General features: G+C 36.7%; 18 protein-coding genes and 5 pseudogenes across 22 annotated transcripts; 12 read left to right on the top strand and 11 right to left on the bottom strand.

Moving 5' to 3' along the window:
* Window positions 1-4: 4 nt before the first annotated feature.
* On the bottom strand, window positions 5-1,876 carry LOC143581299 (large ribosomal subunit protein eL20z-like; the record flags this gene model as incomplete). Its single annotated transcript, XM_077064124.1, has 3 exons — window positions 1,872-1,876; window positions 957-1,198; window positions 5-78 (listed from the first exon to the last, which is right to left on the bottom strand). Coding segments are annotated over exons 1-3 (321 nt in total), but the record flags the coding sequence as incomplete, so codon positions are not given.
* Window positions 1,877-24,567: 22,691 nt separating this feature from the next.
* On the top strand, window positions 24,568-29,714 carry LOC143581287 (C2 domain-containing protein At1g53590-like). Of its 2 annotated transcripts, XM_077064115.1 has the most exons (11): window positions 24,568-24,797; window positions 24,868-24,942; window positions 25,733-25,876; window positions 26,491-26,586; window positions 26,676-26,807; window positions 26,881-27,033; window positions 27,133-27,174; window positions 27,496-27,544; window positions 27,645-27,737; window positions 27,814-27,997; window positions 28,424-29,714. In XM_077064115.1, exons 1-11 carry the CDS (start codon window positions 24,672-24,674, stop codon window positions 29,415-29,417), a joined length of 2,088 nt encoding a protein of 695 aa, XP_076920230.1. In that variant the 5' UTR covers window positions 24,568-24,671; the 3' UTR covers window positions 29,418-29,714. The 2 variants fall into 2 exon arrangements, with proteins under 2 accessions (XP_076920230.1, XP_076920231.1); XM_077064116.1 differs by lacking the exons at window positions 24,568-24,797; window positions 24,868-24,942; window positions 25,733-25,876 and adding an exon at window positions 25,918-26,056 and having other exon boundaries at window positions 26,109-26,586.
* Window positions 29,560-41,288, bottom strand: LOC143581286 (putative callose synthase 8). Its single transcript, XM_077064114.1, has 39 exons — window positions 40,932-41,288; window positions 40,407-40,507; window positions 40,109-40,312; window positions 39,915-40,016; window positions 39,556-39,675; window positions 39,362-39,454; window positions 39,196-39,287; window positions 38,980-39,106; window positions 38,292-38,429; window positions 38,125-38,201; window positions 37,885-38,035; window positions 37,362-37,505; window positions 37,165-37,282; window positions 36,703-37,031; window positions 36,558-36,610; window positions 36,414-36,474; window positions 36,247-36,328; window positions 36,109-36,158; window positions 35,946-36,032; window positions 35,728-35,862; window positions 35,547-35,644; window positions 35,381-35,465; window positions 35,153-35,313; window positions 34,943-35,066; window positions 34,776-34,870; window positions 34,564-34,702; window positions 34,325-34,476; window positions 33,996-34,102; window positions 33,800-33,919; window positions 33,657-33,725; window positions 33,292-33,572; window positions 33,070-33,189; window positions 32,887-32,999; window positions 32,700-32,783; window positions 32,495-32,607; window positions 32,170-32,399; window positions 30,691-31,539; window positions 30,130-30,315; window positions 29,560-29,932 (listed from the first exon to the last, which is right to left on the bottom strand). The coding sequence occupies exons 1-39, from the start codon at window positions 41,212-41,214 to the stop codon at window positions 29,702-29,704; spliced, it is 5,904 nt and encodes a 1,967-aa protein (XP_076920229.1). The 5' UTR covers window positions 41,215-41,288; the 3' UTR covers window positions 29,560-29,701.
* Window positions 41,289-50,693: 9,405 nt separating this feature from the next.
* Window positions 50,694-55,680, bottom strand: LOC143581298 (ubiquitin carboxyl-terminal hydrolase 15-like). Its single transcript, XM_077064123.1, has 13 exons — window positions 55,300-55,680; window positions 54,330-54,690; window positions 53,954-54,254; window positions 53,740-53,879; window positions 53,484-53,572; window positions 53,262-53,347; window positions 53,005-53,161; window positions 52,763-52,886; window positions 52,496-52,653; window positions 52,306-52,390; window positions 51,960-52,172; window positions 51,811-51,872; window positions 50,694-51,345 (listed from the first exon to the last, which is right to left on the bottom strand). Exons 1-13 carry the CDS (start codon window positions 55,590-55,592, stop codon window positions 50,694-50,696), a joined length of 2,721 nt encoding a protein of 906 aa, XP_076920238.1. The 5' UTR covers window positions 55,593-55,680.
* Window positions 55,681-80,762: 25,082 nt separating this feature from the next.
* Window positions 80,763-84,927, bottom strand: LOC143581297 (secreted RxLR effector protein 161 pseudogene; annotated as a pseudogene).
* A 4,891-nt stretch (window positions 84,928-89,818) lies between these two features.
* Window positions 89,819-91,016, bottom strand: LOC143581308 (interactor of constitutive active ROPs 4-like). The gene is made up of 2 exons (XM_077064133.1): window positions 90,975-91,016; window positions 89,819-90,864 (listed from the first exon to the last, which is right to left on the bottom strand). Exons 1-2 carry the CDS (start codon window positions 90,986-90,988, stop codon window positions 89,832-89,834), a joined length of 1,047 nt encoding a protein of 348 aa, XP_076920248.1. The 5' UTR covers window positions 90,989-91,016; the 3' UTR covers window positions 89,819-89,831.
* A 7,723-nt stretch (window positions 91,017-98,739) lies between these two features.
* Window positions 98,740-103,699, bottom strand: LOC143581307 (uncharacterized). Of its 2 annotated transcripts, XM_077064132.1 has the most exons (9): window positions 103,617-103,699; window positions 101,449-101,740; window positions 101,303-101,368; window positions 101,068-101,184; window positions 99,802-99,876; window positions 99,614-99,716; window positions 99,456-99,503; window positions 99,262-99,383; window positions 98,740-99,170 (listed from the first exon to the last, which is right to left on the bottom strand). In XM_077064132.1, the coding sequence occupies exons 2-9, from the start codon at window positions 101,662-101,664 to the stop codon at window positions 99,072-99,074; spliced, it is 846 nt and encodes a 281-aa protein (XP_076920247.1). In that variant the 5' UTR covers window positions 101,665-101,740; window positions 103,617-103,699; the 3' UTR covers window positions 98,740-99,071. The 2 variants fall into 2 exon arrangements, with proteins under 2 accessions (XP_076920247.1, XP_076920246.1); XM_077064131.1 differs by lacking the exon at window positions 103,617-103,699 and having other exon boundaries at window positions 101,449-101,758.
* Window positions 103,700-141,024: 37,325 nt separating this feature from the next.
* LOC143581306 (S-type anion channel SLAH4-like) lies at window positions 141,025-143,440 on the top strand. Its single transcript, XM_077064130.1, has 2 exons — window positions 141,025-141,993; window positions 143,008-143,440. The coding sequence occupies exons 1-2, from the start codon at window positions 141,025-141,027 to the stop codon at window positions 143,317-143,319; spliced, it is 1,281 nt and encodes a 426-aa protein (XP_076920245.1). The 3' UTR covers window positions 143,320-143,440.
* Window positions 143,441-149,980: 6,540 nt separating this feature from the next.
* LOC143581296 (ribonuclease 3-like protein 3) lies at window positions 149,981-163,969 on the bottom strand (annotated as a pseudogene). Its single transcript, XR_013143800.1, has 4 exons — window positions 163,912-163,969; window positions 151,975-152,261; window positions 150,465-150,611; window positions 149,981-150,371 (listed from the first exon to the last, which is right to left on the bottom strand). The product of XR_013143800.1 is annotated as a ribonuclease 3-like protein 3 (transcript).
* A 903-nt stretch (window positions 163,970-164,872) lies between these two features.
* Window positions 164,873-167,278, bottom strand: LOC143581295 (endoribonuclease Dicer homolog 1-like). The gene is made up of 5 exons (XM_077064122.1): window positions 166,874-167,278; window positions 166,540-166,686; window positions 165,602-166,294; window positions 165,254-165,400; window positions 164,873-165,151 (listed from the first exon to the last, which is right to left on the bottom strand). The coding sequence occupies exons 1-5, from the start codon at window positions 167,276-167,278 to the stop codon at window positions 164,873-164,875; spliced, it is 1,671 nt and encodes a 556-aa protein (XP_076920237.1).
* Window positions 167,279-180,685: 13,407 nt separating this feature from the next.
* Window positions 180,686-183,491, top strand: LOC143581305 (uncharacterized). The gene is made up of 5 exons (XM_077064129.1): window positions 180,686-181,083; window positions 182,663-182,784; window positions 182,902-182,993; window positions 183,089-183,175; window positions 183,257-183,491. The coding sequence occupies exons 1-5, from the start codon at window positions 180,740-180,742 to the stop codon at window positions 183,362-183,364; spliced, it is 753 nt and encodes a 250-aa protein (XP_076920244.1). The 5' UTR covers window positions 180,686-180,739; the 3' UTR covers window positions 183,365-183,491.
* A 553-nt stretch (window positions 183,492-184,044) lies between these two features.
* On the top strand, window positions 184,045-184,506 carry LOC143581294 (putative receptor-like protein kinase At5g38990 pseudogene; annotated as a pseudogene).
* Window positions 184,507-189,750: 5,244 nt separating this feature from the next.
* On the top strand, window positions 189,751-192,044 carry LOC143581293 (uncharacterized). Its single transcript, XM_077064120.1, has 7 exons — window positions 189,751-190,361; window positions 190,468-190,669; window positions 190,760-190,799; window positions 190,919-191,082; window positions 191,180-191,377; window positions 191,525-191,763; window positions 191,846-192,044. The coding sequence occupies exons 1-7, from the start codon at window positions 189,751-189,753 to the stop codon at window positions 192,042-192,044; spliced, it is 1,653 nt and encodes a 550-aa protein (XP_076920235.1).
* Window positions 192,045-200,969: 8,925 nt separating this feature from the next.
* On the top strand, window positions 200,970-202,632 carry LOC143581292 (receptor-like protein kinase FERONIA pseudogene; annotated as a pseudogene).
* Window positions 202,633-207,684: 5,052 nt separating this feature from the next.
* On the top strand, window positions 207,685-209,889 carry LOC143581291 (cysteine-rich receptor-like protein kinase 44). The gene is made up of 6 exons (XM_077064119.1): window positions 207,685-207,832; window positions 207,952-208,115; window positions 208,249-208,516; window positions 208,646-208,883; window positions 208,975-209,128; window positions 209,677-209,889. Exons 1-6 carry the CDS (start codon window positions 207,694-207,696, stop codon window positions 209,887-209,889), a joined length of 1,176 nt encoding a protein of 391 aa, XP_076920234.1. The 5' UTR covers window positions 207,685-207,693.
* Window positions 209,890-212,527: 2,638 nt separating this feature from the next.
* On the top strand, window positions 212,528-216,394 carry LOC143581285 (putative plastidic glucose transporter 1). Its single transcript, XM_077064113.1, has 11 exons — window positions 212,528-212,711; window positions 212,798-212,921; window positions 214,011-214,211; window positions 214,311-214,410; window positions 214,565-214,677; window positions 214,765-214,858; window positions 214,956-215,112; window positions 215,182-215,328; window positions 215,409-215,482; window positions 215,662-215,750; window positions 215,862-216,394. The coding sequence occupies exons 1-11, from the start codon at window positions 212,537-212,539 to the stop codon at window positions 216,169-216,171; spliced, it is 1,584 nt and encodes a 527-aa protein (XP_076920228.1). The 5' UTR covers window positions 212,528-212,536; the 3' UTR covers window positions 216,172-216,394.
* Window positions 216,395-217,735: 1,341 nt separating this feature from the next.
* On the top strand, window positions 217,736-221,237 carry LOC143581289 (putative membrane protein YMR253C). Its single transcript, XM_077064118.1, has 9 exons — window positions 217,736-218,089; window positions 218,174-218,348; window positions 219,990-220,105; window positions 220,180-220,239; window positions 220,332-220,464; window positions 220,548-220,638; window positions 220,705-220,776; window positions 220,862-220,927; window positions 221,034-221,237. The coding sequence occupies exons 1-9, from the start codon at window positions 218,032-218,034 to the stop codon at window positions 221,166-221,168; spliced, it is 906 nt and encodes a 301-aa protein (XP_076920233.1). The 5' UTR covers window positions 217,736-218,031; the 3' UTR covers window positions 221,169-221,237.
* Window positions 221,238-225,131: 3,894 nt separating this feature from the next.
* On the top strand, window positions 225,132-227,825 carry LOC143581304 (AUGMIN subunit 2-like). The gene is made up of 6 exons (XM_077064127.1): window positions 225,132-225,327; window positions 226,682-226,804; window positions 226,883-226,987; window positions 227,069-227,137; window positions 227,230-227,343; window positions 227,433-227,825. Exons 1-6 carry the CDS (start codon window positions 225,199-225,201, stop codon window positions 227,730-227,732), a joined length of 840 nt encoding a protein of 279 aa, XP_076920242.1. The 5' UTR covers window positions 225,132-225,198; the 3' UTR covers window positions 227,733-227,825.
* A 928-nt stretch (window positions 227,826-228,753) lies between these two features.
* On the bottom strand, window positions 228,754-230,913 carry LOC143581303 (large ribosomal subunit protein uL30w-like). Its single transcript, XM_077064126.1, has 6 exons — window positions 230,714-230,913; window positions 230,520-230,617; window positions 230,087-230,144; window positions 229,388-229,467; window positions 229,205-229,307; window positions 228,754-229,128 (listed from the first exon to the last, which is right to left on the bottom strand). Exons 1-6 carry the CDS (start codon window positions 230,891-230,893, stop codon window positions 228,913-228,915), a joined length of 735 nt encoding a protein of 244 aa, XP_076920241.1. The 5' UTR covers window positions 230,894-230,913; the 3' UTR covers window positions 228,754-228,912.
* Window positions 230,914-235,115: 4,202 nt separating this feature from the next.
* Window positions 235,116-236,914, top strand: LOC143581302 (triacylglycerol lipase 2-like). The gene is made up of 8 exons (XM_077064125.1): window positions 235,116-235,416; window positions 235,480-235,620; window positions 235,695-235,805; window positions 235,893-236,036; window positions 236,106-236,146; window positions 236,227-236,306; window positions 236,405-236,500; window positions 236,586-236,914. The coding sequence occupies exons 1-8, from the start codon at window positions 235,126-235,128 to the stop codon at window positions 236,903-236,905; spliced, it is 1,224 nt and encodes a 407-aa protein (XP_076920240.1). The 5' UTR covers window positions 235,116-235,125; the 3' UTR covers window positions 236,906-236,914.
* A 733-nt stretch (window positions 236,915-237,647) lies between these two features.
* Window positions 237,648-242,574, bottom strand: LOC143581288 (disease resistance protein RUN1-like). The gene is made up of 3 exons (XM_077064117.1): window positions 242,033-242,574; window positions 239,957-240,706; window positions 237,648-238,698 (listed from the first exon to the last, which is right to left on the bottom strand). The coding sequence occupies exons 1-3, from the start codon at window positions 242,572-242,574 to the stop codon at window positions 237,648-237,650; spliced, it is 2,343 nt and encodes a 780-aa protein (XP_076920232.1).
* A 4,133-nt stretch (window positions 242,575-246,707) lies between these two features.
* On the bottom strand, window positions 246,708-251,604 carry LOC143581284 (uncharacterized). The gene is made up of 2 exons (XM_077064111.1): window positions 251,474-251,604; window positions 246,708-247,026 (listed from the first exon to the last, which is right to left on the bottom strand). The coding sequence occupies exons 1-2, from the start codon at window positions 251,602-251,604 to the stop codon at window positions 246,708-246,710; spliced, it is 450 nt and encodes a 149-aa protein (XP_076920226.1).
* A 26,284-nt stretch (window positions 251,605-277,888) lies between these two features.
* Window positions 277,889-280,946, top strand: LOC143581300 (cytochrome P450 724B1-like; annotated as a pseudogene). Its single transcript, XR_013143801.1, has 8 exons — window positions 277,889-278,077; window positions 278,209-278,559; window positions 278,671-278,822; window positions 279,129-279,421; window positions 279,853-279,939; window positions 280,119-280,197; window positions 280,621-280,728; window positions 280,854-280,946. The product of XR_013143801.1 is annotated as a cytochrome P450 724B1-like (transcript).
* The last annotated feature ends 18 nt before the right edge of the window (window positions 280,947-280,964 follow it).

The raw sequence follows: 280,964 nt of genomic DNA, 5'->3' as shown, positions 1-280,964 counted from the left end.
ACCATCCAATACCGATACCGCAACAAGGAAGGCGAGGTTCATGTTCTCTCACAGGTGTTCCTTCAGCAACAGCATAACCTACAACACATCATAAACAATGTTATAAAAAAAGTTTAACATATCTTCAATATTATTTTGGTATATTGGTTTTTATGAATCCCAAACTATTGCCGTTTGGTCGTTGCCCCGGTCCCAATTAACGAATTGGCTGCTAACGGTCCCAACTTTTAACGTATTTGTTCCAAACGTCCGTGACTAACGGAATCCTAACGACGTTAGTTGCAAGTTGTCGGAAAACGTTTTTGGCTGGAAAGTCACATGTTTTTCCGGAAACCCAACATTTTCGTCCCAAACATCTTTGTAACTTTGTTTTGGACCTTTAGGAACATTTTTCTAGTAAAAAACCCCATTTATGAGGTCGCCGGAACTCTAGAATCATCGTCGCAATCGGTTGGTGGTGGTTGGTTAGTGGTGAGTCCATTGGTTGTGGCGCTGGTGTTCAGGTGGTGTTTTCCGGACAAAAAATGTGATGCTTTCGGCCAAAAACGTTTTTCGGCGACTTGCAACTAACAACGTTAGGATTCTATTAGTTGCGGACGGTCAAGAACAAATATGTTAAAAATTGAGACAGTTAGCAGCCAATTCGTTAGTTGAGACCGACAACGATCAAAATACAATAGTTGGGATTAAGAAAAACCAATATACCTATCACTTTAATTGAGATTTTGTGCAACTTTTATCCAAAATGCTATCCATCAACAACAATCTTCATTTTGTAACTCAAAAAATTAAATTAATTATTATTAAGACCCACAATTCTAATTATGAGTGGGAGATCACAATGATCCATATTTAAAATGGTAAGTTTATTCAATTTAAACTCTACATGATACCTTTTTTTTATTATTTAACGACAAACTAACTTACTCCTAAATACTCATATAATTTATTTATACCCGGGACGCCTTGGTAGCAATAACCATAAGGGTTAACCGGAGGTCCACCAGGTTCTCCTGGAGGCGGAGCAGGCTGAGGGAAACCGGTTACCGGCTGAGGAGGGTAGTTGTGACCGCCTTGGAAAGTACCATACGCATGAGTCGGTGGCGGTGGTGCTGACGGTTGCTTGCTATATTTTTCAGGTTCACTAATGACAAAAGTACAAAACAAAAAGAGTTTTAGAAAAACACACAAGTTTTTTCTAGGATTTTAGATTTGTGTAGAACATGAAAATGGATCGTGATGATTTTGTTTATGTTCAGAGAATTTATGTGTGTCAATTATTTGACGTGGACGCGTGGATAGTGTTATGAGAGGACCACCTAGCATTGATTATTATTATTATTATTATTATTATTGTAAATTAATAAATGTTACTCCGTATTAGTAAGTTTTAGTTGGTCATATTTATATGGTAGTAATTAAATAATATTATAATAATTATTAGATAATTTATATATATATTAAAACAATTGAGTTTTTATTAAACAAACTCTATTGTTTCCATATATAACAATCACTTCTATAATTTTCTTAACAAATAAATAATTCAAAAATTAATTAAATTAATCAATAACCCACAATTAATTCACATACTAAGATATTTAAATTATCTATAAACTAACTTTTAGCTAAAACCGACAATTTTAATATTCAAATTTAAATTTCAAACCAAAACGAACACAATGAATGTTCAATTTTAATATTCAAATTTAGACCAAAAATAACAACATAATTAATTCATATCCTGACTAAATGTATTTACTCTAAATCTAAATCATCTATAAATAAAAACCGTGTAATAACTATTGTCAAACCCTTAAATATTAGATATCCAATTTTTTAAAATTTTAAATTTCCACTACTTATTTGACCTCATCTTATACTTCGAAAACCATTTCAACAATCATTTCTATAAATTCGGTATTCCATATTCATTTGTTTATATCATCATTTTCACTCTTCTAAAGCTGCTATAACTTATAACTACGACTTTGTATTCAAATTTATATCGTTTGTTATTGTTTGTAAGTGAAATTCACATATTAATTTAATTAGGACTATTGGTTTTTATTGGTCCCAAGTATTTCATTTTTGCCGGCGCTGGTCCCAACTATCACTTTAACTGCCAACGGTCCCAACTTTCACACATGTGTCTGCCACCAGTCCACGACTAACCGAGTACTAACTCCGTTATGTTTTAGATGACGTGTCCATCCTACGTGTTAAAAAACCTTGACGTGGCTGCCTGCGTGTATATTAATAACAAAAAACCCAATTTATATGTGTTGATTGGCAGCCTCACCAAACTCTCCGACCGAGGCACCCTCTCCGTCGCCTCAACTGAACTCGAATCCATCGGCTGTCGAGGGCGATGGTGGAGTCGGCCATGGAAGGCGGCGATGGCGTTGACTGTGGAAGGCGGTGAGATCTGGGTTTGGTTTTGATGGTTAGGTCACGGAGCCTGAGGCCGCCGGAGAATGAGAGAGTTGGTGAATTGACGGAATGGATTTGTGGGTATCGAGATTGAAATGTGACCGGATATTTTTGAAGAGTGGTGGTGGCAGAAGCGACGGTGACAGCAGCGGCAGCGGCGACGGCCATATGGTGAGGGGTGTTTGGGGATGAATAAAATTGGAGTTTGGAAGCATTTTGTGAAGGAGGAGATAATAGGGTGGACACGTAGCTACTGATTCCAGCAGCCGGAGAGCAACGCCGGGAAACGGGGGGCCTGGGACTGGAGACAAAACAGAAAAGAGAAAAAGAAATTGTTTTTTTGTTATTAATATACACGCAGGCAGCCACGTCAAGGTTTTTTAACACGTAGGATGGACACGTCATCTAAAACATAACGGAGTTAGTACTCGGTTAGTCGTGGACTGGTGGCAGACACATGTGTGAAAGTTGGGACCGTTGGCAGTTAAAGTGATAGTTGGGACCAGCGCCGGCAAAAATGAAATACTTGGGACCAATAAAAACCAATATCCATTTAATTATGTTGTCCTTATTTGGTCTTTTGGTTGTTATGCAGGCATGTTAGCTTGAGAATTGGATGTATGCAAACTGGTTAAATGAATTCATGTTAAAATTTTTGTATTGTCAGTTCTACTTAAATATATTTCTTTTGTCCTTATTGTTGGTGTACCTTGAATGAAACTTAATTATTTGAATTGTTGGTATTATTTGAAATTTATCTTATATGTTGCACACATCTTGCTGCTACTTAGGTAGGTCGGATCATTAAGTTTGAGGACCATTCGGAGACTAGCTCGAGCCATGGTAGGACCTGGTCACCAAATGCGTGTTCTGATTGATGTAAGATTTCTTGAAATTCATTTTTACAGTTTTATTTTTATATGTTGAGAGCTCTCTCTATTCATATTTACAGTTTAATAACCATTTGGAGACTAACTCTAGCCATGGTAGGACTAGGTCACCAAAGTTCAATAGACATGTTGAAGGTTTCGAGATATGCGAAAATATTGTTGATTTATTTCCTTCGAAATTATTATGTTACTTATCCCGATTACATCCATTGATAATTCTTACTAATTTTTTAAATAGTTCAGTGTATCTAACATTAATTTATTTTTAGTAATTTCAATTTATGGCCACCCAACTTGGTAGATTGGCTAATTGCATGGAAAAAGTATTTGATGGAGATTAGGTTGATTATGTTTGTTCTGGTCATTACGAATGTATTTTAGTTGTTAATTTTCTATCATTTTTATTTTATGTAGCTTAGACAATTCATGTAAAGTAATTCATTTTTATATTAATGACAATCTTTATTTTCTGTGTTAAAACTTTCGAATCTTATCTTGAAAGTTTTAACAATTAGTTATTGAACTTCCAAAAATAAATGGAACGTTTTTTTATAATAATATTTACAGTTATTTATTTCTGTTTTTAAAATTCAAAGTTGACTACTATTGTAACAATCTTTTGTAGTTTTTAGTAGTATTCAGTCTCAACTAACTTTCCATCTTTTATATTTAACCAAATTTTAATTTGCATAAATAACAAATTTAATGTACCTGGAAATTTTAAATAATTTGCTTTTGATTATACTCGAAAGTTAATAAGTTTTGTATTAAAAAATCATTAATTTATTTAACCAATTTAATAAGTGGTGTATTACATATTTCAAATTTACATTTTAAAAATCTTAGATATTTACTATAATTGCTTATTTATTTTAAAATATTCATCATCTTTAATTTTAATGATACATTTCAATCATTTATATATTAATTTATTTTTGTTTTTAAGAACCGAATTTGATCACTCTTTTTTATTTTTAATATTCTTCGATCTCAATAAACTTTACATCTTTTATATTTGATAAATTTTTATTAGGCATAAATGTCAAGAATTACCGATTCGTTTAAATTGTTCCGGCCAAATTAAAAAATAAACTAATAAACTAAATAGAAAATAAAAACTTTTCATCTTTTATATTTGACCAATTTTTAAATAGGCACAAATGTCAAGATTAATGTATAAAATTGCAAAAAAAATTATCTAATGAATTTATTGTTAAATAAGGTAATGATGCTAAAGTGTTGACAATAATTTCGTCATAATTAAAAAAATTAATAGTATATTGTTTAGTTATTGAATTTTCAAGAAAAATGTAAAGTTTTTAAAAATAATATTTACATTTATTTATTTCTGTTTTTACAAAACCGAAATTGACGACTTTTGCAACAATCTTTTGTAGTTCTTAATAGTATGTAATGTCATCAAACTTTCCATCTTTTACATTTAACCAATTTTTAGTTACGCATAAATGTCAAGATTAATGTATATAGTTGAAAAAATAATTATATAATAAAATTGATTTTAAATAAAGTAAAGATGTTAAAGAGTTTGAAACATAATTTACTGCAGATTGCAATCACTTTAATTAGATTTTAATTAAGGAATGACCTCTATGTAATAAATTTAAAATTAATCGGCTTAAATTTAATTATCTATATATTATTTTAATTATACTTAAGTAGTGAAATTAGTAGAATAAAAATTTATTACTTCGATTTAACTTAATACATTTAACTAAAAAGTCTTTGAATCGAAATAAAAAAAAGTTTAATTACAAAATAATTTATAATAAAATATACCTTTATTTATTTATTAATGTTGAAATGAAACTCATAATACCTTAAGACTTTAATTAGGTTGCTATGGTTTATTTTCTTTTTTAAAATTGTGAAGCAAAATGATTTTTTTTTTATGAAATGTCGAAGAAGTTGATAATGGGCTAATATGATTATAGCATGTTCATGTCTTCGTTTGGTTTTTTTAATTTAGGTGTATAGTAATTTTGTGTAAGTATTAACTTTTTATGTACACAAGTTAAACGCTTAATATTTTGGTTACAAACTTATTTTAACTATTTGTGTTGGTTTAAAATGTTAGTTATGAAATTATGGTTGTTTATATGTTTTCAACCCATGTCTAACATGGGCCACTATTCTAGAAATATATTGCTAGGTTATATACTTTTACATAAATGAATTTTTGATCATTTAAGTCGATTCAAGTTAGCCGGTAGTCTACATATCCAGTAGAGTAAGTTGTGTTATTGTTTTTTCCTATGTAATATCTTTAATTTCCATGTCTTTAATATCTTTATGAACACCAAATATAAATAACCTATAACTGTCACTAAAGTTAATAGTATTTGGTTTCCTAGTTTTCTAATTTTTCTGTTTTATGTATTACAATCATTCATTAAGTCAGCAAAATTGAAACATTATGCTCTATAAAATTCTGTTTTTATATTTATGTTGTTCATCGTTTTCATATTATATTATATTATAGTTTTGTTCAAATTAAAGAAAACGGAATTTTTGGGGTCAATCAACGTCTTCCAATAAGAGGAGTTATTCAAACGGTTAGTCATTTTAATATTTTTTTTGTTAACCTTTAAATGTTTTTTAAGAATGCATTTTTTTAAACGTGCAACTTCAATACCAAGAGAACTACTTATTAGCATTTTGAACGGTAACATTTTATTTTAAACGTGTTAATACCCTATATTGTATTAATATAATTTTTTTTATTAACTAAAATATAGTAAATAAAAATTAATATGTTATTAACTATAAATTAGGCACTTGTAACAGAAACTTATAAACGATTTTTAATATATTTATTATTAACTACATTATACCTTTTTGATAAACAAAGTTTTAATAACACTGAATGTATATTTACACATTTCTTTTTTCTATTTTCTTTTTTAAAAATGATACGAAACATAATTTTCAGTTATCTAATACTATTTTATTTTCTTAAAAACCAATTAAAATATGTGTTTTAATTAAGATGTGTATACGAATCAATTTATGTTAATTAGAGGCACAAAGATATTTCTCCATTATTTTTTTACTTATATTTGGTTTACTCAATTTATATTGTTTCCAAACTTAGTAACAAAATTCACAAATTTAGTTGTGGTCTATATAAAAAAATAGTTTTTTGGTTTTTAAGTAAGATCATACCAATTATTTTTTTATATTTTAATTTGAACTAAAACTTTCATAAACACATTATGCTAAATAAAATCAAAAAGACCGAAATTATTTTGACTCATAGATTGGTTTTAAAAGTCGGTGTGCCAATAATGTTACTAAGCAATATGGATCAGAATAACGGTTTGTGTAATGAAACTAAATTGCGAGTAATTAATTTGGGTAGGCGTTTTGTTGAAGTAAAGTTATTGCAGGTACTAATACTGGTTATCGCACTTATATAATTCGTTGTGGTCTAACACCTTCATGTAAGAGACTTTCATTTAAATTGAAGAGAACATAGTTTTTTCCAGTTGTAGTCTGTTTTGCAATGAACATTAACAAAAGTCAAGGTCAATCTCTAGCAAAAGTTGACATATATCTCAAAGACCCGATGTTTACACATAAACAACTCTATGTAGCTTTATCAAGAGCGAATGGTGGTGTTAAAATTCTTATATTAAACAAGGAAGACAAAGTTACAAATAAAGAATAAATATGGTTTATAAGGAAGTCTTTTTTGTAGCTTATAAATTTTACATTTTTAACCTTTGATTATGTTTTCATAGATTGTAATTTGAATGTTATTTGAGTTTATCTTTGTGTTTCACAATCATTTGTTTTCGTACCAATATCATTTACAACTTTAAGTATATTGTCGTCCCGAATAACATATAACAAATTATGTTGTCCTTTCAAATGACATGTGTTTATTCGAAAATATCTATATTTCCACCCGTGTCGTACACGGGTTAATAACCTAGTTTAAAATATAAATGAAGAGTTAAATATTAAAGTTACCATAACCGAAATAAAAGTCTTTTACTAGACAGTCTAGTGGTATGATGTTTGTCTTTTAAAAAGTAAGGTGGTGAGTGTGAGCGGACTCACGTAGTGGTTTTTAAAAAAATTTTAGAGACAGTATATTAATTTTTTTCATAGACCCTATATTAATTAATAGATGGAACTCATACCGTTAATGTTAACCATGGTGTGATGGTAAATCCCTTCTTTTGCAACTGATAAGTCACATGTTCTAGATTACATGTGAGTTTTTGAGAGTTATGGTTAAATATGTAAACATATAAATCCTTTTAACCACATAGTGTAGATCAAAACCTTATTAAGGTAGTTTATGCATCAGTATGAAACAATAAAAGAATACATTTTACTCCTTGAAAAAGCTATTTGGTTGCTATAATGGTCAGACACAAAACAACAATTTTATTAAACAAACAAATCTTGATTGCCATTATCGAAAATAGACACTAAATCTTACTAATTAATAACCTTGAATATTTCCTCTATAGATGCTAAACTAAATTGTTGCGGTAATATAAACCTAAGAACTTGGAAATTAGAAGAGAGATTGCTTGTACGTACATGTAGGTAAGTCAAACAGTTATCACAACAAAGTACTTTAATGAGACCTCTCCTCCCCCCAACCCGAACGACCGATCAAGAAAATCAGACATCGAAAATTAATGGGACCCCATTGAACAAAAAATCTTGGGTCCGTCACTGGTGGTGAGTTTAAATCCTTACAAGTATAAAGTTAGAGGAATTTTAGGTGGAAAATTTTGATGTTCAAAAAAATAAATGAATTAATGAACAAATGTTTTATATAGATGGAAAGGGTAGTTTGTCGAGGAACTATCATAAACCTTTATCTTTATTAGTCAACAGCCATATACATATATTTGATTTTGTTTTTAGATTATAGTGTTCTTTAAATAGATCAAGACTTATAGCTCGCTTGAAAGTTGAAATACAAAACAACATGAGCTCGTTCGTTGGTTTGCTCTAGCCAAATAGAGCATTAAAAAGGTCCAACTTTCATGGGTAAATATGTTCAGCTATATATACTTTTTGGTTATTATATCCAAGAGATTTATTAAGTATTATTTTTTGTTTGTTATATTCGCCCATATATACAAGAAATTTATTTTTTTCAAAAGTATAGAATTTGGTTCAAGCTACACCAGAGCTTCAAGCCGATTCAGTTTTAGCTTGGTTAAGAGTTTCCGAGTTGGCTCAAGCTACTATTGGCTTGGCTTGGCTTGGCTCAGTGCTCGTTAAACAGGTGGTCCTTGAGATGTTAACCTTAGGACTTCTTTGTTAAAATATACTGTTGTTTCAAATCAATATCAAAGATACTATTTTCTAGTTGTTGGTATTATTTTTTCATGAACACTCAAAAACAGTTTCAATTTCTAGTTGCTAAGCTATCTTGGGCTTGGACATTAAGCTGGAGTTTATTGGCTTGTATATTGGGCTGAGGTATATTGGTTTTGGATATTGGGCTGGCTGATGTAGACATACTCGTTAGTGTGTCTGTGTTTTTAAAGAAAGAGAGGAAGTGTGTTTTAAAAGAATAGCGAATGAGCGAGTGGTGGAGTGTTAAGGAAGAGACTTGATGTTTCATGTGACCCAGGTTCGATTCATGCCTATAAAATTTAGTTACAGAGGCACCAGAGTGATGATGGAAAACTAGGCGAGTAGGTGGCTTTCGGGAGTGTTCACGGTCGTTGGCCTTAGGTGAGGGTTATTCCCGGATTGAAAGACGAATGTATTCTGATGCGGTGAATTTAGCTTGTTTCCCATTTGAAGGATTCGTTGGCCATTCAAAAAAAAAATCTTCTCAAAAACCCGTCACTTTACAAAGTTCAGTTACAAAAATGACTAAAAATAGAGTATTTTTTTCACCAAGTGTTACTGCAAGCCAACTTTGAACAAAGTTTTATATTACACTTATGTTAATACAAGTTCTAACCACTTCGTTTGACTTCTATGTTGTGAGACTTTCGCAACAAACCAATTCATGTCCAAAATGGAGCTAAGGTTAATGAGATATCGATGCTTGAAGTTAGATACAAAATGTGAATGTTAAACAAGAAAACTAAGAAACAAATGGAAACTTGTCTCATATTGGTGGAGAGACAAAACCGTGAGAGGTTTATAAAGAGGAACATTTCTTACATGCATAAATTTGACCCTAAAGGCAGGTGCATGAGGACTGATGACGTTATAAGTTGCGTTTGATGACGATCTTCATGCAATGAAGATGTTCAATGTCATTTATTTATTGATTGTTCAACTATTGACAAAACTATTTTGACTCAAGTTTTAATATAAATTCTTATCATCATCTTCAAGGTAAACCTTCGGCTGCTAGAGTCATCCTTAACAATACAAACTGTTCCGGTTACCCCGGAAAACAAGCAAGTTCTTTTGGGAAGCTCAAAATTTATTTGATAGGAGATATTTGTGAAAGGAGGCAATAACAAAATGCTTGGGTCATAATTAGGGCAGACTTAAAGCATGTACGGGCTAGGCAATCGTGCAAGGCCCATAAGTTTTAAATTTCTTTAAATATATTTTATATATTATACGAGTTTTTAATTTCTTTTAAAATTATACTAGGCCCATTTTAATAGCTCGTGCAAGGCCTACAAAGACTATCAAGCTTTTGGAGACGGCTCTAGTCATAATGAATTGTGATGGCCATGTGATTGTGATAGTGGTCCTCAATGGTGACAGAAAACATAGAGACCACTCTCTTTGCTCGATACCATGTTTGATACTTTGATTGTAAAAGCTTAGTCGTTGTATTCCCCACTCTAAAATCTAAATATATTAAATTATTAATAGTACACTTCACTTATCTCTATATTATACAATGTAAAATCATAAAATACCTATATAACGACACTAAATACTATCAATGGTCTTGCCTACTTAACAATCGAACTATATGCGTGACAATCGTGTATATCCATCTCTAAACGCATATGTTCCACATAATTCATGTAATGTATTTTTAGTACCATTTATGAAACTAGTCGTTTAAAAAAAATGAACTTAAGTATTTTTAAAACGGATTTGAGAAGATAGATTTATTATGGTTTGTATTAACACATGACCATATATTATTATGATATAATTATAAAGAATAACAATTTGGTTTTGTGATTTTCTTAATGAATCATATGTACCAAATCCTACCAACTTATTTAAAATAGCAAATATAATATCATAGTTTAATGGGAATTGAAGAGGTAGGTCACAGCAGAGCCCAGTTGGACCCGCAAGACTCACCTTGAAGAGGGACGTCTGCGCAAGAACCAACTGCTTCCGCAGGACCCACCATGCTCAGAGAAGAAGACCTTACGCGCAGTACGCCAGCTGTTCCCACAGGGAAAGCCTCCCAATGGTGAAGTACCCCGCTTGTTCCCGCAGCTGCGGATACAAGCCATTAGGGAAGGCTACCCGCACTGATAGCAAGGCTACACGCACAAGGCACTAACTCGATACTTCAGTAATGTCACCTGAAGGAATGAGCAAGGCGGGAATACTCCTGCCCAAATGAGCCAGTCCGTATGCTTCTGGAAGATCTTTTGTACTATACCTGCCAAGGTATGGGCAAAATAGACGATCTGACCAAAACAGCCCATGAACCAATCACAGGGTGACAGCTCACCGACAACAGTACGAGGAGGAGCACCCTCTAGTAATGTTTGTCACTATTAGCCGCTGCCTACTCACCAACCCTCACTGTGGGACGTGCGTAGCCTACAGTTGGTGGAACAGTGCATAGCCGGCAGTAAAGGAACAGTATACAGCCGGCCTTGTCACTATCGGCCGCAGCCTATCCACCAACCAGCATGGCTTGTGCGTAGCCCACTGTTGGTAGAACAGGGATACTATTCAGCCGGCTGTACCTTCTTGGAAACCTACCTTCGGCTATAAATACTCCAACACCTTGGAATGGTAAGGACATCATCTGATATCTCATTATCTTATCTTCTCTAGCAATCTCTTAATATACACTTATATTCAGAGCAATCTAGTCTGATTCTCACGCCGGAGGGTGGTCACAAGGAGGAACCCCCCCCCCCCTTTTCAGTGACGAGCTTACGGTGTCTGTTTTGCAGGTCACCTGAAGAACAACTTTCTTTGCTGGACCTCATCCTCGTGGGAAACATCTATTTAACCCCCATATTGTCCGTAATCTGCCCGGGGTCGATTAGTGTTTCTTCATTGGCGCCATCCGTGCATAAAAGCTAGAACTAATTCTTAATTTTTTCAAAATTTCTGAAGAAATGGTTAACGTTACTCCGGTCCCAAAGCCAGTAAGTGACCAAGAAACCCCGGTAACCACAACCCCAGCAACTGGGGGAACACCGGCGGTTATACAAATTTTACGAACACTACCCCGGTTACCCAAGCCGGGACAAGTGCAGTAAACAATATTTCACTGGGGTTCACTGATGCCCAGTTGGAGAAACGGACGAGGGTCCCTCGCCAAACACTCGATCAAGTTAAGGCGTGGGCCGAAGCACGTCAGAAAGAGTTCCAAGCTGAGTTGGATGAACGCTTGCGTTCACTTCAACAGGCTGACGAATTCGGCAGTACTCGCCAACATCTCAACATGAACAGTGAGTGCGAGTACTCGGACGATGAGCGGGAAGAATCCGATACCGACGCAAACCCTCGCCATAAGGCAAAAGGGAAGCGTAAGGAAACGGACTTCCAACCGACAAGGAATTTTGGAGAAACCTTTAAACCAACGAACGCGGGGAGAAACCCACGTGACTTCTCCAAAACCTTTAGACCAACTGCTACAAATGCAGGAAAGTCCAAGTTTGCAAGGGACATTGCGGAAGCAATCACCCCGAGAAGTGCCAAACAAATGTCCAACATCGGCACTTATGATGGTCTATCCGACCCAGACGATCACTTGAACAGATTCATTGCGGGGGCAACCGTCAGTAACTGGACGGAACCCACGAGGTGTTATATGTTCCAGATGACACTAGTTGGAGCGGCCAGGGCATGGTTCGATCGTTTACCGGTCAACCACATCTATGATTGGGCGGACTTTCAGAACAAGTTCAGCCAACACTTCAGCCAACAGAGGAAATATACTGAAGAACAGTGGACGATCCTCAACTGCGTTAGAGAGGAGGATGAATCTTTACTAGACTTCATCACTCGCTTCAACTCCAAAAAGCTGAGTCTGGGCAACATAAGTGAAGATCTTGTTCGCGCCGCTTTCATCCAGGGCGCCGAATACCCAGAGCTTATCCGCACGTTGACGGGTAAGGACGGCATGCCATCCACATGGGATGCCATCATGACGGCGGCCAAGCGCTTTGCCGAGACAGAGAAGCAACTGGGTAGGGATCTTCCCCAGAGTACACACCTCTACACGCAGAGGACCAGAGAAAACAATGTTCGGATCGCCCGGCAGAACAAAAAGAGGAAGCTAGGTATTTGGCAGTCAAGGGTAAACTTTGACACCTCATCCAGCTCTCGCCCTCTTGTTGGCGGAAGGGATAACACACACCCTTCAAGCCGAAAACACCGGTGGACGCCACTCACCAAAAGCGTCACGGAGATATTTGCCACCGAAAAACTACCATGGCCAAAAGCTCCAATGATCCGGCAGCGACCTAATGCGGATCAAAGCAAATCATGTGACTTCCACGGGAGAAAGGGTCATAGTACGGAGGAGTGTACATCCTTGAAGGATATTGTCGAAACATTCGTCAAGGATGGAAGACTTACACACCTCGTGGCATCAATCAAGAAGGGAGGAAGGAATGATAACCGGTACAGAGGCAACGGACGAAAGCCCGTTGACATCAGCATCAACATGGTTCATGGCAACATCAGAGGAAGAAAAAGGCGAGCGACAGAACCATGCGCGTGGAAGGAAGCTGAGGTGCGCTTCCCGCGAGTGCCAGGAGGACCCAGCAAAGAAGGCCCTATCGTCATCAAAAGCCAGCTGGGGCACTACATCACTTCTCGCACTCTTGCTGACAACGGCGCCTCGTCAACGGTGATGTACAGGCAGTTCTTCGACAAGCTAGATGACGAAGACAAGGAACGCCTGGAAACGGTCTACGCCTCGGTGGAATGGTTCGACGGCAGCACAAACACCCCCCTGGGTATCCTATCTTTCCCCGTCACTCTTACGGACGGGAATCACTCACGCACAGAAGATGTGGATTTTGTCGTGATGAGGAAGCCACACCACACATACGACATTCTCTTCGGAAGAGACGGGATGGCAAGATTCAACGCCGTGGTATCTTCAGTCCACGGCATGATGGGATGGCCAACAGCTGAGGGTGTAGCGATGATCACCGGCATTCCCCAGGTATGCATCGCATCTGTCTCATCTAAACCCAAACCAAAGATGGCTAAACCAACCATCACCGAACCGGAAAGATGGGCCTTCAATGGCAAATACCCTGACCAGGCCGTTACCATTGGCCCAACAGTTGTTGATCCCACACGCACCTTACTCAAACGCTTACTATAGAAAAACGCTGACATCTTCGCGTGGACACCAGCTGACATGACTGGTGTACCCCGAAGAAAGGCAGAGCATAAGCTCAAGTGCGATCCGGCTGTTACGCCAGTCGTACAAAAGCGCAGAGTAATGGGGCCAGAACAAACTAACGCGTGTAGAACCCAAGTCAAGGAACTCCTTGACGCAGGCATCGTACGCGTTAGCAGATATCAAACATGGGTTGCAAATCCCGTTATGGTACAGAAGAATAACAAACAATGGCGCATGTGCATAGATTTCAAGGACTTAAACAAAGCATGCCCCAAAGATTGTTATCCGTTACCCGAAATTGATCTTAAGGTGGATTCGTTAGCACCGTTTCGCCTTAAATGCTTCCTGGATGCGTATAAGGGGTACCATCAAATCCACATGGCCGTTGATGATCAGGACAAAACCGCTTTTCGGATGCCCGATGGCACATTTTGTTATCAAATGATGCCATTTGGACTTAAGAATGCCGGGTCCACATACCAACGCCTGATGGACAACCAGTTTCATGCCCAAATTGGGAGGAACTTGGAAGTCTACATGGATGACTTGGTCATCAAAAGCCCTGACGCAGAAGCGATGTTGAAAGACATCGAAGAAACTTTCAACACGCTCAGGAAGATAAACATGAAGCTCAACCCGAGCAAGTGTGCCTTTGGAATGGAAGAAGGGAAGTTCTTGGGGGTCATCGTCACTAAAGATGGCTTCAGAACGAACCCTGAAAAGGTCGAAGCCATTATCAAAATGGAATCACCTACTACCATCAAACAGGCTCAGACACTGAATGGACGACTAGTCGCACTTAATCGCTTTTTGGCAAACCACGCGGATAAGTCGTTTCCTTTCGTGTCAACGTTGAGAAACTGTTTAAAGAAAACGCACTTCCGCTGGACACCAGAAGCGGAAGCAGCTTTTCAGGAGATTCGGTCACGCTTGATCGAACTCCCAACGCTCACAGCACCAAAAGCGGGGGAGGAGTTAATCCTATACCTTTCCGCAACAGATAGAGCAACCGGGGCGGTCCTGCTAGTTGAACGGAAAGGCATCCAGATGCCAATCTATTATGTCAGCCGTATCCTAACAGATGTAGAAACCCGGTACTCTACCCTCGAAAAAATTAGTCTTAGCACTTATACACGCTTCACGCAGGTTAAGACGATATTTCCAGGGTCACCCAATCACCATTCTCTCCAACTTCAAATTTGCAAACGTTCTACGCAAACCCGAGTTATCGGGACGCCTAGCCAAATGGGCAATTGAGTTGGGGGAATACGCGATAAAGTATAAGCCAAGACCAGCCATAAAAGGCCAGGTTTTGGCCGACTTTATTGCGGAAGTGCCTGCATCGCGGGAAAAAGAGTGCCAGGAAGAGGCTCAACCCTCTCCAGCACAGGACATCAATGATGTCTGGCGACTCTACACTGATGGAGCAGCCAGTAACGAGGGTTCAGGCGCAGGGCTGAAACTAACAAACCCAGCAGGCCAAGAATACACTTACGCTATTCGACTGGATTTTCCAAGTACGAATAACGAAGCCGAGTATGAAGCATTCTTGGCCGGGCTGAGAATTGCGCGTAAGATGGGAGTGAAACACTTGGAAGCCCACGTGGATTCCATGTTAGTAGCCAACCAAATCAACGGGATGTACACGGCTGTGAACGACACAATGGCCCTGTACCTCGCACAAGCAAAAACCCTTATGCGCGATTTTAACGATTGCAAAGTCATACACGTCAAGCGTAGTGAAAACAAATATGCGGTTGCGTTAAGCAAGCTTGCATCATTAGCCTTCACCCACCTGGGAAAGGATATCCGCATTGAACTCCTCGAGGCACCTTCAGTCCCGCACAAGGAAATTTGTGTCATCCAAACCGGCACAGAAACGTGGATGACACCAATAATAAATTACCTTGCGGCAGGTACACTACCAGAGTCAAAAACACAGGCAAGAAACTACGCTGTAAAGCACTGAATTATCAACTCATCGATGACATCCTTTACAGACGTAACTTTCTTGGCCCACTCTTAAGATGTGTGGACAACCAAGATGCTGGCTACCTCCTAAGGGAAGTACACGAAGGCATCTGTGGAGTACACGCAGGTCCACGCGCTGTTGTAGCTAAGCTAAACAACGCGGGATACTTTTGGCCGGGGATGCATACGGATGCGCTGGCATACATCAGAAAGTGCAGGTCTTGTCAGCTCTACGCACCCAACACGCATCGCCCGAAGAATGAACTTGTTCCAGTCACCTCTTTATGGCCATTTCAGAAGTGGGCCATCGATGTGACAGGCCCATTTCCTACAGCAGCAGGAAATGTTCAGTTCCTAGTGGTAGCCATCGACTACTTCACCAAGTGGATAGAAGCAAAACCCTTAGCCCAAACAACCGCGAAACATATCAAAAAATTTATTTGGGAATTTATTATTTGTCGTTTTGGACTTCCACAGAATTTGGTGAGCGATAACGGCACCAACTTTGCTGACAAGAAGCTACAAAAGTGGCTGGAAGAACTTCAAATCACCCACACTTTTACCTCAGTGGCGCACCCGCAGGGTAATGGTGAGGTAGAAAGAGCAAATAAGAGCATCGTCGAAGGCATAAAGAAAAGACTCTTGGAACACAGATCCGGCTGGGTGGACGAGCTTCCGCACGTCCTTTGGGCAAACAGAACGCTGAAAAAGGCCAGTACGGGAGAAACCCCGTTCAGTCTCACTTATGGCACTGAAGCCATGGTCCCGGTCGAAATTGGTTTACCCTCACCAAGGGTCTTGATTCAGCCAGAAGACAATGATGCGGAAAGACGGTTAGACCTTATGCTAACTGAGGAACGCAGAGACTTAGCCGCAGTGCGTGAAGAGAACTACAAGCGACAAATGCAAAAGTACTACAACACGCGGGTAAAACTCTGCAACTTCAATGTAGGAGACTACATACTGCGTAACAACGAGGCTTCGAACCAACAACGCCCAGGAAAACTGGCCCCGGTCTGGGAAGGGCCATACATTATCAAAGAAGTTCTGGGAAAGGGCGCATACCGGCTCGAAAGGCTCGATGGCACTCCCATCCCAAGAACATGGAATGGAGCTCAATTACGCAAATGTTATATATAGATCAATTCCAAACTTGTAAAGAAAAGGCCTAGAGCCACTTCTAATGGAAATGATTCTCCTTTCACAATGTGTTGATAGCCTTACCTTTATACTTATGAACTTCCCACACTGATGTGCCGGTATTCACCGCATAAATATGGGAAGAAGTAAGTCGTTACGTGTGGAAGGCGGCAAAACCCGCATAAACACATAAAACGGTAAAATTTTCAAAAGAAAAGGAAAACCTTCACGCAGGCCAGTCATATGTAAACTTTGGTCATCCCACTAAATGAAAGTGCCGGTCCTAACCGCACAAATCATGATAGAGGAAACTGAACTAACCTATTGACAACCGCGCGTCGAACGGTTAACTTATTCAAAATGCTTAGAAAATTTCTAACAGAAGGATGAGGAAAACCTCCACGCAGGTCAGATGTAGGCAAAGTTTAGCCATCCTACTAAGTGCAAGTGACGGTCTTACCCGCACAATCACGAATGAGGAAGCAAAACTTCAACCTATTATCTACCACGTTCAAAGGTTAACTTATTCTAAACACTTAGAAAATTTCAAAGGAAAAGATGAGGAAAACTTCCACGCAGGTCAGATATAAGTAAAGTTAAGCCATCCTAAGTGTAAGTGACGGTCATACCCGCACAATCATGAAAGAGGAAGCATAAACTTATAATATGCCACGTTAAAAAGTTAACTTATCTAAGTACTAAAGAAATTGCTAAGTTAAATCAAAACATGCGTAAAATAAACAAGGCAAGGAATTAGCACATAATCTTTATTCCATCAAAATTCAAATATTACAAAGATTGCTGCGTGCATACCCGCATACAAAAGAAGCTATACAAAAATAAAAATCTACTCTAATTGTGGAAAGGGATCTTCAGGATCAAGCTTCAGGACCACTTCCACTTGGACCCGCACCATCAGTAGAGCGTGGCGGTTCAAGGAAAGCTTTAAGGATAGCTAGCCCATCATCAGCAGCAGCAACTTCGTTCACCTTCTCCACCACCGGATGCGGGAAGGCGGCATACTGGTTCACTGCTTGGTCATAAACAGCTTCAGTATCCACATCATACAAAGGGAAGTTGGAAGGCGGGATGCCTTTCTCAACGAACCCTAGACCAAGCAGGAAGCCGGCCTTTTCCCCATCCTCATGAGAAGCGTTGAGGGCTGCGCTCATGGCATCGTCGTATGATGTGTCCGTGAAGACTCGATGCACAACCTACAAGAAAAAATACAAGTGTCAAAATCTTTTCTATGTGCAAAGAAAGGTGTAAAGATATGAAATTCGCATACCTGAGACAACGCTTCTCGAAGAAGCCATTCCTTGGTAACCAGAGCTTCCTGGAGGGCAGCTTGAGCTTGGTTACAGGCGCGTTCGGCTTCACTTTTGTTGAGGTTGGCAAGCAACACTTCTTTAGCCGCAGCCTCTTCAACGCCCTTTAGCTTCCGCTCAGTGTGGTCAAGCACCCCCCTCTGGTCCAAGATCTCTTGGAGCTTCTTGGCGTCTTCCATCGCCAAGGCATCATGAGCCTGTTGGAGCGCCTCTAGTTTGGCTTTAAGTTCCTCATTCTCGAGGCGTAGAGGCTCAGCAACAGCTTCAGCCTTGGTGGCCCTTTCAGTTGCGTTCCGAGCAGTTTCCTTAGCCAGCCGAAGCTGTTCGTTAACAGCTTGGGCAGCCTTGGAACGGGCCTCGAGACGGGCCTGAACTTCAACTTCAAGGGCCTTGAAGGCCTTCTCCTTCTCCGCAGCAACGGCGGAGAGCCTCCTATTCTCCTCCCGGACAGCCCGCGCCTGAGCTACTTCTTGGATACGAGCTGCTTTTAACTTGTCGTTTTCACGACAAAGCAGCTCGACGCGCGGCTGCATCCGGGCCAGGAGAACCCGAAGCTCATTGGTTAGCCTACCCTCCTGGTAGCTAGCCATGGCTTCCCCCAACGCACCACTGGGAGCTGCGTGACGAGCCCACTCCACGCACTCCACAGGCGTGCGAAGGGTTGTTCCTCGGCGGATGTTCCATCGTGGAACATACACTTCATTGGAATCCGACACTGCAAAAAACAAAACGCAGTTAGGAAAAGATGATATAAAAAAAAAAAAGAGGCCAAAAGAACCCTACGCACCTGTAGGGTCGACAACAGGCCGATAGCCGCCAAACCCATCACCTGAACCCAAGGGAAATCCGTCCAAGAGGTCAGGCAGATGGGAAGGAGGCAGAGGTTGGCGAGAAGCCCCAAGCATACCTGAAGGATCGGCCGTAGCTGCCGACGTCGGAGGAGGCATGGAGGCCGCCGCGGTAGAAACCAACGGAGGTGAACTCACCGGAGGTGAACTCACAACCGTGGTCGCCGCTGCGGAAGTACCCGCAGGAATAGTCACCGCCGGCTCAGTAACAGATTCGGTAAATATGGCACTGACAGCCGGCGGAGATGTCATCGCAGTTGGAACAGTTGGCTCAACTGGGTGAGCAACTGAACCAACAACTGAAGCAGGCGCAGCCGCCTGGGTCATCGCCTCAGGTAGGTTGACAAAACCTACCGTCATGGGTCCGGAGGTGCTCCTCCCCGCTCCACCCTGGAATGCGGTAGCATCCACGCCTGCACAAAGAAGATATAAGTATAATGGCGGAAAGATATGAAGTTAAAAAGTAAAGTTTGTACTTACGGGGTTTCTTGAGCCTAAAAGTGCGAACAGGCGGGGACGAACCCGATGGAGCCGGCCTCTTCACGCCGCTCACCGTCGTTGTCCTGGGCTGCTCGGAGGCGACGGTCGTCTCAGCCTCCGGAGCAGTGGTCTTATCACCACCAGGGTTCCCCGCCACCTCCTCGCTCTCGGTCTCTGAATCAGACCGAGGCACCGGATCGGCAGTGTAGGCAACCTTCGCCTTCCCCTTCCCGCCGGCAGCCTTCTTCTCCTGCACCAACGGAGGACCATCTGCGGATTCCTCATCAGAACACAAGATTAGAGGAATTCCAGCAGAGGTTTCAGCATTGAGGGGTCGAGGGTTGAATAACTCCTTACCTGGCCGCCTGGCGCTCAGGATCTCGTGGCCTGGCGGGTAGACCTCCACGAACCGATTCGCCGTCTGTTCAAGGATGGGCAACTCGTTCTCATCTAGAGCACGAGTACCCATCCGAGCGGGACTATCAGCCTCCCGCGGATGCAGGAGCGACTGCAAGTCGTTCCCCTCTGAAACAAAAGAAAAACAGTTAGAAGACAAACCTATATAAACAAAGAAGACAGAGCATACCGTAAGGGACAGAGTTCAAACCGTATTCGAGGATGATGGGAACCTGTGACGCCTCCTTCCACACCCGGCTCATCCCAGGCATCACCATCCCAGATTCCGCATAGCGGTATACCGGAGTCTGGACCCGGGAGATCTTGGCGAACCACTCCGCCTCCTGGTAGTTGAGGGCATGAAGGGCGGGGAGTGCTCTCCCATTCTTAAAGGTCATCGCAAGGGGGATGACGCGAGCGGAGATATAAAAAAACTCACGCTTTCACGACCGAAGACTGCGCTCGGTAGCGCAGATCTTCAACCCCTTGATCCGATTGACCAAGGTGTACCACCCCTGGATGCACCTCCAAGAATAGAAGGTCATCAACCGGTCAGCATGGGGCTCCACGCCCAGAATGAGGCACACCCACTCAAAGTGGCGGATCTTAGCGATCGCCATCGGGTGTACCTCCGTCAGATGCACGCCGTGCCTCTCCAAGACACGGTATACAAACTTCGTCAATGGGAACCTGAGATTCCCATAAACGAAGAATGCAGCGTACACCCCTATCTTGCCCTGGGGGGCATCGTACACCGTCTGGTGTGGCTCCGGAAACTCAGGCTCGAACGACTCGAGCATGAACTTCCGGACGACGTACCGATAGAGGTCGGCCGGAAGAGCACACTGGCACTCGCCAGCTGTACTCTTATCGTCCTTATCAGAAGTGGACGAAGGATTCTCGACGAACACGTCAGACTCCTCGGCAAAAGAAGACATGTTTGGATGTACAGAAAAACGATTTCAGAAGAATGCTCGACGGAATAGTGAGTATTCGCTGGAAATCGTTTAGAAGATGAAGATAAGTGAAAGTGTGGATTGCAAAGGACCCTCCACCCCTTTATATACTCATCGCAATTAATGCGATGAATTTAATGCGGAAGAGAGAGAAATCGCAGGTGCAATGAAACTATGACACGTGGCAATGAGCAAGCTGGCAATAGCTGTTGAAAGGACGCGTGCCATTAATTTCGCGGCCACGCGCCCGAAAAATCGCGCCCACGCGCCTGAAAAAGCGCTTGGAATGACCATATACTGTCACGTCGCCATAACTTCCTGCACGTCCTGACACTGTCAGAAGAAACCGTCGGACGACGTTTCAACAGTTTGGACTGCTCTTATCCTTTCACCAACTCTTCGAATTTCAAAATTTCAAAAAGATTCAAAAGTAAGCGGGAAAATACCCCTTACCTTGGCAACCAAGTAACTATAAGACAGGTGCGAGTACAGTGTTAAGGCAAAACCCTTCACATACTTAGCACCCGCAGGGAATTGACGCCAGGAATACCTTGGAAGTAAAGTAACCGTAAGACGAGTGCGGGTACAGTGTCAAGGCAAAACCCTTCACATACTTAGCGCTCCGCAGGGAATTCAAACCAAGAAGGATCTTCTGGGCCATGCTTGCGGAAACGTGAATAACATCCCCGCATAGCGGGAACGTCGAGAACTATATTGTTTGAAACTCCAAGATGGAATTGGTGGTTTTAACATAATTGATCACTATGTTCAAAACTACCAAAACCTCATGGAGAATCCACACAAGTGGGACTCAACGCTCCTGACTTGCGAGGAGGTTACAGACCTACCCGCTTCATACCCAAAGATCAAGCAGAAAAGTCGGGAATTTCTGCGTGACATTAGGAAAACCGCGGGAAGAATCCCCACGGAAAACCTTAAAACTAAAAACCCTTTTCAAAACCCCTTGCTAAAGTCCAAAAGTTCACCTCACTTATTAATAATTCATGAGAAGAACATTGGACTGGGGGGACTTGAAGAGGTAGGTCCCAGCAGAGCCCAGTTGGACCCGCAAGACTCACCTTGAAGAGGGACGTCTGCGCAAGGACCAACTGCTTCCGCAGGACCCACCATGCTCAGAGAAGAAGACCTTACGCGCAGTACGCCAGCTGTTCCCGCAGGGAAAGCCTCCCAATGGTGAAGTACCCCGCTTGTTCCCGCAGCTGCGGATACAAGCCATTAGGGAAGGCTATCCGCACTGATAGCAAGGCTACACGCACAAGGCACTAACTCGATACTTCAGTAATGTCACCTGAAGGAATGAGCAAGGCGGGAATACTCCTGCCCAAATGAGCCAGTCCGTATGCTTCTGGAAGATCTTTTGTACTATACCTGCCAAGGTATGGGCAAAATAGACGATCTGACCAAAACAGCCCATGAACCAATCACAGGGTGACAGCTCACCGACAACAGTACGAGGAGGAGCACCCTCTAGTACTGTTTGTCACTATTAGCCGCTGCCTACTCACCACCCTCACTGTGGGACGTGCGTAGCCTACAGTTGGTGGAACAGTGCATAGCCGGCAGTAAAGGAACATTATACAGCCGACCTTGTCACTATCGGCCGCAGCCTATCCACCAACCAGCATGGCTTGTGCGTAGCCCACTGTTGGTAGAACAGGGATACTATTCAGCCGGCTGTACCTTCTTGGAAACCTACCTTCGGCTATAAATACTCCAACACCTTGGAATGGTAAGGACATCATCTGATATCTCATTATCTTATCTTCTCTAGCAATCTCTTAATATACACTTATATTCAGAGCAATCTAGTCTGATTCTCACGCCGGAGGGTGGTCACAAGGAGGAACCCCCCCTTCTCAGTGACGAGCTTACGGTGTCTGTTTTGCAGGTCACCTGAAGAACAACTTTCTTTGCTGGACCTCATCCTCGTGGGAAATATCTATTTAACCCCCAGATTGTCCGTAATCTGCCCGGGGTCGATTAGTGTTTCTTCAGGAATAAAAGAATAAAAGTTGTAAAGCAAATCCAAAAAGGCTTGCCGACATGTGAAGCACCAAAATCCCGCTACGTCATAACATGTTGAATTATGCATTTGGGACCCAAACCTTTTTGTGGTTAAGATAAGATATTTGTCACAATCTATTAATTTAATTAATCAAAAAATAGTGTTCACATACGTTGATTCATTGAACATAACAGTAAATGATGAACATAAGATTAAGTAAGACTAAGAAACTTATTAATTGTTTAGCATGAGAACCAGTGGCGAAGCTTTGACAAGTTTGTCGGGGGAGGAGGCTCAAAATTTCGGCCAAAAACGGGTAAATTTACACTATTTATACAAATTTTTGGCCGAATATAAGAAAAAATACACTACTAAGCGGAAAAAACGGGGGGGGGGGGGGGGCACCCTTGGCCCTAGTGAAGCTGCGCCCCTGATGAGAACATAACATTAAATGTTGAACATAATATTAAATACGACTAAGAAACCTATTAAATGTTTAACATGAGATTATATAAAACTTATTAATGTTGAACGTAAGATTGAACTTATTTTGCGGAGTCGACAATTTTTTTTAAGGGTTATGAACTTATCACAATATACCTATATAATTTTTATCTTCAGGTTGGCAGGTTGGGTCACACATTAAAAAATATAAAACCAGACTAAAATTTAAAAAACGTAACAAAAAGTTCATCAGTTGTGGGCTTAAACAATCTTCACTTCTCCGACAACCAATTTTTCAACTTTTAACATAAGTTTAAACTTTTTTTTTATTTGTTTAGTTTATTAGTTATGGGCTTAATAATGTATTTAATTGTAAACAATTGTTTTTTTCCCCTTCATGTACACCAAAAATAGGTTAAAAGAAATAACATACAGATAGATGGATAAATAAATAAATAAACAAATAAATAAATAAACAAATACGAAAAAAATCACTTAAAACTATAAAAAAGCCTTTTAGGCTATAATTCATAGTGATCAGTCGTTTAGTCGGGCCGCTCATGAATAGTTATATATACTATACTGAAATAAAATATTCATGGGTACATGCAACCTCCTTGTGAAGAAAACGAGTCCATCTTTCCTTAAAGTTACGCGAATCAAAATCATAAAATATCATTGTTCCATCTGCTATTTTACCCCGGCCCAACCCAAACCCGCCCAACCAACACCTCTGTCGTCTTCGTATTCGCCACCTTGCCTGGTGTGGTGATCACACCTAGATTCAAATTACAATTACTCTATGATTTATTAATATGTATATATTAAGCAAAATAATAATAATAACTCACTAATATGTTACGTTCAAGAAACCACATCTGTTAACAAAAAGATAATAAAGACGTATCCGATTAATACAATTAAATGGTCTTTTTAATGAAACATCAAATTATAAAAATGACACGTATGATAATACACAACACGTCTCAGACCCGTCCATACAGTGCCAAAAAACAGTAGCTTTAGCTGCGGTCAAAGTCAACCCACCTGATATAATAATAATAATAATCAATCACCAAAATCAAAATTCAAATTAATTAGTGAGTATAATCCAAATCTAACCAAGACCCATTTCAGTTCAGAGCCCTAGGATCATTCTTGATCGATCAATTCTTCAAATTGATTGAATTTAATGGTTGAGTGAGAATCTTGATCGATGGATATAACAGAGATTTCGATTATTCATCATGTGGCCATTGTGTTGTTGGTGATATGGTTGTTATCTTCGTTTGGTTATTGTCACCCGTTAGTTTACTTTGTGTCTTTGATCTATCTTTATTTGGTAAGCAATATCTTTTTAGTGTTTTTACTGTTTTCTTGATTTAGGGTTTTTGAATTTTTTTTTTTGGAAGGTTCATGAGAATTATGCAGAAAGATTTAGGAGGAAGGTGAGATTTGAAGAAAGAAGACAAGCCAATCAAAAAAGGGTGAATCTTTTTAACTTTTTTTTATTATGCATTAATTCATTTACAGTGAATCTTTAGTGAATTGGTGTTGGATTTTTTTAGATTTTTTTCTCTTTTTGGCTTTGTTTTTTAAATGTTAGCTTATTGATGGTGAGCAAGTCGGATAATCGAATCTTTAGCTGGAAAAAACTGAAACTTTGTTAAAGTCTTTTGGTTATGTTAGCTTATTTGTGGTGATCATGTTGGATAATTGAATCTTTAGCTGGAAACAATAAGCTGGAAAAAACTGGAATTTATTAATCATTTTTGGTTTGTTAGCTTATTCGTGGTGATCGTGTTGGATAATTGAGTCTTTAGCTGGAAAAAAAGATAAAATTTATTATCCCTTTTGGTTTTGTTAGCTTATTCATGGTGATCATGTTGGATGATTGAATCTTTAGCTAGAAAAAACTGAAATTTGTTAATCCCTTTTGGTGTTATAGCTTATTCATGGTGATCAAGTTGGATAATTGAATCTTTAGCTGGAAAAAACTGAAATTTTGTCAACAACTTTTGGTTTTGTTGGCTTATTGATGGTGATCAAGTTGGAAAATTGAATCTTTAGCTGAAAAAAACTGAAACTTATTAACCCTTTTTGGTTTGTTAGCTTATTTGTGGCGCTCATGTAGGATAACTGAGTCTTAAGCTGGAAAAAAGCTGAAAATTATTATCCCCTTTTGGTTTCGTTAGCTTATTCATGGTGATCAAGTTGGACAATGAATTCTTTAGCTGGAAAAAACTGAAATTTATTAACCCCTTTTGGTTTTTGTAGGTACTATCTGATTCTGAATCGGTACGGTGGTTGAACCATTTGGTAGAAAATGTTTGGGCGATATGTATGGAAAATATTGTCTCACAAAAAATACTCCTCCCAATCATACCGTGGTTTTTGGAGAAGTATAAACCGTGGACCGTGGTATGAATTGCATCTTTTTTACTTTTTCTTTTTGTAGAGTATCTTATTCATATGCGTTGAATCTCAATTTGGTTAGATGCTGCATTAGATGCTTGATATAGAATATTTATGTGAATAAATGCCTTGGGCTAGATTGTATCACATGAGTTAAGAATTATAGATATGTTCAAGCTAACTATGGTTAAACATCAATTTTATAGCGACACTTGATATATTTCAATTTGAATTACAGGTTAAACATCAATTTTGTCTGAAATAGTCAACTTCATCACCTAACACATAGTGGGATTAAAATAGATTCCATATTAAAATAGTCAACTTTCTCCTAAGGACCATAACTTTGACCAGTTTTGACTCAGAACTACGTGAGACACGCCTTTTTTCCCTTAATGCGTTTTCCTCAGCGCTTCGTGTCTCAGGCTCACCTTTTTAAACCAAGTGAAGAGATTACTTAAAAGTACAAGTTTCTTTAACTTTAGCGAAATTTTTAATATTGGAAGTTGGCGTATTGGTTAATCGGGTTGAGTTCATCCTAAAAGACTTAAAAATCAACCTTTAGAGATCAAATTGAGAAGTTGCTATTGGTTAATCTTTGTGTGTAAAAATGTTTGCAGAAAGAAGCTACCGTTCAAAACTTATATATGGGAAGATCACCGCCTATGATTACTGAAATGAGGGTTTGTCGTCAATCTACCGGTGACGATCATTTGGTAAGTTAACTTGTCTTCATAATGGGATTATCTTGTAATAAACATTTCTCTTTATAGTGATTTCTGATTTTTTTTTAATTTTTTTTAAGGTTTTGGAACTTGGATTAAATTTCAAAACAGCTGATGACATGAGTGCACTATTAGCTGTGAAACTTACAAAAAGATTAGGTTTTGGCATGTCGGCTAAAATGCACATAACAGGAATGCATGTTGAAGGAAAGGTATAATCTTTTGGTAATAATCAAGACTTACGAGGTTAATTATGTAATTTGTGATATTTCGAATTGGTTTTAGGTATTAGTGGGAATAAAGTTTCTCCCAAAATGGCCATTTCTTGGACGTTTGAGGGTGTGTTTTGTTGAACCGCCATACTTTCAGATGACGGTAAAACCGATATTTTCTCATGGCCTTGATGTTACTGAAGTTCCCGGGATTGCTGGATGGCTGGTTAGTACCCGGTTTACTTAATTGATTGCGATTACAAACACATGCACATGAACACGCTCGAACTGATACATGTTTTAAAATTATTTTTCACTTGATTAGGATAAGCTTCTGCAAGTTGCATTCGAGGAGACACTGGTTGAGGTAACACGTTCATTCATTGCACGCTTAGTACGGGTCAAGATGGGTTCAGGTTGAAATGAGTCACATTGCGGGTTGACCTGACCAAATAAGCTTTTGTCCATTTTCTCCATTTTTGTGTATAATTTTCTAGTTAATGACTTAATGCAATAAATATGATTACAATAATGGTTAAAAATTATATAGGATGCTATATACACTTTGGGTGACTTACAACCCGTTTGACCCGTTTTTGCCTCGTTAAATTTATATTTGACCCGTTTGACCATTATGTATATTTAACCACACAAAAGGGTTTCTGAATTAAAAGTTCATTTTTTGCAGCCTAATATGTTGGTGGTGGATCTTGTGAAGTTTGTTTCACCAGAATCAGGTATAACGCATTTTTACCACTCGAAAATTAGCATGAAATTGTCGTGTTAACACGTATTATGGTAGGCTTTAACTTCTATTTTTTTTTGGTTACATTCTAGACACTTTTTATTCATTTGTTGAGAAAGATCCAGTTGGTTATGCCGTAGTGGAAATTATGGAAGGATCAGATATGAAACCATCCGACATGAACGGTGAGTTCACTTTAAAAATCGCATTAATTTTTCAATCCGTTTAGCGGACACACGGGCTAACCGAACCACTTTCCAGGGTTGGCGGATCCTTACATAAAAGGACAGCTTGGCACACACCGGTTTAAAACCAAGACACAAAAGAAAACATTATCTCCAAAATGGTATGAAGAGTTCAAGATTCCAATTGTTTCATGGGATGCACCTAATCTTCTTGAAATCGGAGTCCGTGATAAAGATCACCTTTATGATGACACCCTTGGGTTCGTTTTCATTCACTATTTCTTGATCGTTACTATAAAAGAAACTTGATCATTCACTATTTCACAATTCTTTTCTTTTTGTTTATTCTTCTTCTTATTACTTGTTTATAATTCTTTAAAAAATTAGTAAATAAATGACTTGTTTATTTTATAAAAAATATAATCTTTTTATAATTTATTTATTTTCATTTGCTTAATCAAGTTATTTACTTTTCATATTTGTTTATGATTTATTTATTAAATCAAAAAAATGGAAATAAATTATAAAGAAAAAACTGTTAGATAGAATATGCTAAAGATATTAGAAATAATAAAGTATTAGTGAAATTTACTCTTAACTAGTAATAATTATAATTAACAATTACTTTGTACTCGTAACATATACAACTCATATTCATATGATTGGATTATACTTGTTTCATGCAGTGATTGCTGTGTAAAGGTTAATGATCTTAGAGATGGTGAAAGACATGACATGTGGCTACCTCTTAAGAACATTAAAACGGGAAGACTGCGTCTTGCGATTAAGGTTATTGAAGCCGAAGAAAAGGTAGTTGAACAACCAAAAGTTAATGGCAATGCATCAAAGAGGGAGTTCAAGAAAGACAATGGTCTGGATAAATTGCCTGAAAGCCCTAAAAAGGTGGCAGCCGATTATTTTGAACCGATTGATGTTGAAGGGCAACGAGAGACGGGTATATGGGTTCACCATCCGGGGGCTAATGTGGCACAAGTTTGGGAGCCAAGAAAAGGGAAGAATCGGTCCCGTAAAGAAAGTGAGTCGGTGACTAGCAGCATCAGGTCTGAACCATCCCCAAATGATTCAAGCAGCACGGATGAAAGTTTGGAGGGTAACAAGCCAAAATCAAGAAACGTGGTGAAGAGGGGGTTTCATAAAGTTGGCTCATTTTTTCATAGGAGCCCGAGACCCGAGAATAACGATAAAGATAAATCAAGAAGTTTCAAGAAAACGGTCGATGAAGATTGTGATTCGCCACATGAAAACGTTCGGGCCGTGAACAAGAAGGAGATAGGGGTAAAGTTGGTAATTGAGGACCCGGAAGGTGGATTAGAAGAGAGCCCGGTGGGAAGTGAGCTCGGAAGCCCGGATCAAAGAAAAGTCAAAGGCACGGTCAAAAGCATTCTAAAGCATACGGTTTCGCGTAAAGGGTCTAATAAGGAACGAGATAATGATTTGGCGGTGCAGTTGGACTCGTCGGGTGATGTCGGGCCCATTGGGTCACCTGGATACCGGCCCGATGGTGACGGCAGTTTAAATGATCCGGGTAGCTTTAGAATCAATGGAGGGGATCTAAATGGATCTATTAAACCTAAAGTAGATGATTTTACAAGAACGGGCCAGGGCCCGGCTTACCAGGTTACCGGGGATCAAGTAATATCTTCTCTTTCACCTAAATAACGGGTCTGTTTTTTAGCTGTGGATAATAGTTTTTTGTAATATGTGTGTGTGAGGCTGTGAGTTGCATGATAGTTGTGTATAGCATGCATATCTTGCAAATAGGTGAACTTGTGTGGAACAGTAAACTGATATATGCAAATAGAAAGATTTTGTTACTGTAATATACTTATGAGTTATGACTTATACCACAAAGAATGGCTGTTATGTGCACTACTACATTATGATGTGATATGTTATATGAAATATGTATATCATGTACATGGAATCTTGAATGCAGTAAGAATCTATATATGTTTCTTTTTGGCTTTAAGAATCGGTTGAATCTGCAATCTCCTACTGTAAGCTCGGTTGAACAGAAACCGTGTCTGAAAAGCTGAAATGATTGGAAGCCATGCCAAACAAGCAATCGGTGTGAAAAGAATGACGCCCATTCCGTAATCATAAGCTTGAGCAAAAAGCCGTGTGAACTTCCACAGGACCATGCCTTGAATCCATGGCCTGAATGCTTGTGCAACCTGGAAATCACGAAAGATAGTTACTTGACATTCAAGAAATCAAGAAAACAAGAAAACTAATTACTTGAGATACAAAAAATAAAGAAAGCTAGTTGCTTTAGGTTCAAGAAATCAAGAAAGCTAGTTACTTGAGGTTCAAGAAATCAAATGAGCAAGATGGTAAGTTCGGTCATTAGAACCGACTCGTGACAACTTACAAGTATCAGGCCCCAGCCAGTGGGTAGAAACGCAAGACAGCAGACGATCAAATCGGTTACAGATAACTGACAGATGTATGAAAGAGTGATTATGGTTGCTATGACAGCAACGAAAAGAGAAGCTTTAAATAGTCTGAAGGAAAGCTGGTGGTTATCACTGAGATGGCGCCTGCCCAGACTTACAACCTGCATCAAACCGCATAGGGTTGTCTTATACGGGTCACAATAAATATATAATAGCTATAAAAACATGTCAAATGGGTCAAAGTTGTCCAAAGCGTATTTTAATGCATAAAACCTCCTAAATTTAAATTAAAAATAATAACTATAAAAACACGTCAAACGGGCCAAAGTTTGGACAAAATATCTTTATTTATAAAAATTTTTAGACAAATATCATTATTTATATAAAATTTTAGACAAGATTTTTCAGATCATGCCAACTTGACCTGCACAAAAACACGTTGACCCGTTAAGCTGTTACCCAACTTGTTTGACCCGTCCTTTAAGCGGCCTCTCTCTAGAATAAGCGTATAATTATATTTAAGAACACAAGTTTACCTTGATTAAAAGGAAAATCATGAGAATAACAACCCAAGAGAGGATATAAACTGCAACAGTTTTGTTTGTGCCAGCAATATCAAGATGATAAACAAGACCATATTGGTAGATAAAAAACCGCAAAGAAAGAAGTATCTCAATGAGCCGAGACCCCCAACCCGAATGCCTTAAATGTTCTTGTTCATCATACCACCAAGACTGCCAGCTCTTATCTTGTTGAATCCCGATCCCGCCTTGTTGTTTAATCCACTTGTTCCAGTCTTTCCAGTCATCCACTATCTTCCCCCAATCAAAACCCGAAGGATTAAACAAAAACGGAGCAAACAACCACGTTAACGATAAGAACCAGATGGCATACGTGATCAAAACATACGTCATGTGGTTTTTATACGCGCGTCTGATAATATCATGAACGATTAGAAGTAAAAGCAACTCAAATCCTTTCATGAAATGACTTCTTGAGTATAATCTATAGTTTTCAGTAAAACTCGCGTGAAAGACTACAACTTTTCGGCCAGTGGGTCGGTACTTGGCTCCACCGTGAAGGATGGTTCGACCAAAATAATGCGTTTTTGTACCGAGTGAAAATGTGAAGAAAACTGCGGCTAACTGTAGCTGCATGAGAACAAAATCTTTAAGGGCGTTGAGAAAGCCTTTTTCGAGTGCTATCTCCATTACCATTGGTAGCCCAGTTAATAACCCGAGCTGAATAAATGATTGTGAGGCTAATGCTGTCTCTAAAGACCGTATGTTGTGCACTTTAGCCTCATGAAGTAATGCCTTTTCTAAACCACTTAGCACGAGGTAAAGCTGCCCGTATAAGAAGACATAAATTCCCATCACTGATATCTGCAAGATTTCAAAAAGATGGAATCTTTAAGCTTATATTCTTGAAAAATCAAAATCATCAAGTAGGTTGATTGATGGGTCAAAACAGGTATGGGTTAAAAGTAATAAATTTCCATACAAAGTTGACCCGTTAGGGTTGACTAGCAATTGCCAACTTTTGAATAGCCTTTTGATTAATTTTTTAAAATATATATATTTTTTTAGTTTGACCCGTTTGAGACCAAAGCACACATTAACCAACCGTTTACAAGTAACAACTTACCAGTTTTCTGAAGTAAAAACCGACTGTTGTGAAGTAACAAGAAATCACATTTTCTTGCAAGATTTGAAAAAGATGAAACCTTTAAGCATATTTTCTTGCAAATGGTTGGACGGGTGACTGACGGGTCAAAACGAGTTTGGGTTGAAACAGATAAATTTCTATATAAAGATGACCCGGTAGGGTTGACTAACCAAACTTTGTGTTTATTTATGACATAAGCAACATAATTTACAATAATAATATTTTTTTTCTAAAAAGTGACTTAGGAAGTTGTAATATGACAACTTTTGACTAACCATCTGATTTTTTAGTTTGGCCCGTTTGAGATAAAAAGCAAAACCTTAACCGACCCGTTTACAACAACTTACCAGGCTGCTGAAGTAGAACCCAACTGTTGTGAAGTAACACGAAAGCATGCGGAAAAAGTCAAACCGATGACCAAGCCTGTAAATGTCACGGCTAAGAATCTGTTCACTGTTCCCGTTTGCTACCTTTGCTTCGAACTTTGAGATCTGGTTTAGGCTTACATCGCGACCTTTACCGACTTGTATATACTCGTGGTATGTAATATGTCCTCTTCGCAATGTAGTATTATATCCTACAACAATATAAACAGTCAACAAAATGATTCAAAGTTGATGAAGTAATAATAATAATAATAATAATAATAAGGTTTTGAACATAAGTGAAAACCTGCAAAAATGTCTTCACTTAAGTTTATAGTCTTCGAAGCTTTGCTTATGCCACCTCTTGTTAGGTGAAAGATTCGGTCGAAAACATCCGGATGCCCGTAATGGAATCTAATCCTGTTTGATGAAGAAATCACATATGGTTTAGAAAGTTTCAAAATGTGACGGGAAAGTGCTGAAACGAGTATATAGTTACAAAAAGGCGACACCTGAGCGGATTGGCTAGAAGCCGTTGACCGATTGTGACAAAACTAGTCTCCTGGTATGACATGAACCATGCTAAAGAAGAAACACTGTAAAGAATAAAGATTAAAGAGTAAAGACCATATATACAACTATACAAGACTTTAAGAATGAAAAGTCAATGTTTGACTTCAAACGAAAGTCGAAACAAACCTTCCGGTGAATATGTGTTCTCGTAAACCAAGTATTTTAGGTTTTTTTCCGAGTCGTGGAAGGAATTCTTGTAGGAGATTTCTCATTTTGATTGCTTCTTCTAGATAGTTATCCTGTAGACATATGTTATGAGTTGACTTTTTGAAAGTCAAAATGATCTAGATTGAAAAAATATTAGCTTACCTGATTCATATCAATTGCTTGTAGGGCTTCACCACGAGTAAAGATTATGGCGTGATTTTGATTCTCGGGTTTCCCTTCTCCAATATTAGGTGGCCCGGGAAGCTTCACTCGATATATCTCCTGAAAAGACATAAACAATGACCATGCAACATTATTTTTCAGCTTCACTCGATATATCGCCAAATCACATGGCATGTATAATACTTTTCTAAACTCTCGTACCTGGTCGAAACCGTTGACTGCTTTGACTAACACAGAAAAATAAGTAATGCGGGTTCTACTGTCGATTGTTTCATCCATTTCTTCAACGTAAGCCACGCGTAATGAAGGATATCTTATCATAAGATCGAGGATCTCTCGTGCCTGAGGGTCACCAGACGTTTTCTGGGACCCATACATCTGACAAGAGACGACGTGAGTGAATTTCAAGTCAGCAAGAGCATCAAGCTGAGCGGACAATGTATCGTTCCCCCTCTCGATCGCATCATAACCTTGAAAAATATCTGATAATGGCAATGAACATGAATAAATATATAAATATATGCTTGATAAGTACACTTTAGTGTTAAATATAGAATTTAACTAACCATCATCTTCAGCCATATCAAGAAAAGCTTGCAGCTTTAAGGCTTTCTGGTAGTACATCATCCCGCGGACTGTTAACAAAATTAGATATTAAGCTAACATACATATAATGGATGATAAAGTGTTTGTGCTTCTTGCAACTCACCGGTCCTGCTTAGAGTTTGTCCACGAAACGAAGCCCAATCTCGAAGCTCCTCCTTTCCGTTATCATCTAGATCCTCTAGGTTGGCAACACCCATTCTTTCCAAGAAGTTTTCCAAGGCATCTAGAAAAAAAAATATTAAAAAAAAGTTATAAAAAAGAAAAGTGAGATAGTTACAAAGATCTTCAACTACGCGTACCTGGATATATTTTCTCCATGTAAAAGCCGATGGAAACATTATCTTCGCTTGCATTAAGCTCACTTGTAGAGAATTTAACTTCTTCCCTTAGATGTGGAGTCAAAACACTTTAATCATAACATAAGTTAACGAATGTCAGTGTCAAGGACCATAATTTCGGCTTTATCACAGGGACCATCCGTATAAATTTTTTCCGCTTTTTTGATTGATTTCTTAAATGATCATATATCCTATTATCATACTAGATCAAAACATTATTTTCTATGATATTTTGTATAATATATAGTCAAGATGATTATCATTATAGTGAATCTATGAAGAATGCAAACCTGAAAGATAGCATGTTGCGCACTTTGGGGGCTCGAGGTATATCCATGAATAGGGAAGTTGCAAAAAACGATATACGCCTTCGTGCATCAAGGTTTGAAGGTATGTCCATTGCTGTGTCTTTGACCGTAAGCAGCAAAAGGAAACGCTTGATCTACACAATATCGGCTCATATTAATTAGTTTCTATTTCTAGAATACATTTAGTGTTATATGTTGTTTAAAGACTTTGAAGAGACAACCTTCTCGTTAATAGAATCGCTATCCGGCAATGGGAAATGGATAGAATGCCTTGATGCAAATAGTTGTGGGTCGGGTTCAACATCGTCAAAATATGTCTTTTCTTCAGTTTGTAGGTAACCGTTGATAGACTCCATTGTTCTGTATTCAAATTTTCAAAACAATAATAAGCCGGACAATCAAGAGATAATAATACCAAAAATAATATGCGAACCTGGATCCGTTTTTCATCATATCGGTCGTGAAGATTTCAAGAATATCTTGCAGAACTTTGACAAGTTTAGTATAATGTTTCTCATTGCCTTCAACCTAAAGATGACATAAAGTTACAAACATGCACCCGAATAACTAGAAATACGAGTTATAGGGGTCAAGATTTACCAAAAGCTCAACCAATTCGATGCATTTAGTATGTAGAGCTAAAAGCTCACTTAGATTAAAATCTTTAACAAAGGTTGATCTCCTAATGCTTTCTTCAATCTCATCAACTATCCCGAATATGACTCTGAAAAATAATGCAACTTTACGACTCCATTTAATCATCAATACTTCAATAAGAAAATCAAGAACTAAAGACTCCGTTAACGATACCTTCTCTCAAGATCCCCGACAACTAGTATATCGAGAATGTATTTCAGTGAATCGTAACACTCTTGTACAGTGATGTACATGTAAGCATCTGTTCTTATTCTTTTCGAAAGACTTGCATCTTCGCCCACAAAGTCCTTTGCAATACTCAAAGCCAATGGTAACTATAAATAGAAAGATGAATAGTGAGTTTTAAATTAAGATTTTGTGGACGGATAATGCGAAAAGTACCTGATGTGCTAGGAGGAAAACAGGCCATCGAACGAGACCGGAAAGTAATTCAGATGATAAAGGGATCTTCATCAATTCAACCTCTCTGCTCGTACATGAAAACACGCGTTTGTTTCTTAATATGCATGCTAGTTCTTGTTGATAAATTATAGTGAATGTAACTAACCTATTACTTATGAAATCCTCCTCCCGGAAGCTTTTGATAATTTCATTCCATACGACGATAAACTTAACTAGCCCGTTCCTCATTTGCCTCTCAGAAACCTAAAAAGAGCGAATTACGTACGCGCATGAAGCACTAGAATAATGATTAATGAACTATAGAAAGATTTAATGTAACATTTTACCTTTTGAAACATTTCTTTCAAGAATGATTTCCTGTTTAAATGTTTATCAGTTTTTGTAGGATGCGGGATAAGAGAATTCATGAAGGCCAAAGGTAGATCTTGAAATCTACTTCTCATCATACCTAGTGTGCGAATCTAGACACGAAAAGCGTGTTGGATTGTTTCAAAAATGTTTCAAAAACATGAAATATAGTCATCCATCAAGATTTATACTTTACCTCTCCAAGATGATGCAAGATTCCGTATAGTCCTCCAAAGATAGCACAAAAAACAGAATACCAAATCTGAGTGTCCATAAAATACACCTGAAACGACATATATCGCGTTAAAACTTAAACTATTGTATGAAAGTGGCATGATGGTGTTCTTAAAGAATCTCACCATTATGACTGGAGTCCAAATGGCGGCAATCGCACCAGCGTTGTTCTTTACTGGTTTGGATTAATTTGTTGTGAGATAAACGAATAGTATCGTATTTCGTATATCATTCAATCTATGATAGAACATAAAGAAGTATACCTCTTGGGAAAAGTTCATGCCAGTCATACTTTGTAATCCCAATTCGCATAATTTCTCTTGTTGGTGTTATGAGCGGTTTTATCTAATCGTAATATTCCATAGTTAGAACATTTTAAATTGGCTAACGTACTTGAAATTTGGATCGAAATACCAAAGTACGTACTCACCTCAAAGGTGTAACTAAATGTCAATTTACTTAACAACAATAGCACCCAGAATAAACTGTACCTGAAAACATAACCATAAACACATATCAGATCACATATTCCGAAAGAAAATATTATATAAGTTAGTAAGAGTTTATAATGTACTTCAAGAGCGAGTATTGAGATTCTTGCATTCCACGTCCCACGTATAATCTAGGCTAAAGAATAAATAGCCATGAAGAAGTTAGAACATATCCAATCTAGAAGATTTGATAGTTCATTTGACACGTTTTCCGTTGATATTAATTACCTGAGTCCACCAAGATAAAATCGAAGATATCCTGGAATTTGAGGTCTCGATGTATCTTCCAATCGCAGGAACCGAAAAAAGGATCATATTCACCGCGTTAGACATCAAGTAGAACGCAACGACAAGCATGTAAGATGAGTAACACCACTCTCCAAACCAGCTTCCGTAATTTGTTGAATAACAAGTGTACTTTCGTCTAGTTTTGGCGTAAAATATAGGTAACATGATAGTCCACATTCCTGCGAAGACCACCTTAAATGTATGTTTTCGTGTTCTCGTGTGGTCCATTGTTGGTCTAGCCTTCAATGTGAATACAATATCAAGAACGGCTGCAAGATTTAATAAGCGTATGAGTAAACTACATACGGTCTAGCCTTCAGTGTGAATACAATACCAAATACCGAAAAGGTGCAAACTTTATCATCTTTATGGGAGTGTACCAAAGATAAAGTATGACAAGACCTTGAACTAGTTTAAGAACTGCTGATGTGATGAAGATGCTCATAATATCTTCGAGTATGGGTGTATCAAACATTTGTAACGGGAAGTCGAGATCATGACATGCCATGATAATCATTGCCTGAAAAAGAAATGTAGTGTTGAAAAAGAAAGTTAACTTTTTTATCGATGGTAACGCATTTTGGAAGCAGTGAATGCACCTGGAGAGACAGAACAAGAAAGGCCCACATTCTATCGAAGCTTCTGAAAACGTGCCAAAACGAGCGGAATTCTACAAAGTTTGTTTTTCCTAACCATGTTTTCTCTTTTTTCTCTTCTGCCTTAGACTCGTCCTCCTCGTTGAGCTAACGAAACACAATCATTGCAAGTTATTAAAGATCCTGTTTGGTTCATTCAGATCTGAATGAGTCAGATCTGAATGAACCTCTGTCCCATTCAGCAACAACAATAAGTCTGAATGATTCAGACCTAATTTTAACCATTCAGATGTTTTTCTGTTTGGAACCAAACAGTCTGAAGTCTGAATGAATCAGATGTTTACATCTGAATGGTTTCATTCAGATGCAAACAAACAGCGTGAGATATGTGAAGTTCAAGAATGAAAGGACCATCAAAACAGATTCGGTCAAGCATATTTTGGTATTGGTCAAAACAGTTCGGGCCCGTTTGAGATAAAAACAACCCAAATCGACCAAAATTATAATGCTAAATTAATAACTTTACCTGCTCTTCTTCATCATTATTTTCTTTTCTTTTTTCGGTCTTACGTTTATCCGAGTTTTTTTTATTTTTGCTTTTGGTATCATCAGGCTGCACATAAAAGAAGTCATGCTCTTTATCCATAGGCCAGCCTAGTTGGAAACAATCAGGAGACCTAATGATACAAAACAACCAATCTTTACATTAAATATATAAACATTACAATAACAATCACACTTCATAAAAACACCCAAAAAAAAATACCAGAAGAACTCGTTCAAGTCATCGTAGTTTCTCCACTTTGAATAATCAGTCATCCCGTTTTGGTTTTTCGAAGCTTCCTTCAGTAATGTGATAAGCAAAATTAGAAACTAAAAAACCAAAAGAAACATGGAAAGTAAAAAGTAATGAATTGTTTTAGGTTGAAGTACCTTTTGAATAACTTCATATATTGGAGTGACAACATCATAAAGAAAAGCTTCCGGATTTCCACCGTATGCAGGCATGAAACTTTCACCAGCAGATAGAATGGTTGCTCCCATCAACATGCTATGCATGTCATGTGCCATCTATGAAAATAAAAATGCATTAATGATCATATATATAATTATTAAATGTTTAATAAACGAGCCCAAGCGCGAGCTTCACTTATCGAGCTTGAGCTGGCTCGCAAGCCCAAACAAGTCTTATTTATATAAATATTATTTAATATACTGAGTATCTATTTTGTTATTAACTATTATATAAAAATTATAATTAAAAAGTTTATAAAATAATTATGAATGTGTATGAATTAATTAATAAATATAAACGAGATGAGCTTGAGGATGAAAAACTACTCATAATTTGAGCTTGAGCTTTAGAAATAGAGCTCAAAACGATCCAAGCTCGGGCTTCGCTTGGCTCGTTTACACCCCTAAATCTAACCCATAACATTTTTAGCTAATTTTATTGGTGTTAGAAATGGACTTTAAGTGACTTTCAACCTGTTCCCCTGTTAACTAAACTTTTTATTTGGCCCATTTGAGATAAAATGCAACCCAAATCATGAGCCCGTTTATAAGTAAATGAAATTTCCACTTGTAATTGACAATAATGAGTGTGAACTGTGAAACCTACATGATGAAAAATATAAGCAAGACATTCTGGCATGAACCGTAAATTTGCAGCCTCGCCCCATATAAGTAGATAGAGTCCTATATACAAAATTTTATACTGCTGTGCTTCTGGTTCTGAGAATGGCAGCCTGCGTTAATTAGCAAAAAATTATTATTATTATTATTAGATGATATTATAATATTCAAAAAAAATATTAATAAGTAGAATCTCTCTAACTTTATGCTGGTTTTCTTCTCTAAAAACTTGCACCATTCTGCATAATTCTTAAAGAATTTCTTCATCAGATCGTCTAAAGCACCGTCTGCTAACTGTGATTTCAAAAAGTTAACAAATGCATCTAGAAAAATAAAACAAATTAATTAAGTTCATAACTTTTGTGCACCTTAGATGTATTTGCTGATTTATTACTCCGTCTAATATGGACGTTTGCGATAAGTAGAATCAAATGCTCCCTCTGGTTAGCAACATTTCCTTTCTGAAATTAAATGGTATTATTATTATTATATTTGCTATTATTATTATTATTATCAGAAAGTGATGAACTTTAAAAAAAATGAAAACCAAATGGTGATCTACCTGAAACCGAAAACAATGCTCGAGCCAGTCAAACAAGTCAAAATGAGGCGCAAGATTGGTGAATTCCTCAATGAAAGGTATGCCCGCAACATTACGTATAGCCACGACTGCAGCTTTAATCTGTATCATTTAGTAACATGGTTCATTATGCGAGTCAAACAGGTCAAACGTCGCATAAATGTGTAAATTTTTATGTACATAAAACCTCTTAAATCAGATTTTATAATCAATTTGATCCACTAGTTATTCATAGATGGTGAATATTTTTTTTGGGCAAAATGTGTTTCAGGTCAACCCAACCCGACCCAGTCCGTTTTTGAGATGTACAAAGTTAAAAGCTGAATATTTTAACATCAAACCTCAGGGAGCTGCATAATTGGTTGATGAACACCTCCTTGATCAAGCGGAAGAATGTTATAGTTATAGAATTCAGATCTTTTAACGTCATTATCAGCATGCGCCTATCAAACAAGATAATCGAAATCATGAATGTAATTATTGAATATATCTAAAACTTTTACTAGAATTTAGACAGCATAAAACAGACACGAACCTGTGTACCCGCAGCCTTACTAAGTGTAGTCGCCACTTCATATAACACATCAGCAATCAGACGGGCTTTACTCAAAGCATCCCTGTTCTCCAAACTAGTTTGTCCACCATGTTTGATAATAAAATCTTTGAATTTACGGTACACACGCCTGACTTCACGTACATCACTTTTTTCCTTCCTTTTTCGGTAAGTAACCTCTTCATCCTATCATCCTCAAGTGTCGAAAGATGGTTAAAAACTTAATATCCAAGAAAGTTAATAACTTTTGATGAAATATGCAATCTTTTTGTGTATTTACCTGTTCAAGTCGTTGAAGAAGCGCAGTCTTGAATTGTCGTACACCACGTCCACTCGAATTACGGTCCAAATCATGTGCAACAACAAAAGCATGAAAACGACCTGCGCAAAGAATCCGATAAAGAAATTATTATAAACTCAATTAAAGTTACATGGGACTCAAAAATCAAGAACCATAATTTTTTCATTCAATAATCAAGAAAACACAACACAACTTGATTTGATCATAGAAAACAAAGAAAACTTACAAGAAACTTGCTAATTAGTTAAAAACTTAAACTTTATAGAATATTAATATATAGAGGTATGTTTACAAGAATCATATAATCATCATTGCATATAATTTATTTTTTTAGCATATTCATAGTGGAATGATTTCAAGAATTAGCTAGTTCTGTTTTTTAAGAAACAGAATCTTGGACAAGTAAACATACAAGAATCATTAGTGAGAATCAAGAAACATGCAAGAATCTTGACCAACTTAATTGAAGCTAAAAGAATTTAAAAGAAAAATAATAAGGCTTACATAAACAAGCAACACGAGGCTCTTGTGCATCGATCAGATTGGCGACACGAAGAAACCTTTGAATTTCTGATTTCAAAGTGACAGGCAACTTCTCAGAATCAAATGGCTCAGGAACATAATCACGGCTAGAAGTTATCGTGTAAAACGGTTGTGTCTCGTTATTATTATTATTATTATTATTATTGTTATTATTATTATTATTATTATCATTGTTATTGTGATTTGCAGCATTAGTGTTGCTAGTACTTGCAATGCTTGGCTCCACCACCACAATTTCTGCCATTGTTAAAACATGAACATGAATATGAACCAAGATTGCAAAGCAAGACTAAGAAAACAACAGTGAATATATATGTATATGTAGAGGATCTTGTGTGTGATGTATATACATGATTTGTTAATGTGTTGTATACTTTATGGAAAAAGATGGTGGCTTGCTTTTTTTTTTTTTTTTTTGATTAATTAGTGGTTAGTGGTGGTGTGATCTTTTTTAGCTTTTGCTTTCTTTGATGTTTGTGTGGGATTGCTTTTATGAGGTTCATGCAATGAAAAACAAGAAAACTTGTTCACAAATAATTGGAGTCTGTGTGCATGTTTGTGTGTTAACAGTGTGTGTTTGGATTTTGTGTCCTATGATGTTTCCTGGATGCGCGTTATTAGGGGTGACAGTTGTTAACACGACCCGAAACAGCACATGTGAAAAAATATAGGTTTTTGGTTGTCACATCTAACATGTTTTCATTTGCCATGTTTAGATAAATGGATAAAACGATTGTGTTTGGGTCGATGTTTTCTATACGAATAAAAATATGGGGTCATGTTCCGATTCATGGTTTTTTTTTCAGGAATTTGTTTTTTCGCATCTTTTCGAATATGTAACTTTTATGTTAGTTATAATATATGGATGATAATAGGATTATAACTTTGTTTTGATTATGATAAGATTAGGTAAGAAGGAGTTAAAAAGTAATGTAGTCATGAAACATGAAGGCTTCTACTTTTGAAGGTTTTTTTTGCTTTAAACAAATGAATAAATAATTGCAACTTGCTTCTTCCATTTTCACAACAGTTTCTTTTTATTTATATAAATAAATAAATAAAAACTGAGAAAACATGAAAACTACAAGGCTAAGTAATGCAAAAAAGCTGGAATGCCAAATGGTCTAATATCACATGTATATTTTAACTTTGCCAAAAGCCTTCTTCCATACCTTTTTCTCTCTTTCCTTTGCTTAATGTAGTCTTGTTTCTAATAGATGTGTATATTGTAATAATAAATTAATAATCACTAATCACTTATGTTTAATTAATTATTAGTTATAAATGGAGTTGGAATTATTTATACATAAAAATGTAAATTAAACAAATAAGATATGTTATAAACAAGGCACGTGAATTGTGATATGTCCAAATATTATGGAGGTGATAGTTCCAACTTATTTATATAACGTTTATTATTAACGGTTAAATCATTAAAACGTGTGATATGTCGAGGGTTGTTTAAAGTCTATCTTCAAAGAAGTTAGTATCCGAAGGAATTGAAAAAATTTATGCAGTTGGTTGACAAAATAATCATGTTTGATTTATAGACACGTTAAAAAAGTAGGGGACCCAAGTTCGAACCCTTGGGTCTGAAATTTTTTTCAACCAGAATCCGGATGAATTACCGAACTAATATTGACCGTGTCCCGCCGCAACGCATTAAAGCGACTACATTCAATAAGGTTTATAAACATAAAATATTAGGAATGAAATTCCTATTCAATTCTATTTGTCCACTATTAGTCCTTGATCTTTCAACTCAAACAACCTTTAATGCCCTTAAGTTTGGTAATTAACCAAAAACACCCTCATACTTTATTATAAGTTTTAAATGAACTCGACCTAAACACAGTGGCGTAGCCATAAATTTTTTCCTCGGGTTCGGAAATTTCGAGGGACGGATGACCGAGTGTTTATCACTTAGTTTTGGGTTTTCTACGAGTTCGATGTTGAAATTTCTACGGGTACGATATCAAAATACACTAATATATAACACTAAAACAAAAATTTGTACGGGTTCGGCCGAACCCATTTTATTATTTTTATATGCAGGTTCTTCACCATTGTATCCATTTGGTGGTAGGCGTTTTAATACCAAGTTGTAAGGCCCCGAACCCGGTGACCCTACTTTAGCGTCGGATTTACTCATAAACACAGTTCTTCAAATCAGAGTTTATTAAAACTTTTCGCGGAATATAAAACATCAATCATTTGTTACAAAACATTAAATCTTTTCTTTGATACCATAACACAAAAGTTTATATTTAAAACATCTTTACTTCTTTCTTCAGATGCCAGCCGTTCAATCCATGCCGTGTGTCATCCTCATGCTAACTCTATAATCAGCTCACCTGCGTGCATACTAAAAGTCAGCTACGCTGAGTGAGTTCTAGTTAATCATACAATATCATACAATACCTTCTTACATACATTCGTACTTAACCTCATAACTTTCTTTCATACACACATAAGTACTCATACCTTCATTCTTACTTACATACTTTCTTTCTTACTTACATACTTTCTTTACATTCATAATCATACGTTTTAAAGAGCCTTTCGCCCTATAACCTCACAGATATTATAAGGGTCTGGTCCCTAGTTTTCGAATATTAGAAGGGTTCGATTCCCTAACATCACAGATATTATAAGGGTCTGGTCCCTATCATCACAGATATTATAAGGGTCTGGTCCCTAACATCACAGATATTATAAGGGTCTGGTCCCTAACATCACAGATATTATAAGGGTCTGGTCCCTAACATCACAGATATTATAAGGGTCTGGTCCCTAACATCACAGATATTATAAGGGTCTGGTCCCTAACATCACAGATATTATAAGGGTCTGGTCCCTAACATCACAGATATTATAAGGGTCTGGTCCCTTGGTTTTCGAATATTAGTAGGGTTCGATTCCCTCTTCGTTACCATACAACCATACATCCTACCTCGAGTATTATTAGGGCTCGGTACCCTTTTCGTAACTATACAACCATACAACCGTCATTTCCTTCTTTTATTAACTTTATTACGTTCATACACATAAACATACATATCATACTTACCATATTTATAACGTTACAACCTGACAGTACGTGCAATATCCGAAGATCGTTCACGCCCCGACAAGTATTCATTTGAAATATTCATACATCTACGATATATAATATTCGTACCTTTATTTTTAACCTGACGGTACGCGCAATATCCGAAGATCGTTCGCGTACCGACAAACAATCATTCAAATCTATCACACATATCACATATGACATACACTTATCACTTAGGATAAATGTATTAACAACACATCGAGTATGCACACAGCCCCGAAAACATAACAAGGAATGGGGCTAGAAACTCACCTGAACTCTGCTTCTGTTTCTGATAGCTGTAAATCCCTTCTCTTAACTGGGCTCGGCTGACTGAACAAGTTACACGTATCAATTAACTATCACCTCTCATAACGTATTTCTATCTTTATATGACCCACAACGAACGGGGGTCCGGGGGCAGCGCCCCTGGCAGCGGGGTCTAGGGGCGGCAGCCCCTAGCAGGGTCCAAGGGGCAGAGCCCCTGGCTGGGGTCGAGCTGCCAGGTCAGCTTGGAAAAATTTTATTTCCATTAACTGTCTTAACACATTTCCCATTAGGTTTTTAATTTATTTTCTAAACGAACTTCACTTCAGGCGAAGTTAAACCTTAGGCGAACTTGGCTTCAGGCGAAGTTAACCCTCGGGCGAACTTGGCTTCAGGCGAAGTTAAACCTTAGGCGAACTTGGCTTCAGGCGAAGTTAAACCTTAGGCGAACTTGGCTTCAGGCGAAGTTATCCTTAGGCGAACTTGGCTTCAGGCGAAGTTAAACCTTAGGCGAACTTGGCTTCAGGCGAAGTTATCCTTAGGCGAACTTGACCGTAGGCGAAGTTAAACCTTAGGCGAACTTGGCTTCAGGCGAAGTTATCCTTAGGCGAACTTACGCTTGAAGGCGAAGTTACGCTTGAAGGCGAAGTTCATCAGGCGAACTTAATCTTGCAGGCGAAGTTATCGCGCTGCAGATCTGTTTGCCCATAACTCCTTCGTTTCTTAGCCAAATAACTCGATTTTGGTACCCACGGAATCGTATGATCAGCGCCTACAAACCCCAACCATCAAATCGGCCTAAAATCGACGTTTTAGGGGTCCGATTTGGGCAGTAAGGTTTCGGGTCCGGTTAACCCGTCAAATCCTAACCATTTTCAGTAATATTAGCTTTGCGGGATTAGTTCTTACCTTACCAACTCAGATCTATCAACAAATCTCGGGTCTCGGCTTCGAATCTTGATCGGTTAGAATGTGTGTGTTTTGAGTGTGTATGGAGTGTGTGTTGGGGAGTTGGTGAGAAATGAGATATTTTGGGATTTTGGGGGTATTTATATCCCTAAAATCCCATTCTCATTTAACCCATCTCAATTAACCCAGGTCCACAACCCACATCCATTACCCAACACTAGCCCGACCCATACCAACTCCTATTATATTATTTATTTCCTGATAACCCGAGTAAACTTTCCATCTATTAATAAGTAATATAACTAATATTACCTTAGAAATTTCGGGATGTTACACAAGTTAAAATCTATTTTTATGTTATTGATAAAGATTTTTATTTTTGCAAACCTTTTATTAAACTTTTCTTATTATGTGTTTGAACTCAATAACTAGAATTTAATTCCTAAGATGGAGTATGCACTATCAAATATTTGATTTCTTTATTTAAATAAAAATCTATAAAACGCTCTCATGTTCAGTTTTTTTAAAAGGAAACTAAAAAAACATGTGATTTGTGCAACTGAGCCAACACAGTTTTAATATATGGCTAATCAAACAGGTACCAATGTATGTACCATTAAAATTAGCTACATTCCGTATATCGACTACCTGTAAACACACAAGCACATCCGCACGTGGCAACGCACGGGTATAACCGTATAAGACCTTGTTTTTACTTATAATACATGTGCATTTAACTTGAACTTCCATCAATACATTAAGACTTATCAAGCCTTGTGCATGTTCTATGGGAGGGACAATATTTCTTTATAAATTTACATTTGAAAGTTGAAGAAACAAAACAACATTACACACAAATTTAAAACATTCAAAGTCAACCATCATGCACGCTTATCATACAAGAGAGTGGTCAAACCTTAATCAACCTCCACAACCACCTCCACAGCCACCACCACCACACCCCCCACCGCCACACCCGCCACCACCACACCCACCTCCACTATCCCCACCGCCACCACCGCATCCGCCACCGCCACTAGCGCTAACGATCACAGCAGCTGCAGCTGCAGAAGCTGCAGCTCCAGCTAGAATAACCATTCCTCCATCTTTCTCTGCAGTTTTACCTGCTTCAAGGTCACCGTCAGTTCGGAGCGGTGGGTGCTGGCGGATGGTTGGCGGTCTAGCGGTGGTTGGAACCTTGGTTTTCTTTTTCTTGCCAGTATTAAACAAACAGCACAAAACAATGACTGCTGCAGCAACAGAACCGCAGACTATGAGAGCGATAGCGTATGCTTCATCTTTAATTCTCTGAATGCATGATAATTGAATGTTGTGTTGTTATCATATTTATAGCATAAGGTTGCTTGGAGATTATGTTAAAGGTAGTATATATTACAAATGAAAGTCAGCTATGCAAGAAGACTTTGTCAAATCAGGGAAATGAAGGAGTAATGCTAACAAAATTTATATGATTTGGGTATTTGACTATAGTAAACTCTCCTACATTTCAAGGAAATTTAGTTATAAAGCAAATTCCTTTTTATAATTATAAGTTTAGAAAATAAACAGACTTGTTGTCTGCTTATCTGTCTCTCTATTGTAATTGGATTCTTTTGTGAAATTATCAATGATGCTAAAACATGTTGTTCGTTTGAACCAGTCAATCTACAAGCCTACGCAAACTCGACCTTTTTTTTATCTGAAGGTGTTTACAGGAATTACTATAACTTTCTTTACGTTAAATCATCTACTAAAGAATATAATTCAATATAAGTATTGTACATTATGATACATGTGTGTCACTCGAACTTACATATAAAACACTGAAATATTGTACGAGAATAAACATTATTTCATATACAGTGCTCAAAACTTAATTAGCACCCACCGCCACCATCTCCACCACCACCACATCCGCCGCCACCACTAGCGCTAACAATCACACCAGCAGTAGCTGCAGCTCCAGCTCCAGCTAGCATAACCATTCTTCCATCTCTTACCGCGGTTCTACCTGATTCAAGGTCATATGGTGACGGTCTAATGGTGGTTGGAACTTTGGTTTTATCATTGCCAATATTAAACAGACAACGCAAAACAATCACTGCTGCAGCGAGACCGATTACTATGAAACAGATAGCAAGCAGTTCCATCTTTCTCTGAATACATAACAATATAGCACACGGTTGCTTGGAGATTATGTTAACTGTTAAGGGTAGTTTTGTCAGTTGACTAATAGTACATACTGCTAATTTGATGTGTGCACCAAATATTCCAAATGAAACTCATTTCCGAAACAAGACTTTGTCAAATAAGGGAAATGTTAGGAATAATTTATGTGATTTGGGCTATTGACTCTTACATATTTGAAGACAATTTAGTTACAAGACATTAGTAGACAAGACATAGAATGAAATGCCTTCTTGAATTCATTTGTTTATATTAGAGGTGGCAAATGGTTAGGGTTGGGTCAAAAGTGTCATGGGTTGAAACAAGTCATGGGTCGAAACAGGTTTGGGTCAAAATGGGTTAGGGTCAGAACGGGTCAATTAAAAAAAAGTTGTTTTGGTTTGGTTCAGGACAGGTTAGGGTGGTCGGGAACAGGTTTCGTTTTTTTTTAGAATTTTTGTTTTTTATTTATATTTTGAGGTACGATTTTTTTATTTTTCCTTTTGAATTTTTTTCTGAGGGGTTTTATGTTAAGATAAAAAAAATATTTAAAAATAATAAAAAAAATCATAGCTCAAAATAAAAATCATAAACCAAAAAAGTAAAAGAACTAATATGTTTCTTCTATTGTCATCGTTCCATATAGAAAAAAACCCACTGAGAAATCAAATTGAAACTGGAAAATCGACGAATATGAAACATAAAGGCAAACAGAAACAAATCAATCGAAATCGAAAAAATCAATCAAAACGAAACTAAAAAATTTGAAACCGAACAAAAATGAAACTGAAAAAACGGACAAAAACGAAACAAAAAAACCAAAACCGAGTCCGGAGTCAACCAAAAAGAAACCAAACCCAACCCGTCACGTGTTAAAACTCGTGTTGGCTTGAAACCTGATACGAACCCATTCCAATCTGAAACTCGTTACGTGTTGAAACCCGTCTCGTGCGAAAACGTGTTCCGATCTGAAACCCCCCACATTTTCTTAGGACACTAACCCAAATCGACCCGTTTCTTTGAATTTGTCGACCCGTTTTGACCTGAAAATAATAATGGAATTTCAAATGGCTCATTTAGTTAAAATCTCTTACCAAAACCAACTCGTTTAATTTTTAAAACAACCCAAATTGACACATTTGAAATGGTTTGGGTCAAGATTGCCACCACTAGTTTATAGGGTACAAAAGTTCATGACGAAGGCTTATGTCAAGGTGCTAAATGGGTCGTGCTAACAGGTTGATGAATTAAACAACATGAAACAGAGCAGTGACCACGACATGTGTATTTGCTTGTTGACACAAACACAACCAGAAGATATATATAGAACAATTGTGTTTAAAGTATTTAAACTATATTTTATAAAACTTTCAAAAAATAAACTGGTCAACCCATGACTACACCAGATTGACAGTTTGGTTTTACAATTTCATAAAAACGGAACTTTCGGTTCGGTTTCATTTTTGCGCGTAACTAAAACCGGAAAAACCTAACTAAGTACACCAAACTTAACCCAAATGTATAATAATCAATTAATTATTAACTAAGAAAAATTTTATACCCAAGTTCATTATTTGTTAACCCAACTTTTATTTTAGGCCCGAAATTTTCAAGCCCTAATGGCAAAACGGAACCGAATCCAAACCCGACGTTTCAGTTTTTTGTTATGTTTTAGCCCAAAACCGATCCGCCCTATGCACTAAAGTCGAGCACGGTACGATAGTTTCCCCGGTACTGCAAATACCCAAAAATGGGTACTGGTACCAGTACTGAGATTCGGGAATATACCGGTACCATACCGAACCATACAAGTACCGATCCCGAGCCTTATACTACATTGACAGAAGGAATCAGCAAGCAATTGATATATAATCATTAAGCATATATGATATATATATATATATAACCTCAGAAGCTCAGCACAACTACAATAGCTGCACCAGGAAAACTAAAGCTATAATAATAATATTAATGCCTCATAAGTACCTGCTATATTTCATCATCTTCCATTCTGTCATATTATATATAATTGCAAAATAAATCAAAAAAAAATTAAAAAAAAAAAAAACTGTAAAAGATAGAACAAATGAGATGACTCAGATGAGTAAGGATTTATAATCAAATTCAGCCAGCCGTATAATAATATAAATCAAAACCACCTGCAGCAAAAGCTGGGCAGTAATAATTTATTTAGGCACTGAATCAGACAAATTGATCATCATCTTCATGGTCAATTAGCTAAGGTTTTGAATTGAAATCAAATTGGGCTGAAAATGAAAATGAAGTAGGGTTTAAGCGTTAGTGGTAACTTTATAGTTCGTGAAAGTTTCAATAACACCCTTCATCTATATCTTTGTTTCTAAAGTTAACCCGTGTTCGTGTTTGAAAGTTTTACGCGACACGAATCTTAAAGTTATGTCAGGAATATGAATATGAACACGGTACGCATTTTACCGATTGACACTAACACGCAGACAATTAACTTAGAAGTTGTGGGTTAACTAGCTAGTTTTATGATGGTGGAGGAAATAAAGAAACAAAAAAAAAATTGATTGGTTGTTAGTGGGTGGTCTCGTCTTCCATCCATTAAAGAGCTTGTTGCTACATTAACATGCTCCTCTTAACGCCGCCCCCTTAAGTCTTGACGCGATGTAGCTAGCGTTAAGGAGATTATAGGACAACCAAAACACCGGCGTTAACCAACCACAACTAGCCTAAATATGTGTAAAAGAGTTATCTTTAGGGAGAAACTTGAGAGTGAAGACAAACACAAATGTGATATTCGTGCTAGGTACACAATCCTTAAGACCGCTTCTAAGGATATGCCTGAGTAGCGCCTAGCGATTTTTACAACACTGCACTAGAATAACACTTGTCACGAGGTCGTCTTTCAAGGCTCCACACACAGCCCTCGGTTGGCGGACGGCAAGTCATTCCGTCCCGCTTATTTATACATGCCACTTGTTTCGTCCGGCCATAAACTCATCAAGTGACCTCAACTCGCAACTAGTGGTCATGTACACTTTTTCTTATCGCAAGCAAGAGTAGCCAACATAAAATATAACTTGATATAATAGAGTAGCCAACATTTTCAAATAAAAGCAACATGTTGGTGCTTAACCATATACCAACTTTAATCCAAAGAAAATAATAATAATAACTCTATAAATCCAAATGCCTCATTTACATAATAGTTGGAAAATTTGAGGCACCAATACCTAACCACTATTCCAAAAAAAAAAAATCTTTCAACAATTTAAACCACTTGTACATACCATGCATACCATCTATGTATATAAACCACAATGGTTATGGTTATGGTTATGGTTATGGTTATGGTTATGGTTATGGTTATGGTTATGGTTATGGTTATGGTTATGATTATGGTTACTACTACCACTACAAGAAGTAAAAGCTTCACTTGAAGAACAACTAGCCTTTTCTGTATTATGTAATCTATAAGGCGGGTTACCCGTTTCATAACTTTTCAAAACGGATCTTTTCTCCTCGTCACCTTCCTCGACAAATCTCGTGTGGGCCCTACTTCTTGAAAACCTGCTACGCGAGACGACTGTGTTATGATTGAGGTAATCATGAGGGGTGTAAAGGTTGTTGAAGATTGAAGATATCGGGTCAGTGTTGTTGTTGCTGCTGCTGTCGGTATAGTCAACGGTGCTAAACGAGTCGCGAGTGCTTTCGGTAGTGAAAGATGCGTCGTCTGAGCTTGTGAATATTGACCAGTCACTAGATGTGGCGTCTGAAAAGTCGACGTTTGATGGTCTTGTGTAGTTGTGATGGGCTCCGGTCAAACCTCCTTGGAAACATGTTGACTCTTGGTGGTGGTACAAGGTTGACTTTGGCGGTTTTGACTTTGTAAAGCTGGAAGCATGGTTTCGGGAGTGTTTCCGGCTGTAACTTCTTGGGGGACGAGGGGATGATCTGCAAGAAACATCAAATATTTTCTTAAAAACCGACTAGTAACCTACAAAATCGAACCCAACCTTATAAGTCAGTGTGGTTTTATGTTTTCTAAAAAACCAAATTTCCGGTTCGGTTTTGGTTTTGCATCCGAAAAAACCAAACCAGTAATAAATGCTTAAATGGTATAGCTCAAAAAATTTTGACCCAAATGTATAATAATCATTTTGACCCAAATGTATAATAATCAATATTTAACAATAAACTTTAGGCGCAAAGTTTCAAGACAAAATTCTTTATTTTGGACCAACTTTCGGCCCGAAATTTTCAGGCCCAAATGGCCAAATAAAAAAAAAAACTTAATCAAGCCCATTATGGAAACCAATAAAACCGAACGGTTTTCAAAAACCCAAAAACCGATTTTTTTATTTTAGTTCGGTTAAGCCCAAAACCGACCCGTACACACCCCTAAATTAGATTGTTTACCTCATGTAAAACAATATGTATGCACCTTCCGACATCACCTGGTTCAAAGACACTCGGTGAACCTGCAACTCGAGAAGACGTTTATTGTGACTTGAAGAACCAAAAACAAGATAATAATGAGTATGTTATACGATTATGAGGCTAATTACCTGAGAATCATCTATTCTTGACCAATTGCCTTGAAGATCTTTCACATATGATATATAGTGACCAGAAAACGATGCATTCATCGTGTCTAGATGCACCACAACGCCATAAAGCAAGTATAATGGAGGAACGTCATCTTTTCCCGTCATAAACGGGATCATATCCAACATTTCAGGATACGCGATACACTTATTTAACTTTCCATAATTGCCCTCCTGATAATAACCGAAAAGCTAAATCAAAATCTTTACAGAAACAATAATTCTTTAACGATAATGCCAAATTACTCAAAATGTTTTTCCATTAATAGAAAGTTATTTTCTATGAATAAAAAATGAAGTCAAATACCTGAAACCTCTTTAATACAATTGTTAATACATTTGGAGCTTCGTGTATAGCCAATTGCTTTCGAGCCCGAACATAAGAAGCGCACCTTTAAAATAAAAATATTTGTAGACCGTTACTTTTCAAACTTCAATATAAATAAAGAACGAATCCGATAAATATATAAAGATTTCAATATAAATAAGCAACAAACCTTCCACATCTATACATGTTTTCTCCATCCAAATCTTCTGGGCATGTGAATTGGGCTAATGCATCTTCTAAAGAGTCGACCCGTCCGTATATCTCTAGGGTAAGGTCCATAAAGTTCTCAAATTTATCCGATTCATGATGACATTTCAGACATTCGACCTAGTATTTAAAATTATATTGTTGTTAGTCAACTTAATAAAGAAAGAAATATATATCTACTACATTTATCTTTTAATTAACCCATAAAAATGCAAGAAAGATGCTGCACCTTTGACCGGAGTTGACCGCCGAAAGTATGTTGAATAAAGGTTGTTTCTTGCAATATAGGATCTACTACATCTTCCCCACCCAAACCCTCCAAACATATAGATTGCATTGTGGTGATCAAAAGCCTAAAAATAGAAACACAACAAATTAGAATTAATATTAAATAATATGTAACACGAATTTCAAAGTCAGAAGCTTTATATTCCAAGATTACAAAAATGTTGTTTAAAAGCATTAACCAACCTTAAAAATTCATGCGCGTCTTCTTGACTTCCGTCACCAATTTGGAAACTATTACTTCGCATATGCAAAAGGATGTTGCTAAGAGACAACGGCTCGCTGCTTAACATCATTACATAGTGCTCAAGTTCACACATTAGGCACCAACTTTTTGCACAGCCTAAAGGAAACAATATAAATATTTAAATAAAATAAAAAATGAATCAATGAAATTATATTCCAAGTTTAATTGATATGTGAGAATGAAAAGTACTAATTACATGTTCTTGAATGTGATCTATGAAGCAAATAGATAGTCAAAGGTTTGGTAGTCATCAAGCATTGCATCACGGCATTTGCGTAGCAACTGCAAGAATCATAGTTAACGAGGATTAAATGTTTTTCTCATTGAGTTAGATTGATTTTTGAAATAAAAATGTAAAGCTACCAAAATACCCCTAACTTTAAGCATATAGATAGGCAAAGGCTTTATGGTAAAGTACCTATTTCCGCAATTAATAAGTCCCCTCGGAGAAAAGTCAAAGTCTTCATATTCGAAGTACTTCAAAAATTCATCATACGGAAATAACATCTGAAATTGTGAAAAATTATCACTTTAGCAAGATTAAGTATAAATGAGGTATTGGTGGGGTCGTGAGTTAACAAAGGCCACTTAACCAGCATAAGCTGACTAGTTAACAGGGTATTGGTGGGGCCCGTGAGTTTTTCCTGACGAGTTCCAAAAATAGATATATGTACTTTTATTTTCTTATGCTTGTCACCGTTGACTTCTGAAGTTTCAACTCTGCCATGCTTTGTTGACTTCTTTAGACCAATCATCTTCATAAAACCCTTACTAATAATAACACTGCCTTTCACATTACTCATTTGTGAACCATCTGCACCATGTCATACGAAAAACGGGATTACTTTAGCTAGATAAAAGCAAAATTCATGATATCCTGAAACCTACCCGGCTCATCAAGAATTTGGCCCAAATTTTCGGTTTTTGAACACGTTTGATCGTTTGAGAATTCCACCGTCGATTTTTCTAATTTCTGCAATTTGCTTCCGGAGGAAAACGATCTTGATTTGATCATATTACTCTTCCTCGGTGGGCATCTCTCAGTTTCCACATCCAATGATTTCGCACCATTTTGACCAAATGCCATCGAGTCATGTTGACCGTTTGACTTTAACCCCTCATGCTTCACACCAACAATATCAGCATTGTTTCTTTCCGGAATAAATTCTTTCGAATGACTCCGTTTTGCCTGCATTTAGCAATTTGACCATAAAATCATAAAAATAGTAAAATTACCATAAAAATATATGGAAAAAAAACTCACCTTATGTCTGATATGAGTTTCCTTAAATGGTGTATTATTATCATATGAGGTGGAACATGTGTCGGGTACCGAATCTAACACATCAGAATCTTCTCTTGAAACCTCCTTACTAATTTTGCAACAGTTTCGTTTATCTGAAGATTTAGTTTCTGAAACAGGCCCACAAGATGCTTCGAAAGAATCATCTATTTCATGCCCGATATTGGAATTTAAGTTTTCGGTTATCGGTACTTGTTCATTAACGGAAAACAAGTCTTCATTTGATGCAGATTTAGGAGACGAACAGCCACTGTTAACCTCTAACAGGTGACACTCGTGTTTATGAACTTGCCTCCAATGAAGTATTTGACACTTGCCCGAACTGCATGAATGTATTGAATTAATAATAATAATAATAATAATAATAATAATAATTAGAAATTACATAATAAATATTAAAAAACACCACTAAAAACCATATTTTTGCAACTTTTTCTTTCAACATTTCAGCTAGGCCTATAAACGAACCAAACAAAAGTTTGCTTATGTGTGTTTATTTAATAAACGAACATACCTGAAAAAAGAATTTTGTTCATTTAGTTAAACAAACAAAAAACGCATGTCTCGTTCGTTCATTTATGTTCATGAATGTTCATTTAAGTTTGTTTGTGTCCGTTGGTTTACGTTAATTTATGTTCATTAACATATTCACTTAAATTTTAGGCCTATTACAACTTAATCTAATTTAAATAACCTTTTAGGCCCAACACATTGTTGTTCGCATTAATTTTGATTTAGTTTTAGCTCAGTTATGTTCTTTCATAGGTATGTTCGTTCTGTTACATCCATGACATGTTCACTTATATTGTTAATGAAAAATCATAAATGAACATGAACACGTGCATTTCATAACGAACAAACACGAACATGCTTCGTTCGGGATGCATAATTCAAAGCAAATGTAAAACACAAAGCGCTAACTTAAACATACCAATATCGAACCATTTTGCAGCGTGCGCAACGAGTCGTCGCGGGATTACAACATCTGGCACATTCATGAAATCTATTAACAACCTTTGATACCGACACGACCGGTACATCAACGGCTGCAATCATACACTCAGCCCTCAAAGATTCTTGTGCAGCAATCTGAGCAAGAACCCTAATTTTATCTTTCTTTTTCGAAACCTCACTCCATTTTCCCAACAAAACGTAAGCAACAGTCGGAAGCACAACGAACACTAAAAACAGACCAAGTAAATCGGTTTCCTTCGGATGGAGCATGGCCCCACCAGCTTACTCATGTCCAACTTCACCCCCAACAAACTGTTTTAACCGAATCACGAATCGGTTAATTTTCAAGATTCTTATAATAATAATAATAATAAAAGATTAACCTCACTGAGTCACTGCAAATAAAGATAACTAAATTAGAGCATAAATCATAAAATCATAAAATCATAAAAACCCTTAATTTAATTTGGGGAAAAAACATATTCTTGAAGTACAAAAATGGTAAACAAGTATCCATTTTAACCTAATTTTTTATTTGGGTTTTTTTCTTTTTTAGTGAACTAACAGAAATAGATAACTTCAGTTGGAGGAAACTAAAACTAAAACTAAAACTAAATAAACAATTCAACAAGTAACAATCTTTCCAAGAAACCAGTAAACAATGGCATTTGACATCACTTATCTAGGGTTAAAAATTGGGGAAAACATATAAAAACATATAAAAATCAAAACTTTAAGACAAAATTGTAAGAAAAACACAAAACCCAAGATCAAGAATCAAAAACCCAGATGAAATCAAGCAAGAAATGGGTCAAATTTAATTAGGGTTTTGATGGGTTTTGATAAAAATTGTACCTGTTTTTGCTCAAGAACAAGAAAATCTGAAACCCCTTCTTTCTTCTGCAAAAGAATCACAAATAATGTAAAAAGATTCTTTTTTTCCTCAAGTTTCGAGTGAATACATACAAATATTTTGTTTGTGTAATTTTTCTCTCTCTAGACTGAATAAATACAAAATTTGTAGTATAAAATTATAAAATTTACACTCACACACACACTGGCTATTTCAGTATTTTGAATAGATACAAATGTTGTAAGCATTTGCTAGAAAAGAAATTAGGTGTTTTGCTGAGCTGGCACACAACTAGTGGGTAATTTTTCTTGACATGGTGGTGGGGTATCCTATGGTGGCCATGTATGTATGTATGTATATTGTTTATATAAATTTGTAATAATTTCTGCATCATTTTCATATTATTATGATTTGGATGTGACTTATGAGAAATGATCTTGATGCCCCGATTCCCAAATCATGATTTATTTGGATTGGTTAAAGCAGCATCCTACTTGTAATTAATCCTTTATTGATTTTATTGATTTGAGAATTATAGCCTGATAGGGCTCTTTGTCAACTCATGACCAGACTTGATAGTATAGGTGCAAATTTTAACCAATTAATTGAATAAAAAGTGTTTTCAATCCGGGTCTTAACGTTTTTAACAGGTTAGAGATGACGCGATTAGCATAAATATCAAACGTGAAAATGACTCGTTTAATAATTGACTTTGGTAGTTTGAGCATGACAGTTATACGTTCTATGTATCAAAAAAGAGAAATGATGTACTATATTGTCTTAATTTTAATTATTTAAAAAAAAATACAAAATTGCGTGGCGCATTTTTTTGTTAAACAGGTCTTATCGTGTCTAAGCAGGTGCACATTTTGACGGCCCTAAATAGAAACAGGATCCTTGTTACTAACCAGTATAGTAGAAATCAGTTAGAAACGGGTTTGAACTTTTGAGATAGAAACTAGTTTGAACTTTTCAAAATTCATCCCTCATTTTAAATCCTATAATTATAACTAAAAATTATATTTTTTCTAAATTTATTCTCACTTTTTTAAAAAGTTATTACATCTCATTCCCCATGCATATCATCATTCAATTAAGTAATATATTTTATTATTTATTTATCATGTTTTTTCTATTTCTATATCCATCATTAAAATATATATATAAAACACATGAGATATGAACGCTCTTTTATTCTTTATAAACTCTTTTTTTTTTCCTAAAATAAATCCTTTTTGCTGACATATTTTATTTATGTTTCATGTGAGTCTAAGTAGGGAAATAGCATGGCATCTTGGGGTATTTGACAAAGCAGATCAATGACATCCTAGAGACCTAGACTATGTATATATTTTATAGTGGTAACTTACACTGGATGTGATGTATAAATATAGTAGCAAGCTCTACTTTTGGGGTGTTACAATTACGCCATGTCGTAAGCAAATTATCGCATGACGTATAAAAAGATAAAACATGTATAATATAGAAATTCAATAACACGCCTAGTATAGAATGTTGTAAAACTATTATATAATTACACATGTTAATTAAAATTGTTACTGCTACGTAACATATATGGATGATTATCTCGCATAAATAAATAAAAAAAACGTGTTAGATTAAAACCGTGCTACTTGAGCAACTGCCCCAAAGGACACACGTATATTATATCACCCTTAAGTAGTTAAGCTTTGTGTTATTTTCTTCTTTCATAATTGATATGGTATTTAAATATATAAATGAAATATTTTGACAACATTTGTAAATATATATGTAGATGGTTATTAAAATTTCAACCTAAAAAGGTTTATGATAAAAACAAACTATTTATGCAACCAAGCACATAAAAACAAAGGATGCTAATTGAAGAAACACTAAATGACCCCGACAGATTATGGAAAATCTTATGGTTAAGTAGATGTTTCTCACGAGGGTTAGGTCCGGCAAAGATGGTTATTCTTCTCAACCTGCAAAACAGACACCGTGAGCTCGTCACTGAGAAAGGGGGGGGGTTCCTCCTTGTGACCACCCTCCGGCGTGAGAATCAGACTAGATTGCTCTTGATATAAGTGTATATTGAGAGAGATAACTAGAGAGAAGATCATGATACCGTTCCAAGGTGTTGGAGTATTTATAGCCGAAGGTGTGTTTCCAAGCAGGTACGGCCAGCTGTATAATATTCCTTTTCCACCAACTACGGGCTATGTACGTGCCACGATAGGAGTTGGTGGGTAGGCAGCGGCTGATAGTGACATGGCCGGCTGTATACTATTCCTTTTCCACCAACTACGGGCTATGTACGTGCCACGATAAGAGTTGGTGGGTAGGCGGCGGCTGATAGTGACATTTTGTACTAGAGCGTGCTCCTCCTCGTACTATTGTCGGTGAGCTGTCACCCTGTGATTGGTTCATGGGCTGCTTTGGTCAGATCTTGTCTATTTTGTCCATACCTTGGCAGGTATAGTACAAAAGATCTTCCAGAAGCGTACGGACTGGCTCTTTTGGGCGGGAATATTCCCGCCTTGCTCATTCATTCTTCAGGTGACATTGCTGAAGTATGAGTTAGTGCCTTATGCGTGTAGCCTTACCGTTAGTGCAGGTAGCCTTCCTTCTTGGCTTGTACCCATAGCTGCGGGAACAGGCAGGGTACTGTACCAAGGGAGGCTTTCCTGCGGGAACAGTTGGCTTACTGCGTATAAGGTCTTCATCTCTGAGCATGGTGGGTCTTGCGGGACCAGTTAGTCTTTGCGCAGACGTACCTCAAGGTGTGTCTTGCGGGTCCAACTGGGCTTTGCAGGGACCTACCTCTTCAAGTCCCCCCAGTCCATTGTTCTTCTCATGAATTTTTAATAAATGAGGTGAACTTTTGGACTTTAAGCAAGGGGGTTTTTAAAGAGGTTTTTGTTTTTTAAAGTTTTCCGTGGGGATTCTTCCCGCGGTTTTCCTAATGTCACTTGCAGAAATTCCCGACTTTTCTGCTTGATCTTTGGTTATGATGCGGGTAGATGTTTAACCTCTTCGCAAGTCGGGAGCGTTGAGTTTCACTTGTGTAGGCTCTTTACGAGGTTTTGGTAGTTTTAGACATAGTGATTAGTTATGTTAAACCACCAATTCCGCCTTGAAGTTTCACACAAGCTAGTTCTCCACGTTCCCACCATGCGGAGGTGTTATTTCCCTTTCCGCAAGCATGGCCCATAGGATCCTTCTTGGCTTCAATTCCCTGCAATTGCTAAGTATGTGAAGGGTTTCGCCTTGACACTGTACCCGCACTTGTCTTACGGTTTCTTGCTTTCCAAGGTAAGGGGGTATATTCCCTCTTATTTTTGAATCTTTTTGAAATTCGAAGAGTTGGTGAAAGGATAAGAACAGTCCAAACTGTTGAAGGGACGTTAGCGTCTTCTGACGGTTTCAGGACGTGTAGGAAGTTATGGCGACGTGACAGTATATGGTCATTCCAGACGCTTTTTCAGGCGCTTGGGCGCGAAGTTTACGGCACGCGTCCTGTCGACAGTTGTTGCCAGCTTGCTCTTTCCACGTGTCGTCGTTTCATTGCACCTGCGCTTCTCTCTCTCCTCCGCATTAAATTCATCGCATTCATTGCGATGAGTATATAAAGGGGGAAGAGGGTGCATCTTAATTCACACCTTCACTTCACTCTTCTTCTTCTAAACGATTTCCGGCGAATACTCTAACTTTTTCGTCGAGCATTCTCCTGAAATCGTTCTCTTTCATACTTCAAAAATGTCTTCTACTCATGATCCCGAGATTACTACCGAGGAGTCCGATGTATTCCTCGAGAATCCGTCGTCCACGTCTGATAAGGACGATAAGAGTACTGCTGGCGAGTGCCAGTGTACGAGCCTGAGTTTCCGGAGCCTCACCAGACGGAGCCTCACCAGACGGTGTATGATGCCCCTAAGGGCAAGATAGGGGTTTATGCCTCATTCTTCATATATGGGAATCTCATATTCCTATTAACGAAGTTCGTATACCGTGTTCTGGAGAAGCACGGTGTACATTTGACGGAGGTGCACCCGATGGCGATCGCTAAGGTTCGCCACTTTGAATGGGTGTGCCACATTCTGGGCATTGAGCCCCGCGTCGACCGCCTGATGACCTTCTATTCCTGGAGGTGCATCCAGGGCTGGTACACCTTGGTCACTCGGATCAAGGGTTTGAAGATCTGCGCTACCGAGCGTAGTCTTCGGTCTTGGAAGCGGGAGTTCTTCTACATCTCTGCCCGTGTCGTCCCCATTGCGATGACATTCAAGAACGGGAGAGCACTCCCCAACCTTCACGCCTCCAACTACCAGGAGACGGAATGGTTTACCAAGATCTCCCAGATCCAGACTCCGGTTTACCGCTTTGCGGAGTCTGGGATGGTGATGCTTGGGATGAGCCGGGTATGGAAGGATGCCGGTTCTGGGACGCCGCAAGTACCTATCATCCTCGAATACGGTTTGAATTCTACTCCCTACGGTATGCTCCGTATTTTGTGTTGATTTAGGGTTTTTCTTCTAACCGTTTCTCATTTTATTTTCAGAGGGAAACAACTTGCAATCGCTTCTGCAGCCGCGGGAGACTGGTGGTCCCGCTCGACTGGGTACTCGTGATCTTGACGAGAACGAGTTGCCCATTTTGGAGCAAACGGCGGACAGATTCGTGGAGGTCTACCCGCTGGGCCACGAGATTTTGAGCGCCACGCGGCCAGGTAAGGGATTCTTTAATCCTCGCCCTCTGCATGCTCATAATTCTGCTGGAGTTCCTCTAATTCTGTCATCTTCTGATGAGGAATCCGCAGATGGGCCCTTCGTGAGGAAGAAGAAAGTTGCCGCCGTGAAGGGCAAGGCGAAAGTTACCTCCGCCGTCGACCTAGGAAATCAGTCTGACTCCGAGACTGAAAGCGAGGAGGCGGCGGGGAACCCTGGTGGTGGTGAGACAATTGTCTCGGAGGTTGAGACAGCTGTCACCTCCGAGCAACCGAGTTCTACGACGGTGACTGGCGTGAAGAGGCCAGTTCCATCGGGTTCATCCCCGCCCGTCAGAACTTTCAAGATTAAGAAAACCCGTAAGTATAATTTTATTTACTTTTCACGCATTTCTTTCCGCCGTTGTTTCTAATATTTTGTTCATGCAGGCGTGGATGCAACCGCATTCCAAAGTGGTGCGGGAAGGAGCAGTTCTGGACCCACAACGGTAGGTTTGGTCAACCTACCCGAGGCGATGACCCAGGCAGCTGCGCCTGTTTGTAGTGTTGGTTCAGTTGCTCATCCCGTTGAGGCAACTGTTTCAATTGTGACGTCATCTCCGCCGGCTGTCAGTGCTATCTTCACTGCATCCTTCACTGAGCCGGCGGTGATTTTTTCTGCGGGCTCTTCCGCAGCGGCGGCCACGGTTGTGAGTTCACCTCCAGTGAGTTCACCTCCGATGGTTTCTACCTCGGTGGCTTCAACCATGCCTCCTCCGGCACCGGCGACTACCTCGTCCATGGCCGGTTCATCAAGTATGTTCAGGGTTGGGGCTTCTAGCCAATCTTTGCCTCCTTCCCATCTCCCTGACCTCTTGGATGGATATCCCTTAGGTTCGGGTGATGGGTTCGGTGGCTACCGGCCTGTTGTCGACCCTACAGGTGCGTGGGGTTATTTTGGCCTATATATATATATATATATATATATATTTTTCCTAACTGTTTTTTGTTTTAGCAGTTTCAGATTCCAATGAGGTGTATGTTCCACGGTGGAACATCCGTCGGGGAACAACCCTTCGAACGGCTGTGGACTGCGTCGAATGGGCGCGCCACGCCGCCCCAAGCGGTGCGTTAGCGGAGGCAATGGCCAGCTACCAGGAGGGTAGGCTGTCCAATGAGCTCCGAATCCTTCTTGCCCGGATGCAGCCACGCGTCGAGCTACTTTGTCGTGAAAACGACAAGTTAAAAACTGCTCGTAGCTTAGAAGTGGCTCAGGCGCGGGCATTGCGGGAGGAGAACAAGAGGCTTGCTGCCACTGCTGCAGAGAAGGAGAAGGCCTTTAAGAACCTTGAAGTCGAGGTCCAGGCCAGGCATGAGGCCCGTTCCAAGGCTACCCAAGCTGTTAACGAACAGCTTAGGTTGGCCAAGGAAACTGCGCGGAACGCGACTGAGAGGGCCACCAAAGCTGAAGCCATTGCTGAGCCTCTGCGCGCCGAGATTGAGGAGCTTAAAGCCAAACTATAGAGGCTTCAGCAGGCTCATGATGCTTTGGCCTTAGAAGATGCCAAGAAACTCCAAGAGCTCCTGGATCAGAAGGGTATGCTTGACCGCATTGAGCGTAAGCTGAAGGGCGTTGAAGAGGCTGCTGCTAGGGATGTGTTGCTTGCCAACCTTTACAAAAATGAAGCCGAATGCGCCCGTGATCAAGCTCAGCTGCCCTCCAGGAAGCTCTGGTCGCCAAGGAATGGCTTCTACGAGAAGCGTTGTCGCAGGTATGCGTAGTTTCGTAATTCCTTTACGCTTTTCTTTATACTTAGAAGAGCTTTTGATACATATATTATTTTTTGTAGGTTGTGCATCGGATCTTCACAAACACATCTTATGACGATGCCATGAGCGCAGCCCTCAACGCTTCTCATGAGGATGGGGAAAAGGCTGGTTTCCTGCTTGGTCTGGGGTTTGTTGAGAATGGCATCCCGCCTTCCAACTTTCCTCTATATGACGTGGACACTGAAGCTGCTTATGACCAAGCAGTGAACCAGTATGCTGCCTTCCCGCATCCGGTGGTGGAGAAGGTGAACGAGATTGCTGCTGCTGATGATGGGCTAACTATTCTCAAGGCTTTCCTTGAACCGCCACAGCCAACTGATGGTGCGGGTTCGACTGGGTTTGGGGGCAGTGGTCCTGAAGTTTGAACCTTGAGATCCCTTCCCATCATTAGGATAGATTTATATATTTGTAGGCGGGTAGATACCCATCCATTCCTGTAATGTTTGAATTTTTATGGAATATAAATGTTTTGTTAATGTCTTGCCTTGTAAACCTTATATGTTGTGCTCATGCATATTTTAGTTTAACTTAGCAATTTTCTAAGTGTTTAGGATAAGTTAACATGTTCACGTGGTAGATAATAAGTTGAAGTTTTGCTTCCTCTATCATGATTGTGCGGGTAAGACCGTCACTTTCACTTAGTAGGATGGCCAAACTTTACCTATATATGACCTGCGTGAAGGTTTTCCTCATCTTTTCCTTAGAAATTTTTACCGTTTTTATGTTTATGCGGATTTTTCCGCCTTCCACACGCAACGACTTACTTCTTTCCACACTTATTTATGCGGTGAATACCGGCATATCAGTCTGGAAAGTTCATAAGTATAAAGGTAAGGCTATCAACACAATGTGATAAAGGAGAATCATTTCCATTAGAAGTGGCTCTAGGCCTTTTCTTTACAAGTTTGGAATTGATCTACATGTAACATTTGCGTAATTGAGCTCCATTCCATGTTCTTGGGATGGGGGTGCCATCGAGCCTTTCGAGCCGGTATGCGCCTTTTCCCAAAACTTCTTTGATAATGTATGGCCCTTCCCAGACCGGGGCCAGCTTTCCTGGGTGCTCTTGGTTCGAAGCCTCGTTGTTACGCAATATGTAGTCTCCGATATTGAAGTTGCAGAGTTTTACCCGCGTGTTATAGTATTTTTGCATTTGTCGCTTGTAATTCTCTTCACGCGCTGCGGCTAAGTCTCTGCGTTCTTCAGTTAGCATAAGGTCTAACCGTCTTTCCGCATCATTGTCTTCTGGTTGAATCAAGACCCTTGGTGAGGGTAAACCAATTTCGACCGGGACCATGGCTTCAGTGCCATAGGTAAGGCTGAACGGGGTCTCTCCCGTACTTGCCTTTTTTTAGCGTTCTGTTTGCCCAGAGGACGTGTGGAACTTCGTCCACCCAGCCGGATCTATGTTCCAAGAGTCTTTTCTTTATGCCATCGACGATGCTCTTATTCGCTCTTTCCACCTCACCATTACCCTGCGGGTGTGCCATTGAGGTAAAGGTGTGGGTGATTTGAAGTTCTTTCAGCCACTTTTGTAGCTTCTTGTCAGCAAAGTTGGTGCCGTTATCGCTCACCAAATTCTGTGGAAGTTCAAAACGACAAATAATAAATTCCCAAATAAATTTTTTGATATGTTTTGCGGTTGTTTGGGCTAAGGGTTTTGCTTCTATCCACTTGGTGAAGTAGTCGATGGCTACCACTAGGAACTGAACGTTCCCTGCTGCTGTAGGAAATGGGCCTGTCACATCGATGGCCCATTTCTGAAATGGCCATGAAGAAGTGATTGGAACAAGTTCGTTTCTCGGGCGATGTGTGTTGGGTGCGTAGAGCTGGCAGGACCTACATTTTCTGATGTAGGCCAGCGCATCCGTATGCATCCCGGCCAAAAGTATCCCGCGTTGTTTAGCTTAGCTACAACTGCGCGTGGACCTGCGTGTACTCCACAGATTCCTTCGTGTACTTCCCTTAGGAGGTAGTCGGCATCTTGGTTGTCCACGCATCTGAGGAGTGGGCCAAGAAAGTTACGCCTGTAAAGTATGTTATCAACGAGTTGATAGTTCAGTGCTTTACAGCGTATCTTTCTTGCCTGTGCTTTTGACTCTGGTAGTATACCCGCCGCAAGGTAATTTATGATTGGTGTCATCCACGTTTCCGTACCGGTTTGGATGACACAAATTTCCTTGTGCGGGACTGACGGTGCTCCAAGGAGTTAAACCCGGATGTCCTTTCCCAAGTGGGTGAAGGCTAACGATGCAAGCTTGCTTAACGCATCCGCAGATTTGTTTTCGCTTCGCTTGATGTGCATGACTTTGCAATCGTTGAAATCGCGCATAAGGGTTTTCGCTTGTGCGAGGTACAGGGCCATTGTGTCGTTAACAGCCGTGTACGTCCCGTTTATCTGGTTGGCTACTAACATGGAATCTACGTGGGCTTCCAGGTTTTTCACCCCCATCTTCCGCGCAATTCTCAACCCGGCCAGGAATGCTTCGTACTCCGCTTCGTTATTCGTACTTCGAAAATCCAGTCGAATAGCGTAAGTGTACTCTTGGCCTGCTGGGTTGGTTAGTTTCAACCCTGCGCCTGAACCCTCGTTGTTGGCTGCTCCATCAGTGTAGAGTCGCCAGACATCATCAATGTCCTGTGCTGGAGAGGGTTGAGCCTCTTCCTGGCACTCTTTCTCCCGCGAAGCGGGGACTTCTGCAATAAAGTCGGCCAAGATCTGGTCTTTTATGGCTGGTCTTGGCTTGTACTTTATCGCATATTCTCCCAATTCTATTGCCCATTTGGCTAGGCGTCCTGACAACTCGGGTTTGCCTAGAACGTTTGCAAGTTTGAAGTTGGTGAGAATGGTGATTGGATGCCCTTGGAAATATCGTCTTAGCCTGCGTGAAGCCTGTACGAGCGCTAAGACTAATTTTTCCAAAGTAGAGTACCGGGTTTCTACGTCTGTTAAGACGCGGCTAACATAGTAGATGGGCATCTGGATTCCTTTTCGTTCTACTAGCAGGACTGCCCTGGTTGCTCTATCTGTGGCGGAGAGGTATAGGATTAACTCCTCCCCCGCTTCTGGTGCTGTGAGCGTTGGAAGTTTGATCAAGCGTGACCGAATCTCTTGAAAAGCTGCTTCTGCTTCTGGTGTCCAGCGAAAGTGCGTTTTCTTTAAACAATTTCTCAACGTTGACACGAATGGGAACGACCTATCCGCATGATTTGCCAAAAAGCGGTTAAGTGCGACTAGTCGTCCATTCAGTGTCTGAGCTTGTTTGATGGTAGTAGGTGATTCCATTTTTATAATGGCTTCGACCTTTTCAGGGTTCGCTCTGAAGCCATCTTTGGTAACGATGACTCCTAAGAACTTCCCTTCTTCCATTCCAAAAGAACACTTGCTCGGGTTGAGCTTCATGTTTATCTTTCTGAGCGTGTTGAAAGTTTCCTCGATGTCTTTCAACATCGCTTCTGGCTCAAGGCTCTTGATGACCAAGTCATCCATGTAAACTTCCAAGTTCCTCCCAATTTGGGCATGAAACTCTTTGTCCATCAGGCGTTGGTATGTGGACCCGGCATTTTTAAGTCCGAATGGCATCATTTGGTAACAAAACGTGCCATCGGGCGTCCGAAATGCGGTTTTGTCCTGATCGTCAACGACCATGTGGATTTGATGGTATCCCTTATACGCATCAAGGAAGCATTTAAGGCGAAACGGTGCTAACGAATCTACCTTAAGGTCAATTTCGGGTAACGGGTAACAATCTTTGGGGCATGCTTTGTTTAGGTCTTTGAAATCTATGCACATGCGCCATTGTTTGTTAGATTTCGGTACCATGACGGGATTTGCAACCCATTTTGATATCTACTAACGCGTACGATGCCCGCGTCTAGGAGTTCCTTGACTTGGGTTCTACACGCGTTAGCCTGTTCCGCCCCCATTACTCAACGCTTTTGTATGACCGGCGTAAAAGCCGGGTCACACTTGAGCTTATGCTATGCCTTACTTCGAGGTACACCAGTCATGTCAGCTGGTGTCCACGCGAAGATGTCAGCGTTTTTCTGTAATAAGCGTTTGAGTAAGGTGCGTGTGGGCTCGGTGATTGTTGGACCAATGGTAACAGCCTGGTCAGGGTATTTGCCATTGAAGGCCCATTCTTCTGGTTCGGTAATGGTTGGTTTAGCCATCTTTGGTTTGGGTTTAGATGAGACAGATGCGATGCATACCTGGGGAATACTGGTGATCATCGCTACACCCTCAGCTGTTGGCCATCCCATCATGCCGTGGACTGAAGACACCACGGCATTGAATCTTGCCATCCCATCTCTCCCGAAGAGAATGTCGTATGTGTGGTGTGGCTTCCTCATTACAACGAAGTCCACGTCTTCTGTGCGGGAGTATTTCCCGTCTGTGAGAGTGACGGGGAAAGATAGGATACCTAGGGGGGTGTTTGTGCTGCCATCGAACCCTTCCACCGAGGCGTAGACCGTTTCCAGGCGTTCTTTGTCTTCGTCGTCTAGTTTTTCGAAGAACTGTCTGTACATGACCGTTGACGAGGCGCCGTTATCAGCAAGAGTGCGGGAAGTGATGTAGTGCCCCAGCTGGCTTTTGATGACTATAGGGCCTTCTTTGTTGGGCCCTCCTGGCACTCGCGGGAAGCGCACTTCAGCTTCCTTCCACGCACATGGTTCTGTCATTTGTCGTTTTCTTCCTCTGACGTTGCCATGAACCATGTGGATGCTGATGTCGACGGGCTTTCGTCCGTTGCCCTTGTACCGATTATCATTCCTCCCTCCGTTCTTGATTGATGCCACGAGGTGTGTAAGTTTTCCATCTTTGACAAATGTTTCGATAATATCCTTCAAAGATGTACACTCCTCGGTGGTGTGGCCCTTTTGTCCCATGGAAGTCACAGGATTTGCTTTAATCAGCGTTATGGCGCTGTCGGATCATTGGAGCTTTTGGCCATGGGAGTTTCTCGGTGGCAAATATCTCTGTGACGCTTTTGGTGAGTGGCGTCCATCTAGGGTTTCGGTTTGATGAGTGCGTGTTATCCCTTCCGCCTAATAGAGGGCGAGAGTTGGATGAGGTGTCAAAATTTATCCTTGACTGCCAAATACCGAGCTTCCTCTTTTTATTTTGCCGGGCGGTACGGACGTTGTTTTCTCTGGTCCTTTGCGTGTAGAGGTTTGTACTCTGGGGAAGATTCCTACCCGGTTGCTTCTCCGTTTCGGCAAAGCGCTTGGCTGCCGTCATGATGGCATCCCATGTGGATGGCATGCCGTCTTTACCCGTGAGCGTGCGGATAAGCTCTGGGTATTCGGCGCCCTGGATGAAAGCGGCGCGAACAAGATTTTCACTTATGGTGCCCAGACTCAGCTTCTTTGAGTTGAAGCGAGTGATGAAGTCTAACAAAGATTCATCCTCCTCTCTAACGCAGTTAAGGATCGTCCACTGCTCTTCAGTATATTTTCTCTGTTGACTGAAGTGTTGGCTGAACTTGTGCTGGAAGTCCGCCCAATCGTAGATGTGGTGGACCGGTAAACGATCAAACCACGCTCTGGCCGCTCCGACCAGCGTCATCTGGAACATATAACACCACGTGGGTTCCGTCCAGTTGCTGACGGTTTCCCCCGTTATGAATCTGTTCAAGTGATCGTCTGGGTCGGATATGCCATCATAAGTGCCGATGTTGGACATCTGTTTGGCACTCTTCGGGGCGATTGCTTCCGCAATGTCCCTTGCAAACTTGGACGTTCCCGCATTTGCAACAGTTGGCCTGAAGGTTTTGGAGAAGTCACGTGGGTTTCCCCCCGCGTTCCTTAGTTTAAAGGTTTCTCCAAAATTTCTTCTCGGCTGGAAGTCCGTTTCTTTACGCTTCCCTTTCGCCCTATGACGAGGGTTTGCGTCGCTGTCGGACTCCTCCCAGTCATCGTCTAAGTACTCGCAATCATTGCTCATGTTGAGCTGTTGTCGAGTGCTCCCGAATTCGTCATTAGCCTGTTGGAGTGAACGTAAACGTTCATCCAACTCAGCTTGGAATTCTTTCTGACGTGCTTCTGCCCACGCTTTAACTTGATCAAGTGTTTGGCGGGGGAGCCTCGTCTGTTGTTTCTCCAACTGGGTATCAATGAATCCCAGGGGAGGATTGTTTACTGCACTTGTCCCGGCTTGGGTAACCGGGGTAGTGTTCGTAAAAATTGTGTACTCGCCGGTGTTCCCCCCAGTAGCTAGGGTTGCGGTTACCGGAGTTTCTTGGTCACTCGTTGGCCTTGGCATCGAAGTAACCTTAACTATCTTTCCAAAGGTTTTGAAAAAACTGAAAGAAGTAGTTCTAGCTTTATGCACGGATGGCGCCAATGAAGAAACACTAAATGACCCCGGCAGATTATGGATAATCTTATGGTTAAGTAGATGTTTCCCACGAGGGTTAGGTCCGACAAAGATGGTTATTCTTCTCAACCTGCAAAACAGACACCGTGAGCTCGTCACTGAGAAAGGGGGGGTTCCTCCTTGTGACCACCCTCCGGCGTGAGAATCAGACTAGATTGCTCTGAATATAAGTGTATATTGAGAGAGATAACTAGATAGAAGATCATGATACCGTTCCAAGGTGTTGGAGTATTTATAGCCGAAGGTAGGTTTACAAGCAGGTACGGCCGGCTGTATAATATTCCTTTTCCACCAACTACGGGCTATGTACGTGCCACGATGGGAGTTGGTGGGTAGGCAGCGGCTGATAGTGACATGGCCGGCTGTATACTATTCCTTTTCCACCAACTACGGGCTATGTACGTGCCACGATAGGAGTTGGTGGGTAGGCAGCGGCTGATAGTGACCTTTTGTACTAGAGCGTGCTCCTCCTCGTACTATTGTCGGTGAGCTGTCACCCTGTGATTGGTTCATGGGCTGCTTTGGTCAGATCTTGTCTATTTTGTCCATACCTTGGCAGGTATAGTACAAAAGATCTTCCAGAAGCGTACGGACTGGCTCTTTTGGGCGGGAATATTCCCGCATTGCTCATTCCTTCTTCAGGTGACATTGCTGAAGTATGAGTTAGTGCCTTATGCGTGTAGCCTTACCGTTAGTGCAGGTAGCCTTCCTTCTTGGCTTGTACCCATAGCTGCGGGAACAGGCAGGGTACTGTACCAAGGGAGACTTTCCTGCGGGAACAGCTGGCTTACTGCGTATAAGGTCTTCATCTCTGAGCATGGTGGGTCTTGCGGGACCAGTTAGTCTTTGCGCAGACCGTACCTCAAGGTGTGTCTTGCGGGTCCAACTGGGCTTTGCAGGGACCTACCTCTTCACTAATGATGGTTACTAAAACCTTTTGACAAAGTAATATTGCATGTGTCTTAGTCATATTTTGATCACATGTCACTTTCAAAGCGATGTCATGTGAAATCTTATCTTGTGGAGTTATATTACCAACCGGTCGATTGATTATACCCCCTTTTCCTAGATCATATAACATCTATTATTAGATACAAGTGACATCCAGTTTTACACAACACACATTTATATATAAGTGATAGCTAAATAATTGAATAAATAAAGTTTGAATAATACATCACAAAACATCAAATGTTACATTTATAAAACATGATTAAATATTTATGGGTTACGTTATCGTATAATAATTGTTTAACGTACAATAGATATGCAAATCACGCTCAAGCACAAAAACGCTCAAGCCACAAGCAAAAAAACGCTCAATCGAATTTTAAACCCTAAGTACGCTCAAAGTCAAAATTGATCAATTGAAGAATTAATTGATGATTAACTAAAAAAATTTCAAAGTTTAATTGATCAATTGCTAAAAACGAGCATGCGAACTGCATACTGGCTTTTTCCGGCAAGTTGCAGGACCTCGTTGTTGATGCTGGTGACGGTGACGGTGACGGAGAAATGTTTGATAGGATAAGGATAATGATTATTGTTATTCTATCTTTTATCAAATATTTATAATCAAACTATTAATAAGTACTTCAATATATATAAATAAGGTCTAAGACTGCTATGTTTATTCTACACTACAGACATATATTATATTATTATAGATAGTTTTTTTTAATTCTTATGTACATGTAGCTGCTATGATAAAAAGTACGTAATATTTGATCACGAATAAATCAAAAATGCTAGTGGTATAGTTGACTAAGTGAAAGCAATAGTATGTTCAACTTAAAACTCGAGGCATGTGCTTCAACCTAATGTCATTGTCATCTATTAATGGGTTTCGTGTAGCTAACAAATCATTATTAGATCGGATCTAAATATATTATTTTTAGTAAATGTCCAAACCAGTTGGTCAGAGTGACTAGTCGCTAAACCCAATTTATTTATTTATTTATTCATAAGTAGTTTGTTGAATTACTTATTATTGAGATAGTTTCACCCACTTTACTTTTAGGGAAAAAAACGAGTTGGTCTCAAGTGTACGCGTACTCCTCGTCGAACCTAACTTCTAAATTGGCACGCTTCATAAAGGACCTGTACGGCACGAATACAAACATGTTAAGTTAGATCGTTAAGAATTCGTTTTTCATCACGACATGTTTAGTCGTGTACCATAATTTTAATATAACTACATTAGAATTATCGAAAGATTAATGTTGGATGCTTGGATATTTGAAAATAAACAAACTACAAATGTGTGTAGTTTAAGGAATTAGAAAGTAAATTGCCATCCATATGATAGGCTATATGATCCATTGCAAAAGCCTAATATCTTACCTTCGGTAATAAACCTAAGAGCCCAGTACTATCTGTGGCCCATACTGTTCTGCAGCTATCTGAGCCCATTGGATATTCAGAAATCAGACTCATCCAAATATCCAATTGTCCAAAATCAGTTCATACATGCTATAAACATGAAAATTATTAAAAATGTAGATTTTGTTATATGTAAGTACTAGTTTTTATCCCCCGTATTACGGGGTTGCTTTATATTATTTGTATTCGATATTTTTTGATTTTTTAATTTTTTTATTGTGTGAAAGTTAATAATATATTTATGGTTTAATGATAAATTGTTTCACAAATAAATAAGATGTTATAACTCGGTTTAAAAGTTATATGGGTTTTATAGAGGTAGGGTACTAAAAATACCCGAATACCCTTAAGTACCACCCGCGGGTCATTGAGGAACCTCTCATGTATCGCCCGCGGGACATTCGGATCACCCGCATATCATGGGGGAGGAAGAACATCCTCGTACCACACGCGGAAGCATTCTGGCACCCTCAGAAGTCATCAGCGGGACAAGACATCTGTCCGCCAATACGACCGGAGGGCAATACAACCTAGACAACTGTCAATAACTAACTACACTCTAGAAGAACTTCCACGATTGTTACTTGAGGAGTACGTGACTTGCCCACCAATGAAAGAAGGACACCTGGCCAGTTTGTTATAACCGTGCACATGGCCAGGGTGCAATTCGTCCTATCATGAGGTGACGCGTGTCCAGGTTGTTATACCCATGCACATGGGACGTATAGCTCAACCTATCATAAGAGGACACACGTCCAGGCAGTTATCAAGATCTTCTAGAAGAGGACAGCTGGCCCAATCACCTTCCTACCTCATTCGGCTATAAATATCTTGTCAACCTGCACGAGGTATTCATTCACATTCACTCACTAGTATTCTTACTCGCTTATACTCTGACTTCAGTACTTTCTCCTTTACGATAGTTACTGATTCTCACGCCGGAGGGTGGTTACAGGAAGACCCCCCACCTTGTCCTTCCTGTAACGAGACTCACAGTGTCTGTTTTGCAGGTTACAGTCATTGGACTTTGGGAAGTTGTGCTCATACTGTGTTAGTAGTTATCGTATTTTACCCTGTGGACTCATTGGATCCAGGACCCATAACAGGGGATTGGATCCGTGTTTCTTCATTGGCGTCATCCGTGGGACTCGAACCCACGACCACGTGATTCAAGAAGATATTTTAGCTGCTTGATGCTATCCTCCTTATCCTCAAGCTCGGATATCTGCTCCGTCAAAGAAAATTTCAAAGAATCAAAATCCTTTGTCTTTTGTTTAAGGACGGCAGTAGTATCCTGGCCAGCCAAAATATACTCCTCAGGAATTCTGGAAATTGAACCAAACTGGTAACCTTCCTTGAAACCCAGTTGGCGGCCAGCTTGCTTAGATGCCTTCAGAAGAACAGCAATACAGTTCCCAAGCTCATCACTCGCCCGAACATCAGCGATGACCTGTTGAAACAATTATGCATAAGTAACTCTACACACTTAGATTATTTATAACAAAAAAAAGGTACATACCTTGGGATCGCTTCCGCCAATAGCCATTTCTGGTCCGCCTTGGCCCGGACAAGCTCCATCTTATGACCGGCGCACTGTAAGGCTTGATCTCGGTTCTTGGCATTAAGGTCAAACAAACGTTTGTCCTTGGACGCTGATTCAGCTCGCAGAGCCTCCACCAATTTGGTTTGCTCATCCATTGATTTGGATTGTTCATCCAATTGTTTCTGGAGAGCAATCCTAGCATCCTCGGCAGCGAATCGAGCAACCTTCTCCACTTCCAGAGCCTGGCGGGTTTCTCGGGCCTCGCTCATAGCTTTAAGAGCTTCCTCCTTGGCCTCAGACGCAGAGGCCGCCAGCTCGTCCCATTGCTCATTCATCGCCAACCAGTCCCTGGTTATTTCCTGGTTAGTGGAAATAGTATTCGTCAAATAATAAGAATTGGAGTTCAATAATTCTTGGCGAATACTACGGCGACGTCGCTCCCTCTCACCGGGAGGAAGACTCTCCCACAAATATTCAAAACATAGGTCCACGTCACGGAATGTTGAATCCCGACGTAAGGACCAACGCGGTTGGTGCGGGGTAGGATCTTCCTCCTGAGGAGCTGGAGAAGTCTGAGGAGCGTGAGGAAACATGCTCACGCCTCCTTGATCCCTAAAGTGATGAACATTATAAGAAGGTGACATACTGACATGTTCAGTATTGTCAACCTCCTTATTCTTCAGAGGAGAATTACCGGATCCTTAGCAGTGTTAGGAGGCGGCGGTGGCAGAAGAGAAGTTGAACCCTTCAAACCTGTAACACCTTCAGAAAGGTTATCCAGGTTCACTGAAGAACATTAACAGTGGGTTAGACACATTCTAATTCACAGCAGTTAACAAATAAAAAAGATTTTGCTTACCTAACGAAGGATCGTCCGCGTCAAGTTGGTCCAAACGCGTTTCCAAAGCAGAAGGCTTCGCCTTCTTAGACTTCTTCTTAGGGGCGGCCTTGGCAGGATTCACCTTGCGCTTGCCAGCCACCTTTGAAACGTTCGCATCAGCAACTGGATGTCCACCTTCAGTAGTGGCATCGTCAAGTTGGGGATGGTCCCCTCCCGCAGCAGTGTCAACATCATCTTGACCCGCTGCCTGACTAGTATTGGCTATATGGCGGGTAAGACCTGCAATCGAGTCCACAACGATATTAACATCTACTGTAAAACTTTCTTCGCAAAATGATGACTCTTCGCTGGACGAAAAGAGTACAATCACCCCGCTAGAAGTAATAGCAGTCACAGGTCGAGGTCATAGAAAGCCCTCACCTTTTTGAATGCATTCTTCAACATAGTCCTCACCTATGGCGTACATCGCCTCAGAAACTATTGGTTCCAAGCGAAACGCGGTGGGAAACACAAAATTAGGGCGGGTGCGCTCAAGAAAAGGCACATCCCTTTCATCGATTGAACGGCGCACCATCATTCCCCCCTCATGATCTAACAAAGTGCTGAAGGCGGAACCCTCACCTACACAAGTAATAATATGTAACATCCTAAAATTTTAAAGTTGAATAAAGAAAGTTATGTTTAGTGATTTCGCGTTATTGATTATTTAATATTGAGTAAGGAGCGGATCATGGACTTAGATTAATTGAGATGGGTTAAATGAGAATAGGCCTTAGGTCCATGGGCTTAAGGGATATAAATATCCCCTAAACCCTAAAACATCACTCATTCCATCTTATTCTCTAACACTCCAAAACACACCCACACCACACACACCGCCGGCGGCCGAGGGAGAGGAACGAGCGTGATCCGAGAGAGAGTGAGCGATTAGTTGTGATTAAACAAGTTAAACGAGATCCAAACAAGCACAAAAAGGTATGATTCTTGATCTTTGAAGTTTAAAGATCCAAGCTTTATAGTGTTTATACGACCGAAAACGGTTGGGGAGCGTAGTGGGTGATGTCGAACCATAACAAGGGTGTTAAAATCGCCAAAAATGCTTGATAGAAACCAAACAGCGGCTGAACTTGGCAACTTCGCCTTCAAAGCGATATCTTCGCCTTCAAAGCGATAACTTCGCCTGAGGCCAAGTTCGCCTAATTGATAACTTCGCTTACGGCCAAGTTCGCCTAACTGGTAACTTCGCCTGAGGCCAAGTTCGCCTAATTGATAACTTCGCTTACGGCCAAGTTCGCCTAACTGGTAACTTCGCCTGAGGCCAAGTTCGCCTAATTGATAACTTCGCTTACGGCCAAGTTCGCCTAACGGATAACTTCGCCTAAAGCTAAGTTCGCTTAAGGTTTAACTTCGCTTAAAGCTAAGTTCGCCTAAGGTTTAACTTCGCTTAAAGTCAAGTTCGATTAGGAAATAAATTAAAAACCTAATGAAAAATGTGTTAAGACAGTTAATGGAAATAAAATTTTTCCAAGCTGACCTGGCAGCTCGACCCCAGCCAGGGGCTCTGCCCCTTGGACCCTGCTAGGGGCTGCCGCCCCTAGACCCCGCTGCCAGGGGCGCTGCCCCCCGGACCCCCGTTCGTTGTGGGTCATATAAAGATAGAAATGCAATATGAGAAGTGATAGTTAATTGATACGTATACTTGTTATACAGTCAGCCGTGCACAACTGAAGAAAGGGATTACGATTAACGGTGAACGTAACCGTGTTCAGGTGAGTTTCTAGCCCCATTCCTTGTTATGTTTTCGGGGCTGTGTGCATACTCGATGTGTTGTTAATACATTTATCCTAAGTGATAAGTGTATGCCATATGTGATATATGTGATATGTATGAATGATTGCTTGATGGTACGTGAACGATCTTCGAATATTGCACGTACCGTCAGGTTGTAACGCTATGTATAAGGTAAGTATGATATGTATGCTTATGTGTATGAATGTAATAAAGTTAATAAAAGAAGGAAATGATGGTTGTATGGTTGTATGGTTACGAAAAGGGTACCGAGCCCTAATAATACTCGAGGTATGATGTATGGTTGTATGGTAACGAAGAGGGAATCGAACCCTACTAATATTCGAGAACTAGGGAACCGAACCCTACTAATATTCGAGGAAAGAGGGACCAGACCCTTATAATATCTGTGATGTTAGGGACCAGACCCTTATAATATCTGTGATGTTAGGGACCAGACCCTTATAATATCTGTGATGTTAGGGACCAGACCCTTATAATATCTGTGATGTTAGGGACCAGACCCTTATAATATCTGTGATGTTAGGGACCAGACCCTTATAATATCTGTGAGGTTATATGGCGAAAGGCTCTTTAAAACGTAGGATTATGTATGTAAAGAAAATATGAATGAAGTTATGAAAGTATGAAAGTATGAATGAAAGTATGAATGAAAGTATGAATGAAAGAATATAAGTTTATGTGTATTGTATAGTGTATGATTAACTAGAACTCACTCAGCGTAGCTGACTTTTAGTATGCACGCAGGTGAGTAGGATGAGGCAGCTCGCTTGAGGAGACACGTGGCACTGAATAAGAGGCTGGCATCGGAAGACTCAAGACGTTTAAGTTAAATGTTTCGATTATTTTGAAAGACAAAATGATGTTTTAAGACAAGACGTGTTTTGTTATGAAATGTTTTATGAAAGTTTTTATATTCCGCGAAAGTTTTAATGAACTCTGATTTGTACGAACTGTGTTTATGAGTAAATCCGACGCTAAAGTAGGGCTACCGGGTTCGGAGCCTTACATAATAACAGTCAGAAATCTGAGGTATATTAAAACAAGAGAAAAAGTATTCCCAAACTTACTATTGTCAGTCTGCTCGTAGTAAGGTTCCAAGGAAGGAAATGGCCATAGACGGCTCATCTTCGCACTCACCATTGCCTCCTCATGGATCGGGTGCATGGGAGTTGGAGTGGCAGTTAGGGCTGTAAACCAATCGCGCCCTTCATGGGCAGCCGTGATAACATCCGGAGGAGCACTGTTAACTGGGCGACGGACCATAGTAACAGGTACCACGTCCTCGGAGATCCAGAATAACTTATTACGCTAGTCGGCGGACTCCTTTTCAACTTCATAACCAAGACTTCTATCGGAGAAGCCTTGGCATGTAAACCAACTGTCACGGTTGGCAAAACGGTAAAAGACCGGAAATCGGTCAACATGTGGCACCAGGTCACGTGCTATACATACAAATTCATAGTGACGAATTCACATGACAACACGCGGGTGCAGCTGGGAGAGATGAATCCCATAGGCAGTTAATACCTTCATAAAGAATTTTGTCAAGGGAAGACGAAAATTCCCGCATGTGAAATAATCAGCATAAACAACCATTTTACCAGGGGGAGATAAACTGGCTATAGAGCCCGGAGAAGGAAACTCCGGCTCCCATTCCGGTGGAATGCCATACGTCTCTAGCAGTTTCTCGTATTTTGAATAGTCCCATGAAATTTCTATCTCGTCAACTTCAGTTTGAACGTTCGACATTGCAGAAAAATTTGGTAAAAGGGTATATGAGAAAGTTCAATGCTTTATCAGAAAGAAAACAAAGAAGGTAATTAGAGAATAAAGGCGATAAAACTTCGATTAGAAGTTTTCTCTTCCTTTTATACCCATCACAATTAATGAGATGGGATATGAACAGTGGAGAGAGAAACTCATCGCCTAATCATCAATCGCCACGTCACGCGGGAAATTCGAAAAAGAGAAAAGGCAGCGCAGTCGGGTACAGTGACAGCCGACATAAACGTCCCATCATCTGTTCACGCGCTTGCGAGTGGTCAACTTGTCCTTTTTCATGATTATCTATACCAACAGAAGATATTTTCTACAAAACTTCAAAATCCAAAAAACCCCCGAAATACATTAAGTCCAGAATTTCACCCGGATAAAAACTTCACACGGAAGAAACACTGGACTGGGGGGACTTATAGAGGTAGGGTACTAAAAAGACCTGAATACCCTTAAGTACCACCCGCGGGTCATTGAGGAACCTCTCATGTATCGCCCGCGGGACATTCGGATCACCCGCATATCATGGGAGAGGAAGAACATCCTTGTACCACACGCGGAAGTATCCTGGCACCCTCAGAAGTCATCAGCGGGACAAGACATCTGTCCGCCAATATGACCGGAGGGCAATGCCAACTAGACAGCTGTTAATAACTAACTACACTCTTGAAGAACGTCCACGATTATTACTTGAGGAGTACGTGACTTGCCCACCAATAATAAAAAGGATACCTGGCCAGTTTGTTATAACCGTGCACATGGCCAGGGTGAAATTCATCCTATCATTAGGTGACGCATGTCCAGGTCGTTATACCCATGCACATGGGACGTATAGATCAACCTATCATAAGAGGACACGCGTCCAGGCAGTTATCAAGATCTTCTAGAAGAGGACAGATGGCCCAATCACCTTCCTACCTCCTTCGGCTATAAATACCTTGTCAACCTGCACGAGGTATTCATTCACATTCACTCACTGGTATTCTTACTCACTTATACTCTGACTTCATTACTTTCTCCTTTACGTTCGTTACTGATTCTCACGCCGGAGGGTGGTTACAGGAAGACCCCTCACCTTGTCCTTCCTGTAACGAGACTCACGGTGTCTGATTTGCAGGTTCCAGTCATTGGACTTTGGGAAGTTGTGCTCATACTATGTTAGTAATTATCGTATTTTACCATGTGGACTCATTGGATCCAGGATCCATAACAGGGGATTGGATCCGTGTTTCTTCAGGTTTGATAAGACCAAGACCCGTTTATGTTTTTTTACTATAAAATTTGTTTTTTAATTATAAATAATATATATTTTTTAAATAAATCAGATATTAATTTTTAGTATATCCCTATTTTATAGGATTTTTATATTAAATATTTGATGAAATTAGCTTTTAACTTAATGAGATGTTATGACCCCTTTAAAAAACATCTGAGTTTGATGCGACCCATACCCGTGAATTCGGGTCAAATGCATGAGAAGCGTCCATTTAAAAATCAAGCAAATATGGTGACTCAAAAAAAGAGGGAGCGACCACATTGTGACACATAGGATTTTTATAGTTTTGTTTATATATATTATATAGAACATTAGATGAGATCCAAGACCCATTTATTTTTTTACTATAAAATTGGTTTTTTAATTATAAATAATATTTATGAAAGTTAATAATATACTTATGGTTTGATGAGACCCAAAACCGGTTTATTTTTTTTACTATAAAATTGGTTTTTTTATTTAAATAATATATATATATATATATATTTTAAAATTAATAAGATATTAATTTTTAGTATATCCTATTTTATAGGATTTTTACATCAATAATCTGGTAAGAATAATTTTTTAATTTAATTAGATGTTATAACCCGTTTAAGGAATATCCGGGTTTGCTAAGACCCATACCCATGAATTCGGGTCAAATGATTGAGAAACCTCCATTTAAAAATGGGTCAGGCTAAACGTACCCCCTCTCTTGCTAACCATACACCCCCCTTGAACTTTCATTTCCCCTTAATATTTATAATTGACATTATAGTCCCTCTTATTTTATTTTATAATTCTCTCAAAATATCAAATAAAAAACTATTAAGTTTCTATTTTTGTTTTACAATTTTTTATATATTTTTATTATTGATTTTATTATTTTATTTCATTAAGATCCTATTAAAAGTTTGTTTATTTTTTTTATATGTATTAAAAAGTTTTGTATGTTTTCTCTAGCTAGTTTTTTATTTTATTTTTTATAAAATGTATTTAAAACAATTTGATTTTTTTTTTGTTTAGATACATGAGTTAATGTTACTTAAGAAAAGAGCCAAATTTGTTTATCAAGTTGTATGTTATTTAACCTTGTTATTTATAAAAACTAATATGATTTTTTTATAAAAGAATGTAAACTCTCTTAATTTAAAAAAACGCATTTCAAAAAGATTAAAACAAGTATAAAAAAACATTTTTTTAAACAAGAAAAACAATTTTATTAGATAAAAAAACGTTTTTCTAGATAAGAAAAAATATGTTTTTATTAAAGGCTTTTAAATATACAAAAAAAGATACATAGAAAAAAAAGTTGTTAAATAAAAATGCTTTTATAAAAATAATAATGATAATAAAAGATAACAAAATGACAAAAAAACAACAAAAAGGTTTAAATCGTATTAATGTAAACCTAAGGGAGGGGGTATGTTTAGTAAAAATGAATGAGGGTGGGGTACGTTTAGCAACACCCTTAAAAATCAAGCAAATCTGGTGACTCCAAAAAAGGGGGAGCGGCCACATCGCGACACGGAAGATTTTTGTGTTTTCGTTTATATATATTATAGATTTGATATTTTAAGCTTAGTTTTTGTGGTGATTTTTAGATTATCGGATATTAGAGTCACAATGGTTAACTTTTAACCAAAACGATTACAAACGACAATGCACAGTACATGTAGGGAACACACCACTAGCCCTAACGAATAGTAAGTAATCATCGTATGATGTATATAATACGAGACATGATTTTATAATTGGGTTTGTAACCGTGAAAGGGTTAAATAATGATGTCCCATCATCTTTATAAATTATGAAAGTCAAAACGTTAAAAACTATTTTCGTCTTACTTACAATCTTCAAAGGTTATAAGTAATAAAATTATGAGAGGATGTAAAGCTTTAAGCCACAACTAAAATTATTACTTTTTTAATTATCACTTACTTTGAAATACACCTTCTATTTTATCATATTATTGATTTCTTGTATCCATAAAATTTTTAAATATGAGTGATACATTATTTATACACGATAAGAAAGGCATCCAAGTCATACGAAATCAAAAACCTACACTTCGAAGCCAAATTAGCTGCCAAAAAGAACAAAAACAATTGCAGTGAATTAAGATCATCAAGAACACTTTGAATAATTGTCATGTTCTGATGATTAAATGGTTATGTAATATATAAACATGATCACCAAGAGTGAAGTTAGTTATTTGATAAGTAGTTTGTTTATCATTCATATGATCCTAAAAAAAATATTATTTGAATACATATAGACAAAAAAATGCAAAGGCATGTGCTCTTGTGTTTCATGAAGAATAATAAATGGTGTATCATTTAAGTACAATTACTACTGTCGTTTAGATACATGAAAAGAAAACTATCCAACACGTGGAAGTCCCCGACAAGGGAAAGTGCTTTATGTTATGGTCTTTATTTATGAATTATTATTGTAACATTTTTATTAACTATTTAGTTTTAGCTTTATGTAAGATTAACTTGTTAGTTTCTAGTTTGGGAGTGTAGCAACCAAGGTTGAGATAGATTTGATCATGATGTAAGATTAACTTGTTACAAGTCAATCAATACTAGATTAAACTGCGGTTTTCGTTCATATGATTTGTCTAAATATAGGGCTTAATTAAATAGTTTTAAAATTTTGATTTCCGTCTCTATGGTTTCATTGACTTGCAATTAAAACCGACCTCACTAACCCCATTAAGTATGGTCGTTAAACTCATCATAGTGCCTCTCATGTTAAAGGCATGTTTGTCCTTTTTTACCAAATACACCCTAACCCCTCATGTGAGGGGGCTTGCGAGTTACGACTGAGATTATTTGGGGAGAAAATAGACAAAACTGCCCCTCACGTGAGGGGCACGCTGATTGTTTTAACGACAAGGCTTAACGGGTTAGTGTAGTCGGGTTTAATTGCAAGTGAAATGAAACCACATGGATGAAAATCGCAATTTTAAAATTATTGGACTAAAACCGTAGACTTAAACAAACCACAGGGACGAAAATCACAGGTTACTCTTAATACTAAGACCAAGCGTAATGGGCAACGTCCAAAACGCCACCCACTTTCATCCCATTGGTTGTTTGAATGGCCTGGCCCACCTTCATCCTCTTCTAGCGTTTCGTAAAAAACGCTCGGAGCCTTTTTGACACCCAAAACGCCGTCATGACTCTCCCACTACTCTTAGTCTAATGGTCTGAATATTTGAGCTAGTGCTTTCTTTTCATTGTTTATGAGATCGGAGCTATTAAATAGCTAGTAACTCAAGCTTAATCTTTTTTAGATTGATAGACGATATCAAGCAAAATTGGTTCAATTATTTTCGAGCTTGAACTCAGCTCGTGAACAACCTATTTATGACGCACATGATCATCCCGAACAAAATTGTTTAATGACGACTTTGACATCCACATGTATACGTTTGGCTTGACAATAACATTTGCACGATATGCAGATTTTTATAACATATAAGTTTGGTAGGGGAAATGTCTCTACTTGCAAATGTACATGACTACATGTCAATGAAAACATATGTAACGAAATAAAGAATTAAAGATATCAAATAAGTGGGGACGGTTTAAATAGTTATATGGCTGTTTTTAACTAAAATTTTAAAGAAATAATAACAAATAACCAAGTGGATCCAAAACTCTCTTATTTTTATGTAATTTTGATTTTCCATTGCTTGGTTAGATTGTTAAAATCAGCTCCATAAGCTTTATAAATCTTTGCCTTTCAAAAAAATATATATATTTAAAAGTTTAAACCTACCCGTATATCAACAACATGTTTTAAAAAAATAATAACCTAATTTCTTTACCAATTATAGCCCAGAAAATACACTCAACCAAGATTTTGATAAAAACGGATGCGTAGAACGTGCAAGTTGTAGGAACCGAATTCGTGAATTGAGTAAATAAACAGAAAATTAACAAACAGTTTTATTACTCATACAATACAATACAAGAATCTGAAATACAATACAGAATCAAAGAAATAAACCAAATACAATACGGAAAAAAAAATATAAACGGTTTGGCTGAGGATCGTGTTGAACACGGGGCCCTTAAAACAATATTTCGAGTCTCCCAAGAGAACTCGTTGTTTCCCAGGGTACAACAGCCGGAGCAGTAGTACTGCCGGAGTTAACCGTAAACCTGAAAAAGGTTCGAATAAAAAAAACCAGAAATGTAGAAGAAGAAGAAGTTAGAAAAACCTTGCAACAATGCTTGTGTTGTGTGTAAGGTTTGATGTGTGCTGCAACTTAGTTTACCTCTCTATTTATAGAGGAAAAACAAGGCACAAGTTTTTCATCCTACCAATGTGGGATACACCACTATAGTATTTTCTTTCAAATACACACAATCACACATCGATATCTCATTCATCAATGTCTATTAGTGTGCATTTGTTGTGTCATAACAACCTACTAATGCACACGTAACAAATTTTCCAACAATCCCCCACATGAATGGAAATCGATTCTTCGAAGTAAGTTTCAGCAGTTGAGTATTGCCGAATAGGTAGGTGTTACCCTTTGAACCTTCCGTTGTGAAGCATACTTAGCCTCCTAGCGGTTTGTAGTCGCGATGACTTTGAACAGACCCCCCATTTGTGTAGACGACAATATGCCTTCACACAATACTCTCCCTGGTTTGGTCAACCCCTCATTCTTGTGTCCGTTATAGTCATGGATCACGGTCCTGGTTCTGCGAGAGCTCTAGGAGATTGCGCCTCCCCACAATTCTATTCGAAGCGACCACACTTCTCTCTAACATAGGTGATTCCCATTAATCATTAAAAGCATTATGGTTATTTCACTTAACCTTAATATGCTTAACCTCTCCCAAATGTCACTGGTTTTAGGGTACTCCCCTAGGAGAAAGGACTAGGAAGTTCAAGACTCCCTTTGGTTTTGGGGTACTCCCCTACAGTGACTGCCTCTGGTCGTATAATTAAGTTTGCCTATTGAACTTAGCTCTTGGGATCTCCAGTCTGCTAAGTTAGGTTCCCCTCATACTTCCTTTGTCGCGGGCTTTAGTCCCATTCCTCTCGACAACTTATAAAATTTATCCGTGCTTAAGCCTTTTGTTAACGGGTCTGCAATGTTATCTTCTGACCTCACATGGTCAATCGTGATAACACCCGTTGACAGTAGTTGTCGTATCGTGTTATGTCTAAGTCTCATATGCCTTGATTTGCCATTATACATTGAACGTTGAGATCTACCAATTGCAGACTCACTGTCACAGTGTATGCAAATTGCCGACAACGGCTTTGGCCATTGTGGAATGTCTTCCACGAATTGACGTAACCATTCTGCCTCTTCCCCAGATTTGTCTAAGGCAATGAATTCAGACTCCATTGTGGATCTAGCAATTACAGTTTGTTTGGATGATTTCCAAGATATTGCTGACCCACCAAGTAGGAACACGTACCCACTTGTTGATTTGGAATCTTTCATATCCGAAATCCAGTTCGCATCAGTATACCCTTCGATCACAGCTGGATGGTTGGTATAATGCAAACCACAGTCTCTTGTGTATCTTATGTACCTAAGCACCCTTATCATAGCTTTCCAATGTTGAACACTTGGATTGCTAGTATATCTACTTAGCCTACTCACCGCGTATGCTAAATCGGGTCTCGTACATGTCATGAGATACATTAGACTTCCAATGATTCTTGAATACTCTAATTGAGCAACCGGCTCAGCTCTATTTTTACATAGATGTAGAGTAGTGTCAACAGGAGAACGAGCCACTCGATTGTCTTCCTTGTTGAATTTTTCAAGAATCTTGTCGACATATTGTGCTTGACTCAAAGTAAGACCTTCTTTGGTTTTAATGATTTTTATTCCAAGAATATTATCAACTAAACCCATGTCCTTCATGTCAAATCGTGCCTTTAACATATCTTTTGTAGATTGAACCATTTTATCATTACTCCCAATGATAAGCATGTCATCCACATAAAGGCATAAAATAACATAACCTCCATTTGTGTTTTTAACACATTTATCACACTCATTAATTTTGAAACCATTGCTAATCATGACTTTGTCAAACTTTTTGGTGCCATTGTTTTGGAGCTTGCTTCAAGCCATACAAAGACTTGATGAGTTTGCATACTTTGCCCTTTGACCAGGGGCGGAGAAACCCTCAGGTTGCTCCATGTATATCTCTTCTTCCAAATCACCATTTAGAAAAGCCGTTTTTACATCCATTTGGTGCACTTCCAAACTTCGTAAAGACGCGATTGCAAGCACCAACCTTATAGAGGTTATACGTGTTACAGGTGAGTAAGTATCAAAATAGTCTAGACTTCCTTTTATCTAAAACCTTTGATCACTAGCCTCGCCTTGTATTTTTCAATACTTCCATCGGCTTTCATCTTCTTTTTGAATATCTAACGATATCCAAGTGGTTTGTAACCAACTGGAAGATCCAATTCCCAAGTATGATTTTGTAAGATCGAATCAATTTCATTCTTGATTGCTTCTTTCCATTAAGGTCATTCAGGTGAGGTCACCGCTTCATGGTAGGTATTAGGTTCACCTTCAACCATAAAGCTTACGAAGTCAGGACCAAAGGATTTTGCAACCTTTTGTCTTTTGCTTCGTCTTAAATCACCATCCTCGATCTCGGGCCGTTCATGTGTTCCTTCATAAACCAAGTCGTCATTTTGTGTTGACGAGCTTGCACCTACATCATTCGCTCGTGATGATGAGGCCTCATGTGTATGTCCTAACTTAGGAAACACATGCTCAAAATACAAGACAGTATTGGGGCTCGCCTCCATGAAAGTGTTTACGTGTACATTTGGATTTTTGGATTCATGTACCAAAAACCGATGTGCACTACTATTGTGAGCATATCCAATGAAAATGCAATCAACAGTTTTGGGACCAATCCTAAGAGCTTTAGGAGGTGGTATGGTGACTTTAGCTAGGCACCCCCACACTTTCATGTATTTGTACGAAGGTTCTCTTCCCTTCCATAACTTATAAGGAGTCTCGTCCCTATTCTTGAGAGGTATCTTATTTAAAAGATAATTTGCCGTTAAAATGGCATCCCCCCACATGTCATGGCTCACCCCAGAACTAACCAACATGGCATTCATCATCTCTTTCAATGTACGGTTCTTTTGTTCCACCATGCCATTTGATTGTGGAGAATAAGGAGGGGTTAATTCATGTATTATGCCACTTTGTGCGCATAAATCCGCAAATGGTGAAACGTATTCACCTCCTCGATCGCTTCTCACACGTTTAATTTTCTTGTTAAGTTGTAACTCAACTTCATTTTTAAACAAGATAAATTTTTCTATTGCTTCATCTTTACTTTTAAGTAAATATACATAGCAATATTTTGAGCAATCATCAATAAACGTGATGAAATATTTGTTTCCCCCTCTTGTTGGGCACATTTTTAAATTGCACACATCGGTGTGAATTAAATCAAGTGTTTCGGTTATTCTTTCAACCGATTTGAAGGATGATCTTGTAAGTTTGGATTCAACACATGATTCGCATTTCGAGTTTGTATCAATGTGGAATGTTGGTATGCTTTTTAATTTAATTAAACGACGAAGTGAATTGAAATTTACATGTCCTAATCTACCATGCCAAACATTTGAATTTAAAGACTCAATAATATAAGCAGAAGTAGATGCCTTATTCATTTCATTTCCAATCACGGTTACATCAAGTTTAAACATACCATTGAGGGCATAGCCCTTACCAACATACATTCCACGCTTAGTCAAGACAAACTTGTCCGACTCAAACACTAAACGAAAACCAAACTTATTAAGCAACCAACCCGAAATCAAATTCTTACGAATTTCGGGCACATATAAAGTGTTGCTCAAAGTAAGCTCTTTTCCCGAAGTCATCTTCAATATCACATTCCCTTCACCCTTGATGTCGGGCGTTGCTTGATTCCCCATAAACAACTTAGCATCACTAGCATCCTCCTTAAAGGTGCTAAAGAGGGTCTTGTCACCACACACATGACGGGTAACACCCGTATCAATGAACCATCCTTGCGGTTTGTCCCCCACAAGATTGATTTCTTCAATCATTGCTGAGAGCTCGGTGATCATTGCCACCAACGGTTCACCATTTTCATCCACCATATGCGCACGCTCACGCTTAGGCTTCTTGCATTGGTTCGCACGATGGCCATTCTCATTACAATTGTAACAAACACCTTGGAAGTTTGAAGATTGAGGTTTCTTTTTCACAACCTCCTTCTTCGGTCCAAGGTTCACCTTTCCCTTTCCCTTATTCATTTTACCCTTACCCTTATGCCCCCCCTTAGAAGATTGTCCAAGTTCCACCATGTTGGCCTTAGCCATTGGCTCCACACGAGCTGATTTTTGAGCCGTTTTATTGTCTTCCTCAATTCGAAGACGAACAATTAATTCATCAATAGTCATCTCCTTTCGTTTGTGCTTAAGATAATTCTTAAACTCAACCCAACTAGGAGGCAACTTTTCAATTATGGCTGCAACTTGGAACTTTTCACTAAGTGTCATACACTCGGCATGAATTTCATGAAGTATAACTTGTAGTTCTTGGACTTGGGTGATCACAGTCTTGGAGTCAACCATTTTAAAGTCCAAAAAACGGGCCACAACAAATTTCTTTGTTCCCGCATCTTCGGAGTTATACTTCTTGTCTAAAGACTCCCATAGTTCTTTGGCAGTCTTTATCCCACAATAGACGTTATACAATGGATCCGCCAAACCATTGAGCACGTAATTGCGACATAGAAATTCAGAATGTTTCCAAGCGTCCAAAGCACTCACACTTTGGGCATCATCTTGGGCAGTGGGTATGGGGGCTGTTTTCTCCAAGAACTGTGCTAAGTTCAAGGTTGTCAAGTAGAAAAACATTTTCTGCTGCCACCTCTTAAAGTGGACACCCGTGAACTTTTCGGGTTTTTTAGCATGGTTAGCCATTGTGGTCGCTCCCACATTGGCTGGGGTGGTCAAATGGACAGCAGAGGTAGCATTAGAAGTGTTTGGGGTTGGTCCTGTCATTCTTGCACACAAAAAACAGACCAAATTAGTAACTTAGAAAAAAAATTCAGAAAATTCTGAAATTTGCCTGATAAATTTATCCCGTGCGAGATAGCTTTATCTCATGCGAGATAACAAAACCAGCCCAAAAAAGGAGCCTTTTCTGATTTCAGAATGCTAAACCAAGAACGAATCTGTCTAAGTCCAACTTTGAAGATCCAATTCTTGATTCTGAGACCAAAACAGAAAAAAAAAACTGTTTTTAAAACATATACTCTTTTGAAACAAAACTGGTTTGGATCAAAATATAATAGTTTCTTAAAATTTAAACAAAGTTTTCACGATAAGCTATCTCGTGCTAGATAGCCAAAAACAGCCCAAAAAGGAGCCTTTTCTTATTTCAGAATGTTAAACCAAGAACGAATCTGTCTAAGTCCAACTTTGAAGATCCAATTCTTGATTCTGAGACCAAAACAGAAAAGAAAAAAAACTGTTTTTAAAACATATACTCTTTTGAAACAAAACTGGTTTGGATCAAAATACAATAGTTTCTTAAAATTTAAACAAAGTTTTCACGATAAGCTATCTTGTGCTAGATAGCCAAAAACAGCCCAAAAAGGAGCCTTTTCTTATTTCAGAATGTTAAACCAAGAACGAATCTGTCTAAGTCCAACTTTGAAGATCAAATTCTTGATTCTGAGACCAAAACAGAAAAGAAAAAAAACTGTTTTTAAAACATATACTAGTTTGAATAAAACTGGTTTGGATCAGAACAGAATAGTTTCTGAAAATTTAAGCAAAGTTTTCACGAAACGGTTTTAAAAATATTGTTTTAAGATTGTAGGAACCGAATTCGTGAATTGAGTAAATAAACAGAAAATTGACAAACAGTTTTATTACTCATACAATACAATACAAGAATCCGAAATACAATACAGAATCAAAGAAATAAACCAAATACAATACGGAAAAAAAAATATAAACGGTTTGGCTGAGGATCGTGTTGAACACGGGGCCCTTAAAACAATATTTCGAGTCTCCCAAGAGAACTCGTTGTTTCCCAGGGTACAACAGCCAGAGCAGTAGTACTGCTGGAGTTAACCGTAAACCTGAAAAAGGTTCGAATAAAAGAAACCAAAAATGTAGAAGAAGAAGAAGTTGGAAAAACCTCGCAACAATGCTTGTGTTGTGTGTAAGGTTTGGTGTGTGTTGCAACTTAGTTTACCTCTCTATTTATAGAGGAAAAACAAGACACAAGTTTTTCATCCCACCAATGTGGGATACACCACTATAGTATTTTCTTTCAAATACACACAATCACACATCGATATCTCATTCATCAATGTCTATTAGTGTGCATTTGTTGTGTCATAACAACCTACTAATGCACACGTAACAAATTTTCCAACACAAGTTTACAAGTGAATTAGTATATATTGATTTGAACAGGTTGTGGTTCTGCATGGAAATAATGTGATGTCTACGTGTCAGCTTCCAACCATATAGAACCGTTACACAAATCATAAAGCTATTAGTGAATATGTTATGAGGCAATATATGTTCACGATGCATTATTTGTTCTTTTTCATGCGATGTGCTTAACAACAATTTGGTATATTTGAAAAGCGAAAAACAAAAATCAATCTAAATGTTCGAATTTAACGCGGGAAAGATGGAATGTTTTAATTTTAACACATTGGAAGGTGAAAGAGATTTTGATCCAAAATTGATTGTAATAGGTGGACTTAGTGTAAGTAGCATCTTGCTATAGTTTTGAGGTTGTTATAATGAATTTTTTTTTTTTTTGGTTATAAAAAAGGTACATTATTTCATCATAAAAAGTATCATTGTGACTACCATCATGGACTTTGTGATTGCTAGCAACCGAGCCTTATTAAACCAAATAGTTTTACAACCACATCATGACATTAACCAACCAAACATAGATCCAACATAAACATACTCAAACAGATCATTGTACCATGATGATCATCAAACTAACTCAACCTGGAACAAAACATAGACTTTTAGAAACAAAACCAATACACCACAGCATACCCAAACATAAACATAAACATAAACATAAACTTAAACACAAACACCCTATTTTAGTCCCTTCTTTTTCCACAAATCACCAAACATCCCAATCCCAGATCCCTTCCTCTTCAACCCATCATCCATTTCATCCCCCAAACCCGGTGAACCCGGAAACCCGCCATACCCGTCAAACCCCCCACCGTACTGCTTATCCATCGACCCACACCGCTCCACCCCACCCGATATTATCGCTGCAGCCGCATCCGCCGCCTTCCGCCACTGCTCGGTTTGCACCCGCAACCTCTTCATTTCGGTTTCCAACGCGTCTTTCGCTGCTTCGACTTCTTTCAACTTCTCCTTTAACTGAATCCCGTCGTTTTTACTCTTTTCGAACTCTTCCTCCACTCGGGTCAACTTTAAGTTTGACTTTTGTTCGTTAACCATCAACGACGATACCCGCTCATTCGCTTCACCCAGTTCGCGTTTTAAACTCTCATTTTCTTCGCGAAACTCGTCTAAGTTCTTATCTTTCTCTTCGATCGACACTTTCAAAACCGTTATTTCTTCGTTCTTTGCTGCGATCATGTCTTCTACACGGGGCTTTTCGGGCGACTCGGGTGAAGCGTTGACTTTGACCTTAGCCTCGACACTAACCATCTCAATCGGAACCTCAAACACATCGGTTTCTTTCAGATTCTCATCCAAACTATCACCTCCTTCACCGATCTCATTCGACTCCTGATTCTCGCTCGGCGAAGACCAAGCATCTTGACCCTGACCCGAACCCAAAACCGAAACTTTAGCATTTCTTTTCTCTAATTCCTTTTGGGCTTCTTTCTTAGCAGCTTCAGCTGATGCTAACTGATCCTTAAGACTCTTAAGCTCACCTTGAGCTTGTTCTAGTTGAGTCTCCAAACCCGCTATTCGGGTTCCGAGTTTCTTTTGATTTAAAGGCTCAGAATGTGCACTTCTTGGTGACCTACGGTCAGCTAGTTTTGGGCTCCGGTCAGTCACTGGCCTGTGGTGTAATGGGTCGGATTCGGAGCTTGATGTTCGGGTCGGGTTTCGGGTTGTTACCCTTGGAGCCATTTCTGACCCTCTGTGTTCATAAGTTCATAAACTAGTTATATTAACAAATAATAACAATAATAATAATACAATTCTTGAATTTGTTTTAACTAAATTAATATGGTTGTAAATTATTCTAACCTTACTCTTGGCATTTAGAGAATCTTGAATCTTGAATCTTGAAGCTTGAAGCTTGATGTTGAACACTCTTTAATTAATAATAATAATAATAATAATACTGAAAGAGGAGACAAAAAGGTTAATAAAAAGGGTAACTTTTTTGGTTAGTTTTATGAACAAAAGAAGACCCACAAATCTTGTGAAGAATATAGACAAAACCCATGTTTTGTAATTGCGACATAACATAGATTGTGTGACTTAGCATGAAGATGTTATTTAAGATCTAAGTAATGTATGTGATGATAATATGATAGTTTGAACAAGTTAAGATCAAAGGATAAAGAGTATGAACATGCTACCTTAAAGTGAATGTGTTGTTGGGTGAGAGAAAGAGTATTTGGAATAGGTGATTGGAGAGAGAGAGAAGGTAGAAGACAAGAGAACTGGTACATTATTCATTCATCTTGGAAATCTTCTTTTTAACTTAGATTAATTAAGGGGTTTGCTAGAGATACATCACTTAGTTTATTTAGACACCATTCCTCCATCTAATCATAGGTCTCATACGCAACGTATGCTGGCATACGCAACGTATAGAATAATAACTTAAGTTAGTCAAATCAAGGAAGCCATACGAGTCATATGGAAAACCATACGAGTCATGTGCTTCAGAAACTATACGAGTCATATGTTTTTGTATATAGTTCGTATTATATGGAAGACGAGACGTATAAGATTTCATACGAAGCATGTAATCTAACATAAACATATGAACCGTATATGAAAGAATACAAATCGTATGCATGTAGGTGTTTGAAAACTCATGAGAAGTAATCTATACGAACTGTATAAGAAATAATACGAAACGTATGACGAAGAATCTTTAAAATTGTACAATTACTTTTGCAAGAAGCGTGAAACGTATTTAATCCATCAATCTCTCACATATATTTAGGTCTCATTGATTCTTTGACCATATTGTAAGACTGTAAGACGAATAAATTGTGTGATCTCATAGGGTTTTTTACCCACTTACTTCTTTGAACGATATACATCTAACAATGAAGTTTGTGTATATTTTACTCACTTCTTTCTCCCCCTTCATCCCTTCCAAATGTTGTTAAAAATATTACCAACCTAAATTTATTTTTCCAACCACATTGATAAATTTCATTGATGAAATGCATAATTTTGAAGAAAGTTTTGTGGAATCCGATGAATCTTTCGCCACCGTTTTTGTGGAATCTGGTCATTTTTTCACAACCGAACAGGTATAGGTTTTATATTCATGTTTGTACATACGAAGCGTTTATTAATTTTACTTAAAAGTTGTTCATATGAATCGTATGCTTTTCATATTATTCGTATTGTTTATACAAAAGCCATATGAACCGTATAACATTACATACGAATCGTATGATATCTGAAAAAGTATTACAGTATACGCAACGTATGCTAAGCATACGAAACGTATGCTGAATGGTGTGCAAATATGCCTACTTAATAGGTGTAGATGGACGTGCACAAATCGGGTACACTTGGAAAACCCGAACCGGTTCGGAACAGGTTTTTTTCTCACCGGGTAGGAAATGGCACCAGTTCCAGTCAGGAACCGGTTCGGTTCCCGACCCGAACTGATGCTCCGAAATGCCAACTTTTAGGAACCGGGTAGGGTAGGAACCGGGACCGGTTATTACGTAAAAACCGGTTCCACCGTTTTTTTTTTAATTTCAAATAATATAGCCGTTACAAACCGGTTCCAACGGCTATATAGCCGTTTTTGGCTGTTGGAACCGGTTTTTTTTTTTACTAAAAATAGGTTATTTACCTTCTATAAATAACAAGGTATGGTGTGTACTTGTTAAACCACTTCCAAAACTATAAAAACACACTCCAAAACACAATTAAGCTTAAACCGACAACAAATGGCAACTAACGACGACGTTGTTATGGTGATCGAAACAACACGCTAGTAAAGAATGAAAAAACTCGATTAACTCTTTTTTAGCACATTCCCACAACTTGATACAATGACGTCTTAAGGTAGTACGACTTAAATGTGTGTATCGCGGTTGTAGAGTTTCTCGAATCAACGACGTCAAATTCGGGTCATCAAAGTGGTTAAACGGCAAACCTCGTTGAATAATGAACTTTGCCATTCTATCTTGAACATGAGTCGTGTTGTAACGAAATAGCGTACCATCTTTACCCAAGTCAACTTGATCAGTCGCGCCAATCCCTTTCAAGGCGGGCAATATGAATTCTCGATGTGATTTCTTAAAGTCGAGTTGGAATCGTGTTTTAATTGTTTTCCACATAGTTTGCAACGAGCCTTTTGATCACCTTCGGCATTGACAACCAAATCCCAATTCTTCTATACGTCTTGGTTTCGGGTATGGGTGACGACCGCAAGAACATTTGGGTCCTTCATAGCACGAACGGGTTCAATAAAAACATTCTTCTTAGCCTTCTTGTTAGTTTTTGTGATGGGTGCCATAATAATATTTAGTTGGATGGTCGGGTTTGCTAAAGGAGAAGTTTTTTTGTTTGTTTTTGAGTTTGGTGGTGAAATAATTATGGAAAACAACTTATATATAGGTTTTGGGCTACAAGAACCGGTTCCAACGGCTATATTACCGTTGGAACCGGTTACAACGGTTCTTTTGTTTCTCAAAAACCGGTTCCAACGGCTATATTACCGTTGGAACCGGTTACAACGGATCTTTTGTTTCTCAAAAACCAGTTCCAACGGCTATATTACCGTTGGAACCGGTTCCAACGGCTAGTTTGACCAGTGTTTGACCTTTTTAAGAAAAACCCGCCGAAACCGGGTATTTCGGGTAGGAACCGGACCGGGTACACTTAGGAACCGGGTTGGAACCGACTGGGAAATACAAATAGGGGAACCGAGTATGATATTCGGGTACAATAATACCCAAACCGGGTATTTGCTCCATCGGGTAGGAACTGGAACCGGTTCCGGGCCGGTTCCACCGGTTCGGTTTCGGAACCGGTTTTTTTGTGCACGTCTAGGTGTAGATGGTGTACCTTTAGAATTTGCCTTAATTAATTAGTTTATAAAAAAATAAAAAAATAATAACGACTACTAGGGCTGAGCACGGTTCGGTTCGGTTTTTAGGTGAAACCGAAACCGAAAATTCGGTTTTTCATATATACAAACTGATTGGTTTCGGTTTTTTGGTTTGGTTTCGGTTCGGTTATATTCGTTTTTTTTATCTTTTATTTTTTTCTTGTTTTTTTTGTTCTATTAATTGTTTTATGCAACTAGTTCCTATGTACAAAAATAAATATTAACATTTACTATTCCCTTCACAAACTCTAATTTCTCTTACAAATCTATTGAACCAACAAACTCCTAATTTGTTTCGGTTGTTGTCGCATATGGTTTAGTATAAATATATTTAACAATCATTTAAATTATTTATTTTAATATACCAAGTTAAATTAAACTTGTACTTAACTTTTGATTGCGAGAATAATCATACACCACTTTCAGAATACATATGCAATCTTACCTATAATCATTACAGACTTACAGCTAACACCCTAACAAACTTAGAAGGTTAGAATACTAATAATTTCATTAAAAACATGGGCAAGAGGTTCAGTTACATTGGATACATGTGACTCACCTGGAACTGACGTACAAGGTTGGTTCTTTTCGCCTCTTCGGCAGGCGGCAAGGTGCGTGGCTGGTGGTGCTGATGGCTGAGTGGTTTGAAGATTTAGAGAGGATGAGGGTATGAGAATTGAGAGTGACAGCTGAATACTACTAAGTTAAATATGATTAAGTCAAATAATATTGTATGCTAAATGGGCCACACTTGGTAATATAAAACATAGACTTATGGACCACAAAGTTGGACGAAACAATTAAAATATTCTAGTTGGTCTTGAAGTAATACGGTTCGGTTCGGTTATACACCGGTTCGGTTAATTGGTTCGGTTCGGTTAATATGTCGGTTCGGTTCGGTTTTTTCGGTATTTTTAAAATGGGTAACCGAACCGAAACCGAAATTTCGGTTTTTCAAAAAAGAAAAAAAACGTCGGCTAATGCGTCAGTTCGGTTTTTTCGGTTAATTTGGTTTCGGTTCAGTATTTTCGATTTTCTGCTGACCCCTAACGGCTACACATATGTATCTATCTTCACTCTTAAATGTAAACTGCTTCAGAAATAAACTACTCTCGTGTTAACGTTAGAATCATCGTCTTCACTTTCAAAATCAAGAGCTTTTACACGTAGACAAAAACTAGAATGACAAATAGAAACACATGCAAATGGTGGTTTATAAGGATGAGAATGAGATATATATCAATATTCTAACCTTTATGTCTGATTTTAAATGTGTATCTTGTATATATTAGTTATACGTATTAGTTTTTTAAAATTTATTTTTTAAGACTCTTAAATACATTTCTTGGTTTTTTTATAATTTGTTTTTGATACATTTGATTTTCTGGCCTTAGAGGTTGTGAATTTTTTAGGGTTCAGCGTGTCGTACACGGAACCTTTTTGGCTCCTAGGTCTCAAAGCTTCGTTTTTAGTAGGATTGACTTTGCTATTCAAAAGAGGGTTGCGGCACAGCTTATTGCTCGTTTGTTAGCCGCTTTATTGTAATCGTTTTGTAGTAGCTTAAAAGAAATAAAGGATAAACAAATGTTGGATTTGACATTAAAAAAATGCAGATTAGAAATATAAAAACTTGGAAGTCATTGGATTAGCATGTTTCTAAATTGCCAAAAAAATTTGAAAATAAATAAAAAATGTTTTACATATATGAGTATATGACTCATGTAAACATGCATGCATACTTCGAGTAACATGTTAAGTATCATTTAACTATAAGCATCTAATACCCGTAAAATTGTAAAACCAACCTCATACCCCGTCTCATACACAAATACAAATCCTAGGTTGTCTCATCGATTCGGGTACGTTCAGTGGCGAAGATTGCTTAGGGCCAGGGGGCCGCCCCCCCCCTTGTTTTTTACACAGTAGTATAAATTTACCCGTTTTCGTCCGGAATTTTTTTATACGTAGTGTAAATTTAGCCATTTTCGGCCCAAATTTTTTGTACGTAGTGTGAAATTTAGTCGTTTTTTTATACGTAGTGTGAAATTTAGCCATTTTTGACCGAAATTTCTTATACGTAGTGTAAAATTTAGCCGTTTTCGCCGAATTTCTTATGCGGGTAGTGTAAAATTTAGCCGTTTTCACCCGAATTGTCTTATACGTAGTGTAAAATTTAGCCGTTTTCGGCCGAAATTTTATATACGTAGTGTAAACTTAGCCCTTTTGGGCCGAAAATTTGAGCGCGGCCACCTTAATTTGTGAAATTTTGTATACATTTTGAATCCCCCCCCCGGTGTCTTAGTCCAAGCTTCGCCACTGGGTACGTTTACAATCTCCGATAGCTTTTTGTTCCACGTTTTTGACAATTTTGTTGTCATCATTCTAATTGGTTAATCGATATTTACTTGTAGATAAAAATGGGAATTCACAATACATGTAGGCACAAGACCACAAGTTAAAATATGTGGAGTGCGCTTTAAAATATAATTGTATCGACCAAATGTATATTTCATACATCCTAACTTGTATCAATGTATATTGTGATTATTTATTTGGTATATAAGTAAATCTCAATTATCCAAAATAGCCTTATAACACTGTAATCGCTCATTTTTCTTCCATTTTGGTGTAATCCTTGATTTACTTAAAATTAGTACAATCACAAAAACAAACTCATGATAAATGAACATATCTCATGGTTGAATTTTCATTTTCACCTTAGTATATTAAACGTTCCATATATTATTATATCAAGGTGTCACTAAGGATTGAACTCTTATTATTTGTCAAGTTAAACCTTTACTTAAAACAACTAAACTTCATGCTTTGCACTTGCCATGCAACATTTCAAAAAAAAACTTCAACCAACATTGGTGTAGGCCTTGAACACATAACTTAAGATGATATATCACATGTTTTTCAATCTCTAGACGTAAAGTTATCCACAATGAATTCAACATCTAACATTATATTGTATGAGAATGAAAAGAAAATGAAAAGAGAGGATGTGGCATGGGGTGTTTAAGTTGTCTTATTGTATGTGCAATATTGACAACAGCTTTCTTGTTCATTGCACTATCTTTTTCTTGCTTTTGGGGTAGCAGTGCGTGTGATCTGCACTCTGTACTATGTCTATCCATCTTTTCAGACTTACATTTTTTTTCATATTTTTCCTTTTACAAAAATCTCTATTTCTTTGCTAATTAAGTAACCATAGCTTGTTTTCACGTCTATTTTTTTACGGTTTAACAGTCTCGTTGCTTATTTTTTAAGTTTTATATTTCGGTCTAACTTTTAAAAGTTAATATAAGTGTATGGTTGAATATTTTTGCGTCTGTTTTTTAGTTTTATTTAACGGTCATGCCGTAACGCGGGGTCCTAAATATGAGTTACTTTTATTTTCAAAACATTCGTATCAAAATTGCAAGTAAACACCTTTCTAACTTGCAATTTATTTTATTTAATGAATGTTTCATATTTGATTGTTTTATTAATAAGATATTCATTAAAATCACATGTTATATTTCTGACACACAGGACCGGTCGTTGTGTAGTAAATTAAAACAAAATCATGTATAAATGACTCCTTTTCAGCAGCTTTTCTTTTTTCTTTTCAACCATAAATTAATATTTGTTTTATTTTTATTTTTATTTTCGAACATCAACTTTAACAAATCCAACCATATCATCATCATCATCAATTTTTTTTTTATCTTTTTACAACCTTTTCTCCATTTTTTTTTTCAAAACTAAATAAAACCTTTTATTTTAATTTAAAATGTGTTTAATAACTTGGAAACTAAAAAAGAAACATGTGAGGTGATCATTTAATAACAATGAAATTCATTAATTGAAATTAACGAACTGTCCATAGTTGACTCATGCCTGGTGTACATAATCCAGGTAATTAATGCATTATATCACATGCTTATAATTCACTCTTCAATTTTCAATTAATTCCATTAAATGAATACAGTAATTAACTAGTTATGATCAATTACTGGATTAATCAGAATGACTGATTAATTTTTTATAAACTTCCTCAAATCACTTCTATTAATCATTTATATATTTCATCTTGCAGGATTTGAATCCTAGACCTCTAAATTTCTATAAAATTTTAAAGATTATTATTACTTATATACATTAATATCCTATTTATAATACAAGATAAATTAAAAGAATCCATAGATATTTTTGTGGAGATATATAGTACATTAAAAAAAAATTATTGATCAGCTTTATGAGAAAGGAATGTTATTGGGGTCCAAATGAAAAAAGAAATAAAACAAATATTTGATGATTAACAAGAAAGATTAAAAAAAACTATTATATAAAAACACAATTTGGTTTTTAATAAAAATTCAAATTTACAGTAACTTTTTAGCAACAATGTACTTTTTTAACTGTGGTAACAAATTTAGCGTTTTTATGTATTTTTTTCTTAATCTTCCTTTATCATGTAATTTAGTTGTCCTTACTCCTTAATGGACATTCTAGCGATTAAGTGGTGTGGCTCATGTATAAAAAGCCGAGGTTCAAATCATGTTGGGTGCATGTTATGATGTGTGTATAGAAAATGTAATTTAGTTATTCCCATATAAAACTAGCATAATTATTGTCATGGATCCAAAGAAGTAGGTTAAGTTACTTTCTTTAAAATTTAAATCTATGAACATTGCATGTGAAGCTTAAATGTCACTCCAACTACTTCCATTCAACCAAGCTGCCCCTTTGGAAACAACTCTTTGGAAATTGTAGGACCAAATAAAGTAGAAAACATATGTCCCATTTTGAATTTGATTTTCACACTCTTATTATTATTTTTTTAATTTTACAGATAGATATGCCAGATTGCCTATATTCATTGAGGCCCTACAAAATATTTAATAAGGATCATGTCTTTTTCCTGCCTTTTACATATTATTTTTTATAAAAAATAATCAAGAAAAACTATGCCCAAAAAGTTGATTTTGTCATCCTTGTGATCAAATTCAAAGTTCAAACTCATGATGTTTATATTATTATGGCTTCCCTTGGAGTACTTGTGCTATCTCCTCTGTTCTTGATTGAATACCTTTCAAAAACTCGACAATGATACGCTGCTGATACGAACCTCCCTCCTGTGTACATTTTACAAAATTAAAATATTAGGAACTTTTAATACTAAAACAAAACAAGAAGATTATAATGTAATAAGGGAAACGTGCACACCGTTCGAATGAGTGTTCTTTCTATTCGTTTCTTTATAACCGCATAGAGTTCATCGGGTGAAATATCCCCTTTGCCACCACTCAAATTATCAATCAACACCTTATTCCAATCTGATTCTGGAGCTGCAATCAAACAATATTTGTTAAAAACTGGCCAAAATATGTTATTTAATATTTAAGTACAATGTTTAGCACCTTTAATAATATCTTCAAGGCATTGTTCGGCTTTTAAAACTTCATTCCCTGCACCAAAATGATTCAACATTTGAAGTAGTAAAAGGTCAAAATTTATGTGTCTTTATACGTTCCATTTTAAGCGTTGAGTTAATATTATATAAATATAAATTTAGCACCTTTCATGGCGTAACTACGTTTTGATAGGACTCTTGACGCGTACAGTTGCAATACTTTTTGCAGCATTGCCTCAAGACCTGGTTTGTCCCCATCTTCCTTTGCCTGAAAAAGGTTTTATAAAAAAACAAAAATATTATTTAATTTAAAAAGTTCTAATAAAAATGAAAATAAGAGTGAACGGTTTTACCTGGCGTAGTTGTGCACTGACTTCTGCTAGAAATCCCTCGTCTAACTGGCCTTCCTGCTCCCTTTGTCTTACTTCCTGTTTAAGGATGAAAAAAAATACCAAAAGGATTTTTTTCATTATTATAATACAGCATAATATAAAGGATGAAAAAAATACCAAACAAAAAATTCCATTAATGTTTAAAAATACTCTTTGATCCTAGCAAGTAGAGATGGAATTTGGAATTTTGAACCCATTTAATTCTAAAAGTGTATATTTTTAATGCATAAAACATCTAAATAAGTCTACTTAAACAATGAAATTATCATTGAACTACATAATTTGTAATCGTATTCAACATACTAACTTGGAATGTTCACTGTCTGGTTTGGCGGTTTTGACGAAAATTTTGAGTCAGACCAGTAACTACTGTTTTTGGAGAAACTAAACCGAACCGGCCTGGGTAGGCTGAGTCAGACAGACCAGCCAAAACGGTTTGGTTTTGGTGGTTTGCTGGTTTCTCTAATGTTTTGAACACAGAATCATTACATTAGATCTTAATAGTTTCAGTGAAATGGCAAGCTTAAAAAAGGACTGAATGTTTTACCTTTTAAGTATTAAATGGTTTACGAAAAACTTGAAGAAAGTGTCGGTGGCACGAAATCGGTTAAATTAATAATTTTGGAAGTTAACCTGAAATATCATCAAGGGAGTTGATGGGTTTGTGTTTTTAGATTGGTATATAAGCATGAGTTTATTATTGTTTTTTAGTTTTAAGTTTATGGTATGGGTCAAGAGACAAAGTCAAAGCAGTCAAGGTCAAGAGTCAAAGTCGAGGTCTAAGCATAAATCAAGCAATTCTTGATTTAAGCATATCGGTTAAGTTTTTTGTCAATATAAATGGTGGTATGATTGTAATATATGGAGTCAATTGTGTAAGTTCATGCATAATAAAATAGAGCCATGATTGGTGTTTGATCATAAAATCCGCTTGTTTATGTGCGTTTATCAAATCCGGGCCAACAAATAATCAGTATTATTATTAAAAATACTTAATAAATATTATAATTGTTAGATTCTTATAATGAAATCTTTACTTTGTTGTTAATTTTATTTTTTAAAGAAACTAATGGATTAAACAAATACTTTTTATTTATTAATATCTCGGCCGGTTCCAAACCGTAAACCGAACTGGTCAATTTAGCTCAGTTTGAACAGTTCGGGCGGTTCCAGCAGTTTTTGAACATCCCTAACAGGCTAACACTAACTATTTCTAGCAAACAATACCTTTTCCATGAGGCTGATGGCGTTCGGATCCCGAGGAGGCCAACAAATCTCTTCTACTTCATTCACAACGGGTCTTAAAATTCCCTTGAGAACGTCGGTAGATGACTCTATTTTTTCCTACAAAAAGAAGAAAACTGCGATACGTGTAAAATGATATTACAGAAAAAAAAATAACAAAGCATTATAAAATAAATGTGCGTGTGTAATTGTGCTAAAAATGGTTAAAGAATGGTACATTGGTCTTGTGTACAACGCGATCAACTATGGTCATGACAGATGAAGCCAATTCTTCCAAGTCTTGCTGCAAATATTTAAAAAAAAGTCAATATTTTGACTTATTAGAATGCAAGAATGAAAGTTTAATTAAGTGAAAGTATGTACTTTATCATCATCAGATTTGCAGGTGTCGGTTCTAGCTGCGAGTCGTATCCAAAAGCCCTCGTTGAAAGCAAGAATATTTTCTACAACAAGTTTTGAAGCTGTTTTCAAGAAAAACAAATGATATAAACATATCGTAGTGACATGAAAATTATTAATGAACAAGTAAAGAAATGTGTGTTTAGTGCTTACTTCATGATCACTTGCATTTTTTAACATGTCTATAAGTCTATCGACTTCCACGGTCTTTTTAAATGCATCTTCGGCTCCTTTATTGACTGCACATACCAAATTTCTCCTGTTCATTATATAAAAAAATGTGATTTAATAATCAACGGGTTCACGTACCCTAAAACAGTTTTCAGAAAATTCAACAACTTGCATATCTATCTGTTGCTAGAACGAACTTATCTAGCTTGTTTCTAGTGTGTGCAAACGAACCAAGCCGGTGAGCCGCTCACTAGCAACTCGAGATCAGATTTATAAAAGTTCAAAAGAGCCGAGCCTTATCAAGCCCGAGCTGAGCTCAAGCCTCAGATAAAGCACATTTAGTAATTGAGCCAGACCTCTAGCCTTGTATGAGAACATTGTTTAGAGTCATCGAGCCATAACAAGCCTAGTGTACTTTTAAGTTTTAACTCTTTTGGATTCTATGTATTAATTTCGCACTGCACAACCGATCTCGATCCGAGTTTTTGCTCGTTTAAGCAGTGTATACGAGCTCCAGCCAAGCTTAGTGTCACAGACCAAATATTTGAAGATCGAGATGCTTGATTTGTGATGAAACTCTTGGGTTTGTTGGCTCGTCCCGGACTTCATCTGGCACGAACTTAACGGGAAAGGAGGCGTACATGGCTAGTCGTGCTTGCATGACCAACGCATCGCTGGTAGCGAATTGTTGCCACCCGCCTGACGAGTCCAAGGCAGGACGAAAATCACGAAATCAGTAGACCCTGATCATAAGCGGACCAATTAGCTGGCCTTCGGGCGCACGCGGAGTCTGAATGTAACTCCGTGGCATTAGGCATTTAGGCTCGTTAAATTCTTCTCAAAATATAAAAAAAGTAATAAAAAATGTATATAAATTAAGGGCAAATGTCATAAAAAAACTAACATACTTTCTGCTTTTTCTCACAAAAATCCCTCAACATTTTTTTGCATGTAAAAGTCCCTGCACGTGTTAAATTTGAACAAAAAAATGACATTACTATTAAAAACAATGAAATTGATTATTTTTCCTTATGTATTTGATTTTTCCTCAAGTGTGTGTGTGAATATATAATTTTGTAATCTATCTAGCAAAATTGCTACATCCAACACTCAAAATCCGTGTGTAGCAAATAATAATAACAATGTAATAACCATGTCAAAGATGAATATGTGTGATGAATTTAAGCCAACATACCTACTGTTAGTTAGCTAAAATAGTACTATATATTCAAACAAATCTGAATGTAAAACATATAATAAGATTGTTTAAGTTATCTTATACATTTTTAATCGTGGTTAATTAAAAGGTATTTGTGAATAAGAAAATGTTTTTTTGGCTATATCTTCACAAGAATCCATTATACAGGGAACACGTTCTACTCACGTAATATAAAGCTCAGGAAAAAAACATGCACGGCTGCAAAAACGCAGTTTCATATTGTTTTTAAAAGTTATGTCACTTCTTTGTTCAAATTTAACATGTGCAGGGACTTTAACGAGCAAAAAATTGTTGAGGGACTTTTATGCGAAAAAAAACAGAAAGTATGTTGGTTTTTTATGGTATTTGCCCATAAATTAACTAATAAATAACAAATGAGCCAAGCTCGAGTTTTCGTAAGTCAAAATGAGCCTAGTCGAGCTCGGCTTGGGCCGTTAGCACCCCTACGAAAGTATGAAGGTGTTTCCAAGCGATCAATGGCTTAGAAACTCATGATTAACAAAGACGAATACACGAACCAAAGGTTCAAAGAACAATGCTCTTAATTTCTTATAATATCAAACTTAATCAAAAACTCATAAACTAAACAATGAAAAAGATAAACTCGGAAACGAGATAAACATAAATAATAAAAGATATTAAAATCTTAATTCAAATTATACATAACAAATTAAGAATGCAAACATTGTGGAAATCATATCAATCAAATTAACATATAAGCCCTAAAATTAGCAATCAATACCTTGTTCTCTTTGTATCAGTTGGAGTGATTAACGGGAATGCGTAAGCGTTGGGGATCCGAATATGCAGTGTTCGAGGAGCTGAAGAAGAAGACTGTAAACAGAAGATAAAAGAAATCACATTATATTATAAAGAGAGGTAATAAATTGAATAAAAATGCAGGTGTTGGTCACCAAAGAAGAATTGGAGTGCAGGAGGTGGTGTGAAGATGGTGATGAAAGCAGAGCAGTAGCCATTTGTGCAGGAGGTGTGAAGATACTTGACGGTTAACACCAACCAAGTACAAACCAGCAGATAATAGATAGCCTCTTATTCTCTTTGGAACACAATTCTCTTTTGTTTCAAGTTGAAACCGAACATCCATGATTTTTTGGTATCATTATCATTCAGTCTCGTTAAAAGTGTCATCATCTCTTTATATAATTGTCCGTCAGAGTATCCACAACAACAAACTTTAACAAACCGTCACATTAGTTTTCAAACTTTTTATAAAAAACCTCACTTTTTTCCACAACAACAAACCACTACAAACCGACACATCATCACACGCAGCACCCAGTCACCCACCGCCCCATTTCCTCCTTTTTATCTTCTCTTTTCCTTTCTTTCATTCTGGATCTGAGATACCAACAAAAATAAAACCGTCCGTCGTCAACTAATGAAACCACACAGCACCCAGTCTTTTATTTCTTCGTATTGATTCAAACTGCAACCAACAAAACACGGTTAGTCTCCTTCAAATCGATTACATAAAAAATTGGAAGCTGAAATAGATTTTGATGGGTTCCATAGATCTCGATTGTTAAAATTCAAGAATGTTTAAACTTGTTTTTTTATTAATTAATATATAAATGGGCCCACATCTATCCGTTCTTCCCAAGTTTGCAGAGCCGGACGCATTAAACGAACTTTGGCGCTATAATGGTGAAGTCCGGTTGATCTTAGTCCGTCGCATGCCAACTGGAACGGACCTCGGGCAACCCACCCCGTTGGGGATGCTCTTACAAATTAATTTTCAAAATTTATCAGACAATTTTAAAGTTTACTCTTAAACACACAACTAACATTAATAAACATTATTGTCATTTCAACTAGGGGTGTGCACAAAACCGAAAAAACGAACCGAAACCGATAAAACCAAAAAAACCGAACCAAAAAAACCGAACCGAAAAAACCAAACCGAATTAGAAACCGACGGTTCGGTTTTGAACTTTAGCAAAAACCGAAATATTGGTTTTGGTTCGGTTTTGTATTTTGTTAAGAACCGAAAAAAACCGAAGCGAACCGAAATAACCAAAAAAATTGAAATAACCATAATATCTTATCCGTAACCATTAAAACAAAATCTATCGACGGCCATTTGTTTAGTTTTAACATTTGGTTAATAACAAATATATTTGATTATTGCATATGGTTAATAACTAATAATACTAGTACTTTTAGTTTTAATATTCAGCATTCTACTAATCAATAGTTTAAAGTAAAAAAAAAATCATGTCCAATTTCAATATCTTAGGTCAAGTTTTTTTTGGCCCAAAATGTTTTGGCTCGATTAGCAAAACCGAAAAAACCGCATCCAAAACCGAACCGAACCCAAAAATCAAAAACAGAAAACCGAAACCGAATGGTTTAAAAAATCATAAAACCGAATGTTCTGTTTTTGGTTAGGTTTTAGCCAAAAACCGCACCGAACCGCACCACACACACCCCTAATTTCAACCGTAAGCAAAGAAAACAATAATTTAATCTACCATAAACTTTGTGTTTTTTCAAACTAAGACACTTTGACCGGGACGTCATATACAACTATTTTATTTATATTTTGCTAAACTAAACTACAACAAGAGCATAATATATCTCATGCCTAGTTGTTACTTTGCTAGCGTGTGATACATATAAATGATAAATGTGTTTGATTGATAAATAAAATGAAATCAAATATTACACAAAAAAAAATTGTCATTCCTTCTAAACATATAAAAGCCATTTCGTGCTGCTCTTTTTTTTATTATCATACCATTCTCACTTTCACTTTATTTTCTTGACACTATCATTGTCACTACCATCATCACCAGTGTCGCCACCACCATGGGATAGGAGTTGTAAACGATCAAGAATGAAGATGTGTCGCATAGAACACATCACTATCTCAACTTTGTTACCTTTTGAGAGGCCTACGTTCTCTAGAATCTGCCAACATGAGACTCTCCATTGGCATGTACATCCTGACATGAGGTACCTATGTCGCAACCACCACCATCACCTAAAAACCATCACCATCCTTGCCACAACCGTCGCTATCATCAACATTAGCGCCTGATAAATGTTGTACTGACATTATTTTTTAATAAATTTTTTGTTGGTCGTTTCAATAAACCGTAATGATCATACCCTTATTCTTTTAGTGTCACACCCGACTTTGGGCCTAGGCGTGTGACCACGAGTTTGTACCTGTTTTGTAAATATATCAGAGTTTATGGGTTAATTTTAGCGGAAGACTTTAGGTTGATATAATATTAATTTACATTGAAAATTTACTCGGGAATTAAATACCCGAGTATTGGTTTACAAAAGATATGTTTTCATATTACAAGGATTTTATATCAAAAACGGAGCCATCTTGTACGCGCTTCTATCTTCATTAAGACTCCAATCCTTGTTAATGCTACTTATGCTTAATTACCTGCAATGGGTTAAAAAAAATATGTCAGCTATATGCTGGTGAACACGTATGACTCAATAAAACATTTGAATGACAATATAATACGAATATAGTTTTCTCTACAAGCTCAGCAGAAGCATTTCTACTTCTGGTCTATGTACCACTGCCCTACACACACAATTGTTCCCGAGCCACGTAGCCCTTTCCGGGAGACTAGTTATGACCATTAGCCCGCGACCACATAGTCTTAGAATGATTAGGCTGAACGGTTATGTTTGGATCCAGACACATGTGTATTCGGTCTGAGTTGACTTTATTTTCTATCTTGTATTATAAAGTTTTAGAGATTACTCGATCTCATGTAGACATTGGTTGAATCGTTAAGACAAACACCCGTTTGTCTCATTGAGTATAAATATATTTAACTAATCAAAAAGGTTTGAACGTATTCACCTGCACCGTCGGTGTTGTAAACCTTGACTGATTGATTGATTGACTGTGAATGATATTAACCTATACATAAATAGGTTCGTATGAATGTTTTGAATGATGTTAAGCTATGATTGTAAGCTTAACCTTGAAATCGTTTATCTTTGATTGTGAATGAAAACACTTAGTTTTATGTGACGTTTGATATAGCATGCTTTGGCCTAATAGGTTCTATCACGTTGGTAAGTTTCTCCAGGTAAGTAGACGGGTCCCTCGGTTGATTGAGATTTATGCGAATTACTTTTCCTTAGGCAAGAAACTTACTACTAATGATATCCCCCTTCCAGTTACTACATGTCTGTCAAAATATATTTTTCGTTTAACATTACTTCATCATGAAGTAACGTTTATGAAAACATGATTGTGAATGAATGTTTGTAAAATACGATCAAGGTTAAAGGCCATAGCCTCGATTGATAGTCTAAGCTATAATTCAAATAACTTAAACATAACTCCTACCTTAATTCGGATGCTTAGATTGATAACACAATAAGGCAGGACTTGATCTACTCGCTTATGTGATTGCTAGCTTAATTCCAACTTCGTTTCTTGCACGTATTACGAGAAAATGGCACGTCAGCTCGCTACAGTAACGGGGCACGCCTTTTGATGTTAACTATGTGAAAGTGGAGGTGAAATGGGATGAGGAGAGCTCAATACCCGTCACCCCACTTTTATAGGCGTTTTTGGACCCTATCGCGATACGCGATAGGTCCCTTGTGGCCCGTCGCGTATCGCGACGCCGCCATTTTACACCGCCTTATGCGGTGATGACATGTGGCCTGTCATATTGTGCCACGTGTCGACACGGTTTCAACACGTGTCCGGTGACTCACCAAGCTCATCGCGCTACGCGATGGGTTGATTGTTACCCCATTGCGTATCGCGATGAGAACAGATTTTCAGAATTTGCATTTTAGTCCATGTACTTCTTAAGTTAGTAATTTTAAGCTTAAATTAAGAGGGTTAGGGACGTGGTGTTACATCCTCCCCACCTTTTGAATAATCTCGTCCTCGAGATTTATTGGAATAGATTGGGATACTTTTTCTTCATTTCTGACTCGAGTTCCCACGTATACTCGGGTCCTCGTCTTGAATCCCATTTGACTTTCACGAGCTTGAGTCGTTTGTGTTTGAGAAACTTGATCATGGTATCCTCTATTTGAATAGGTTGTTCTACAAACTTAAGCTTTTCGTTGATCTTAACATCTTTCAATGGCATAGTAAGGGTTTCGTCGGCTAAACACTTGCGTAGATTGGATATGTGAAACACATCATGAATGCCTTTCATTTCATCGGGTAACTCTAGCCGATAAGCAACTGGTCCAATTCTTTCAAGTATTTTGAATGGTCCAACGAATCGTGGACTCAGTTTTCCTTTCTTTCCAAATCTAACTACACCTTTCCAAGGCGATACTTTCAAAAGTACTTTGTCGCCTTCTTTGAATTCTAATGGCTTGCGGCGAATGTCCGCATAACTCTTTTGTCTATCTCTCGCTGTTTTTAGTCGTTCACGAATTTGTATAACTTGGTCAGTAGTCCTTTGAACAATCTCAGGTCCTGACAACTGACTATCACCTGTTTCTGACCAACATACAAGTGTTCTACACTTTCTTCCATACAATGCTTCAAATGGTGCTGCTTGGATACTCGTATGATAACTGTTATTGTACGAGAATTCCATCAGCGCGAGATGAGTGTCCCAACTTCCACCTAAGTCGATAACATAGGCACGAAGCATATCTTTCAGGGTTTGAATTGTTCGTTCACTTTGGCCATCAGTTTGAGGATGAAAAGCAGTACTTAGGTTTAATCGAGTCCCCATAGCCTTTTGAAAACGTGACCAAAAATTTGAAGTGAAATGACTATCTCTATCGGATATGATGGATAGCGGCACACTATGTAAGGATACTATGTTTTCGACATATCCATACTAAACGTTTCTTGAATTGGAATGAAATGGCAGACTTAGTAAGTCTATCGACAATAACCCAGATCGCATCATTTTGACGAGAAGTCTTAGGTAACTTCATGATGAAATCCATAGTTATCATGTCCCATTACCATATCGGGATTTCCGGTTGTTGTAGTAATCCTAACGGCTTTTGATGTTCAGCTTTCACTTTTGAACACGTCAGGCATTTAGCTACATACAAAGCAATGTCTTTCTTCATCCCGATCTACCAATAATCATCTTTTAGATTATAATACATCTTGTCGCTTCCCGGATGCATCATGTACTTTGACTTGTATGCTTCTTCTAAAATCTTATCTCTTAGACTTCCAACCATTGGTACCCAAATCCTAGTACCAAGTCTAAGGATTTCGTCATTTCCTTTTATCAACTGATCGATTTTTCCATTTTCTTTTTCATTTTTAATGTTTCCTTCTTCTAGTGCCAACTTCTGAGCTTCTTTGATTTGGCTAGCTAGATCGATTTTAAGTTCCAATCTAAGAGCTCGAACTCTCTTGGGTTTCTCATGTTCTTTTCTACTTAAGGCGTCAGCTACCACATTAGCTTTTCCTTCATGATATACGATCTCACAGTCGTAATCATTAAGTGTTTCCATCCAACGCCTTTGTCTCATATTCAATTCCTTTTGGTCGAATATGTGCTTCAGACTTTTGTGATCAGTGTATACTGTGAATCTTACACCATACAAGTAATGTCGCCATAACTTCAACGCAAAGATTATAGCGCCTAATTCAAGATCATGCGTGGTGTAATTCTTTTCATGAGCTTTTAATTGTCTCGAAGTATAAGCAATCACTTTCTTTCCTTGCATCAGAACACTTCCCATTCCCGTATGCGAAGCATCACAATAAATGATAAAGTTTTCTAGCCCTTTTGGCAAAGCCAGAATCGGTGCATTAGTTAACTTTTGTTTTAGTGTTTCGAATGCTTCCTCTTGCTTCGGTCCCCATTCAAACTTAATTGCTTTTCTTGTAAGTGAAGTTAATGGGACCGCTATTCGAGAGAAATCTTGTATGAATCTTCTATAATATCCGGCCAAGCCTAGAAAACTTTGGACTTGATTCGGTGTCTTGGGTTTCTCCCATTTGGTTATAGCCTCGATCTTTGCTGGGTCTACTTGAATACCTTTCTCGTTTATAACATGACCTCACTTTTTTCCACAACAACAAACCACTACAAACCGACACATCATCACACGCAGCACCCAGTCACCCACCGCCCCATTTCCTCCTTTTTATCTTCTCTTTTCCTTTCTTTCATTCTGGATCTGAGATACCAACAAAAATAAAACCGTCCGTCGTCAACTAATGAAACCACACAGCACCCAGTCTTTTATTTCTTCGTATTGATTCAAACTGCAACCAACAAAACACGGTTAGTCTCCTTCAAATCGATTACATAAAAAATTGGAAGCTGAAATAGATTTTGATGGGTTCCATAGATCTCGATTGTTAAAATTCAAGAATGTTTAAACTTGTTTTTTTATTAATTAATATATAAATGGGCCCACATCTATCCGTTCTTCCCAAGTTTGCAGAGCCGGACGCATTAAACGAACTTTGGCGCTATAATGGTGAAGTCCGGTTGATCTTAGTCCGTCGCATGCCAACTGGAACGGACCTCGGGCAACCCACCCCGTTGGGGATGCTCTTACAAATTAATTTTCAAAATTTATCAGACAATTTTAAAGTTTACTCTTAAACACACAACTAACATTAATAAACATTATTGTCATTTCAACTAGGGGTGTGCACAAAACCGAAAAAACCGAACCGAAACCGATAAAACCAAAAAAACCGAACCAAAAAAACCGAACCGAAAAAACCAAACCGAATTAGAAACCGACGGTTCGGTTTTGAACTTTAGCAAAAACCGAAATATTGGTTTTGGTTCGGTTTTGTATTTTGTTAAGAACCGAAAAAACCGAAGCGAACCGAAATAACCAAAAAAATTGAAATAACCATAATATCTTATCCGTAACCATTAAAACAAAATCTATCGACGGCCATTTGTTTAGTTTTAACATTTGGTTAATAACAAATATATTTGATTATTGCATATGGTTAATAACTAATAATACTAGTACTTTTAGTTTTAATATTCAGCATTCTACTAATCAATAGTTTAAAGTAAAAAAAAAATCATGTCCAATTTCAATATCTTAGGTCAAGTTTTTTTTGGCCCAAAATGTTTTGGCTCGATTAGCAAAACCGAAAAACCGCATCCAAAACCGAACCGAACCCAAAAATCAAAAACAGAAAACCGAAACCGAATGGTTTAAAAAATCATAAAACCGAATGTTCTGTTTTTGGTTAGGTTTTAGCCAAAAACCGCACCGAACCGCACCACACACACCCCTAATTTCAACCGTAAGCAAAGAAAACAATAATTTAATCTACCATAAACTTTGTGTTTTTTCAAACTAAGACACTTTGACCGGGACGTCATATACAACTATTTTATTTATATTTTGCTAAACTAAACTACAACAAGAGCATAATATATCTCATGCCTAGTTGTTACTTTGCTAGCGTGTGATACATATAAATGATAAATGTGTTTGATTGATAAATAAAATGAAATCAAATATTACACAAAAAAAAATTGTCATTCCTTCTAAACATATAAAAGCCATTTCGTGCTGCTCTTTTTTTTATTATCATACCATTCTCACTTTCACTTTATTTTCTTGACACTATCATTGTCACTACCATCATCACCAGTGTCGCCACCACCATGGGATAGGAGTTGTAAACGATCAAGAATGAAGATGTGTCGCATAGAACACATCACTATCTCAACTTTGTTACCTTTTGAGAGGCCTACGTTCTCTAGAATCTGCCAACATGAGACTCTCCATTGGCATGTACATCCTGACATGAGGTACCTATGTCGCAACCACCACCATCACCTAAAAACCATCACCATCCTTGCCACAACCGTCGCTATCATCAACATTAGCGCCTGATAAATGTTGTACTGACATTATTTTTTAATAAATTTTTTGTTGGTCGTTTCAATAAACCGTAATGATCATACCCTTATTCTTTTAGTGTCACACCCGACTTTGGGCCTAGGCGTGTGACCACGAGTTTGTACCTGTTTTGTAAATATATCAGAGTTTATGGGTTAATTTTAGCGGAAGACTTTAGGTTGATATAATATTAATTTACATTGAAAATTTACTCGGGAATTAAATACCCGAGTATTGGTTTACAAAAGATATGTTTTCATATTACAAGGATTTTATATCAAAAACGGAGCCATCTTGTACGCGCTTCTATCTTCATTAAGACTCCAATCCTTGTTAATGCTACTTATGCTTAATTACCTGCAATGGGTTAAAAAAAATATGTCAGCTATATGCTGGTGAACACGTATGACTCAATAAAACATTTGAATGACAATATAATACGAATATAGTTTTCTCTACAAGCTCAGCAGAAGCATTTCTACTTCTGGTCTATGTACCACTGCCCTACACACACAATTGTTCCCGAGCCACGTAGCCCTTTCCGGGAGACTAGTTATGACCATTAGCCCGCGACCACATAGTCTTAGAATGATTAGGCTGAACGGTTATGTTTGGATCCAGACACATGTGTATTCGGTCTGAGTTGACTTTATTTTCTATCTTGTATTATAAAGTTTTAGAGATTACTCGATCTCATGTAGACATTGGTTGAATCGTTAAGACAAACACCCGTTTGTCTCATTGAGTATAAATATATTTAACTAATCAAAAAGGTTTGAACGTATTCACCTGCACCGTCGGTGTTGTAAACCTTGACTGATTGATTGATTGACTGTGAATGATATTAACCTATACATAAATAGGTTCGTATGAATGTTTTGAATGATGTTAAGCTATGATTGTAAGCTTAACCTTGAAATCGTTTATCTTTGATTGTGAATGAAAACACTTAGTTTTATGTGACGTTTGATATAGCATGCTTTGGCCTAATAGGTTCTATCACGTTGGTAAGTTTCTCCAGGTAAGTAGACGGGTCCCTCGGTTGATTGAGATTTATGCGAATTACTTTTCCTTAGGCAAGAAACTTACTACTAATGATATCCCCCTTCCAGTTACTACATGTCTGTCAAAATATATTTTTCGTTTAACATTACTTCATCATGAAGTAACGTTTATGAAAACATGATTGTGAATGAATGTTTGTAAAATACGATCAAGGTTAAAGGCCATAGCCTCGATTGATAGTCTAAGCTATAATTCAAATAACTTAAACATAACTCCTACCTTAATTCGGATGCTTAGATTGATAACACAATAAGGCAGGACTTGATCTACTCGCTTATGTGATTGCTAGCTTAATTCCAACTTCGTTTCTTGCACGTATTACGAGAAAATGGCACGTCAGCTCGCTACAGTAACGGGGCACGCCTTTTGATGTTAACTATGTGAAAGTGGAGGTGAAATGGGATGAGGAGAGCTCAATACCCGTCACCCCACTTTTATAGGCGTTTTTGGACCCTATCGCGATACGCGATAGGTCCCTTGTGGCCCGTCGCGTATCGCGACGCCGCCATTTTACACCGCCTTATGCGGTGATGACACGTGGCATGTCATATTGTGCCACGTGTCAACACGGTTTCAACACGTGTCCGGTGACTCACCAAGCTCATCGCGCTACGCAATGGGTTGATTGTTACCCCATTGCGTATCGCGATGAGAACAGATTTTCAGAATTTGCATTTTAGTCCATGTACTTCTTAAGTTAGTAATTTTAAGCTTAAATTAAGAGGGTTAGGGACGTGGTGTTACATCCTCCCCACCTTTTGAATAATCTCGTCCTCGAGATTTATTGGAATAGATTGGGATACTTTTTCTTCATTTCTGACTCGAGTTCCCACGTATACTCGGGTCCTCGTCTTGAATCCCATTTGACTTTCACGAGCTTGAGTCGTTTGTGTTTGAGAAACTTGATCATGGTATCCTCTATTTGAATAGGTTGTTCTACAAACTTAAGCTTTTCGTTGATCTTAACATCTTTCAATGGCATAGTAAGGGTTTCGTCGGCTAAACACTTGCGTAGATTGGATATGTGAAACACATCATGAATGCCTTTCATTTCATCGGGTAACTCTAGCCGATAAGCAACTGGTCCAATTCTTTCAAGTATTTTGAATGGTCCAACGAATCGTGGACTCAGTTTTCCTTTCTTTCCAAATCTAACTACACCTTTCCAAGGCGATACTTTCAAAAGTACTTTGTCGCCTTCTTTGAATTCTAATGGCTTGCGGCGAATGTCCGCATAACTCTTTTGTCTATCTCTCGCTGTTTTTAGTCGTTCACGAATTTGTATAACTTGGTCAGTAGTCCTTTGAACAATCTCAGGTCCTGACAACTGACTATCACCTGTTTCTGACCAACATACAAGTGTTCTACACTTTCTTCCATACAATGCTTCAAATGGTGCTGCTTGGATACTCGTATGATAACTGTTATTGTACGAGAATTCCATCAGCGCGAGATGAGTGTCCCAACTTCCACCTAAGTCGATAACATAGGCACGAAGCATATCTTTCAGGGTTTGAATTGTTCGTTCACTTTGGCCATCAGTTTGAGGATGAAAAGCAGTACTTAGGTTTAATCGAGTCCCCATAGCCTTTTGAAAACGTGACCAAAAATTTGAAGTGAAATGACTATCTCTATCGGATATGATGGATAGCGGCACACTATGTAAGGATACTATGTTTTCGACATATCCATACTAAACGTTTCTTGAATTGGAATGAAATGGCAGACTTAGTAAGTCTATCGACAATAACCCAGATCGCATCATTTTGACGAGAAGTCTTAGGTAACTTCATGATGAAATCCATAGTTATCATGTCCCATTACCATATCGGGATTTCCGGTTGTTGTAGTAATCCTAACGGCTTTTGATGTTCAGCTTTCACTTTTGAACACGTCAGGCATTTAGCTACATACAAAGCAATGTCTTTCTTCATCCCGATCTACCAATAATCATCTTTTAGATTATAATACATCTTGTCGCTTCCCGGATGCATCATGTACTTTGACTTGTATGCTTCTTCTAAAATCTTATCTCTTAGACTTCCAACCATTGGTACCCAAATCCTAGTACCAAGTCTAAGGATTTCGTCATTTCCTTTTATCAACTGATCGATTTTTCCATTTTCTTTTTCATTTTTAATGTTTCCTTCTTCTAGTGCCAACTTCTGAGCTTCTTTGATTTGGCTAGCTAGATCGATTTTAAGTTCCAATCTAAGAGCTCGAACTCTCTTGGGTTTCTCATGTTCTTTTCTACTTAAGGCGTCAGCTACCACATTAGCTTTTCCTTCATGATATACGATCTCACAGTCGTAATCATTAAGTGTTTCCATCCAACGCCTTTGTCTCATATTCAATTCCTTTTGGTCGAATATGTGCTTCAGACTTTTGTGATCAGTGTATACTGTGAATCTTACACCATACAAGTAATGTCGCCATAACTTCAACGCAAAGATTATAGCGCCTAATTCAAGATCATGCGTGGTGTAATTCTTTTCATGAGCTTTTAATTGTCTCGAAGTATAAGCAATCACTTTCTTTCCTTGCATCAGAACACTTCCCATTCCCGTATGCGAAGCATCACAATAAATGATAAAGTTTTCTAGCCCTTTTGGCAAAGCCAGAATCGGTGCATTAGTTAACTTTTGTTTTAGTGTTTCGAATGCTTCCTCTTGCTTCGGTCCCCATTCAAACTTAATTGCTTTTCTTGTAAGTGAAGTTAATGGGACCGCTATTCGAGAGAAATCTTGTATGAATCTTCTATAATATCCGGCCAAGCCTAGAAAACTTTGGACTTGATTCGGTGTCTTGGGTTTCTCCCATTTGGTTATAGCCTCGATCTTTGCTGGGTCTACTTGAATACCTTTCTCGTTTATAACATGACCAAGAAATTGTACTTCGGACAACCAAAATTCACATTTCGAGAATTTGACGTATAATTTCTCATTCCTTAGGGTTTCAAGTATGATCTTAAGATGAACTTGATGATCGTCTTTGGATTTTAAATAAACAAGGATGTCATCAATGAAAACAATAACAAACTTGTCCAAATATGGTTTACAAATCCGATTCATCATGTCCATAAAAGTTGCTGGAGCATTAGTGAGTCCAAAAGGTATTACTGTGAACTCATAATGTCCATACCGGGTTCTAAAAGCTGTCTTTGGTATATCTTCTTCTTGCACCTTCAATTGGTGATAACCCGATCTTAGGTCAATCTTGGAAAAACAACTTGCTCCTTGAAGCTGATCGAACAAGTCATCGATTCTTGGTAATGGATACTTGTTCTTGATCGTGACCTTATTCAGTTCTCGGTAATCTATGCACATCCTCATCGATCCGTCCTTCTTCTTTACAAACAAAATTGGGGCTCCCCACGGTGAAGAACTCGGTCGTATAAATCCTTTCTCTAACAATTCATCTAACTGTTTCTTCAGCTCCTTCATTTCTGTTGGTGCTAGACGATAAGGTGATTTGGCAATTCGTGATGTTCCTGGCACGAGATCGATCTTAAATTTTTCTTCTCGATCAGGCGGGGCTCCTGGTAGCTCATCAGGAAATACGTCTTGAAATTCAGACACGATTGGCACTTCCTTCATCTTCTTTGGTTCGGGTTCTTTGGTTACATAGGCTATGAATGCGAGGCATCCTTTACCTATGCAATGACTTGCTTTAATCTTAGAAATGATTCCTACTTTTCCTCCTTCTTTATCTCCGGTTATACGAATGGTTTTGTTATTGGGTGTTCGAATGTCTTGGCTCTATTGTTACATAGGATACGGGCTTGATTAAACGATAACCAGTCCATACCATCAAAACCTGCCAATGTCATGGGTAACAATCGTACAGGTATGATGTGATTGGCTAAAGAAATTGTGGCATTATCTAAAGCCTCGGTTATTCTACTTACATTACCATCAGCAGTCTCGACTTCATAATGTTTATCTAATTTAACTAAGGGCTCATTTAATAGACTACAAAATTTATAATCTATAAAGATTTGGTTTGCACCCGAGTCAAATAAAACTCTAGCATAAACATTATTTATAGGAAACGTACCGGTGATCACGTCCGGTATATCAGCTGCTTTCTGGGTGTCTAGCAAAAAGACACGAGCATTTCCTTTCTTAGCATCGGTCTTCGTACCGCTGCCACTTGCTCCAACCGTCACTACCGTTGTCTTCTTCTTTGGACACTTGTTACTATAATGTCCCTTCTCACCACATATGAAACATTCTATTGTTTTCTTGTACAATCTGCTTCCACATGACCCGGTCTCTTGCAAAAATTACATGTAACTGAGTTGTTTGGTCGAAGACATCTTCCAAAGTGTCTCCTACCACAAGTCTTGCAAATGGGGCGACTATACACAAATCCCCCTTCTCTTTTCTTCTCCGTCTTCTTTATCTTTCCACCTACACTTGTTTTTCCATCATCATTCTTCTTCTCATCACGATTTCTAAGCATCACATCTATCAGATATCCGGCTAACTCCATAGCGGATTCTGTCGTGGACGGCATATGTGAACGTACTAAATCACGGATTTCTATCGGCAACCCGTAGATATAGCGCGTCACTTTATTGATTTCAGGAGTGACCAAGTGAGGCACAATTCTACAATACTCAAGGAACTTGGTGTTATATTCCTTGAGATTGGTCCCCACAACCTTGTGGTTCCACAGCTTGGTTTGAATCTGATCCATTTCGTTAATCGGACAGAACTTCTTCAATACCGTAGCTTTAAATGTTGCCCAGTCTAGATTGTATAAATTCTCTCTACCCTTGATTTCAATCAGGGTATTCCACCACTCTAATGCCTCCCCCTTGAACATCTGGGAGATATATTGCAGCTTCTCGCTTTCCATACACTTGCTAATCAGCACAATTGATTCCATTTCCTCCAACCATCGGAGGGTATGTATTACTCCTTTATCCCCGTGAAATTCTTTGGGGTTATAGACTTTAAACACCTTGAAATCACAACCCTCATGTATTTTAAGTTTCTTTGTCTTTTCATGGAGGTTGTTTTCCGCAGTCGAGCTTTCATCACTCGCTTCTTTCTTTTTCGGTTCTTTCTCTTTTTTACTTTCCTTCTTTTCCGATTCCTTTTTAGATTCTTTCTTTGATTCTCTTTTCGAAGTAGCAGATTCGCTCTTACTTCGACTTGTTCTCTTATTAGATTGTGAGGCAGTACGACTTTGATCATGTTTCAATATTTCATAGATTAGATTCACGGCCTCTTTTATTAAATCATGGATACCAAGCACATAATTTTGTGGTATGGCTTGTATATTCTCCGCAATTGCTTTTTCTTGCAAGATTTCTTCGATTGTCTTTCCTTTATTGTTTACTTGAGTTTCTTGATTACTATTTGCTTTAGACATGCTGTTACATGAATAAAACAAAATTTCAGAAAAGACACACTTTATATTACATTTATTTATCTTACAAGAAAAAGATCATAACAACTACAACAGTTCATAGCTATGATTTCTAATCCTTAATCCATTTTGTAACAAGATTTTTCATCTTGTCACACTTCTTGGCAATCTTTCTTCCTATTTTCTTTTTGTCCACTTTCTCGTTTCTCAGCTCGTCCATCACTGAATTTGGCGGGTTCGGATATCCCGTTGGTGCGGATGCGGCTGGAAAGAGATAAGCATTTTCTTGTGGATAGAAATGCGGATGTTGTTGGTGTAAAACTCCTCGATGAGATTTGCCTCCTCCCGAATCTCTTTTGCTTGCTGGGAGATCGATGGTATTTGTAGAGGTAGGGTACCAAAAAGACCCAAATACCCTTAAGTATCACCCGCGGGTTACAGAGAATCCTCTTATAAACCACCCGCGGGACACATGGATCACCCGCATATCACGAATAAGGAGGAACGTCCTCATAACACATGCGGAAGCATCCCGGCTTCCTCAAAAGTCATCCGAAGGTTAGGATATCTATCCGCCTAAACATCCGAAAGACAAGGCCAGCGGGACAGCTGTCATAACTCAAATACTCTCTAGAAGAAGGTTCACGATTCTTACTTGGAGAATACGTGACTGAACAACCAATAAATAAAGGACACCTGGCCAGTTTGTTATAACCGTGCACATGGCCAGGGTGCAATCCATCCAATCATCGGGCGACGCGTGTCCAGGTTGTTATGCCCATGCACATGGGACGTATAGCTCAGCCTATCACAAGAGGACACGCGTCCAGGAAGTTATCAAAGATCTTCTGGAAGAGGACAGCTGGCCCAATCATCTTCCTATATCATTCGGCTATAAATACCTTGTCAAACGGTATGAGGTATTCATTCACTCACTTGCATTCTGACTACACTTAGTCTGCTTACTTTTGTACTTTCTTCATTTACCAAGGTTACTAATTCTCACGCTGGAGGGTGGTTGCAGGAAGACCCCCCTCTTGTCCTTCCTGTAACGAGACTCACGGTGTCTGTTTTGCAGGTTCCGGTCATTGGACTTTGGGAAGCTTTACTCATATCTTAGTTGTAATTATCGTACTTTACCCCATAGACTCATTGGATCCAGGACCCATACTCGGGGATCGGATTCGTGTTTCTTCATTGGCGCCATCCGTTTTTGGTGTTAGAACAACAATCATTTTCATTGGTTTTTCGGTTCATTTGATATGAGTAACCTTCCTGAAGGGCCGACGGGAACCCCTGCACCAGATTCACGTGTAACTAACACAGAAGCACCTCCGGGTCTCAGTGTTTTTGCACGAATTACGATTCCAAGTGGCCGTACTCTTGAACGTGTCACAGCACCGGGATGACGAATCACCAATGTAACATCTGGGGAATTTACTCTAGAAAATATTACAGCACCGACCGGCCTCACTCCCACAGACATGGGACGTGCCTCGGCACCGGAAGGTTCCAATTTGGGTAACCCCAAACAAATTGCAGAAGAGACCCGCCGAAACCGGTCGATATTTGATCCGTAAAACAACTCGGGCGACTCTGATAGGATGAGATCTCAACAACGTAACTCTAGATCTAGAGGAACGTTAACTCCTGAAGAATGGCTCCACGCGCAACAACAAAGTTTGGTGGCTGAGTATGAACGCAGAAAACGTAACGAAAGGTTTCACATTCGTACTCTGGATTATGAGGAATCTCCCCGGAGACCTCTTTCTCCTCCACCTACAGTGAGAGGAAGTCAGATCCGTTACAGTCAGCAGGCGGAGCCAGAGTTTGGTGAAATACCGAGGTTACGCCCTCGTCCTCGCATAGACATGCGGATGTCATCCTACTTGGAGGAATTTGATAGCTATGATTCAACTTATCAACTGGGTGAATACAGTACGTATACCGGAGATAGTGGAATGAGCTCCAGAGCAAGGAGTAGTCGTCCGCATGATATAGTTCGCCATACCGAATACCACCGCAATACTGAACGAGACTTCACTAAACCATACCGCCTCGCAGCTTTCGCTGAAAAATCAAAATTCATAGCAAGCATTGCCACAACACCCTTTCCTGTTAATGATAAGATACCTACATCGGTAGGTAAGTACAATGGTATGACTAATCCAAGTGATCATCTCCAGAATTTTGTGGCGGTAGGCGGTGTTAGTGGTTGGACACTTCCCTATTGGTGTCACATGTTCGCATTGACATTAACAGGGGCAGCAAGAGAATGGTTTGAAAAGTTACCTGACGGTGAAATTTCTAGCTGGGACGATTTGGTGAAGAAATTTTCTCAACAGTTCAGTCAACAGAAGAAACATACTCGAGACCAATCAGAAATTTTAGACGTCGTTCGTCGCGATAACGATTCTATAGAAGATTTTATCACCAGATTCAATGATGAGAGCCTGAACATCAGTGGTACAAGCAAAGACATGCTTCGGGGTGCCTTCCGCAAAAACTTCAGATGTGATGATTTAGTCCGCACACTTACGGGCAGAGATGGAATGCCAAAAGAGTGGGACGATCTCATGACTGCAGCAAAAGTGTATGCGAACACCGAGAAAACATTAAGAAGTGGTAATTCAAAGAAAAAATTTAAAGTCGAGTTCCAAACCCCGACACCAAATAGACAGGCGAAAGGCCCTATCTGGTCAAGACTTCAGCCAAGTACGGAAGCACCAAAACCATTTGATGCACGATCCCTCGTAGGCAATAAAAACAAAACGGGACCCTCGAACCGAGGCCCCAATAATTGGACTCCCCTTTCAAAGACTCCCGCTGAAATTCTCACCACGGAGAATGTGAATTTTAAAAAACCGCAACCACTGACGAGAAGATCATTCCTTGACCCGAAAAAGCGTTGTTCGTATCATGATGACATTGGTCATAATACGAATGAATGCAGAACATTAAAAAATGAAATTGAAGCAGCCGTAAAATTTGGAAAACTTGGACACTTGGTAAAAGGTGGAAAACCTGACAATGGTAAAGCTCCCGCACGGGATATCCAGGGTCCGAGTAAAAAGCAAGTTAGAGATTTAAACGTCCATATGATACAAGGCGAGTATGATATAAGAAAAAAGAGGAAGGAGTCTGATGATGAGGGATGGAAGAATGAGCCAGTGATTTTTCCTCGAATCAAAGGAGTCCCGAATAACAAAAACCCCTTGATCATCACTGTTCAATTCGGACATTACCGTTCCCAATACGTCTTCTTCGACACCGGTAGTACTTCGGACATTACGTATGAACAATGTTTTGAACAGCTTGACGAGGACGATAAGGAAAGGTTAAAACCCATCCACGCTCCAGTATCGAGATTCGGAGGGGGAATAATGCATCCGCGAGGGGTAATCTCATTCCCGGTCACCTTAAGTGATGGAATTCATTCTAGGACAGAAGAGGTCGAATTTCTGGTTTTACCAGCAACATCAAAGCATGACATTATTCTTGGACGAGAAGCGATTGGTGACTTCAATGCTCACCCGTCCTAAGCACATGATGCAGTAGGAGTCCTAACTCACACCGGCATAGCAATAATTTATGTTAATCGACACTGTTTTGCAACAGAGAGCTCAAAACCTAGCAAGATTCCAAAACAAACTATGAGGACTGAACCAGAGAAATGGGTTTTGAACAAAAAATTTCCTGATCAACCTGTAATAATAGGACCTGCTATTTCTGAGATAGTACGGACTTTCTTAAAACAGGTATTATCGAAAAATATTGATGTGTTCGCATGGCAACCCGCGAACATGACTGGTGTTCCGCGGAACATTGCGGAGCACAAATTAAGGGTAAACCCGTTGTTTACGCCTATTGTTCAAAAACAATGTAAGATGGGTCCGGAACAAACAAAAGCAATGAATGAGCAAGTCCAGGACCTCCTACAAGCTGGAATCATCCGCCCAATTCGTTATCAGACCTGGGTTGCCAATCCAGTTATTGTCCCCAAAAGCAATGGGTCACGGCGGATGTGTATCGATTTCAAAGATCTAAATAAAGCATGTCCCAAAGATTGTTATCCCTTACCCGAAATAGATCTCAATGTTGATGCTGTGGCACCATTCAAATTCAAATGCTTCCTGGATGCCTACAAGGGCTACCCGCGGACATGACTGGTGTTCCAAACGGGAGTAGAATCCTGGATGACACCGATTACAGCATACCTGTCGTTCGGAGCACTTCCGGAAGGAAAAACAGCGGTCCGGAAGATAAAGCACAAAGCCTTGAACTATCAAATACTTGACGGTGTCTTGTATCGAAGTTCCTTCCTCGGACCACTACTACGATGTGTGGATGCTGAGGACGCGAATTACCTAATCAGAGAAGTTCATGAAGACATTTGTGGTCTTCACGCTGGCCCGCGAATGGTCGTGGCGAAGTTAATGAACGCCAGATACTATTGGCCGGGGATGCACTTGGATGCTGTAAATGAAATCAGAAAGTGTGATTCTTGTCAAAGGCATGCCCCTAACACGCTACGACCAAAGAACGAGTTAGTTCCAGTCACTTCAGCCTGGCCGTTCCAGAAATGGGCTATTGATATCATGGGACCTTTCCCTGAAGCCCCTGGACAGGTCAAATTCTTAATAGTAGCCATTGACTACTTTACAAAATGGGTGGATGCCAAACCACTTGCTTCTATAACAGCAGCGAGTGTTAAAAAATTCTTGTGGGAATTTATCATATGTCGTTTGGCCTCCCCCTAGAGCTCGTTAGTGACAACGGAACACAATTCGCGGACAGTGGGTTACAAGAATGGCTAAAAGAATTACACATTTCTCAAACCTTCACCTCTGTAGCTCACCCGCAAGCGAATCGTCAAGTTGAATGAACTAATCGGACCATCAAAAAAGGAATCAAGGCCAGACTAGGAACTAAAACGACGGGTTGGGTGGACGAATTGCCCCATGTACTATGGGCTTTCCGCACTCAGAAAAACTTCAGCAACTCTGAAACCCCCTTTAGTCTAACCTATGGCACAGAGGCCATGATTCCGGCTGAAATCGGAATCCCATCCGCCAGAGTTCTCATGATCGAAGATAATGATCATGGACTCTGGATGAACCTTAACCTCCTTGAGGAAAGGAGGGAATTGGCATCAATCCGAGAGCATAACTATAAACGCCAGTTGCAAAAATATTATAACTCTCGGATCCAAAGATGTGAATTTGACGCGGGAGACTTTTTCTTCCACAGTAATGAAGCCTCGGGGCAAGAGCCTTCGGGAAAGTTGGCCCCTACTTTGGAAGGACCTTATAGAGTTCAGAAAGTTCTATCTAAAGTTGCCTACAAACTCGAAAGGTTGGACGGGACAGAGATCCCTAGAACCTAGAATGGGGCCCAACTGAGAAAATGTTACATTTAGTTGGTTTTTCTTTTGGCCTGTGTGCCTAACTAGATGCTAAGAACCTTTGGAATTTTGTTTCTTGTAATTCGGCTTATGCCTTAGTTATGAAAATTTTCATTTCAGTCATTTGAGACATGTATTATTACATAATCCTTTATTCGTACACAAAGAAGATCCGCCGAAAACACTTATATTATAAAAAAATATATATAAACAAAGTGTGCCGGATACAATAAAAAGCCTTCTTTATTCATACAAAAAGGGATTACAAAGACATAGAGGAACTTAATTAAGAAGAAAAGAGAAAAATCTATCTAAGACGCGTCATTGTTGTGTTCCGCATCATCGTTTCCCGCACCTTCTTCTTCCTCTTCTCCCTATTCTCCATCAAGTTCTAGAAGAGTCTTTAGCTGCTGGATGTTGTCTTCCTTATCAGCAAGTCCGAATATCTGATCCGTCAAGCAGAATTTCAATAAATCGAAATCCTTTGACTTCTGCTTAAGGATGGAAACAGTATCCTGACCAGCTAAGACATACTCCTCAGGAAGCTTGGAGTTTAATCCAAACTGATAACCTTCTTGGAAGCCTAGTTGGCGACCGACCTGTTTAGAAGCTTTGAGAAGGATAGCAACACAATTACCAAGCTCATCACTAGCCCGGACATCAGCAATGACCTGTCAAAATCATCACGTATAAATAACTCTAAACACTTAGATTATTTGTGGCTAGAATAGAATAAATACCTTGGGAATGGCTTCCGCCAATAGCCATTTTTGGTCCGCCTTGGCCCGCACAAGCTCCATCTTGTGACCAGCACACTCCAAAGCTTGGTCACGATTTTTGGCATTAAGATCAGAAAGACGCTTGTCTTTGGCCGCTGATTCAGCCTGCAGAGCCTCAATCAACTTGGCCTGTTCAGCCATTGCTTTGGCCTGTTCTTCCAGTTGCCCCTGGAGGGCAACCTTAGCTTCCTCGGCTGCGGAGCGAGGACCTTCTCCGCCTCCAGGGCTTGGCCAGTTTCTCTAGCTTCGTTTATAGCCCTAAGGGCTTCTTCTTTAGCATCAGAAGCAGAGGCCGCCAGTTCGTCCCATTCTTCATTCATCGCCAGCCAGTCTCTGGTTATCTCATGGGTAGTGGAAATAGAATTTGCCACATAGTAAGTATGAGAGTTCAGCAACTCTTGGCGGACGCTGAGGCGACGTCTTTCCTTTTCACCATGCGGAAGACCCTCCAGCAGAAATTCATAACATGCATTCACGTCACGGAATGTCGAATCTCAACGTAAGGTCCAGTTAGGTTGATTCGGGGTAGGGTCTTCCTCTTCAGGAATAGGGGAAGTTTGGGAAGCATAAGGGAACGTGCTTACACCCCCTTGATCCCTAAAACGGTAAACATTATAAAAGGGCGACACCTTGGCATGATCAGTCGTGTCGACCCCCTTACCCTTCAAAGGCGAATCATCCGCTACAACTACCGGGTCCTCGGCAATATTAGGAGGCGGTGGTGGCGGACGAACAGGGGAATCCTTTAAACCGGAAATACCTTCAAACAGGTTATCCAGATTCACTAAAGACCATTAACAGTGGGTTAGAAATATTCCAACTCAAAAATAAATAAAGAGAACGTAAGGTAAACTTTGCATACCTAACGAAGGATCCTCAGCATCAAGCTGGTCCAGGCGCGCTCCCAAGGCGGAAGGGTTTGTCTTTTTAGATTTTTTCTTCTTAGAAATAATCTTTACGGGATTAACCTTGCGCTTGCCCGCCACTTTGGAAGCACCTGCATCAACAACTGGACGATTACCCTCAGCAGTGACGTCCTCAGCAATAGGTCTCTTACCTTCTGCTACAGTGGTAGCATCGTCTTGCTCCGCCGTTTGGTGGGACGCAGCACGTTGACGAGTAAGACCTGCAGATGAGTTCCCAGCTCTGTTAACATCAGTTGAACAAACTTCTTCACAAAGTGACGACTCCTCGCTAGACGAGAAGAGCACAATCACTCCGCTAGAAGAAAGAGCAGTCATAGGTTTGGGTTTCAAAATGCCATCACCTTTCTGGATACAATCTTTAACATATGCCTCACCTTTGGCATACATCGCCTCGGAAACTTTAGGATCCGGGCGGAAAGCTGTGGGGAATATAAAATTATAACGGGTGCGCTCAAGGGAAGGCGCATCCCTCTTATCGATTGGACGTCGCACCATCATACCCCCATCGCGATCCAACAAAGTACTAAAGGCGGAACCTTCACCAATACATAAAAAAAACAAAGTTAGAAAATGCTTAATGACAAAACAGAGATAACAACAAACTTACTCTTGTTGGTCTCCTCGTAATACGGTTCCAGACTTGGAAATGGCCACAAGCGGCTCATCTTGGAACTCACCATTGCCCCTTCATGAATTGGGCGCAGGGGAGTTGGCGTAGATGTCAACGTTTTATACCACGCTTGGTCCTCATGGGCACTAGCGGGAACCACAGGCATGGGGGCGTCCGCCTTGCGTTTGGTCATCTTGAAGGGAATGACGTCCTCATGAATCCAGAAAAATTTAGGCTTCCAGCCGTGAAGACTGCAGAGCCATTCCGTTCCGATAGTCCTCTTTTCGATGGTTGCAAAACTGTACCACCCATCGCGTAAAGTCATTTTATAAAAAACGGCAAACATGCCAACAGTCGGTTCTAGGTTATGAGTTTGGCAACAAAACTCAAAATGTCGAATCCTCAACATCCCAAAGGGATGGATCTAGGACAGATGAATCCCGTAAGTCGTTAAGACCGATCCGACAAATTTGGTAATCGGAACCCGGAAGTTCCCCGTGGTAAAATGATCCACGTAGACAGCCATTTTATTCAAAGGAGGACTAGTGGTGATAGAACCACTAGCAGGACGCTCCGGCTCCCACTCCGTCGTTAATCCGTAAACGTTAACAACATCATTATAGTCCTCTTCTTTAAGGCATACGACAACGTCGCGGATAGTAGGAGTATTCTTCTTCTCTTTAGCCAATTCAGTTTCAAGAAAATTAAGAAATCACAGAAAAGGGGAAGAAATTTCAGAGAATGATGAAAAGTTTTGTCTGCTTGAGAGAAATCTGAAAGCGATAAGATTTAAATGGAAATCACAAGGGTCATACTTATACCCATCGCAATAAATGTGATCCATGAAGTGCCAGAGGAGAGAGAAACCGCGGACCACCAGATGGCTGACACGTCAGGCGGGAAATTCAAGATAGTGCAACCAGACTGTCAACGATGTCATACACGTCTTATCAGTTGCCCTCAAGAAATTTCTCTCTCCGCCACATCAGCATATTTATCCGAAACTTTCAAACATTTCAAAATATTGAAGATTTCAAAAATATCTTCTAAAAAATATATTTTCTTTGAACAAAAGGATATCCACAGAAGATAAGATTTTTTTTTTCTTATTATTCAAAAAATAATTACAAAAAGAGAAAATAAAAAGTTACAAGCTACAAAAACCTACGAATCCATTCTACGGATTTGTGGAAGTTTCATCTTCCGGACCCTTTGATGAGGTATCTTCCGAAGAATCGTCCTCAGACTCTTCACCAAGATAGATCTTCAAGAGTTGTAAGCCGTCATCAACGGACGCAAACTCCGGAAGCATTTGTTGCAGCGGGAACACTAGATCGTCATGTTCTTTTACCCGCGTAATTCGGGCTTGCTTAACATCAACTTCATAAAGCGAATGATCTTTGAACGTGCGGTTACTTCGGGTGTAACTCACTCCTTCATGAAAGCTCGCAACACGCCCAAGGGAAGAAGAAGCAGTCATCACACTGGCGAAACTATCATTCAGCTCTTTACTCCCTTTGATATGGCGGATTACCTGTTAAGACAAAAACTTAAGTTCCCAGTATCAAAAAGTGAGAGTAAAATAACAAGTAATATAGAAAACTTACAGCATCAACGCCCCGAGTAAGGAACCATTGACGGTCCTGCTCTGCACGTCCTGACCGCGTTTGGAACTCTTTCGATTCCGCGACAGCTTCCTCATGAGCTTGAAGAAGAGAGTCATAGGCACCTTGAATTTCAGTAGCACTCTGATCCTTAAGTTTGGCCTGCTCTTTTTGCAACTTTAGCTCCGCCTCAAGATCATGAATTCGGGCACCCTGAAGGGCCACTTGATTTTCCAATGCAGAGTTGGCTTCCTAATCACGGATTAAGTCATCTTTGTCCTTTTGGGCTTTTGCCCGATCAGCTTCACGGATAGCATTTTGCTTCTCACAAGCTTCTTTCCATCGGCGAGCAGAGCTAGCATTACGATCTAGCTCGCTCTCAAGAGCATTCTCTGCATCAGCCTGCTTCCACTTAGCAGTTTGGGCGGCAATACGGTGCTCCTCGGCCTCTTTCTTGGCAGCCTCAGTGGCCCGCCGAGCCTCTCCCACTTTCCCGCCTAAGGTACGCCACTCACTCAGGACTTCTTGGCTACCGGCAAAACCATTGGCCAGGTGATAGGCCACATTGGTATGAAGATCATGATGGGAGGCGTTGATACGCCATCTCAGTAGGTGGCGTACAATGTTCGAGAAAATCCATGCAAGTTCCAGGGCGAGAAAATCGAGACCCATTAGTAATGCCCCATGAAGGGACAAACAGTTCATGTGTGTCACCCAGACCCGTATCCCCGTAATAACGGGAACCCGAAGGTTTAAGACGAGCTGGGGTAGAAAAATGTTGTTGTGGAGGAGGACGAGGAGGAGATTCTTCAGTCTAGAAACCCTCCTCATTAACAACAGGATTGTTTTCCTGCTCGCTAGTACCACCCCAGCCTGAAACAGATAGTCAAAACGAGTATCACGTCCAGACTGGGTATGAATTTCCTCCGTCGCAGTATCAGCTGGCGGCGTTGGCACCCTGTCTTCCACAACAGTTTCACTGGGAGGAAGGGTCGATTGACTTTTACATTAAGGCCACTCGGCGGAGTGGATAGATTAACCTCAGCATCTTCCCTCGGAGAAGGAGACGATGGTTTTTCAATATGAGGAGTTGGTGTAGGTAGCTTCTCAGATATATCCTCACTAAAGATCAATGGATCTACATAAAAAGCTACACTTAGCCAAACACTCATAGAAAGAATATAGTATTTGAAGAGAGACACATACCTTCAACGGTATCAATGCGGTCAGAAAGGCTATATTGTGGTTTCTTGGGACGGTGCACCTTTCGTTTTTTCTTCGATGGCCCCGCTTCAGTTTCCACAACCTTCACATTTGTGTGCTTCGTCTGAGAAGCTGCAAAAGCTCTCTTTTTCTCCAATTCTGCTAATAAAGATGAGACAGAGGAAAGTTCAGAAGCACCCTCATCAGAATCTTCTTCCTCATCTGAAGCAGAAAACCGAGAATCATCTCCATCATCATCACTTGATGATAAGATGGCAATCGTTCCGCCGGAAGTAACAGCAGTAAGGGGAGGAGGGTTTAAAACATACGCACCTGTTTCGAAGGTGGCATCCGAAGTGATAGGCTCAGCCCGAACCTTTTTTGGAAAAAGGAATCGAGACTTAGTCTTAGCAAGGATGGGTTGATCCCCCGCCTCACGGATGCTTTTACGCACACACCCTTTGTCCTCAAAAAGGGCATTAAGCATGGAACTCCGACCTGAAAATATAAAGTTGATCTATAAGAATACACAAGTAAGAAAAAACACGATAACAAATAACTTACGTTCATGTAGGTCCACAAAAATAGGTTCCATAAATTCTGACGGCCACAAACGGCTCATGCCTGCCCACACTAGGGCTTCCTCTGGCAATGCACGCATAGGTGTTGGTTCCGTCATGAGAATACGATACCAGTCACGATCTTCGTGAGCAGCCATCACAACATCCGGGAGAGCAGAATTTACCGGACGGCGGATCATAGATAAAGGAATAACGTCTTCAGAAATCCAGAAGAATTTGCTCCGCCGGTCCGTAGAAAGCTTTTCAACTTCGTATCCGATACGCCGATCGAAAACTTCTTGACATATGTACCAGCCATTACGATTAACAAGACGATAAAAAACTGTAAGTCGGTCAGCATGAGGTACAATATCACGTGCTATACATACGAACTCGTAGTGACGAATTCACATCATAGCACGTGGATGCAGTTGGGATATATGGATCCCATAGACGGTTAACACTTTTTCAAGGAATTTCGTTATAGGTAAACGGAAGTTCCCATGAACAAAGTAATCAGAATACAAATCCATTTTCCCAGGAGGTGGGAAACTGGCTATCGAACCAGGGCCTGGGAACTCTGGTTCCCACTCTAATGTAATACCATAAGTCTCTAACAACTTCTCATAGTCAGAATAATCCCATAAAATCTATATCTCGTCAACCTCTGTTTGAACGTTCGACATCTTAGGAAGATTCAAGGAGGACATATAAGAAAGTTTGATACTTTATCAGAGAGAAAAGCAAAAAGATGGCTAGAGAATAAAGACGATAAAACTTCAAATAGAAGATAACTCCCACTATTTATACCAATCGCAATTAATGCGATGGGATATGAACAGTAGAGAGAGAAAAACATCATCCAACTAGTGACTGCCACGTCACACGGGAAATTCGAAAAAGAGAACAAGTTGTACAGTCGGGTACAGTGACAGCCGTAAAAAAACGTCCCATCACCTGTTCACGCGCCTGCGAGTGGTCAACTTGTCCTTTTTCATGATTATCCATACCATCAGAAGATATTTTCTACCTAACTTCTGAACAATAAAAATCCCCAAAACGCATTAAGTCCAGAATTTCACCCGCATAAAGATTTCACACGGAAGAAACACTGGACTGGGGGGACTTGTAGAGGTAGGGTACCAAAAAGACCCAAATACCCTTAAGTATCACCCACGGGTTACAGAGAATCCTCTTATAAACCACCCGTGGGACACATGGATCACCCGCATATCACGAATAAGGAGGAACGTCCTCATAACACATGCGGAAGCATCCCGGCTTCCTCAAAAGTCATCCACAGTATAGGATATCTATCCGCCTAAACGTCCGGAAGACAAGGCCAGCAGGACAGCTGTCATAACTCAAATACTCTCTAGAAGAAGGTTCATGATTCTTACTTGGAGAATACGTGACTGAACAGCCAATAAATAAAGGACACCTGGCCAGTTTGTTATAACCGTGCACATGGCCAGGGTGCAATCCATCCTATCATCGGGCGACGCGTGTCCAGGTTGTTATGCCCATGCACATGGGACATATAGCTCAACCTATCACAAGAGGACACGCGTCCAGGCAGTTATCAAAGATCTTCTGGAATAGGACAGCTGGCCCAATTATCTTCCTACATCCTTCGGCTATAAATACCTTGTCAAACGGTATGAGGTATTCATTCACTCACTTGCATTCTGACTACACTTAGTCTGCTTACTTTAGTACTTTCTTCATTTACGAAGGTTATTGATTCTCACGCCGGAGGGTGGTTACAGGAAGACCCCCCCCCCCCTCTTGTCCTTCCTGTAACGAGACTCACGGTGTCTGTTTTGCAGGTTCTGGTCATTGGACTTTGGGAAGCTTTACTCATATCTTAGTTGTAATTATCGTACTTTACCCCGTAGACTCATTGGATCCAGGACCCATACCCCGGGATCGGATCCGTGTTTCTTTAGTATTGATTCCTTATAGCATGGAAAATAAGGATATTGATTCACCTTATCTTCTTTCTTGGAATCCTCCTCTTCCTCGGGATTTTCCTCAGATTCATAAGGATTCTTGATTGGCGATTGAACTGATCTCTTTTTGTATGGTAAGATGACCCTCATCTTTGGCTTTCGACTTGGTTCAGCTATAGTCGGTGGGATTTGGTATTGATAACCCAATGGTGGTGATCCGAATTGTCATCTCCTTTGATCAGAGTGACAATTCATCCAGCTTGATGACTCCGATTCAGTTTCTTGCTTGATTTTACTCTGTACTTCCTGTTCCTCGGAAGGATAGTATGTTGGGATGTCGGAGGAGTAATACTGGGGAACGTTGTCCTCGATATTGTCTGATATTTCGATTGGACATTGTTGACTGCCTGGGAGATACACAGGTTGACTCCCGTATGGAAACACCGGATTGATTGGTTAATCACGATTGAAAAAGCTAGTGTAGTAACTATTGCTACTTTCCATATCGGATGGTTCGTGAATGATTGTCGGTATTGATCGTATGGCTACTCGGTGTCTATGACCAAAGTAGTTAATATAAGACATCTGCACTTTAGTTAGGTTAGGGATAGGAGGTTTACCAATCCTCTCTTATCCCTACGGGTAATAATAACAATGATAATAATGGTTAAAGCCTAGGTACTAATGTTTAACACCTAATTCGCTAAAACCGATGGCTCTGATACCAACCTGTCACACCCCGACTTAGGGCCTAGGCGTGTGACCACGAGTTGGTACATGTTTTGTAAATATATCATAGTTTATGGGTTAATTTTAGCGGAAGACTTTAAGTTGAATATAATATTAATTTACATTGAAAATTTACTCGGGAATTAAATACCCGAGTATTGGTTTACAAAAGATATGCTTTCATATTACAAGGATTTTATATAAAAAACGGAGCCATCTTGTACGCGCTTCTATCTTCATTAAGACTCCAATCCTTGTTAATGCTACTTATGCTTAATTACCTGCAATGAGTTAAAAAAAATACGTCAGCTATATGTTGGTGAACACGTATGACTCAATAAAACATTTGAATGACAATATACAAATATAGTTTTCTCTACAAGCTCAGCAGAAGCATTTCTACTTCTGGTCTATGTACCACTGCCCTACACACACAATTGTTCCCGAGCCACGTAGCCCTTTTCGGGAGACTAGTTATGACCATTAGCCCGCGACCACATAGTCTTAGAATGATTAGGCTGAACGGTTATGTTTGGATCCAGACACATGTGTATTCGGTCTGATTTGACTTTATTTTCTATCTTGTATTATAAACTTTTAGAGATTACTCGATCTCATGTAGACATTGATTGACTCGTTAAGACAAACACCCGTTTGTCTCATTGAGTATAAATATATTTTGACTGATCAAAAAGGTTTGAACGTATTCACCAGTACCGTCGGTGTTGTAAACCTTGACTGATTGATTGATTGACTGTGAATGATATTAACCTATACATAAATAGGTTCGTATGAATGTTTTGAATGATGTTAAGCTATGATTGTAAGCTTAACCTTGAAATCATTTATCTTTGATTATGAATGAAAACACTTAGTTTTATGTGACGTTTGAAATAGCATGCTTTGGCCTAATAGGTTCTATCACGTTGGTAAGTTTCTCCAGGTAAGTAAACGGGTCCCTCGGTTGATTGAGATTTATGCGAATTACTTTTCCTTAGGCAAGAAACTTACTACTAATGATATCCCCCTTCCAGTTACTATATGCCCGTCAAAATATATTTTTCGTTTAACATTACTTCATCATGAAGTAACGTTTATGAAAACATGATTGTGAATGAATGTTTGTAAAATACGATCAAGGTTAAAGGCCATAGCCTCGATTGATAGTCTAAGCTATAATTCAAATAACTTAAACATAACTCCTACCTTAATTCGGATGCTTAGATTGATAACACAATAAGGCAGGACTTGATCTACTCGCTTATGTGATTGCTAGCTTAATTCCAACTTCGTTTCTTGCACGTATTACGAGAAAATGGCACGTCAGCTCGCTACAGTAACGGGGCACGCCTTTTGATGTTAACTATGTGAAAGTGGAGGTGAAATGGGATGAGGAGAGCTCAATACCCGTCACCCCCCTTTTATAGGCGTTTTTGGACCCTATCGCGATACGCGATAGGTCCCTTGTGGCCCGTCGCGTATCGCGACGCCGCCATTTTACACCGCCTTATGCGGTGATGACACGTGGCATGTCATATTGTGCCACGTGTCAACACGGTTTCAACACGTGTCCGGTGACTCACCAAGCTCATCGCGCTACGCAATGGGTTGATTGTTACCCCATTGCGTATCGCGATGAGAACAGATTTTCAGAATTTGCATTTTAGTCCCTGTACTTCTTAAGTTAGTATTTTTAAGCTTAAATTAAGAGAGTTAGGGACGTGGTGTTACATTTAGGCTACTAAGGGCACAATCCGAAAACTCAAATCACCCAAATCTTTCAATCAATAACATGGAAACGACTCAAAACTACCCAAATGAACATTTATGAACTCAAATCGGTATAGGTGGTGTTCCATCTATAACTGAATGTGTTCCAACCAATCACGTGGTGTTCCATCAAACACAATATTCATCTTTTCAAATCGCATTCGGGTAGTAGCACCCGATTTCCTTAACAATTTCTTTGTCGATTTGATTGGGACACCTTTTGCTTATGAAACCGATGAAACCAAGGCACTACCCGATTGGTGTCCAGTGTCCGCAGTAACTTGATAAAGGAAACACTCTACTGCTCTGGAAAGATTAATTTTTCTCATATTGATTTTATATAAGAATTTTTTATTTTAAAAAAAGATTGATCAAAGGTAAACATTTTACTTGCTAAATTGGCCTTTCTTGTAATTCACTATTTCAAAATTCTAAGACCATACGTAGTTAAAACTAAGCACACTCGAACATTTTGCGTCATGTAGCGCATAGTAAGCTTTTAAACATTTTGCAAAATGTGGGTGTAGTGGGAAAATGCCCCCAAAACGCCTTTCTTGTTTTTTTTAAAGGTTTTGTGTTTTGATGTAAACCGGCTGCAGTTTAAATAATTGATAAGATATATTCTTCATGTAAGCATGCAATGCTATTTTGTTAGAAATTAGTCAATAATAAGAAAGCAAGAAAAGTTGTGAAAAATAAATATTGAGTTTTAATGCTTTTATCATATAGATCTGACTGATTTAAGGACCAACTTATGAATGGATCAACGTGCTTCTAAAAGACTAAAGCTCATCTATTAGGCCTGCAAACGAACCGAACGAACACGAACATGGCCTTGTTTATGTTTTTTCGTTAAGAAAACAATGTTTTCACGAATGGTTCACAAACACTTACCGAATGAGATTTATGTTCATGCTCGTTCATTAAGGAAATTAATATGTTCACCCGCACAAATAAAATCAGTGGAACCTAGTGATTTAGATCGGTGTATTCATCACTGTGAATGATGAAAGCCTGTAAACGAATAGAATGAACATGAACAAGGGCATGTTTGTGTTCATTCTTTAAACACAGACACTTAATCGAATAACTATTTATGTTCATGTTCGTTTATTTATTAATGGACTTTTGTGTTCGTTTATGTTCGTTTGTTTAAAATCTATCATCATCATCGTACCCGGTATATCCCACCAATAGCAATGCTATGGTAGGGTCTGAGGAGAGTAAGATGTAGACAGCCTTACCTCTATCCCATAGGGATAGAGAGGCTGCTTCCGGTGAGACCCCCGGCTCGATAGTAGTTTTGCATCAAGCCTTGGACATAAGGCACATAGCACTCAATCATCGGGACACCGGCTGATCGGTGCATGTGCCCTTGTCTTTCGGCTACAACGCCACCACATAATGCCTGATTAACCTTCCGCCACTTTTAACGTTATTTTCACGAGATTAGTAAAATAACGTCAAAATTAGTGCAATTTTACTTTTGCCCACCCGAGAGTTCACACATATATACATTATATGCGCGCACCGCAAGCAGGGCGTAATTTGTTTAAAATCTAAACGAACATATTTGAACAAAAATAAACGAACATATATAAACAATTGTAAATGAACACAAACAAACATAAGCGAACTCAAATGAAAACTTTTAAATGAACGCAAATTAACAAATATAAAACCTTTAAGCAGATGACATATCCATATAGTATTTATTAATACAAACGGACATAAATAAATAGATATAAACGAACGTTCATGAACATAAATCGTTTAATTAAGCGAACGCAAAATTTTTGTTCATGTTCGTCCGTTTTTTAAATAAACGAACTTCCCATCGAACGGTTCATGAACAGTTCACCGAACGTTCGGTTCGTTTTACAGGCCTAATCCCCTACGTTAAATAAATTATAACAACCAAAAGTGTCATCGACAATTGTTAAAAAGATGTTTAATATTGATCCGTCCTAAAGTGGTGAGAGTTTATGCCATGTAATAAACAATATGTAACGGGATTATTTCCTAGTGGAGAATGGAGATAGCTCACTAAGAGCCCGTTAGTAACTTAACCAAGGAGCCCAAGTAAAGATAAAAAAAAAAGTAGTGGTAATCCTTGTAATATAGTTAATTCCCCCCTAAGTTAAAGCTAGAAAATAACATTGCATTCTCGGGTTTAAAATACAAGAAAAAAAATAATAAGATTGGATAGAGGAAAAAACGAAAAGAAATTATACACTTAAAAGGAATTCTCGAGTAAAAATAAAATAAAATAAAGTGTTAATTACATTCTTGATTTAGATCGGAAGAAAACGAATGTGGAAAAAAATTGTAATTTTACAATTATATCATCATAGCAACATGGAAAAGAGAATTAAGATTGAATAAATTAGTAATATTGTAATTAGTTATAAATTTTCCTTCACAATCATGTCATATTTGTCAGGAAAATTTTGAAGGAAAAAAGACCTAAGTTTTCTTTCCATTCTCTTTCTTTTCATTTAATAAAAAAACTCAAAATGGAAACAGAAATATTTTGTTATCTTTTCTTTTCTAATCTCTTAAATAAAAAACTCAAGAATGTAGTGTAAGACTACGAGTGTTGGATTGGTTGTCGGCAAATGAGCAACCTTGTTAAGTTTTTGTTGCATGTTTGCAAAATCCTATGTCCCGAAATTATCAAATGAAGAAGCCAAAAAGTTGATGGTTGCAAAAACATTATGATTATGTTTTACGGTAGTAAAAAAACAAACATTTTGAAGTCTTAAAAATGCCCTGAAAATAGGATCATGTATGTTTAACAATTTTGTTTTGTTTCTTAAAGTTGAGGAGTTGGAAGAGAGGTTACGAGAGGGTAATGAAGAAGACAACGCGTGTGGATGTATAGCATAGGGTTGTGATAATGGTGGTCCAAAGATTTTTTTCTTGGGATCGACCAGGGGATCTAATCTAAATTTTATGGGACATGATTAGGATATTTATGTATAAATAACACTAAAATGGAGACGGTTGTACATGTGACTGCGCTCTTGTGTAGAGATTGAAAGAAGAAATTTTCATTATAATAATAATAATAATAATAATAATAATAATAGTAATAAAAATAATTATATTTAAAAATGTACAAAAAGACAAAACCCCCATGATTTAGCCAAGAAAATATGAAGCGTTAGCGAAATTATTGATAATAACAAATTTTAAGCAAAAGCTTTGTAAGAATAAGTTTTTTGATTAAAGGGGTGTTTGGCCTAGCTTTTATTTTTAAAGTGTATGCTTATATATAAAATTAGCTTATAACTTTTTTTCTATTATTTGATAAGTTTTTTTTAAGTATTTTGCTTAGCTTATATTTTACAAGTTAATTATGTGTCTTAAAAAGTTGTTAAATCCAACATTCTTTAATTTGTCAAGAGTAATAATTACTAATTCACCACCATTTGAGGATAAATGAGTAATTTACACCCTTAAACAAATAAGCTTAATCAAATAAGCTAAAAAACCATATTGAAAAAAGCTTCTTTAAATGAGCTTATAAGCATAAGCTTAAAATTTAAAAAGCGAAGCCAAACACCAAATTAAGCTTATTTTGTAAAAAAAAAAAAAAAAAAAAAAAACTATAAGCTTTGTTAAAAAAGCTAGGCCAAACACCCCCCAAAGTGACGTAACTGATCAAACCATATATACAGTTGTCTTTTTTTACTGTATAAAGCTTCTATTAAATTTGGAGCGCCCTGATCATATTTCCCGATCGATTATTCAGTCATGTAAAATTTCATTTATTTGATCTTGACGTGCTATTTGTCTAGATACCAATATATTAGTTATTACAGACTGATAATTATTAATTGAAATCGGTTTATGATCATCATATAAATTGTCTAAATACATTTCGTGTAGATATATACGTTGACAATTCTACACTTTCAAAGCTTGTTTCAAAAAATCATTAAGAAATATTTTATGTGGATGTCTTTGAAGATATATTATTACAAGAAATATGAGGTTGTATGCTACTTAAATAATACTATTGTTATTCTATTACTGCATCTAATGAATACGGATTTGAAAATAATTTTGATGGTGATTTTCAACACAATTTTGGTGTTTATTTTCAACACAGTTTCTTAAAAAAACAGTTTTTCTTTGGCACGCCACATGTTGTTAATAGTTGTACTACAAAATTAAAAAGTAGTAAAGCATCTGCATCTTCACATTCTTTTATCAACAAAAGTTTAATATATGGACTGAAATTGAAACTAGGGATATTGGTCACAAATGAGCGTCATTGTAGCGGAATAAAAAAAATGCAGGACTTGGACGTCTACAAGAATAAATGGACACGGTTTAGTTAAACGATGTTTAGTCGATTTGCATAATTGAAAATGTAGTTGTTGCAAGTGGAAGCCGTCGAGTTTACCCTGTGATGGTTTGTAAATATATATTCACTGTCACTACTTATGTGTAGTTAATAGATTTTGTCCAGATGAATAAGAAAGGTTGATATGCAAAAAAATCTTTTTACAAACATCGAATATGGATAAAAGACAAGGCGGTTGTCCAGGTGAATCTAAACACATCTCATGTTTTGGTAAGGAACGGGCCCAACAATTTGCTCTCTATGTCATGAATCCATGATAAGGGTGTAAACTTGATCATGTAGAATTCCGTTTGCATCTCAACTATATTCTCGCTCAAAAGTCCAGGAAAAAAAAACCATACCCGACAACCAACTTAGAAGATATTCATGATCATGTAGTATGGTCGACAAGTCATTTTTCTCAAAATGTTTATACTTTCAATATAAATGAATTTTAATTAAATGTTGTTCAATTAATTTTTATTTCTTTTGATTATAAATATTTACTTCTTATTAAAAGCTTTACAAAAATAAAATAAAATTGTATCACAACAATGTCTTTCCATGTTAAACAAGATTGACCACAAGTTAATAAGATAAACCATCTAACTAAAATTCAACATATTACCAAGACACAGTAAATAACGCTAGAAATAAAATTAATCAGACATGAACCTCTGGCATGAAAAATATAGTTTTTTTTTAAACAAAAAACCTCAAGTCAACTCCGAAACACATTGTGATCTTTGTCAACTTTGGGTGAACCGAGCATATATGTTTACAAATGATATTTTCATTGTAACAAAGCACCTTTTAATAATATTTGGGAGAGACATTTAAAAAAATGGTATGTGAACTAAAGTCTTTCTTTTTAATTGTGTGCCCACTTGACTCATTAGTCAAGCCGTTAAGCCGAGCACTCTATATGGGCCCACCATCATGACATGACATCTAGCCGGTTCGGTCCAAATGGGTTAGCCGAGTTGATCAGCCGCCTTTAGTCCCACGTAAACTTCCAAAACCAATTTCTCAACCTTTTATTTCCTTTTAATGCAACATAAATCATTATTATTTAAAAAAAGATCTTATTTATGAATTTCTTTGAATTATCAAATTATTAAAATATTAAATATTATCAGAAAATCTATTTTGTTTGCTCTAAATATAGATTTGTGAGAGTTTGTATGTAGTTACTACCACTTTATATGACCGGTTAATTGGTTGTCTCATTTTCAGCTAAAATTCTACTTTGTTGATATGACTTGTAATGAATAAAGATGTATAATCAAAGTTGGATATATTTATAAAAAAAAAAGGAAAGTTGAATGGTCTTTTCTAAATTAACTAGTTTAAAAAATCACAGAAATAATTTAGAGTGTTCACGGCTAGTAATTGCTGGTTTAGACTTTAGACAATAGTAATATATACGTTTGTGCTCGACCATTATAAATATGGTTTTTATTGTATGATGGTTGGACGATTTAATTTTGGCTGTTTTATAGTTTGAAATAATTTTTTTTAGTTTTCGAAACCATTAGTTTTTACTTAAGTTTAGTTATATTAACTATGTTTCAAAAATATAAATCCTAACGGTGTTACTTAAAAAAACTTATAATTAAAGTTAAATAGCCGGTTAAATTTATACAGTCATTTCCTGGTTTATAACTATCGGCTAGACCATTGAACCGAAAATCTCAAATGGCTTGTTGTGTATATGTTATTGTCATGTCTTATTTTTTCCATTTATGTAAACTCGTATTATATATATTATGAAAATGGTTCAAATAAAAATAAAAATTTTTTTAACAATGGTAAGAACCAATATATTTTTAATATGTGGCATTACAACATATGGTGAAAGAATAATTCTAGGAAATTATGTCGCTTGTATAAGGGTGAAAGAGTAATTGTAGGAAACTATGTCAGTTTTTGTAATTTTAAATCTCAACCATTGATTAACATGATCCAATGGCTATGATTTATTCATAATCTTTCTATGAAACTACTTCTTTTTACTATAACACTCCCATATATAAATATATATATATATATATATATATATATATATATATATATATATTTATATATGGGAGTGTTATAGTAAAAAGAAGTAGTTTCATAGAAAGATTATGAATAAATCATAGCCATTGGATCATGTTAATCAATGGTTATATATATATATATATATAGCTAGGGTGGGGTTAAAATAAGAAGTGAGGCATGTCTAAAAAGTGTAAGAAGTAATCTGGTGCGTTAGATATGTTGATCTGTTGTGTATATGGAAAATGTGTTTATTGTGCGGTGTGTTTTATTAGATATAATGGTGAAAACACATTTTCTATGCTTTTTAGGAAAAATCTACTTCTTATTATAACTTTACTCTAGATATATATAATATATATAGGGGAGGGATAATTTGAGAACCTCTTGAGTTGTTAGAACTGTGAGAACTCAATATGGACCACACATTTAATTAAATGAGTATGAAATATGTGGCTGAGAATAAATCTGATTAAAAAATTAATCAGGAGGGAGAATAAGTATTTTTTTTGATGATTACACAAGTTTAAATGTTAGTTACACATGTGTAATAAGTTGATTCGGTGTGTAAAAAATTACGGCAATTTTTTGTACATTACTTACACTTACGTATTACACATGTGTAAAAAAAATTCAAAAAAGTTGTTAAGTTGAGTTCTTTCGAGTTCTTAAAGCTCAAAGCGGTTTTCAAAATAAATCAATCATATATATATATATAATACATGATTATTACATTATGTTGCATATAAATATATATGCAAGACATAATATTTTTCATATTTTCTAATTTATCATATATTCTTAAAAACTGTAGTTGTGTTTGAATTCTCATAATAAAAAAAACTAATAAATATTATTCAATTTCCTGCTCTATATATAGACCCAAAACCAACAAACTTGGATATCAATATCTTTATCTACTAATCTACTAACAATGTGTAAAACACACACACAAACCACCATCTCCATTCCCACCACCACCACCACCACCACCACCACCACCATGCATGAAACCAAACCCACCCTACAACCACCATCCACACCACCACAAGTTCATCTAACAATCACCCCAACAACCACCATCCACACCACACAAGATGATCACATTCTCACAACAATCAAATCCATTATTATTCCAATCATTGCAAAACTCCATGCAGGCTACTTTCACATACCTCTTTCCTTATGCTTCCAAACCCTCCTTTGGAAAACCCTACGCGAGCCACCCGAACACGCGCATCATTACCGGAGAATGCTACGAATATTACCCTCCCATGCATTCATTCTCATGTGGTGTTTATCTTTGTTCATATTAGTATCACTTTCAATATTATATATTCTCAAATGTGCATTATTATCCAACATGGTTAAACAAGAATACCTAAATAATATCAATGTGAATTACCTCTTTGCTCCATGGATTTCATGCCTCATTTTACTCCAATCGTGTCCGTTTTTCGCTCCCAAAACCAATAATAATTATTATTATTGTTATTTCATTTTATGGTGTGTGTTCACTCTTCCTATTATTATTCTTAACGTGAAAATATATGGAGAATGGTTAACTAAAGGAAAGAGGCTATTATCCACGGTGGCTAATCCGGCTAGTCAGCTATCGATGATCGGTAACTTTGTGGCAGCGCGGGTGGTGGCGGAGATGGGGTGGAAGGAGAGTGCAATGGTTATGTTTTCTATAGGTTTTGTGCATTATGTGGTGTTGTTTGTGACATTGTATCAAAGGTTAACCGGAAACAGTTGCATGCCCGTGTTGCTTCGGCCGGTTATGTTCTTGTTTGTTGCTGCTCCGAGCATGGCTAGCTTGGCTTGGGACTCAATTTCTGGGACTTTTGATTGTTGTTCAAGGATGTTGTTTTATCTTTCTCTATTTCTGTTCTTATCTCTGGTATGCTTAGATAATAATTTTCTACTTAACTAACAACTATTTAAAGTTTTTTGCACATCATAAATAATTTCATACGCATGACCAACATATATTTTTTAACTAAGTTATTCTATATTAAAGTCGTTGTTTCAATGAAGTTGTTCTTGTGAAAAGTTTGCAAATAACTTTGTGTTGAGGTGATGTTACATAAAACTATTTTATTAACATGAAGTATCATTTTTTCAATTTTAAAAAATTGAGGTTTGCAATTTAAAAGAGGCTAGAAGTGTAAATTTTTACTTGTTTGTCTTCTATTTTTTATCTTGATGTAACACTAATTGTTAATTTCAGTTTATTTTTCATGTAAAAAATGGACTTATATAATTAATAAATTATTCACATCAGTATTTTAAAAACTCGATCGTAATGTTATCTCAGGGACTTTAACCCAAAACCTCCCAGCCGTTTGTTGTTTTGATGGTTTCACCTTAGCTAATGAACCGCTTGCCAACGAAACCTTGTACTCCCATGTCCCATTATAAGTGTCCACATTTCTTTTTTTATTTTTCCCATTACAAATGTTAACTTTCAAAATTTATTAGTCATTTTTCAAGTTTACTTTTAAACATAAACAACTAACATTAATAAATAATATTGATGGATCCATTTTTCAAGAAAAGGAAAAAAAAAAGTAATCAGTTAATCCACTTTAAACATTGTGTATTTCAAACTTGGACACTTATAATAGAACGGATAGAGTAATATTTAAGAGCACCAAAAAAATAATTTTAATATTCTTAATAAGAAAAACGTTATTGTCCCTAAAAGTTGGTCAACTTTGTCCGATGAAAGGGATCGGTGTACGGCCCTTTGCAATATAATAATCATAAAAAGTCATAAAAATTTATAATCATTTCACTAAATTAATTTCTTATATTATACACATTATGACATCATAGGGATATACTTTTTCCGCAAACAAAATTTCCATACGGAGCTAAACTCTTTTTGTTAACTTTATGTTGAATTTTTGAGGTGTCAAGACCAAATTTATTCAAGAAATCAATGAAAAAATATAATGTGGTATGGTGGGCATATTCATATCCATTAACAATATTGGCATTGACCTCAACCGAATATGCACAAGAAATGAAGACTGGTTTTGCTCATTTGCTCATGATAATACTCTCTGGACTCTCGGTACTGGTTTCACTCATTCTTATGGTGTATACTGCTCTCAACACTAATATCTTGATGCCTCGTGATGGTTACAATGATGTCGATCTTATGTTCGTGTCCCTAAAATCAAATACTATGAATAGCAAGACCCCGGAAACTTTGACATGATTGATATAGATTTTAAGAAATTATGACAATTTATTGTATTTAGCTGTGATTAATTTGATTACAAAAGAATCCAATATATTTGATGTAAACAAATCAGGAAATTAATCAATACAAAAAAGTAAAAGAAATTACAGAAAGACATATCTGCGTATTTATACAACACTACTAGATTGATTAGACATGTTTTTGCACGATTTTATGTTACAACTTTTTTTTTTGGTATAAATTACACTGTGATTTTTTCGTGGTAGCGATTGGATGTGCAAACCCGAGTAGCCGCCACAACAAACAAGAAACATGTAGATATCCTATTGGCCATATTATGATTTTATTTTTTTGGTTTTACTTTTTTGGTTACTCTATAATATGCAAATATTGTACAGGTACCATAACGAACCGAACTAATATTAACCGCATTCCTGTCACGTCTTCGTCGGAGAGCATAGGTTGAATACCACTAGTTTAAATTAATACTTCATAATACCTCTTTGGTTGTCCGTCCTGCCACAATTAAAACAAAGAACTTATATCTTTGACATTATGCGGTAACGGGATGAGAATATGTAATTACATCTGAAATTTTCCCAAATGTAGCATACATGTCTATTAGGTGATACACGACCCTGGCTACCCTAGATGTGCATGCTTAGTTATTTACCTGAATCATACCCATAATTCATAAACATTTTATATATAATATCATACTATATTAATCTAGTGAATTAATCACTAATTTCTTGAATAATAAGGTTATACAAATTTAAAGGGAAACAAGATTATTAATAATTCAAACTATGGTTTATTAACCGATAAAAATTCATACTAACAAATTTTTACTTTTGTGGCTAAGAACAATGAAAGTGAAATTTCCACTTGATTTTTAATTAGGCTACTAGTAGTCTAAGTGTCATGATCAACATTAGTTTACACTCGCTTTACATTTGATTTCCACCTGATTTCGCTAGTATATCTCCCTATTTAGTTCATAATCACCCTTGTTAGCGAAATTAAGCTAGAATTAAATATAAATTCATAATTATTATGTTTCTAGGATTGTCCGTGAAAATGAAAATGAATGTTCATATTTTTAGTGGTCAAAGTGATAATATGAATTCAGTGAATCATATGTTAAATTATTAAAATTCAATATACCAAATTTAAATTCGTAAAGAAAAACTATTTGAAAATTCCAACGAGAGATTTCTAAAAACTAACCTATATTTATAAGATACTTCCAATGGGTAATTGCATTTTATTTATCCAACAAGTATTGAGAAAGGTTTGAGACATATATTTACTATTGAGTATAAGACTATGGCTACTAGTACTTTTTGCAAGCACGTCTCATTCTTATCCTAAAATTGAATCGTCCATCGGCAAAGGAGGTACGTACCTTACCAAACAAATTTTTTAACGGGGATTCGTCACCATTGAGGAGACAAGTTACCTAACTACAAAAGGATATATTGAATTTTTTCAATACTTTGCTATCTATTAGAACTCACAATAAATATATCTTAAGGACGTCTATATATTTATTTATCTGCTCGCTAATCCGAATAACATATATAAGAGAAAATTTGAATGTAAGGCTTATTGCTAATACATGTAATTACTGATGGGTTATTAAATCTCGAATAAAGTTTCCTTAAGTGTTTTTCCGTGCATGTTGGCAAGTTAATATTTGTGATGATTCATCCGTTAATGATCCAGGGCAACGTTTTAAATTAATGATTTGAAAGCGGATATGATCCTATTTCATCTAGCTTTCATCCATCTCCTCTCTATTACGGGTGTTTTCGCAACTCTTTTTTGTTTTTCGTATAAAAAAACACCTGCTTCGTTTTCTCTACTTGAGAACCCGATTGTCTGATTCTCCAAATAAGATGCTTCATTTTTGCAATGGATTTTTTCCTTAGAATAATTATCATATATTAAATATATTAATTTCTTATAACCACACATATTTAGGTACATTAATCATCCCTTTTGTACTCTTGACTCGTATCCAATTAATGGATGCATGTATTTGATACACCACAAAACAACACTTTTATAAATGAGAGATTAATTGACCGATTCTGACTGATCATACAAACTCTTGAACGAAAGAAAAAAGAAATTTAACTTAAAGACGCATAATCTACTATATAAGTAGAAACATATAGGGGCTATTTGGTAACCTTGCGCCGAGTTATTAAGAGACCTAACTTATTAAGCTGCTCCATGAACCATTAAAGTGTTTTTTAAGTGAACATAACGTACTCTACATTGACTGATTCATATGCAGTCTCTTAATGAAATTATTAAAAGACTGATATAGTGAAATATAAGGCTGATCTAAAAGCTTGACATTTAATCATATACATTGTACTTTATACAAAATGAAAAGAGGTGTTACCCGTTAAACCCGTTGCCTAACCTTCCCCTCTTTCATTTTCGACCTCTAATTTCTAGGATCGTAAAGTGAAGCAATTGTGCATTGAAAGAAAAAACATTAAGATGTACGTTATACACCACACTTGTGGTGGTGATGCGTCTTTCACAAGTCTTATATCTCCATTCATTGATAATAATAATAACAACAATAATAATAATAATAATGCTATATGGTCCCATCACGTAAGCATGCAATAATTTTAATTCTTTTTGTTACAGAGAACAACTTGGTATGGAATTATAATACCAAACACCCTATTGTCTTACTAGACGATGATGGTTCATTGTGAGTGAACCATGTCTTCATATCTTATCAAGTACTTAGCAAAAAGTTTTAAAGTTGAAACTATTAGTTTAAAGTCTCTTTCACCTAAATACTTAGCATTTGACATTACGTGATGCCTCTAATTACTTTTCAAGAACTACTAATGTTGGCAAGTGTAGTTACACTAACATTGATCGGGTTGTCATGTTAAGTCGTTCATAGTGCTCCTGAGATTAGATCCAAGTTGAAGCACATTAAACTCGTTAGATAACCCAAAACTGGAGCCCTTTGATGACCCCTGACGCTAAAATCAGTAATCCGTCATAATATAAATGTATTGGATGTATATAGACATCTTTTTATAATCAATTTTTCAGTTCGGGTTTAGTTTCAGTTAACCATTTTTAAATAACCAAACACAACCGAACCTAACCGATTAACCATTACTTTTATCCTTAACAATCATCGTCTTCTAATGATATTATGTTTCAATACTTCAAATGATATTTATCCAACTTTCTTTAACCATTGTATAACTGATCGTCGTTATTTCATTCTATTAGTAACGCATATTAATTCGTTTCGATGATAGTAACTTTAAATTGCATTTATTTTCTTATATAGTGTCTCAATAGTTAGCTTTTCACCTATTAAAAATTAAAACTAAGTTCACGGGTAATCCTTTATGTATATTTTGGAAGTAATGTGTACAACCTAATTGTTTATTATGTTCATGGTTTTGATTTTAGTAAACAAATGTTAACAAAAATGTAGTCTGCGTTAAAAGCTTGGGTTTAGCGGTTAATTAACCGAACTAAACCGAATTAATTGCTAATAACTAATATTGTTTTTAATAATTGAAGTATCCTGTTATGGTTTCGGTCAATGCCATTACTTGAACCAAACTAAACCAAACTGTGCACACACCTAACCCTTGATCCCTGAAATGGATGAAGGTTAACTTATTTTGTTAATCGAGTGTTTAATGACCAAAATACCCTTTTATTTTAATGGGATATTGGTTTTTAATACTTCTAACTTTCTCTCATTGGTAGATAACACTCTCAACTTTCGATTTGTCACCTACCACTCCCAACTTTCACCCTATTTTTCTGTACCATTCACCGTCTAAATGAACACTAACCTCGTTAATGTTTTAGACTAAAAATGTTATTCAAATTAGTTGAGGGGATGAAAAAGAAAATTAAATTGTTTAACATATACCAAATTTGCCTCCAATCAACCCTAGATCAAGCATCACCACTCCATCCTCATCTATTACCATCACCACTACACCTCTGGTTCAACACGAACCCATCTACAATTTGAAGTAATCCTTTACCAGTCGGAAAACAAGTTACAGGTTTCCAGCGAACACCATGTCCATTATTTCACCGCCCACCGCCCCAAAACCGCAACCCCTGCCCCCGCCACCACCAGTGTCTCACCCAGCCACCTTCCGGGATCGCCTACGTGCCGGAAAAACAAGTTGCAGGTTTCTGACGAGCACCATCTTCATCATATCTCCACCGGTGCACAATCTTCATGATATCCATCACCCGTCTATACCTCTGAACCATCTCCATTTTCTGAAAGACGAGTTAGCCGGAAAACTCAAATTCGCCGGGAAAAACGAGGTCGCCGGAAATAAAGGTTGTTGAGGTTGTACAATTTCCACCGTCCCCGTCTTGTCGTTGTATTGGGAGTTCATCAAAGAACAGGGAAGCCAGACCAGATCGTCACCGGAAAACATGGCAGACCATATTTCTCCCTCTCATCGACTTTTTCTTTCTTTGATTGACAATCTCTTTCTCTCTCCGGTAGCTTATGTGTGTTAAAAATAAAAAATTCTATTTTACCCCCTCAACTAATTTGTATGACATTTTAGTCCAAAACATCAACGAGGTTAGTGTTCATTTAGACGAGGAGTGGTATAAGAAAATATGGTGAAAGTTGAGAGTGGTAGGTGACAAATCGAAAGTTGGGAGTTTTTTCTACCAATGAGGGAAAGTTGAGAGTTAAAAACCGATATCCCTATTTTAAAATAAAAAATAAAAGTATTTAATAAAAAGTCTTAGGGCCCACTCTAAGCCTAATTATAGTATAAAATTTGGGCTTAGTAAAACCGTGTTTGGCAGTCCACAACTCCACACAGAATAGGCCCAAAATGTTTTTACTTGAATGCCAAAATATTTATGGCTCAAGTTTTGGTATGTTCGTCATTGCGTCACATGATATGATCAGTTTATATTCCTCAAATCTATATATTTTTTTATTAAAAGCCGAATATATAAAAACCAAAACGAAAACCTCTAATCAGTAGCTAGGCTAAAACAACTCAAAAGGTGCATTAAGATTTTGTGAATATAGTACATGTCTCGTTCGTTTATTTATATTCATGATAGTTCATTCATTTACGTCTATTTATGCTCGTTTGTATATGTTAATGATCAATAATGCATGTTTATTAAGTTCGTACATTTATTTATTCTTATAACTTTTTTAGATCCAACAAATGATGTTCACATTTACTTTTAATCGCGTTCTCTTGATTATGTTTGTTCATATATGATCAGTTAGTACCTCCGTGAACCGTTCATTTATACTATTAATTAACAAATGAACATGAACACGCTCTTTTCTTAACAAATGAACACCGACAAGAAAACCGTGTTCATTATTGTTCGTGTTTAATTGTTTGTTCGGTTAATATTAAACGAGCAAGCATAAACATGCTCCGCTTCCAAGCCTTATAAATAGGTGAGTTTTGCTCTTCAAGTGGTTAACCCAAAACCAACATCATTTTTTTTGTCTTCACTTGGAAGTACATACAGTATTCCATGTGACAAATAACCCTCCAGTTTCCTTATTTGTTCCTAAAACGAAAGGACCACAATCGGAACCATGTACAACATTATCATAAGTTTTTCATCTATCTTTTTCTAACCAAAGGTGAAAAACATTTTTAAAAAATGTAACATGAAAATTAAATAATGCAAAAGAGTTATAAAAAAGGTTTGATGTGTATGCATTTGATTGGCCCTTGGCAATTATTACACAACGTTTTCCTGCCTAACGCTGTCGCCCCCAGCGCCAGATCACAACCCATCTGTTTTGGTGTTGGGCGACGCCTTCATCCTAGGTGGGGCCGTTACGCACGCCCTAACAATGCTTTCATTTTTAACGTTAGTGTTTAATGTTAGTAATAAGCATTAAAAAATTTGTGACTAGGTTTTTATAGTTTATCCTGTTTAATAAGACGATCAGATTGCATTTAATTTATAGTCAGATATCATCACCAGAATTGTTACTTTTCTTGTTAATTAGCAAAGTGAGATGTGCATATATAGCTGGTGTTATAGAAATTGCTAGACAATAGTCTGACGGTGGGAAAAACAATTAATCAGGATTGATCGGATTGGAATTTATATATATACCAGATTTTCTATATAAAACTTTTAATTTTTACCAATTTTGACTAAATAATGATTAATCGACTATCGGTTGGTCGGTGAAGTAAGAACTATCGATTAATCATGAATCAATTTGCATCCAGGCATAATTTTAACAACAATTTCTAAATTAAATATGAATAAAGAAAAGTGGGTCATAGATTCGAGCATTACATCATTACATAATCACGTGAAAGAAGATTTATGTAAAATATAGCTTCAACTTTTTTTAACTTTATATACCATCACACACGTATCACTTTGGTACGAACATCATATGATATTATTATTTAAAAATACTTAATAGGCTTAATATATTTGTTTCTAAACTAAATCCTACCGGTTTTGACATTTAATTAAGCATATTTGTAAATGCTAAACACAAACTAATTCATGGAAAAGATGAAAACATATATAAACATTAGCAAAATGGATTCAACTTCAACTTATAGCAAGTAAAATGATAAGAAGTATGATCAAATAAACCAAATAACAAGAGTCTGTGCAAAAACATAACAAACAGAACACAATAACGCAATAACCCTCTTCGTTCCAAAATAAACGAGCTTTTTCCTTTGTAACCACACAGGGAAAAGCTCGTTTAATTTGATACAAAAATGGTGTTCGGTCAAGCACCGATGCAACCACCTTTACCACCGAAAAGATTCTTGTACGCATCATCCGCTGCTCTATTCACAGCGATTATCTTCTTTAACTTATAACTCCCCCTCCCAATCATCTCATTATCTATATAAATCTCAATCTGCCCGGTTTTACTCCACATCAATCGCCTGCGGTTTGAGACCACTCTTCTGGCACGCTTCATTAAACCTAGCCACCGGATGCTGCATCAAGTTTTCTGGTGTGGTTAACGGCTGCAACAAACGCTCGACAACCTGTAACAACCGAGTTTATAATCCATAATAAATTAGACAAATCGAAATAATGCGTAATATTGAAATTAAATGCAGTATGTTATTACTTATTACCTTCCAGGTATCATCCATTGATGAATCTGTATCCAGAAAGATCGCACCAATCAAAGACTCGAATATATCAGCAAGGACTTTTGGTGGATCAATCATACCATGAGAGTGTGTAGGGTACTCCACAATACCTTCCACGAATTCTTGAATCTGTTTTTGTAACAAACAAATATTATTCACATGAAAAATTGGTCCCTGAATTAAAGCACTTAACAATATTTAAAACTAGGGAACTGTAAACGAACCGAACGTTTGTAAGTATGTTTGTTTGATAAATGAACGAACATTAACAAGGAATTTCATCTGATTAACTAAATGAATGAACACAAATAGAGGCCATGTTTATTTAATTGTGTTTGTGAACATTCGTTAATGTGTTCATTTACGTACATCCGTTTTTGTTCATTTTTTGTTGTTTATTCATTAAATGATTTTAATTGTTTTAATTACTTTTCTAAACTTATCATATAAATTTAAAGCAAAAAATTTAAGTATAAAACAAAACAAATACATGAGTATTATGTGAATAATATGTATATAAAATTAACATATGAATATGAAATATGAGTGTTTAAACAAAACACAAGTCATTTGAAATGTGGTGTAGTAGTAGTCTCGGTTCCTCAATAGAGACATATGTTGAATCTCCACAGACAACACTTTAGGAGGGCATGAGTGACTCAATGAAGGAAGACCGGGATATTTGTGATCTCCGGTTCAATCCTGAGTCATTCGGGTGGGTTTTTCTCAAAACTGGAGATAACTTGGAGACGCTTAACAGGGCCGGCTCCGAGAAGGCAAAAAAAAAAAAATTTGGGCTAAAGGCGAAAAAAAATTTTGGGCCTTAAGTAAAAGTAACATTTGTTGGGTTTAAACAATTTAATTTTTAATGAGCTTACTTGATTATGATTTGAGTTGTGTAAAAAACTTTTGTATAAAAATAAGCTTAAAATTGTCCCACAACCTTTTGGTTAGATGTCATACACTTTTACCACTAGACCAAACTAGTGGTTATCTAATTGTGTTAAAACATCGATTATACATATATTTTTTTTGATAAAAATGCATATAAGTTTTTCGGAAAAAGAAAAGTTTGGGCCTAGCGGGGTGTTGGGTCTGTGGCTGTCGACTACCCTGCCCTGACGCTTAAACACTCTGTACAATTGAGTTGGGCAAGTTAGCAGTGGTCTTTTGTCATTGAGTCATCTCGTAGTAGACAATTTTATATTTATTGTCCGTTAAAAAAGTAAAAACAAAACACAACACGAACTTGGTTACCAGGAGTATAGAATCATTATCAGTTAGCCAAATAAAATAAAACAATATTTATTATGTTGGCTTCCTACCCAATTAAAACGGATCACGGAATAAAAGTGACAAAAAAGATTTGTGAAAAAGTGATCAAACTTTAATATTAAACCTATAGATCCAAAACAGAGCATTATCTTCAAAACAATGATGATGATAATAATAATAATAATAATAATAATAATAATAATAATAAAAAACTTACCTGTCCATCAAGAAGTGGTTTCCGGTGGCGTAAATACTTATGCAACCCATACCTGAGCGCGGCTCGAGCCAGCGCCTCAGTGTCAACATTAGCGGCTCGGAGCCGAGTCAACTCACCAGGAGCCATATTCTCATAGAGAGTATAATGCAGTTTAGCAATCAAGTGGTTCAAAACGGAGTCACCTAAATACTCAAGGCGCTCGTACGATATAGACTCGTCTGACATGTACGAAGCATCTGTGAAGGCTTCGGTCAAGAGCTGTTTGTTTTTGAACTCGTGAGGGATGACTGATTAGCCAGGGTTCGAGTCCTGACCTCACCCGGTTTTACAGGATCCTCGTTGTCGTGCCTTTTGGCGGGCGTGGGGTCGGGTTTTATTCGGGGAATCCCTCAATAGGTGGACCGCTAGGAGCTCCGTCCGCCGGACTCGTGGCCGGCTCAGGCTACCTTTAGACAACGGGGGCCGCGTACGGAGTATCCGACGTTACTTAGTTGGTCGTTCCAAAAAAAGTTTAGTTTAAAAACTTTTTTGGTTGTTAATGAGTTTATGGTGAAGTGGTAAGGGAGAGAATTGATGTTTCATGTAACTCAGGTTCGATTCTGTCCATAATATTTAGTTTTAGAGTCATCAGAGTGATGATAAGAAACTAGACGAGTAAGTGGCTTTCACTATTCGGATCATTGAACTAAACGGGTTTTAAGTTTTAACTCATCATATTGTTATGCATTCAGGCGAGTGTTTATGGGTGTTAGCCTTAAATGAGAGTTTTTAACGGATCAAAATACGAGCGTATCTTAATGTAACTAATTTTACTGGTAGCCTATTTGAAAAATTTTGTTAGTAGTTGGAAAAGAAGAATAAAAGTGTAGGATATATTATGGAAAAAACAATCTTTCATTGAAGAGAAGTAAATAATATGACTTTTGTAAAGATTCTAGTAGAATCTAGAATTAAGTCGGATCATCATTTAGTGATTGCATCAAATTTCTAAAATAAAATCTAGTTTTGGAATGAAATCTTCATTAAATAGAATTAAATATTATTTTATGGTATTTACATTAGAGAGGTTTTTTTCAAGAAAGTTTTTAAGAGGGCTTAGTTGATCAATGATTTAGGTCTCGTATTTTGTTTCCTTTTTGTTTGTTTCGATAAACATATCGATTAATTCGAATCCTTCTTTTTCTCATGACGCGTTTCCGATCGAAATGTATCGATATTGTTCATGAATTAGCAAACATGTCTAAAAGCTCTATTTGTCTATGTCATTACTAGTTTGAGGCCCGTGTATTACACGAGTAGTTCTTAAAAATACAATATTTAATAAATAATCAGTATACAAGAAACAATAAACTCGTTAAACACTGGTAATACAGTCGTTATACAATAGTTTTTAAAACAATTTTAAAGTAAAAGATAATTATAAGTATCAAATGTTTGAAAAAAATAGGAAGTAATATTGAATTAACAAATTTTGAAGCATATATTTTAAGAATGCAAAGTATTATTTTGCTATTATAAATTTGTTTAAAAATGTGAGGTTTAATGTATGAGTGACAAGTGACAAAACTTATAGTATTTTATTAGAGAGTATAGATGGATATATATGAGTTTATTCTCTTTTATGTGTATATATGGCATATCACTCCCTTTGGCAACATCCACTAAATCAAAATTAAATTTGAAAGCCATATTTCAACCTGAATGTTTTCGGGATGCCACTAATAATTAACCAACGAATGAAGTGGTTTTCCTTGTGGGGTAACTATATGGGTAACACCCTTAGACTTGTAATGTTAACTCAAAAGGCATTTTATAGTTTATACCCACCCTCCCGCTCAACCCACGGTAGTCAATTCGACTGTGACTCTATGAGGATAGGTTGTACCATGCATTACCGTTAGTATCAAGTTAAATATGGCCTTGGTGAAACATTGGAAACCAATAGTCGAAAAGTTTAGCAATAAACTTAACACTTGAATAGTTGAATCACTCTCATTTTGTGGGAGATTGACATTGGTCAAATCGGTGCTTGGGAGTTTCTCCTTGTATTTTTTCCTACACGTTTTTGGTGCTTAAATCTCTCATTGAAGAGCTTGAGAAAATAAGGAATAACTTTTTTTGTGGTGGAAATAGAAGCGAATGGAAAACACATTGAATTGCTTGGTGTAATATCATTAAACCGAAAGAACTTGGGTACTTGGTCAAAAATTCGTAATGTATTACATTACACGAACACATTTTTAAATGGAATATAGGATTTCATAAGAAAATTTTTTTTGGAGAGATGTTTAGCTAAGACTTCCATTAATGAGCATGTGTCTAAGCTATTTGAGATTGAATGCAAATAGACGTGTCTTGTGAGTTGTGACAGATAGGGTTATATAAAAGGGCACAAGGAGACTTTTTGACAATTTGGAAGTGAATGTTAAGAATCTCTCGACAAATGTTAAAACAAAATTTCATCGGGTTAGGATGGTTGTTGATGGAGTAAGGAATCATGGGGTATCTTCACATTGAAACTTTTAAGTAGAAATCTACACGTAATGGTGTGGAGGATTCACAAGTAAAAAAATTTGGTTGGTTTACGTGTGTAATTCTATAGGTGTCCTGTTTCATGTGGAGATTGTTGCAATATCGGTACCATTATAATAAAATTGATGCACAAAGAGGTACATTTACAATTTGTTGGTTGCAAATTATGTTCGTTGGGGGTAGATGATGCAAGTCTTGTTTTCTATTCTTGTAAAGTTGCTACTGATATTTGGAGAAAAGTGGAACAACGTCGGTGGGAATGTTGTGCTTGCAATTGCATGAAATAACTCAGTTAAGGCACTTTTATTGCACATCTCAAAGGCAAGGATAGACATCAAGACCCGTCAGGTTTGGCTCTCTATTGTCTACATGACGTGTGTTGGGAATTATGAAAGAATAGGTACGAACTTGTGCTTAAAGGGTTTAACAAATCGTGCAAGAGAATTTTAATGACATTAAGAAGTCTACTTTCAGTTGGAGAAAACAAGGACTCATGTGGAATTCATTGGAGCCTTTTGAGCACTAGACTAGACCTATATCTGGAGTTTAGGTGGGTGGAGCCGTGGAGGTGAGCAATTGGCCTTTGGTCAGTGGTGAAGCTACATACAACTCACCAGGTTTGGCCGAACCCGGTCCGTTTTTGGTTTTATATATAACATATAGGTACGATTTAACGAGCGAACTCATTCTTGTTAGCGAGCGAACCTAGTGCCACAAAATCTCTGCAAACATTTCACCATTTGCCGGTGAAAAAAACAAAAACTTGAATTTTAGAGAGAGAACGATGTCATTTTCTTCTGCTAGCATGTTGTCGTTTTTTGTGATATTTTGAGTACATGCCATTTAATTTTAGAGCATTCATGTAAACTTTTTTATTTAATATGACCGTGTATTTTCTTAATGGTGACGATGCACTTTTGTTATGGTAGTGATGTTGCATTTTAATTATTTGGCCGAATGATCGATCTGACCCATCTGGGCCCAAAAACTTTGACGTTGGAAAAACATCGAAGACCGAAAAATCCTGAACCATAGACAAAAATTTATGGCTCCGGCGTTGCCTTTGGTTCAATCGCACATCTTTAAGATCTCATGTTTAAAACCTAACTTAAAAAGTTTATATAATGATGGGTTTCATCTTTAACGGTGTTTCTGAATGAGTTTTTTATTTTATTTTTATTTTAAGCTCAAATGAGGTGACTCTAACCCGGCCCTAGCTCAACTATTTACACTTTGCTCTTTCATGCAAGTGCATATCATCTTTATATACTATTAAAGCAAATACAATTTGTACACATGTCATTCAACTAGCCTCTCCACATCAATTGTCCACATGTCATTCAACTAGCTTTTCCACATCAATGTCACATCATTGCCAAGTCATCAAACATTTTTTTAATAAATCAAAAATTAGTTGCGTGGACTAGGATTCGAACCTGGGCTTTGAGCGAGATGAAAGTCTTAATACATAGCACACAAACCATCCAACTAAGCTATCTTGATATCTTTAGAATGAAAAATATATCCTATATATTGAAAAAGCACATTGTATTGGAAGTGGACAACGGAAATTAACTCAAAAATGGAAATAAATCCTATGTATATTAGTGCATGTCCAACAGAATCTTCACAAAATATTAAACAATGAAAATTACTACAAAAGAAAATATTTAGATTATATATATATATAGAGAGAGAGAGAGAGAGAGTTAAGTGCCATTTTAGTATTTGTGGTTTGGTCAACTACGCAACTTTAGTACATATTCTTTATTTTGTGCAAATGGTTACCTCAGTTTCAAAAAACATGCAATTTTAGTACATTTTTTAACCCCGTTAATTTTCCTCCGTTAAGTCATGGGTATTTGGGTAATTTCATAATTTAAATTAGGGTATTTGAGTAATTTCATTATTTTATTTTTCTTTTCCCATTTTCTCTCTCGTGATGGGTGTCCCTGGTAGTTGCTATGTGTTTATTTATCTAAACTTCATGAATTGAACTCATTTAGCTTCTCTCTCTCTTCATTCACCACTCTTCCATTTATGTTGTTTCTTCCTCTAGCTTCGCCAGTTATCTCCCATTTGTTTGTTTGAGACAACAGTCACAAGGTGTCATCGGCTTAACGGCCTTTGTCGTCGTCGCAGACCAAACCTCTGGGCAACCCTGTCGCCGGTTGTTGTCGTATGTGGCGGAGCCGGTGAAGTTGTACGCCAATGGTGATAATGGTCTGGTAGGGTGATGCTTTTGACGGAGGCGACGGCGGTTGTCACAGTGGTGGATGTATGATTGGAAAGGGGATCTGAAGGACTGGATTGACGGTTTCCATTTATGGTTTTTATCGAAGGACCAGATTGCTCTTGTTTCTCAATTACTTGAAGGACCAGATTGTTTGGTAAGGGGGATTTGAAGAAGAATGTGTTAGGTAATTTAGGGTTTTATCAATTAAAAAGGAGAAATGATGTTAAAAGAAAATAGAAACAAATATAATAAATGAAATTACCCAAATACCCATGACTTAACGGAGGAAAATTAACGGGGTTAAAAAAGGTACTAAAATTACATGTTTTTTGAAACTGAGGTAGCCATTTGCACAAAATAAAGAATAGGTACTAAAGTTGCGTAGTTGACCAAACCACAGGTACTAAAATGACACTTAACTCTCTCTCTCTCTCTCTATATATATATATATATATATATATATATATATATATATATATATATATATATATATATAGGGTTGGTCTCATTTAAGAACTCCAAAAAAGTTAAGAATTGTTGGGAACTCTAAACAACCAAACATTTTTAAAAAAAAAATTTATATACTAACATTATTTAAGAGTAGTTTTATCATAGTTTATATATAAAATTTTGATTACATATATAAATAACAAGTTTACATATGTGTAAAATTTATGTACTAACAAATTTACATAGGTGTAAAACAAAACATAAATATGTATAAAAACTAATTTTTAAAATTGTAATCGTAAATATAGATATAAAAAAATGATAAAGCTACACTCAACTAATATTAACATACAAAAATTTTTATAAAAAATGTTAGTTTTCAAGAGTTCTTTCAAGTTCTTAAATAATTTAAGGGTTCTGTAATGATACTCATCCTATATATATATATATATATATATATATATATATATATTATATTTATATATTTAAATTATATATTATGTCATCCGGGTCAAACACCGGTCCGCCCTCCCGGGTCGGTCCGACCTTTGACCCGGCAAGGCTTCCGGGTCGATGTCCGGGCCGGGTCTGAAAACATTGCATATTATTGCCAAATCATCTCACACACTATATTTAAACCTTAAGATTTTCCACTTTAATTATTTTAATCTCTCTCTCTCTCCCTCCCTCCCTCCTTCCCTCTCTCTCTCTCGGCTTACTAACTCCATCATCCACCATCTTTTATATTCCGGTAATGTAGATCGGGATTAATCGTTTTCCGGTAAGGTTATATACTATACTCTAATTGGTATATGTTTTTCCGGCAAGGTTATATCTTTTTCCGGTAAGGTTTTCCGATATGGTTTTATATTTATTTTAATTGGTATATGATTTTGTAATAATCTCTTAGTATATTAAAATCCAAGATTGAATTGATATTTTTGAAGTTATTACGGTTTTCCGATAAAGTTTCCGGTAAGATTTTTGTTTTCCGTTTTTGTTTGTATTTATATTAATTATTATATGAATTTCTTATAATCTTTTTAGGTTATATATTAAAATCGAAGATACAATGGAAAATTATCCCTATTTCGTTTTTCCGGTAACGCGATTCAAATATTCTGGTTATCAATTAGAACATCAATTTTACATTTGTTTACATAATTCAAATCTCCCATAATTGATAATTTGTTTATTATGTGATATTAATATTAATATTTAATTTTCTCATTTTAGGTTATGTTCCTAACTTGATATAGCTAATTTCGTGGGTTGAAGATTTGTTGATAAAATATCTTATTTTTTGTTTAATATTGATGTACATTTTTGTTATTATTCATGTATTTATTTATTTTTCGCAATTCATGTAATTTATTTGATTTTTATATAATCAACCATATATTGTTGTTGGTCAAAGTCCATTTAATATATTTTAATCAGAACCAATGTATTAAAGAAAAATTTATTTGATCTTATATTTATCTATTTATTAATGATAATCTCTATAATTTATAATAATTATTATAAATTTATTAATTTTGTTATTATTAATTTATTATCTTTTCTAATTAGTTGTTACATCTTATTTTGACAGTAATAATAACATTTACACCTTACTATTTTTATATTTCAATATATTTGACTTAAACATTATTTTGTTATTATATTGTAAGATACGCTATATTTTCTATATATAACCAATTACGTTATATTTGGAAAACTCAATAAATAAGTTATAAAGTTTCCATGATTTTAATTACAAGATTTGCAATATAATAATTTATTGCAAATAAGCATTTACATTATATTTTCTATATTCGATGCATTTCCATGATTTTAATTACATAAATACAATAATTAAGTTTCCATGATTTTCACTTATTTTCATATTTCCATGATTTTGATTATTGGTCAAGTTCTATTTAAAAATTTCTTCAAAAGTTACTTGTATTAAGTGAAGTTCCTTTGGTGATTCACAATTTTATATTATCTATATATTATTTATGATTAATATTAAATGTATTTTATTCATATAATCGTTTATTAAATATTAGTTTTTATTTGGTAAGTTTTTTGGTATGGTAACCATTATTAAATGAAAAATGTAATAACCAACATTTAAGTTCACGTAAATCATTGCAAATTAATTAACTTTAATTCAATTTATGACATATGATTTTTGTTTAAAGATATTTAAGGTAATTAATTAATTTACAATTTGATTTCCATTTACTTAATTGTGGAAGTCAAATTAAATTACTTAATTTTAGAAGTCAAATTATTAACGATTTCCAAAAGACCCGAGTACATATGGAAGTCAAATTAAATTATTTAAATTCAAATTTATTTTAATTACACTAATGATATTGTTATAAAGATTTATGTATTTTAAGAATGATTTCAAATATTGTGATAACTAACTATCATTCGACCAAAATGATATAAGTATAATTAATGATATTATATTTTGCCAACTTCAAAACAATTTATACTTTTTCTATATGTAAATCGCTTTGAATATAAGTTTTTGCAATATATGTTGACAACTAATTAATTTATTAGTTATGACGTCTTTGACCATAACACTTTCTTTGTTTTACAAATACAATTATTTGATAAATATATATGAACATTAGCTCCATGTGATAGCTAAAAATTAATCAAATAAAAAAGAGTTTAATACCAAGTTTATAACCAATAATGTCTATATAAACGTATGAATGAATGTATACCAATTACGTTGTTCTGTTAGATAAATTTATAAATGTTACTTTTATGTTTACTTGCATATTATATATGTAGATTATGAAAAATGACAAGGTTTTGTTGTCAAACTCATAGTATAGACAGATATGTATATTTATTTAAACTTTTGTAATTGTTTATAACATATGAATCCATTTTGTTTATAACATATTAATTGTATTATAGTTGTACTTTTAATTTCAAATGATGCAGTTATCATTTAATTAATATTTGAATAATTTTTAATTACGCATAAATATCAAGATTAATGTATACAATAAAAAAATAATTATATAATGAAATTGATTTTAAATAAAGTAATGATGTTAACAATTACTTTATGTTTTTTTCTTCCTATATATTTTTATTAATGTTTTTGAGTATGTTACTTTTATTTAATAGCAATATTTGTCATTTGTAGTATGTTTGATTGCTAAATGACAATGTCATTTGTAGTATGTTGGTTTTAATTTTTAAAGTTTCTTATTGATCTCTTATACCCTATTGTATTAAGATTAATAATTATTTTATTACTTTTGTCAGCCGAAAAGTATCATCTTGCTCGAAACATATTTGTGTTGGTTGAATATGTTGTCTATATTTATATGATTTGTTGATATGTGTCACACCCCGGCTTAGGGCTTAGGCGTATGACCAATAGTTGGTACATGTTTTGTAAATATATCAGAGTTGCAGTTTATTTTAATGGAAGACTTTGGTTTGAATATAATATTAATTTATTTGAAAACTCCTCGGGTAATAAATACCCGAGTGTTTGATTTGTAAATCATATTTTTAAATCTTGTTTATAATATTTAATAATTTAAAATTGAGCCATCTATACCTTTCGAGCGTCTATCATCATGAGTGATTATGTTCCTTGCTACCTGTGTTAATATGTTTCCCTGAAATGTGGGGAAAATACGTCAGTTATATGCTGGTGAACACGTATGACTCTATAAAATATTTTGAATGACAATTACAATACAATAATAGTTTTCTGTACACTCAGCAGATGCACGACCACATCTGGGATTTGTACCACTTCCCTACACACACACCATTGTTCCCCCCGAGCTATATGCGTATAGCCCATGCAAGGAGAACTAGTTATGGCCGTTAGCCTGCGGCCACCCCGGTCATTGATTGATGGACTGAACAGTTATGTTTGGATCCAGACACATGTGTACTCGGTCTGAGTTGCTTTTATTGTCAATATTGTATTATGATGTTTTAGAGAACATATAATCTCATGAAAACATTGACTGACTCGTTAGACAAACACCCGTTTATCTTATCGAGTATAAAATATGTTTTGATTGATTGAAAATGTTAACGTATTCACATGTGATTGTCTGTTCTGAATGATTGGTGATCTCGTTTGAAACCTTGATTGTGAATGATTGATTGATTGATGATTGACCTATTATAAAATAGGTTTATATAAATATCCAGATCATTACTTGATCTGGCTAAAGACCCTTAGTTTGGTTTTGATAGCTTTAAACATTGATTGATCATTTGTTTGAATAAAATATTGAGTCATATAATATTTTTATTTATTTACCAAATTATATGTTGAGTTTCTTCTTCATGAAGAAACATCTGTAACATGTTTCTTCTTCTAGAAGAAACATTCATTGACTGCTAGTATTAAATATAAAATCTCATGTTTCTTAATCATAAGGAAACAATATTTTAATTATATTCCATGAATATAAAATGCTATGTTTCTTAATTGTGAAGAAACTATATTCTGACTATATCCTTATGAATGAAAAATTATGTATTTCTTAATTGTAAAGAAACATTACTATAATCCTTTGTATATTTAAAGCTTATAATTATGATCAAGGTTTGGGCTATACCCTTGACTATGGTTTAAGCATATAATAAAATAATGACTTAGGCAGAACCCCTACCTTACACGGGTATTCGAAGTTCTATTACTAAGGTTGATCGAGCAGCACTTCCACTCTCTATCGCATTCTATGGCTTAAACTGTCAGATGCTCAGAGCTTGGCACGCACTACGATGCTTGGCATGCAAAACGAGGCGACATATGGTGGTCGTCGTGTTGTGCACGTAATTCGAGATATATTTTCGGGTTATCTTCGGTGGCACGCACTTCGAGGTTTCATCGGTGTATGGCACTGATTACGAGGTGACGATTGTTGGGTCAGCACGGAAACCGAGGTAATGAGAGAGTAAATATAGAGAGAGAAACTAGAGAGAGAAAGGTGTTTGGTGTGAGTTTTGAATGAGCCGTGAGCCTCATATTTATAGGCTGATTTCGCAACCCTTGGCGATACGCGATGGGTCTTGGAATCCCGTCGCGTATCGCGATACCACAAGCTGACACGTGTCCGCTGACTCATCAAGGTCCATCGCGATACGCAATGACCTGTGCCTTGGACTCATCGCGTAGCGCGATGGGTCCTTGAAATCAATTTTTCACTTTTAGTCCATTATCTTTTGTTAGCTTGTCACTTCCGGGTCTATCTCTAGTTGTCCAAAAATACTAAGGCGGCTCGCGACGATGCGAGCGCGCAAAGTGCAAAGTGCGCCATCAAAGCGCCACATTGTGCCCATTGCCCATGCGCGTCGGGTGCTTCGCACCCTCCGTTAGGACCACTGGGTGCATGCTAGGCATAAAAGAATATTACTATGAAATTTTACTTTTTTATAAAGAGCTTCCAAATCTTTACCACTTTCCATGCGGGATGGATTTTAACTTCTTTATTTATACACATGTGGAATGTTTTCACTTTCTTACATCTTTCAATGTGGGATGGAATTTCCTTATTCCACATCCTTAACATATGTTAACTTTATTTAAGGAATGTTTTTATTTCCTTATCAAATGATTTTATTTTCTTTAAATTTTCTTATTACTTATTTTTGAGAATAATTTTGATCTTTCAACTTTTACTAAGTTGTCAAATTTGAATCAAAATTTTGGGGATGTTACAATATGTTTTTCCACCCGTATGTAACACGGGCTATACCATAACATGAGTATATAAAGAAAAAACCCCTATCATAGATTCATAGGTATCTATTCCTAAATAATAGGACCACAATCTGTTTTTTTCACAGTTGGAATCATCACATGTTCTACATCTTTGTCTTGTTGTAACCAAGTTTAAAACAAATAGTTAAAGAAGATTCTATAACTTTTTAACTCAATGATCAAAGGTTTTAATATAAGTTTTTGATATTAAATATCAACATTTACTTTGTAATTAGGTTTTTGTATTATATCATTATTATCGAAAAGATATTTTAGGTTATGTTTAACAAAACGTTAATCTATTTCGCTTAAAATCCTATTTAATTGAAAGAATAGTCAATCAATCAAAAATATGTCATAAAAAATGTTGTCGGAGTATTTAAAAACTAGTTCGAGTTAAAGAAGCACATGAGATCATTCGCAATGGGACACTTTAGGGGCATTATAAGAGTGGATAAAGTCTTCTTATAATAAAGTCCAATGAGGCTTGAAGTGGTAACGGTTAAAAGAGTGATCCATTACTTACGTTTTCTTTTAGTAAAAAGAATGATGTTGATGTGATGGAAAATGCTTGTTAAGACATTAATAATTTACATGTGACCTGATACTACAATACCATTGAACAGTTTAAACAGAAAGGTTCAAATGATAACTTACACAGAAATAAAATCCATTTCCTTTCATGTTTGACTGCAATATTGGCCCCCATTAACTTCTCACAGTGTCCATGACATCACATAATGTTATCATTGTCTACAAAACAATAACAAGTTTAAAACTTGTAATTTTTTCTTGTGTCATCTAGCTTCTTTCTAAACTTTCTCTTTTCTAATATATTTCTCCCAGTCTTTTCTAAATAAATAAATAAAAACTTTCGATAAATTGGATCGGATTTTGCAGTTTTTTCTTCTGCAGTACCTCGACGTGATATGAGCGTGAAAGGGGTTCAAGGGGATGATACCTGTTGGTAGCGGCTTCAAAACATCTTCAAGCGAACCTAACAACATTCCTAACAACATTGCTTTTGAACTAAAAAAAAAGAATCTAGTAGAGGGGGAAATGAAAGATATTTTGTTCTACCATAGAAAATTATTTGATTCTTGCCTTTCTTCAAAGAATTTCCATGATACACAAGAAAAATCATTTTTTTATTATTTTTAGGGTTTAATGATACCTAAGAGCAGATTCACCCATTTCTTTTATCTTTTAAAATGATCTGTTGGTTTTTAGGTGCAGTCATTTGATTTGGTAACTTTTTTATGTTAGTTCATGACCCAACACGGCGGGCCCATTCATTCCTAATTGTAAAGTAGATCCGTCATCGCAAATATCGCGTCTAAAAAGATTTATGCAATACATAATTTTAAACTTAATTTAGCTCAAACCGGTGTAACTAGAGCTACCACGATAAAAAGTTAAAAAAAATGTCATATGTTACCATGTCCATTCCTACCTCGGCTTTACCACTTCCACAATAAAACCTGACTAAAAGTGCACCGAATACGCCCCTCGCATAACTTGTTTGTGCGTTTTCACGCAAAAAAACTAAAAAAACAAAAAAAACGCCTGTTCTCCATCTCCACTCCACATCAATTGCATCTACTTCCTCTCTTCTCAACATGAGATCCAAAACACCAAAAAAACGTGTGTTGGAGATGCTTTTATGCACCTTCATACTAAGTTATTCAATTCCGCTACTTTGACTTTCTTTGATACGTTTTTCTTAAACTTTCTTTAAGTTAGTAATACATGAAATCTCGATTGCACCTTGCTAGATGTTGCACTAATCTTTTTTTTTTTTTTAACTATATGATTCTTTTTAAAGAAAAGTTAACTAGTGATATGGTTTCAACATTCAAATACAATTTCACTTTCACACTTTGATTGATTGGTTGCATTGTACAATAATTGGCAATAGTTGATTAAGCCCCAATAGCACTATCTTTGTTACCAACACTTTCAAAAAAGTTCTTGTACGCATCATCGGCAGCTCGGTTCATAGCTACCATCTTTTTCAACTTGTATTCTCCTTTCCCGGTCAACTCATCGTCTATATAGATCTCAATCCGCCCGGTTTTGCTCCATAGATCCTTGGCATGTGGTTTCAATCCGATTTTCTGACACGCCTCATAGAACTTTGCCACGGGATTCCTTATCAAGTTTCCCGGGGTGATCAAGGGGTGTAACAAACGATCCACAATCTGTTAAACGCGAGTTCATTGTCAACAACAAATTATGCAAATGGTTACACCAAAATGTTGTCAACGAGAACATAATATATGAAATCAAGTGCATTATGTTACCTTCCATGTGTCATCCATCGAGAAATTTGTATCAAGAAAGATGGCACCGATTAGTGACTCCATAATATCTGCAAGAACTTTAGGTGGATCGATTAAACCATGCGAGTGTGATGGGTACTCCACAATCCCCCTGATAAATTCTTGAATCTGTATGTTTTGACAAATATATATACAATAAGATCACATGATAAAAGTAACAAAAATACTTGTGCATTACCTCCTAAAATTTAAAATAAAAACAAAAGTAATGCTAAATCAATTGATTTAGCATTTAAAACCTTCACCAACAAATCTTAGCTTTTCTAAACTAACAATATGATGATCTTGAGAAAGTAAACCTAAATTCACCTGTTCGTCGAGTTGAGGAGTCTGATGCCGAAGATAACTGTGCAAATTGTATTTCAAAGCAACTCGAGCCAGTGCCTCAGTGTCAACATTAGTGGCTCGTAGCTGAGTCAACTCACCAGGCGACATCCTTTTGTATTTAGTAAAATGAAGCTTCGCGATCAAGTGGTTCAAAACTGAGTCACCAAGATACTCGAGCCGCTCATATGATAAACAATCATAATCTCCTTTGGTCGAAGCATGAATGAACGCTTCCATTAACAACTCCTTGTTTTTAAATTCATAGCCGATGATTTCTTCCACCTCTGTCAGGCTTCGTGGTTGCAACCGCTCTTCAGTATTCTTCTTTTCTTGTTGTTCTTCAATGGTTGCCAACTCTTTTCTTTCTTTTCTTTTTGCATGTTTTGTAGAACAATTCAAGTGTGGTTTAACGGTTTCTTTGTTACCAACTTTTTCAAAAAGGTTATTGTATGCATCATCGGCTGCTCGGTTTATAGCTACAATCTTTTTTAACTTGTATTCTCCTTTCCCGATCAACTCAGCTTTTACATAGATCTCAATTTGCCCGGTTTTGGTCCATAGATCTTTAGTATGTGGTTTCAGTCCAAATTTGTTGCATACTTCATTGAGCTTTGCCACTGGATTTTTCATCAAATTTTCGGGAGTGATCAAGGGGTGTAACAACCGGTTCACAACCTATAAAACCCGAGTTCAAAATCCACATCAAATTACACAAAGTGTTCCAACAAATTAATCATGTAAGTATAAGTATAAGACCCACATCCCCCCCTCCCCCTATTAATTAGCAAAATTAAATCCTCTCACATAATCAATATTCAAAATTAACAAAATTTTACTTTATGTTTTGAATATACTTTTACGGTCCTGGTGTGACGCGTGGGTCCTCACAACTAGTATTGAAATAAAATGCATTATGTTACCTTCCAAGTATCTTCCATCGAATAATCAGTATCAACAAAGACTGCACCAATCACTGACTCGATAACATCCGCAAGAACTTTAGGTGGATCGATCATACCATAAGAGTGTAACGGGTACTCCACAATCTCGTTGATAAATTCTTGAATCTGTACGTTTGACAAATTTATTCATGTAAATTTAACCATATTTGCAATCTGATCGTGGGATAAAAGTAACAAAAATATTTGGGCATTATCTCATAAATTGTGGAATAAAAACTAAAAAGAAAACCCTAAATTTTTAAACAATCCACCAACAAATCTTATGATTATGAGAAACTAAACCTAAAGTTACCTTTCCGTTGAGAAGAGGCTTCCGGTGTCGGATATAACTATGCAAATTGCATTTCAAAGCTGCTCGAGCTAGTGCCTCGGTGTCAACATTGGCAGCTCGCAGCCGAGTCAACTCACCAGGCGACATTTTCTTGTACAAAGTAAAATGTAGCTTCGCGATCAAGTGGTTCAAAACCGAGTCACCAAGATACTCGAGCCGCTCATATGAAAAAGAATTTTCTTCTTTGCAAGAACCATGAGTGAATGCTTCTCTTAACAACTCCTTGTTTTTAAAATGGTAGCCGATTATTTCTTCCACCTCGGTCAGGCTCGGTGGTGGTATTGGTCTCTCTTCATGCTTTTTTTCTTGTTGTTCTTCTACAAAATGAAGGCCTTGAAGAGAATAAATGACTTGTTCTTCTTCCATGGCTACAACTTTCGGACTTTGTAACATTAAAGTCTTAGTAGTAGAGATCAATATATATAAGTTGAAAGAATGAGACACCTAAGTGTTATGTAATTTGTAATATCCAGTCTCTTGGCTAGGTCTTTTGAATATATATCATATTTTTATGGCTGTTTGAAATATTAAATTAGAAGGTGTATTAGTGTAGTATACTAGTGTATATGTTGCTGCCCAATATATTTGGCTTTTACTTTTAGTTTTACCTGGTTACCCATGTATCCGTACTTCATGGTCACAGAGAGTGATGATAACACTTTCTATAAGTTAATAAAAAGTCAAGAAACTAACTTTATAGAAATATTTCTACTTATGGCAACATGACGTTTTAAAGTTAGATTCCAACTGCCTTAACTTAAGTTTGAACCAGAGTCATTAATTTAAGGGAACATTTCCAAAATTGGTCAAATGAGAGAAACCCTTTTAGTCCAAATTTCTAAAACTTTCCAATAATGATTCACTGAAACTGAACTCACGGAGCCGTGACATTTGGGTTCGTGCGGTGAGTTTTTGCTAGCCACTAATGTTATGCCACGTGTTATATGTTTGACCTCACCCGTGATCAGATTTCAAGACGAATCCGCCCGACCGTAAGTTTTAATGCCAAAACCGTTTTCTTAAAAATCATCTCCTCCATGATGTTTCACCATGCTTTGATATCCTCCATGAGATTTGGAAAAGGTTTGCATCTACATCATTCCACTGTTAAAAATATTACTGACTCTTGTCATTTGAAATGCCAAGAGTGAATAATGTGGTCACGTGAAAGATGTATCACTGTATCAGCTAGGGCTGTAAACGAACTGAACGAACATGAACAATGCCTTGTTCTTGTTCGTTCGTTAAGAAATAATGTGTTCACGAACGGTTCACGAACACTTACCGAACGAGATTTTATGTTCGTGTTCGTTCATTAAGGAAATTAATGTGTTCACGAACGGTTCACGAACACAAATGAAATCGGAAGAGCGTAGAGATTAAGACCGATGTATTCAGCAATGTGAATAATGAAAACATGTAACCGAATTGAACGAACATGAACAAGGGCATGTTCGTGTTCGTTCATTTAACTTTAAACGAACACGAACACTTAATTGAACAAATACTTATGTTCATGCTCGTTTATTTAAAAAATGAACATTTGTGTTCGTTTAAGTTCGTTTTTTTTAAATCTAAACGAATATAACTGAACAAAGATAAATAAACATATATGAACACAAACAAACATAAACGAATATAAATGAAAACACTTAAATGAACACAAATTAACATATATAACTTAGATGATCATCTAAATGATATTTAATTATTTTTTATTACTACATAAACAAACATAAATAAACAGACATAAAGGAACATAAATAAACGAACATAAACGAACGTTCACGAACATAAATGAACGAACGGAACTTGTGTTCATGTTCGTTCGTTTAATTAAACGAACACAAACTTTTTGTTCATGTTCGTTCGTTTATTAAATAAACGAACATAAATAAACTTCCCGCCGAACAATTCACGAACAGTTCACCGAACGTTCGGTTCGTTTACAGGCCTAGTACCAGCCATCATCAAGTCAAATCGGTCAGACGAGAACATTGTTCACTCATGCCATTTGAAATGACGAAACTCTATCTAAATTACTACTTTTTTAGTACCTATGAAATAAAAATTAAAAAAAGTTTAAAAAACCTTGGTTTTTTAGCGGTAATAAAAAAATTGTTCTCAGGAAAATTAAAAATGCTAGGATTTATTAAACAAGAAAATTAAAAATGAAGTGTCAAACCCCAAAGACTTCGGTTTAAAATAAGATTTTGAATTCAAGTCTAATATATGAAAGATATTAATAAAACGTGTGTTTTTCAAATTAGCAGTTTTCAAAAATACATGTATTTTTAACAAACTAAAAAAATAAAAGTTAGTAGGAATTATTAAAATTAAAAATAAATAAAACTAAAAAAATAAACAAAAAATCTTAACTCCACTCTTGACATTTGAAATGCCAAGAGTGAACATTGTGGTTAAAAGGGTGAAAAGTCTTGTCATATGTGCAAGTGTCGATCACTGTTTACTATTGTCATTTCAAATGGTAAGAGTGAACAGTGGGATCAAAAAGGTATTGTTGGATGTGTCAATGTCGGTCATGTTCACTATTGTCATTCAAATAGCAAGAGTGAATAGCAGTGTCAAAAAGATCTCGTCAGAAGTGTCACTGACTCAGTGTATGTCACTATTTATAATTGCCATTTCAAATGGCGAAAGTCCAACAAATATATAGGGGCAGTCTGGTTCTTGTTAGGGATACGTCAGTCCAAATGGTGGATTATAGTTGGGTTCTGCCATTTGAAAATGACGGAACACATGGTAATTAGCTCACTTCCGTCATTTCAAATGACGGAACACCTGACAAACCTCCAAACCACCTACAAACACTAACAGACTCTGCCATATCATTTTAGGATACATCATTTCAAATGACGAATCACCTAGAAACCTCAAAGAATTTTTTTATTGTGTAGCTTCCGAAGCTCTGTTCTTGATCCATTATTCATTAAGATCATCTTTATCATCAACATCATAACTTCATGAAAACTTTTGGAGGGTTTATATATATATATATATATATTTTATTTTAAAACCACAAAACCCTGTTTCTGTTTTGGTTGGGGAGCATATAATTTGATGTTGGCATAGAAAGCAGATGAAGATCATGTTGATTGTCATAGTGTGAAAGAGATGGATATTGAAAACGGAAAAACCAAAATTGATTTTTGAAGTGTATTATTCCGATGATGGCAAAAACTCTCGTGACATGTTTGAATGTTTATATATTTTATTTTTGAAAGTTTAATGTAACAAGTTAAGAACAATTTTAAATCCATAGATTATTTTACACGTTTATCTTATCCCTTTTTACATGATAATATGAGAACACACATGATAAATTATTATGTAAGCTTTATCACAAACAGCACATGCAAACACTATTAGTGATGGAACAAGAACTTCTTGCTAAAAAGATCATTAAAAGGTTATTTTTTCATTTGACTATAACTAAGAGGTCAAAATGTTTTTCTTCAAAAAGTACGACAGAACTTCTGTTGAAAGATGTATATAACTATATATCTCAATTCAATATCAAACATATATTATAATATGTCCTCTAATTTGAAATATATTTTTCTTTGTTTCATTTTATATTTTGAGGACATTGGATCTGAGCCGAGATGTGTATTATTTGTTTAGAATTAACCGAGTCGGATCTCGAGTCTAAGCCTAAGTATCTTATTATAGTGTATAGGATTAAGAGGTTATACGGTAGTTGGCATTAACTAATGTAGTTGGTCATAAGTTTAGGGGTTAGATATTTATGTCAAGTAGATGGACATAAATGAATGTAGTTGTCAAGTTGACTAACCATCTTATCTTATTTTATCTTACTATACTAATAAAAGAAAATGTTGAAACTTATGTGCCAATGCTACATTTATTCTAATTTCTAATCTCTTATCTCATTACTTTTAGCTATCCATGGTCGAGGGTCAAAAACATTTTGTCAAGTGGGTAATAATAGTATGGATATTCATTATTAAATTAAGTGTTATTTTCATACCCGATATTTGACCAACTAAACAACTTTAGTACCTTTTTTAAATTTCTTATAAATCAACACCCGACGATTCCATTCAAATTAGGGGTGTGTGTGGTGCGGTTTAGTGCGATTTTTGACTTAAACCGAACCGAAAACCAAACTTTCGGTTTTATAACTTTTTAAAACCGTTCGGTTTTTTCGGTTTTGGGATTCGGTTCGGTTTTGGATGCGATTTTTCCGGTTTTACTAATCGAGGCAAAACGTTTTGGGCCAAAATAAACTTGACCCAATATATTGAAATTGGGCATGATATTTGTTTTTTTATTTAAACTAATGATTAATAGAATATTGAATATTTGAACTTCAAATATTATTAAAAGCTAACAAAAGATAGATTTAAAATCAAAACTAAAAGTACCGGTATCAATATTTAGTAGTCATATGTTGAAACCAAATATATTTGTTATTAACCATATGTTAAAGCTAAACAAATATTCATCAGTAGATTTTCTTTTAATGGTTACAGTTAAGATGTTATGGTTATTTTGATTTTTTTTTGCTGTTTCGATTTGGTTTGGTTTTTTCGGTTTTTAACAAAAAAAAAAGAACCAAAACCGGTATTCCGGTATTTCAGTTTTCGCTAAAGTTCGAAACCGAACCGTCGGTTTCTAATTTGGTTTGGTTTTTTCGGTTCGATTTTTTTGGTTATTTCGGTTTTGTGCACACCCCTAATTAAAATCATGATATTTTAGTACTTTTCGTTAATCGTTTGTTTTTTTCATTAAATCTACATTAAATTAATTTATAAGTATTTTGAGAATCACAAATGAAATAACGGACTTTATTTATTTTATTATTTGACAAATCTCGTGTAATACACCGGTCTTAAAGGCTAGTTGTAAATGTATCTACCAAGTAAGGGTTATATATCACCATCACTATAACATTCATTATTTTCCGAACCCAAAACCCGACCCGTTTAACATTTTGGATTTTTATTCATTTTGTTTATGTTAAATTTTATCAAATTATGTTCATCTATACTATTGGAATACTTTACAAACTCAATTTTAGGTATTTTATGTCATAATTGTATTTAAATAAAGTCCAGGGTCAAATATGTAAAAAAAAACAAATTTTCTGGATTTTCTAAACCCGCCACGTAGCGAGACGGGGAGTTCACCCCTTGGTCGTGTTGCAGACCAGCCAACTCGTTTTTGAGTCATGTTCGCTTATTTTGGCAGTCCAATTTTGTGTATCTTGAATATTAAACGATTGGAATATGTCATGGCCTCATTCCAAGCATATTCTACTGGCTTTCTGGTGCATGAATAGTCTTAGTTGGATTCATAGCCCAATAACATTATCCTTTTATGTTAATATACATACTGGTCAATTGGTCATGGCCCATTTAATTCGACTGTATGGTCCAACATGAAGTCATTTATTTGCTTTTGATTTTTTTTTCGATGAAATTAAACATTTATTTACTACAAGAAAAAAAATAATAAATTAGATACGGGGCTCAAACTAGTAAGTTATTTTTTTAAATAAAAAAACCAATGAAATTTGGATTGTTGATAATGTTTTTTATTTGTGGTTTATATCGATAATAAGTGTCGGATTATGTCTGTCAGGGTGTCAGTAACACTCGTTTGTTTAGGCTGAGGGGTGTGGGGGGCTCTAACGGGGGCGCGAGTGGGGGCTCCAGCCAATAATATTGTGACGTGTGGCAGAGAGAGAAACTGGATAAGATGGGTGTTGGAGCCCCCGCTGGAGCCCCTGGCCCTGGTGTGGAGGGGCGCGAGCAGGGGCTCCAGCGGATTTTTTTTTAATTTTTTAATAAATATATTCAAAAAACGTATTATTAAAAAAAACTCATAAATTATTAAAAAAAACACACATTAAAAAAAAACATTAATATCTAAAAATAAAATAAATTTGTATTATTAAAGAACGTATTATTAAAGAAAACCGTGCCCAAATCCTCGCCACCAGCTCAACCCACTTGGCACACCTTTTCAACCTCTAGGTTTGGGTACCAATTTCCAGCCATGTTTTTAAAAAAAGGTTTGGAAGATGGGTTGATTTTGGGTTTTTTTTGAAGTTGTGGTAATTGTTTTATGTGATTTTGGGTGTGGTATGTGATTTTGGGTGTGGTAATTGGTTTAGGTTTATATATAGGAAAAACAGATTTTATGTGAATAAAAATATCCAAGCCCAACGGCTCATTTCTCCTCCCAACGGCTCTTTCACGCATTCCCACGTCCCTTTACGCCTCAGCCTTCCCGCGACCTGCCTTGCGCCCGCCTTGGTTCCCGTGCTCGCGCCCCTCTCGCGCCTCGGTGGTGTGGTGCTCGCGCCTGGGGGCGCGAGCGGCCTGAAGCCCCACACCCCTCAGCCTTAGTAGTGAATCATTAATAAGTTTACATGCCGTTTTATTTGAAACCGTGATGCTAATTTGGAAGGAAATGTGAAAAAGAAAAGGCAAAAGAAAAAGATTATGAAACCACTTCGGTTGGCAAAGTCAAACATATCGCATTTAAATAATAATCGATGTGATGTGAGGAGCCTTCAAGTCTATATATAAACCACCGATTTATCCGGTTTCAACCATCTACTCAAGTGTGGTGATTAATATAATAATAATATTTCATTTATGCGTAATTAATCACTTGAATCGATTATGCAATTTGAAAAATGTATAAAGTTCTATATATTTTTGTTCTTTAACAAGCAATAATAAAATTTTGACCATATTTACATTCAACCCAATGTTCAAAGCTTTATTTTCTCAACGTTAAAGCCTTAATAAAATAGGTGTTTCAATTCATCTTTGTGTTGCTTGATCACCAAAGATTAGAAAACGAAAATATATAGTAATCTTACAACTATTATTATTTGCAATTAAATGTTACTGTCTATAAACTAACTGCTTTAGGTTATTAAATTGAAAATTACGATTGATAAAAATAATATTGTTGTTTTTATCTATACTATATTATAATAATTATGAAAAAAAATAATAATAATTTTACACGTGTACAATTTCAGAGTTTAAGTAATTACAAGTGTTAAAACATATCGTGAAATCATATAAAACATACAATCAATATTTTTGTTAAACGCTGTAGCACTACTCATTGTTTCTTTATCCCACATTGATGAAGAAAGAAAATGCCACAGCTACTCTAGAAAGAACCATATAAGACTTAATAACTCGTGTAACTTACAGACTCGGCTATTTAACTAAGCTAAATTTTATGCTTAGCCATTTGGCAAGAATAAATAATTATAAGTTTAGCTCTTATAATAAATAACTTGTAAAGACGAGCTAAAATGGGTCAAGCGAGCTAGCTTGATTTTTAGTCAAGTTGAGCTCAAGATTCCAGCTCAATTTAATGATAAATGACGATGACGAAGTTTTTAATTAAAAAATTTCGAGCCAAACCGAGTTAGCTCGGAATTAAGTTTGAGTCAAGCTCGAACTAGCCGTAGCTCAACTTAGCTCGGCTTATTAACAACCTTTAAGTGTTTCTCGTCGTATCGAGCGATCAACCTACCGGCTATATAAATGGATTTGATTGACCAAGTGGCCTAAAACTGGCAGTGCTGGCAATGGTTACATAAACTTTCGGTTACAAACAATTAAAGTCACAAACTAAAACTCCAAGTTTAAATAAGAAAATTTTCCCTTGCTTAAAGCATAAGCAAACAAATCTTTTAGTTCAAGTACTAAAATTCAAAATTTTCATAATTAAATTTACAACCTATTTGAAAAAAAAAGTTGAAAAGCTAATGTGACAACCTACAAATAGAATGTATAGAAGTGGGCATTTCACCACACCCTACCTTTCTATCTTTGGTCTTTAACTTTCCATACATCTTCCTTTCTAAATTCTCCAAAACCATGATCATACGTTTTCACATCATTCTCTCTCTCCTCTTCATCCTCTTTGCCTCCACCGCGCTGCCGCCGGCGCCTTTTCCTGGCCACCAAGAGTACTTCTCTCTATCGCCAACAACCATGCCAACTCCGGCTCATACGGGTTTTCAGTATGAGAAGCGAAGTGTTCCCACCGGTTCAAATCCATTGCACAATGAAGAAGCGTGGATCGACTTACTTGTATACGATCAACGTTCCTCGGGTACGAGTGTGCTATATCACCGATGGTTTTCCGAGATACGAGTTCTTCCACCTACAAAACGAACATCACCGTGAGCTTACCCCTCAGAAAGGGACAGAGGGGTCCTCTTTGGGGTAACCCTCCGGTGTGAGAATAAGATATTGTAGGAGAGGATAATCAAGATGTGAAAATGAGTAAAGGATTCAGAATATATTTCTTGCATGCCTCCAACTGTGGAGGTGGTGTGATATTTATAGTATTAGGGTTTCCAATGATTTGGCTCAGACCCAATTAGGGCCTTTTTGGCCTCCTCCTATTGCTTCGCGCCACGTGTACTTAGGACACCTGGTGCTTTTTCATTGATTATTCTCTGACCAAGGTATTTCACCTGACCCATGTGCCATCACGTGGTGGCACATGGGCTTTGCTGAGTTGTCCACCCTTCATTGGCAGCTGTCAACATCAGCATATTCTTTATTCCTTAAAAGATACCTTCTGGAAGGTTGTCTGATGAGCACAATCATGGTTGTCCTTATCCTGATTTGGATAAGGACGTGGTTGGTTGTGTGCATATGTGATATGCGCCTATCCTGGGGATGCGCGAGGTCTTCTCTTTATTCTCACGCGCAGATGTGATATGCGTGAGCATATGTGATATGCGCCACGCGCAGACAGGGGCGGACCCACATAGTGTGGATCGGGGTCCCGGGACACCAATGTTTTTTAAAAATTTATTAGAAGCGGTATATTAAATTTTTTGAGGACCCCATAAGATTTAATACTTGGAACCCATACTATTAATGTTGATGTGGTCTGGTGGAAAGTCCCTTGTTTTATCTTTGGAAGGTCATGGGTTCAAGTCTTACAAGGCTCAGTTTTTGGTTTTTTGTGTTAATTTTTAGTGTTAATCAATCATTTGAATGCTAATGTTGCAATGATAACTTTGGAAACATTCAAACACCTCTAAAATACATATCATTGTTTTCAACTTTATGCATGGTTTTCTTTAGAAACATTCAAACACTTTAAAATATCAGTTTTATTTTTCACTAGTTTAAGTTAATGGTTTTCAACACATGCTTATGAAAGGGTGGATCTAGGTTCTATCTCAAAAATGTTTAAGAAAGGGAAAACAAAGTGTTTATGTGTCAACCCGACCCATTTTGACCCGTTCAGGTAGTGATGATTGAAAAGAAAGTTTTATTATGATATTGTTTTTTATTATGTTCTTCGCCTCGACCCGACTTGAACAACGACCGACCCGAAAAATTTGAACACCGAAAATATGGGACCCCATTGGCAAAAAATCTTGGGTCCGCCACTGCGCGCAGATGTGATATGCGTGAGCATATGTGATATGCGCCACGCGCAGATGTGATATGCGTGAGCATATGTGATACGTGAGCATATGTGATATGCGCCACGCACAGATGTGATATGCGTGAGCATATGTGATATGCGCCACGCACAGATGTGATATGCGTGAGCATATGTGATATGCGCCACGCGCATAGGTTTTGGCTTTGTGTCTTCATGACATCCTGATTTCAAGCCTCTTATCTATATCTTGTGGGTTTACCCGCCCCGCTCGATGTTAAGGCGGGTGCATACCCCTTCACACAACAAAAGAAAACTCTAGAAAAATAAGTTGGAGCTTGAATTTGTATCGGTTAGTACGTGTATATATAATTGCTATAGATTGATGATTCAGAATCAGTTGTTTATCTTGCTGATCGATATATCATATATATATATAGATTTTGAACCACTACATGATGTGTGTTGTGGTGTTTATAAACATTATATATAGACATATAGTTTACGTTTTAGCATATATGTTTGAATATTGTGTTTTAAATAGTATGGTTTTGTGGAGTTATATATCTCTTATTCTCTTGTGTTCTTTCTACGGTCGAACTCTGGTGACCTGAAAAAGGCAAGTTGATCTACGGATAATTAAAACGACGTTTAAATCGATCTTGAACTTGTTATATCCATATCTTATTAGAATTTTTACATGTTGTTTAATGGAGAGATCCATTGTTGTTTGCTTATTCTTGATGTTAGGGTTTATTTATATTGGCATGTGTATATATATATATATATACAAGCTACTTTCTATAAGTTAAACTCACTTTTAAAACTCAAAAGCTATTTTTTTACATATATATATTCTTTTTATTGTGATACACAAAATATTACATACGGTATCAAAATTTAGATGGTGAAGTGTAATAAGTTAATTCTATATTAAATAGGTCTACATATGTAAGACGTGATCAGTGTTGTGTTAAACAGGTCATGAACACGTTTATTTAACATGAACTCAAAGATGCGGTAAGTTTTAGAAATTTAGAATATATATGTACCTAATTATTTATAATATTATAAAACTACGTATTTCACATCGATAAATAGTCTTAAATGGTTAAGCGTGTCATGCTGATGTGATAACCTATTTTACATGATTGATTAAATAGGTGATCATAAACGGGTTGAACATGTTTAAACATATAATGTTTTTAACTGTGTCAACTCGTTAGGCGCGAGATCTCTGTATATGGTATGCATGTATATATGTACGTGTGTGTATATATTAGATTTGTTGTTTGAATATTTAAATTGGAGCAAAAATAAGAAGGCAAGGGCCCTGAAGTTTAATGGGGTGGTGTTAAATTCTAATAAATATAAGATACAACTACCATGCACTTAATAAGAGTCGTTGCTCTCTGTTTACAGCCTTACACAAATAAATTGCATGCATGTGTTTCCTTTAATTTCCTCATGTATCCTTTCAGCCTATATATCCATATATATTTTCATTTTTTAGGGTGTCAACTACTTTTTGTTTCCCTTTTCACCAGTCATGCTTCTCCTGGTTGTACTTTGTGCAATGTTTGTTCACTCGTCTGGTCATGTAGCTTTCAAATGGTACCGATATCATGTCGTCCACTAAAGCTTTACTCGCATTCATCATAAAAAGTGTCATGATTTTGTGACATCTTTCGGTCGTAACAATATATTTTTTCAAATGAAAAATTACCAAAATAGACTTATTAGAACGCGCAAATAGCCAAATAGAATAAGCGGGCTAAGCCAGGGCAGTCTAATCCCAATCATTTAATTCAGATTGTGGCCCGCATTTTGTCCAGCGATAATTCAACATGTGTGCAAAGCGCCTAAACTTCAGCCGACATAAACACATGTGCAGACGTCTAATCCAAGTAGATATAATCGCAAAACTAGCTACCTAGCTATATCCCATAACGCTTATAAATTTTAGTTGGCTAAATAACCCGACAACTTTCTTTCTAGCAGATCCGCTTCAATATACACAGCCAAATAAATAACGACTAATCTAGACAATCTGATATTAAATTTTATTTTATTTTTTGGATTCCTCTGTTAAGATTGTTCAAATAGTCTGTCATTATAAGTTCAATAAAATTAGGTTAATTTTTTTTTTTTTTGAAATCAACTCGTATCATTTTCAAGTCAAGTCACCTAAATTTGATGGCAAGATGAATAAACTCACTTCTTGATAAAAATTCTATTTCATTCCATTGTTCATTGATGCTTTAGTCCACTTAATAAAAGCCCAAGACAGTTTTTATCATTATGTGTGGAAAAGCCCAACAAATTATTACTTTGCTTACAAATAGGGCTGTTCACGAGCTGAATTGAATTGAGCGAAGGCTTGCTCGTTGTTTGGCTCGTTTCCAACCGAACCGAACCGAATAGCTGAAATTTGAACCGAGTGAAAACCGAAACGAGCCAAAATCGAATCGAACATTTTTCGATCGAACATCGAGCGATTTCGAGCATTATTTATTTCTTTTTCACGTTAAAATTTTCAATAATAAACAAATCTGAAGGTTGTAAATAAAATATTTTATAAATAAATAAGTAGTTTTTAGACAAACGTGTAATATATTGTAAATTTTTATTAAAAATAAGTTTGAAGTGAGATATAATGATAATGTAAACAAACTTCTAGTATTCTAAAATCTTGAATCGAACAAATAAAACAATAAAGTTGACGGAATATGAAAAATTTAAATGGATAAAAATAATTGTAAGCTTATATTTATGTGTTTTGTTTATATATTTATATATTTTTTTCATATACAATTATATATAAAATAAATTAAAAATATTCGAGCCGAACCGAACCGAGCAAGCTTTTGCTCGTTGCTTGGCTCGTTTACAAATCAAACCGAGAAGAGCGGCTCGTTTTCAATCGAGCGAAAAAATGAGCGAGCATTTTCTGAGCATTTTCCAGGTAAGCGGCGAGCGAGTTCGAGCGACGAGCGATTTGGACGGCCCTACTTATAAATTTTATAAAAACTTGAGGTCGTTTTGTGCTTGGTCATCAAGTAAATAATACTCCAATAGTTCAATTTACTATGGCTGACTAGATACAATAAAAAAAATATATCTGATCAAACATATAATATATATGAGGATAAGAGGATAGTTATTAGTCAATATTTCTTGGGCCAAACGGCAAGTAATGCGGCCAAATATTATAGTAATTAAAGAAAGGTAGTATTGTTGAATGTTGACTAGATTTGCTTATTAGTTTAAACCCGACTTTTAATCTAGATTTCAACTATAATCATGTATATACTAAGTTCATTTAAACATCATAATATCAATAATAATCATGATGATTAACATAATATGTCCGCTAAACTATTATCCTATAGCTCTAGTTACTTAATTTTGTCGGAATTCGTCTAATGTAATTATAAAATTATCCATCTTTATAATAAAAATTTCATATAACATTCACAAGGGAACATAAATAAAAGTGAAAGGTATATTGGATAAGAGAGAATCGATTGAAGTCGAAACAATGAATATTTTAGGGTAGATGTATGACAATTGGATGTAACAATATAAAAAAAAGTGAAAAGATAAATAATGAAAGCTCCAACTACTTCAAAAACATAAAGAAAGATGTGTTGGAAGGTTCACTGGGACTTCGAAACCGGTCATACTCGAATGAAGAAAAAACTAAGGTTTTACTAAGAAAAACGAATATACTTAGGTTACGGGGACATTGCTTTTAGTTATTGTCATCAAGATTATTCTTAAAACAGACCAGTTAGAGCAACTTTGTTTTAGTCCTATGTTTTCTTAATGTAGAACAAGGGTGCTCGGGCCGTAAACCAAGAGCACAAAAAAATTCGCGTGCCACATAATCACTTACCCGTACTTTCAAAACTATCCGAATGTACTATAAGCCGATCATCCATCATCCTCCAATTTAATTCGGTTAATTTCACCAAACCGATTTCCCAAGTTCCGAAACCAGTTTAATTGCAACGGTGATGCCAAGCAACCCGATAAAGTCAATATCATAAACTGTACCCTAAACCTTATGAGTTAAATTTATAATTCTTTTGGCATTAAAATAATTTAGTCTTGAGTAGCGATGAGATCGGTACCGGTACTGAAAATATCGGTCTCGAAAATCAAGAAATACCGGTACCGATACCGAAACTCAAAACTTGGTATGATTCGATACCGACGATGTTAAATCGGTACCGGTCCAGTACCAAAAACTCAAAACTTGATACCAAATTCAATACCAACAGCTATATCAATACCGAATTTGCTGAACTAAACACCGCTATATTCTTTTTCACCCTATTTAAATAACCACATACGAATTTATTTTACTAAACCAAACCAACCCCCAAAATGAGTTTTCTCGTCGGAAGATTAGCCGCCGGTAAAGAAGGCGCTTACTTCCTACAAGAATCAAAACACGCCGTCGGTCGTCTAGTTGAAAAAACAAATAAACCCACCGCCACTAATAACCCTCCGTCCGCCACAATTAACGACGCCGATATACTCCCAGAGATTCTGAAGCATAATTTACCGTCCAAGATTTACCAACCACCGTCCGATTCGACTCTGTCAACTGGGTCGAAGTGGGTTCTTCAGTCTGATGATATTAACGGCGTCTCGTCTGTGTCTCGTGATGCTATTAACCCTCTTAGAGCTTACGTGTCACTTCCTCAAGTCACTTTTGGACCCAAAAGGTACTTCAATTGTTTGTAATTGATTATGTTTATATATTTATATATAAAGTGTACAATTTTGTACAAGGAGATGTGAATTGAGGCTAATTAAGAGGCGTAAACGAGCTTGGCTCATTTTGACTTACGAGAGCTCGAGCTTGAGGTCGGCTTTTTTCTAGCTCTTGTTCTAAAGCTTGAGCTCACCGAGTTGTTTTTTAAAGCTCGGGCTTGGCTCATTATTATTTATTAAATTTTTATATAAAAAAACATGTATGTACATATTATACATATATGTATAATTTAGCTAAACCGCGATGTTTTTTTATGAAACCGGGATGATAAATAAGAATTTTGGTTTTTTTACTTTTTTTATTTTTGCGTTTTCTTTGTTTTATGATTTTTTTTTTATTTTGGGTTTTTTTTTGTCCAAAATGTCTCTCAAAGTTCTCAATTATAAAATAAAATAGTTCTCACATGATCCCAATCCTTTAAATAATTATTTTACAATTTGATAAAAATAAACCTTAAACGAGTCTAAGCTCGGCTCAAGCTTATGTAGTACATTGAACGAGCCGAAGCTTGGCTCGAGCTCGACTGTGCAATGTGAAATTAATATATAGAAGTTCAAAAGAGGTAAAACTTAAATTACACATTTACACAAGGTTTGTTAAGGATTGACGAGCCTAAACGAGCTTCCCGTACAAGGCTATAGCTCGGGCTCAGCTCATTAGTTGTTTTTAAAGGTTGGGCTCACTTCGTTTATTATTTATTAATTAGTTTATATACGTTCTTACTTATTTTTAAATTTTCTGATAAAACCTTAAATGAACCTAAGCTGGGCTTGAGCTCGTATAATGCCTTTAGTGAGCTAAAGCCCAGAGCTCTGCTCAAGCTCGGCTGTGCAGTGTGAAAATTGAAAGTAATACATAGAAGCTCAAAAGAGGTCAAACTTAAATTACACAAGGCCTATTAAGGATCAACGAGCTTCCCATACAAGGCTATAGCTCGGGCTCAGCTCATGAGTTGTTTTTTGAGTCTCGGGTTCGGCTCGTTTATTATTATTAATGAATTTACATACTTTTTTTTAATTATTTTTGTGTATTTTGATAAAAAAAACTTAAAACGAGCTTAAGCTCTGCTCTTGTGTAGTACCTTAAGCGAGCTTAAGCTCTGTTCTCGTGCAGTACCTTAAACGAGCCAAAGCTTGGCTCTTGCTCGGTTTTGCAGTGTGAAATTAATATATAGAAGCTCAAAAGAGGTCAAACTTAAAAATACACAGGGCTCGTTTAGGCTTGGTGTGCCTAAAGGAGCTTCTCATACAAGGCTATAGCTCGGGCTTGATGATTAAACAAGCTTTATTTGAGGTTGGGATTTGGCGCGAGCTCATATTAATGTTAAATTGTGTGGTCTTGATATCACGAGTGAAGACAGTTTGTAATTTATTAATTTTATTGCAAATCTTGGAACTGATTTTACTGTATTTGGAGCCATAGAGCAAGTTTCTTAGGGTTAATTTTGTATTTAATTTTTTTTCTGTGAATATTGTTTTTTCTTGATTTTAGTTTTTAACAGATCTCTAAAGTTTTAATCTTTCTTGCAGATGGCAGTTGCCTAACTCAGAGAATTCATTCTCTGCTTCAACCGCCAATGAACTGCGAAATGATAAGTATACCCCTGTTAATCCTGAGAAGTTGAAGGCTGCAGCAGTCGGGTTGTCACAAAGTACATTAAACATTTCAACTTCTCATACTTTTTATAACTTCATTAATGTTTGTTATTAAACTTATATGAAAATAGTGTTAACATGCTCATTGCTCTTTTATCTTTTATTAATCCTAGTTGCAAAAGCATTTGCTGCTGCCACCGCTCTCGTCTTTGGTGGGGCCACATTGAGCATTGGACTTGCAGTCTCACAACTCGAGCTACATACAGTAAGTGATCTTTAATCCTTAATACATATGCTCTTTTATATGCTTTGTTAGCATAACACTTTTTAAGCATTTATTTGTGTAATCTATTTTTGTAGACGGATGATATTAAAACGAAAGGAAAAGATATTATGCAGCCAAGATTTGAGTCAATTAAGGAGCGAGTGACCCCGTTAAGAACTTGGGTATGTTAAATCAAATAATTTTAGTTTAAGATGTTAATTAAATGATTAGTGTGCAATCTTAAGTGGTTTAGTAAATTATAGGCAGAAGATGCAACTAACAAATGGCATAAGAAGAGAGACGAAGACATTAAAGAGAGGCCTTTGATTAAGGAGCTTTCAAGAATGTTGGGTGCTAAGAGATCTAGCTAAATGATGAGTAAAATTTACATTGTTTTTCATGATGTTATATATATCTATCTATATCTAAATGTGTGTGTGTGTTTGTTGTAAAAATGTAAAATAAATATATAATTTAGTCGATGTTGTTGTATTACAGATTTATGTTTTATTAGAAAGAAAATTTTATATACAAATGCATATTATTTAAGTAATTTGGGATTCGTTTAAGACCAAATGAGGAAAAAGAATATACGTTGATTCAAGTTAAGACGCCGTGCAGAGTGCACACTTGATCAAGATTGTTCTAGTAGTTCCTGATGTTAATATGAACCGTGTGAATAATGTGACAGTCAAGTTTCTGATGTTAATACCATTTCGGAGGATGGTTACTGCAGATGCAGCAGATCAATAATTGATGATCTCATCCTTGTGGCTTTGTGCAGGGCCGGCCCAAAGAGTGTGCGGGGTGGTCAGAGTGTCAGACCGCTTAAGGCCCAAATATTTTGGAGGAAAAAAGGTAATTAGAAAAGAATTAATAAAAGGTAATTCAAAAGTAAACAATAATATACATATCCATTTGGAATCTTTAATAGACCCCATATCTAACTTTCTCTAAAGCTTGTCATATGATGATCAACAACACTTGACCAAATATTTTGAGATGCTATCTTGATTCTAATCTAGGCAACTCTTCATAAATCAATAGCAAGATGTCGTTTCCGACCAGCCAGGAAGCTCAATTGCCCGTATCTTTAGATTGTGTACCGCAGTGTCGTCGGTTTACTTTTCACGAGATTCAAGTAGCAACCAAAAACTTTGACGAGTCGTTGGTGATCGGACATGGTGGTTTTGGCAAAGTTTACAAAGGGACGTTTACTAATGGAGAAAGTGTTTTGGATGCTGCCGTTAAACGGCTGGAGTCAACTTCTGATCAAGGAGCAGAAGAATTCTGGGCTGAAGTCGAGATGCTCTCTAAGTTAAGGCACTGCAATTTGGTTTCTTTAATGGGCTACTGCAATGATGGAAATGAGATGATCCTTGTTTACGAGTATATGCCCAATGGAACTCTTTCAGATCGTCTCAACAAACGTCTATCTCCTCTAACATGGGTGCGAAGGCTCAAAATATCCATAGGGGCTGCTCGTGGGCTCGAGTATCTTCTAAATGTATGAATAAGTTTGCACAACTAGCCAACGAGTGTTTGCATAGCCATCCAAAGAAGCGTCCCACAATGGCCTAGGTAGTGGCGGGTCTTGAATCAATCCTAGCCTTACACGAGAAAACCAACAAGATGTTACCGCCTATGGACACGAAAATATTTGGTATAAAGGTACCCGCTTTTGGAATTCCATCTAGTAATGAAAACTCAGGTATTAATTTCGCTTCGTTTTGTAACATTATAGTTGCTTAGCTACAGGCTACAAATAGTGTTGTCCTTAATTTTCCTCTGTTGAACTTGTAGTTGTAGGCAGCAGTTCAAAATCCCTGGTGTCATATCTTTATACTGTTGGAGGTGAAAACAAAATATTACGCCGATTTGATTTTAAAACTATTAATATTGCAACTAAAAAGTTCTATGGATGGAATAAGTTTTCACATGGCGTATATGGTCCCAAGCACAAGGTATCCATATAATCAGATATATAATTAGACTGAATTTAGGTTCGCCCTTAATTTGTTTGCTGGAATGTTAACTTGTTTCTTTATTAATTAAGGGAAAACTGCAAAATGGCCAAGAAATTACAATTGCCGGGCCATATCCTCATGAACTATATGACTGTTGTATGAATCAAGCGTCTATACTTGTAAAGGTTGAACATCCGAATTTGGCTCAGTTATCTGGATGGTGCATTGAATGATCAAACGTGTACCTCATCTATGATATCCCACATAATTACGCAACTTTGGAACATGTGTTACGTATGTGGTAAAACTTCAGTTTAAAATGTACTCGTGATGGAGTTCAATAACAAGCATTTTGTTTAATGTTAACATTTATTTGATACAAAATTACAAATTCTTTTTTAAAACATGTGTACCGTGATCTGTCTTTGTAGATTACAGACGCGCTCCCTTTCACTGGGATGAGCGGTACAAAATATTGCTAGGTGTTGCTCGGGTACTTGTTTACCTTCATAAGCATGCTCCAGTTAGGGTTTTATATTGTGATGTCAAAGCTAGGAACATTCTGTTAGATGAAGGTTTGAACCCGAAACTGCATGGTTTTTACTTTGCAGCGTCCACAGCAATCAACGAGACAGATTGCATCGACAGTAATAAGATATATGGGACCAGGTGAGCACATTGCACATACCTCTCCAGCAAAGAACTATCAACTACAAGTGATGTTTAATACATCCATTCTTGACAGGGGATATCGAGCACCGGAGTATGTAGCACATGGTCGTCTGTCAACTAAGACTGATGTCTTTGATTTCGGCATGTTAGTTTTGGAAACTATAGTAGGGTTTAGAATATATTCCTTCATGTTCGAACCCAAGGAGGCGTTCACTGAATGTGTAAGTATGATTAGATTGGATCACAACAGACTCGTGCTTGAATAAGTTATCTTCCCATCAATAGATGATAGCCTAGTTTGCCAAAATACTTTTTAAACATACCATTGTTTTTTAGTTTTTTTTAGTGAGATTGCACTGATACATTTTTTGAAATAATGCAGATATGGAGACGCTGGGTGGATGGAACATATTCAAATATAATCGATAGCATAATTTCTCTTGATTCAGGATCCATTAAAAGATTTATCCACATTGGGTTGTGGTGCATTCAAACTGAAGCTACAAATAGGCCAACGATGGAGGAGGTCGTTGGCATGTTTCTTGGCAACTCATCTATCCACCCCCCTATTTTGGAAGACCCAAATATGATGGTTAAGAGTTGATTCTGATGGTGGTGAGGAGATTGATTCAAGTGATAGTAATAGTAATAGTAACATTGTAACTGGACGGTGAGTTTTTACATGTTGTAGAAATCGTTAGACGCTAGTTGAGCGGTGGGGTGGGGTGGAGTGGGGTGGGGACTAGCGATTAATCGGATGGGAGTTGTATGAGTCAAAAGTTAACTGAACGAACACGAACATGTGTTGTTTCGTGTTCATTTAGTTTGTTTACAGGGCTCCACATGCCACTTTAAATCATGTGGATTTTTGTGGTCGAGATTAATATGGATTAAGTATCTGAGTGAAACACATTAAGTTTAAAAATTTCTTAAACATTAACTACACATTTTATAAGTTTGTAGCCACCAGGTGGGATAAACATGATTTACTCTTTGGAGCTGATGTGGTGGTTATCATTCTATGAGACTTTACTTTAGCTGAGAATAAGGTATTTGGTTGACTATTTTTGAAGTTCAGAGATGAATCTTATAATTGATTAAAGATTATCATTAGTTTTTGAATTGTGTTACTTATAAGTGGAATTTAGTTATTATGTCTGCTAAACTGTTATTTGAGGATATTAGAGATGCAAAGTATTTACGTGTTGTTTAAATCCTTATGGCATTCAGTTTGTCAAACATGTTTTTACTATACTTTGCAAGAGAAAATTTGTTGGTTGACGGATGAAAAAATTTGTACACCCCCTTCGTGGTCTAATATGACATTTAATTTGTCAAAAGTATGGTTTTACTATTTTTTTATAAGTGATTTAAACACCACCAAATTTTGCAATACACCATCAACTTACCAAATTTTGCAATACACCATCTTCTCCAATGTGTCTTGTAATTTTTATTAACTATCTCTTGGTGTTATGAGAGCGAGATTCATGTGTCGACAATAAAGTTGTCAATATGTACGATGCCATGACATATATACATGTAAGTTTTAACCATTTTAAACGTAAAACCAATTTTCTTTGCCCTCTACATACGTTTAAGATAAGAACACAATTCGCCTAACTTATGAATTCATGATATAACAATTCGTCTGTATTCTTCAATTTCTTTATTAAATTCAAATTATCCACTTGAACAAAAGGTTTGTCTTAATTTTATAATTATTTGTATCCAACCCCGTGTATCACAAAGGCTTATAAACTAGTTATTAAGATATAAATGCATATTATTTATACACTGGATATTACTTGTTGGTTTAGTCAATGTTGTTGTATTCATTCATCCCACAAGTTTATAGTTTTGCTTTTGCACATCAAAATATCAAATTATCTTGTATATACACCATTATGGTTACTAGAAAGATGCCCCCAATAGTCCTACTTAATTGGTGATAAATATCAATCGGGCACGATACATTGAAACTAGGCGTAGTCTCTTGGAGTGCCAAAAGCCAACCATCTTTGTACCGATCAAGCTGCCAATTAGGCACGATACACTGTTGTTGAGATTATCTGGATCGCCCATTGCCTTTGGATCGGCCTACAATTCTTCGTGAAAACCCAACACCATCTTTTTCAGTTAAAAATCGGCCTACACATTGATGATGCTGGATTACTACCTAGTTTGTGAACTCGTTTCTTCTAGCTGGTTATACACTAGGTTCATTCATACCAAGCTTCAAGCTTCAAGACTCTTTGAAGATTTTTGTGCGGAAGTGTCTTTTTTCGTTTTCTATTCATAGAAGGGACAGAGATATATTCGAAAAGAAAAAAAAAACAAGTTTTATCAAACTCTTACCAGTATATCTTTTATGAAATTGTATATAATTATATTTTCTTTTAATTATCATAAACTATAATTTATCAAGTTAAAATACTTTTAGTTTAAACTAAGGATAAGCTCAGTTCATACCGATAGGTATGTATCCCCAATTTTTCAATCCTGATTTTCTTTTAAAAACTTCGTATCGGTACCTTAGGTAAAAATTCGGTAAATCCCTGGTACCAAACTCTACCAGTACTAGTCTAAAATGTCAAATAGTTGGTACGGAATTGGTCACCAATAACCCCCGTATCATTTCCTTATCCATTTGAACATGATTTTTGTTAAAATTACGGTTGTTCACAAGTCGAGCCAAGGTGATTTCGAGCTCTAAATTGAACGAGGCAACTCATCTGGGCTCAAACTTGATTTTAAAACTAAACAAGCTTAAAATCAAGTCAACGAGCTAAGCTAAGACGAAGCTTCAAGCCACGAGATTTTTGAAAAGCTAGTTTGTAGTAAAGTTACACTAAATGATAATAAAAGATGTATGCATAAGATACATACATATGCGTAATTTGTTCACCTCATAAATTTGATCCGATGCTCGCCACCGTCTGCCACCGCTACATCACTCCATTCTCCGGCATCCGCATCCGTACGCCACCGTCACTATCTCCATTCACCTGCCCTAACTCCTCACTTCACCAAACACTTCGCTTCAAACCTTATTGCGTCAACAAATCACAGGTTCTAGAAGTAACCGATTCCAATTCAGGTATCATCTTCAATTACTTTACACAAATACTAATACGGTTTTTAATCACATTATTATATTGTATTCTGTTTATTTTTGGACAGATAATGATAATATTTTAGTGACGGAAGAGGATATTAATAATATTCTACTTGCTTCCAGTTCCAGTTTCCTTTTCGGCTTTCACATAGGGTATGTTAATTAATTGCTATTTTATTATTTATTTATTTGTTTATTTATTTATTAATCAACATTATATGAAACTATCTTTCTGTATCTATGTGTGTGTGTGTTTTTGTTGTGAAAATGTAAAATAAATATATAATTTAGTCAATGTTGTTGTATTACAGATTTATGTTTTATTAGAAATAAAATATTTATATACATATGCATATTATTTAAACTTTGATTTCTACTTGCTGCCTTTTGGTGAACCTAATTTTGGTTACTTCTTAATCTTTATATTTGTAGTCTTGACCAGGTCCATGTTTCCATGCCTCAAGTTGGCTTGTCCATTTGTAATTTATCTTGTGGTCTAATTCAAAGAGCTTGTAGCCTAGTTATACCAAACATGTCATTTTAGTAATTTGGGATTCACTGACCAAATGAGAAAATAGAATATACTTTGATTCAATGTGCCCAAGTGTATACTTGATCAAGATTGTTCGAGTTATCAATGTTAATGCCATTCCGGAATCCGGAGGATGGTTACTGCAGATCTATCGATGATGATCTCATCCTTGTGGCTTTGGGCAGGGCCGGCCTAAAGGGTGTGCATGGTGCACTTAGGCCCAATTTTTTTGTGAGAAAAAAAAGTGATTTTAAAATAAACAATAATATCCATTTAGCTCTCATATGGTTACTGAAATATCTAATAGACCGGGATCTCACTTTCTTTGAAGCTTCAGTTTCCAAGAAACCGTGTTACATTTTCTAATATGTATGTTTGACCATATGATGATCAACAACTCTTGACCAAATATTTTGAGATGCTATCTTGATTCTAATCTAGGCAACTCTTCATAAATCAATAGCAAGTATGTCGTTTCCGACCAGCCAGGAAGCTCAATCGTCCCTATCTTTGGATTGTGTACCGCAGTGTCATCGGTTTACTTTTCATGAGATTCAAGTAGCTACCATAAACTTTGACGAGTCATTGGTGATCGGACATGGTGGTTTTGGCAAAGTTTACAAAGGGACGTTTACTAATGGAGAAAGTGTTTTGGATGCTGCCATTAAACGGCTAGAGTCAACTTCTGATCAAGGAGCAGAAGAATTCTGGGCTGAAGTCGAGATGCTCTCTAAGTTAAGGCACTGCAATTTGGTTTCTTTAATTGGCTACTGCAATGATGGAAACGAGATGATCCTTGTTTACGAGTATATGCCCAATGGAACTCTTTCAGATCATCTCAACAAACGTCTATCACCTCTAACATGGGTGCGAAGGCTCAAAATATCCATAGGGGCTGCTCGTGGGCTCGATTACCTTCACACAGGTACGGGTATTAGTCAGGGAGTTGTGCATCGAGATGTCAAGAGCTCGAATATATTATTAGATGGCAGTTGGGCATCAAAAGTTTCAGACTTTGGGTTGTCGAAAATAGTGCCAACGAATCAGGCGTTGTACTCATGTCAACACGTTGGTGAAAGGTACATTTGGATATCTGGATCCAAATTACTTTCAAACCAGCATGCTGACTCGAAAGTCGGATGTTTATGCCTTTGGGGTGATACTGTTTGAACTCTTGTGTGGGAGAAAAGCGTTAGATACAAGTCTTGATGATGAGGAAATAAATTTGGCAGCATGGGCTCAAGACTCGATTAAAGAAGGTAGGTTAAAGCAAACTGTGGATTCTAATTTAAGGGGAACAATATCTTCTAAATGTATGAATAAGTTTGCACAACTAGCCAACGAGTGTTTGCATATTCATCCAAAGAAGCGTCCAACAATGGCCCAGGTTGTGGCGGGTCTTGAATCGATCCTAGCCTTACACGAGAAAACCAACAAGAGGTTACTGCCTATGGACACGGAATAATTTGGTATAAAGGTACCTGCTTTTGGAATTCCATCTAGTAATGAAAACTCAGGTATTAATTTCGTTTCATTTTGTCACATTATAAATGCTTAGCTACATGCTACAAATAGTGTTGTCTTAAATTTCCCTCTGATATATCCGCTTCTAACAAGTTATATGTTGAACTTGTAGTTGTAGGTAGCAGTTCAAAATCCCTGGAGTCATATCTTTATACTGTTGGAGGTGAAAACCGAATATTACACCGATTTGATTTTAAAACTATTAATATTGCAACTGAAAAGTTCTCTAGATCGAATGAAATTTCATGGAACACATTTTGTGAACTCATGCACAAGGTATCCATATAATTAGATATATAATTAGATTGAATTTGGGTTTGCCCTTAATTTGTTTGCTGGACTGTTAACTTTTTTTCTTTCTTAATTAATCAAGGGGAAATTGGAAAATGGTCAAGATATAACAGTTGTTGGGCCATATCCTCATGAAGGATATGACTATTGTATGAATCAAGTGTCTATACTTGTAAAGGTTGAACATCCGAATTTGGCTCAGTTATCTGGATGGTGCATTGAACGATCAAGCGTGTACCTCATCTATGATACCCCACATAATTATGCAACTTTGGAACATGTTTTACGTGGTAAAACTTCAGTTTAAAATGTACTTGTGATGGAGTTCAATAACAAGCATTCTGTTTAGTGTTAACATTTCTTTGATCCAAAATTATACCGCCATGATTCTTTTTTTAAGCATGTGTACCGTGATCTCTCTTTGTAGATCACAACCGTTGTTCCCTTGGACTGGGATGATAGGTACAAAATATTACTAGGTGTTGCTCGGGTACTTGTTTACCTTCATGAGGATGCTCCAGTTAGGGTCTTATATGGCGATGTCAAAGCTTGGAATATTCTGTTAGATGAAGGTTTGGACCCGAAACTGCATGGTTTTTACTTTGCACTGTCCGCGGCAATCAATGGGATAGATTGCGTCTACAATAATAAGATCCGTGGGACCAAGTAAGCACCTACCTCTTCAGCAAAGAACCATTAACTAGTAGTGATGTCTTATAGACTAATACCTTCATTGTATATTTGATAGGGGAGTTATAGCACCAGAGTATGTAATGTATGGTCGTCTGTCACCTAAGACTGATGTCTTTGATTTCGGCATGTTAGTTTTGGAAACTATAGCAGGGTGTAGTATGTATTCCAGCACGATCGAATCCAAGGGCATGTTTTATGACTATGACTATGTAAGTGTGATTACATTGGATCACAATGGACTTGTGCTTGAATAAGTTATCTTCCCTTCAATAGATGATACCTTACTTTGCCTATACTTTTTAAAAAATAATAACATATATTCTGATATCAGTCTATGGACTTTCACTACATTTGCACATAAATCTTTGGACTACATTTTTGTATTATTCAATCTCATAACTTGAAAAACTCAACAAAGAGGTTAATGCACTTTAGCTTTTAAATTTGACCCAAAAAATCATGACTAAAGTCTCCAAACTCCTTAAATGATCATTTTCCTTTAAAATTTAAAAGCCAGTTATAAGTTTCTTTTGACGTACCATTGTTTTTAGTGGGATTGTGGAACGATGGATACTGATAAGTTTGTTGAATTAATACATATATGGAGAAACTGGGTGGATGGAACATATTCTAATATAATTGATAGCAGAATTTCTTATGATTCAGGATCCATTAAAAGGTTTATCCACATTGGGTTGTGGTGTATTCAAACTGAAGCTACAAATAGGCCAACAATGGAGGATGTTGTTGGCATGTTTCTTGACAGCACATCTATCCATCTCCCTATCCTGAAACGCCCAGATGTATTGCGGGGTTATTTAATAATATATTTATTGTTGGATGATTAAAAGGGTTTCACAAATAACTAAGATGTTATAACTCGGTTTAAAATCTATTTGGGTTTGGTGAGACCCATAACCCTTTTTTTTTTTACTATAAAATTATTTCTTAATTATAAATAATATTTTTTTTTCAAAAAAAATTGGTACTAATTTTTAGTATATCTCTATTTTGGAATTTCATATCATATATTTGGTGAAATTAATTTTTAATTTAATGAGATGTTATAACCAGTTTAAGCGCTATATGGGTTTGGTGACCCATATCCGTGAATTCAGGTCATATGTATGAGAAGCCTCCATTTTAAAATAGAGCAATCTTGTGGTTTGAGTGAATATATGGATGTTTCGTTTATATATATATATATATATATATATTTAAGATATGTGCTCACCAATTGATTCAAGTGATGGTGATAGTGATATTGTAACTGGACGATGCGTTTTTACTGAACTTGACCATTTGATAATATGATTTGAAGTACTAAAAGATGGACTTTAAACGCATAAAATAGCAAAAAATTGTTGTTCAATTTGTAATTCTAACTATTCCAAAATGCCGTTAACAAACGTTCGATGATGCCAAAAATATTAAGCTATAATACGTTTTTTTAAGAGAAAATAGAGTGTTTTATAAGTGGTGCCGGGAAAGAAGCAGGGCTGGCTAATTTGTGGATGGGTGGCCACTAAGGGCTTGTTCCGACATGATATAATATTAAAACTATAACCTTTAATCCATTTACAATTAAACATACGAACCTTTTTTGAACCCACTAATTTTATAAAACTTATCAAATAATAAGCCCGTTAACCAGATGTTCAATTTAAAACCAAAATATAGCAAAACATAGCTGAATAGTCCAACTGCCCAAACACAGTCCAATAATTACTACTTATCCTTTAACTAATTACTGACATACCAGGGTAGAGGTGCACAAATGGGGTTTTCAAATACCCGGGTTCGAGTATGGAACCGGGTTTGGGTATGAGACCGGGTATTAAAAAATCGAGTATTGGTAATAACCGGGCCGGGTTCGGGTATTGCCTCTAAAAAACCATACCCTATGCATCGGGGTTCGAGTCGGGTATAGAGTCGGATATTTGATTACCCTATTTTCGGGTATTATAAAAACCCTATTTGTTGGTATTTTCGGGCTTTTTTTCCGGGTATATTTCGGGTATAGATTGGATTTTTTAAAAGTTTGAACTTTTTATGGGTACTTTTCGGGTATTTTTAAGGTACTTTTTGGTATACATCGGGTATTTGAAATACTCGGTTTCGGGGTATTAGAAAAACCCGGTTCTGGGTATGGAACTGGTTCGAGTTTCGGGTATTACCGGGTACAAATCGGGTCCGGTTCGGTTCGGGTTTTTAGTACCGAAATGAATACCATATCCGTACCCTACGGGTAGGGTCGGATATTAAAAAAACCGGTTTCATGTTTTTATTTCGGGTTCGGATTTTTTGTGCACCTCTAATACTGGGTCTTACCGTCCTAGGTATCAAACCATCATCGATAGCATATCGATAGACTAGTAGTGGGGTGAACAATTGAACATCACAGGGCTTGATTGCTTCAAATTGATATTGTCTATCATATGGCTTGATTGCTCATTTCCTTAAATCACGAATATAACTGAATAAATACTTAAATTGTATTAAAGATAATTATTTTTAGAATTCTTCAATTTATAAAACTTATTTTTTATAAAAAAATTTCCTTGTTTAAAAAGACTACTTTCTTGTGTATTATATTACCTTTGCCTCAAATTTGAAAAACCCCATTGCCTGCCTCTATTTAATCAGACTAGACTATGTTTTCTTAATCGAGCCCAAACAAATATATGATAAAAGATGATTTATGCTGTATGCAAAACAGCATAAGATGCATATGCGCAATTTGTTCACGGGATTACTCCACAGAATAGTAACCAACTTTGAAATTTGTTTCAATCAAGTCACTGAAAAAAACTTTTGTTTCAATCAGGTAATTGAACTTTCATTTTTGTTCCAATCCTAGATATTTTACCTGAATAGCAGGTAATCTAGGTTTTTTTTTAATTTTTCAATGTTTTTACTTTGCATAATAACTTTTAAAGGTTGCGAAAATTAGTAAAAATGCGAAATATAATTTTAAACTTCCGAAAATTTGCAAAAAAAAGTTCGGAAAATTGCAATAAATTGCAAAAATTGAAATAAAAATGGAAAAATGTTCATTTTTTTTTTTTTGAAAATTGCAATAAATTACGATCCTTTTAGTTATATTGTTATTAGAGGTGGTAAATGAGTTGGGTTGGGTCGAAACGGGTTATGGGTCGGAATGGGTTAGGGTCGAAACGGGGTTAGAGTCGAAACGGGTTATGGTCGAAATGGGTCACTTAAAAAAAGGGTTGTTTTGGTTCGGGTCGGAACGGGCTAGGGTCAACAGGTTCGGGTTAGAACGGGTCAAGGTCGAAATGGGTCAAAACGGGTTTCAGGTCAGTTTTATTTCTGAACCAACGAATCAACGCGTTTTCAACACGTCACAGCTCGTTTTAACAGTAAAAGCTCGTTTAAGCGATTTTTCAGTTCGTTTCAGCACTTAAAAACTCGTTTAAGCGATTTTTTAGTACGTTTCAGCACCTAACAGCTCGTTTAAGTGATTTTTCAGTTCGTTTCAGCACGTAACAGCTCGTTTAAAGCGATTTTTCATTTCGTTTCAGCACCTAACAGCTCGTTTAAGTGGTTTTACATTTCGTTTTAGCACCTAATAGGTCGTTTAAGCGATTTTTAAGTTCGTTTCAGCACCTAACAGCTCGTTTAAGTGATTTTTAAGTTCGTTTCAGCACATAACAGCTCATTTAAGCGATTTTTCAGTTCGTTTAAGCACTTAACAGCTCGTTTAAGACGATTTTTCAGTTCGTTTCAACACCTAACCAGCTCGTTTAAGTAATTTTTCAGTTCGTTCCAGCACTTAACAGCTTGTTTCAGCACGTTTTGACCAAAATGGGTTGTTTTGGTTCGGGTCGGAACGAGTTAGGATCAACAGGTTCGGGTTAGAACGGGTCCGAGTCGGAATGGGTCTAAGCCGGGAAAGGACAAAACGGGTTTCGGGTTAGGGTCAACAAGTTCGGATTTCTTTCCATAAGATGATCATACGCACTTTGCTACTGGTTTTTCAACTCTTCCATATGCATACGAAACGACCCGAAACCCGTTTTAGCCTTTCCAACCTGGACCCATTCCGACCCGAACCTGTTGACCCTAACCCCTTCCGACCCGACCCGAACCAAAACAACCCATTTTGGTCAAAACGTGCTGAAACAAGCTGTTAAGTGCTTAAACAAACTGAAAAATTGCTTAAACGAGTTGTTAGGTGCTGAAACGAACTGAAAAATCGCTTTAGCGAGCTGTTAGCTGCTGAAACAAACTGAAAAGTCGCTTAAACGAGCTGTTAGGTGCTGAAGCGAACTGAAAAATCACTTAAACGAGCTGTTAGGTGCTGAAATGAACTGAAAAATCGCTTTAAAAGACCTATTAGGTGCTGAAACGGACTGAAAATTGCTTAAACGAGCTGTTAGGTGCTGAAAGAAATGAAAAATCGCTTAAACGAGCTGTTAGGTGCTGAAACGAACTGGAAAATCGCTTTAAACGAGCTGCTAGGTGCTGAAACGAACTGAAAAATCACTTAAACGAGCTGCCAGGTGCTGAAACGAACTGAAAAATCGCTTAAACGAGCTGTTAAGTGCTTAAACGAACTGAAAAATCGCTTTAAACGAGCTTTTGCTATTAAAACGAGTTGTAACGTGTTTGAAACCACGCTGATTCGTTGGTTAAAAGAAACTGACCTGAAACCCGTTTTGACCTGTTCCGACCTTGACCGTTCTAACCCATACCTGTTGACCCTAACCCGTTCCGATCCGAACCAAAACAACCATTATTTTAAGCGACCCGTTTTGACCCTAACCCGTTTCAACCCTAACCCGTTTCAATCCTAACCCGTTCCGACCCATGACCCGTTTCGACCCAACCAAACCCATTTGCCACCTCTAATAACAATATAACTAAACGGATTGTAATTTATTGCAATTTTCAAAAAAAAAAAATTGAACATTTTAGCAAAATTTTTTTCAATTTTTGCAATTTATTGTTATTTTCCGAACTTTTTTTGCAAATTTTCGGAAGTTTAAAATTATATTTCGCATTTTTACTAATTTTCGTAACCTTTAAAAGTTATTATGCAAAGCAAAAACATTGAAAAATTAAAAAAAAAAACCTAGATTACCTGCTATCCAGGTAAAATATGTATGATTAGATCAAAAATTAAAGTTCAATGATTGAAACAAAAGTTTTTATCAATGACCTGATTGGAACAATTTTCAAAATTGGTTACTATTTTATGAAGTAATCTCTTCTACTTTTGCACATCAAAATATCAAATTATCTTGTATATACACCATTATGGTTACTAGAAAAATGCCCGAACATATTTCTGTTTAATTGGTGATACATATGAATCACTATCCATTGAAACTAGACCCTTCTATTGGAGTGCCAAAAGGGCAATCGTGTATGTACCGATCAAACTGCCAATTGGGTGGATGAATTGGTCCGCATATATCACCTTGAATTTTTTCAAGAAACATTGGTGATTCTTTATCAACTTTTAATGGCGAAGGCCTTGTAATTAATTTGCCAAGAGAACAATATGTACATTGAGATATTTATTTATTTTGTCGATCTTTTGACCTTTCAATGGATGTCCATGTGTATTTTCAATGATCATTATCATCGTTGTGGATACTGGATGGCCTATTATGTCATGCCATAAGTTTATGATACCAGAATCACAACAATTTTCTTTGACTGTCATATGTGCTTGAGGCACATTTATATATGTATAATGTAAGCCATAGAGCATTAGCAATTTTTCTTATGATATGCAAATATTTTTCATTACTAACAGTCCTTGACTGAGTATCATATTCATTATGATATATGTTTTTGAAACTTAACAAGTTTCTTGTTGCTTTTCGGGAAAATAAGGCATTCTCTATTAAAATCTTTATACCGTTTGGTAATTCTAAATTTTCTTTTCCTATTCCTTCTATCAAGTTTGAAGGACCTGATATTGTACCAATCGTTCCCTTTGTTGGTTTTAGTTCAAAAAATATTTCTTAGATTTTAGAATTGTGTGTGTAGCACCACTATTTTCTATACACATACCTCCATTCTTTTTATGATCTTGTTCTCCGGTGAAATTCATTTTTAATCTTCAAGTATAAAAGAAAACGATAAGTGTATATAATAGATATTACAAAACTTTAAATACTGAGTCTAGTTATAATAGTAAATATATATTATATAAAAATGGAAATAAACTGATTAAGCATGGCTAAACTCAATTAGGGAAAATATAGAATATATTACATGGAAAAAGGGAAATGCTAATTATACATAGTTAAACATGATTAAACATAATTAAACATAGTTCATGATGACATGATATTTATAATTATTAAGATCCAGCAACACCCATTTTTCAAACTTCCAAGTCACCATAAAAGTCTGAGTTATTTAACTATTGACCTTATCAAATGTATCCACATGGTTCACTTCTTTCTCTTACTCTTTAAGAGATGCTTGGTATAATTTACATAGATGTGGGGGTGTGCGACAACCTTTTGACCAGTGGTTTGAACTCCCACATCTGAAACATGGAGAGTCATGAATATGAGATGTAATAGCTTCGCCCTTAAACTTAGTTAGTTGGTTGGAGTTGTTCTTATGTGGAACATGGTAGTTATTGGCTCTACGGCTACGACCACGGCCACGACCGTAAGAATTAGTGTTCCATTTAAATGAATGGTTACGACCATTAAAATGTTTTTTTTGTCAAAATACCACGTCCACGGCCTCGTCCACGACATTGTTCCCATTTATGACCAGAATTTTTATGAGAATTGTTGTGAGCAACATTTGCTTCTGGTATTGCTAATGAACCTGTGGGACGAGATTGATAATTTTTCATCAATAATTCATTATTTTTCTCTACTACAATGTGTAATGCACTTAGATCATAGTATCTTCTAAAATTCTGCAATCGATAATGTATTTGTAAGTTTATATTTGATACATGAAACGTGGAGTAAGTTTTCTCTAACTTTTCTTCCTCTGATTTAGGAAACCCACAAAATTCTAGCTTTGAGCAAATTCGATATAAAGCATATGTGTAATCATTTACCCTCTTAAAGTCTTGGAACCTAAGACTGTTCCATTCATCTCTAGAAGTAGGAAGTAAAATTCCATTAGATGACCAAATCTGTTTTTCAAATCTTCCCATATCATATATGGCTTATCACAATTAAAATACTCATGTTGTAGTAATTCATCAATATGTTTATGGATGAAAACATCAGCTTTTGCATTATCCTGTTCAGAGCACTCATTGTCTTCTTGGATTGTTTCTAACACATCCGTTGATTTCAAATGTCTTTTAACATTTGCTGTCCAAGACATATAGTTTTCTCCAGAAATGTTGAGTGCATGAAATTCAAGTTTTGAGATACTTGACATTTTGTTGCTAAACATAATAGAGCAAATAATAAGATAAATATTAGAATCCATATATATCAATAAACAATGAGATACATTGGTAGAGTTATAAACATGAAAAAGAAGATGCATAAATCTTCAGGTGTGATTAAAAAGTGGAATGAGAAATAGTATAAGCATTATAGTGACCAACACCAAAACTAGGTGAATCATTTTGAAAGCTTTATTTTGGATAAACTTAAGAAGAAGAATGTTTGTTGTAAATGAAATGGAGTTGATAATTGGTTATTTATAGTGAAAATTTATAACCGTTTTACTACGGCTCTATGACCGTTTTATAACGGTAATATTACTGTTTGTATGTGTGTGTATTAATGTAGAAGAATAAAATAAGATAAAAAAATTATTAGATAATACATAGAATTAATACTATTAATGAGAATGTTAGTATGCATAAATAAATGTTAGTAAGTATAATTAAATGTTAGTTAACATAAATATAAAAGTTACTTGACAGAAATATAAATGTTAGTCAGAAGTTTGATAACATAACAGGAAAAGTTAGTTGCATAATTAAATTTAAGATACATCAATAAAAGTTAGATTGTTAGTAGTCCCATAATCGTCAAAAGTCAATAATAAGGTGTCATTTATGTTTTATAGATTACTTATCTTCTCAATGTATATTATTGAATTTTATTAATTAATAAAGTATTTACCTTGCTTTATGATGAATATCTTTTGTGGTGGATATACCTTCTTGATTTAGAGCTTCGTGTTGATAACGTGTTATAATATTAGTCCTAATTATAACAAGATTATTAAAGTAATATATGAACTTGAATATAACAAAGAAACAAGTGAATAGGAAAATAGACAAATCAGTAACTTTATCGATGTGTATCTTCTTATGTTACATGAAGTAAATATATATGCTATTGGAATTACTATTTAGGAGACATACACAAATAATTGGTGTTAAAAATTTTCATTCATCACATGGATACGTTTTTCCTACACGTTTATAACATATTTATCATATAAACCGTAACCTTACAAATATTTATCAAATTAAATATTTCACATGTTATGAATTGCAGTTTGAACTAAGGTTGAACTCGGTACCATACCGATACGTATCTCGTATTTTCCGATCCCAATTTTTTATAATCCTAAGTACCAGTATACAGTATACTGTAGGCAATAATTCGGTAGATAACGGTACTAAACCGTGGCTGGTACCAATCTCAAAGCATAAATAATTGGTACCGAATCGATACCAATAGTAACTGTACCAAACCGAACCCTACCGGTACCCGTGGTCTAGTAGGGAACATGATTTTTGTTAAAATGTTAGTTCGTACCGATTTATGATAAGATACATATGCGTAATTTGTTCACCTCATAAATTTGATCCGATGCTCGCCACCGTCTGCCACCGCTACATCACTCCATTCTCCGGCATCCGCATCCGTACGCCACCGTCACTATCTCCATTCACCTGCCCTAACTCCTCACTTCACCAAACACTTCGCTTCAAACCTTATTGCGTCAACAAATCACAGGTTCTAGAAGTAACCGATTCCAATTCAGGTATCATCTTCAATTACTTTACACAAATACTAATACGGTTTTTAATCACATTATTATATTGTATTTTGTTTATTTTTGGACAGATAATGATAATATTTTAGTGACGGGAGAGGATATTTAATATTGATAATATTAATATTAATAATCAAAACGACGACGTTGGATGGCTACCTGCATTCCTCATGTTCTACTTGCTTCCATGTCGAAAATGTATGTGTGTGTTTTTTGTTGTGAAAATGTAAAATAAATAAATATCTAGTTTAGTCGATCTTGTTGTATTACAGATTTATATTTTAATAGAAAGAAATCATTTATATACAAATGTATGTGTGTGTTTTTTGTCACTTAATCTTTATATTTGTAGTCTTGACCAGGTCCATGTTATCATGCCTCAAGTTGGCTTGTCCATTTGTACTTTATCTTGTGGTCTAAATCAAAGAGGTTGTCATTTTAGTAATTTGGGATTCCCTGACCAAATGAGAAAATAGAATATACTTTGATTCAAGGTGCCAAGTGTATACTTGATCAAGATTGTTCGAGTTATCAATGTTAATGCCATTCCGGAATCCGGAGGATGGTTACTGCAGATCTATCGATGATGATCTCATCCTTGTGGCTTTGGGCAGGCCCGCCCAAAGGGTGTGCATGGTGCGCTTAGACCCAATTTTTTTATGAGGAAAAAAAAGTGATTTTAAAATAAACAATAATATCTATGTAGCTCTCATATGGTTACTGAAGTATCCAATAGAACCCATATCTGACTTTCTTTGAAGCTTCAGTTTCCAAGAAACTGTGTTGCATTTTCTAATATGTATGTTTGACCATAAGATGACCCCACTACAAGTATATTAGATTATCAGATAATCAACAACTGTGATCAAATATTTTTAGATGCTATCTAGATTCTAGGAAACTCTTCACAAATCAATAGCAAGTATGTCGTTGCCGGCCAGCCAGGAAGCCCACTCGTCCCTATCTTTAAATTGTGTATTGCAGTGTCGTCGGTTTACTTTTCACGAGATTCAAGTAGCGACCAAAAACTTTGACGAGTCATTGGTGATCGGACATGGTGGTTTTGGCAAAGTTTACAAAGGAACGTTTACTAATGGAGAAAGTGTTTTGGATGTTGCCGTTAAACGACTGGAGTCAACTTCTGTTCAAGGAGCAGAAGAATTCTGGGCTGAAGTCGAGATGCTCTCTAAGTTAAGGTACTGCAATTTGGTTTCTCTAATTGGCTACTGCAATGATGGAAACGAGATGATCCTTGTTTACGAGTATATGCTCAATGGAACTCTTTCAGATCATCTCTACAAACGTCTATCTCCTCCAGCATGGGTGCGAAGACTCAAAATATCTATAGGGGATGTTCGTGGGCTCGATTACCTTCACACTAGTACGGGTATCAGTCAGGGAGTTGTGCATCAAGATGTCAAGAGCTCGAATATATTATTAGACGTCAGTTGGGCATCAAAAGTTTCAGACTTTGGGTTGTCGAAAATAGTTCCAATGAATCAGGCGTGTACTCATGTCAACACGTTGGTGAAAGGTACATTTGGATATCTAGATCCAAATTACTTTCAAACCAGCATGCTGACTCGAAAGTCGGATGTTTATGCCTTTGGGGTGATACTGTTTGAACTCTTGTGTGGGAGAAAAGCGTTAGATACAAGTCTTAATGACGAGGAAATGAATTTGGCAGCATGGGCTCAAGACTCGATTAAAGAAGGTAGGTTAAAGCAAATTGTGGATTCTAATTTAAGGGGGACAATATCTTCAAAATGTATGAATAAGTTTGCACAACTAGCCAACGAGTGTTTGCATAGCCATCCTGTAAAGAATAAGATGGTTGTAGTGAAAGTAATGTTTATTACTTGAAGGTGTGAATAATACAATGGGGGAACCACCTATATATACACAAGTAAAACCCTAACTACAACTCACAAAGGGCCCATGGGCTTTAGCAAACAACATGGGCTAAAACCCTAATTAAAACAACTAGTAATACATTTAACACTCCTCCTCAAGTTGGAGCGTAGATGTTAATCATGCCCAACTTGTTACAAATGAAATCTATCTGAGCTTTCCGGAGCGGTTTAGTTAGAATGTCTGCAAGCTGAAAGTTTGCCTTCACATGAACCGGTTGAATGGATGGAGGATCAGTTTGTGTGCCTACTACTCGATCTCTGATAAGGTGGCAGTCGACCTCAATATGTTTTGTCCTTTCATGAAATACTTGATTATTGGCTATGTGAATGGCTGATTGATTATCACAGTATAACCTCATCAAGTCATTAGAAATAACTCCGAGCTCTATGAGAAGACGACGAACCCATGTCATCTCTGATGTTACATCTGCCATGGCTCTATACTCTGATTCGGCACTCGACCAAGAAACCGTGTGTTGCTTCTTACTCTTCCATGATACAAGATTCCCTCCAACAAACACACAATATCTGGTGGTAGATCGTCGAGAAATCGGACAACCTGCCCAATCTACATCCGAGAACCCTGATATCCGACCATCTCCTTCTTCTGTGAAGGCACCTACACGACAATGACCCTGATCGGAGTATAATATACCCAAACCAGGTGAGGTCTTAAGATATCTTATGATACGAATGGCAGCATCCCAGTGACCGGTGTATGGTGCAACCATAAATTGGCTCAGAACACTGACAGTAAAGGAGATATCCGGTCGTGTGACGGTTAAATAATTAAAACCAACCGTCTGTATCGCTCAGGATCTTTCATTGGATCTTCTTCCTTTGGGAGGAGTTTCTTTGTAGGAAGCATTGGAGTATCAACAGGTTTACAACCCAGTAAGCCACATAAAGTCAACATGTCAAGGACATACTTTCGTTGAGAGAGAAGTATTCCTTGTGGAGAGCGAGATACTTCTATGCCAAGGAAATACCTCAATCGACCTAAGTAGCTGACCTGAAACTGAGACTGAAGAAACTGTTTGAGTTCGGTGATCCCGACCTCATCATCACCTGTGATTATAATGTCATCCACATAAACAACTACGATAATTCTCTTTCCTTTCCGGTGTCTAAAGAAGACAGAGTGATCGTAGGCACTACGAGTCATCCCAAACTGTCCCATAACCCTAGAGAATCGACCAAACCATGCCCTGGGAGACTGTTTAAGACCATATAGAGAACGACGTAGTCTGCAAACTTTCGAGGCCTCCTCCTCAACAATGAACCCTGGTGGCTGCTCCATATATACCTCCTCCTCAAGAACACCATTAAGAAAGGCGTTCTTGACATTAAGCTGATGGAGCGGCCAATGATTAATGGCAGCAAGAGCGATACAAATACGGACAAATGGCATTTTAGCAACTGGTGAGAAGGTTTCATCATAATCAATGCCATATGCCTGAGAATACCCTTTTGCGACTAACCGAGCCTTTAAACGGTGTAAGGAGCCGTCCGGGTGTAGTTTAACCGTAAACACCCAACGACAACCAACAACACGCTTCCCCTTAGGAAGTGTTTCAAGATCCCATGTATGATTGGACTTTAGAGCCCCAATTTCATATTCCATAGCATGTCGCCATCCTGGGTGAGCGAGAGCGCTCGTCACATTTTTGGGAATCGGGTAGGAATCAAGGGTAGTGGTGTACGCATGAGATTCAGGAGATAGGTGGGTGTAGGCAACATAGTCCTGAATCGGGTAACGAGTACATTTCCGGGGTTCTTTGCGAAAAGAAATAGGTATATCAGGTAGTGGTGCACCAGGATGATCATAAACGGGTGTATCAGAGGTTGTCGGATCGGATAAGGATGTATTAGTGAGAGGTGTGGATTGCTCGGATGTAGACGGAGTATCTGAGGGTATGTCGGGGTCGTGGCCTGGATGTGAATCAAGCGTCGCTGATGTTTGACCCTTACCTCGCCTAGCATACGTGAAAAGCAGTGGCGGAGTATCTATCGGTGGGTCAGAATCAGTAGAGATTGGATCGGTAGAGGGAATCGACACAGGAATGATGGGGAGGAAGGGAGATGTGGGTATATCGAGGTCAGGAAACGGGTCAGAAACAGGAGTGGAACACTCGGGAAAGTAAGGACATGACTCATTAAAAGTGACATCGGCACTAGTAAAGTATCGGTGAAGAGATGGGCTATAGCACCGATACCCCTTTTGAACCCGTGAGTAACCAACAAAGATACAACGAAGGTCTCGGGGATCAAGTTTGATTGTTTTCGGACGATGGTCATGAACATAGGCAACGCAACCAAAGACTTTAGGTGCGAGAGGAAATGGAGTACCGTTGGGACATAGTACAGAAAACGGTGTTTTACCATGAAGAACGGGTGTGGGCATGCGGTTAATCAGATATGCAGCCGTGAGAACAGCATCTCCCCAAAAACGATGAGGAACACGTGATTGGATCATGATTGTGCGAGCAACATCCAATAGGTGACGAGTTTTGCGTTTGGACACACCATTTTGTTGAGATGTGTATGCACATGATGGTTCATGAATAATGCCGTTGTTTTTTAAGTATGAAGAAAAGTTGGTGGAAAAATATTCTTTAGCATTATCAGATCGGAAAGTTTTAATGGTGGTGTTAAATTGGTTTTGAACATAAGCATTAAATTCTCGAAATATAGAAAAAACCTCACTACGAGATTTCATCAAATAAATCCAAGTGGTGCGAGAATAGTCATCAATAAAGCTAATAAAATATTCAAAACCCAATGTAGATTTGGTAGGGCAAGGACCCCATACATCAGAATGCAAAAGTTCACAACAAAAACTGACTCGATTAGACACTCTAGGGGGATAGAGACGCCTGGTATGTTTACCAAGTTGACACGACTCACAATGAAAATTAAAAGACGAAAGTGGTAAATCTGGTCGCATTTGCCTCATAACCGCTGTAGAGGGATGACCTAACCGACAGTGGTCCTACTTGACTGAAGCATTTGCTGTAGAACATGTAGGACCTGACGGGAAGGTTAAGCGGTAGAGGCCTCCAGATTCAAAACCTGTGCCAATCAAAAAGTTCGTCCCTAGTTCCTGAAAGATACAGTGAGTAGGATAAAATTTAGTGGAGCAATTGTGTTGTTTAGTAAGTTGGCTTACCGAACAAAGGTTATCGGAAAATTTAGGAACATATAGAATAGACGAGAGGTTTAGGTTGGACGAGGTGTTAATGGATCCAACCCCCAGTACATGACAGGAAGACCCATCAGCCAGTCGAACAGGTTGGTGAGAAACTTTATTAAGATCGGACAGAATACCCGAGTTCCCAGTCATGTGATAAGTGGCACCCGAATCAATAATCCAAGATGAAGAAGGCTTAGGAAGCCTACCTGAATTGGCCGTATTGGCACATGGAGCAGGAGCAGGAGTCTGAGAAGCTAGAAGCTGCCGGAGACAACAGTAGTCTTTTTCGATAACTATGTAGGTGGGAGTGGCGGTTGGATCTGAAGTCTCACCAGTAGCAGCCAAACGAGCTTTGGGACGAGGGGGTGGCTGACTTCCAGGAGGGCGGTTCGGGCAGTCCCATTTCGTATGACCTGGTTCCTTGCAATAGTGACAAACAAGACCACCACCCCGTCCAATACCCTTTTTGTGGGTCATATGAGAACCTCGGCCAGTACCCCTACCAGTAGATGTATACATAGCCGATGTATCAGTAGGAGGTAGAGTTGCACCAGGACCATACATTTCCCGTAACAGATGAAAGGTTGATGCAACTGAAGATGTAGCAGCGGAGTTGCTCAACAGTAGGGGTCGGGCGCTTGAATAATTAGGTGATATCCCGGCAATGAAGGTCATGACATCCATCTTGGCGTTTCGCTCCTCCTGAATCTTCTAATCAGTAGTGGATGGAAACATAGTGCGAAGCTCATCTCGGGGTTTGCAAAATCGTGTGAAATAGTCGGTAAATGTAGAATCACCTTGCTCAGCCCGACCATAGGCTTGAACCACAGAATAAGCATGAGAGATAGACTCCTTAGCCGAAAAGGATGAAGAGAGGTGATCCCACATTTCTTTCCGGTAGAAAATTTTTTAGCAATAGTAAGGATTTGTGTATCCATAGCATTCCATAGGGCCATTAGGATTCCGCTATCATCAATTTTCCATTCTTTGGTAATCGGGTCCAGGGGTGGTTTAGTGTGATGGTCGTCTTTGTCCATACTTTCAAGACCCTTTTGGACAAAGAGACTCCACGAACCCCAATTTTTTGAGTCAAGTTTGACCGGAATGCGAAGAACAGCTGAATAATTAATAATACCCGAAACAATTTGATTTTCTGAAGCCTTTTTCTCAGCCATTGGATCTGATAGTTTCTTAACCGAACGAATACACACGCGAACTGAGACAGAAAACTAAAAGTTCCCGGATTGAAAAACTAACAACACAGGGTGGTGCGGAAGCTATAAAATAAGTAACCTGGAAAAATACTGCGACCGGAGGATGGAGCACGCGCCGTCACGTGGCGGCGCGTGGGCGGCAGTGGCGTCGAGGCGGTGGCGCGTGAGGGTGCGTCCGGCGTCGGTTGGACGTCGAATTTTCAGGGAGGGTGAATCGGGATATTGTGAGTACAATGGTGGCGGCGGTGAGTTGTAAAAGTCTGCCGAAAAAAGATTTGTTTCGGACAGCAGCTCAAACAGTGACTTGGAACTTTTAAACAGATCTGAACTTGAACAGATCTTAGAACAGAAGTCAGGACGGGAACCGGGATTCAGGTTTGTACCGAGAGCCTTGGCTCTGATACCATGTAAAGAATAAGATGGTTGTAGTGAAAGTAATATTTATTATTTGAAGGTGTGAATAATACAATGGGAGAACCACCTATATATACACAAGTAAAACCCTAACTACAACCCACAAAGGGCCCATGGGCTTTAGCAAACAACATAGGCTAAAACCCTAATTAAAACAACTAGTAATACATTTAACAAGAAACGTCCAACAATGGCCCAGGTTGTGGCGGATCTTGAATCGATCCTAGCCTTACACGAGAAAACCAACAAGACGTTACTGCCTATGGACACAAAAATATTTGGTATAAAGGTACCTGCTTTTGGAATTTCATCTAGTAATGAAAACTCATGTATTAATTTCGGTTCGTTTTGTCACATTATATATGATTAGCTACAGGCTACAAACAGTGCTGTCGTTAATTTCCCTCTGATATATCCGCTTCTAACAAGTTATATGTTGAACTTGTAGTTGTAGGTAGCATTTCAAAATCCCTGGAGTCATATCTCTATACTGTTGGAGGGGAAAACCGAATATTGCGCCAATTTGATTTTAAAACTATTAATATTGCAACTGAAAAGTTCTCTAGATCGAATGCAATTTCAAGGAGCCTAGTTTATGGTCTCATGCACAAGGTATCCATATAATCAGATATATAATTAGATTGGATTTGGGTTTGCCCTTAATTTGTTTGCTGGAATGGTAACTTATTTTTTCTTAATTAATTTTTTTTTTTTGTGAATTAACCAAATATTCAACTAAAAAAAGGATCCAACTACAATAGAGAGGCAGATAAGTGGGCTACAAGCTGCGCCGCCATTAGTTAAGGGAAAACTGGAAAATGGTCAAGATATAACAGTTGTCGGGCCATATCCTCATGAACAATATGACTGTTGTACAAATCAAGTGTCTATACTTGTAAAGGTTGAACATCCGAATTTGGCTCAGTTATCTGGATGGTGCATTGAACAATCAAACGTGTACCTCATCTATGATATCCCACATAATTACGCCACTTTGGAACATGTGTTACATGGTAAAACTTCAGTTTAAAATGTACTCGTGATGGAGTTCAATAACAAGCATTCTGTTTAATGTTAACATTTATTTGATCCAAAATTATAATTCTTTTTTAAAACATGTGTACTGTGATCTGTCTTTGTAGATCACAACCGTGTTCCCTTTGACTGGGATGAGCGCTACAAAATATTACTAGTTGTTGCTCGGGTACTTCTTTACCTTCATAAGCATGCTCCAATTAGGGTCTTATATTGTGATGTCAAAGCTAGGAACATTCTGTTAGATGAAGGTTTGAACCCGAAACTGCATGGTTTTTACTTTGCAGTGTCCACAGCAATCAACGAGACAGATTGCATCGACAATAATAATATCTTTGGGACCAAGTAAAGCACATACCTCTTCACCAAAGAACCATTACCTAGTACTCTAGGAGAGAGGTCTAATAGACTAATACCTTCATTGTATATGTGATAGGGGAATTTTAGCACCAGAGTATGCAATGCATGGTCATCTGTCAACTAAGACTGATGTCTTTGATTTCGGCATGTTAGTTTTGGAAACTATATCAGGGTGTAGTGTGCCTTTCTACAGGATCAAATCCGCGGAGATGTTTCCTGATTATGACTATGTAAGTATGATTAGATTGGATCACAATAGACTTGTGCTTGAATAAGTTATCTTCCCTTCAATAGATGATACCCTACTTTGCCTATACTTTTTAAAAAATAATTAACATATATTTTGATATCAATCTATGGACTTTCACTGCATTTGCACATAAATCTTTGGACTGCTTTTTTGTATTATTCAATCTCATAACTTGGAAAACTCAACAAAGAGGTTAATGCACTTTAGCTTTAAAAATTTGACCAAAAAAATCATGACTAAAGTCTCCAAACTTCTTAAAATGACCATTTTCCTTTAATATTTAAAAGCCAATTATAAGTTTCTTCTGACATACCATTGTTTTTAGTAGGATTGTGGAACTATGGACAGTGGCGGATCCAGGAATTTTTTTTAGGTGGTTCCCTCTTAATTTATAAGGTGGTTCCTACGCGTCTTCTATATATCCGTACACTATTATTTCGAAACTCGGGTGGTTCCGGGGAACCACCCGTTTGTATGCTGGATCCGCCAATGACTATGGATACTGATAAGTTTGTTGAATTAATGCAGAAATGGATAAACTTGGTGGATGGAACATATTCAAACATAATTGATAGCAGAATTTCTTATGATTCAGGATCCATTAAAAGATTTATCCACATTGGGTTGTGGTGTATTCAAACTGAAGCTACAAATAGGCCAACAATGGAGGATGTTGTTGGCATGGTTCTTGACATCACATCTATCCATCTCCCTAGCTCATATACATCATTTATGTGCTAGTGATATTGTAACTGGACGGTGCGTTTTTACTGTACGTGACCATTTGGTAACATGATTTGAAGTACTAAAAGATGGACTTTTAATGCATAAAAGTGGAAAAATATATTGTTCAATTTGTAATTCTAACTATTCCCATATACTGCTAACAAAGAATATGATTATTTTAAGAGAAAAATAGAGAGTGGTGCCATTTTGTGGGGTGGGGATGGGTGGCCACTTAAGGCTTGTTCTGACATGTTATAATTTTAAAATAATAACCTTTAAACAATTTACAATTAAACTTACTACACTTTTCTTAAAACCACTAATTATGTTCAATTAAAAACCAAAAAATAACAAACATAGCTGAATAGTCCAACTATCCAATGCACATTTGATCCATTAAACAAAATAATTCATTAAACACTAGGGTATGTTTGGTAAAACTAGCTGGTGGTTGGAAGCTGTTAGCTATGACTTTTTACTTTTTTAGAAATATTTGTGTATTTGGCAGAGTAGCTTGAGTTTTTAATAAAACTAGCTGGGTGCTCGAGTAGTGCACTATTCTAATCCGGAACCTATTTTGACCCGACCCCTTTCGACTCAAAACCGTACCAACACGAACCGAACTAAATTAGTCATTTTTGCATCGACTCGTTCCAACCCTAATTTGGTCTTACACATGCCGGAGCTTGCCTGGCTCGACTTGTTGTCTATCCTGACCAGTAATCACATAATATGCTAATTTTTTTAAGTTAAAGATTTATAACAATATCATACTCAAATTAAACATAATAAAATGCTCGTTTTTATAATGCACTTTTAAAAAAATATATTAACGTGTCAAAAAGTTATGACCTATTAAAAAGTCATGGGGTAGTTGGTTTTGAATAAAGGTTAAGGGTATGTTTGGCAAAACTAGCTGGTGGCTGTTAGCTGTAAGCTGGAATCTGAAGGCTGGAAGCTGGTAGCTGAAGGCTGTTAGCTGTAGCTTTTAAAATTTATTTAGGTGTTTGGCAGAGTAGCAGAAACTTTTAATAAAACTAGCTGGATGCCCGCGTGGCGTGGCGGAATGGGCGCACAACCTAACATCAACCACATAATCAGTGTCGGTACATAATTCACCTGATGAAAGTGCATACATAACCTGAATGTAGACGTGTAATTCATGGGAATGCGGTAAGCGTGTAACTTATGGCGAAAATCAAGAAACAAAGCTGAAATATACAGTAATTTCAAATAGATAATTTTTTAAACCAACCTATTTTGATACAAATCCCTCTCTGAACAGGCATTGTTCTAATCTGAAGCATGTTCTTACCCGACTCCTTTCGACTCAAAAGCGTACCGACACGAACCGAACTAATTTAACCATTTTTGTATCGACTCGTTCTGGCCCTAATTTGGTCTTACACATGACTCAAGTTCATCTTACTCGACTCCTAATTTGGTCTTACACATCACTCGAGCTCACCTGACTCGACCTGTTACCGATCCTAACCGATAATCACGTGGTATGTTAATTTTTTAAAGTTAAAGAAGTATAACAATATCATACTCAAGTTAAAGAGAATAAAATGCTCGTTTTTATGATGTAATTTGTTTAAAAATTATTAACGTGTGAAAGAGTTATGGCTCCTAAAAAAGTCGTGAGGTAGTTAGTTTTGAATAAGGGTTGAATGTGTAAATATTATATAAATTAACAAAAGTTGATAGAAGTTCAAGACCAAACTTGTAAATTCAAATGTAAAAGCTTGTAGCTAGCTTTTTCTCAAACGCTACCAATACTAGCGTTCAAATATGGAGTTTTTTTCTACCAATCTAAAGCTTGAAGCTACTTCAACCAGACAAAGCTTTTTAATAAATATGAGCTTTTTCTTAAAAGCTTAAATCTCTTAAAAGCTCTCAAAAACTTCTTGCCAAACATACCCTAAGCATGTAATTATTATATAAATTAACAAAAGGTGATGAAAATTCAAGTATCAAAATTATAAAATTATAAATCTTAAAAGCTTGTATTTTTTCGTTACTAGTTGGAGCAATCAAACAAATTTTTTTATTAAATATAAGTTTTTTTAAAAAGCTTTTAGCTAAATGCTTTTAAAAACTCTTGCAAAACATACCCTAAATAGCATATCGATACACTTGCGGTGGGTGAACAATTGAATATCGCAAGGCTTTATTGCTTCAAATTGATATTGTCGATCATATGGCTTGATTGCTCATTTGCTTAAATAACGAACATAACTCAACAAAAACTTAAATTGTATTAAAGATATCTATTTTTAGAATTCTTCAATTTATGTAACTTCTTTTAATAAAATTTTGTTTTAAAAAAAACACTGACGATTTTCTTGTGTATTAGATCATCGAACTCCTCAAATTTAAAAAACCTCATTGTCCGGCTCTAATCGGACTAGACTATTTTTTCTTAATCGAGCCCACACGAATACATGTCGTTAAAGTGTTGGTTTGTACGGAAGTTCTGGAAGATGATAAAAGATGATTTATGCATAACAGCATAAGATACATATGCGCCATCTCCACTTTGGTGGGTGAGAGGTCCAGGGTTCGACTCCTGGCAACGGGGGTATAATGTAAATAGTAGAAGGAAAGCTTTAATATTAAAAAAAAATGCGTAATTTGTTCACCTCATAAATTTGATACGATGCTCGCCACCGTCTGCCACCGCTACATCACTCCATTCTCCGGCATCCGCATCCGCACGCCACCGTCACTAACTCCATTCGCCTACCCTAACTCCTCACTTCACCGACCACTTCGCTTCAAACCTTATTGCACTAACAAATCACAGCTTCCAGAAGTCATCGATTCCAATTCAGGTATACTTGACATTATTATAAGGTTTCTAATCACATTATTATATTTTGTTTATTTTGGGTTTTATTGACAGATAATGATAATTTAGAGACGGAAGAGGATATTGATAATATTAATATTAATAATGAAAACGACGACGTTGGATGGCTACCTGCATTTCCTCATGTTCTACTTGCTTCCATGTCCAATTTCCTTTTCGGTTTTCACATAGGGTATGTTAATTAATTAATTGCTATTTTATTTATTTATTTATCAACATTACATGATGAAACTGTGTGATAACTTCAATTCTAGGGCAATAGTTTCAAATACCAAATCTGTTTTTGAATTGCAACTAGTTAATGAAACTGAATGGTTGGTATCGGTTAAGTTCGTTATGGTATTGGCGCGAAACCAAAAATGTGAAGTAATATACGCCCAAAATAGTATGGGTGGTTGCATAGCTTATGATACAATGAAATAAACGCCCAAAAAAGTATTGACGCTCGGAGAAGTTATGATACAAAAAAATACTCCCTCCGTCTCATTACAAATGTTCACTTTCAAAATTTATTAGCCAATTTCCAAATTTACCCTTAAACACACACAGCTAACATTAATAAACAATATTGATGGACCCAATTTCCAAGGGCATTATTGTCATTTGGTAAGCAAAGAAAACAATAATTTTATCTACCTTAAACTTTGTGTTTTTCAAACTAAGACACTTTGACCGGGACGGAGTTTTATATTAACGCTCGAAATAGTATCGCGCTTATATATATGATACAAAAGTAAGTGTTTAGAATAGTATCAACACTCGTATAGCTTATCATACAAAAAAATAAACGCCAAAAATTGTATTGGCAATCATATAGCTTATGATTAAAAAAATAACGTATTTAAAAAAAGTAAACGTCCAATATGGTGTCGGCACTTGTATAGCTTAAAAAAATAACATTTTTAAGAAAGTAAGCGCCCAAAAATATTGGCACTCGTATAGCTTATGATACAAAAAAATACATATATAATAAAAGTAAATGCCAAAAATAGTGCCGGCACTCATATAGCTTAAATTAATAACATATTAAAAAAAGTAAACGCCCAAAAATATCGCACTCGTATATATGATACAAAAGATAAATGTTCTTAACAGTATCGGCACTCGTATAGCTTATGATACAAATAAATTTTTGCTGACGTGGCACACCCATAGGCTGCCACGTGGACTAATGGGAGTATTGTGCTTGCACCGACATTACATTTTAAGTCTTAAAAGTATAATTCCAGGGCAAACTTTTGAATAAATTTGTGTGATGCAGTGTGATGAATGGACCTATATTATCTATTGCAAAAGAGCTAGGGTTTGAAGGCAATTCGATACTCGAAGGGCTTGTGGTGAGCATATTTATTGCAGGTGCTTTTCTAGGAAGTGCAGGTGCAGGCTTTCTGGTTGATAAAATTGGTTATAGGAGAACGCTTCAGGTTGACACATTACCGCTGATTCTTGGTGCTATTTTAAGGTACTTTTGGCTGGATAGAAATCATATCACTCACTTTGTAATAACAAATTAGTCACCAAATTTCAGTCAATCTTACAGTTAAAATGATCTTTTTGACAGTGCACAAGCCGACTCTTTGGATCAATTATTGTGGGGACGATTTTTTGTTGGTCTTGGTATTGGAGCAAATGCGGTTCTTGTCCCTATTTATATATCAGAGGTATACTTATTGGTGTTCCTTTGCAATGAATCATTGGAGACGTTATTTAGTGTCTATTGTTAATATATAAGAAGCATCTTCACTTATATATCTTATTTACACTTATAGTATGCCATTATGTTAATAGATAATAACATACACTTTTTTTTTTCAGGTGGCTCCAACAAAATACAGGGGTTCATTGGGGAGCTTGTGTCAGATTGGCACATGTACTGGAATTATAGCATCACTTTGTTTAGGAGTTTTTTCAGAAACTGATCCGCATTGGTACATGCTTACATGGAATTGACTTATTTGTTAATTATTATTATTATTGGTAAATATATTTTATACAGGTTATTGAACTTTGGACAGGTGGAGAACAATGCTCTATATTGCAAGTGTGCCTGGTTTTATTATAGCATTTGGTATGCAGTTTGCTGTAGACAGTCCCCGCTGGCTATGCAAAGTAGGATTCCAACAACTTTTATATCTTTTCCATCGCCAAATTTTATAACTTTTTAGCATAAAATATTTTAAGAATTTTATATTCATTGATTATGAAGGCTGGAAAACTTGATGAAGCTAAAGAGGTTATCTCTAACCTGTGGGGCCCATCTCAAGTTGCTAAAAGCATTGAAGAATTTCAATCTGTTCTTAACAATGACGGTGGCGATTTGGAAAGCAGTTGGTCAGAGCTTCTAGAAGAACCACATTCTAGAGGTATTATTATTTGTTAATGACCATGAAATAAAATTAAAATTCACATGATTTGTCTTCAATTGTTTGTAGTTGCTTTCATTGGAGGTGCTCTATTTGTACTGCAACAATTTGCTGGCATCAATGCAGTTCTTTATTTTTCCTCGCTGACTTTCAAAGATGCTGGAGTTACAAACGGTGCATTGGCAAGCTTGTATGTCGGACTTACCAATTTTGCAGGTTAATTATGTTATTTAACTACATAATTTGATCACACATGCATGGATCCAACTTCAACTAATTTTATTTATGGCTTACAGGTGCACTTTGCGCTTTATATTTGCTTGATAGGCAAGGAAGGCAGAAGCTTATAATTGGAAGTTATCTGGGAATGGTAAATTATTTTCGTAAACATTGTATAATCTTTTATTTGTTTATTTTTTTATTTTTATTTTTTTTTAAATTTGAAATTTCTTATATTAAATAAAAGGATCCAGTTACATTTATTATTTTTTATTTTTTTTTAATTTGAAATTTCATATATTAAATAAAAGGATCCAATTACATGTACAGGCAATGTCAATGTTTCTTGTTGCATATGCTATCAGTTTTCCTATGGATGAAGAGCTTCGTAACAACTTGTCTATTCTCGGGACCATATTGTAAGCTGAACCTTCAATATTTAAAATCATCACACTTATATAGTTTATTTGGAAATAGTAATATTAATATATAGGGTGTCTCTGATATTATAAAATATGTGTTTATGTAAGGTATATGCTGACTTTTGCAATTGGAGCCGGTCCAGTAACCGGTGTTATCATACCCGAGCTTAGCAGCAGCAGGACACGCGGGAAGATCATGAGCTTCAGTTTTTCAGTTCACTGGGTGTGTAATTTCGTGGTTGGGCTATTCTTCCTTGAGTTGACTGAGAAATTTGGTGTTGCGCCGGTGTATGGGAGCTTTGGTGTGGTTTCTATATTGGCAGCGATATTCTCTTATACTTTCTTAGTTGAAACTAAAGGGCGGTCTCTTGAAGAAATCGAGCTGTCATTAAACTCGAATTTTGTAAAACGTGATTAGGGTAAGTTTTCTTAATTTAGGTCCATGGAACCAAAATAGCGTGTGTATAGTTCAGTGTATAAGATACAAGATAGTTTTGATTTCACATTCATTTGTGTAGTTGTGTATATAAACAATAAAGCCTGTTGTGTAGGTTGTACAAGGGATCTCTTATTATTTATGTTGAATTCCGACACATATGTTGTACTGAGCTGTTATTTATGTTCAATTATAGTTCTATATTTAGTAAATGGAATTTGTGATATCTTCTTATATTATATGAGGTGGAGTCAACATTCAACAACATATGTTAGAATCTCCCTTAAAGATGATTTGGTTGTAGAGGCACCGTGTTGCGACAAACAGGTCGCTGCAGTGCTGAATTTGTGATTATTTTGTGCTCCAGGAGTCGATAAGGACACTGCAATGCTGTGACCCGACTCCGTTGTGAAAGTACGTTTGTAGTTTGTGTTGAGTAAAGCAACACAAAGCAAATGAGGGTACTGAATGTTCTAACTTTAAGTGTCTTGTATATGGGCCGGCATCATCTAAAGGGACACTGCTTACACATTATCCAAACACCACATGAGCCGTTTGACAAGGGAAGAATCGTCATATGGGTTGTATGAGGTTGAAAATAGTCATATGGGTCGTACGAGATGCAAATTATATGGTCTATACGATGTGTTTGACTGACAAAGAAATGACTTGGTGACTATTGATTGTATGATGTGAAAAATGGTCATATGGGTTGTATGGGATGCAAATCATATAGTGCATACTGATTGTATGATGTGACTGGCTCTGACATGCATGTTTGATTTAACATCATATGGCCTGTATGATATTATATGGCTCGTATGATGTGACATGCACACTGGTGTACACTTCTGTAGAAGTGTTTGTATAGCAGCCCTTTATATCTACGGTATTGGTTGGAACATTTATGAGTAGTTTGCACCAAGTACGACTGCGTTCTTTTATAATACGTATTGCTTTCTTTGGTTTCTGCCCTTTCATTGGCTACATGTTGTGCATGCAAGCAGTATTTAATCAAACATTTAGCCTAGAATTTCTTGAGCCTCTTATTTTCAAGTTTATTTGTTTTTTTTATCTTAATTTGATTTTGATTACTTTCTAAAAAAAAAGGTAACATATTATAGGTGATTAAGTTCATATTCCCTGTAGTGAACATATTATATGTCATTTTGGACTTTTTTTTTGTTTTTTTAGCAATCATCAATGCATACTCAAAAGGATCAAAGATGCATGTATCGTACTATCGTACTATAAATAGTTTTCTCATCTTACTAGAAGCCTTTTGTAATAAGTAGGGATGTAAATGAACCGTACTGAACCTGAGGAGACCTTATTTGTGTTTGTCCGTTAAGCTTTCATCGAACAAACGAACGGTCTATGAACACTATACTAAATGAAATTTTGTGCCCATGTTCGTTCATTAAGAAATTGAGCTTGTATGTGTTTGTCCGTGTCAAAAATGAAAATATGACTGGTTTGTTTCGGTTTTCGGCTAATTTTGGTTAACCGAGGGTACAAAAGACAAAAATGATAACTGATTTTCGGTTAATTTAGGTTCGGTTTTGGTTAATGGTTCTGTTATTGCTCACCCTTAGGTGTAAGTTCCGATACTCCCCTGTAGTCAGAGTTGTAAGCTCATATTGGAAAACAATAACAAAAGAAACATAAAAGAAAAGAACCATGATTATTCGCTTTGGTGTTTTGTTGATAAATGATAACTTAACTAACTAATTGTGGCTAAAACAGGAGCAACTTGCAAGATTGATTGAAGCAGAGGCGTCGCCCTTTACACAGTTTGTTAGTTGGTTATGGGGTGGATCTAGGTATTCTGGATTGTTATGTATGGCCTCATCGTCTACCATTTACTGTATCATGGAAGTTCTTCTGGATGCTTTCTCCGGTTAGTAATTTCTTGCTGTAGTTGAACATTGACTCTTACTAAGTTACTAGAATGACAATAATTATGAATTTTATGTAATGGCAGCTCAGTCACTTCCTCTATTTGAGGTAGCATTTACAAGATGTGTAATTATTTCAGTATCATCGTTTATGTGGTTAAGAAGAAGCGGAGAACCAATATTTGGACCTGCAAATGCTAGGAATCTTTTAGCTTCAAGGGCTGTTACTGGATGTGTATCTTTGTTAGCTTTCATTTACTGGTAAGTCATCCTTTTGAGCCATCTAGAGTTGAATTATTAACCCTTAATAATTGCTCGCGCTACGAATTTGTGTTCTTAGTATCGGATCATTAATGCTTTTTGGCATTTATGGTGCACATTCAAATCTGAAATCTATATGCATTTGGTTAAATTTTCTTTGTTATCTGTTTTGTGATAGAATCATTTTTTAGTATCTTGCCGTTTATGTTTTCTGGATTTTTTGCAAATCAAATCAGACTTCTAGTTGTGAGTTTATCTGAGTGGATATAAGGGCATAGTTGCTAGCCAAGTCAGACCAAACCATAGAAAATCGGCTGGTTCAGCTGGTTTGAGGTTTATGCGGTTCAATCCATGGTTTATGTTTTGAAAAACAAGTTTAATGGTTCAGCCAACGGTTTCGAACTTAGAACCGGATGTTTAACTTTTTGTTATTAATATTATTTTTGGAATATGCATTGTGTTGATGCATTATATTCATATACCATCATTGTCTTTAGAAAAAGGTTGATACAAACTGTCATTATTTGGTTTTTGTTGTCTTTTGCCAACTAGCCCGTTATAAGTTTGTACAAGGTTTATTTCCTGTGTATTGAGGGTTTCGCCTCCATTGTAATTATAAAATTCAGATATATTATTATTCCAGTGTTTTCTACACAAACTAACAAACTTGAAATAAAGTAGTCCAAATCACCAGATTGACCTATTTTGGCCAGTCTGGTCGACCCAACCTATTCAGTCGATTTGGTTTGCCATATTTTGAAGCCGTTGTTAGCGGTTCGGCCCAGTTTTTTTGTCAAAACCGTTGTTAGTGATTTGTTCTGCTTCAGTATGGTAAAACCTTTTACAGTACCCTTATGACTACCGAGAAGCCATTTGTTTTTTCTGCTCATGTTTATGGTATCATGTCAATTTAACCATAAACTAAAAGAGAGTAAATTGCATTCTTCTGTGAGAAAAATTACACGTGTTAATTTTCTTACGTATTAAATTCTTATACTCTTTTCAAGGATAACCGGATAAGCACATCATGCTTTTTTAAGTGCTCCTCCAACTATTAATGATTGATTCTGAAACAGAATTGTTTTTTTTTTTTGCGTTATTGTTTACCAATTAAACCGTGTTATCGAATCAAATGGCATTTACTTTATATGCTTTTTGTAGTGGCTATTAACTCCTCATAGAGATTTTAATATTATATCTGCCTTGTCGTTGCCTAAGGTTGTCCCAAACATGTGTTTAAGCATTTGTTCAATACATCTGTTGGAAATTAATTGGATCGAGTATCACTGACAAACAACTGGTTTCTGACCCCACTCTGGGTCAACTCATTCTATATTGCTATTGATCGAAAACCACACTTTACAAAGATGTTTTAACCCTCTATTGATACTAACACTTGACCCAAACGAATCCTAACTGAAATTTTTAATAAAACAACTAAACCAATAAGACTAAAAGTATGAACTAGATACTGATAATTATCTTGACCCGTAAGTTCATAACCTACAATATTAACCATGCTTCTCTTCTGCTCCGTTCTTATCGGATTATCCCAAAGACTTAGGCCTGTTTCACATATGAAATCAAGATTACATCCTTCATTTTGTCCCTTAATTTTTATGGTGAAACTTCTCTTTGCAGTATTCAGAGACTACCTATGTCTCAAGCTATGATATTAAGCTTTACAACTCCGTTAATGGCCTCAGTTGCAGCACGCTTCATTTTACATGAGAATTTGAAAATAACAGACATAGCAGGTACAATAACATCTCTACTTACGAAACATTTGATTCTGCTTAATACTTAATGCTTACCGATATCTGTTCTTCAGGTATTGCTTTCAGTTTCTTTGGGGTGCTCTTTCTACTTGGATCACCTACCAGCATAGAAGGTACAGAAGTGAGTTAATAACCAAAATGTATCAATATTATAGGTCTTTTAACAGCTTTTGTATTATCATATGTGTTTATATTTTCTGTGCAGGGGTATCAGTGGAACCTAAATTAGGTCAAGGGGTGCATGTTTTTGCAGTTTTGATTGGTTTAGTGTCATCATTAGCTGGTGGAGTTAGTTATTGCTTTTTAAGGGCTGCAGCTAAGACTTCTGACCAACCTGTGTAAGTATGGCTTCTCATTTTACTGTTTGTCAATATTATTTTACCAAGTTAAATATATATATATATATTTCATTTTGTTTCAGGGGTACAATATTTTCGTTTGGTCTACTCTCTACTGCTGCAGTGGCAATATGCATGATAAACCACCCAAGTAAGAGTAACTTGTTAACGCACGTATGTATGTGTTTCATATTCTATTTTTACTGCCATTTGACGCATGTATTTAATATTTTCTTTCAGGAATTTGTGCTGCCTAGCTTTTATTCGTTTGTTCTCATGACTTTTCTCAGCGTATTGGCATTTTTTGCTGAGGTAACATGCAATATCTACACATATATTATTGTGCTCATGCACGAGTTAAATTTAAATCTGAAAGAAATATAATATTATGCTGCAGTTATTTCTGGCACATGGGCTTCAGCTTGAGAAAACCGGCAAAGTTGCAAATATTCAATACCTTGAGGTAACGTCACTTGTTTATATGAATTCGGTTTTTGTTTGTAAGTACACGACTATGTTTATTTTCATAGTATTGCGGATTGATTTGTATGATAATATGTTGGTTTCAGGTTGCATTATACCAGTTATGGGGCATGGGTTCATTGCGAGTGGCTCTCTCATTCGGTAAAGTTGTTGGATGTTTACTTGTTTTTGTTTCGGCTTGTTGTACCATGTATTTTGGACCAGAAAAAGAAATGGAGTAAGATGTGCAGAAATCAATGCGCACCCATTTCTGTTTTTGCGTTCCAAAATGCAATTTTGAAATTCAAATATTATATTTCGCATACTTAAGTTGGTTATATTGTTGTTTATGTTGGTCAAATGAAGGATCTAATATATCATTCATCTTAAGCTGTATATTAAGTTGAAACGTGATGTAGTTAATATGATTATGTAACTGATTTTGTTGAAAGTTATTAAAGTAACTCATGAAGGTTACTTTACTTGGGTCAAATAAATCTTCATCTTTGATGTTCTTTTGCTATTTGTTAGTTTGGTATTTGTAATTTGAGATTTGTATAATTTGATATTATTGTTTACTTATGTATGACATGCATAAAAATATAGGTGGTCAATAATTTTATATCAATAACAACAAGCAAACATAACATGGTTAGGAAAAATAAAATAACACATAAGGTAAAAACTAGTTCAATTAAAATCCAACAAACAAACATAACATGGTTCATTTATTAATAACACATAAGGTAAAAACTAAATGTGTCTTCAAATCCTGATAACCTTGCTAGTTTTATCTCTCTCCTTACGGGCTTTTTGACTTTCAAGACTTGAGCCAATAACATGTTTCTGCGTCAGATTCTAAAGCTGATGATTCTGACTTTCACCATTAAGCCAAATAAGTTGATTTTGCCATTCAGCACCAAATAGCCAATTTCCAAAAATACCAGTTTTTACCCTGAGCACCATAGCGACCTCTCTCTTGACAGGACATTGACACTCTAGTTGAGCTTGATCAGACATTGACACCATAGCGACCAGTTTTTACCCTGAGCACCACTGCGTTGACCATTGCCTTTGACTTAAGAGTTGACGTTGCCACTTTTAATCCATTCTAAACATTTTGAAAGTACAAATATGTTCTTGATAAGCTAATGTCTCAATCTTATTCTTTCTTGGCTCAGCTAAAGTTTGGACCTCCAACAAAATAGTTTTAGCCTAATGAAAGCACCAAAGACTGTTGTTTACAACAAACTCTACACTTATCAACATGCGCTCTTTAAAAACTTCAATCGGGGGTGAAGGCTGCATTGATTACTTCATCATACAGGCAGCAGAAAGAACAAAAACAAAATAATTAACAATTTGTTGAGATTTAGAAAAATTATTCTCATTCTATCAAACAGGAACCCGAAAGAATGAAAACGAATCATTTAACAAAGGTGTATGTAGAAAAAAAATGTCATTCGTACAAACCCAAAGAAGTCTGCGCCTCGAGAACAAGAAAGCAAAGCTCACTTATAAATTTTTTTCAAAGGACAAGCGAGAATACAAATGGTTCACAGTCTTTCCTTCTTTTTCCATTATAACTTCCAAAATATCTTAACAAAAAAAACAGCACGTTAACAATTGCACCAACAAATTTAAAGTTTTTGCATATATGAGTCACTTCTAATCATGGAGGTCTATGTACTTTCAGAATTTAAGTTAAATTACATGTAAAACTTGATTAAATACAAAACTACCACTATATAAAACTTGATTAAATACAAAACTACATGAACACACACACAAAAATGTTCATTTTAACGCTACATTAAAACTTTAGAAGTGTTACCATTCAATAGATATGTTCTGAAGTTAAACAAAAGTAATACTAACTTAACCTAAAACACGAAATTGATAGATCCCCACGATTAGAATTGGCTCATGTGTACAAAAGCACACTTCAAACTTATGCTCGAAGATAATGCATTTGTTATTGTTCTGATTTTGAGTTAAAATATAATAGAAAAGTTACAACGAAAAAAAAAGCATAAAGAATACTAACCACCGGTATCCAATCTTGCATTTTTAAAGAAATTTACAATAAAATTTCGAATTCTTGTTCTTGATACACCGACTACTTTAAGTACAAACCACTTCTCGCCAAACTGAAAATTCAAAAAAAGCTAACCAAGTAACAATAAACATATACGATTGTCAAATGTTACATTTTTCATTCTTTCGAGACATGTTCAAAATAAAAAAGAACATAAACACCATAATCACAAATATTTTATTGTCGACAAAAAAACCAATCACATTAAACCTAAGTTTTCCATTTTGTAAACATGTTTTTCAACAATTTTAAAATAAGAATTAAGAATCAAAGCCATATATAGTAATAAAATTCAAACTTTATAAAAAACTGATTTAAAATATTAGCCACAGCATGTATAGCCAAAACAAAACCTAAAAACCAGTAAAAGCATAAACAAATAGCTGCGGCTACAATTAAATATAGCTTATGAATTATGTTAACTACTGCCGGTTATATATCTAAACAGCACTTGACCGTCCATAAGCACAAAACATTTAAAAACCAAAAAAAAAACAATATTAATAATGTTTTTCTCACGGCCAATCCAAAGAGGTTATTGCATAAACTGCTACCTAAGGAGATAGGATGTGACAACGTCTTCTCCGGCAACGGTGGCTCAACCGATACATGCCGGAGAAGACTCTTTTTCCGACGATTTGTTATTGGAGTTTACGGGAACTGAGATCTCATTCCAATTTGTTTGTAAATAAATCGCCAATGAAGAAAAGAATATAATATATAATCTGATTAAAGGATTTGAATTTGAAATGATAAAGGAAAAAAGTAATCAAAAACCCTAATTTGAAGCAGAAGGTGGTTGAAGGTTGAACAATGGTAGGTGATGAGAGGGGTTTTATAAAGAACATGTACGGAATGGATCGTGAACCCTAATATTGAGAATCCGTGTTGGATTAATCGGCCCATATAAAACTCGGGTCCAACAAACATCAAATGACTACGAGAAACCACCCGTCTAAAGGTTCACTGGAGGTGAAACCCGGACGCCTCAAGATCGAACTGAAAATCATAAAGATCACAGTCTTCCTTCATTGGGTCACCCATGTCCCCTCCAAAGTGTTGTAAGTGGGTATTGAAGATGGGTGTCCATTGAGAAACTTATGCTTCCTAGTTCCTGCCACTACACCACATTGGAAATGACATATCATCCCGCCCTACTTGCGGTGTGCACATATAATGTGTATATGTGTGAACCCTCGGGTGGACAAAATAGAAATTGCACTAATTTTGACGTTATTTTACTAATCTTGTGAAAATAACGGTAAAAGTGGCGGAAGGTTAATTAGGCATCATGAGGTGGCGCTGATAGCCGAAAGATAAGGATACATGCACCAATTAGTCGGTGTCCCGATGATTGAGTGTTATGTGTTTTATGTCCAAGGCTTGACGCAAAACTACCATCGAGTCGGCGGTCTCACTAGAAGCAGCCTCTCTATCTCTATGGGGTATAAGTAAGGTTGTCTACACCTTATCCTTCTCAAACCCTACCATAGCTTTGTTATTGGTGATATATAGTACGATGATTATGATGATGATGTATAGCCCATACAACTCGTATAGTCAGTCTTGAAAATTGTTGTTAAAGGACAAAAAGTTATCTCGTCTATGAAAGTTCAAATTGCCTCGTACAGATCATACAACTCGTATATGCCTCCGCTTGTATAGACCTTCTCGTATTAACTAGTCAATGAATACTAACAAAAAGCTACCAACTATACGAGTAGCATGAGCCATACGACTCGTACAGGTAAGTCAAGATGTCCGAACAACAATATGGATGTCTGAACATAAAAGGCCTTTTAAATGATACAATCATCGTATAAACACAACTACACAAAGTGTAAGTCAATGCTAGTAAAAACATTGGACGACTACAATTGTAAACTCCCTAATACTCCAAGGACTATACTACTATATTCCTGCATACACCAACACTCAATGGTAACTACTGCAGTTAAACTATTATTATTATTATTATTATTATTATTATTATTATTATTATTATTATTATTATTATTATTATTATTTTCAATTTTCAATTTTCAACGACCACTACGCAAGCAACTCCTTACCCAATTTCAAAATCCAGAAAGCCGGCCACCATCAACTCTCCGATCTGCAATAATAATAATAAGCATTAAGCATTATTATTATTATTATTAATAATATTCAAAATGACGTCAATTCAGGGAAGTGACGGTGGTTGGGTGGGAAAGAAGCCTCTCCGGCGACTCGGTGGTATGTCCGATGCACTCTCCATTGCCGCTGACCTTGGGTTCTCGGTTGCTCCTCCTCCTTCTCAGGTCAATTTTAATGCTTGTGATCTAACTATTGTTATTATTATTATTATTATTATTATTATTATTATTATTATTGTTTGGTGTGGTTTTATCTTTACTTTTGGATTTTCTAGGGTTTAGGTATTATGTGTGAATTGGGGATTGTTATTAATATTAGCTATTTTGTCATTAAGCATAATTGCATTAGATTGTGAGAAATTGCTATTGCACCTTGATTCATTCAAAAAACTTTGTTTTTTATTTTTTTTGTAAAATAAAATTGATTTCTCAAAAGGATCTAATTACAATAGAGAGGCAGGTAAGCGGGAAACAAGCTGCACCGCAAATTAACCAAAATTTGACTTCATGAACTTGAAAGTTGTTGTGATACAGTGAATGTATCTTTTGGCTGCTTTTTGATGTACTTCACTAGGACAATGCATGGACCGGAGCAAATGTGTCGAAATATTTAATGCCAAAAATATGCGCATAACCTTGACTACAAGCCTTGCTTACCCATCTAACCTCAGTTACCTTTATATATTGAGGTTTATATTGATATTCTCTCAAGTTACATCTTTTTCTATCGTAAACTACTGCATTGCATTTTTCAATTTGGGGTCTTCTAGAGCTTCCCGAATAGCAGTTCACATTTCTCAATATTGCATCTTTGATGTATTTCAGACTGATCATACGCTCTTTCATCAAACGGTGAGTTTGTTGGTTAAGAGTGCCTGTAATTAGGAATGAGCAAAACTGGTACCGGGACCAAATTGGTACCAAGTTTTGAGTTTTCGGTACGGGTATTTTCCGAATTTTGCCTTCAATACCGGTAGGTTCAGTACTGGTACCAAGAATTTGGGAAAATCGGTACCGGTAGCTGCTCATTTTTACTTGTAATTGACACATCATCCTCGGTTTCATCTAGCCTCGGTTTCCACTCTGTTTTTCGTGAAGTGCACATCTCTGCTGATAGTTCTAGTCTTAATAATCTAGGTGAAAGATTTTATAACCCTTCGAAACTGCTCTGTAAATGAGATCTCAAAGCAGAGTGCATTGATTAACAAATTCCTGAAAACAGGACTACCATTTTGAATACAGACTATTTAATAAAATGCATATATTTCAACAAAGTAGAAACATGGACTGTTGCATAGTTAGCAGCATATGCATAATTTCCAAAGCATGAACTATTCCATTTGGTGAGAAATACAATGTGGTCTGTCAAATCATAGTGTTACGGTGGTTAGACATTTGATAGAAATTATGTACATGATGGTGGTTTGTCATTTAATTTTGTTACCAATGGTCTCTTATATTATCAAATAGACTCCTCACTTTTGCCATTGACTTTATCCTACCTTCTTTACTTTTTTAGGAAGACTTGCAGAATTTATCAGCTGGTGGTGAAAAAGGTGATGACTTGATACGAGTCTTGAGGGAACTAACCTCTGTACAAAGAAAGATTGCAGATTTGCAGGTTGAACTTCAAGGCCGCAAGGTAAAGTTTTCAATTATCATATTATTGACCATGTTATTGTGTTCTTTCCGTTATCATATTATTTGTGATTCTTTTCAGGAAGATAAGAATGTTGCTCACTTGACACACGTGAGTGAAATGGAAAAGAAGATAGAAACTTTATCAAGAATCACTACTATACTAAAAGACGTTATCCAGAATAAGGTAATACAGATGGAGAGTTTTCCTAAACGAGTTCTCACGGTTACAAAAAATAACCTAGTTTTTTCTTCATTTAATTTGCAGGATCGAATAATATCCCGTCTTCAACAACCATATTCATTAGATTGTATTCCTGTGGAAGCAGAATATCAGGCTAGTTATCACAGTTTCAAAATCCAGTTTTTTATAAATTTTGCAACATTTGATAATCAATATAATAATATTTTTTCACATGGTATTTACAGAAACAATTTTCAGAACTATTAATGAAGGCTGCCGGTGATTATGGTCTTCTAACATCATCTGTGGCAGATTTTCAGTGGACTCAAAACTTTAACGAACCACCTACAGTATGGGGGGTACGTATAATTTTATATCAATAACAACTTACAAAACCGATGCCGTTAATCCAGCTGCAAATCACTATATTGTCTTTCTCATGATACAGGAGATGCTTCGGCCAATCCCTGTGGCGTTGGCATCATGCACGCGGTATTTTGAAGCAATGACTGCAATGAGAGAATCTTTTGCGACCCTTCAAAAGTTGCGGTTGGGATCTTCTGAATCTCAACTGAAAATGACAGGCGGTGGCTCGGATTGTGTGACTCCTCCGCCTTGGGGAAAAGAATCAAGTTTTGATGATTTGGCTTTAACAACCTCGACTGAGGATGGAAATAGTAGTGATAATTTAGATGGCATGAGCAACCGAAGGTTATCGTGGCCTTTGGGGAAGGCAAATGGTTTGTAACTGTTTTCGGGTTTTGTTTTATGATAATTTGATGTGGTCTTGTTTGGTGGTATTATAACTTCATTGTGTGCTTTGTGTATTTTTAGCGTGTTTGATGAGTGTATTGAGATATCTTTGATATATAAGAAGACTAAGTTTTTTTGGTGTATTGGTTTTTATTAATCTCAACTATCATTTTTTTGTCGATGCCGGTCCCAACTATTGAACTTGTTGCTAATGCTTCCACCTTTAATATATCCTATGCAGTCAATATCACCGATATATCTGTTATTGGTCCCTTGGTAGAACGGTCAAAATATCGGTTATAATATCGATACTGATAATATCGGCGATATTGATTGATATTTGACTAATATTGGACTCATATTTGACCGATATATCACCGATATTAGTACTATAAGTCTTTATTATCAATTTTTAGTGTTCAATGTTAATGTTTTAAGTCTTAATTAGTTTCTATTTCATACGATTGTTAGTGTTTTGTAAGTTGCAAAAGGTTAATTTGATAATAATAGGAGTAGAGGTGCACAAAAAGGTCGGATCCGAACCCGACCTGAAACCAGTTCCTACCCGTACTCGACCCGCGGGTAGGATCAGGTATGGGATTTCTCCCCGAAGCCGTACCCAAAACCGGAACTGGAAATACCCGCTGAAACCCCGAAAAAAACCTGAAGGAACCGGTCAAATATTTAATAAATACCCGATTTGTCTAGGTAGGGGAGTTTCTTGAATTATAAGTGTTAACTTGGTATGTATATGATTTTACATGATATTAAAATTACCATATCAAATTACCATATCTCAGTGTGATAACCGATAGCTCAGGTATTATTCCAATATTCGATAAATTTTCACATTAGGTGCTTAGATAATAGCGCAGCATTATTAGTTGTAGCTATGAATCTACTATTAATGTTTTTCACATAATGGCAACATTTTCATCAACTAACCATATGTAGTTTACCAATTTAAAATGATCATCTAACTAGCATGTAACACTTTGATTAAGTCAAAATTCAACAAGCGGTACCACAACTCAAAAAACCAGTAAATAAACATAACATTCTTAACGACGAAAAATTCTCTTTGCTTGAAAAACAAAAGTATCCGACAAAAACAAACAGACAAAATATCAAACCTAAGGTTCAAAACACAGGATCTCAACATCGACGTCATCATTCTAATTCATCCTCCTGATCAACTCATTGATGAAATCTTCACGGTTTCCAGCATCTCCACCTTCAACATAATGATTTCTCTTCTTTTTCAATCCACCCAACGGTGCCTTCAACTTGAATGGCCACAAGAAATTGTTGGCTTCTTTGAAATGTGGGCCAGCGGTCAAAATCTCGTGAATGAGATCTTCAACACAAATGATACCAAACTTACCAAGACCCTGTTGTTCAAAAAGATGGTTTAATAAAATTTATTTAAAAATATTGTTACAAAAAAGATGCAAGAAAATTGCAAACCTGTTCGACGATTGAGTTGTCGGTTAAGGGAATTCTTTGTTTGTTGAGTTTCCCGTATCCTCTCTTGTAGATCAACTCCTTCACGCTCTTCAAGTTAGGGTAACTGAAAAGAGACAGGTGTTTGGTTAATAATAAATATGAGAATGATGACTGAAAAGCTACTGTAAGTGTAGATATATATACCCGTAAGTAACGTATGGCTCAACCCTGTGTAGCATGTTCAATGTGGCCTTGTTCACTTTCAAGAACACACCATTGAAGATCTGGTTGATTAAAACAGAAAAAGACATTAGAACAAAAAAAATCTATATATTAAAAAAGTTAATAGAGCACGGTTTATAATGTCACAACAGCTTTAAAAAAACAACAGCGATAAAGAAACTAACAATAAATATAGTAGAACCCCAATAAAACATTTTGTTTTAAAAAAATTAACCCAAATCTACATAAAGTAATGAACCAACTTGACTTCTAGAAATCAATCAAACCCTAGTTATCGTTATGCTTAGGAGGCAATAACCATACAGAAAACAATAAATCCATTTGATAAAACATGATTTTCATCAAAAACTACAAAAAATATATCAGAGACTACCTTAACAACTTATACTTATAGAATGAATTAACAAATACACAATGAATACATTCATATTTAAACTGTTTTATAACATATTGCCAACAAACTATATTTGTGTTTAAACATTTGAGCAAAAAGCTCATTCCTTTACAAAATATTTTAATTCCAAAATGAAAACAACTCACTCGCAGTTATCAAAATGTTTTTTTTTAAACATGTTTACTTGACCAACAATTTCATAATAAACACCCAAACCAATGCACAAGAACACATGTAATTCTCTATAATCAAGCAAATCAAATAACCTGTCTGAGACGCAAGAGCTGCAAAATCTTCTTCGACTTTGGGTCCATAGCATTGATACTAAAAAAATCAAAATACAAAAAAAAAACAGATAAATAACTTCATAACACACATAAAACAAGATTACACTTAATGCAAAACCAATCATAACTCTAAAACTAAGCAGTCAATAGCAATGGTATCTCGGTTATCAATCCTCATGTGAAATATCAGTCGGATAATGTGTATCAACAATATCAGCGATATCGACCGACATTTCACCGATATTCCTGATATCGGTGTTTTAAGTCTTAATTACTTGCTACAATTGTTAGTGTTAAACTTATATATATATATATATATATAAACTCTGCATGATTTTAAAATTACCGATATCAGATATTTTTCAGCATTAACTGCTAAGCTATAAAAACTATAAATTGCAGCGGCACGTACCCTCGGATACGAATGATAAACAACATCTTAGCCTCCGGGTTGACATAAAACCCACCCTTCAACCTAGCCTCACGTTTGAGCTGAATCAACTCCTTCTCCTATATTATTATTATAACCAAACAATCACAAATCTCAAATCACCAATAACACAACAAATTAAAAAAAAAAAACAATAATAATAATAATAATAATACCTGGGCTTCATACTCCTTGGTGTATTGTTTGGCTCTGTTGAATATCAACTTCCTGTTAGCAGCATTCTTCTTCTTCAACTCTGCAGCCTCTTGGTTCTTAGCAAGGGCCCACTCTTCATTCCTCTTTTGCTTCTTCAACACTGACTCTGGTACAACTACTGATCCTGCCTTCTCAGCCATTGATTCAATCTAACACACACACATTTTATACAAAACCCATGTTTCAATTTCATACAATCACACATATTATTATTATTGTTCATAATAATTAGTGTTTGAAGAAGCTTACCTAAAGGAAGCGGCACTGGCGATGAAGATGGTGATGGAGGAACTAGGGTTTTGTAGTGTGTGTTTTAAAACCAGATGTGTGGATCTTGACTTGGGTTTGGGCTTGGTCCAATGGGCCTTGGATAAAAGTATGATCCAAATGGCCCTTTAACTTAATTCTAATAAATTTTTAGAAGCTAATTATTATTACATAGGGTTGTTCACGAGCCGAGCCGAGCCGAACCGAGCGGAGGCTTGCTCGTTGCTTGGCTCGTTTCCAACCGAACCGATCGAACGGCTGAAATTTGAACCGAGCGAAAACCGAAACGAGCCAAAATCGAATCGAGCATTTTTCGATCGAATATCGAGCGATTTCGAGCATTTTTTATTTCTTTTTCGCTTTAAAATTTTCAATAATAAACAAATTTGAAAGTTGTAAATAATATATTTTATAAATAAATTAGTAGTTTTTAGACAAACGTGTAATATGTTGTAAATTTTTATTAAAAATAAGTTTAAAGTAAGATATAATGATAATGTAAACAAACTTCTAGTATTCTAAATACTTGAATCGAACAAATAAAACAATAAAGTTGACGGAATATGAAAAATTCTAATGGGTAAAAATAATTGTAAACTTATATTTATTTGTTTTGTCTATATGTTTATATATTTTTCATATATAATTAAATATAAAATAAATTAAAAATATTCGAGCCGAACCGAACCGAGCAGGCCTTTGCTCGTTGCTTGGCTTGTTTACAAATCGAACCGAGCAGAGCGGCTCGTTTTCAATCGAGCGAAAAAACAAGCGAGCATTTTCCAAGCAATTTCTGAGCGAGCGGCGAGCGAGTTCGAGCGACGATCGGTTTGGACGACCCTATTATTACATCATGTGGTTTGGGCAAGTGGGCCTTGGCTAAAGCTCCAAAAGAGCTGATCCCGGGCCTCGGATAAATCCTGGTTCGTTCTTGAGGTCGAGCCTTGTATGAGAAGCTTGATAAAGTTCGTCGAACTTTAAAGAGCCATGTGAAATTGACACATTAAATTCCAAAAAAGGTAAAAAATTTAGCATACACGGTGCAGAGTGTGAGCTCAAAAAAATGCTCAAAATGAGTTGAGTTCAAGCTCACGAGCTGAGCCATAGCTTAAAAATGCTCAAAATGAGTTGAGTTCAAGCTCTTGTAAGTAAAAAAAACGAACCAAGCTCGAGCATAATCGAGTTCGAGCTCGGCTGGTTTACACCTCTAGTCTGGGTAAAGTAACACATTAGGTACTAAAGTTTTAAAGTGAACAGTTTGAGATTTGTGGTCTAGATTTTGTATTAAGTTTGGGTTCTAGCGAACTTTTGTTAACCCTTCTATTAACTAAGTGTTGGTAAAATGACCAAAATCAAGTATAAACATATTATGATTATGTTAGTAAGATTGTTTTTGACAACAAAAATGAAAGTTAATGTTATCATTGATCAAAGTGTAAGCACGTATTATTATCGACCAATGGAATTATTCAAATCTAAATTTCCACTTTCATAAATTATATATTGACCCCCATGCCTTCACATTCATTGTTTTACATGTCTTTTCTGTCACATAACTTTCCCTTTGAATGCGTTTTGATTTTATTTGTAAATAACATTTTACATATATTTTATAATACAACTTATTTCATTAATTTAATATTCTATAGAAACTATAGCTTTTATAAACATGCTTTTGCAAATATGGAAAAAGGTGTACAAGAAAGTCAAGAATTGAATCCGTTTGATGATGAATGTATCCCACCATTTAAGGGTAGATTTGACAGCGGACTTTGTATGAAGTATACTCAGACAATAGGTTGGGGTTATGTTAACAAGTCTCGTGTTTTATCTGGCGTTCATTGTAAAATCGTATTCCTTTTGCTTTAAATTTTATTCACATATTCAATCGACACTATGCAATTTCTGCACCATGGAGGTTGAATCGGTTGGTATTTGATTTCTTTATGCCCGTTTTTGGAATATGATGTTGATCATATGGAGTGGTTTTGATTTTGAAAGGAGATATTATTTGATTACACAATTGTGAAAGAAAATTTTGTTATAGTTATGCAACAAGATATCGATTTTTTTCTCGTTTCACAAACAATACGTTAATTTATTTATAAAATCAAAACATCACTAAATTTCGAAAGACGTTATCAAGATTTGAACTCTCACCGTTTTAACTTTACTACTAGTACCCTTTTGGGGCCCAATGCCCCCAAACATTGATACACATTTTTCAAATTATTGGTTTTAGAAACCAATCATATATTACTTCACGTCAAGTGAGCTGTGACCATGACTATATATATCTTTTATTTTAATAAAAATTTATCATTCTGTATTTCTCTCTTTTTAATTAACACTAAATGTTACATTTTATAAAAATTAAACCACTTATCTTCAATTTCATACCCTAATCACCTTATTCCCATCAAAGTGAGAATGGTGGTATGTATCTCTTAAACTATCAATAAAATAAAAAGAAAATGCCTAGTTTCAGTTTTTGAGTTCTGATCATTATAACTTTTGATTATAATAAGCAACTCCGTTCCCGCATCATATCACATGATAAAACCTTAATTAGCCGTTCGGTTAAGTTTTTTTTTTTTTTTTTTTAAATTTTAGCCTACCCAATCGAACCGTCTAACATCCCTAATTACCCTCTTTGCATTTAAATTAAAATTCAACAATATTGTACAAAATTTCAACCTCCAGCTTTCATTCACACTCCACTTTCTTCACTACCTCTTAACTTCACTATTGCATGACACCTTACATTCTAAATCATCATAATATCATCTTCAACCTCAAAACATGAAGCCCACCAACCCACGTCATTGGCCATTATGGACCAACCTTAAACAACTCAAACCAACCACGTCCATCCTAGGTTGTTGCGGTTCTTCATCTTCCAAGTATGTCCTCGAATGTACCGGAGAACAACCACTAATGATATGTAATAATATTCAGTCTCCGTCCACCGGCAATGACACTACTATGAGCCTTGCAATGGCATGGAGGCTGACCGTAGGAAACTGAACGTGGGACCCACGCCGTTGAAAACACTAGTTAGATTGTTTGAGGCAGAAGACAGTGGAGTAGTCAGTGACGTGTGTTGTTTGTGTAGTGATAGGTGCAAAGGTGCGGCGTTGGTTCCATGTGGGCATACATATGCAGGGTGTGTGCTAGAGCAATGTGGTTGAAACAAGAGGCGTGTCCGGTCTGTGGCCGTTTGATTACGGAGATCCTTGAAATATTTTGAAGTGTGAGGGTGAAAATGGAAAGTTTAATATCTTGAAGGGGTTGTTGAGACGTGTTTAAAACGTTTGGGTTGGAGTTTTGTAATATGTATACTTTAAGGGTGAAAATTGTATTCTTCATTCTTCAATTTGATTTTTGATGATTGTTTTACAAAATTACGTTCACATCTTTTCATTGATTATTTGGTTTTTGGGTCTTTTTTTTTTGACTTTTTCATTTGTATGTTTGGATTAGGATTTTTTCGATACCTCTACCATGTGGTAATGTCTAGTACGGATGAGTTCGGTACCGTACTCAAATTTCTTGATCCCGAATATTCTAAAAACTTGGTACCTGTACCGAAAATGCTTGGTTCGGTACTGATATCGTAGGCAAAAGTTCAGTGAAACCGGTACTGAAACCTGTACCGAAAAGGCAAAGTTCAATGCGCGGAAGGTTTCGAAGTCCCTTGACCTTAGCAAAAGTTCAACTATTCGGAAAACATATTTTTAGATGATTTTAAACCAAGAACAAGATGAAATAAAGAATCTTTTTTCTCATGTGGCTTAAATATTATACAAACTTTTGGATCCATGCTTTTATATGTTTCTTAGGAGTTAAATGTGCAAGACAAAAACCATAACCATTGTCCAAAAAGTTAGAAACAGGAACATTGATTCATCCTACAAATTATTCTAGCAACAAGACTTAATTAAAATCCTTTAATTGCATACAATCATAGTGGTCAAAGACTATCTTTTTGTCTTTTTAAAATTTATATTCACATATACTCAAATTTGTTTGCATTAATCTTCTTACTCTATAATAATATGCAACATTGATATACCTTTAGTCACATGCAAGAAAACTAACTAAAATGGCCAACAGATTAATATTCATAATTACAAATGTTTTAGTTCTGTTTTGTTCATCAGCTGTAGCTAACCGACCGCGATTTTCTAGGAATGAAACAACTGCGGTTGTTGCAGCTTCTAATGCCGATGGCATCTGCGAGTCAATGGTGACGCCACGTGGCTACCCTTGCGAAGAACATAAAGTAAAAACAAAAGATGGTTATTTCCTAAGCATACAAAGAATACCATTAGGACGCGCGGGTGGCAAGAAAGGCAATCGGGTCCCGGTTCTTTTACAACATGGTCTTCTAATGGTTAGTGTCTTATATATTAATGTTTAACATATTCTTCAAACTTAAATGTTTCTAATGAACCAGGATGGTATAACATGGCTCTTGAGCCCACCAGACCAGTCACTGGCTTTGGTTTTAGCTGATAACGAGTTCGATGTGTGGATTGTTAGTTCACGAGGAACCAAATATAGCCGTGGCCATGCATATCTCAAGCCGGAAGATGAGGTTAGTTTCGTCTTTTCACAATATCTCATGTTGGTTATGCTATATATGCTAAACAGTTTTATGTTACTTTGTAGGCATATTGGGATTGGACATGGGATGAGTTATCAGCAAATGATCTTCCAGCTACATTTCGATATGTTCATGGTCAAACGGGCCAGAAACTGCATTACGTGGGCCACTCGTTGGTGCGGGTTCAATCCTTTAACATGTTGTCTGATTACATATAACATCAACAAGTCAAAGATTTGATCAATTTTTGCATATTTGTATAGGGAACTTTGATTGCAATGGCTGCACTTTCAAAAGGCGAGCTTGTTAGCATGATAAGGTCCGCAGGCTTGCTTAGTCCTGTTGCTTATGTGGGCCAGATCACATCCCCGCTAGGCAGAACCGCTGCTGAAAACTTCATTGCTGAAGTAAAGATTTAAGTTATGATTTTATACAATTACTCAAATTCCATAATCTAACTGTTTTTATTGTAACAGAAATTGAAATGGTTGGGCCTTCACGAGTTCAATCCAAAAGGGTAACATTTCGTGAGTTGTCACGTTTTTTGCGCGCTTTTTTCTATTATTTGTTAACGTGATTTTTCGTTTATGTGATCAGGGATGCGGTGACCAAGTTTCTCAAGAAAATTTGTGCGCTACCAGGCGTTGATTGTACCAACTTGTTGAATTCGTTCACAGGCATTTTAAGTTTTTAACTCATAAGATATTGTTTTTGTCCCCAAAACATTAATATTGTAGCCTTGTAAGACTAAAGCTCAAATTTTGTTGGGATACAGGCAAAAACTGTTGCTTGAAGCCTTCGATAGTCGATGTTTTTCTAGACCACGAGCCTCAACCGAGCTCTACAAAAAACATGATGCATGTTGCTCAAAGTAAGCTTTATGCTCTAAATGTTTTTAATCCTTTTTGGCTTCAAATATTGGTTAACGGATATTTATTGTTTGAAACTTCTTACAGTGATAAGAGATGGAACGATCCGAATGTATGACTATAAAGACGCGGGTGAAAACAGAAGGCGTTATGGGCAGCCCACACCACCGGCTTACAACATGGAAAACATACCGAAGAATGTTCCACTTTTACTTAGCCATGGTGGTGCGGATTCTCTTTCGGATGTCAACGATGTGAATCGTTTGTTAAGAATGCTTAAACATCATGATCAAGACAAGATTGCGGTTCAGTTCATTGAATCTTATGCTCATGCTGATTTTGTTATGGCCACAAATGCTAGACAAGTTGTGTATGAACCTCTTATGGCATTCTTCAAGCTTCATTGAGAGTACATTGGCAACAGATCATGATTAATGAATGGGTCAATTTTTTCGTTAAATTTGATGTTTTAGTTTTAAGGAGAAAACCATATCCTAAGCGAGAACTTAAGCGAAAATTTCGACTAAGCGAGAACTACGATTAAAGTTAAAAGTTGTTTGGGATTACTAATTTACACACTTCAAAAACAAATAAAAACTAGTTATATACCCGTCCGGTGATTGGGAAGTTTGATGACGTAATGACAACATGTACAAAAAAACTGGTTAACTGGAAACCAAACCGGACCAGGTCATATCTAAAACAGGTTTCAGCCAAACCGACTCCCAAACCAAACTAGACCGTCGGTTCGTATATTGGTTCGTACATGTCACAATCAAACCAGTTTTAAACCAAACCGAACTGGTTTTGATCAGTTTGACAAGTTCTACGCTTAAACTGGTTTCTAAACCGAACCGGTTTGGGTTAAACCGGCTTTGACCATGCAATACCCAAACCGGTTCAGTTTGAGAAAAAAACCGGCCTTGTACACCTCTAGTTTATGTTATGTATGTTAAGTCGAAGTCGATTACTAAACACATGCATAACTTGATCATTCTTTGCACATACGCGCCATAATCACAATTCACACACACACACACACACACTTGTTTTGATTAAATTCTAAATACATGTTTCCATCTAACAATCATCCATCCAAGCAATGTTGCACAACTCCAACACAAGTTGCGCATATCGTTGTAGCAAACATCAAGGTGATTCTTGACGTACTAAATCTCTTCCCATCTCTTGAACCAACCGATTCATCATCAACTCGTTATTTTGTCCGATACTAAGGAGGTTTCTGTCAATGAGATTTCCAATCCTATATCCTGTCTTTATGTTACATGCTTTTAATATTGTTTCAGTTAAATCTCTATCTTTTCCAACAAAGAAACAAGCAATATGCTTAAACAATTCCTTAGCATTTTTGGATGGCAAAGTGTCAAAGCTCATTCTAACTACGTTTTTTACGTCGAATTTGGTTTCTTTGTTTAGCATTCGTATGCACTCTTCCCAGTATGCTACATCTCGCTTATGTAGAGACCCGCCCAAAACTTTAAGAGCCAACGGAAGTCCTTCACAATACTTCATAATCTTTTCCAAAACCTCTTTATAATCTTCTTTGGGGTCCGATCTCTTGAATGCATGAGTGCATAAAAGCTCTAGTGATTCAGACTCACTTAAACCATTGAGTAAGACCTTCGTATGCATGGGTTGAACTTGCGAGTTGAATAATGCGCACCTTTCTATTAAAGACACATCCTTGGTTGTAATTATGATTTTGCTTCCTGGATGTAAACCTTTGTTTCCAAGTAAAGCATCCAACTGATAGACACAGTCAACATCATCAAGAACTAGCAACACTTTTTCACGAGCTAGCGCTTTCTCAATTTTAGAGGCGTATACAGACGCATCAAGACCTTCTAACGACACGCCATCCGAAATGTCTTCATAGAGTTGCTTTTGCAAATCAAATAATCCATTAAGTTGTTCACTGCATCTTTTACTGATACCTTCAATAAAGCTGCTTCTCTTAAATTGTTTACGATTCGAAAAGAAATCACTTTGGACCAAAGATGTCTTCCCAACCCCATCCACGCCCGCAATTGTAAGAATGTCAGCGGCATGAATTGATCCATCACCTAACCATGAGTCGATGAACATAATGTATCGGTGCATGCCGACAAGGGGAGTGAAGGTGTCACATACTCTAAGTTGGATTTCGGTAACAATCTCATCAATAAGATCCACCAGATGCCTGAAGATCAATTGGAATGAGAAAAGTACCAAAACAAAAAGAAAACATCAATAAACAAAAATGTTGCAATTGACCATGCATGGGATAGTAGCACTTAGTATTGGCAAGTGCGTGAGTGTTGGCTCAGAGAATGTAAGCGCAGTGGCGGATTCAAGAATTTTTTTCAGGTGGTGCACTACTATTTGATGTTTCAATTTTATAAAGTCAGGTATAAAAAATTTCCGTTCGGTTCGATGATTCGGGCAAAGTTCATTACATAGTAAAAATATGATAAAAAATTAAAAAAACACTATCATAAGAAATTAAAAAACACATAATATAAAAACTAACAAATTTATTTTTGATGGTTTACTACTTGAAGAACAATTAAACATTTAACAAATGAATCTAAACTTACTTTTAGACTAGAAAAATTCTAGAAAGAGGAAGTGTGTGTTTTATATAACCCAAAAGTGATATATAAGGTCAAATAATAAACAAAAAAAAAGTTCTAAAAATTTGATTCTATAGGGAATAGAACCCGCGACCTTCTGTTTACATAACCAACAATTTACCAGCTACTTGAACGCTTGAATTATCAACAAGGTGGTTCATTTCTAATTTATAAGGTGGTTCTCCTAGCATTTTCTATATATCAATACACTATTATTTCGGAACTCGGCTGGTTCTGAGGAACCACCCAATTGCTATATAAATCCGCCCCTGTGTAAGGGATGTTGTCAGTCAAAAACCTTACTTCCATATGGTTTTGACGAATAAGGGTGAGTTGGCCAAAAGCTCAGGTGACCAAACCCTTGATTCCGTTTGATATATATTGGCGATTAGGCTCTAATTGTTAGTGGCCGGTACTGGCAAGCTAGGCCTTATTCCATTTGATAAGGCCTAGTCTGCCACTAAACCCAACCAAATGTAACTTATTCACCGATACCAATAACAATTCTAGCCTAATCGCCAATAACAAGTGGAATCAAAGGTCCAGTGGCATGCTAGGCCTTATTCATCAATATGAAGTGATATTATGGTTGTTCGCCATGGGCTTCCGCTAACTCACCCATATTGATATATTCAGCAATACCATATGGAATTAAGGCTTTTGACTGACAATTTCCCTTACATTCTCTAAACACTTACGCACCTACAAAAACTAGTTATTCGTCAATACTAATTACTACTACCTCATTTCTAAAAACATTCCTTTGTTAGTCGCATATAAAATTATTGCAACTATATTAATTTCCATAAAATTGCGCGTTCTTACATGTTATTTGCATCTTTCCCTTTTAAATCAGCAACTTGTTTGAGTGCACTCTTCCATAACTCCAGCTTTTGAGCCAATTGACTTCTTTTCATTGCATCTGTTTCTTCCTTAATCGTTTTCTCCAACATCCGTGTATGCATTGCCATTGCTTCCCCGAAGCTGTTGTTCTGCTTCCTGACATTGGTAGGCTCAACATCATAGAAGACGGGGATAATCAAGTGGTTCGAGTCCCTCTTATGCTCAAGGATTAATACCAGTTCATCAAGGCACCATCTGGAAAAAGCGTAATCTCTACACAACACAATGATAGAAGCCCGAGATGATTTAATCGCATGCTCCGATTCTGGATGCGGTATTCCCATGTCAATCATATGATCATCCAGAAACGTGTGGATACCAGCACGCCAAAGGGCGTCGTAGAGGTGAGAGACGAGATTATTACGAATGTCATAGGTTTTAAAACATAACAGTACATCATATGGTTTCACGACGTCTTTTTTACGAGCCTTGGTGGTAATTATGGATTTGTTTCCCGTGTGTAAAGCATCCAACTGGTCGAGGCAATCAACGTTATCGACAACTAGTAATGCCTTTTTACAATTTAAGAGTTGCTTATGTGAATCAAACAACTGTTTTCTATTGCTAGCTTCAATATTAAAGCTGCTTCTCTGAAAAACATACTTGACAACAGATTTCTTTCCAATTCCCACAACTGTAAGAATGTCGGTAGATCCATCGGTCAACCATGAACTGTGAATTTAACGTAATGGTCGCTTACGAGGAGTGGCAGGGTATTGCTTAAGGGTGCACTTAACCTACTATGGATTTCGGTAACAACTTCTTTAATAAACTCGGTCTCTAACCTGGAAATTGATTTGATTATTTCAGTGAGAAATATGAAACATCATTGTGAAACACAAAACAACCTTATCATTTAAGGATCTAACAATTCACAAAAGTAAAACATATACAACATATTATGCTAATTTTTGTAACCATTTCTTTGTGTCAAGCTAAATGATGCCACTTGAGGGTTCGGACTTCTGATCCCGTGTGAACAAAAGGTATAGATTTAGAAGCAGAAATAGTGGGTCATTAGTTAGATGGTCAAAAACTAGGGCAGTTCACGAGCCGAGCCGAACCGAGTGAAGGCTTGCTCGTTGCTTGGCTCGTTTACAATAGAACCGAACCGAACGGTTGAAATTCGAACCGAGCGAAAAGCGAAACAAGCCAAAATCGAACCGGCCATTTTTCGATCAAACATCGAGCGATTTCAAGCATTATTTATTTATTTTTTTATTTTAAAATTTTCAATAAGAAACAAGTTTGAAAGCGGTAAATGATATATTTTGTAAACAGATTTGTACTTTTTAGGCAGCCGTATAATATGTTGTAAATTTTTAGGAGAAAGAAGCTTGATGTGAGATGTAATGAACATTTAAACAAACTTTTAGTATTCTGAAAACTTGAATCAAGCTAATAAAACTATAAAATTGAGGGGATAGGAAAAAATTAAAGGGTTTAAAAAATTGTATACTTATATTTTATGTGTGTTGTCTATATATTTATATATTTGTTCATATATAATTATATATAAAATAAATTAAAAATATTCTAGCCGAACCAAACCGAGCAGACCTTTTCTCGTTGCTTGGCTCGTTTACAAACCGAACCGAGCAGAACGACTCATTTACAATCGAGCAAAAAAACAAGCGAGCGACAAACAAGTTCGAGCCGCGAGCGGTTTGAACGGCCCTATCAAAACCTACTCAAATTCGTATATTATCTACTATATATTATATTGTTGAATCAAAATCTTATATTATTGAATCAAATTTGTAATTTTTGACCGATTCAACCCAAATAGCATGATTCAACTTTATATGTATTATTTATTTTGTTCAACTTTTTTCATTATTCAGTTTAATCAAATCAACAAGAATTCAATGATTATTCCAAATGCCAACTCAAATTCACTTGTAAAAAAATCAATATTTTGATAACATGATTTGACACAAAAACCAATTCAATGAATACCAATTCAAAGTTTAATATATTTTTAAAAAAGGAACTTACTTGCCCTTTGCTTCTTTCCCTTGTAGATCAACAACTTGTGTTAGTGCCCTCTTCCATAACTCTATCTTTTGAGCCAGTTGACTTTTCTTATCAGCATCTGTTTCTTCTTCCATTCTTCGTTCATGCTTCGCCACTGCTTCCCCGAAGCTGCTTTGTTGTCTCCAGACATCGGTGGGCTCGACATGATAGAAGATGGGGATAACAATCTGGTTAAAGTTCTTGTTTTGCTCAAGGATTAATACTAGTTCATCGAGGCACCATGTGGAAAAAGCATAGTTCTTGGACAAGACAATGATAGAAGCTCGAGACGATTTAATCGCACTCTCCAATTCAGGTTTCAGTTCTTGTCCTGTTTGAATCTCGGTGTCATCCAAGAACGTGGTGATATCGGATTCCACAAGGGCGATGTGGAGGTTGTTAGTGAATCCCTTACGAGTGTCAGCACCTCTGAAACTTAAAAATACGTCGTACATATGATCATGATCATGATCATAGTCATGAGTAGATGAAGACTCTTGTAAAAGTTCACATTTAAGGACCATTATGAATTGTTGGAAGCAGGGCTTAGTAGTAAATGTAAATGTGTAAAGGATTAAGGATATATGGGATGTGCAAGTCCTGGAATTTGCCTAGATGTTTCATATAGTAGTATATATAGTATACATGTTGATATTAAATACTGATAAATATAAAATTAAAAATTAGACAAGTCAACTGATTTTAAAACCTAGAATCTATCTTGTAGGCTAGTGGTATGGTATTTGTTATTTTAAAAATAAAATGGTAGGTTTAAATCCTTCTAAATGAAATGTTTAAGAATATTAGGCTATCCTCTATGGTAAGAGGCTTTGAAGCCCCTCCTCAGTGCCACGTCAGCGTCACGTGGACACTGGGGGCTTCAAAGCCTCACCCTATGGTGGGGGGCTTCGAAGCCCCTTAATTTTTTTTATTTACATATTAATAAACTAACCCCTTGACCACTTGTCTTGCCAGCAAGCTATACATACACTCTCACCTATATCTATATATATATAGATAGATATAACACATATCTCTATATCTCAATATATCTCATTTTAAACAAACATAAAAGACTCATACCAACAAGATGACGGCAATTTCTCCAGCAAGATGACGGCAATTTCTCCGGCCGTCAATTCCGTCAACCATCGTTCTCAACTTCTGGCTTCTTCACACCCAACTTCTTACTTTTTCACGATGGAGATCAAGGTGGCGTACCGGAGCTTGGCCGGATCAAGGCGGTGTACCGGAGTTAGGATATATATATATATATATATATATATATAAATAATATTTTTGGTAGCCGTTGAAGAGGAGGGGGCCCACCAACACCACACACCGCGCCGGCCGTTGCAATGACCGGCACCACCGCGCCTCACCACCAAGGGCGCCCCTCGGTGGTGTTCCACGCCCAAGGGCGCCCACCAGCTAAGCCAACGGAGCCTCATAGCGGAGGGTCTTAGATGGAAAAATTTATTGTTAAAGAAAAAAATGTGTGCATATGAATTTAGAGTTAATTATTAGAATAGTGTATGTTACTAGGTAGGTTATTGACCCGTGTATGACACGGGTGGTAATATAGACAACGTTAATTAAATTTATACATAAGATACAAATAATGATAAACAAAATCTTTAAACTTTTAAATCTTTAAAAACCTAGCATTTGAAGTTATAGCTGTAACTTCTTTAGTAATATTTACCTATTATCCCTTCACCAAAACTTTAACTTTTACCTTTGTAATGATTGAAACACGAACATGAAAATCTAATATATATTATGTAAATTAACCGCACGCAGCCTGCTCAGGATGTTATCGATCCGCACGTGTTTGCATTTTACACTGAGCACATTTCATGCTCCCATGAGGCATATATAGTTCAATAAACAAAATAGGGTCATGCCATGGGTATCAAATATGACAATGTGTGTGTGGCATTGAGATTAGATAAATAAAAACACCACCGGCTTAATAATATACATATCCAGATAGTATATTAAAAGCCGATTCGTCTATAGTTTCACTATGGTTTGGTTTACGGTTTTGTAGCCCGATTTGGTATGGTCTTTGGTTGAAACCGATTTTTTTGGGTTAAAAGGTTGATTTGGGCATATACTTTGAACTCTAAACCAATGGGCCAAATATCAAGAATTGGAAAAGGCTTGGGCTTGCTAACATATTTAGAAATTAGGTGGAAGTTATCATACAATGTAAAATATCGCACTGAACATGCGAACTAAACAAAAATTAAAATTTGTGCGGTGACATAGTTGTAAATAACAAGAAATTAATTTTTCACTCTTCACAAATAAAATTGTGTTGCATCTTCGTCAAATTAAATCACTTCCATCAAATTTTTCCTAAAAATCGCTTGGTATCTTCATCAAATTAATTTAATTTGAAAGAATCATCAAATTATCAATTTGTTTATATAGTGAACTTTTGTCATGAAATTGATTTCTTTAACTGATCGATTGATTATGTATTTACAATTGATCGATTGATTGGGTATTTACAAATGATCGATTAGGTAGTTTATAATTTATCGATTGCTTTGAAAGATTCAATTGATCGATATGTTGGAAGAAGGATAATGAAAGAGGGGAAACCATTTAATTACAAAAATGCCACCTTCAAAAAATTGTAAAAAAATTCGGTTCGCATGTTTTGTGCAATATTTTAGTTTGTATTTGATCCAAACCCTATAAATTAGAACCTTGCTAACATACTCATATTCAAAGTTAATTGTGTCATGTATGATGTATCTAAGAATATAAGTTAACTACTCTATCATCAGTTGCTTAGTGGATCTGCTAGGTACGCTTAAATCGGTTTTAAGGATGACAAAAACAGAAACCGAACCAAAACATTCGGTTTTTAGAAATATTAAAATCGAACTGTCGGTTATTTATGGCCTTCTGTTTTTATGGTTTGGTTTAGGTTTTTCGGATACATTCACCCCTAATTTACCTAAAACCAAAATTTCTTTTCTTATCAAAACATACCATTTTGACCCGAACTTATTTTCATCATTCATCGTTTACCTTACTAGGCCCGACCCACCCATTAGGCGAGGATCGATTGCTAATATTGTAATCAAGGGATTTTGCCTTTAAAACCGGTGTATTCTTTGATCTGAATTAATAAAAACAACCTCGCTTGGATATGTTATTACATTTTTCCAACTTGATGTTGATTGATGTAGCTCAATTATTACCATCTCTCTTTGAATATATATATTTTAACTTATTACAAAACTATGCATTCAAAAGATTGAGAATTTAAAATTGATTTGAGTTTGAACAGCTAAGTAATAAATGAATTCAAAGTCTTGTTCGTTGGCAACTCTTTTGAAAACCAAACATGTCATCGAAAGTTAAAACTGATGGCTTCAACGGTTCACTCTCTAAAATTCAACATCAAAATTATTTTATATAGTTTTATCTTCAGTTATATCATATATGCACGTAGTCTGTATTAATCAATCGGTCATACCCAATACCCAAGAGGGTCTGGTGACTGGTGATATGTGAACAATCTATAGCTATTAGTTGAACCGGCGTTTATGGATTTCTAGTTTAACCGAGTCGGCCGGTCTAGTTAAGTTTTCAAATAATTATTGGTACATTTAACATATTATTATCTTCCATCAATCCTCCTGTCCAACGTCTAAACCGGTTTCTAACTTAAAACATAAATAATGTCACAATCATTACCAACTTTAATGACGGGGTTGTTAAGAAAGTCGTCTCAAAGATATCAATTTTTCAATTAGTGTATGTCCTTAACTATTGATATAATTAATAAGCTTATACTCCATTCTGGATTGCTGTCGTCATACACATTTTTATTCATGTGGGATGCATAAACTTTATATTATATTGGTTTAAAACAAGTAGATCATAAGTATATTCTTATCATTATTTTAATTTATATAAATGATTCTATATGATTATCTGCTTTAGACGTGACTTCTTAAGCATCATAAATACTAATTAAAATAACAAATTATTATTATACTATTAAAGCTTTTGATATTTCTTTGATTTGAGATTTGTTACTAATATTTGTTTCACAACGTACTCTCACGTTAATTGAGTTATGTTGTATATCATAGTTTTACGATTTACATGTGACAGAAAATATAACATACCGAAGTTTAAGGAAGACGGAGTTTGTAATATACGTCCTTGCATGTGTTATATGTTATATTCTCGTGATCCCAAAATTCTTTTTACGACTTGTTTACTTTTACTCGTTTCACTTCATATTTATATCAATAAAACATAATAAATTAAATATACTAAATTATTAGTTTATATATTATACATGATTCAATCATACATAACCCTACCATATCATTTTATAATTCTTAAATTTATATTACTAATAATTTAATAATTTATTTGAGCTAACTCGTATAATACATGAGTTTCTAAAATATAAGTAAATTTAAGATATATATGAAATATTTTTTTAGTGTAATTTAAATAAATTTACCATATATTTAAATTCATTAAACTAAATAAAACGAAAACCTTCAAAATTTAAAAAACCAAATGTGTTGGAAAATTTTACCAAATTCACTTTCTGGAAATTTACAAAACAGAACCTTCTTGTTCTTCGTAATTATTACATAAATTGTTACAAAAATTAAACACCCCAAACGCCCCAAATTCTTTCACCAACAAAGCTTACAATCTTCCTTACAGAACCTTTTTGCGACGACCCGATGCCTATTTCACCTTCAACGCCAATATTCTTTTGCTCAGCACGCTGTGGCGCGCAGTTCATGTTTTCATGAACAGTCGCCACAGTGTGAAAAGCAACAGAAGAAGAACAACCCTTTTTATTTCTTCTTTCTTTTTTGCTCTTTCCAATTTTCTTTCCACGAGCCAATCCTTCTTCATAAACTTCAATTATTTCATGAATCAGTTTCTGGTTCGGTGAAGCATCCCACCGAGCCCAGAAACTGGTGTAACAATTGAAACAATCGCAGTTAAACTGCGAAGGGTGATCTCCAAACTTCTTATTCGGTTTTCGACTAGTGGAGATGTTGGTGTTGGTTGCATGGATTGATAGAAGGTAGGCTAAGACTTCTTGGTCTTCCGGTGCTAGAGTGGTGGCGAGAGGGGCGATGGCGAAAGGGAGGTGGTGGTTAGGGGTGGTGGACGACAACGGTTGCGGCGGTTACGGGTGGATTCTTATTCTGCCTTTGGTGGAGTTGTAGAGATTCCTCATGGTGTGTAGAATGATTCTTTTGAAAACTTGTGGCGGAATATATGATGTTGTCAACTTGTTTTAGGTTACCGAATGAGAGCTTTATAGTAGAGTTATGTTTAGAAATATAAAATTGAGTAGGTAAGCCCACATTTAAAAAAATAAATAAAATAAAAATGCATCATATTATTAAATTAATAAAATGTTTGCAACATCTAGCATGAAGCTAGAGTCAAATCACCACACCCGTAAAACATTAATAACTGTAAGTAACACCCTTAAGATCCAAAATTGCTTAACTGACCATTATAAAGTTAAAAGTTTGCCCATATTTTGACCCAAAGGTAGGTCATTAGAGTTTATACGTTGAGCGGGAACAACGATTTAGGAGGTTGGTATTTAACTGGCGTTAAATAAGGAGCATGGGGGATAACGGGACCTCTGTCTGCCCCTAGAAAAAAATTTAGGACTTTCGATGGACAAGATTAAAAGTTAAAAGACTTTATACGGTCACGATCATAAAAAAAATGATTTTTAATAATCAAATAAAAATGAAAAAAAATTGTTAATGAGAATACGAAATCAATAAAAGAGGAAAATAATTGTTGACTAGTACTACTTCTGAAAGAAATTAAATGGACTGCAGAGGAGTTTAGTGTGGGCCTAATTAACTTGTAAGGGGCTGCACTTCAATATTATTTTTCGTGGGCTCACATTTGATGGGCTACTGAACTTAAAAGGGATTAAATGAAGTGGCACCGGTTTTGACTTTTGAGTGAAAATCTCTACTAACGAGTTTTAGATATTAACCTAACCGGTTAAATTAACAGGTTTTACTAGTCTTAAAAATAACAGGTTTTATTATAATTTTTTTTTACTAACCATCTTGTGATGTTTTGCATATGAGCTTGCATGGTGGAGTTGGAAATGACTTTGAACGAATTGGGTTGAGACTAGAGAGGGATGAGTGATTTTGCGTTTTAGAGAATTTTGAGAGATAGATAAGTGGCTTAATTAAACCTAAACATCCAATATGTGTTTATACTAAGTTAGGATAGTTCATCATCATCATCATCATCGTACTCAGTATATCCCACCAATAGCAATGCTATGGTAGGGTCTGAGGAGGGTAAGATGTAGACAGCCTTACCTCTATCCCATAGGGATAGAGAGGTTGCTTCCGGTGAGACCCCCGGCTCGATAGTAGTTTTGCATCAAGCCTTTGACATAAGGCACATAGCACTCAATCATCGGGACACCGGCTGATCGGTGCATGTGCCCTTGTCTTTCGGCTATCAACGCCACCACATGATGCCTGATTAACCTTCCGCCACTTTTAACGTTATTTTCACGAGATTAGTAAAATAACGTCAAAATTAGTGCAATTTTACTTTTGCCCACCCGAGGGTTCACACGTATATACATTAGGATAGTTAAAATGGTCAATAACCTGTTTCTCACTGCTAGAATGGTTATATAGCGGTTATGAAACAGTCAAAATGTTTAAAATAAATGTTAACGTTGGTAACCGATAAACTGGTTATTATTTATTAACCTATTAAAGGTTGGGGGTTATATCAAATGTTGGTGACAACCTTAATAATAAAAAAATTATCTGAATATGGATTGAGGGAGAAATCAACGTTAATCAGTAATGATTTTTGGAGGAATTGATTTCTATGTGTTTTAAAAGAAAGTCTCTTTGGGAGCTAAGACTTGCTTTAACATGGCAAAATTGAAACCGGATGTTTAAACTATGCCAGGTTATTTTTGCACAGTTAAATTTAGACATAAAAAATAACCAAACTCTTTAATTTATTACATCATGCACATTTTTAAATAATAAATATATTAGCTAAACAAGTCAACCCAAGAACCCGTCAATTGATATAAACATGACATGTTTAGCTAAATATGTGTTATGAATTGACCTGAAACTGTACAAACATATTTAGACTGAACCAACCCACTCATTTTGTGTTTGGTTCATGCTGTTTTTTTCATTTTCGTATAAGCAATTCACTCATATTATGACGATGATAATAATAATAATAAGATTGTGATGATTACACCAATGATTTATCATTATGGTAATAACATGATGATAGATTGATAGATGATTAATGAAAATAAATGATAGTCCATTAACACAGAAAAGGCCATGCTGTGTTTGGGTCCATAGGCCCACAAACTTCGGTTGGGCGCCATGTGATCGGCCTGTCCTACTTCCATCTCAACTTTTATCTTCTTTTGACTCAACAAAAATCTACCAATATAAGGCCAAATTTCAGTAGGTTGCCTCATTTGATAATATACATAGTTTTTTTTTAACTTAAATTAATAATTATATCTATTTGATCGGATATCTTGATATGTATATTGCCGTTAAATTCATGTGATGACATTTTTTATGATAGCTAATTGGCATGTTGTTAATGATCGTCATATGGTCTTGCGGGTTAAGAAGAGATTTAATAAAGTCGTAAATGAGTCAAAAGAACCGTAAACGGGTTGAAGGGTTAACAATATTAATTTATATATTATAAATCAGTAGCGAGTTTCGTAAACCAGGGGGGAGGCTGGACTCAAAATTTCGGTCGAAAACGGGTAGATTTACAACGTGTAAAAATTTTCTAGCAAAAAACGAGTAAATTTACAATAATACGCAAAAACATAGGGGGGCGGATCCACCTCTGGCCCTCATTATCCTTTGCCATTGTTCTGAATGTTTATAACACTGAATATATATATCGTTTGATAGATTGATATTGACCCGCTCAATTTCAATGCAACTAGTTTAGTAAATGTATTTGACATGTCAATCTAAGATACTATTTATTTATTAAACATGCTATGTTTTAGGTCATGTTAGAAACTACCAACTTCATTAGCAAATTAGTTGATCATCATCATCAAACTATAGGTTGTCAAAACACATAATTACTATCAATTTAGGGTTAAAAAGGGTATAATAACCAAATTTGTTTAAGTGTTTAGGGGGGGGAGGGGTGGTGGATATGGTGTGATCACTCGTCACACACCCCACCCAATCAAATTGTGCCACATCACCAACCCCAAATCCATCACATGTGATGGTGTTTTACTAGGGGTGGTGGTGTGGTGTGATGGTGTGTGGTGGTTTTTTTTTTAATAAAATACTAAATTAAATAAAAAGAAAACAATATTTTACGTTAACTAAAAAATAAAACAAGATTACATTAAACAAAGAAAACTAAATTAAAAAAACCGACAAAAAAAAACCTACGGCTCTTCCCAACCCCACTTGTCGCATATCTCGCGTTTTCGTTGAAGTAGGAGCGATTTAACGGATTCATCAAGATGGTCGTGCGGTTGTAGGAGGATTTATAGATCGACGGTTTTTTGTTTTCATTCAAATAGTTGATATACGCCTCCTCACGCTTCATTTTTAAAATATGAGCCTCTTTCCAAAACTCCTTCTTCTCGGCCATTTCCCCCATCCTAGCCGACTTGTATTCGGCGAAGTTTTCGGCCACCGCTTCCTTTCCAAGTCTTGACGGTTCCCCACTTTTCTTGCGATTCGGCCGTGTGGGTGTGGGTATGTCTTCGTCGGGATTGTCTTCGGGTTCTTCGTTCAAGTTCATGTTCGGCATATTGCATGACAAGCCGCCGGTAGACGTCGTGTAGTCCCCGGACGCGGAAGTTTTTGATCTTTTTGAACAAGATCATTTCTTCCTTGGAGCCGTTGGTCCTTCAAATCGACCAACGGAATCGGTACCCACTTCGCGTGACGTCTCGCAATCTGCCACGCATCCAAGTGGGGAAAATCCTTAACTTTGTAAACTGAGACATATTCGCGCAAAGCGTTCGTTATCATAGCCGCCTCGCTCGCTCCGCTTTGTGGAGTTCGGGTCTACAAAACATTTAGAAAAAATATATTTATAACAAATTGTAAAAATAAAGTACTAGATTATAAAATAAATAAACTAAAATAGTTACCTCTTGGACGTAACAAGCGTTAAATTTTGACATTTTTCTATTCAAATCTCCCCACTTGCCAATCATTTGATCCTTGTTTCGTTCGGTTGCGCCGGGAAGTTGCGAGAAATGTTCTTTAATACGTTTCCATAACGTGTCTTTTTTTTTGTTGGTTTGAGCGTTTTTTTGATTCGGAGCAATGTAAGTAAGTCTTGGTCAAGGCGACCTCCTCATCGGCCAACCAACGCCGAGCACCTCTTTGATGCGGCTCCTCATCCTTGGATTCATCTTCATCCAAAGTTTTCACATCGTGACGAAAAGCACTTGCAAATTGATGTATAACATCGTTATTGTCTAGGGGATCGACGGACATTTGAGACTGTTGAGAGCCAAACAATTGAGACGGTTGAGAGCCAAACGTTTGAGACGGTTGAGATCCAAAAGTTTGAAAAGCATTATTTGGGTAATTTTGGGTAGAAAAAGGGGGTATAAAAGGTTGATTTTGATACGATTGGTTTTGGGACGGTTGATAATAACGTTGTTGTTGGGAAGGTTGTTGTTGGTTTTGGGACGGTTGAAAAGGTTGGGGATAATAAGGTTGTTGTTCGGAAGGTTGGTTTGTGTCGGGTTCGTCTTGTAAGCGAAATCTCGTCGGTTCGCCTAGATTTTGTCGAACCTTTGGTCGGGTTTGGGTTTTCTTTGAACCCGACCCACGTTTCTTAGAACCCTCCATATGATATGTTAAAAATGGTGTGTGTAATAGAAGATTTTGAGTTGGATTTGTGTATGTTTTGAAGATATATTTATAATGTTTTTATTGTGTTTGGTTTTAATGTTTTTTTTTTATTTTTTCAATTCCAACGGCCACATTACCCCCCCCCCCCCCCGGCTATTTCTTCTTGAAAAACACCCCCACCAAGCGTGATGGCCATCACGCAAACCTCCTATTTTCGCGTGACCATGGGAGCGGCGAAGGTGTGGGATACCTCATCACGCGTGACGGGGAGGCCACCACGCACCGCCCCGTCCGCCCTTATAGTGTGTTTTATTTGTAGGATTGGATTGAAAGTGGTATATTGAAAACCCAATTAAATTATTGATTTTTTTAATGAAAGTATACAACTTCACAACTTCCTTGTATATTTTTTAAAGACGAAGAAATAAATTATATTTTCTATTTTATTTAAATTTGATCTTTGAATTTGAATTTTTTTTATCCTTTTTATATTCATGTAAAACCATAATGCTACCATAATATATAATTATACACTAACTATATCATTATCAATAGATTATGCACTAATTTGTATATGCTAATCCAAATAAAGGTCAACTTTGAAAATGACAATTTAAAACCATGTCCTATTATGATATTGAATAATTAGACCACAAATCTAATGATTGAAGATATAATCATCCCAAAACTTCGAAAGTTAAGGTTTTAGGAGATATTTCAGTTGCAATAAATAATATAATTTATTATTATTAGTATAAATATGAAAAATATGAAAAGTGAGGTGACTAATGACTATGGTAGGAAGCAAGCAAGTTGATAATTGAATGCCATTTTCATGGGACCAAATGACCGCACGTGCACTCACCAAATACTGGCTTTTGTAGATGGCAATGGCCGTACTATCTGTAAAGTAGCATTCCTACTTCAATTTTAATAATATCTTTATATAAAGTAGCATTCCAAATACTGGCTTTTGTAGATGGCAATGGCCGTACTATCTGTAAAGTAGCATTCCTACTTCAATTTTAATAATATCTTTATATAAATATAACATGCAACCTAAATCTTAAGCTATCAGATTATGTGGTGTTAGTTTAGTTAGTATTGTTTTCAAATAAATAAGTTGTTTTTATTAAATAAGTTGACACCTGTTATTTTCAAATAGATTTTAAATAAATAATCTGAAAACTCACTTTCAATTGAGTCATTTCCTTATGTTTGAAGCTTTTGGGTTTGATAAGATGGAAGATGGACTTTGAAGAAACACTAAGTGACCCCGGCAGATTACGGATAATCTTAGGGTTAAGTAGATGTTTCCCACGAGGGTTAGGTCCGGCAAAGATGGTTATTCTTCTGCTGACCTGCAAAACAGACACCGTGAGCTCGTAACTGAGAGGGGGGGGTACCTCCTTGTGACCACCCTCCGGCGTGAGAATCAGACTAGATTGCTCTGAATATAAGTGTATATTAAGAGAAATAGCTAGATAAGATAATATCAGATGATATGTGATAATACCAGATAATGATACCGTTCCAAGGTGTTGGAGTATTTATAGCCGAAGGTAGGTTTCCAAGCAGGTACAGCCAGCTGTATAATATTCCTTTTCCACCAACTGTGGGCTACGCACATGCCACGATGAGAGTTGGTGAGTAGGCAGCGGCTGATAGTGACACGGCCGGTTGTGTACTATTCCTTTTTCACCAACCATGGGCTGTGTACGTGCCACGATGGGAGTTGGTGGGTAGGCAGCGGCTGATAGTGACATTTTGTACTAGAGCGTGCTCCTCCTCGTACTGTTGTCGGTAAGCTGTCACCCTGTGATTGGTTCATGGGCTGCTTTGGTCAGATCTTGTCTATTTTGTCCATACCTTGGCAGGTATAGTACAAAAGATCTTCCAGAAGCGTACGGACCGGCTCATTTGGGTGGGAGTATTCTCGCCATGCTCATTCCTTCTTCAGATGACATTACTGAATTATTAAGAGTTAGTGCCTTGTGCGTGTAGCCTTACTATTAGTGCGGGTAGCCTTCCTTGATGGCTTGTATCCGCAGCTGCGGGAACAGGCGGGGTACTTTACCATTGGGAGGCTTTTCCTGCGGGAACAGCTGGCGTACTGCGCGTAAGGTCTTCATCTCTCTGAGCATGGTGGGTCCTGCGGAACCAGTTGGTCTTTGCGCAGACGTCCCTCTTCAAGGTGAGTCTTGCGGGTCCAACTGGGCTCTGCTGGGAGCTACCTCTTCACTTGTTGTGGTGCAAGCCACGTTCTAGAGAGTTTTGGTTAGTAGGAATGATATATTTGGAGTGTAACGGGAAGTCGATCCTGATACTTAAGATGGTGAACAATATAAAGGAGGAGTCGTTCTTTTGGATCAAGTTTAGGTATAAACTAGTTTTTTATCCGGCGCGTTGCGCTGGGCAAGTTGGTAAACTCAAGCATTACAAGTCCTAAGTGTTGAGGCGGTAAGCCGAAGTGAATACGGTCGGTTTTGGTTACGTGTGTTATTGTACGATAACTAAAACCAAAAAGTTATAAAAGTTGAGATTGATAAATGGGGTGGTGTCAGTTGGTAAAACTCGAGTGTTGCTGATCCATGGTGTTGGGGTGGTGAGTCTATGCAAATTCAGTCGGTTTTTTTCACGTCCGTTACGAAACCGGAAACTAAAAAAATTTGGCATTCGGTTGGTTTTCGCTATTCGTTACGATACTAGAACTAAAACAAAATGCGATAAGTCTACGCAAATTAGGTCAGTTTCTATCACGTTCGTCACGGTATCGAAACTAATATAAAATAAATAAAAAACATACAAAACTAATTAGAATTATAATTATCTAACTTACAAACAGAAAAGCAAAAAAAACCAAAAAATATATAAAAAACCTTGACCCAATGAAACATTGCCAAGTGGACCATTATATATCAACTTTGTCAAACTTTCTTTTTACATATATTAGTAATTTTTTTCTCTCGAGTGAGATAGGCGGTTGTTGAAATGTTATTGTAAATTATTTTCTTGTTTTTATAGTTTCTTGTTGGGTTCAGTATGAATATTATAGAAGTTTACAGTTAAAAATAAAAAGAAAAAGAAAGGAACGAGGTAAGCGTATCGCTTACTAAAATTCTGACACATACATGTTTAATAAGTGAGTTATACTAATAACAAGTCAATGCAAAATATATAACAATATAAAATACGAAATATATGATTTTGTAAATACCCACAATAAAATTTTTATATAGCTAGAAGTATTACCATTGACTAACGACTTAAATTGCAACATTGGATTCAATGTTAGTGAAAATAGTAATTATAGTCAAAGTCAAACGCAAATCCCATTCGAATGAATATCATTCAAATCTAGGCGTGGCAATTTAAAAAAAAAATAGACAAGAAGACAGGCAGATTTTAAGTTATCATGTTTAACTTGTTTAATAAATTGGCCGTATACGTGTGACTTGTTTATCCTGTTCATTAAACAAGGTCAACCTGCCAAGGTGCCAACCCATTTAATAAAAAAAGGTTGACCCATTAATTTGTTTATGGCACATTTAACCCACTTTTTACTAACCATTAACACGATTACCAACTTGTTTCACACTTTTAGATAAACTGGTTAATGGGCCATGCACGGGCGACACACTTTTTAAATGTACGAATAAAAATATGGGTTGTGTTTGGATTGAGCACTTAAATTTGCCAATCCGAAACTCGTCAGCTTGCTAACACTACACGATTTACACCCATCTATAGCGGGCAGTCGGCTGTAGGTTTTCCATGGACTAGGAGATGGTGAGCATGTGCTACCCAACGCTGTCTGCAATCACGATGTATGGGGTCACCTTTTGCCATTGGGTTATCCAGGAAAGTCGGACTTACTCGTTGATCGTTAAAAAAATGATAAATTTTAGTCAAAATGTACTAAATTGTGATATAAATTGATTGATACATGTTTTGACATTTTCAATACGGTTCCATGAGTCTCTAGGAATAAATAAAATCTTGAAAAAGTTATAACAACTTAATACTCTAGTGATTTGCAATGTTAACCAATATATGAATGTTGTAATAAAAAGGATAATGACCCTTAAGTTGTAAAATTAAACACAAATAAAATTTTGGAATAGACACTAAAAAGTTTAAAAAATCCGATACAAGCATTGACTTGTCCACCTATTCAACCGGTTAAAAAAGACGTCTGAAAACACTCATTTGAGTTGATAGTATACGCGTTTACGATCTAAGCATAATTATATATTTTCTAATATATATATTATGTGAGATATTCCCATTTTTTTCTAACGACCAAAGAAAAGTATTATTAAGAGTTAAAAAATATAACTACAACATGTAAGCTAGGCGTAGAAAGATGCTAACCACATTTCCCATCAAAACACATGTCTCCTTAGAAAATCAAATAGCACAACCCGATTACACCATAAACCCACACTAGTCTCCCTACAACAAAAATAATCCATCCTTTCCAATGGGTTATTAGGAGATAAATGGTTGTTGGCCCTTGGACATACTTAGTATTAAAGGGTGTTGTCTTTAGACTATATGTAGTGGGGCACTACCCACCCCATGGAGCCCCCATAGCGCCAAGAATATCGCCCTCGGGCATAGAATAATAATAATAAGGTAATGATTTGAATGAGTTGCATCCACTACAACAGTATTAGTTATAAAGCCTCTATGGTGACGTGGCGCCACATGACACATAGCACCTATGGACTGCTTCCACTACACATGGTCTTATATAAGGGCATGTGGGTTTTGTGAAAAGACAGGTTCAAAGTAAAAAAAATGTTTTATACAAATACTTTGTGTAATGGGTAGGTTATGAGGTGAAAATTTAAAAGGTATGGGTATTTATATGGTTGGAGAAGTTGGGATTCCTTATTTAACTTCCTTATAACTTATATAAGTAATAAGTTATAAATTACAAAGTTATAAATTATGACTTTATTTATTTAATGTCTTTAAATTTCTCGAACACCTTAAAACTTATAAGTCATAAAGAGATAAAATAAGCAATCCCAAACACCCTTGAAATTGAGGTTTTTAAGATTTTTTTAAAAAATATTAGAAGGCATATGATATGACAATTAAAGGCGTTAGGACACACTTAACATTAAAGATAGTTTTAATTCACATTTTAATGTTATATTATTATGTGACAAATAATGTATAGGTAAGAATTATTATTCTTAGCATAAAAACACTATGGTTGAGCACGGTTCGGTTAGGTTGTTAGGCGAAACCGAAACAAAGTAATCGGTTATTTGAATATACAAACCGTTTGGTTTTCGGTTTCGGCTCAATAATTTTTGTTTTTTTTTTCAATTATGTATAGACACTGAAAAAAAATGAAAATGCATATTTTAAGCTTGTATAAGAACGTATTAGAGTACCACATATATATTGAATTCAAAAAACAAAAATAGACATGTGTTACGTGAAACTATGCGAATACAAGATTGCCTAATAAAGTTTAAAATTCAACAAAGTTTTTAATTAAAAAACATTATTAGTTTAGTCACAATCTTCATTCATCTTATTTATCTTCAAAGTTTGGTTCATTTCTCATCATATTGATAATCTTTATCACCATCAATAGGTTTGGTTCAGTCTTTTTTTTTTAAATGGATAACCGAATCAAAACTGAAAATTTATTTTTTTAAAAAGACAAAATATTAACCGTCGGTTAATGCTTCGATTTAGTTTTTTTCATTGCGGTTTCTTCTGTATGATTTTGTCGATTAACTTAGCTTCAGTTTAATTAATTCGGTTTTATTTCATGGTATTGAAAGCCATTAGATAATCCATACACTATAACTCTTATTCGAACTTGTGATGTATCCACAAGTCTTTTTAATTCGCTGATTTCACGGCCTAATTAAATGAAGTTGGAAAAGTTGTTGGCATGTTTCTTGCAATCTACTTCCTTGAATTTTACCGTCTTCTTCCTTCCCTATTGGCTCTTTGGCGTCAACCTATGTATACGTCGTTCTGCTTCCCTCCCTCGTTGCATCCTCCGTGTAATTAACGCTTTACGCTTGTAAATCCCATCTAAACTACTTAAGATAATTATGTTTAACAACACTTTATCCATTTATAAAAAATATAATATAAAATTTAAAACAAATTGATACATCAAAGGTTTTAACAACGTTTAGAACCACATCCAATACCTAATTGAGTCTTTCTGAGACGACATATTAACCGTTCATATTAATTTTGACGCTTTAACTCAAGAACATCATAAAGAAGAAAACCCGCTTTAATCATGTTTCGAATCTAGAACCATAAAATTTTAAGTGTTAACATCACCTAAATGTATTGGACCAGAATGTCAACGGTATATTGGCAAGTAATCTATAAGTTATTTTTATTATATTAATTGTAATTCACATACAAAAAGGAGATTTGAAGGAAGCAATGGGCAAAGTAGCTTTATGGAAGTTTGAATGAGAAAGGCCACACTGATTCCTTTAAACATCGAAATGGACAAGAATGGAGTCAATGCTCTCACTATCCTCTAAACTGACACCCACTGCCTCCCGTGCTCTCTCGATATTTGTGTTGTGACTTTTATTATTATTATTATTATTATTATTATATTTGTGTTGTGACTTTTATTATTATTATTATTATTTGTGGTTCAATAGTAGAGTACTCACTTTATAAGTGAGAGGTAGGGGGATTAAATCTCACTATCATCAACTTATATGGGAGATATGAGGAATGACCCTGGCTTGCCAGGGTTCGAGTCCTGATCTCACCTGGTTTTACTGGCTCCTCGCTGTCGTGCCGTTTGGCGGGCGTGGGAGTCGGGTTTTATCCGGTGAATCCCTAAACAGGTGGACCGCTAGGGGCTCCGTCCGTCCCGACTAGTGGCCGGCTCAGGCTACCTTTAGCCAATAGGGGCCGTGTACGAGGTACCCGGCGTTACTTAGTTGGCCGTTCAAAAAAAAAGTCCTATTGGACTCACTCTATTGAAAGTAAACAATATCCTAGGATTCGTGTATATTTGGTTGTTGATGGTCGGATTTAAACTCATAAAATTTTCCAACTAGATCAACAATTTTGGTTTCTACATTGTTTTGAAGATCGGATCCGCTGCCAGCTTTATTCGATAGGTTGGATCAATTATTCGGTTTTCGCTTTAAAGCTTTTACTATTTATCTTCTAATCCTGTCTGTATAAACTAAATACACGGCAAACTCTATCTAATCTTTTTATCTTTCTTTGTTATTTTATGACTTTACGTTTTTAAAATTATATGTTCGTTTGTTTTTCTAAAGTTTTATTTAAAAAAATGATCATATTGTATGTAACGTTATTTTCATAAGTTAATTATGACCAATGGACCGGTGAGCTGGCCGGTTTGATGACGTACGTCTGATTATGAAAACATCAGGCTTTAGGTAGTGGAATTTTAAAATGCTTGGCGGTTGGCATTTAAATGTTCAAATGAATCCACGCACTTGGGTTTGTGGTTTAAGCATAAACACGATACGTGAAAAATGGGTGAAGAAACACTAACCAGACCCCGGGCAGATTACTGGTAACCTGGGGGTTAGATAGATGTTTCTCACGAGGGGTTAGACCCTTGGAAGATGGTTCTTCTGGTAACCTGCAAAACAGACACCGTGAGCTCGTCACTGAGAAGGGGGGGTTCCTCCTTGTGACCACCCTCCGGCGTGAGAATCAGACTAGATTGCTCTTTAAATATAAAAGTATATTAAGAGATTGCTAGAGCAGATATCAGGTATAATATGATGATAATGTAAGGCCCCGTTACCGGTAACCCTACTTTCGTGTTGGATTTACTCATAAACACAGTTCTAAATATCAGAGTTAATTAAAAACTTTACGCGGAATATAAAACTTTCATAAAACATTACATATCAATTCATAATCATGTCTTTAAACATTCCTCTTGTCTTTCAAAATCAAAACGTAACTTATAAAACATATCGGATCTTCAGATGCCAGGCTTTAGTCTTCTGCCATGTGTCCTCCACTCAAGCCAGCTGTCTCATCCTACTCACCTGCGTGCATACTAAAAGTCAGCTACGCTGAGTGAGTTCTAGTTAATCATACACTACCATACAATACCTTGTTACATACATACGTACTTAACCTCATAACTTTCTTTCATACACACATAAGTACTCATACCTTCATTCTTACTTACATACTTTCTTTCTTACTTACATACTTTCTTTACATTCATAATCATACGTTTTAAAGAGCCTTTCGCCCTATAACCTCACAGATATTATAAGGGTCTGGTCCCTAACATCACAGATATTATAAGGGTCTGGTCCCTAACATCACAGATATTATAAGGGTCTGGTCCCTATCATCACAGATATTATGAGGGTCTGGTCCCTAACATCACAGATATTATTAGGGTCTGGTCCCTAACATCACAGATATTATTAGGGTCTGGTCCCATGTTTTCGAATATTAGTAGGGTTCGATTCCCTCTTCGTTACCATACAACCATACATCATACCTCGAGTATTATTAGGGCTCGGTACCCCTTTCGTAACCATACAACCATACAACCGTCATTTCCTTCTTTTATTAACTTTCTTACGTTCATACACATAAACATACATATCATACTTGCCATATTTATAACGTTACAACCTGACAGTACGTGCAATATCCGAAGATCGTTCACGAACCATCAAGCAATCATTCATACATATCACATATATCACCTATGGCATACACTTATCACTTTGGATAAATGTATTAACAACACAGCAAGTATGCACACAGCCCCGAAAACATAACAAGGAATGGGGCTAGAAACTCACCTGGATCCTGTTACGCTCGCCGTTGATCGTAATTCCTTTCTTTAACTGGGCTCGGCTAACTGTATAATATTTACACATATCAATTAACTACTGCTACTCGTTTGTATTTCTATCTATATATGACCCACAACGAACGGGGGTCCGGGGGCAGCGCCCCTGGCAGCGGGGTTCTAGGGGCGGCAGCCCCTAGCGGGGTCCAAGGGGCAGAGCCCCTGGCTGGGGTTAAGCTGCCAGGTCAGCTTGGAAAAATTTTATTTTCGATAACTGCCTTAACACATTTTCCATTAGGTTTTTAATTTATTTTATAGACGAACTTCGCTTCAGGCGAAGTTAAACCTTAGGCGAACTTGGAAACAGCTTGGTTCTGGCTTGATTCGATCGAATAGGAACACGTTCGATCGAATAGGAACACGTTCGATCGAATACAACACGTTCGATCGAATACAACACGTTCGATCGAACAGGAACACGTTCGATCGAATAGGAACACGTTCGATCGAATACAACACTCATTCGATCGAATACAAAACTCATTCGATCGAATGAGTTGGAGACCATTCGGTTGCTTCCCTATTCGGTCGACTGGACTTGTTCGATCTACGCATTCGATCGAATGGACTGATTCGATCGACTGGTTCGATCGAATGAGTCTGATTCGACTCCTTCAAGCTGGGCGACGGAGAAACCCACGGGTTTTCCAGATTTTCCAGATTTTTGACCCAAAATCGAAGTTTTTGACATGGAAATGCTCGGGATTGAAAGGGCTATCGATTCCTAGTACTTTTAAACACAAAAGCTTGCATTTTGACACCAAAACAAGGCGGTTTTTGACCCGAAAACTCAAGTTACGAAAATGGGAGTTTTTGCTCGATTTGAGGTCGAAAATGGTTATGAAAACGGATGATTTTCGAGAGGGACTTACCAAAAACGATTAGGAACAAGATTGTGGACTCGGATTTGTGATTTGAGAACTTTCTCTCTCTAGCTTCTCTCTCTAGAAATGAGAGTGTTTGGGTGGGTGTAAGTGAAGGAAGATGGTGAAAAATGGTGGAAGTGTCAAGAACTTTCGTTTATATACTACGGGTTTGGTTAGGCTCGGGTTGGCTTCCTACGGGTCGAGACAGGCCGAGTTCATAAAATAACTAAGCCCAAGACCCGTTCCTTACTCGACATTAAATAACTAAAACGTGAATTTACTAAACATAACTTTCTTTTATTTATCAATATAAAAATTTTAGGATGTTACAGATAACGTAGTAAGATATGATAAGATGAGATGGTCATACCATTTGTGGTATTTATAGCCGAAGGTAGGTTTCCAAAGAGGTATGGCCGGCTGCAACAGTATTCCTGTTCCACCAACAGTAGCCTACGCACGTGCCCTGCTGGTAGTTGGTGGGTAGGTAGCGGCTGATAGCGACCAGGCCTGCTGTATACTATTCCTGTTCCACCAACTGACGGCTACGCACGTGGTATGGCAGTAGTTGGTGAGTAGGCAGCGGCTAATAGTGACATACAGTGCAGGAGCATGCTGCTCGCCATACTGTTGTCAATAAGCTGTCGTATCTTTAGTCAGATCTTTTTCCCATACCTCGTCAGGTACAGTACAGAAGATCTTCCTGTATCGTACGGACTGGCTTATTTGGGCGGGAGTATTCCCCCTCCCGCCCTTGTGCGGGATTGTTCTCGGCTTCGCTCATTCCTTCAGGTGACACTGAGTGATTGAGAGCTAAGTGCCTTGTGCGTGTAGCCTTGCTGCGCGGGTGGCCTTCCCTGATGGCTTGTATCCGAGGCTGCGGGAACAGGCGGAGTCCTTCACCATCGGGAGGCATTTCCTGTTGGACCAGCTTGCGTACTGCGCGTAAGGACGTCACGTCTCTGAGCATGGTTGGTCCTGCGGATCCAGTTGGTTTCTGCGCAGACGTCCCTCTTTTAGGTGAGTCTTGCGGGTCCAACTGGGCTTTGCTGGGACCTACCTCTTCAATGGGATATGATCGGTCAATAATATTTATAAAATGTTTGTGATAATTGTTCTAGTAATAGTCAATAATTCTTTGTTCCTTAATACATTTGTTCAAATAATTTAGGTGGACCGTATTTTTTTTTGTTTCAAGAACTACGCTTTCATGTACCGTTGGGTTCATTGAATATGTTTAATTAATTGCATGAAAGCTAAGCCATTAAGGCTATGCGTAGTGGAGGGGTTACAAATTTGGGCGAATTGCAACACGTGACGTCCAGCTAGCAAATGATAAGAATTTGTTTTTGGGGTGTAATGGTTTTGTAGCCCTCTCCAGTGCCACGTCATCATTTTTTTTATTATTTCTTTTAATAATTAAACTAAACAAATAAAAACCCATTAAATTAAATAATTAAATAAACATACATTAAAATTAAAAAAAGAAACATTAAAAAATACATAACAAAAAAAAAAACTAATATCCATAATATTCCCGCATTTTTTCAACTCGTCGTCGTTGCAATAATGAGGCATCTTCGTGTAACCCGACCGCTTTGAGGGATTCGTATTCTTTACTCATTTCCCGCAATTTCAACATAGCGGCAATCTTTTCGTGTTGTTTGTTGGTTTCTCTCATGGCAGCGGTGAGTTCCACGGTAATCTTTTCGTGTTGTTTGATGGTTTCTCGTATGGTAGCAGTGAGTTCCATGACATGGGTTTTGAAATAAGGGAATGGATGTTTCGGTTTGTTCGGGTTGTTTATAGGATTCATTTTTATTGTATTTTTGAAGAATTTAATTATGTGTAGTGTATGAAATGGATATGGGTTTGGAGAAGAATGGTGTGTGTGTGTGTGTATTGTTTTAAATTAAATTTGTTTTTTTTTTTAAAAAAATCTGACCGTTCCAACGGTCAAATTAGTTTTCTATTATTATTTTCATTCATCACAAAGCGATAAAAGGTCCCCCCCCCCCATTTCGCCCCACATTTCGCCCGGGGGTGGTGATGTAGCCCCTATCGCTCACAACTCGCTCAAAAATTTTGCCCACTACACACAGCCTAAGTGTTGCTAAACTAGGTTACACCCCTAACTATATTTAACAAAACTAAGTTAAAAAGTAGAAGACTCTCAAGCCCAAACCATAAAACAAACACAAACATAATTAGTACTCTTTGTTATAATTTTAGTTATGCAACATTTTGATTTTGGTTTGGAAATTAGGAAACAATTACTAATAGTTGGTTTCTTGTTGCCAATAATTCCCGGTTCAAGTTGTTAAGATGAAACACCCAAAAACTCATTTAAAAATGGGACGTCTTGGGTCCTGAGTTGAGTCAATCCAAGCAAAATGATGTACGAGCTTTCTTTTGAAGGCGTGCCAGCCTAGTACCCCAAGTTTTCTTATTCAAGGAATGAAGATGATTGGGTGGTAGTTGGTTTCTTATTAAAATTTTAAAATTAACAAATTCTCTATGTGTTTGGGCATAGCTAATATAATCGTTTATCCGATCTATACAAAATCTTATAAATCAAAACGACAATTTAACCAAAATCGTTCAATAATGACGTCAGCCATAACGTCATAAACAAATAAGACATAAATGAGACAATTTGTCAATTTTAGAAGGAAAAAAAAACAATATGGAACATTAAAATCCCAAGAAATTCAAGTAAATAATCTTAGTTGCCAAGTGATGTTTGTAGCTTTTGCACAGTTTAAGCTTTTGCAATGAAATTAAATTAAAATTTTCTTCTCCTCAATGCCAAGGCAAAAGTAATTTATTTATGAATACATCCTTTATTTTGTTTTGTTTTGTTTGTTAAATAAAAAAAAATTAAAATAAATCCGGCTACTCTGAAACTAGACAAGGCGAGACAAAATTACAAAAGCCAACCCAGAAAAATAATTAAAAAAAACTACAAGACTCAAAAACAACAATATACTTTTATTTAGAGGTGTACAAAACCGGATTTTTAAGAAACGACTCCCTGATATAATTAATGATGGTAAAAAACGGTTCCATTGGGAATCGGTTTGGATTTGGAATCACTTTCATGATTGGGATACTAGAACCTATAACAAAAGGGCTGGATTCATAATAGATCCAAATTGTGAATAAGAAATAAGTTTCAATATAGCTTCCGAGCTCGCTACATGGAGTGCTACCCTGAGTGTGTATGTACCATATTCATATTTTAATGAATAAATATCAAATATGTTTTGAAAACATCGGTTAAATTGTTGTTTTGTATTTCTTTCAAAATTCATGTCATCAATGTTCAAACCCATGTCTTGAGTTATATTTTCAATTACGAAACTTTAGAAACTGATCTCGGACCATATCTACGGTGAAATTCCAGATATTTTCATCGCGTGCTATTGATGCCAGATATTGAGTCGGAGTGCTTAAAGTTTGTAAAATTTATAAAAAGACCTCTCAAAGTAGAGCTTTGACATTGCACATGATTGAAATGTGCAAAAGTCTTGGATTCCTCATTGTTAGTATTGGATGATTGTGACTCTGCATTTTCAGTTGTCAAAACACTTTGACTTTTAAGAGCGTAAGCAAATGAAAAGTTTTATTTTGTTCGTTCATTTTTTAGTGTTTGTGATTAAACCAACACATATAATATTATTTATACTAACATATTATGGCAAAAATGTCACACCCCGATTAAAAGTGACGGAACATGTCTTTTTTATATACTTTAATAATAGAATAATCTTTATTTTATTTTATAATCATTTCAAAAAAAAAAAATGAACCTAATTACTACTACAAGTTATACATGAAATTATTTGATAATCATCCTTTTTTATATGCTTTAACACAAATATTATTATAAACTTACTTCTAAAGTGAAACAACCCTTTGATTCGATAAAGTTCGTTCAAAAGAATATAGTATTATTAGTACACAATTATCATAACTATAATTTAAGCATTCTTGATCGTTAAGTAACTAATCGTAAAGATACTATTATGCCCTCGTGTCTTGGGCTTACTTGTTCCCAAATTACGTTTTACTTTGACCATGTACTCAACTTATAAGGCACATCTTTATAAATTAAAAAAGACTTATATTATATTTATATTCACATTTTATATGATTTTTAATGGCAATTTTCAATAAATAAAAAACCATGAGAAACTATCAAAAACCTTAAGAAAAACAATCAATAAAACCAAAAGGCAGACATATCAAACACCAAAAACTCCTAATAAGCAAAAGAAAACATTCGAAAAAACCATTAAAAGCGATGTGATTTTCGCGTTGTATATAATATATTTTGAGATTATTAAATTTTGGATTATTGGATTAAAATAATCCCACCTTTAGTGAGTTGGCAAAAAATAATCTCACATGAGTTATTTTTCCCTGGCAGTCCCGCTTTTTCATTGTTTTTTGTTTTATGATCCGTCGTTAAAAATAATCAGTGAGGTTAACTTTTTGCTGATGTGGCTAGATGCGTTAGCACACACAACTCAGATGAAATTATTATTGGTTAACTCATTAATTGTGGGATTATTTTAATCCAATAACCCTTATGTTTTTTCGGTTTATTATATTAAGAAAAAAAATCACCATGATATATATGCATCTCTCTCGTTTGGACCTTCTTAATTTTGAAATATTCGTCCTTTTTAATTCTTAAGAGACATCAGTCGTAGCCTGTGCAAGTGCAAAGCACATGGCTTATTCCTCCTAAGAACATATAAGAGAGGACCACATATTTCTTTTGGTTTCGTCTCCTTTCGAATTATAGATCAAATAATACTTGTGCTTCATAATAACCCTTGTCAATTAAAACAACCGCATACAAATTACTGGTTTATGTTGATGATGCTCGTCTGTTTTTTATAATTGTAGTTTGATACTTGACCCTCGAACATGAATGGAAATGCTGGAACGACATATTTCAAATGAGTAATGCAAGATGTGGCAACAACGTTCATGTTGCCTGGGTTCCGATAGCTGGCATGCTAGACTTTTTGAAAATTGTTGGCTTGTTATTATCATACCGTTGATTTATACGTTGTAGATTAGAGAACTAGGATGAATGACGAGTTAATGTTTCAAGATTCAAGAATATGATTAGCATCTTTGGTTTTGTAAGAAGTTGGACGACTTTATTAGTCGTTTGAAACTTGCGACAATTATGGCAATGATCAATGGGTTGCGATGAAAACTTGTTATGAGAGTAGGCCGAAGTGTGAAGAAATGGCTTTTCATGATTAGTCGATTGGAATGAGAATAGGTTTGTCTAAGTCGGATGTTGTTATGCTTGAGACACCTAAGGCACTAGATGAGACCAAACATGAGGGGTTTCACTACTAAAAATCAAAGGGGCATTAATGGAGACTGGTTGTGGGTAACACCCAATGAATCAATAAAGAGTCTTAGAACAATAGTTAAAAGGTTTTAATAATCCACCGGTAATCCACCAATAATTACCGAAGCATCGGTGGTAATAGCTTAGCATAGAAAAGGAGAACTTTACCAACGAACCACCAACGGGAGTAAGTCCAAATCTAAGACGAGGTTGTTACAATGAGTAACTGAATGACTATTATGGGTTTCCCAATAAGGTCATTGACATGGAATTTACGACATTTGTCGTTGCAATATCATGCTCTTTAACTTAGATGGCTTGATAACAGCCATGGGGGGTTAGAGTCGACCAATAACATAGTTTGGTAGATATCAAATTCAAATCAATGCTAAAAACTAACATCCCGTTTGTTATCACAAGCAATATTATTATTATTGTATCATAAACTGTATTCTTCGGTGACGTATGATTTGAATCACTAGTGGGTCATCGCCAAGATGAAGCCACGGAGGATATATGAGCTCTTACAATGTGGTCGATAATGATAATTTATATGAAGAAAAATTCTTTCAAATCAATGAATGGGTAACAATTCAACATCTTCTATAGTGAATGAAGTAACCGAAACAATTTGTCTTGTTACGGTGAGTTCATCAACTCAACTTTGATAGCGGTAAGGATGCTAGCAACAATGAAGAGTACTTGAATGAACATTTTTAATCATTCTTTTGACAACTAGCGTTTTATAATATATTGAGATTCATATACAATGAAGAGTACATAAGATTTTAAAGCCGTTAACATTTTAACTCACCTTACATTTTAAAGCCCGTTAATATTTTAAATTATTGAGGTATATGCCATTCGTTAACCTTGTCAACTCAACTTTAACGCTCTGAACGTTAATGTTTACCCATGGGCCTAGTCATAACACATTTTATCCATTGTTACCACACTTAATATGCTTTCACTTGCAATAATTGTACATTATTTTCCAAGTCCAAAATAACTTTTTTTTAGCTTAATTTTCAAGTGCAAGTGCAACATCTTTTTAAATGCATTCACACTCTTATTTTGAAAATTATTTCATATTAATATATTTCTCTAACTCATGGCAATACTATATATATATATTCCTGTACTTGAAAAGCTTGTTTAAATATGAATTTGACTATTAATAAGATGCAGAAGTCAACACAGAAAGTAGCCAACTACAATTATAGAGTGTACTACTGAAATCAACTACCACACGGCTAGAGATGGTCAAAAAAACCGGTTCGGGAACCGGTTTGCCGGTTTAAACCGGAAACCGGTTTTTGTGAAAACCGGTTTTCTTAAAACCGGTTTGACCGGTTTACAAACCGCCGGTTCCTATTTCGGTTACAAGTTTTTGATCCTAAACCGGTTAACGAAAAAACCGGTTTTTTTTAATAACCGGTTATGAAAAAAACCGGTTAACCGGTTTTTTAAAAAACCGGTTTTTGACCGTTGTGGAAAAACCGGTTAACCGGTTTCTCCATAACCGGTTAACCGGTTAAAAACCGGTTTTTTACCGTTGTATAACGGCTATATGGCCGTTTTTTTTTTTGACCGTTTTTTTTTTTTTTACCATTTTACCCCCACAAACATCTATATATAGTTTAGGTTGGGTATTGCTTAGATCACACTCGATTATACAACTCTAAACGCTCTAAACGTTTATTTCATACGCGATTATTTTGTTATCTCACGCTCAATTATACCACATTACCACTCCATACGCTCTTATTTCGTAGTCGATTATCATGGCCTCCCAAAGTGCTGCTTCATCCGTCAACATGGGTGCCTCGAACACGGGAGAAACGGTCGTTCAGGTCATCCCCACGAAACGAAACCATGATGTTTGGCAAAATTTCGACCTATGCGAAATGTCTAACGGTAGCCAAAAAGCTCGATGCAAACATTGTTTGAAGTTTTATGGCAAAGATGCAAACTCCACTTTAAAAGCGCATGTACAAAGGCCCTTTGCAAGGCCTTGAAGGACGAATCGGGAAGTAGTTTGCAGCCGGAGATGACGAATCAAGGAGCGGTGTTTACGTACGACCTTGAAGCGGTACGTCAAAAGTTTTCAAACTTTGTGATTCAACAAACACTTCTTTTCAACCACTTCGACAACCCTCAATTCACGGAGATGATGCAAAAGTATGTTCAACCACGCTACCAACACGTAAGTCGTTCGACCCTTAGAAGAGATTGTCTTAAAGCATGGAAAAACGCTAAATCCGAACTAATTTCATACTTTTCAAACTTACAAACTGGTGTAAACTTAACAACGGATGTGTGGTCGGTACCTCATGGTTCGCCCGACTCATACATTTGTGTGACGGCTCATTGGGTTGACCCCGAGTCGTGGCAAATGATGAAACGAACCGTTGCGTTTCAATTGTTTGATTACCCGCACACGGGTAGAAATATTTTTAAACTCTTGGATAAAGTCATTCGACAATACAAGATTGAACATAAAATCTTTTCAATTTCGTTTGATAACGCGTCCAACAATACGGCCGCGGTTGGACATTTAAAATTAAAGTATAAACCTATTTGTGATGGAGCGTTTTTTCATAGCCGATGCATTGCACATATTATCAACTTGGCCGTGCAAGATGGGTTAAACGTGATCGAAACGCAAAGAAACAATTTTAAAAGAATGTTACGAGATGTTTTTAGCAACAATAAAACATTTTCAAGATACAAAAAATTTTGTGTAGAAGCTAATTGTCAATGGTTGGGGCCAAATTGGGATTGTCCAACAAGATGGAACTCGACTTGTGATATGTTTGAGAAAGCCATCCAACAAAAAGAATCATTAATTGCGTTTCATCAAATTTTGTCAAGTAGGGGTAAATGTGCACCGTACGATCCTAGAAACTGGTTATTGATTGAGATCGTTACGGAGGTCCTTCAAATTTTTAAATCTTGCACAACTAGTTTATCCGGGGTTTACTATTCAACAAGCCCCATTGCTTTACCAAAAATTGCTGTCATGTGCACAAAGTTGAGTGAACTTCATTGTAGGGGTGCACCTTATTTTGATATGGGTGTAAAAATGAAAGAAAAATTTAGAAAATATTTTCAAGAACTACCCGCTGTTTTGACATGTGCTGCTGCGTTAAACCATTGCATCAATGTTGGTGGTGTTGAAGCTTTAATAGAAAAAATTTGTGATGAGCTAGAGTTAAACGACGATCAAAACCCCTATTATAGCCAAACTTTAAAGAATGCTTTCAACACCGCCTTGTCAAACATGTATGATGTTTACCTTACAAAATACGGGTCGTCTTCCCAAATTCATGACTCGTTAAGAGCTGTTGCCCAATCCGAATCCCAAACCGACCTTGAAATGGGGATGTACTACATGATTTGGGAAGACGCCGGTAAACGTCAAAAGGTAAACACCCCAAGCAGTGAACTTGGAAGGTATGGTGGTACCAACTTTGTGAAACACATGACTCCGGATGAATTTATAAGTCTTGATTTGCTGGCTTGGTAGAGAGGTAAGGAGGATGAGTTTCCGATCCTCGCCGCCATGGCCAAAGATTTACTAACGGTCCAAGCTTCCACGGTAGCTTCGGAGTCTGCTTTTTCTGTTTCTGGCAGGGTTATATCGATTAGGAGGACTCGACTCACTCCACCAGCTATAGAGATGTCGATTTGCTACAAGGATTACTTGGACTCTTTAGATAGGGCACAACATCAACGCTCACTCGAGGGGGAAATGGAGTATGAGGCGGGCTTGTATGAAGACGAGGTCAATCAAGGACACACTCAACCAATGACCGATGAAGAAGCCGCGTACGACGATTACCTAAGGAATAGCTCGGGATCGGGTAGCGAAGAAAATTAGTTAAAGAAACAGCAAACATGGAGGCAAATAATGAGTAAGAAACAGCAAGTTGTTCATGTAATCGTGGCTAAGCATTCTTTAATGTTTGTATTTTTGAGTTACGAATATGCGATAACGATTTAATGTTTGTATTTTTAATGTAAAAACTATAAATGAAAGTTATGTGTTTTTAATCTTCCAAGCAAAGAACCCTAACAACTTTCGGTCAGTCCGTTTTGCCTTGTAGTTACCGGTTTGCCTTGTAGTTACCGGTTTGTTTATACTGTGAAAAAATAATGGTTATTTAAAAAAAAAAAAATAAATAAAAATAAAAAAAAACCGGTTAACCTAAAAACCGGTTATTAAAAAACCGGTTAATAAAAAAACCGGTTTATTAACCGGTTCTAACCGGTTTCTAAACCGGTCCTAACCGGTTAGACCGGTTAGGGTTTTGACATACAAAAACCGGTTATTAACCGGTCCGGTTTTTTTCCGGGCCAAAAAAACCGGTCCGGTTAATAACCGAACCGGTTTTTTTAAAAAAACCGATTTGTGCACCTCTACACACGGCTGCCTGTTTGATTTTATTATATTTCAAAATCTCCACTCTTTTCGTTTTACACATGCCAATATCAAAGTTATCCAAGAAATTTACAAACAAGGTATGTTTGGTTGGAGGTAATGAAATGAGAGGAAATAGAATGGGAGAATGAATGGAATGAATATGAGAATGAAATGGATCATTACCATTCATTTGTCTTGTTTGGTTAACCTATGGTAATGAAATAAATCATTAGTTAATGTTGTTTGGTATCCAAAAAAATTGTAGGAATGAAATAGAAGTAATAAAAACAATTTTTTTCTCAAAGTAAATTATTTTACAAAAAAAAAATCCAATGACGACGTTGGTGGTGCTTGTAGCTCCGGCAACAAAAATGGTGGTGGCGACAGTGGTGGTAGTGGCGGTCACGCGTCAAGGGCGGTGGTTATGGTGGTGGTGGTGGGAGGGATGGCGGTGGTCAAGCGATGGTAGCATTGGTAGTGATAGCGATGGTAAGGTGGGGGCGACGGTGGTTGAGGACAGGTGGTGGTGGTGGTGATAGTCAGGCGGCGACAGTGACAATGGTTGCGGTGGTTACCGTGGCAATGGTTGTGGTGGTTACAGTGACAATGGTGGCGGTGGCGCGTGGTGGCGGTGGTAGCGCTAGTGGTAAGGTGGTGGTGGAGAGGACGACAGTGGTGGTGGTGGCGGCGGAGGTGGTGGTGGATACGGCGAAGGTGGCGGTGGCGGCAGGTGGTGGTGGCTATGGTAGTGGTGGTGGTTGATGTTGTTAAGTCGTGATGTTGTTGAGAAAGTATGGTGAATAAGGAATGGAATGAAAAAAAAGAATGGGGTGCGAATGAATGATTTTGATAGAATGATATTCCATGTGTAATGGATGATTTCATTTCATTGAGCAACCAAACATCATTTTTTTCATTCTCAAGCAATGAATTATTTCATTCCTTCTGTGATTACTGCATACCAAACGTGACCTAAAACTACAACTAATAACACAAAGGAAACACATAAGACTATGTGCTGGAAGGACTCAATTCGAAAGTCATATTCAATTAATCGACACAATCAATATAACATAAATATACAATTAAAATTGTTAAACGTAAGTATCTAAAAGAAGATCCGAAAGATTTGTCAAGCTATATGGGAGATAAAAACGCTACTAGACACCGACAAAAAAAATACGACAATGCAAAACTTGACATTAATGAATTTCCATTGCCCTGCGTTAAGCTCGACAAGTTACACTATATGAGTAGTAATTAAGGATTAAGGATATATTTGAAGCAAATGGTTTGTGGGATACGTACAATTGAATCCACTGCCGGAACCGAGATGCATAAGAATAAAATATACTAGTGTATAACAAATTTGGGATGCTTTGTTAAGTTATGATGCAAGAATTTGAAGTGCTACAAATGGAAGACACAATTAGCACCTTTACTGAAAAAATGACTAGTATTCTTGCAAGAGCAGCAAGCCTCAAGACAACATTTAATGATGCAACTTTGCTACACAAAATGACTAAACTTAGTCCCCAATAGATTTATTCAAATAGTTGTATCAATAGAATATTACTTGAACTTAGATATCATGACATTGAATGAGGCAATACGTAGATTAAATTCCTATGAAGATAGAAAAACAAATAGATGGATATTACAAATTAGTAAATTACTATTTGCTCGACAAGAAGGAAACACAAGTCGTGGTCAACACTTTGGTGTTTGTGGCCTAGGAAGATACCAACCTACACAAGGCAGAGGTCATTTAGCCAACCTCATTTATTAGACGGGTCGCTATGTGGCGGCTTTAGATGGGATGATGGGCGCCCTTGGGCGCGGAACACCACCAAGGGGCGCCCTTGGTGGTGGGGCGCCGTGGGTGCCCATTGTTGAAACGGCCGGCGCGGTAAGACCACCTCCTCTCTCACACACACATACCTACATATGTGTATATATATAAATGAGTGTCCTAGGGGCATTAAACCATAGCGGAACATTATTGGTTTGGGCTTCGATACCCCCGACGCTTACATGACGCTGACGTAGCACTGAGGACGGGGCTTCGAAACCCCCCGCCATAGAGAATGGTCTTATCTTTTATTTATCAACTATATATAGAAATATATAGCGAAAATGATTACAAAAGAAAACTAATGAAGTAATACTTCTACCATATCAATATAGATATTTATAACAAAACCTTAACATATATAAAATAAAACCACCAACCTACATTTACAATAAATAAATGTAACACATAATTGCTTGCAACATAAATATATAAGATTAATAAGCGATAAATGTATAATAAAAAATAAAATAATTACTTAACCAAAATTCTTTTAGAAAAGGTATAAAAGATAATTTCTTACAAAAACAAATACATAGCACAAACTATACGATTGTAGAAGAGAAAAGGAAACGACTTTGAGATGGGAGATAGGAGAAAACTTGTAGAAACTTTTAGAGAAACACACATAAAAGGGAAAAAAATGATTACTTACAAAATAAGTCATGGTTCGAATCTTACTTTCAATAGTTTTTAATATAATATTACCACGACCACCCGTCTAACATAAACTCCGATACATCATCCGTTGATTAGCAATGTATATACATGTCTCGTGTATCCATATTATTAGAATAAAAAATGAATCTATGAGCAAATAACTTTGGCGGCTTGTATAAATATTTGGTTTTCGCTACATGCCTTCACCAAAACTCCCAAAGTGTGTGACGTGAAATCATGGATGTCCCAGTAGGGAGAGACTCTACAAATACAATAGAAAACCACCTGCTAACAAAAAGCTAGCGAGAGAGACTCTACAAACAAAATAAAAAAGGGAAAATTCACAAAATGACTCATTCATAGAATGTGTTTCCAAGTTTATCCCAACTAACTAAAGTTTCCAACTTTGTCCATTTGATATCTCGTCGCCGACAACATGATAGCGAACACCGACGATGCGTTACTGAAACAAATAGGATAACGACACGTGGCCGGAATCTGTGTTGACGATGCGTTGTTACTAACGTAGGGTAGCGCCGATGCGTTATGTTGCTAACGTAGGGTAGCAGCGATGCGTTATCACTAACGCATCGTGGAACCTTTTTGTTGTCGTAACAAGGTAGCAACAACATAACGCATTGCCGCTACCCTACGTTAGCAACATAACGCATCGGCAACCCTATGTTATACGTAACGTAGGGTAGTAGCGATGCGTTATGTTGCTAACGTAACGTAGGGTAGCAGCGATGCGTTATGTTGCTAACGTATGGTAGCAGCGATGCGTTATCCACTAACGCATCGTCGAAGACCTATTCCGGCCACGTGTCATTATCCTATTTGTTTCAGTAACGCATCGTCGATGTTCGCTATCATGTCGTCGGCGACGAGATAACAAAGGGACAAAGTTGAAAACTTGAATTATTGAGGATAATTTTGGAAACACATTTTTTAAATGAGCTATTATGAGAATTTTCCCAATAAAAAACACGTACAACCCAGCTAAAAGGTTACGAATCAAACTTCCTCCGTCTATCTCAATTAAATTGTAACATCCCGAAATTTCTAAAGTAATATTTAATATATTATTTTGTCGGGTGAAATAAACGAGTTAGTGGAACAGCATAATATGAAGACTTAGTAGGATAATTAGATGGATTGGATATGGACCAAAAGGAAATATGGGCCTTCGGTCCATGGGCTTGAGGGAGTATAAATATACCCCATTAAACCCCAATCCTTTCCATTCCATCCATTTATCCATCCTAATCTCTACACACACCCAAAACACACACAACCCGAACCAAGATCCAAAGGCGAGGACTCGAGCTCGTTGGTGCTAGATCGTCGTGACGAACCAAAGCAACAAGACCAGCTCGTGTTCGTAGTTCGACTCATTTACGGTACGTTTATATCGAGAACTTGTTCGTTTAGGTTTGGATTAATATAGAAATGATAGATCTGTGTTTGTATGGTAAAAACGAATCCAACAAAGCTAAACTTACTGAAAATGGTTATGATTTGAAGGGTTAATTGATTGATAAAAGAACCCGTAACCTATATGCCTAAATCGCACCCTTTAAACATCGATGTTAGGTCGATTTGATGGTTGGGGTTTGTAGGCGCTGGTCAGACGATTCCGTGGATACCTAAATCGAGTTATTTGGTTAAGAAACGAAGGATTTAAGAACGAACAGTAGCTGCAGCCGACAACTTCGCCTGCAAGCTAAGTTCGCCTGATGAACTTTGCCTGCAAAGCTAAGTTCGCCTGATGACAACTTCGCCTAAAGCTAAGTTCGCCTGATGACAACTTCGCCTAAAGCTAAGTTCGCCTGATGACAACTTCGCCTAAAGCCAAGTTCGCCTAAGGTTTAACTTCGCCTAAAGTCAAGTTTGACTAGAAAATAGAGTAAAATCGATAAGTAAAAGTAAGCTAATACTAGGCCACCAGATTAGATCAGGCGAGTATTGATACGTGTAACTTATACAGTCAGCCGAGCTCAGTTAAAGAAGGGATTTACAACTATCGGAGGAAGAAGCAGAGTTCAGGTGAGTTTCTAGCCCCATTCCTTGTTATGTTTTCGGGGCTGTGTGCATACTCGATGTGTTTGTTAATACATTTATCCTAAGTGATAAGTGTATGCCATATGTGATATATGTGATGGATATGAATGATTGCTTGTCGGTACGCGAACGATCTTCGGATATTGCGCGTACTGTCAGGTTAAAAATAAAGGTACGAATATTATATATCGAAGATGTATGAATATTACAAGTGAATACTTGTCGGGGCTGTGAACGATCTTCGGATATTGCACTTAACGACAAGGGGTATGGTTGTTAAATGAAGGATGTAAAGAACGCCTATAGTGTTCTTATGCTATAATGTAATTATTGTATATGTGAAGTATGTGTATACAGGTACACGAATGGTATGTGAGTTCTACGTTCGACATAGTAAGTTAGGATGGCAAATCCCTCTAGCTTCTGTCGGACATAGACTCGGCTGGTGACGGCGTAGTTAAGGACTGCGGGCCTTATACGTAATGTAGATGATAGATGTAAACGTAGATAGGGACGGTGGGCCTTATACGTGTTACAGATAATAGACGACAACGTAGTTAAGGACTGCGGACCTTATACGTATTATAGATAGGCATCAGCATAGGAAAGGACTGTGGACCTTATACGTGCTGTGGTAGCATAGGGGATGACTGCGGACCTCGTACGTGCTATGAATTAGGTTGCAACATAGGGAAGGACTGTGGACCTTGTACGTGTTGTGGAAGTGGGATGGTATAGGGAAGGACCGCGGACCTTGCACGTACCATGAATGGTGAACATAGGTAAGGACTGCGGACCTTTACGTGTTCACGACCTTGAGTACAGGTATAGACGGCGGACTATGAACGTACTCTCGGTAGACTGAGGTTAGTGATTGTAGATATGTATGTATGGTAGTAAGTATGTATGTAGAACAGAAGGGTAATTAGTTAAGTATGGATATGTATCTTCGGATATGTATGTATGTGTATGTATTGTGTGGCGTCCGATTATCTAGAACTCACTCAGCGTAGCTGACTTTTAGTATGCATGCAGGTGATCAGACCAAAGAACTAGCATGAGGATGGCACATGGCATGGATTGAACGGCTGGCATCTTAAGATGGAAGAAAAGATGTTTTAAATATAATGATTTGTTTTATAATATCAAAGAAGAGATTGAATGTTTTGTAACGAATGCTTCAAGTAAACGTTTCCGCGAAAGTTTTAATGAACTCTGATTTGTAAGAACTGTGTTTATGAGTAAATCCGACGCTAAAGTAAGACTACCGGGTTCGGGGCCTTACATATATCCAAATTCTTTAACATGCTTTTAATTCATAAGAAAGTTAAAAATTCGACCTCACAAATAATTTTTGCAATCTTGATGTTGGAAAACAATTAAGATATCTTGAATAGCTTTCTTATTTAAACAAAAAAGAAAGAAAAAGAAAAAGGGTGTAAAATCAATCCTAACATAAAAGGTAACGAAGTGAAATTGTTGATGAGGACACTAGTACATACATATGTCAAACTAAACCCCTACCCGGTTTGTCTAGATCCTTAGATAGCTACCTTAGCTATGTTTATTTCTTTTCCTATGCCTGTGATTAAAGTCAAATTTTCACCGACTGTACTCCAGAAAAGCCTGTTACTTTTTTGCTTTTAGTTCTTTGCAAAACCCTACAAAAACACCTTCACTGTGTGCATCATACTCTATATATACACACACACCCAACCATCAGGTTCCAACAGAGACAAAGGTCCTGTTTTAATCCCTTAGTCTCTTAAAAATGGGATTTTTTTGGATGGTAATGGTAGTCTTTGTGGGGTTTTTATTTGGTTTAATCTTGAACCCACTTCTTGCCTTTGTTGTCCTTAAAAAATAAAAAACTTGGTGTTCTTCCTAGAGGTTCTTTTGGTTACATGCCTCTTCTTGGTGAAACCCTAGCATTTCTTACTCCTCATCCTTCAACCACAGTTGCTCTTTTCTTCAAGAACTTGTTCTAGGTAATTAATCTTTTCACCTCAATTTCTAAACTTGCTAAAAACAGTAATATTCTTGATTGTACACACATAAGTTTCATGTTCATGAAAGTGATGCATGATCAGAACTCAAAAGACACATTTATAGCAAGAAAATATGTTTATGTTTCAGGTATGGCAAAGTGTTTAAATCCCATTTATTCTTCTCACCAACAATAGTTTCATGTGATCAAGAACTCAACTATTTTATACTACAAAATGAAGACAAGCTGTTTTGAATGTAGCTATCCAAAGCCTATCCATGATGTTCTTGGTAAGATATCTATGCTAGTAGTTGTGGGTGATACTCACAAGAGGCTTAGAAATGTGGCCATTAATCTTGTCTCCACCATCAAATCTAAACATGATTTTCTCACCCTACATTGAGAAAATCACCCTCCAGATTTTGGATTCTTGGAAAGACAAGAAACAAATCATCTTCTGTCAAGAAGCTAGAAAGGTTTGCATTTAGTTAATTTATTATTATTATTATTATTATTATTATTATATATAAATAATATTTAATCAACATTATGTTAATTAATTAATTTTTTAATTTCTTGTTCCTCAGTTTACTTTCAATGTAATAGTAAAACAAGTTCTAGGGTAACACCAGAAGAGCCACAAACTGCAAGAATTCTTGAAGATTTTCTCACTTTTATGAGAGGTTTAATATCTTTCCCACTCTATATCCCAGGAACTCCTTATGCAAATGCAGTTAAGGTTGTACTTCACTAATTCTTTATATATAATATATTTTTTCATGAAAAAAAAAATATTTTATAATTGTAGTATTTAAGTATTATTAATTGTGTTTTAAGATTTGAGGATAGCTTAATTAGTATGGTATGTTTAACATAACTATCAGGACTAAATAATTAAATTGCACAAGTATAAGAATATATATAAAGATTTTTGGAAAGCATAATTATTTTGTTTGCATCATTATTATCATCATCTTGGTTTTATAAAAGGAAGAAGAGGCATGTACATGTGATGATGAACTTTGTGTTGGTGTCAACTTTACAGGCTAGAATCAGAATATCATCAAGTGTCAAGCAAATTATAAAGGAAAGAAGAAGAAATAATATTATTTTTAATAATAATAATAATTATAATATGTGTGAGAATACGAATATAATTCTCAAAAAAAGGAGAGTGATTTCTTGGAGATTCTCCTAGGTGTTGATACCTTTATCTGAAGATGAAAAAGTTAGCTTTGTTCTTGATGCTCTTCTTGGTGGCTATGAAACTACTTCTATCTTAATGGCCATGGTGGTACATTTTGTTGCCAAATCCCCACCTGCTTTGAACAATTGAAGGTATAATAATTAGCTTAATTATTAGTTAAATGTCATTCTTAATAAGCAACAAGTAATTAAGACTAGTTGACATGGGATTCCTATAACCAAAACTATCGATTTTTATTTAACCACGAGAACCTGTTAACGAAAAACTCAGGGACACAACAAAATCTTGCTAACTAACGAGATCAAATAAGTTTGTGTTTTGTGTGGGACTTAAAAAAAAAAAGTTGTAAGAGAAAACAAGGGAAAAATGGTCCTATAAGGTTGTGACTAGAAAACAAGTGAAAAAATAAAAAGAAAAAAAACTGTTTGATCTTTCACACTATGAAGCTTGGAAAATTCATGTCACTTTAAAGTTAAAAGCAGTTTGTTTGACTTTCTAAAGTCAGATTTAAAGTTTTATTTTATGTATGTATTAAACTTGAGTCATTATGTGTTTTTGATAGGTAGAGCATGCAAGCATCAGAAGCAAAAAGAATAAAGATGAGCCTTTGAACTGGGAAGACTATAAAATGATGACATTCACCCAATATGTAAACTCAATTAAATCAGTCTCTCTTTTTTCAAAATATTCTTGATATAAGTTTGGCTGATATTCCATTTGTGTTTAGTATATATATTTTCATTTTCAGAATATAATTAATTAGGTAGCTAATATTAATTTAATAATTATGTCAGTAACCTAGTACTCAACTTTACTTTTGTCAAATAGGTCATCAATGAGGCTCTTAGATATGGAAACATTGTCAAGTTTGTGCATAGAAAGGCTCTGAAAGATATCAAATATAAAGGTAAATTAGTATTATGGTCTTTGATACTTTAATTAGTATTAAAATTAAAATAAAGTTAAAAATTCAGGATTAAATTTATTTTATATAATAATACAAAACAAAATTTTTAACTATATTTTAATTAATTTACTCTTTTAAAATATACTAATTTTATTGACACACATAATTTTATTTCTATATAGGGTATATGACTTGTTTGCCTTATAAATCAATAAAAATTGTATATCATATATAAAAATCATGAAGGTCAAAAAAAGGTTCCATCACAACAATGATTCATGCATGCATGAGCCACTTATGTATTTTATAAGCTATAATAATTATTGTTGATTATTCTGTGGGTCTTTCTTATATTAATTATTTATTATTATTTTTTTACTCGAATGCTGAAAACATAAATATTTTTATGTATTTTATTGTCAGATTATTTGATACCAGCAGGTTGGAAGGTCCTACCAATTCTAAGTACAGTTCATTTGGACCCATCTAGTCCATTCAAGTCCCCTGGAGTTTCATCCTTGGAGATGGGAGGTAATTCAATATATTAAGTACATTATTAACTAATATTATTTCCTTTTTAATTATAAATATATAATTATATATATATATATATAAAGGGATGTTCATTTGATCATAACATTGTTTTACATGTGTAGACACAAAGGCAAGATCAAACTAGCAAGAAATTTACACCATTTGGTGGAGGATCAAGATGTTGTCCCGGGTCGGAACTAGCTCGGGTAGAGATTGCATTCTCCTTCACCATC

This window comes from Bidens hawaiensis, unplaced genomic scaffold, assembly GCF_021521415.1.
Source record: "Bidens hawaiensis isolate Kalapana, Puna unplaced genomic scaffold, B.hawaiensis_p1.1 tig00030851_1, whole genome shotgun sequence".
NCBI classification, from domain to species: domain Eukaryota; kingdom Viridiplantae; phylum Streptophyta; class Magnoliopsida; order Asterales; family Asteraceae; genus Bidens; species Bidens hawaiensis.
This window is presented reverse-complemented; position numbering and strand designations above follow the sequence as displayed.

What these genes read in the sequence shown, in the direction of transcription:
- LOC143581287 (XM_077064115.1), top strand. Translation starts at nt 24,672, where the DNA reads ATGGATATAACAGAGATTTCGATTATTCATCATGTGGCCATTGTGTTG. An exon ending in GAATGCATGTTGAAGGAAAG is followed by an intron (nt 26,808 to 26,880) that starts GTATAATCTTTT and finishes AATTGGTTTTAG; the next exon opens with GTATTAGTGGGAATAAAGTT. An exon ending in GTTTGTTTCACCAGAATCAG is followed by an intron (nt 27,545 to 27,644) that starts GTATAACGCATT and finishes GTTACATTCTAG; the next exon opens with ACACTTTTTATTCATTTGTT.
- LOC143581286 (XM_077064114.1), bottom strand. Translation starts at nt 41,214, where the DNA reads ATGGCAGAAATTGTGGTGGTGGAGCCAAGCATTGCAAGTACTAGCAAC. An exon ending in GCCTCGTGTTGCTTGTTTAT is followed by an intron (nt 40,508 to 40,931) that starts GTAAGCCTTATT and finishes TTCTTTGCGCAG; the next exon opens with GTCGTTTTCATGCTTTTGTT. An exon ending in AATCAGCAAATACATCTAAG is followed by an intron (nt 39,288 to 39,361) that starts GTGCACAAAAGT and finishes TTGAAATCACAG; the next exon opens with TTAGCAGACGGTGCTTTAGA.
- LOC143581298 (XM_077064123.1), bottom strand. Translation starts at nt 55,592, where the DNA reads ATGCTCCATCCGAAGGAAACCGATTTACTTGGTCTGTTTTTAGTGTTC. An exon ending in TAGATCACATTCAAGAACAT is followed by an intron (nt 53,162 to 53,261) that starts GTAATTAGTACT and finishes TGTTTCCTTTAG; the next exon opens with GCTGTGCAAAAAGTTGGTGC. An exon ending in GCGGTCAACTCCGGTCAAAG is followed by an intron (nt 52,654 to 52,762) that starts GTGCAGCATCTT and finishes TTTAAATACTAG; the next exon opens with GTCGAATGTCTGAAATGTCA.
- LOC143581307 (XM_077064131.1), bottom strand. Translation starts at nt 101,751, where the DNA reads ATGAACAGGAGAAATTTGGTATGTGCAGTCAATAAAGGAGCCGAAGAT. An exon ending in GCAAATCTGATGATGATAAA is followed by an intron (nt 101,369 to 101,448) that starts GTACATACTTTC and finishes AAATATTTGCAG; the next exon opens with CAAGACTTGGAAGAATTGGC. An exon ending in TCAGTGCACAACTACGCCAG is followed by an intron (nt 99,717 to 99,801) that starts GTAAAACCGTTC and finishes AACCTTTTTCAG; the next exon opens with GCAAAGGAAGATGGGGACAA.
- LOC143581306 (XM_077064130.1), top strand. Translation starts at nt 141,025, where the DNA reads ATGTGTAAAACACACACACAAACCACCATCTCCATTCCCACCACCACC. An exon ending in TATTTCTGTTCTTATCTCTG is followed by an intron (nt 141,994 to 143,007) that starts GTATGCTTAGAT and finishes TGAATTTTTGAG; the next exon opens with GTGTCAAGACCAAATTTATT.
- LOC143581295 (XM_077064122.1), bottom strand. Translation starts at nt 167,278, where the DNA reads ATGGAAGAAGAACAAGTCATTTATTCTCTTCAAGGCCTTCATTTTGTA. An exon ending in AGCCTCTTCTCAACGGAAAG is followed by an intron (nt 166,687 to 166,873) that starts GTAACTTTAGGT and finishes TCAAACGTACAG; the next exon opens with ATTCAAGAATTTATCAACGA. An exon ending in CGATGGAAGATACTTGGAAG is followed by an intron (nt 166,295 to 166,539) that starts GTAACATAATGC and finishes CGGGTTTTATAG; the next exon opens with GTTGTGAACCGGTTGTTACA.
- LOC143581305 (XM_077064129.1), top strand. Translation starts at nt 180,740, where the DNA reads ATGAGTTTTCTCGTCGGAAGATTAGCCGCCGGTAAAGAAGGCGCTTAC. An exon ending in CACAACTCGAGCTACATACA is followed by an intron (nt 182,994 to 183,088) that starts GTAAGTGATCTT and finishes CTATTTTTGTAG; the next exon opens with ACGGATGATATTAAAACGAA. An exon ending in TGACCCCGTTAAGAACTTGG is followed by an intron (nt 183,176 to 183,256) that starts GTATGTTAAATC and finishes AGTAAATTATAG; the next exon opens with GCAGAAGATGCAACTAACAA.
- LOC143581293 (XM_077064120.1), top strand. Translation starts at nt 189,751, where the DNA reads ATGTCGTTTCCGACCAGCCAGGAAGCTCAATCGTCCCTATCTTTGGAT. An exon ending in TTTGTGAACTCATGCACAAG is followed by an intron (nt 191,083 to 191,179) that starts GTATCCATATAA and finishes TAATTAATCAAG; the next exon opens with GGGAAATTGGAAAATGGTCA. An exon ending in AATAAGATCCGTGGGACCAA is followed by an intron (nt 191,764 to 191,845) that starts GTAAGCACCTAC and finishes TATATTTGATAG; the next exon opens with GGGAGTTATAGCACCAGAGT.
- LOC143581291 (XM_077064119.1), top strand. Translation starts at nt 207,694, where the DNA reads ATGGCCCAGGTTGTGGCGGATCTTGAATCGATCCTAGCCTTACACGAG. An exon ending in ATCTAGTAATGAAAACTCAT is followed by an intron (nt 207,833 to 207,951) that starts GTATTAATTTCG and finishes TTGAACTTGTAG; the next exon opens with TTGTAGGTAGCATTTCAAAA. An exon ending in AATAATATCTTTGGGACCAA is followed by an intron (nt 208,884 to 208,974) that starts GTAAAGCACATA and finishes TATATGTGATAG; the next exon opens with GGGAATTTTAGCACCAGAGT.
- LOC143581285 (XM_077064113.1), top strand. Translation starts at nt 212,537, where the DNA reads ATGCTCGCCACCGTCTGCCACCGCTACATCACTCCATTCTCCGGCATC. An exon ending in AGTCATCGATTCCAATTCAG is followed by an intron (nt 212,712 to 212,797) that starts GTATACTTGACA and finishes ATGATAATTTAG; the next exon opens with AGACGGAAGAGGATATTGAT. An exon ending in TTGGAAGTTATCTGGGAATG is followed by an intron (nt 215,483 to 215,661) that starts GTAAATTATTTT and finishes TTACATGTACAG; the next exon opens with GCAATGTCAATGTTTCTTGT.
- LOC143581289 (XM_077064118.1), top strand. Translation starts at nt 218,032, where the DNA reads ATGGCCTCATCGTCTACCATTTACTGTATCATGGAAGTTCTTCTGGAT. An exon ending in TCTTCTGGATGCTTTCTCCG is followed by an intron (nt 218,090 to 218,173) that starts GTTAGTAATTTC and finishes ATGTAATGGCAG; the next exon opens with CTCAGTCACTTCCTCTATTT. An exon ending in TATTGGCATTTTTTGCTGAG is followed by an intron (nt 220,777 to 220,861) that starts GTAACATGCAAT and finishes ATTATGCTGCAG; the next exon opens with TTATTTCTGGCACATGGGCT.
- LOC143581304 (XM_077064127.1), top strand. Translation starts at nt 225,199, where the DNA reads ATGACGTCAATTCAGGGAAGTGACGGTGGTTGGGTGGGAAAGAAGCCT. An exon ending in TTGCTCCTCCTCCTTCTCAG is followed by an intron (nt 225,328 to 226,681) that starts GTCAATTTTAAT and finishes TTACTTTTTTAG; the next exon opens with GAAGACTTGCAGAATTTATC. An exon ending in TTGAACTTCAAGGCCGCAAG is followed by an intron (nt 226,805 to 226,882) that starts GTAAAGTTTTCA and finishes GATTCTTTTCAG; the next exon opens with GAAGATAAGAATGTTGCTCA.
- LOC143581303 (XM_077064126.1), bottom strand. Translation starts at nt 230,893, where the DNA reads ATGGCTGAGAAGGCAGGATCAGTAGTTGTACCAGAGTCAGTGTTGAAG. An exon ending in CCAAGGAGTATGAAGCCCAG is followed by an intron (nt 230,618 to 230,713) that starts GTATTATTATTA and finishes ATAATAATATAG; the next exon opens with GAGAAGGAGTTGATTCAGCT. An exon ending in TTTATCATTCGTATCCGAGG is followed by an intron (nt 230,145 to 230,519) that starts GTACGTGCCGCT and finishes TGATTTTTTTAG; the next exon opens with TATCAATGCTATGGACCCAA.
- LOC143581302 (XM_077064125.1), top strand. Translation starts at nt 235,126, where the DNA reads ATGGCCAACAGATTAATATTCATAATTACAAATGTTTTAGTTCTGTTT. An exon ending in CTTGTTGAATTCGTTCACAG is followed by an intron (nt 236,307 to 236,404) that starts GCATTTTAAGTT and finishes GTTGGGATACAG; the next exon opens with GCAAAAACTGTTGCTTGAAG. An exon ending in CATGATGCATGTTGCTCAAA is followed by an intron (nt 236,501 to 236,585) that starts GTAAGCTTTATG and finishes AACTTCTTACAG; the next exon opens with TGATAAGAGATGGAACGATC.
- LOC143581288 (XM_077064117.1), bottom strand. Translation starts at nt 242,574, where the DNA reads ATGGTCCTTAAATGTGAACTTTTACAAGAGTCTTCATCTACTCATGAC. An exon ending in GGGAAAGAAGCAAAGGGCAA is followed by an intron (nt 240,707 to 242,032) that starts GTAAGTTCCTTT and finishes TTAAATTCACAG; the next exon opens with TTCATGGTTGACCGATGGAT. An exon ending in GGGAAAGATGCAAATAACAT is followed by an intron (nt 238,699 to 239,956) that starts GTAAGAACGCGC and finishes ATTGATCTTCAG; the next exon opens with GCATCTGGTGGATCTTATTG.
- LOC143581284 (XM_077064111.1), bottom strand. Translation starts at nt 251,604, where the DNA reads ATGTCCGTCGATCCCCTAGACAATAACGATGTTATACATCAATTTGCA. An exon ending in CAAAGAGGTGCTCGGCGTTG is followed by an intron (nt 247,027 to 251,473) that starts GTTGGCCGATGA and finishes TTGTTACACCAG; the next exon opens with TTTCTGGGCTCGGTGGGATG.